This window comes from Trifolium pratense, linkage group LG1, assembly GCF_020283565.1.
Source record: "Trifolium pratense cultivar HEN17-A07 linkage group LG1, ARS_RC_1.1, whole genome shotgun sequence".
In the NCBI taxonomy this organism is placed as follows: domain Eukaryota; kingdom Viridiplantae; phylum Streptophyta; class Magnoliopsida; order Fabales; family Fabaceae; genus Trifolium; species Trifolium pratense.
In genome coordinates, this window is record NC_060059.1 from 34,377,570 (window position 1) to 34,644,579 (window position 267,010).

General features: G+C 32.7%; 29 protein-coding genes and 4 pseudogenes across 35 annotated transcripts; 19 read left to right on the top strand and 14 right to left on the bottom strand.

Moving 5' to 3' along the window:
- Positions 1 to 885: 885 nt before the first annotated feature.
- Positions 886 to 7,070, top strand: LOC123907468. 2 transcript variants are annotated; one of them, XM_045957771.1, is made up of 9 exons: positions 886 to 1,274; positions 2,373 to 2,723; positions 2,814 to 3,029; positions 3,749 to 4,395; positions 5,168 to 5,264; positions 5,373 to 5,426; positions 5,506 to 5,615; positions 5,791 to 5,987; positions 6,212 to 7,070. In XM_045957771.1, exons 1-9 carry the CDS (start codon positions 1,068 to 1,070, stop codon positions 6,847 to 6,849), a joined length of 2,517 nt encoding a protein of 838 aa, XP_045813727.1. In that variant the 5' UTR covers positions 886 to 1,067; the 3' UTR covers positions 6,850 to 7,070. The 2 variants fall into 2 exon arrangements, with proteins under 2 accessions (XP_045813727.1, XP_045813734.1); XM_045957778.1 differs by having other exon boundaries at positions 901 to 1,274; positions 6,215 to 7,070.
- Positions 7,071 to 7,186: 116 nt separating this feature from the next.
- LOC123907484 (probable NAD(P)H dehydrogenase subunit CRR3, chloroplastic) lies at positions 7,187 to 10,833 on the bottom strand. The gene is made up of 3 exons (XM_045957787.1): positions 10,488 to 10,833; positions 9,652 to 9,797; positions 7,187 to 7,441 (listed from the first exon to the last, which is right to left on the bottom strand). The coding sequence occupies exons 1-3, from the start codon at positions 10,745 to 10,747 to the stop codon at positions 7,317 to 7,319; spliced, it is 531 nt and encodes a 176-aa protein (XP_045813743.1). The 5' UTR covers positions 10,748 to 10,833; the 3' UTR covers positions 7,187 to 7,316.
- Positions 10,834 to 11,729: 896 nt separating this feature from the next.
- On the top strand, positions 11,730 to 17,593 carry LOC123902945 (glutamic acid-rich protein-like). The gene is made up of 9 exons (XM_045952786.1): positions 11,730 to 11,885; positions 11,999 to 12,086; positions 13,053 to 13,185; positions 13,878 to 13,994; positions 14,119 to 14,169; positions 14,513 to 14,559; positions 15,497 to 15,616; positions 16,980 to 17,034; positions 17,177 to 17,593. The coding sequence occupies exons 2-9, from the start codon at positions 12,006 to 12,008 to the stop codon at positions 17,191 to 17,193; spliced, it is 621 nt and encodes a 206-aa protein (XP_045808742.1). The 5' UTR covers positions 11,730 to 11,885; positions 11,999 to 12,005; the 3' UTR covers positions 17,194 to 17,593.
- A 1,287-nt stretch (positions 17,594 to 18,880) lies between these two features.
- Positions 18,881 to 21,230, top strand: LOC123885319 (pentatricopeptide repeat-containing protein At1g22960, mitochondrial-like). Its single transcript, XM_045934595.1, has one exon. It carries the CDS (start codon positions 19,085 to 19,087, stop codon positions 21,122 to 21,124), a length of 2,040 nt encoding a protein of 679 aa, XP_045790551.1. The 5' UTR covers positions 18,881 to 19,084; the 3' UTR covers positions 21,125 to 21,230.
- A 3,278-nt stretch (positions 21,231 to 24,508) lies between these two features.
- LOC123902106 (DNA gyrase subunit A, chloroplastic/mitochondrial) lies at positions 24,509 to 42,173 on the top strand. The gene is made up of 27 exons (XM_045951764.1): positions 24,509 to 25,062; positions 26,477 to 26,546; positions 26,691 to 26,756; positions 27,078 to 27,179; positions 28,394 to 28,438; positions 28,538 to 28,636; positions 28,735 to 28,821; positions 29,379 to 29,449; positions 29,960 to 30,068; positions 30,168 to 30,230; positions 32,032 to 32,097; positions 32,230 to 32,318; positions 32,864 to 32,912; positions 33,558 to 33,644; positions 34,119 to 34,212; positions 34,459 to 34,529; positions 34,649 to 34,738; positions 36,097 to 36,222; positions 36,315 to 36,472; positions 37,864 to 37,945; positions 38,314 to 38,478; positions 38,602 to 38,703; positions 39,714 to 39,850; positions 40,484 to 40,604; positions 40,696 to 40,750; positions 41,295 to 41,394; positions 41,541 to 42,173. The coding sequence occupies exons 1-27, from the start codon at positions 24,665 to 24,667 to the stop codon at positions 41,650 to 41,652; spliced, it is 2,814 nt and encodes a 937-aa protein (XP_045807720.1). The 5' UTR covers positions 24,509 to 24,664; the 3' UTR covers positions 41,653 to 42,173.
- Positions 42,174 to 44,772: 2,599 nt separating this feature from the next.
- Positions 44,773 to 46,482, bottom strand: LOC123902621 (uncharacterized protein At4g22758-like). The gene is made up of 2 exons (XM_045952392.1): positions 45,822 to 46,482; positions 44,773 to 45,217 (listed from the first exon to the last, which is right to left on the bottom strand). Exons 1-2 carry the CDS (start codon positions 46,057 to 46,059, stop codon positions 45,018 to 45,020), a joined length of 438 nt encoding a protein of 145 aa, XP_045808348.1. The 5' UTR covers positions 46,060 to 46,482; the 3' UTR covers positions 44,773 to 45,017.
- Positions 46,483 to 48,243: 1,761 nt separating this feature from the next.
- LOC123902708 (protein C2-DOMAIN ABA-RELATED 9-like) lies at positions 48,244 to 49,960 on the top strand. The gene is made up of 3 exons (XM_045952492.1): positions 48,244 to 48,475; positions 49,045 to 49,140; positions 49,290 to 49,960. Exons 1-3 carry the CDS (start codon positions 48,356 to 48,358, stop codon positions 49,593 to 49,595), a joined length of 522 nt encoding a protein of 173 aa, XP_045808448.1. The 5' UTR covers positions 48,244 to 48,355; the 3' UTR covers positions 49,596 to 49,960.
- A 1,383-nt stretch (positions 49,961 to 51,343) lies between these two features.
- On the bottom strand, positions 51,344 to 58,183 carry LOC123923529 (MLP-like protein 328). The gene is made up of 3 exons (XM_045976220.1): positions 58,171 to 58,183; positions 52,322 to 52,551; positions 51,344 to 51,811 (listed from the first exon to the last, which is right to left on the bottom strand). Exons 2-3 carry the CDS (start codon positions 52,509 to 52,511, stop codon positions 51,558 to 51,560), a joined length of 444 nt encoding a protein of 147 aa, XP_045832176.1. The 5' UTR covers positions 52,512 to 52,551; positions 58,171 to 58,183; the 3' UTR covers positions 51,344 to 51,557.
- LOC123923519 lies at positions 55,986 to 60,064 on the top strand. Its single transcript, XM_045976210.1, has 7 exons — positions 55,986 to 56,289; positions 57,018 to 57,284; positions 57,374 to 57,435; positions 57,547 to 57,625; positions 57,707 to 57,845; positions 58,304 to 58,417; positions 59,553 to 60,064. Exons 2-7 carry the CDS (start codon positions 57,115 to 57,117, stop codon positions 59,742 to 59,744), a joined length of 756 nt encoding a protein of 251 aa, XP_045832166.1. The 5' UTR covers positions 55,986 to 56,289; positions 57,018 to 57,114; the 3' UTR covers positions 59,745 to 60,064.
- A 2,018-nt stretch (positions 60,065 to 62,082) lies between these two features.
- LOC123887155 lies at positions 62,083 to 66,605 on the bottom strand (annotated as a pseudogene).
- A 5,223-nt stretch (positions 66,606 to 71,828) lies between these two features.
- Positions 71,829 to 74,489, top strand: LOC123887206 (rust resistance kinase Lr10-like). The gene is made up of 3 exons (XM_045936490.1): positions 71,829 to 72,596; positions 73,146 to 73,172; positions 73,261 to 74,489. Exons 1-3 carry the CDS (start codon positions 71,906 to 71,908, stop codon positions 74,379 to 74,381), a joined length of 1,839 nt encoding a protein of 612 aa, XP_045792446.1. The 5' UTR covers positions 71,829 to 71,905; the 3' UTR covers positions 74,382 to 74,489.
- A 342-nt stretch (positions 74,490 to 74,831) lies between these two features.
- Positions 74,832 to 83,289, bottom strand: LOC123887212 (protein ESMERALDA 1-like). 2 transcript variants are annotated; one of them, XM_045936497.1, is made up of 10 exons: positions 82,628 to 83,289; positions 80,940 to 81,009; positions 78,772 to 78,839; positions 78,595 to 78,683; positions 78,128 to 78,325; positions 77,336 to 77,540; positions 77,078 to 77,245; positions 76,202 to 76,369; positions 75,936 to 76,126; positions 74,832 to 75,671 (listed from the first exon to the last, which is right to left on the bottom strand). In XM_045936497.1, exons 1-10 carry the CDS (start codon positions 82,997 to 82,999, stop codon positions 75,509 to 75,511), a joined length of 1,692 nt encoding a protein of 563 aa, XP_045792453.1. In that variant the 5' UTR covers positions 83,000 to 83,289; the 3' UTR covers positions 74,832 to 75,508. The 2 variants fall into 2 exon arrangements, with proteins under 2 accessions (XP_045792453.1, XP_045792460.1); XM_045936504.1 differs by lacking the exon at positions 74,832 to 75,671 and having other exon boundaries at positions 75,942 to 76,112; positions 82,628 to 83,198.
- Positions 83,290 to 90,401: 7,112 nt separating this feature from the next.
- On the top strand, positions 90,402 to 93,743 carry LOC123887198 (annotated as a pseudogene).
- A 2,629-nt stretch (positions 93,744 to 96,372) lies between these two features.
- Positions 96,373 to 97,885, top strand: LOC123887241 (rust resistance kinase Lr10-like). The gene has a single exon (XM_045936524.1). The coding sequence runs from the start codon at positions 96,532 to 96,534 to the stop codon at positions 97,615 to 97,617; it is 1,086 nt and encodes a 361-aa protein (XP_045792480.1). The 5' UTR covers positions 96,373 to 96,531; the 3' UTR covers positions 97,618 to 97,885.
- A 2,059-nt stretch (positions 97,886 to 99,944) lies between these two features.
- On the top strand, positions 99,945 to 104,119 carry LOC123887169 (LEAF RUST 10 DISEASE-RESISTANCE LOCUS RECEPTOR-LIKE PROTEIN KINASE-like 2.1). The gene is made up of 3 exons (XM_045936456.1): positions 99,945 to 100,848; positions 101,555 to 101,605; positions 102,815 to 104,119. Exons 1-3 carry the CDS (start codon positions 100,077 to 100,079, stop codon positions 103,960 to 103,962), a joined length of 1,971 nt encoding a protein of 656 aa, XP_045792412.1. The 5' UTR covers positions 99,945 to 100,076; the 3' UTR covers positions 103,963 to 104,119.
- Positions 104,120 to 110,035: 5,916 nt separating this feature from the next.
- On the top strand, positions 110,036 to 112,567 carry LOC123887162 (rust resistance kinase Lr10-like). Its single transcript, XM_045936452.1, has 3 exons — positions 110,036 to 110,988; positions 111,189 to 111,233; positions 111,336 to 112,567. The coding sequence occupies exons 1-3, from the start codon at positions 110,094 to 110,096 to the stop codon at positions 112,460 to 112,462; spliced, it is 2,067 nt and encodes a 688-aa protein (XP_045792408.1). The 5' UTR covers positions 110,036 to 110,093; the 3' UTR covers positions 112,463 to 112,567.
- Positions 112,568 to 113,191: 624 nt separating this feature from the next.
- On the bottom strand, positions 113,192 to 114,370 carry LOC123887252 (rust resistance kinase Lr10-like). The gene has a single exon (XM_045936535.1). The coding sequence runs from the start codon at positions 114,083 to 114,085 to the stop codon at positions 113,252 to 113,254; it is 834 nt and encodes a 277-aa protein (XP_045792491.1). The 5' UTR covers positions 114,086 to 114,370; the 3' UTR covers positions 113,192 to 113,251.
- A 2,306-nt stretch (positions 114,371 to 116,676) lies between these two features.
- On the top strand, positions 116,677 to 122,393 carry LOC123887179 (annotated as a pseudogene).
- A 4,822-nt stretch (positions 122,394 to 127,215) lies between these two features.
- Positions 127,216 to 129,840, top strand: LOC123887190 (rust resistance kinase Lr10-like). The gene is made up of 3 exons (XM_045936474.1): positions 127,216 to 128,003; positions 128,139 to 128,204; positions 128,491 to 129,840. The coding sequence occupies exons 1-3, from the start codon at positions 127,220 to 127,222 to the stop codon at positions 129,591 to 129,593; spliced, it is 1,953 nt and encodes a 650-aa protein (XP_045792430.1). The 5' UTR covers positions 127,216 to 127,219; the 3' UTR covers positions 129,594 to 129,840.
- A 373-nt stretch (positions 129,841 to 130,213) lies between these two features.
- On the bottom strand, positions 130,214 to 132,213 carry LOC123887230 (rust resistance kinase Lr10-like). Its single transcript, XM_045936512.1, has one exon. It carries the CDS (start codon positions 131,979 to 131,981, stop codon positions 130,470 to 130,472), a length of 1,512 nt encoding a protein of 503 aa, XP_045792468.1. The 5' UTR covers positions 131,982 to 132,213; the 3' UTR covers positions 130,214 to 130,469.
- Positions 132,214 to 138,024: 5,811 nt separating this feature from the next.
- On the top strand, positions 138,025 to 146,956 carry LOC123887261 (annotated as a pseudogene).
- Positions 146,957 to 154,406: 7,450 nt separating this feature from the next.
- LOC123892981 (serine/threonine-protein kinase TOUSLED-like) lies at positions 154,407 to 159,333 on the bottom strand. The gene is made up of 12 exons (XM_045942897.1): positions 159,184 to 159,333; positions 158,690 to 158,932; positions 158,334 to 158,366; positions 158,105 to 158,217; positions 157,956 to 158,022; positions 157,334 to 157,404; positions 156,643 to 156,835; positions 156,247 to 156,457; positions 155,612 to 155,876; positions 155,377 to 155,431; positions 155,121 to 155,282; positions 154,407 to 154,699 (listed from the first exon to the last, which is right to left on the bottom strand). Exons 1-12 carry the CDS (start codon positions 159,184 to 159,186, stop codon positions 154,574 to 154,576), a joined length of 1,542 nt encoding a protein of 513 aa, XP_045798853.1. The 5' UTR covers positions 159,187 to 159,333; the 3' UTR covers positions 154,407 to 154,573.
- A 2,872-nt stretch (positions 159,334 to 162,205) lies between these two features.
- LOC123897153 (carbonyl reductase [NADPH] 1-like) lies at positions 162,206 to 167,025 on the top strand. The gene is made up of 5 exons (XM_045947674.1): positions 162,206 to 162,269; positions 162,305 to 162,410; positions 164,739 to 164,997; positions 165,277 to 165,471; positions 165,832 to 167,025. The coding sequence occupies exons 2-5, from the start codon at positions 162,310 to 162,312 to the stop codon at positions 166,225 to 166,227; spliced, it is 951 nt and encodes a 316-aa protein (XP_045803630.1). The 5' UTR covers positions 162,206 to 162,269; positions 162,305 to 162,309; the 3' UTR covers positions 166,228 to 167,025.
- A 2,127-nt stretch (positions 167,026 to 169,152) lies between these two features.
- On the top strand, positions 169,153 to 171,829 carry LOC123902629 (nudix hydrolase 25). The gene is made up of 6 exons (XM_045952400.1): positions 169,153 to 169,421; positions 170,029 to 170,079; positions 170,231 to 170,323; positions 170,667 to 170,761; positions 171,133 to 171,244; positions 171,334 to 171,829. Exons 1-6 carry the CDS (start codon positions 169,356 to 169,358, stop codon positions 171,436 to 171,438), a joined length of 522 nt encoding a protein of 173 aa, XP_045808356.1. The 5' UTR covers positions 169,153 to 169,355; the 3' UTR covers positions 171,439 to 171,829.
- Positions 171,830 to 174,239: 2,410 nt separating this feature from the next.
- Positions 174,240 to 190,018, top strand: LOC123912749 (ATP-dependent DNA helicase homolog RECG, chloroplastic). 3 transcript variants are annotated; one of them, XM_045963312.1, is made up of 17 exons: positions 174,240 to 174,413; positions 174,567 to 174,658; positions 175,265 to 175,391; positions 176,321 to 176,875; positions 176,981 to 177,093; positions 177,520 to 177,748; positions 178,575 to 178,738; positions 182,013 to 182,094; positions 182,679 to 182,768; positions 183,639 to 183,872; positions 184,443 to 184,514; positions 185,044 to 185,196; positions 185,293 to 185,436; positions 186,524 to 186,682; positions 187,416 to 187,499; positions 188,230 to 188,802; positions 189,613 to 190,018. In XM_045963312.1, exons 1-17 carry the CDS (start codon positions 174,411 to 174,413, stop codon positions 189,703 to 189,705), a joined length of 2,967 nt encoding a protein of 988 aa, XP_045819268.1. In that variant the 5' UTR covers positions 174,240 to 174,410; the 3' UTR covers positions 189,706 to 190,018. The 3 variants fall into 3 exon arrangements, with proteins under 3 accessions (XP_045819268.1, XP_045819285.1, XP_045819277.1); XM_045963329.1 differs by having other exon boundaries at positions 174,258 to 174,413; positions 174,556 to 174,658; XM_045963321.1 differs by having other exon boundaries at positions 174,258 to 174,413; positions 174,576 to 174,658.
- A 381-nt stretch (positions 190,019 to 190,399) lies between these two features.
- On the bottom strand, positions 190,400 to 193,710 carry LOC123903032 (pentatricopeptide repeat-containing protein At1g62350). Its single transcript, XM_045952891.1, has 2 exons — positions 193,270 to 193,710; positions 190,400 to 191,664 (listed from the first exon to the last, which is right to left on the bottom strand). The coding sequence occupies exons 1-2, from the start codon at positions 193,585 to 193,587 to the stop codon at positions 191,239 to 191,241; spliced, it is 744 nt and encodes a 247-aa protein (XP_045808847.1). The 5' UTR covers positions 193,588 to 193,710; the 3' UTR covers positions 190,400 to 191,238.
- Positions 193,711 to 201,967: 8,257 nt separating this feature from the next.
- Positions 201,968 to 207,070, top strand: LOC123902563 (auxin efflux carrier component 3-like). The gene is made up of 6 exons (XM_045952330.1): positions 201,968 to 203,473; positions 204,090 to 204,378; positions 204,538 to 204,623; positions 205,514 to 205,671; positions 206,235 to 206,311; positions 206,521 to 207,070. Exons 1-6 carry the CDS (start codon positions 202,282 to 202,284, stop codon positions 206,585 to 206,587), a joined length of 1,869 nt encoding a protein of 622 aa, XP_045808286.1. The 5' UTR covers positions 201,968 to 202,281; the 3' UTR covers positions 206,588 to 207,070.
- Positions 207,071 to 228,668: 21,598 nt separating this feature from the next.
- LOC123901369 lies at positions 228,669 to 231,284 on the top strand. Of its 3 annotated transcripts, none has more exons than XM_045951627.1 (4): positions 228,669 to 228,863; positions 229,030 to 229,231; positions 230,043 to 230,231; positions 230,610 to 231,284. In XM_045951627.1, exons 2-4 carry the CDS (start codon positions 229,040 to 229,042, stop codon positions 230,949 to 230,951), a joined length of 723 nt encoding a protein of 240 aa, XP_045807583.1. In that variant the 5' UTR covers positions 228,669 to 228,863; positions 229,030 to 229,039; the 3' UTR covers positions 230,952 to 231,284. The 3 variants fall into 3 exon arrangements, with proteins under 3 accessions (XP_045807583.1, XP_045807582.1, XP_045807581.1); XM_045951626.1 differs by having other exon boundaries at positions 228,671 to 228,863; positions 229,021 to 229,231; positions 229,998 to 230,231; XM_045951625.1 differs by having other exon boundaries at positions 228,672 to 228,863; positions 229,998 to 230,231.
- A 2,098-nt stretch (positions 231,285 to 233,382) lies between these two features.
- On the bottom strand, positions 233,383 to 234,328 carry LOC123913642 (extensin-2-like). Its single transcript, XM_045964449.1, has one exon. The coding sequence runs from the start codon at positions 234,190 to 234,192 to the stop codon at positions 233,740 to 233,742; it is 453 nt and encodes a 150-aa protein (XP_045820405.1). The 5' UTR covers positions 234,193 to 234,328; the 3' UTR covers positions 233,383 to 233,739.
- A 9,447-nt stretch (positions 234,329 to 243,775) lies between these two features.
- On the bottom strand, positions 243,776 to 246,422 carry LOC123893006 (MLP-like protein 34). The gene is made up of 4 exons (XM_045942926.1): positions 246,279 to 246,422; positions 246,169 to 246,231; positions 244,660 to 244,831; positions 243,776 to 244,198 (listed from the first exon to the last, which is right to left on the bottom strand). The coding sequence occupies exons 1-4, from the start codon at positions 246,420 to 246,422 to the stop codon at positions 243,906 to 243,908; spliced, it is 672 nt and encodes a 223-aa protein (XP_045798882.1). The 3' UTR covers positions 243,776 to 243,905.
- A 2,628-nt stretch (positions 246,423 to 249,050) lies between these two features.
- LOC123913633 (MLP-like protein 28) lies at positions 249,051 to 255,973 on the bottom strand. The gene is made up of 3 exons (XM_045964438.1): positions 255,783 to 255,973; positions 250,359 to 250,399; positions 249,051 to 249,619 (listed from the first exon to the last, which is right to left on the bottom strand). The coding sequence occupies exons 1-3, from the start codon at positions 255,923 to 255,925 to the stop codon at positions 249,345 to 249,347; spliced, it is 459 nt and encodes a 152-aa protein (XP_045820394.1). The 5' UTR covers positions 255,926 to 255,973; the 3' UTR covers positions 249,051 to 249,344.
- Positions 250,976 to 254,274, bottom strand: LOC123913621. Its single transcript, XM_045964430.1, has 6 exons — positions 254,212 to 254,274; positions 253,427 to 253,944; positions 253,204 to 253,330; positions 252,620 to 252,907; positions 251,778 to 251,882; positions 250,976 to 251,674 (listed from the first exon to the last, which is right to left on the bottom strand). Exons 1-6 carry the CDS (start codon positions 254,260 to 254,262, stop codon positions 251,261 to 251,263), a joined length of 1,503 nt encoding a protein of 500 aa, XP_045820386.1. The 5' UTR covers positions 254,263 to 254,274; the 3' UTR covers positions 250,976 to 251,260.
- An 888-nt stretch (positions 255,974 to 256,861) lies between the features above and the next one.
- LOC123896902 (MLP-like protein 43) lies at positions 256,862 to 260,286 on the bottom strand. The gene is made up of 2 exons (XM_045947325.1): positions 259,903 to 260,286; positions 256,862 to 257,332 (listed from the first exon to the last, which is right to left on the bottom strand). Exons 1-2 carry the CDS (start codon positions 260,084 to 260,086, stop codon positions 257,055 to 257,057), a joined length of 462 nt encoding a protein of 153 aa, XP_045803281.1. The 5' UTR covers positions 260,087 to 260,286; the 3' UTR covers positions 256,862 to 257,054.
- Between the last annotated feature and the right edge of the window lie 6,724 nt (positions 260,287 to 267,010).

Below are 267,010 nucleotides of genomic sequence, written 5' to 3' on the forward strand. Positions count from 1 at the left end.
TTCCAATATTCTTTTACGGCCCATTTAAATGCATTATATTGGAGCAATTGAGACGTACCCAACACATCCAAAAATGTTTATATATGGGAAATTATGTTTATAAACCAAAATTCAAATAAATTAGGGGAGAGCTTATGTATATAATAATTTGTTGACATGATGCTATTTAATATCTCAACATACATGTTTGAGTGTTCCCAACTATAACTTAGAAGTTACGATCTCATAAGTATCAGTCGTGTAATTAACTTCAGACGTCTAAAGAATGGATCTTCAAGTCCATTATTTTTGTTTGTATGAACATATTCTACAAAATGTTCAGTATAAATTTCAATTAACATATGATACTTATCAAATACTTTCTAGAATAACATATATAAAATGAGCTCTCAAAAATAATCTCACAAACTTCTGGTTGTGAGTTTATAACAAACATAGATGCGACCATTTAGTTGATGCATCAATTAAAATTTTAGAAATCTAATTGGTCCACTTGATCGGTGTATTGATTTAAAAATATCACCTTATATATATTCTAAAAAAAAAATAAGAGACACTCATTTACTTAATTTATCAATTTTCTTTGGGAGCTAGTAATACACAAAAAATATTAGATTGAATGAACTTCTGGCCATTCAATACATATCCATAGAAATTGTTCGCATCATAATAGATTAGAGATGACCCAACTGATCTTGCCAATTACAAACTTATTATGATTTGTAAATTTCTGGTTTACAAGAATATGTGCTTCAATTGCACAAATATATATATATATATATATATATATAGAGCTGTAAAAAGGGCCTTAAGGGGCAGACCCTTTAAGGGGTGGACCCACTTATTCCTGATTATTAATTTTATTTAAATTTTAAACACAGTTGTGAGACGAAAAAAGCCAGCTGTGAGAGAGGAAAAAAAAAATAAAAAATCAAGGGGACAAAAAAGCCTATCTTGTTTGGTGACGACGAGTCTCGAACTGGAACAGAGCGCAGTGAAACAAAACAACAACAACGTTTGAGTTCAGTTTGAGTTTCCACTTTCCAGTATTATCAGAAAAGAAGAACATGTTGGCGACCACAATCTCAATCCTAACACCTTCTTCCAACCTCAACCCATCTCATTTCCTGCCTCCAACAACAACCAGACTCACACTCCCATCCTCTTCTTCAAAATCACACTCCAAACTCCCTCTTTTCGCCAGACTCAGTCACAGTCATAGTATCAATAGCAACGGTGGTGGTCCTGATCGTGCCGTCGGTCCCGCCTCACCCGTGAGTTTTAATCTCAATCATAGTAGCAGCAATACTATGGTTCCCTTTTAATTTCTTGTTATATACTCTTTTTGTGTATGTGTGTGTTCATGAAATGTTTATCTGTCCACTATTTATAATATGTTTATTGGAAATGAACGTTGATAACTTTGATTTTAGTATTATCTAGTTTTATATTTTGCTTAACTGGATTGAGTTCTAATGTATGTTGTGGTCACTGCTTCAAATTGTTTCATATTGTAATTAATTTTAGGTTTAAATAGAATATTAATCCCTGCAATGCAACTAGTGTTTTTTTATTTTAGTCGTTGTAAATTTTTTTGTGTAGAATAACAAATTTTGAATTTGCGGGGACTGAATTCAAACAAAAAAACATTTAGAGGGATTAAGGGCCTGTTTGGATTTGACTTATTTTTGAGCTTATGAAAATAAATAAACTATTATTATGTTAACTCATAAGTTTTCACTAACAAAAATTGTATCTTTATAAGTTATTTACTCATAAACTACCTTGAAAAACTTATAATAATATATAAAAGTTTATTTATTTGCATAAGTTGTTTCGCATAAGCTCAAAAATAAGCCAATCCAAACGGGCCCTGAGACCAAAAAACACTGTAGTTGTAGGGACTAATATCATATTTAAACCTTAATTTTATGAGTTTAAGATACAAGTTTGAGTCGTGCTTATTTTTCGCATCCTTTCATGTGAGAGTAAAGTGAAGTGTACATTTTTAGATTACGGCTGAGTTTGATTTTGTGTTTATATGCTCTAGGGTTGAAGAGCATTTTTTTGTAGCTATTCCTAACTCACTTATGACATTGATTAATCCAAATAGTTGGTGAGAAAATGTTTTGGTTGTCGATGTTGTTGTTTTCGTTGTAATCTTTTCTTCACTCGCTTTGTAAGTGGATGTTTTTCTGAGTAACTATTAGTATGCAGTGGAGTGAACAAGCACCACGGGCTTGGAGTTTAGGCAGCTATGGTGTGATGTCAATATATATTTTTAGTAGTCTCTTTGTGGTTTGTCTGTGTTTATTATGTATCATAATTAGATTAGATTAGACAACTATTGAATGCTCGAGTTTTGATTTCAGGAAATTGAAGTAGAAAGTGAAACAACTTCTGACTCTGGAGATAGCTATGTTGCCTTGTTTGTTCGTATGTTAGGCCTAGATCACGGTCCACCTGATAGAGAACAAGCTATAGTTACTCTTTGGCAATATTCACATGGTGGAAAGAAGCGTATTGACAATATAATGCAATATCCTGGTTGTATTAATCTTGTTGTGAACCTCCTTAGATCGGAGTCTAGTTTGTCATGCGAGGCAGCTGCAGGCCTTCTGCGTTCGGTATCTTCAATAGACATATATAGAGATTCTGTAGCAGATAGTGGAGCTATAGAAGAGATAAATAGATTGCTGATACAATCTGACTTGCCTCTTGAGGTATAAGAATTAATTAGTATACAACAACTTTGGTGAGCATATATTTTGTGTGTTAGAAAATTGAGAATATCTGGAACTCTTTTTTCGCAGGTAATATTGCAGAGTCTGAATGTACTGTGGAATTTATCTTTCGATGAGAAGGCCCGTGTTAAACTTGCAAAGAGTGATATTCATTTGTTAGCTATTAAGTACCTTGATGATGAGGATAAGATAGTGAAAGAAGCTGCAGCGGGTGTTTTGGCGAATTTAGCATTGAGCCAAGTTAACCACGACATCATGGTTGAAGCAGGTGTTATTCCAAAACTGGTGAGACATTGATAGATGGTTACTCTGAAATATTTACCTGTCATACTAGTTTTACTTGCTCATATACGAGCTTCTGTCATTCTTGTTAAGATATATTATGCAAGATACACAATCATTTATGTGTTTCCGCCTAAAACGTTATAATCTTAGAATGGTATAATTATTGAAATGGTATTAAAGCCTGTTTGACCAAGTGGTGAGGAGTCCCAGCCCAAGTCTTCCTGGATCTTCTCATGTTCGGTAGGAACATGATAGCGTACTTTTTGGTATAGTGGCCTGCTTATATATAGTAGCTAACCAGATCTGCTCAAAAGTTGTGTTGGTTTTTCTCTCCAAATTGTTTTTGTCGCATTCCTATAGAAAAGAAGCGGATCCAAGAAGATTGACTCATGATTCTATGCAAGTCTAAACGAGTCTATTTGGTCTACCAAGAAATCAGATTGAAAACAAGTCAATTTGATTTCTCTGTCTAGAATCATAATATAATATTATATACTGTGCACTCTCTCTTTCATCTTCACTTTTCCATCCAATCTCAAAATTTCAACAGATATATTAGCTTTCATGCCTTCAGATAAAAGCTGAATGGAAAAGGAAACAGTTGGAATTCACAATATTCTGAAATTTACTGATATTTTAGTTTACATTGTTCTTACAAAGGTCCTTTCTCTTGATGCTTATGACATTCCAAAATGTGATGAGTTTTTATCTTAATTCAGGCAAAGTTCTTAACGTGTGACTCAGAAGGATCTCAAGTCACCAGAAAGGAAGCAAGGAATGCATTACTGGAACTTGCGAAGGACGATTATTACAGAATTCTTGTTATTGAGGAAGGTTTAGTTCCTGTGCCATTAATAGGTGCTGCAGCCTATAAGTCATACATCCCAGATAAACTTGAGCCGATGGCATTTCCAGATGGTACAGAAATTGAAAAGACTTGTAACAGACCTTCTGAATATGGCGCATCAGATTTTTTTGTTGGATTAAATGTTGATAATAATGCCGACATAGATGAAGCAAAAGTCAACGCAATTATCGGTAAGACACAACAGCAATTCCTTGTTCGCGCCGGTGCTATAGAAAGGGGAGAAACAGAACCTCGTGCTGAAGGTTCAGATGATCAACACCGTCTTACACTTTTACATTGGATCGATGGTGTTGCTCGTTTAGTACTGATACTAGAACTACAAGATATGCCAGCAATAATAAGAGCTGCAGAGTCAATTGCTAGTGCATGTATCAACGAACATATGCGTATTGCATTTAAGGAGGCTGGTGCAGTTAAGCATTTACTACGGCTTTTGTCTTGCGATGATAATGCAGTCCAGCTGGCAGCAACTCAAGCTTTGGAAAAGCTGTCTGTTAGGTAATGTTTGAAAATTTAGTTCGTTGTTGTATAATTGCATCAATAAATTTGTATTAAAACGATAGAGGATATTTTGGAAATTTCTTGCTAGAAAAGCTTTATAGAGTACTATCTGTCATTGTAAACCGAGAAATTAAGGATATGGCTGTCGGAGTGTAAAAGAAAATTTCTTATAATATTTTTAGGATAGAAATGTTAGTAAGTTAGTGTTATATTAGTTTTCCATATTTGAACTCTGGACCTCCTTCCAGAAACTCTTTCAGTGTCCCGTATAATTGATTGACTTCTTATAAGAAATTATCAGTTGAAAGGTTGAAATTTTTTTCTTAGGATTTGAGTTGGGCCTAACTTAACCCTACAAAACCGATTTGTAAGGTGGGGATTGTCTCTACTTATAAAACTCATGTTCAGGTCATCTCACATCCGATGTGGGACTCTTAACAAATTGAAATACCAAATATTATTATGATGATAAAAAAGTAGAGACATCAATTACAATGTTAATTTAAAGACTCGTGTACATAAATCCTATTAAGAACCATAACCATTCCTTGAGTATGTGTATAAATAGGAGAACACAAAGGTTCGAGAGTATCTTTTGAAATTTGTAATTGTGATTCTCTCCTATTTATTAATAAAATTGTTATTTCTTTAGAGTCCAATTATTTGATTCCTGACAGTCATTGTTTACGATATGAATTGCTTAAATAGTTTTAAATTGTGCAATCATTATTTGTAAATTGTAATCATACTTAATGGCTTCTATATGCAGCAATGTTATTTGTCGTGTAATTGAAGCTGAGGGTGGTTTAGGTCCTTTAGTTAGTATTTTAAAATCCTCAGATGTATCCGGAGCTATTGTGGGAAAGGTATTGGTATTTCACTATTTCTTATATGTTAGTTAGTTCTGGCAAGATCTCGAATATAAAATAGTAAATTTAACAAGGTTTTGATTATGATATGATGTGCTTCTACAGTCTTTGAACGTAATTGCTCAGATATTAGACCCTAATAAAGAGATGCAATTGAAGGTTCGTATCACATATTGTGCTCTTATTTAGAACTGTATTTTTTTTCTGATTGATTGTCAAGTACATTGATTCTTTTCAGTTTTATGATGGACCAGTTACTGGATCTGAAACGGCATTTGGTGGAGACAACAATGATGGTTCAACAGGATTAAGTAGCACTGACCAAGCCGTATCGAAAACAAAGCCAAGGTTAGCTAAAAGGGATAAACCTGAGTTTCTAAAAGGGTTTAGGATTTTTTTGTTGAAATTCAACTATATAGAGTTACAAGATTAATATGCATTATATTTGATTGAGCAATATGTGATAAGTGCTCTGCAAAATTTAGTTAACATTGGCTTATTTCCTATTCGATAAATCATTCAGGAACGATATACTGGACTCGGTTTTCACTGGACGCCTTGTTGAGCTTTTAAAGTGCTTTTCACCCAATTTACAAGAAAAGGCTGCATCTGTTCTGGAGTTTGTGGCATTGGCGGACCCAACACTGACTCCAATTATATCTGTGGATATTGAAAATGGTCTCAATTCTGCTTTTCAGCAAAATTTCTTGAAAATTTCAGGTACAACTTTTCTGCTCAATGTGTGGCTTATTTCCATTTTGCTGTAGGATGTATAATAAATAAATGATTAAAAGGACTATCATATTTGTTTCAATATGAGCGTGATTTTTGATAATGGAAAAGGCTTTTTTGGTTGTTATTCTTTACCGCTATTTATATGGCACTAACCTTCATCTTCTTCGGTAGATAACAAATGTAACTCATAATTTGTTATGCATATGCAGCAGACACAGAATATGATGTGGAGGATCAGTTTTCAGCGGCATATGCTATTAAACTTGAAGAAGCTGGTCTTGCAATATCTGCAGCATCCCGGTTATTGACAAGACTACTTGACTCTAAGCAGTTTTGCGACAAATTAAATTTCTCCCGTTTCATTGACACCCTCCGCGAAATCCTCAAGTCCAATATTCCCCTACACAGCAAAGATTGGGTAGCTGCTTGTCTAGTTAAACTAAGTTCTCTCTCTGGTTACGACACAAATTCTAATCCAATTAACGTGGAAGTTACACTCTATGAGAAAATTCCAAGACTTGTAGAACAGATTAAAACTTCATTCTCCTTAGAAGCACAGGAAAATGCTGTTGTAGAACTTAATAGAATAGTGTCTGAAGGGGTGGTAGATTCCACCGGAGCTATTATTTCTGAAGGGGCGGTGTATCCTTTGGTGAAACTGATTGAAGAAGGTAGTGAAAGAGGTGTTGAAGCAAGCTTGACAATACTGTATAATCTGAGTATGGACAGTGAGAATCATGCAGCACTTGTAGCTGCTGGAGCAGTTCCAGCCTTAAGAAGAATTGTTCTGTCAGAAAAACCACAGTGGCAAAAGGCACTTCATTTGCTCCGGAGTTTGCAAACATGATGAGTATAGGGACAGAAATCTTTAAACAATTCTTATGTTGTAGTACTTTATTATATGTTTAGAAGAAAATGTTTAGTCCTTATCATGTAAAACATATTTTGGTTCTAGTTATGTATTCTTGGCTTTGTATCTTAGATTTTGACCATTTGAGGGCAAAGTCTACTTGGGGTTATGATGACAGATATACAATATGAACTTGAATATATTACTCTTTTTTGACAGTGGTATTTGAATATAATACTTCCTAACCCTTATAAGGGAAATGTTGGAGCACTTGTTAGCATTACCCTATCATACGTGGTTATTAGCCGAAAATCAAAAGCAATTACGTGTGAGCTAAATCAATAAATATTTTACAATATTTGACATTAAATAAATATAAGCTGTGAAGTGACCATACAATCCTTTGAACTTTTGAGTAATTTACAACAATTATCCAATCTACAAAAAGCAAAAATGGCCAATGTTCACATGAGGAGGTCATCAAGAAAAGGGACACTAAATGGTAGCTTGATGGTTCCAGAAGCTATTAGAAATGATATAATCCAAATTGGCATCATCCATTGAAACGCAAACACCAGAATTCCTTTTCCTGCAACAGTTTAAATCACCGAATAAATAAGAAAGGTAAAGAATTACCAAGGACTATTTCATGTTCAACATTATTTAAGAAAATGATGAAATGAACTAGAAAACTACAATGTTAAGTAGTAATATGCTAGAGTTCAAAAATTGATGGTAAATGAAAGAATAGGATAATTAAAATAATATATTCAACACCCTCCAAATTATTTTGAGGATTTCCTACAGGTGGGGGATCTGATCTAATAGTAGATATATGAAAGGAACAGAATGACTTTCTTGGAATAAGCTATCCATGCCAATACAATTTGGAGGTTTGTCTTTTCTATATATTTGTGCCTTCAACGTAGCAATGCTTGGCAAACAAACCTAGAAGATCATCATGCACCCAGATGCTATGGTGTTGAGGATATTCGAGGCTACTTATTTTCCTCAGTATGGCTTTCTTGAAGCAATAATTGGTCACAATCCTTCCTATACATGGAGGAGACTGGTAGAATTTAAGGGCTTACTACAAAGGAGCGTCAGATGGTGTATTTGGGATGTCCCTTGGTTGTGCAATGGTCAAAATTTGCAGAGATAACCTCGGGATCCTAATGTCCGCAACCAAGATATGTAAAGGATTTGTGGACACTTTTCAACTCTGCAGATGCTGCTAAATCTGGATCACACTCTCTATCCATTCTGTGCAGAGAGATAGGACGATATAGCAGCTTAATCCTACTTGCACTTATAGGTCAAAACAACTTATCACTTTTTCATGAATCATGTTATTGACAGTACTACTTTAGAGAACTAGGATATCTACTGGACGTTGCTATGGAATCTTAGAATTCCTTAAAGAGTCGAGCTTTTTCTTTGGAAGGCGTGTCAAAACTCTCTCAACAAGATCATAACTCCAAAGAAAGGGGGTTGATTGCCAAATCATGTGTTTGCTGTGATATAGAAGCGGAGAATCTTTGGCATTTAATCCTTAGCAGTAAACATTGAAGGTGTTTTAAGCAAGATCAGGTCCCAGGTTTCCGAAACTAACATCTCCACTAATTTATAACATTTTGCCTACAGAAAAAAAGTAAAAACTGCAGGGAGAAATTCAACTTTGGGATAAGATCTCCATGCTACTGAACCGGGCAGAGTCCTTCCGGGAGGCTTGTGGTTGTGGCCATTCTCGCTTCTCTGGACCACGATAGGCAACATCAGAGCCATTATTGATTCTATAAAGCATTCGGTACTCAAGGAATGAAAAATATCGGAACAATGCAACTATCACTTTATTAGGTCACAAAGGGAGCCTAAAACACTGGGAGTCATCACATTAGGCTAACAGTAATCACACAAGTAGTATGAACATCACATCTTCACTCAAAACCTTAAGGCATTGGATATTTGAATATTTTAGTATATCAGTTCCCTCATGTATATTGCTCCACCCTCACATTTTCATCCAATGTAGGACTGTTTATTTCCTCATGTTTATTCACACTTACCAAACCTACTCAAGTTTACAACTGGACAACTCCTCCATTAGGATGCTTCAAGTGTAATGTAGACGCTCAAAATTGGGGTGAACAGTTGGTATGTGCATCAGAGAAGAACTGACTGGATGTCTCAATTACTCCCTATTACTGAGGGAGAGGCGGTAGGTTTGCTGAAAGCCCTGCATTGGGTGGTTGGCTCGGGTTTGCACCATGTAGTGTTTGAACTAGATAGCCAAAGAATTGTAGATCTTGTTCTTACTCCTAAGGATGCTACTTTTGAACTTGATGCCGTTGTTAGCGATTGCCTCAATCTCATTTCCTTTTTCCAAAACTGCAGTATGAGCTTTGTCTGGAGACATGCAAACATAATGGCCCATAATTTGGCAAAGGCCTCATCTTCATTAGCTAGTCTCCAAGATCATTAGTTACTCCCCAAAACTTTCTATTTCCTCTTTGATTGATAATGAATTGCATCAAAGATTCTTATTTAAAAATAAAAAAAAAAACTTATCTTGCAGATATATACAAAAAGCAATTTCTAACCCTGACAAAAATTTCATGATACATAATTTCTGTCTCTCAATTGCTCATTCATACTATTTTTCCATAACTTCTATTTTTCTCACTCATCTCCTATACCTGTGCAATTTGTCTCGTATTACAAAGCAGAACGTACACATGCTACAATCCTTGTTTAAGAGAATAAAGAAAAAGGGAAAACCAGCTACCAGTTGCTACTTACTCATTTTAGTGGAGCGAAACCTGGTCTCTCCATTCTCACCTAGCCACTCTCCTGTTTCCCTCATCTTTTTTTGCACCTTTCCTTCAAATAGTTGCCCCAAGAACAAATCGGATGTAGTCTTCTTTACGTCTGAATCTTCCTTCATTCTTTAAAAAACACATAAAAAAAATCCAAAATCAAATTGTGTCACACTTAATAAAATTGATTAAAAAGTCATCAAAATTCTGATAGACTCGTAGAACTAAGAAAGTGCGAGAAAATCAGAGACAAATATGTAATCACAATGTTAATCAAGTGTCTGAACCAATTGAATTACATTTGAGCCTAGCTAGCTAACAAAACCACAAAAAGTTACGACTAACTCGAAAATAACTCTAACAAACTTGACGAAATTGCCACCCTCGAGTTAGTTCAGCTAAGGTCAAATCGTTCAGATAGTACCCGAATTTGATCACTACTGGAAGTCTGGAAACAACTATTGGCCAAACTTCTTATGAAGTATTGACATAAACACCAAACACGAAACTCACACATGTAATAATTTAAGAAAATAAGAGCAATTGAATATAATCACATTTGCCAGTGTCGTGTTCGTGTCAGTGTCAGACACTAACACACACACATGTGAATCAAACACCATGTTTGTCTAGATTTTGAAGAGTCCGTACTACATAACTCCTGAAACTCCAAATTAAGACACCAAACTATTCGTCAAACTTTACATACCTCTACAAATTAACACCAAACTAACTAGCCGTAACTAACTCAAAAACTTACAAGCTATGTTCTGCAATTAAACTAAATGTTAAGTAAGAAAAGAAGGAAGAAAAGTGTACTTGAGGTCAAGCTCGCCGTCTCTGAAGCTTCCGGCGCCAAGGGCACGTTCAATCTCCATGTAAGAAGGCTGTGGCGGTCGACGACGAAGATTGCTTGGAGGTAAAGAATTAGCTGAGTTAGTGGGGCCTAGTGAAGGTTTTTGATTTCGTGGAAGATTGGTTTGTTTAGGTGAAGAAGAAGAAGAATCTGGATTTTGGGGAAGTGTTGCATTAGTAATAAAAATGGGTTTTGTTATAGAATGGTTGCATAAGCTAAACATTGCAGAGAGTTTTTTAGTTGCAGCTTCACATAACTAACTCTCGCGCTATATCAAAACGATAAGATAAGACCTGCCCCAAAAATATAAAAATATCTTACACACTTTTTGAGTTTTTTATTTTTCGAAGAATTTTTTTATAGTGTTTTAAACATGTCTACAAAATAATCATTTAAAATATGTCACTTTATAAAATGGAGCAAAAAAAAATATTATAAGACGGAAAAATTTATCTAACCAGATACTAAGCAAAATTCGATAGAATAAGGAATTTTTAAAATATTTAATATCAATAATTTAAAAATATCTTAAAAAGTATCAATAATTTTCATGGGGGATTACGGGTTGGCGGAAGTGCTCCGCCAATAATTTTCTTTTAAAAAAATCAATAAATTTTCAAAAATATCATACAAATTTGTAAAAATAAAATAAAATTAAAAATCATTCAAAGAAATCAAAATATAAACTAATAAGGTGGCCAAAAAATAAAATTATCATTCAAAACTTCAAATATCCATAATTTATAAAATTAAATAAAGTATTTCAGTTTATATCCAAGGATAATGCTTATTCTCGCGAGACTTCCATCACGAATAATTTTGCAAACGGTGTACACTACTTTATTTCTATATATTTGCATTATTTTAATTAAATTCTAAACTGTAGATTAAGTTAATTGAATTCTATTTTCTAATATGAGTCAAAAATAGAAGATTCATGTATAGTGGATCGTGATGTTTTTTCAAAAATAAAATTTAGTTAAATTCTACGGACCAATCCACCCCACCCCGTCGCCGCCGCATTTTTTTGCGGGTTAGACAGGGCGGGATTGAAAATATCAAACCATCTTGTAAAAAATGACGGGTTAAACGAACCGACCAGAGAGACTTGACCCGTTTTACCATCCATACGGTTTTCCTATTTTTCCCCTAAGTTTAGTGTAATTACTATTATACCCTTATTAAATACATTTAATTACAAAAAATCCTAAAACCCTTTCCCGTTTCATACTCCTAATCCTTCTCTGCCCCGTCGCCACAGCCCTCTACTCTCATTTCTCCGACGACCTCGCGCCGCCGCTTCCGGCCGTACAAAGTTCTCTCTTCCGCAAATTCTTCCAGTCTCTCCTCTCAGGTCTCAGGTAAGGTTCTCTCTTACCTTTCTGATTTTGTAATATTGTTAACCGCTAACCTCTCTTCAAAGAAAACGTTCCTTTCTGATTTTGAATCATGAATTTCTCATTTGGAATTTCAGCGTAAATATGGCTGGAAGAGGGGGATGGGGAAGAGGAGGGGGCTTTCAAAGATATGTACCACCAGTGCCATTTGTACTTTTTCCTGAGGTAACATATTTATTATCTGTTTGTGTAAACAACTTAATTAATTGCTTATAACATAAACGTTTTTGTCATATATAAGTGCTTATGCATAAGTTATATTTCATATAAGGTAGAATAAATCATCACTTTAGTCACCATTGTGTAAGGTATTATTAGTGACTAGACAGACTTTCATATATTTTAGGGACCTAAGAGACGGATTTCATATGCTTTAGAGACTATTTATACTTTACGGACTAAATTAATAGTATATTTTGTAAGGTATAATTGTTTTCATAAGCTATCTTATGGAGCTTATGGAAATATAAGCTAAAAAGATTTATAGACATGTCATATGTTGTATTCATAAGCTTTCACAAATAGTTTCGAAGTGTTTATACAAGTAGATAAGCTCGAAGTAGTCAATCCAAACAAACTTATGAACCTGTTTGGTTATACAACTTAGTTAAGTGCTTATTTGTAAGCTATTTTTATAATAAAAGATAGAATAAAGTCAAATTGTTTTCATATAACATATGAGTTGTTTTCTTAAGCTATCATGGAGAGCTTATGAAATAAGTTAAAACTTTTTTTTTTTGACCAAACAGCACCACCGGTGTTATGCAAGGAGATAAGCTTAAATAAATAAATCTAAACAGAACTTATATCAATCCATCGGTCCATCCATACTATAGTTCCTTACATTCTCTGTTCTCTGCAACCAATTCTCTGGTTAAGCCGTTAAGGCCATGTTGATGCAATTCTTCATCTGAAATCTGAAAACAACTGCTTATGCTGACAATTAAAAATATAAGGCCCTCTATTATAAATGGTAAAAAGTTAAGACCTCATAACTATTTCTTTGTCAGAAGCTTGCAAGCAAGATGGTTGACTGTATCTAAATTTCTTATCTGAGTATATATTTATGTTGATACTTTGTAATTAACCGTGTGCTACTTAATACTCATTTTCATTAATCTGATGCTACAGGATATTAATTTGCCTGATGCTAAACCCGCCGAAATTGATCGTTATACGATGAAGTTGCTTAAATGGGACAATCAATTTAATTCTTATTTTAAAGCGGCTGCTTATTATTTGGAGGAGAAGGAAGAAGTAAAGGGTATGATTTCAATTGCCTTTATATGATATATATTGTGAGATGGTCATTCCAAAATCTGGCTTCAATTCATAGTTATAGAAAATCCTGCAATTTGGTCCTTGATATTTCTACATTGCTCCACTAAAATTTCTATCATTCAAACTAGTCCCTCAAAGATTAAAATTTGGCTATGTTTGTTATCCAAAGAATTTGCCACCAAATTAGAATTAAAGTGGTGACAATGACACAGGACAAATCTAGTGACAGTTTTGTATCTTGAAGGGACTCATTTGGTGACAATGTCTTTGAAGGACTAATTATGGTGACACCCGAATCATTGGAAGGCCAAATTTAGGATTTATACCATAATAGATTCTTAGAATTGGGAGTTGGGCCTAACTCATCCTTACAAAACCGGCTTGTAACGTAAGGATTGCCTCTTACTTATAAACCCTTGTTTAGGCCAACTCACATCTGATGTGGGACTTCTTAACATATATTATTGTCCAACATGACTTGATGATACTTTACCATACTTCTTGCATTGTAATGAATGAAATGATTCCTGGAATATGAGCAGGTTCACACCATCAAAGGCTAGACATACTGCATCTAGAATATTTTCAATGCCTGCTTGGCAACATTTTTGTTGTTAAATATCTGGCTCCTCCCTGCCCTAACATTTATACTAGCTTTTCTTGCTTAATTGTCAGGGCGCAAAAGGATGCACGTGGAAACATATTCTGACAAGAAGAAGAAGAAAAATTTTACTCGTGATTCTCTGTCACAGGTTTTACATTTCGAAGGATTTGCTAAGGAGTTGATTCCAGGTGTGAATAATGGAATGAGCTTTTAGGGCAGTGGTTATTTTTTGTAGAAATTTTTTTTCTACTTTTCGTTATGCATTTGACGTTCCTGGTAACAAATGATTTAGCCCTAAATTGGTAATTTCAGGCAAGAAGATGTGGCGGAGTCGGAAAAAAATGCGATGGAACCCAGAAGCTGGTGATTTCATATGACCTTTTTTCTATTTTGTTAATTTGTTAAATCTATTAATTATCTGCAAATATGAGTAAGTTATTCAAGTTTTAATGATTAGAACAGGGTTTATCTTCTTAAAAAAATCCTATTCTATTTAAAGTGCTTTATGAAATTTTCATTACTCAAGAATCACAATATGCTATTCTACTGAGTATTGAGCATTTTATGTACATATTGTTTCACCATTCTAGTCTAGTCTATGTTATAATGGGATATTATCCATGTTATGAGGTGGATCTGTGTATACTTATAATAAAATGAAGCCTTCATATTTTTCTTTAGACTGATTAAGATGTCTGTGTGGCAGATATGACACAAAAGAAATTCTTTGAAGAACTGGAGAAAAAGCTCAAGGTAAGCCTGTTAGTGCCTTTTTTTTCTTTCTTTAATCTTAATAAAACAGGGTTAACACTCCTGTCATTTTTGGATTCCTTAAATATTTAAGCGAGTTACTAAGTAATACAGTGTTAGGAGATATAGATATGATGACGATGATTTTCTGAATTCTTTTGGGTTTTGGCTCCTGTATGGGATTTGGGATTGGACTTTGAATTGAAGTCTTTAATTCTATATTCTAGGTCTGGCATGCCTTTTTTTTTACAGAAGTCTTGACATACAGTGTAAAATTAGAATTCTAAAATAAATTTTCCATGAATTTGAGATATAATTAAATAAAGCCCTTCTCAATTTTTGTTATATAGTTCCTAACAATTCATTTTTCTTTTTTGTTTGGTTTTTAAATGACAAATATTAGTGTAGTTAGTATTTTGTTGGCTTACGGATTGAATCCTCCTCCTCCTCTTCCTTATCACTCAACTCCTTCACATCTCCACCTGAAACACCAAGCCAATAATTGATCAGATCCAGTCTCTAGCCAACACATGTATGTTGTAATATAAGTTATAGAGCAACCTTAGTTTAATACTTCGACAGCCACGTTGTCCACCTCGGCTGCCTTCACCATGGCCATTAGCTGTACTGTACATCAATACCAATTTTATTGTTATTACAGGCGGTGGCTTTTCGCTTTATTACTGCCTTCCCACTGTTATCAGTTATCATTAATGTTGTTAATTGTGAGAGCTGCCACCGCTGCTACCAGTACGGTGCTATGATTGCCACAACTATCCATTAGCATCATTGCCATCTCAGCTAGAATAATAAACTTCACGGAGAATCGAACCCTAGATCGTTAGTTTTGGTAGTAAATATTTTCTTGTTTGATTTACATTGTTGGGTTGCCTACATTTTATCATGTGAAATCCTGTGCTGACGATTCTTCCACCTTTAGAAGGAAGAGGGTAAACATAAAGGCGAAGAAGAAGGAGAAGAAGAAAGTGAAGACGAAGATGAAAATGAAGAGGAGGATCAGGAGTCCGAGGGAGATTTTAATGATGGTGACTATAATCAGGTTCCACTCTATCCTCTACTTTGATGTGTTATTTTTACCATTCTTGAACTTGGGGAAAGAATATGTTGCATGTATAAAGCTCACCCTGTAAAATTTTCAAATTGAAGTTCTTAGAATATATGAAAATATCTTATATCTTATAATATATCTTATGAAGAAGTTGTCCAAAATGGCAAAATTTAGTGACGCCAAATTCAAACTCAACTAAAAAATTTAGCAACAGAATTCGTAGACTATGAAGGAATATCCACCATGTTACAGAATATCCGCCAAATTATAGTATTCTAGCATAATGTTTGCCGGAATGACAAAGACATAACCAGTAGTAACATGACAATGATACATCCAGTAACCATCAACAAATGTCTCTTTTAAACTCAGAAGCAAGCATCTAGAATACAATACTAGCAAAGTTCAGTCAAATTGTAATGAAGAAACACAAGTTTGTGTGATTTTTCCTTTATAAACACAAATATTGGTAGACTATTATTCAACAAAAAACAACAACCAAGCCTTATCCCACAAAGTGTGGTTGGCTACATGGTTCAAACAACGTTATAATGTTATATCAAATACCATATTTCTATCCAACTCATTAATCTCTAGTTCTTTCTTAATAGTTTCTCCTATAGTTGATCTAGGATCTTCCTCTACCTCTCGTGTTTGACAACCTTCCATCTAAGCCCAGTTTCCACTTTCCACCATCTTTTCTAATATAGGTGCTACCCAATGTTGTCATTTCCAATCCTATAGACTATTATTCATCACTCAAAATTCAAATCTGATCACAGTGAAGCAGAAAATATAATTAAATCATTATAGTGACTAAAGCAAGAGCAAAAACACAAACGAATAAAATTGTATATCGTAGAAATTCCAAATTCACAATTAATTGGAAACTGAGAAATAGCCCACACGAGTTCCACAACTACATAAGGAAGACCAATATAAAAGAAATAAACATTTAAAACTTCAAAACATACAACTGAACATAAATTTGAATACAAAGACAACATGAGGCAAATCAGGTTTTTGATACAAGACTAACAGTGCAAACATAGATGATACAAAACTTGTTATAAAGACTAACAGTGCAAACATAATACAACATAAAGGACCAGTTCTAGAAATGAAAAACTTAAAGGACCAATATGGAAAAAAGGTCAAACTTAAAGGACTGCGGTGTAATTTTGGCAATTGGATTTTAGATACTTAATTTGGCGTGGTATATAAGGGAGTAATGTGCTTTAAGTTTTTTTTTTTTTAATAAGCGTTCTCTGATGTCAAGCATACAGTTACGGTTGAAAAGCTTTGTTTCCATTTTCATGTTAAAATGTGGGCTAACTAAATTAAAATATTGCAGAATGATTATGTTGATGATGATGAAGACGATTATAATGATGTTGAACCTGGTTATGGTATTATCACTTTACTGGTTCAATGCATTTTTTATTCATTTTGCCATCCTAATCCAAATTTCAACTGCGTCTTATTTTAGTGCAATCAACTTCGTAATTCTCCGACTTAACTATGTAATACGTATATTTTCATTTCTTGCAGATGAAGATATCATGTAAGCTATCTATATGGAGAATGATTGTTTACTCATCCTTGTTTCAAGGCCTTTAATTGACGCTATATTGGCTTGTTTAATTTAATTATTACATCGGTGTCTACTTTTTTTGTACATCCTTTGTTTAACTTGATGCTTGACCAGAAGAAATGTAGTTTATTGAGTAGTTGAATATGTAAATCTTGGGTTGGTTGATTGATGTAAAAATTCTTGGGTTAGTTTTTACTTTGGACCGCTTGCTGATAATATCTTATTTTCATCATGCATCCAAGGAATTGGGTTTGGTTTCTTGCCTTTCCACATTTCCTGCAATATGACACTACTTGGTTTTGAATCAACGGAATCTAATGTGTTGGTTTGTGCATGGTTAACTGGACCAAAGAAACCAACCCACTTTGTGGTTCCGGTTTGATCAACTAGAACATTATTTTAAACCGGTTCATGTATGTGTGATGGTTCAGAACCAGTTTTAACTAAAACTAAGTTTTCTTCTTAAACACAGCACAGCTTTATCTTTATCTTTATCTCTTTCGTTGCACAGTCCTTCCAATCTTTTGTTCTCTCTACAAATGCGTGCAGTGCCTTTATTTTTCCCTCCTTCAAGTTGCATCCAACAGCTTCTATTTTAATTTATTATTGTGTAAAAATAAATGAAGCATGCTGTATAATGGGATGTGAATCATGTGATTAGGTTTTACCATTTGGAATTTGTTTTCTAAAATGGGTACCTGTTTTTCTCTAAAAGGTGCACTGGATTTTTTATAAACCCGTGTTAATGAACTGAATTTTTGCCTTCCATGTTTGGTGGAGAAGAAGCGAACAATAGCACGCCCGTCATAAAAGGATTCACATATTTTAAATGTCCGTCATAAAGGATTCACATATTTTAAATTTATTGTTCAATTCACATTTACATGAATGTATTTAAACATATATCATTTTACCTTCAACTCAATTTTTATCGGAATTAAACAATCAATTTATGTGTAAAATTTAATTTTTGAATTATAAGTTATAATTTATAACTTCAAGTAAAATCAATTATAGATGTAAAATCAAGAGAAATTAAACACATCAAAATTAATTATAAACTTTTAGAATTAATATTTTAATCCCATCCAAAAGTTAATCCAAACATAATTAAATTAAATAAGTCAATATACCCTAAAAAAAACAGCAAGTTAATAAAGGATTTACTAAAACTTAAAATTAAAATAAAATCCAAACCCTAAAAATCATATTATGCTTGATATGCTAAAAAAAATAAGGAATGGACAAGGATTAGAAAAAAACCGGGCCAAAGGATTAGACAAAAACTGAAATTTTTGTCTCCACACAATCGTTTGACAATTTTTTTCCATGCACAAGTTATCTAAAATACTAAAATAACTTTTTACTCACCCAACATCATACAACATAAAATCTTTGTCTGTTCGATACTTACATAAAATATGAGTTTAATTGATATGTACCGACAGTGTAAAATAATTTTACACGATCTTCCAATAAATAACCACCATTTTGCCATGTCATATCAAGAAAGTGGAGTGAAGTGGGGTGATGTGACGGAAAACATGGTTGGTATTGATTGACGGTGTAAAATTATTTTACACCGTCGGTGTATTTAAATTAAATTCATAAAATATTTTACACCGTAATAATTAAATATAATTTTGTTGTTAACACGTAACACTCAGCAGTAGTGGTGATGTAAGCTCCACGAGTTGTCGAAGAGAGGCTTTGGGGTTTATGAACAAATTGAATCAATGCGGTGAATCAAAACACCCTAATACGCCGCCGCCACCGTAACCGTCTCCGACCACCACATTACAACAACAACAGTGGCGGTGGCATCTTTTCATGGCACCACCATCATCATCATTCACATCAAGTCAATGACCCTCTCTTCTAGAACCTTCTTCTCAAAAACCATAACCCTTCTCAAACCACGTTTCCTATTCTACCCTTTCTCCACTCATCGTCATCGTCGTCATCATCATCACAACAACGATAAAAACGACGACGTTTATCACCATTTCCATTCTGCCGAGTCACTCCTCCGAGATCTCAACTCAGATAAACACCGACCACGGTTCTTCCGTTGGGTGGAAAAACAACGTGGATTCCACTTAGGATACCGTTTTATGAGGAGTGCGTATAGGGTTATGGAGAAGGCGGTTGATGATAAAATTGATGGTGTTGTTTTGGATGTTTTAGTTACCGGTGCTGCCGACGGCGGCGGTGGTAATCTAGAGGTATCTGTTAAGCTTCTTGATTTATTGCTTTGGGTTTTCACGAAAAAATCGGTTTTGGATAAATGTTTGTTGATTTTTTTCAAAATGATTCATAATGGATTGTTGCCTGATGTTGAGAATTGTAATAGGATTCTTAGATTGTTTAGGGATAGGAGGAGGATGAATGAGATTAAGGACTTTTATAGTGTTATGGTTGCGTGTGGGGTTAGGCCTACGGTTGTTACTTATAATACTATGTTGGATTCGCTTTGTAAACAAGGCGAAGTTGAACGAGCCATGGAGCTTTTTAAAATGATGCCAAAGCTTGGGTGTGATCCGAATGATGTGAGTTACAATACTTTGGTGAATGGTTGGTCGAAGAAAGGGGATTTTGAGCGGGTGAACAAATTGATCGAGGAGATGTTGAAATTGGGAATTAGGGTTTCGGCAGCTTATACGTATAACCCTTGGGTTGATGGGTATTGTAAGAAAGGGATGGTTGGGAAAGCTAAGGATCTGGTGGGGATCTTTGATAAAGGAGCTTTGCCTACAGTTTCGACTTACAATGCTATTATGTATGGTCTTTGCAGGAAGGGGGAAGTGAGTGATGCGAGGGATTTTTTGGATGTTATGGTGAGTAAGAATTTGAAGCCTGACTTAGTTTCATATAACACTCTAATTGACGGTTACATCAGGTTGGGAAAATTAGGGGAGGCTCTTCTCTTGTTTGCTGACTTAAAATACAAAAAACTTGTTCCAAATGTTGTGACCTATAACACGCTTATAGACGGTCATTGCAGATTGGGGAAGTTGGATATTGCCATGCGGATGAAAGATGAAATGATCATACTCGGTCCACATCCTGATGTGTTTACTTTTACAATTCTTGTTAAGGGATTTTGCATGATGGGGAACCGGCCAATGGCTAAGGAACTGTATGATGAAATGCAGCATAGAGGATTGCAGCCTGATTGTGTTGCATACAGGACTATGATAATGGGTGAACTCGAGCTTGGTGACCCATCTGAGGCTATTGGCATGAAAGAAGAAATGCATGCCAAAGGCTTTCCGCCAGATTTAATCACGTATAATGTCTTGATCAATGGGCTCTATAAATTGGGCAAGTTTGATAGAGCAGATGAACTTTTGCCGGAAATGCTCGACAATGGAGTTGTTCCGGATCATGTGACATATACTAGCATCATCCATGGTCTCTTGATGGCTGGGCTTCTTGAGAAGGCTAGAGATGTGTTTTATGATATGAAGGAGGTAGGGATACATCCTTCGGTTGTGACTTACACAGTTTTGATTCATTCGCATGCTGTTGGGGGAAGGCTAAATCATGCTATGGTGTACTTAAGTGAGATGCAAAACGAGGGTGTTCTTCCAAATGTGATCACCTGCAATGCATTAATCAATGGACTTTGCAAAGAGAGAAAGATGTTTGATGCGTACAATTTTCTTGCGGAGATGAAAAAAAAGGGTATTTCTGCAAATAAGTATACATACACTATTTTGATAAATGAGAACTGCAAGTTAGGGCGTTGGCGGGAAGCGTTGAGGTTGTATAGGGAAATGCTAGATAGAGAAATAGAGCCTGATTCTTGCACACATAAAGCACTACTATTGAAGCATCTAAGGAAAGAATATAAATCGGATGCAGTTAAGCTTCTAGAGAATGTAATTAGCGGGAGTGAATAAACTTATGATGTAAAGATGAGAAATGATTATTTGTTGTTTCCATTTTGTCATTCCCATGTGGCAAATGAGTAAAAGAGATCCCTACATTTGGATGGGTTTTACCTCATCAAGGTGTAAATTTGCCATGATTTCAGACCGTGTATATTTTTCTCTGACACGGTAAGAATTCCTCTTTTCCTCAGATGCACGATAACTTGTTTTACTAACTATCATATTCATTTTTTCCTTTACACATTTCCTAATTTTTTTTCAGGATGAAGATGCCAATGGTTGTTTCTAATGATTAAGATAGGCAGACTCCAACTATTTAAGCCTTTTCACAGGTTAAATTCTGCGACTAGTTAATACTTGGAAGAGTGGCGGTTTTATCAATTAAGATTCAAAGATACGTGACACTGCATGTCAAAGGCAAGTGGTATACAGATGAAGCATAATCCCTATTCAAGATATTTCAAAGATTCTATCTCATAATCATACCCCATTTTTTATTCATTTTTCTCAGTCGTTTGGCTGGAAAGGAATTTTTTTGACACTGGTGCTTATTCTTTGCATCATAATTGTGATTATTATTTGTAAGTCTAGTGGTGCACATTTTTTACACCACAACTTGTCACAACTTGTATACGGAATGAAAAATAAAAAGTTTGACATCTTCTGTACAAACAGTACAAGGTGGTCATTTAATGCAGAACAACCCTCTCAGTATTGTATTGTATCCTGCTATTCACTTACATTTTTTGTTAGTTAATATATTTTCACCCAGTTACATGCTACTGATACATTATCTGTATCTTAGGCCATGTTTGATTAGTGTTTAAAAAATTAGAAAAGAAAAACTCGTTTGATTTTTTTAATCTCTTTCCTGATCACTTGTTTTTGAATTTGTTTCCTGTTCCATTGTTCCTGTTTGATTAATGTCTTAAATATTTAGTGTATCTGTTCATAAATGATAAATGGCAATCTTGTAAGTATACGATGACAAAAGATATTGGGTTTGAAGAAACAGTGGTGAGGAGCATTTTGTCCCTGGCAGCTGTTCATCTAAACCTAGGTTTATCCTTTCCATTTTCATTATCAAGCATCACTATTTCTTTTTTGGTCATTCATCTCTATATTTGATAAGGCACAGACACATAACACGAAAAACGAAGACATCATCGACTTATTTTGCTGTTGAGATTTTCACTCCGTCTCGTTTCTTTTTTTCATTTTCCTTTTTTGGTGAGAATCTTATTTTTCTTTGTCTCGCTCTATATTTCCCTTTTCTTCTTGTAAGTTTCATTTTGTTCTATTTGTTTGTTTCAATTATCTGGATCCCTCATCCGATGAAGACGCCTCTTTATCCACGTGCTTTGGACTTTTACTTATGTCTATGGTTGTCTGTCCCGGATAGTAGCTGACCCTGAAATGCTAGATTGGAATAGTACAAGGCGGGAAGACAACAAAGCAAGAGTCGGAAGGGAAAAAAGAAACAAAAGTGGCTGCCTGCAGCCGGAACCATTGAAAGAGAAGAGAAAATATGGAAGCAAAAGAAGAGGGGGTGGGTTCCAAACCAGCAAGGTGCTGACTGGGAAAGTGAGCAGAAAGAGAGAGGGTTCGCCAGAAATGCAAGGTACTGGCTTGAAATCGACAGGTGCAGGCTGGAAAGTCCCCGAGGAGGTTTGCAGAACCTGGGTCGCCAGAAATCAACATGTTGTGGTCTGTTATTGTTTGAAGCTGAGAATCAAGGGTTGTTTTTGTTCTCTCAAGTCCTGATTGGCTGTGAAATCCCCGAAAAACATCCACCCCCCAATGTGATGTAGTATAATTTAATATTTAATATGATCTGTAATGGTTTACAAGAAACTATAATTATATCATTGTGAATAATAATATTACATTTGAGGTGATATCATTGTCAACAAAAAAATAGTGATGAGTTTAACTCTATAACTTAAAGATATAAAGTTCAAATATTTTTAGGAACAGGTCATTTTAATTAATAAAATTATTCCATTTTCTAATGTATTTTTTAAATATCTTTGCGAAAATTTATTATTAGTTAAGTTATGGTTGAAAATGGTGGTCATAGATTTAACACAATAATTATTTTAAATGATTAAAATATAGATAATAATTTTGAGGATGAGAGGGGGAAAATAAAATTTAAAAATTTACTTGGATATTGGATCTGACACATGAAATTCTAACTAATTAAATTTATGGTTATTATTATTATTATTATTAAGTCAATGAAATGCATCTTCAGACTCAACTAAAGGTTGTTAAATTCTCTTGAGCAAGAGTTTTATAATCTTTTGTGGTCCTACCTGATTTAAGAAATTAATTTTTATATTTATGCATAAAAGATATCCGATTCATACTAAAAAATCAATGAAATATGAAATAATATATAACATACTATTAAAACTAGTCATTCATATTCAATACTAAACATTGTTATATTCCTTCATTTCATTTCACAAAAATAATATCATTATATTTTTACAACAAAATATAATTTTATTATTAAAATACTTTAAAAAATTTCAATAATCGATAACAATACATAAAAGGCAAAATGCATTTAGGAGTCCTTTAAGGGTTCGTTTGGTATAAAGGAAAAAAAGTGGGAGGAAAGAAATTTACACAAACCAATGAATGAATTTGGACTAATGTTAGTCTAGGTTTATTCATTGGTTTGCGTAATTTTTTTTTCTCTCACTTTCTCTCCCTCAAACCAAACGAAAGAATCACGGATGATGTTATATAAAAAAATGAAGGCTTAAATGCAGTTTTACCCACTGTTTTGAAAAATGCGAAATTTTATCCCCTCTACTTTAAAATGCGGAATTTTACCCCCCCTATTTTATAATTTGTTGGATTTTACCCTCCACCAAAATTTTACACAAAATCTGCTTTTGAGCCTCAAGTTCAAAGTTTCGCACAGAACTCAATTTGGATCAATAATTCACCAAACTGGTACCGAAACAACCACAATTGAGTTAGTTTTCCACAGAATCAAACTCCACTAAATCTGGAGTTACAAAGAGAGATTAATTATCGTTTTAGTGAAGGTATGTTCAAATTAATTATCGTATGAAACTACTGGTATTTTCGTCATGCCTCTCACTCTGTAGCTCATTTTTGAATACTATTTACATGTATAGAAAGCTAACGAAATTACCCTTGTTGGCATTTCAATTTCGTCGAATTTGGAGTTACGATGTGTTCGGTAGACGATGTTGAATTTGAAGGTCACGAGTATATTTCTGCAGAATTTGTAATTGGACATACCTTCACTAAAACGGTAATTAATCACTCTCTATAACTCCAAATTTAGTGGGGTTTGATTCTGTGGAAAGCTAGCTCGATTACGCTCGTTTCGGTATCTTTTTGTGAATTATTGATCCAAATTGAGTTTTGTGCGAAACTTACCATAGAATAGAAAACCACAACAACAAGGGTTTAAGAAAATCGCTTCGCCTCTCTCTCTCTCTCTCTCTGAAACCAAAATCCCTAAAAATTTCAAAGCCACTCTCCAATGTCATCAACAACCCTATGAACTTGTCATCCATGGCATTCTCATCAGCACTCAGACTTCTCACACTCTCTCCCTTCACTCCCACAACACGTCTCTCATTTCTCCGCCGCTCAACCTCACAACTCCGATTCCTCTCCGCTTCTTCCAAACGCCGTCCCTCTACTTCTATTAAGGCGGCCAGTGCTTCTTCTGGACGCCGTGACGAACCCGAACAAGATGGAAATGGAAGCTTGGCGGTTGTGGATGGTAATGGGAATGGGAGTGATATTGTTAAGAAAAATGAGGGAAGGATTGTGTTGACTGAACTTCATAAAGAAGCTACTGAAGCTTATATGGCTTATGCTATGTCGGTTTTGCTCGGTCGTGCTTTGCCTGATGTTCGTGATGGGTTGAAGCCTGTTCATCGGAGGATTCTGTTAGTATTTCTTATCATCAAGTTCATTTTTTTATTTTTTATTTTTTATTTATTTTGTGGTTTTCTGTTTGAGGAATTGTTGAAATTTGTTTATTATTATTATTATTATTATTATTATTATTATTATTATTATTATATAGGGCAATTTTTTTAGGAATTGTAGAAAAAATTTTATTTTATTTTTGGAATATTATTTAGGGCAAACCACCATTTTAGTCCTCGAATGTGTAGTTCGTTGTCACATTGGTCCTCAATGTATCAAAATTGCAAAAAAAATCCACAAATGTATCTTTTATTAGTGATTTTGGTCGTTGAATCTATTTTTATGTAGTCAGTTTAGTACTCAAATGTATTTTTTTGTTGGTGAATTTAGTCAACAAAATTGCTATCAAATTTTGAATCTTTTTTACCTCGTAGATCACAAATACAATATTTATTCCAATGAATTTAAAGAGTGAATTTTTTTTTCTTATAATGAGTATTTTGTTAGTGAAATATAAACAGGTGAAAAGTTAATAGCTTAGATTGTTTTCCCCTTTTTCTTTCTCTTGTTGATTGTGTTATACTATTTTTACAATAACAACTGATTTTTCTGCTTTGAGGAATTTTAGAAATTTGTGAAGTGGGTTGTTTTTTGGTTTCTCTTTTTTTACATTTTTTTCTCAAAAAGTTGTTTGAGGTCACTGGAATTTTTGTCTCATTGTAGTCATTTTTGTTTGGTGTAATGAAATTTTGTATTCTATGTTTATATATGTGATGTGATTGTGTTGCAGCTTGGGCACTCACATTTATGTATGGCATGTCCAGCTTGCCGTTTTAAATTTTAGAACTGACTCTGAGTCCTGTTATTATATTGGCTTTATCATGAGTTTATATTCATTTTGTGAATTACAATTTGTTGTCATTTTGCTTGTCATGATGCTTTTTATTGAAGCAGCCCTTGGTTACATTGATTTATGAATTGCTTAAATGAATTGTAATAATGTTTTCTTTGTTATATGTTTAGTTCAAACATGCCATTTCTTATTTCATGCATCAACATATATGAAGATTTTGAGATGGCTACTTTAGTTTCCAAAGTAGCAATAATGTAGGGGAATGTAATTTGAACACTTAATTTCTATTCAAAATCTCTACTAACTTCTTTTGATTGGAATTTTCCAACTTACTAATAATGGAGTGTGAATAGACAAATAAAATTTATCATTATCCATTATTTGAACACTATATGAAACTTTTAAATTGAGCGAAATTTAGGAAATTATAATAAAAATTACTAATTAATTAGGATGTTGATCCATCACATATAATTTGGAGTACAAGTAGCATCGTACTTTTGACATTTTGAGTTTGCTAAAATTTGACAATTCTTATTGAGATGTTATTGCAAGACAAACTAATATTTTCAATGCAGATTTGCAATGCACGAGCTTGGTCTCTCTTCCAAAAAACCATTCAAGAAATGTGCAAGAGTCGTTGGAGAGGTTAATATCATCATTTTAAATATTAGTTAATAATAATGAAGCACTCGATAGATTCATCTAGAAGTATGTTTGGAGTATAGTCAGTGTATTATCTACTGTCGTTTGTTACTGTTTGATATATGCTGCTATACCATATTATTGTAGGTATTGGGAAAATTTCACCCTCATGGAGACGGTGCTGTATATGATTCCATGGTGCGAATGGCCCAGGTAAAACATTGTTTTTTGGTTTACTTTGTCTTCATCTTAATGATATATACTGGATTGCTGGGTCAATGATTGCTTATCTGTAGTATCATCATATAACATATAGTATCATAGAAAGTTGGTAAAAGGAGCCATTATAATTTATATCCCTAAAATACGCTAATCCAAACACTCAATTCTTTCATGGTTTCCACTGAGTGTCTTTTGGCATGTAATATATGCCATTACTATTTTGTAGTGATGCTTTTTGTGGATTCTCTTAGACTTTTTTACTCTTATTTTCTTTTCTGCTGTTAACTTTATATTTTTCCCAATGTTTTTCAGGATTTTTCATTACGAAGTCCTTTGGTCAATGGTCATGGAAATTTTGGGTCAATTGATGCTGACCCTCCTGCTGCCATGCGTTACACAGAGTGCAGACTGGAAGTACGTGTTTCACCAGTTACTTTTTAAATATGTACTCTACTTTTCTAATAATTTCACCTTCAATTTTATAACAAAAAGTTTGATATAATGGACTCTCCAATCAATAATTGTTTGTGCTTTTTAGTTACTGGTAGGTAAAGAAGTTGTGCACTAATTTTTAATCATGCCAGAGTTCTGATGTCAGTAAACAAACAGTTATTTTTTATCCATGTTCGTTAATTGTTAGCTGTTTGAAAAATATCAAATTTTCAACATGCCAAACTTGAAATTTTATATTCACGAGACATGTTTCCTTTTCAGAAATATAAGAAGAAAACTGAAAGATCATGTAATTTACATTCATTAGTTGTTGAAATGATTATGCTTTTTAAATACGTTTTTTGTACTTGATTTAGCTAAAGATCTGAAGTCTGAGACTATTGCAAGATGTGCTAAAAAGAAATTGTTAAAATTAGGTCTTGCAGGATTAACAACCTAACAAGGAACTTTCAGGAAACACAACTTTTGTCTTCATAAACATGAATGACCAGTTCTTGACTTTTAGTTGATTACTGTTTGGTAAATTTGTGTTGCTTGGACATCATATGCATATTTCTTATCTCAATCTCTTGTTAATAAATGATTTTGGTTGAAATATTCTTCTTAAAAAAGTCTTGTTCTTTTTTTTTTCCTTCCTTATGCAAGGGAGTGTTAAAAAGACCACGAGTAAAGAACTATGTTCAAACAAATTGAACAAAAGCACCATCATTTTGATAAATTTTCCATAGTAATTTCGTGATTGATAAAATTTGTTGTTACATTAGTTGATAGTTCTTCGTTAGATGAAAATAGAGGGAAGGGAGTTTTATGAATCTTTCTTGTCCAAACACTGCTTTAGGGGATTGGCATGAAGTTTGTTAGACTTCCAGAAAATGTCCAGACTTTTGGATTTGCGGCTGTTGTCTTTCATGTTCATTGAAGTGATTTGGCATACTGGCATATATTTTGAAGAAATTTAATTGGTTCCTGGTTAGATGAAAATAGAGGAAAGGGATTTTTATGAATCTTTATTGTCTAAACACTGTTTTAGGGGATTGGTTTGAAGTTTTGTAAGCCTTAAAGAAAATGTCCATAATTTTAGATTTGCGGCTGTTTCTTTCATGTTCATTTAATTGATTTGACATATTGGCATACATTTTGAAGAAATTTAATTAGTTCTTGGTCTAAATATGCAGGAATTGGCTGAAGCAGTGCTGTTGGCAGATCTAGATCAAGATACAGTCAGTACTGCCGTTCTTTGCCCTTCAAATTTTTGGTTTTCTGATCTAATTTGACATCAACATTGAGTGCTTTTTATGCGTATTTGTTCCTCGTTGCAGGTTGATTTCGTTCCAAATTTTGATAATTCACAGAAAGAACCATCATTCCTACCTGCTCGTCTTCCAAACTTATTGTTGAATGGTTCTTCTGGGATTGCGGTGATTTCCGGCCCCCTTTTGCATATTGGAACTCCTGATATTTGTTCACTGATATATAAGGCATCTTATGTAGAGCTGTCTATTCTTGTATTCTTCAGGTTGGCATGGCGACTAATATCCCTCCTCATAATCTGGCGGAAGTAGTAGATGTGCTCTGTGTTATGATACATAATCCAGAAGCTACTGTGAGTACTAAATCTGACTCTCTTTTTTGATACAATGGAAATCCATTAAGAACATAGATATAACAAGATACATCACAAAACAGCTAACAAAGCACAGTTCAACCTTTTGAAATGCTCTCCGAAACACACTTTATGATTGGTTTTTTAAGAAGCTAGACAAACTTTTTAAAATGTGATTAGCTTGAGTCAAATTTGTTAGCTTTTTTGAAAATGAATCAATCATAAATGAAGTATTATTGAAGAATGTGTTGGTCTTGTCACAACTAAAAAGTCACTGTTACAACAAACCATATTTTCTCCACAAACAAAGAACAGCCATTTCCACAGCAAACTTGCCAGTTGACAAATTAAGAATTGTTTTGTAACTGATTCTGAAATGTTCGTTCGCATAACTGTGTAATGAAAATGGCAATTCATTGTTTGCAAGTAAAATAGTTCTTAAGAGATAAAGCATAGTCATTTTATTACTTTTCAGTTACGATTGTATGCTTTTAAATGTTATTAATTTCTCCAATCTTTTCTTATAAGTTTTCTAAATTTGTCCTGGTCTGTTGTAGCTGCAAGAATTACTTGAATACATGCCAGGACCTGACTTTCCAACAGGAGGGATAATTATGGGAAACCTTGGGTGAGTATCAAGTTTTTGGAAGGATCCCTTTTTTTATGAATATTTCATTAAGATTCTTAGTTTATGGGTGGCTGAAAAATTTGTATTATCTGTGCCAATATAAACTTAAAATATGTTGCCCATAACATTCCTTTTAGCTGGTAGTGGCAATCTAATTGTGATTATTTGTCAGTTGCAAATCAATAAACATGAAGAATATTTTGGTGATGGTATATGGATAATTGATGTGTTGCATCATACATTATTTGCATTTTCACCTCTTTTGTTCTTCAATGGAGAATGTTGATCACATAATAGAAATTGAGAGTTTTAAATAAAATAAAACTAGCCTTTAAGTAAAGCTGGAAACTTCTGTTACAGATTCCGCTGTACTTGAAAGCTATGTGACCTTGTTTTAATCCATAAATTTGATATCAAACCTTCAGGAGTATGTTGCATCAAATTTTGTGAACCATTTGCGCACTTCCTTTGACTTAGTGTCTGGAATGATACATACTTATTTTTCCTAAGGATCTTAGAAGCATACCGTACTGGACGTGGACGTGTTATTGTCAGAGGGAAAACTGATGTTGAATTGCTTGATTCCAAGTCAAAACGGTCTGCAATAATAATTAAAGAGGTAGTTCTCTTCTAGATTCTTTTAGATTCTGACATTTGAAATACTAGCTTTATTTTTTTTGGAAGGTTCCTTACAAATTCTTTTTTATGATTGGAATAGATACCTTACCAGACAAACAAATCAGCTTTGGTTGAGAAGATCGCCGACCTTGTGGAAAGCAAGGTATTAATGTGTTTCAAAAAGTTTTTTCTTCTTTTCATCCAAATGTTGTAAATGTCATAGTCAATTTACTATTGTCTTCTTGGAATTGCATGTAACTGACTTCTGTTTAAGTGAAATAAGGTACTGTCTGAGGGATAAAGACTACCGTGACTTCTAAAACTAGATATCTAACTGCTACGATTGTCACATTCTAAATAAGGTGTTTAGTACTTAAAACCTTGAAACCTGGGTGCCATGTAAATTTTTTGAGACAATATTACTATCAAAAGTCTTTCTACATTTTCTCCCTTTCTCTCTTCTTCAGCTATTTGTAGAGGTAGTTATTAGATAATATTTAATACTGGGGATATGATAGGAACTCGACCACATTTAGAAAAAAAACACATTATTATTGAATGAATAGAACATAACAGATCACACACTCCTTGGATATTCATCTGATCTTGGACTCTCCTTGATGCCAATCCTCACCCAAAGACCCGTCTTCCTCTCAACCCTCATTCCTATTTATAGGCAACTTCCCTTATTTATTTCTATTAACTAACTAAGCCTCTACAACCCTCTCAAGTCTCAATTTTCAATACTCCCCAAGTATTCACCTTGTCCTTGAGGTGAAAAAAAAAAAGAAAAAAGAAATCTGGTGTGACGGGCCCATTAGGCTAACAGATTGACCCAAATGCTGGAAGGGCCTTCGCACACTCCTAACTCCCTTCCCCGTGCTTTATCTTCCCCTGGTTGCAATACCAATACCCATATAACTTTTATGTCCTACTGTTTGTCTACATGGCTGGAATAACACCATCTGCCTCCCTTGACATACTCAACTTTGTTGTCATTGGTGTCTTCTCTCCAGACTAAGCTTGAGTCAGATGGTTTAGCGGGTGGTGGTGGGTCTTCCGGCACACACAAGATCCCCGTTTTCAAGGTTGTCATCCGCTCTTGTATTTTTTACACCCTCACAATTTCATCTGTGCCATCACCCACACAACAATTGATGCTTTTAATCTACCTCACAAGAGTACATACCTTTGTTGCCCCTGTCCACTACGACCTTTGGTTGTGCAGGTTCTTGCATTTCTAGACTAGTTTCCATGACCTACCCCCATAGATGGCTGATTATGACTCCGATTCTTTACTTTTTTATGCACTTGCTTTTGCTTCCACATTCTTAGCTTCATTGGGCACTTGCTTTTCCCTTTTCGGTTTCTTCCATTCCGTTCGTTCTTATCAGCTCTCTTCTTGAACTTGAGCTTATAGATAATAAACCCCATGTTCTGGTTGGAAACACATTCGTAGGGCCTTTTCAAAGGTAATTCAATTTTCTATTAGATATTTTAGAGATATTGTGTGGGCCTTGTATCTTGGTGAGTGAGTATTTGAGATAGTTATCTCAAGGTTATTGTTCATATGCAATATTCTAATAGGGCTACATGGCAATGGTTCGTTTTGTTAGAGTGCCATATCAGCACCAAAAGTCTTAACTGCCTCAGAGTTAGTTAGAAATGGCCATGGTTAGGGAAGGATAAGATCCATAATGAATATATGAAATATCAATTTTACTTTCTCTTGTTTTTCCTCCTCTAAAACTTGTCTTGAACATTTTGACGTTGCTTATGATTTTCGTCTCATATTTTAGATGTTTTATAGTTAAGAGGTTTCCACGTTGTATGTTTCAAATATTGTTGATGTTGTCTGCCCTCTTTGGTTTTTGGAAGGGTGCTAAGCATTTATTTAACAGGCTGCTATAACCTAAATTTTTTGCTTTTACATTTATTTATTTAGATTTTTGTTTTCTATGCAGAGTTTAGATGGGATAAGTGATATTCGGGATGAGAGTGATCGTTCTGGAATGCGTGTAGTCATTGAGGTGAAATATATAAATAGGACCCGGTCCTAATTCCTATATTCTCTTGTTTTATTACACATACAAGAAACCAAAAAAAGTTGGGAAAAGAAACTGTTGAGTATTAGATGGTGGCTGATTTCACCTATTTTGCAGCTGAAGCGGGGATCAGATCCATTGATTGTTTTGAATAATCTTTATCGCTTAACTTCTCTGCAGTCTACATTTAGTTGTAATATGGTGGGGTAAGTTGGTTGCCTGCACCTTTTTATTTGAAATAGCCAATTTAAATACTCTGAATCTCTAATGATTGATGCCATTTTGACGATTGATTGTTATTACTTTCCCTCATATCTAGGAATTGTATTTTAAAATGTAAATATCTTTTGGAAGGATTATAGTTCTGTACTCACTAAACCTCCTGGGGGCTCATAGGACTCTTACTGGCATATAACTTGTACTTGGGATATTTGAGGAAAAGTTTGTTAGACTAAACATATTATTGAGTATGAATTGTGGAATTGCATAGGCCAGAGCCAGACCTCTATTTCATTTGATAGATGGTTCTTTCTTTACTTGCAATGAAAGGGAGGGCTCCATGGGTTCTTTATATACTAAACCAAATACATATAGCTTCTTCTTGCTCTTGATCTGGGCTCTATGGTTCTATCTAATTTGTCAGCTTATTGTTTCTCACTTCTTGATTATGTTATCTGTTTTATTACTTATTATGCTGTATTAATACTTCACATCTTAATTTGATCATACTTTTTTGTTTGATATTTTGTAGCATTCTTAACGGAAAACCTAAGCAAATGGGATTGAAAGAAATTTTGCAGGTGAGTACTTGCCTCAGTAGTCTACAGTGTTTGTCCCATATCAACTACGGTTATTTAGAAAAAGAATTTTCTCGAAGTGACTCACCAACTACATGGATCTTTGAGAGAATAATCTTCTTGGTCCTAGTTTATTCAAGTGTTAGTTAGTCAATATAGTTAGTTTTCAGTAACAACTGAATAAAAACTCGATAGCTCTCACAGCTGTAACTGCAGTGTGTTCAACCTCTCTTTAAATATGAGTGCGCACAGTTGTTGTAAAGTAACTTTTTCCATGTCAAACTCCATAATCAAATTTCTCTTTTGACTTGCTTTTTCTTTAATATACCTCTAGCCAATACGCCTTCTTTTGAATTTTTGGTTTATCTTCCTGTACAAGCTGTAGAAACATCTAAATTTAACATGTAATAAAGCCAAAGTTATTAATTTGAAAACTACACTCGATATCCATTTTCCATAAGGACGTGTATTCTTAATGCCAGGAGCCACTAATATTTTTTAGCATCTTATATTTGTGTGTATCCTGTAATTACTTTTTTTCTATTCAGTGTTAGCCATTTTTGTTTAAGGCCATTTCTTTTTTTTTAAAGTCGGAGTGCTACTTTTTTTTCTTTCTTTTTCCTGGCTTGATTTTTAATGTAATTTCAGGCATTCTTAGACTTCAGATGCTATGTTGTTGAGAGACGTGCAAGATTTCAATTGTCAAAAGCACAACAGAGAAGGCATATTGTTGAGGTATGTCATGAAAAACATAGGATCTATTTGTGTTTCATTTATAATCATTGGTTTAAAGGCTGTTAAACTAGTCCTGCTGAAATTGGTGGATCACAAGATGTTCGGTTTGGTCCCTTCAACAAAAAAATTGAATGATCACAAAATCTTCAGGAATTGGCCACATTGGTGTTAAGTGATTAATTTAACAAAAACAGTTTTTTACCCAAATAAGTTCACATACAACGGCCGACATATGGATTGTTATTATTTTGCCTGTGGGCAATAATATATTTGAATTCCAGATCATTTTGTCAATGTGGCTTTGATATTATGTCAGGAATCAACGATCTCAAAAGCTTAAGTAATTAGGTTAAAATGAATGGCTTTACATTAAATAATTTACATTTCTAACAAGGATCCAATGAGTCTAATTAGTGAAGGTAAATTTTTTTAATTAGCATTTTGACTGTAAATATATCTTATGTACAAACTCAGGGTATTCTTGTTGGGTTCGATAATCTGGATGGGGTGATTCGCATAATACGTGAAGCTTCAAGTAACTCAATTGCTGCAGTCGGGCTACGGAATGGTGAACTCCTAATTTTAAGTTTGTTTATTAATCTTAATTGGTTCCACATTTTCTCCTTAGAATTTGTAATTTCAAGACATGATACATTGAGGCTGTTTTCTTAGATGTTGTTGCTCTGTTGAAAACTCTATTTTGCTTCCATGTCCTTTGAAAAATTCATTTTTATTGAAATTAAATCCATGTAATCATGACTTGTAATTCTCTATCTTTTAGCTGTTTAATATGAGTGAGAATATTTATTTGCAGAGTTCAATCTCTCTGAGAAACAAGCTGAAGCTCTTTTGGATATGAGCCTAAGAAGACTGACCCTTCGTGAGGTGCACTAAAATCATACCTTTCACTAGACTAGAATGATTGCTGTTTTATTTTATTAAGATTTCTATAAGTTTACCTGTGCTAGGAGCATATTTAAAACTATAAGCTTTGTGCTGTGCAGAGTGACAACTTTGTAGCTGAAAATAAATCTTTGACCGAACACATTTCCAAGCTAGAGGAACTGTTGTCCAGCAGGAAAAATATACTGGAGGTATAGTATCACTTTGAATCTGTATTCCTCTCATTCAAAACTCACCAAATTAGCTTTGTAAAATTTTTGCTGGTTAGGCTAATTCCTGAGTTAGCTAAGTCTATTTGTTCAGTGTGATATTGGTATTACATAATTGCTGGTATGAAAAATTATGAAATTTTATTAGTTTTAATAGATCATAATTAGAGCAAACGTATAGACTTAATAAGCTAAGTTAGCTTACTGAGTTGGCTTATTATGCATAATTTGAGGATAATAGATCATAATACTGGATCAGAAATTAGAAAAAGAATTAGTTGAGAAATTCCTAACTCCCAAGTACCGTTCTGCTCCAGTGGTGCATTGTTAGGATTGCTTAGAAATACAGAATAACAACATGAAGAATTCAAAGAATCTACCAGGCTATTCGATTCAATAATTCGCAAACATCCTCATACTGTCCCTCCGAATAGATGAATTTTCAAACATCTTCATACTATTATCCCTCCTTGCTCAGTTCTTTTGATTTCCAACCTAATCTGTCCAACAAACTGTACATAGTTTTCCTTTTACTTCCATCCTGCTTTCATACACCCTTTTATTCAGGGGTCTCCTATCAATACCCCACTCCCAAAATAAAATAAAAACAAGCAACCTTGTCCTCAAGGTGGAATGGCTTGGAATGCCTCTTGAATGCTGTGCTTCCACTAGGCTTGATATTTGTTTGGAATATCCTTGGTTTGTTAAGTGAAGAGGTCTTAACGACATTGGCCTTGAAACAACAACTGGTGGACAGAAGCATCCCTGGTACTTTAGTTGGCTGTCCCGGTCAATTTCTGACACAGAATCAGCGGGACATTGGTGAAGGTTACTGCAGCACTGGAATGAATACAAACAAACGGAATCTTCATCCCCCAATTTGGTTGGGCTGGAATACTGTGACCTTAATTTCACTCTGGTTCCTATTTTTAATATTTTGAATCGAGAAAAGTGATTATAAAAGTAATTTTTGTTAGTTTTTCTATTTAGACCTGTCAGTCTGTCACCTTTTAGTTACACAATAACAACTTCTACTATTTCTCAAAATCTATCATTTCCCTCCTTATACAACTCTAACAAAACGGGAGAATAAGGTGAGATTTTTGTAATTGAAAGTGTAAACACAAAAGGAAAATAGAAAGATGTCACAACAACCCACAAGTGAAAGTTTGGGTTTGACTGCAATTCTTCATAGTTGAGTATATTAGATGTCTAATGAACTATACTCCCCAAATTTTTTAAAGGGTGACTCATGACTCAATAGAGAGGCTATTACCTTGCTGAAAAAAAAAATTATTTATCTAGGATTGACCATTTTGTTAATTTTCTCATGTTTTTAGCTTATTGAACAAGAAGCAATTGATCTGAAAAATAAGTTTGCTAGTCCAAGGCGTTCAATTTTGGAGGACACGGATGATGGTCAACTTGAAGACATTGATGTTATTCCAAATGAAGAAATGCTATTGGTATTTGGCAACTATAGTATAAATCTTACTTTTACACTATCTATTGGTCACTAAATGAGTGTTGTGGTCATGACAATGTCTTTTACTTTCAGACACTTAGTGAAAAAGGTTATTTGAAGCGTATGAAGCCAAATACTTTTACCCAACAAAATCGTGGAACAATTGGCAAATCAGTAGGCAAACTAAAAATGAACGATTCTATGTCTGATTTCATAGTTTGTCATGCACATGATCATGTTCTTTATTTCAGGTATGTTTTTGTTTTGGTTCCCAAAGTGTACTGATTTCTGCCTATTTAAATCCAAATATTTTTTATCCCACTAATAACCATGACCAATATCCATCAATGAGACCGACATGGGATTTCATTCAATAATAAATATTGTTGAAACGAGTCTCAGTATTTTTCTAGTATTTATCTTAATGAGTTAGGATCCGTTGACACCAGGTGTTAAACTAAACTTTAACACCAAATCTAAAACGTTCATTTTATTTGATCTAAAGACCAATAATTATTCATTAAAAGGATCACTGAATATACCGTGTTCTTTTCTAAATTTGAGATTCTTTCTATGCGAGACCCATCTTCTTCTCACAAACTATGTCCAACATCGAATTTTATTGCTCTCGTAAATTGCAATTAAGAATTAGAAAGATGCAAAGTAAAAAATTACTATTGTGAAATTCACGAAACAAAGATGCAATTCATCATTTTATGATCTATGTGCTTGATAGTCTAATTAGGATCATGACGTGGTTTGTGTGTGATATGCAATTTAAGTCTAATTTTTTACTTTTTGGTTACAGATTAGCTACTTTTCTTGGTAACAATCTCCCCCTTCTGAATTTTGAAGCAAGGGTTGAGTTCTGCAATTTTTTTCAATGTGATTTGTGGGTTTTAATTTTTACAAGGAGTGAACAAAAATAAAAGCTTCTTTAACGGAGTGATCAATGACTGAAACTGGGTTCTTGGATGAAACCAAATATAAAAATAGAAACGGTACGATATTTGTGGACCTTTGGATTAATTACAATTAACGGCCAAGATTTGGTGTCAAAATAAATTTTGACACCTGGTGTCAATGGATCCTATCTCTATCTTAATATAAGTAACTAATATTTTTAACTTTGTTTTTTATCGAAGTGGTGTGGTGGGGGCAGTACCTAGATTTTTTAATATAAATATGCTCCTTCCTATGATGCACAAGTACAATACGAGTATAAAATATGCATCTTACCGATATGGCGATACGTCGTTCCTTGAAAAGTATAGGATACTTATGATTAGGATACACACACACACAATGACGTTATGGTTAATGATTTAGCTTCTTTCTGGTGCCACCTACTTTCTGGATATGCTCTTTTTTTTGGTCCTGACTTGTTTCTGGACATGGTCTCTAGCAGGTACTAAACTTGTAAGCGGGCTTGTTTTCTGGTTTAGCTGTACTTATTAACAGTCATCCTTTATCTGAGAAATCGTATTATGTGGTCATTATTTAGAATCCTTAGGTTTTGTTTCTTTCCGTAGAATCCTTAGTTTTTGTTTCTTTCCTTGGTTGTGGTTAATTATGTTACTGTTAGTATGAAATCATTGCCTTACATTTGAATATTTTGTGGCTTGTGAAATTCTATTTTCAGTGATAAGGGAACAGTATACTCAGCTCGTGCCTACAAAATTCCGGAATGTAGCCGGACTGCTTCTGGCACACCACTTGTTCAGGTATTTCTTTCTTCTTATTCTCTCAGTACACACCAACAAACCCACACACATGCCATAAAAATGGGTATACTTGTATACAATGCCTACATGCAGCAACATAGCTGAAAGTGGGATAATGGAGAAAAAATTAGCAACAAATATACATGTCTGTGTGAAGTGTATACTTATGGACACATAAAATGGTTTAGAGAGAGTATGGCGATCAAGATAGTGCAATTTAATGGAGTTATTGACTATCTTCAAAACATATTTTTTATATGTAGACTTTTAATTGTGCCTCTTCTTAAAAACATTTGAACAATTAAGGACTTGAAACGCACATTGCCTTACATAACTTTTTTTTCTTTCTCTTGCTACTTTTGAACCAGATCTTATCTTTATCTGACGGTGAAAGAATAACATCCATAATCCCTGTGAGTGAGTTCACCGAAGATCAGTTTTTACTGATGCTTACAGTGCAAGGATATATCAAGAGAGTACCCTTGAATTCATTTTCATCAATCAGATCGTCTGGAATCATTGCAATTCAGTTGGTTTGTTCTCTTATTTGAGTTCTCTGTCTACAATGCTAAATCTTCATTTTATTTGTTCTATGACTAGATTAGTGGTTAAAATCCTTGTCTATGAATATTCATACATATCATTTAACTTCAAAGGTTCCCGGTGATGAGCTGAAATGGGTCCGTTGTTGCACAAATGATGACTTTGTGGCTATGGCTTCACACAATGGAATGGTCATATTGAGTCTATGCAGTAAGGCAAGTTGCTATCTTTTATTATACAACAACTACTAAAACATTAATCTCAAGATGGGGCTGATTATATAGTTCAAATTTTACCGTGAAGTTGGTCATGAATCATATCTGGTCCATTGATATGTTATTATTTTACTTGAATTTTAAATTCCAAATTTAATAAACTTGGAAATACAAGTGGCTTAAATAACTATATTCATTGAAAAAAATAAATAATAATTTACTGGTACTGAGAAGTCTCTTTAAAATGACTCAGGACTGAAAACAGGGTTAACTCTTTAGAATAATTTTGGTGTTTCAAATTTAGAATAAGGGGAAAGGAAGGGAGAGGATTAAGAGAGAATACAAAAATTGTGTAGTTCATATTTAGTTTTGAATGTCTGATGCGAAGGACTGACCTTTTAAATTACAAAGATCAGTGCTTATTTAATTAATATTAGGCATTTGGTATTAGTATTTAGTATAAACAAAGATCAGTGCTTTGTTTTTTGTGATAAATTCTTAATATTTAATTCATATCATATCAATTTTATTTTATTATTCTGAGTATTCTTTTTTTTTTTTTTTCCTTTCCAAAGGACTGAATCTATAATTTCAAAAACAGAAACCACATTGTAATCATATTTTTATAAACCTCTCAAACAATCTAATCCTCCTATGTATTTTTATCAAGACTATCAAAGTATCTGCTAAAAATCTTTGGTCCTTTTAGAGTTTTGCACATAGATTAAGAACCAATAAATATTGATAAGTTAAGTCATTTTTACCCCTACTTTTATTAAGAAAGAGAAAAATTCATGTAATAGATGCTTTTACTTTTGTAAGGGTACAAATGGTAAAACATCAATAATTGTACCTTGGTTTCTTAAAAGAACCAAAGTTTTGGGACAAAAGTAAAATGTTAAAAGGACTAAAGTTTTGGGACGGAGGGTGTAGTATTTATTTGCCGGTTCTGGTTTTCAGTTTATTGCCATGTTTTGTAAAATCTTGTTCTTACATGATCTGTCTTTCAGATTCGCACGCAAGGAAGAAATACAAGGGGTGCACTGGCAATGAGACTCAAAGAAGGGGATAGGATGGCAAGTGTGGACATTATACCCGCGGCTATGTGGAATGACTTGGAAACCATATCAAAACTTCCTGGGACCAAGTAATAATGATGAGATGTTGCATGCTTTCCTTGTTTCAGAGTTTAGGATGATCTAATTGAGAAAATTGTTTTTGATCTTATTTGTTTAGGAACAATGTTCAGATGGGCGTATAATTGCCTAATGGGATCATTTTTCGGTTCAACAAAATTATCATATAGTTTTTTGTTTTGATTATATGTTTTGTACATTTTCTCACATAAAATTCATTTTCAATAATATCACTATATGATTTTGGATGATCCGTTAACAAGAATTGCATTTGAACTGAGCAGTGGTGTAGTTTTAATATTACTAATTAACTAATTAAAGCTCTAATTTGGAATTCCTTGGAAGGTTTAAATATATTTAAATTACAAAGTAAAATCTTAGTTATGGAATGGCATTGTGATTCGAAGATTCTAGTTGGCATGCACAGTATTATCATTAATTTGTTATTTTTTCTGCTTTTTGGAGCATGATATTTTTGTTCACGAAATATGTTAGATTATAATAGTTTATTTCCCTGTCTCTGGCTCTTGATATGACTCCAACTGCACAGATAGGTTTAATTATGACTAATTGTCATATTAATGCTAGTTGGGAATATCTTGTCACATTTGTCCTTAATATATTTATTTACTATATGCTCACAGTGTAAAGAGCCATGATGGCCCATGGCTTTTGTTTATTTCCGAGAGTGGTCATGGAAAGCGGGTTCCTTTAAGCCGTTTCCGAATGTCATCTTTGAATCGAGTTGGTCTGATTGGATACAAGGTATTTTTTTTTTCCTTTCACTGCAATGCCCCTTTTGACAATAATAAACTGTTGATCCAAAATTGTGCCATTTTTCTTGCCTGTGTTTCAGTTTTCTGCTGAGGATCGCCTGGCTGCCGTATTTGTTGTAGGATTCTCATTAGCAGGTATTCTCTCAATCTAACTTGGTTCAACATTTATATATTTGGTTGTAGTTCTGATCATTGTTTAAAAAATTGGCCTGGACTAGATGGCACAGTCAGTTAAACTGGAAATTAATCACGTCCATTCTTTTAAGCCAAATTTTTTCTTCCCTCAACCATTGAGAACCAGCCAAAAACTGGTTAAATTCGGAGTTGTTTTCTTTCAAAAAAAAGAAAGAAACAGTAATGATTGTTTTATTAATAAATTCTTTCTGCCAAATAAATGCTTAACAAGTTATTTTGACATATCCTGCCAAAGAAAAGGCTTTTTTGACTTGTGTGTATGTATACAACTTATTATTTTTTCATCTTACAAACATATATGATTATTTTATAGTTAATTTAAAATTTAATGTCTGAATTTCGTAATATTTATGTTAATTAATTTCTTAATATTATATGCAAAATTAGCAATATGTACCAAAGTTGAACCTGAACCTTTAGAAGTACTGACTTTACTGCTTGCTATAAAATTATTTTATTTGAAAAAAAATCATTGTTTCCACAGAGGATGGTGAAAGTGATGAAGAAGTGGTTCTTGTTAGCCAAAGTGGTACAGTCAACAGGATTAAAGTTCGGGATATTTCAATTCAATCTCGATTTGCAAGGTAAAATTGGATAATGTCGTTTTTGCCTATTTTCTGCTTATTTGATTTCTGAATCATTATGGCTAAAAGCTTATGATAAGTGTCTCGGATTCCCACTATTTGCTGTTGCTTCTTTGTTGACTATTTTATTTGGTTATTTTGGTCAGGGGAGTTATTCTGATGCGACTTGATCATGCTGGAAAGATTCAGTCCGCTTCTTTAATCTCTGCAACAGAATCCGAGCCTGAAGAAGTTCTTGATATTGCCGCCCAAGGCTAGGTGTAGATGCAACTCCATGTTAGAAGTGTATACATGCCCAGATGCCTATCTGACTTGGAGTTTAGCTCTTCACAAAATGTTGCTGTTTGATGTTGAATCTGTGTGTAGAGATATGGTTTCAATGGTGATTGTTCTTGTCTTCTTGTACCCTATTATGTGCAGTATATTTGTTTTGTCCGGAGTGGCAGGATTTTGTCTTCGAAAGGAGGTTGATAGAAGGGCTGCAGATTGTTTGTTACATCTGTATATTTTGACTGAAAACTAATGAAAAACATACGAGGTAGCGCTAATATAAAGGAAAATGCTTGTTAGTATTAACAGATGATTGTAAAGCGAAAATCTATGAATGAATTTCAGCTGTGCATGAGTATTATGTTTTTCTATTTAGAATTTTATTTATTGCAAAGAGAAGCAAAAGCTCTGCATTTTTGTAGTGCAAAACTCCAACCAACTACGTTTTGTATCAGTACATTGTTAGAAAAAACCAACTATCATCCATGAGTGATCTGTTCTTTATTTTATTATGTCTCATAGCTTATTACGTAATGCAATGAAAGACTGAATAATATTCAGTTGTCTTGAGGAAACTATAGTAGGAAGATCTTTGGTTTTTATGCATGGATAATGTTGAGATTAATATTGTTTATTCTACATATTTGGCCATTTTGTCTTTGGCTTAGATGATTGACTATTGTGTCTATTTTATTTTAAACAATATGTCGGTTTTAGATTGCTACCGACATGTTTAGTAATATATTAAATCTATGCAGAAGTCATGTTAACAAAATTGCTCCAAGAACCTAGCTTAAAAAGCTATCATCCAGGATAATGAAGAAGACACGTTAACAAATATCTGAGTCATGATTCTTTATATTTTTTTTTATAAAAACTATTGTTTATATTTATTCAGTCATATATTTATAGGTCAATTGTGGACTTTTTTGCAATTTCACCACAAAAACATATAGACTAAATTTTATACAACGACTCTAAGCAAGAGAGTATGTTGAGATAATCATTCCAGCATCTTTCAGATTAAGGCCTGTTTGGATTAACTTATGCAAACAACTTATGCAATATAAATTAGGTTTTATGTTATTTTATAAGTTTACACTAGTGAAAGTTGTATCATTAACTACCTTGACAAATTTATAATAATACATAAAAATTATATAAGCCGTTTGCATAAGCTCAAAAATAAGCTAATCCAAACGAGGCCTAATATCTGGTACTAAATCAAGCATATATGAAAAACCAAAGAAACTATATTTTTGTTTCTAGGTACATAAAATTTAAGGCGAAAGAATGATGCTTGATTTCAAGGCACACAAAATTTTAAGACTAAAAAAAAATACTTCTAAAGATATGTACACCTCACTAAAAAAAATACTAACAAAAGTCAAATTCAAACCTCTTAGATGAACTAATTTTTTATCATTAGACCAATTTTTTTTTTTAATTTTTTCTTTTTACGAAAAAGTGCTCATAGCATTTCATTAATTAAGATGTAGTCAATACAATTTGGTATATCAACCAAAATTTGAAAACTAGCTGACAATGTGGCCGCCTTAGGAAGTTTATTGGCAACATCATTTGCTTGTCTCCACACAAACTCTATACTTGAGTTTCTATAATAGTTGGAAAAAATAGATTTACAATCCTCAACAATCACCCCAAACTATGTGAAGTCACGCTTGGAGGAATGAAAACTATCAATCACTCTTTTCGAATCCAACTCGAATTTCACAGGGCCTAAGGTAAGTTCATGAACCCAAAGCGCCGCAAGAAGTCCAAGTGCTTCACCAATATGTACTTCACTCTTAGGAGAAAACCACTCGGTCTTAGCTAGAATAAAAACACCTTGATCATCTTTAATACATATGTCAATGCCAACTTTATTATGAGGCAGAAAAGAAGCATCGACATTACATTTGACATGTCCAGCTGACAGTTTTCGCCAAATACAAGTTGCACCAGGTTGTTGGTTTGAAGCCGGTGTAGCAGCAACATTTCGGATTGCATTCCATTCCTGCAACATGTTACTAGCACGAGAGAAAACAAAACTCTTAGCATCGATAATATTATTTCAACTTTGATTGTTTCGTTGCTTCCAAATACTCCAAAGAATACAAGCAAACACAACTGCATCTTTCTTCGACAGTTGACGTAGCATTTGAAAAACTACCGCTGAAGCATCATTTTTCATTATTAATGACAAAAAACAACCTGAAAAAAAGAAGTCATACTCCAAACTTTTTGACTACTAGGACACTTGAAGAACACATGTAAGTTGTCCTCTTCCTCAATATTACAAAGAGCACACAAATTTGGACAATTTACACTTGCTCTAGTCAGAACACATTGACGGCAAATCCGCCAAATAAGAATTTTAACTTTCGGAAGTGCTTTAATTTTCCAAAGTAAATACCAATCACCATTGACACATAAGTGAAGGTATCAATAAGCTCTTGAAGGTACAACCTATAAACATTTCTAACTGAATAATCACCATTACTTTCACCACTCCATAGTCTTCTATCCTCCGTGACAAATGAACAAAGAAGAGTGACAAGAATTCTAGCAGCCATGGTCGGGTAAAAAATTGGCTTTTTAGAGTTAAAAAACCATATTTATCAAACACAAAATTAAACCTATCCTATGGTGAACATCATTTGAGCTAAGTTCCTTTCTCTCAACTACCAAAAAGTGAGTCCATAGTTTCGCATGTGGCCACATCTTCCAATCAGGATTCAAACATTGGTACGCAACATTGCAGGTGACCTTTAGTATTAACTCAATAAAACAAAAACCAGCTGCTCTTGTCTCATTTTGGTACACCAACCACTAAATATACAACGCATACTATACTTGAATTATTAATTTGCTGGTCCTAGCAAATAATAACTTGTTGTACAAGTACAACAACACTAAATACATTTCTTATGAATTTTTTTTTTGAATGGCATATTGGCATACATTTCTTACTAATTGATAACATAAGATAAGATTATCAGAGTAAAACTTGAATTCCTTTCTCACATTCAACAAATCCAACTCATAGTCATAGCATCAAGAGATAATAATATAATATCAAGGTTTCATGCAAAAAAAAAAAACAGGTAAAATGCAAAACATCAATTCAATTGTATTCCATCAAAAGTTAAAATTAAAAGGTTCATCACCAAATACATCAGAAATACTTTATTTTTGCAAGAATTCAAAGTGGTTGCCTCTGCATAGTGCAACTGAGACGACCTAGAAACAAACACATCCAAAGATGAATCACAAAAGTAAATTTCCCCAAAAAACAAAATAATAAAACATTGAAGCAAATGTTCGATCCACCACAATCTCAATTTGTTTGATCAATGGGAAGAAATTTTAAGGTTGAGGTTGAACCAAGATTTCCAACTACCACTACTTCCCCTGCGGGAAATTGTTGTAGTCCCATTTGAAGAATTCCCACTTCCATCATCAGCTGCCTCATTTGTGGTGTGTGGCTTCTTGCATAGCACAAAATTCCGAGCTCCATGTGATCCGATTTTATCCCATGGACTCAGAGCGGCTGCAACATCAAACCAAAATTCATTATCGGATGATCCCCAAGAAATCCATATGCAAACAAAAATACAAAAAAAATTAACTACAAAGTTACACAAATTCATTATTTCAAGTCTCAAACATTCTAGCAACCTACCAGACCAATTTTTAAAACAATACAATGTCGATGCAAATTAAGCTAAGAACTAACTACAAGACAAGTTAAGACTCAATCAGTTTCAAAATCAAATATCTAAACAAGCTCCTAAACAGTATATCACGGGCTTCGGAACCTATTGAGCACACAAGACGTACACCATCTTTAGAGTCAAGGGTTCGAAGTTCGAACAATTGACTACTTGTTTATGGTAGTCACTTACTACTCACACTAACATTTCTAATAAATCACAAAACATAATTTCTACCATTCAACAACATCAATCAAATATTTTCCCACTAACCATAAATCCAAAGATAAATCACGATACTTTCTTAACAACATAACCTATAATTTTCATTCATTACTCTGAATAATTTCTAGCTAACAAAAACAAATTTTGATAAATAACAATAAATTGAACATTAGTAGAACAATACTACATTGTGCAATTGAAGAAAAAAATCACTACCATCAGATCCAAGATGAGGACAGTAGAGAAAGAAAGCACTGTTATCACTCCCCAGAAGAGGTAATCGACCTTCACGAGCATAAGACTTAAGAGTAGTATCAATAACAGCTTCAACAAGCTCTTCTTCATTCACAACAAATCGAATCGGTCCAGCACTTCCCAACACATTGATGCTAATCAACAACCTCCTCTGGTTGTGATTCGCATTCTGATTCTTCTTCTGCTTGCTCAACATCATTGTATTCAAATTTTCACGCTACAAATCACAAACTCAAAATACAAACAAACAAATAATACCCAAGAATCTTATTATGAAATTGAGGCAATGAAATGATGAAATCGGTAAACAATTTTGAATTTTTATGAAAAAATGTTGAAAATTGATGGATTAGGGTTTAGTTGATTTAGGGATCAAGACCAAGGCAGCGATAGTGCCAACCTTGCATGCAAGAAGCGAAGGAGAAAAGAAGAGCGCTCGCCGTTGTTGAAGGTGAAAGGGAGCGCATGAAATCGAAGAGGAAAAGGGTTTCTACCATTCACGAAGAAGATGAAGATCTGAGGGAAATTGGGAAGAAAGAGTTTGGGAAGAAAGGAAAGGGAGTAAAGGGAATATATATTATTTCAATTTTTCAATTGAAGGATTCAAATTTGGTCTAGGGTTGTTGTTTCTTCTAACTATTTTATTTTATTGTCAAAATTTTGAGATTTTTTTACCTAACTACTCCCTCCATCTAAGGGTTTATTTGCCGTTTGATTTGACATAAAATAATCAACTTTGGTTAATTTATCAAATTTAATTTGTATGAGTTTGGATATACAAATTATAAAATGTATTTTTTTTGTCAAATAATAGTTTTTTATGAGAATGTGAGGACTCACCTACGGAAACTAAGACATCCCCAACTATCAAAAGCAGAAAATTCACGTGTGGGTCAGAAGCGGATCCAGTGCTATGCGAGGGTGTGCACCTGTACACCCTGAATTTTTGAAAATTCCACATAGTATCTTATTTATTTCATTTTTGCACCCCTTGAATATTTAATGTTGCACCATGCACCCCAATTTCATTTGATCAACTGCATCGTGCGGAAGCCTAGAGTTTGAATCATACAGACGCAGAGCATTTAACTTTGTCATTATCACTGCAACACACTTTTGGAAAGACTGCCATCAATTCTATTTATGTGTTTTCATTTCATTTTATTTAATTATAGTATTATTTTATATTTTCTCATTATCTCATCAACATTTTCCATAGCAACGGATGTAATAATGACTAGCCTTATTAATTAAGATAATAGTAAATACTACTTCGGTTCAAGAAAAAAAGTAAATACTACTAATACACATTTCTAACCAAAAACAAGTGTTTTCTTTTTTTACATACCTAATCATAGTATATAGTTACAATTTCACATCGATCATAGAGTATGTTTTTTTGCTAATATATACTTTCTTCGATTTTTATAAGAAACAATTAATTTTTAAATTTCGTCAAAAGAATTATTTATTAACTAATTATTGTTTCTTGTTATATTTTTTTTAATTGTTTCAAAAAAAGTTATATTTTTTTTATATTTTTTTATTGTATCTTAAAAGACAAATATTTTTTATAAAAAGGACCGAATATAGAGTTATTGGTGAGACTAATTTTTTTTAAGAGATGCTATGTTAGATGGATCGAGTATTTATTAAATACTATAATTAAAAAAATTATAAATAAATAATGTGCACAAGTGAGATTTAGTTAAATACCCTAAAAACATCAATAATTATATTGATTTTGTCAAAAAAAAATCAATAATTATATTGATGTGTGTAAAGCTATGACAATTATTTTTGAATAGAGTGAGTATTAATTTAATATATATTATATTAAAAATTATTAATTGAAGCAAAAATTTTGCACCAACTGAACCAGGGTCCTGGATCCGCCACTGGTGTGGGTTGATTTGGTCAAAATCAATGAGGTCAACCTTTTGTAAAATGAGCTTAAGTTAGAGTGTCATAAATACTATTATGAAAGTTAACAAAACAAAATATCTAATTTATATAAATCAGGACAAAAATGCAATTTAGCCGAAAATAAATTACGATGAATCTGGTGCATGTATCATATGTACCTAAGATAAGACATCTCACACTCACACATGGTACTATAGATAGAGACGTTTCTTTTGGAAACCAAAAAAACGTGGATAGATATTTTTGATCTGCGATCCAGCAAGTATGTAGGGATAGAAGAGGCTAAGAAAGGACACATATATCAGCTTGGATGCACAAGGATCACTAATATTGCTACCTGCCATAACAAAAATGAGGTCGGTATCAACATCATTACTTTTTTTTTCGTCTATTGGACAAAACATAACAGCATAACATAAATAGCATAATTATTATATGTACAAAGATTCTTTTAGTAGGGTCAACAACTTTTCAGTTTTCACACGTTTGTGTTTTCTATTAAAACCCTGAACTTAGATTCATAAACATCAATCATAATTGAATTTGTTTGGCAAGATAATTTGTAAGTGATGGATAATCATAATAATATTCTTGGTCTTCTTAAACTTAGGATTAAAAGAGGTATTAATCTTGCAATTCGTGATGCTAAATCCAGCGATCCTTATGTTGTTGTCAACATGGGTGAACAGGTTCGATTCTTAATTGCTTTCTTTGTTTTTATTTAAGGTGTTTTTGATTAATTGATTATGATGAGATTTTGTTGTTCATTTTCAAGAATTTAGAAAGATAAATTTTATAGTTCATGTTTAGATTGACGGTAAAATTGACATAATCATGACATGCTACCGTAATTTTGTTAATTTTTGCCAAAATTTGCGTCTGTATTTTGAAGCTTTAACAAAATCACGATGTTGTTGTATGATTATGTCAAATTTACTGTCATTTTTTGTTTTATGAGACATGTCTAAGGGTAAATTTCAATACAATTGTTTTAAGATATGTTGTCCTCACATATTGGTTTTGTTGTCATTCATTGAAACAAAATGAATGATTGGTGTGTAGGGATAAAACTCACTAGTGAAATCTAGGATTTTGCTAATCATTGGAAATACATACATGTTTTTTGTTTTATACATAGGAAGTGTGTGTGCTTTATAATTGAAGTTTGCTAGCAACATACATAATGGTTCATATGTGTGGGGCTTAACCCCTTTTGTTAACAAAAAATAATTTTTTTTTCTTTTTCCTATTGATGCAGAAATTGAAGACTCGTGTAGTGAAAAACAATTGCAACCCTGAGTGGAATGAAGAATTAACCCTTTCAGTAAGGGATGTTAAAACTCCTATACATTTGGTAAGTATTTTTTCTTGTAAAATGAATCGCTTCGTTAGAGGAGTCGAATCCTTTGTTTATATTTTCCAATTTAGGGGCATTTGTTTAAGCGTTCGTAAAAGCTCAATGCTTACTTGTTGATGAAATTGCATCTTTGTTTCTCTTTGCAGACAGTTTTCGACAAAGATACTTTCTCCGTAGACGATAAAATGGGTGATGCAGATGTAGACTTGAAACCATATGTACAATCTGTACAAATGAGGTTGGACAAACTTCCAAATGGTTGTGCAGTTAAGAGGATTCAAGCAAATAGGACTAACTGCCTTGCTGAAGAGAGCAGTTGTATTTATAAAAATGGAAAAATCATCCAAGAAATGATTCTACGATTAAGAAATGTCGAGAGTGGGGAATTGGTTGTTGAAATCGAGTGGGTGGACGTCGCAGGTTGCAAAGGCCTATTAGGGGTACAAATTTAAGTTGTCTCCCTTTCAACAACAATAAAACAAATCTTATTGCACGTGAATGAGGACGAATGCATGAATCAAACTACGCTATAATATTCTATCATAAATTATATCAAGTCTTAGACTTCATATAAGCTAGCTTGAGCTTTATGCAATGATAAAATGCAATGTAATATATAGCGACTGCTCTGTAATTTATATAGAAGTTAGTAAATTGTGGTTGCGGAAATATTTATTCCCTGGTGTATTCTAGGTTTTTGTATATTGTTGTGCAATGTTGTGATTAATTCACACTGCGATAACTGAAATCTGTAACACAACATCTGTAACAGACGAAATTGCGAAATTCTTAATACAACCGCGACTGCTATTTAAAACCTTGATTGTTATCTTGTTTAGGTTAGCTTCAATCATCATTGCTTCATCTTTAGATGAGATCTTAAGGCTCTAAAACCATAATATACTTTGACACCTTATAATATACCATAGAAATTATATTGAAAAAGTGTATGAATCTTGATAAGTTTCTTCTGGGGCCATATTGTAACGCATTATTGCTTCTTTTGTTCAATTATTTCTTAAACTTTATAAAAAGATTCTATGACAGTTAGAGAAAATTGGTCCACTATTAAGATTTGTTTTTGATATTGATATATTATTAGATTCTTCCAAGTCTAAAATTCTATGATCAATATATGACATGTCATGTAGATACAATGATCCCTTAAAAGTAAAAGATGAGGAAATTCATCTTTCAATGGTTCTTGGCCCAGCCATATATCTTTCCAGAAACTAATGTTATCTCTCTTACCTGATATCGAGTTACTCGCTGCTGTCCTATCTCTGATGCTAGATCAGACGTGGATTTAGCGCAGGATGTTTGAGAAGCAATCGCGAGACTTTGGCAAAAACAGTGTTCCATCTAAATTTTTTGTTTTTGGTTTGAGGATTTTACATGAAAGAATCCCAACAAGAGAGGCTTTTATGGCATGGAGGACCGATGACAGTTCCGCATCAGCAGTGTTGAGTAGAAACTATTGAGCACTTGCTGTTATGGTGTCCCAAAGTGCAAATCATATGCAAAATGTTCCTAAGTGGCTGAATCATAGTATTTCTGAGATAGGCAGCAGCGTATCAGAACATTTTCAGCATTTTAACAGTTTGGTGGGAGGTAAGCGATCGAAGAAGGTATCCAATTTCGTTTGGATCGTGACAGCTTGATGTATATGGTTCCTTAGTAATGAAGGTAGAAATATGAATTTAGTCCCTGCAAATTGGTGGAATAATCTTCATTGATGTAATGGTATGGGTTAAAGTATCTCTTATACTTTCGTTAATAGGTTTTTTTGGTCTGAAAGTGTACGTGAAAAAGGGTCGTTGATGGCGGATCGTTGAACAACAACTCTCAAAGGTGGGAGAGGTGTAATACTCTGATGATCAAGTAAGTAAGCGCCGTGGCGTGGTTTGATGTTTTAGAGTAATAATAGTGCATACTTCAATTCAACCTAGACCATGAGTTGAGCTTTGTAGTGGGAGAATTAGGATTTTTGTTCTTGAAACCTTCTACTAGACAGTTGTCCTCATAGACAGGAGTAGAAAGATAGCCTAAGTTATTTGATCGAATGTTCAGATTGAGTCCATCGACCCTGCTTTAGTACGCCTCTAGGACTTGTTTATTATATGGTCCGCCCTAGCGCTAATGTTTGGATGGTCGAGTGCGAAAATGGACCTTGGCCCAATCCAGAACAATAACAAATCAATTTTCAAATATCTTACCACTGATGCACATATTATATAAGTCCATACGTACAAGATGATGGTTCAACACCATAACACAAAACAAATTAGACTAATAAACCCAAGTGAATCAAACAAACACAAAATACATACACACGTACACACAACACAGTGTATACAAAGAGAGTTCAAGTTATTATCAGTGTAATTTGATCTCTCCTTGTAGATTATAGGTTGTTAACCTTTAACTAAGTTTCCATCAAGGTCTCTAACAATATTAATGATAAACTGTTGGTATTTCTTTGGAGGTGGGGTGTCATCATCAAGCTTCTCGTATTCTATTCTCAACTTTAAATTTCGATTCTCAACTTTCACAATGGCCTTGTAGTTTTTGTACAACTCCAACACATTCCCTCCCACAGCAACATATGTTATTGTCTTGTTCACTTCATCCACTTCAATCTTTTCATTGAATATCTCCTCCTTTCCTTCTGCATTAATTAATATGATTGATCAAATATAACTGATAAGAAAATATAAATGAAGTTAATTTAGAGACATAGACCATAGTAATTCGGAGTTCCAAAATGCGATAAGTAATGTCAAGATTGAATATCACATGTAATGTCTCTGCTAACTGAGTCATGCTCATGAAGACAGAACGAAATTTTTTTATTAATAGGAATCCAACTCACTTTTTTTAGTAAGAAACTCGAGTTTACAACACAAGCACGTATATTATTTTATTTAGTAATAAATAATTATGACTCAACTTTAATCTCTAAATCTTGTGAGTGTAAAAATATTTAACACGGTTACGACAGGATTAGACTCCTACAACATGTCAATCAAAATTCGAATTTCAACTAAGATATATATATATATCCCCAAAACATTTACAAAATTAAAAATAGATGTAATATTTCATTAAAATTTACTAAAAGTAATTTCACCATTGAACCAGCTGGTAATAATAATGATAGTACATCACAATCACAAACCTATGGTAAATTTCCAAATCTTGACAGAGCCAGGAGTGTTCCAATCGCCTTTATGAATCTCAACGCCATGCACGTTTTCACTCTGTGCTTTATTTGGAATGTGTTCACTTTGGTTCTTAAGGAAGTTGAAGAACTTTTGAGGACAAGATTTTAGTTGCACACTTGCCTCAAGGACACAAATTTGAGCCATTACTTAATATATTATACACAACTTTACTAAACAATACAAACTTTCAAGTTGTGGAATGCTTTCTAATTTGCTTGCTACATATATATTTATAGCCGTAGATAATGTTCTTTTTTTTTGGAAGTTTGGCAACAAGATATATACTGTATTAGTGAGAGTACTAACAGAATCCTTAGAAAGACAACACAATTGCTGCATTTTTTTTTTATTGATAGACGAAATGACAAAGTCATTGAAAACTCACATACACAAAGTGGAGTGACCAGGGTTCGAACCCTGATCCTGACGTCCGACACTAACAATTTCGGCATTTCTGTCGGTTGAACTAGGATTTGTGGACACAATTGCTGCATTTTAATTTGATTTATTTATAAGAATAAGAATTTGTACATTTTGTCAAAAAGAAGTAAGAAGGAATATTAATTGGGAACTTTATTAGTTCCACTTGTAGAGGAATTTTCCTTTTATAACAAAAAATGGTAATCATATTCATGATCTTTATATTCTCAAAAGAAAAATGGCAGACAAGCTTGGGTGAAGTAGCACAATAGAGGTATATATCCAGTAACAGGGGGACTAGTATCCACTGCAATAGTAAAATGGAGCATCCGATTTTGGTTGGTCGACCGAACCCGAATGGTTTGAACGGTTTAATCAGGGGATGTTGATTGTCTGCTCTGTTGCAAAACAACACAGCTTTCCGCAGTAAGCATTCATGACCATTGATTTTGTTTTTTTGGTAAATCAAAGGTTATATTCGCGCGCAACTGCAAAAACTAATTTCCTCGAGGTAATTGAGATTCATTTTCGTGTTGACCTCTCCCAACAAATGCTGCTACATACGCACTGGCTGGGGATCGAACCAAGAACCAAATGGTTAACGGACCAAATTGTTCTTAGTTGGAATATGGTTGAATAAGAAACTCTAAGCATAAATTGTTCTTATTTGGAAAGATTATACAAAGATGCGTGATAGTAAAAGACGGGGTGTGCATAGTAAGTCCGAGGTCAAGGAGTTGAGGGCAGCAGAAGCTTAAACGAATGAAGAATTGGGTCTGGCCCAATGTTTGAAAGGGGTCTAGAAGCAAATAGAAATAAAAATAAACAAGAGGAGCACATAGCAAAGGCTTAAAACTTTTGAATTTTTCTCATCTCATCCGCGTGTTTCTTTTTTGCCCTCTGGGTTTTCATTTTTTTCCTTGGATAAATATTTTGGAATGTATTTTCCGAATTTTTTTGCCTTAAAAAAATTTTTCGGAAAACGTGTTCCGAAGTTTTTATACAAGGGCAAAAATGGAAAAACGGTGATAGAAAAGAAACATGGGGGTGGGAAGAGAAAAATTCAAAACTATTGCTATTATAAAATCTATTTCGATACTCACAAAAAAAATTAATTCAATCATTCTTTGGCTTAATTGCAGTTTTGTCCCCCTATTAAATATTTTCTTTAAAATATGTTGATATGACTTATTTGAAATTCGGTTTATAAATGAATTTTCTTACAATTTCATTGATATTGGTAGTTTTCCATCATATGTCACATTGTTTAAACATATTAAATCTTTAATTTATAGTTAAAAAATATAATAGGGGGACTAAATCTGTCAAATTTTAAAATAGGGGACAAATTCTACCAAATGATAAAAATATGAGACCAAAACTGCAATTAAACCTACTTTTTTAATTATCAAAATTAATGAAATATCAACATTGTTTGAATCTCAATAACATACGGTTATAGCATAAACACTTATAATAGAAATGTTTATGTACTTGACAAAAAAAAAGTTTATGTGTACGTTATTTATAGGACAAAATATAAAATAAAGTCAAGCCATTTTTATATAATTTATATTAGAGTATTTTTAATGGTGATATCACTTTGAATTGATAATTAAAATGATTTAATTAAAGGAGATGATGAAAATATTTTTTAATAGAGATTGTAAACTTTTCTTGTAGAGTGCCACATCATCAAAATACTTGATTGTGAGCAACTCAACATTCCTTTTACTTGTAAAAGATAATGAAATATCAACATTGTTTGAATCTCAATAACATACGGTTATAGCATAAACACTTATAATAGAAATGTTTATGTACTTGACAAAAAAAAAGTTTATGTGTACGTTATTTATAGGACAAAATATAAAATAAAGTCAAGCCATTTTTATATAATTTATATTAGAGTATTTTTAATGGTGATATCACTTTGAATTGATAATTAAAATGATTTAATTAAAGGAGATGATGAAAATATTTTTTAATAGAGATTGTAAACTTTTCTTGTAGAGTGCCACATCATCAAAATACTTGATTGTGAGCAACTCAACATTCCTTTTACTTGTAAAAAAGATATGTACATTACTAACAAGTAATCATATCATGTAATATTTATTGAACTCATACATATTTTGCTTCAATGATACAAAATTATGTAACTCTTAAGCAACTCATACTTCTATATATATTTTAATAAGTCCTTGTGAAACTAGATCATAACTACTACTGGTAAACAAAATAAATTTTAGGCTTAAATGCAGTTTTGGCCCCTCAAGTTTTACAATTACTTGATTTTAACCCTCTAAGATTCACAATTGCTTGATTTTAGCCCTCCAAGTTTCAATTGCTCGATTTTGGCCCCCCAAATTTACCCCATTTTGCATTCGTTAGCCCCCCGTTGACTTTTTTGACTATAAATTGCTTATGTGACATCTTAAAAAAATTAAAAATATGTTTTAATTAAAAAATAATAATATTTGCTTTTATAAAAATGTATTAAAAATTATTTTTTTAATAAAAAGTTTAATAATTATTTTTTATTTAAAAAAAAGTTTACAAAGTTTTTAAAAAATAATTCATAAAATGTTTTTTTTTACTTTTTTATATAACAAAATTATTTTACAAACTATATATAATAATAAAAAAAATTATAATTTAGTTTTTAAAAAACAATTTGTAATTTATTTATTTATTTTTAAATACTTATTTAATTTTAAAATGCCACATAACCAATTTTTAATCAAAATATTCAACGGGGGGCTAGCAAATGCAAAATGGGGTAAACTTGAGGGGCCAAAATCGAGCAATTGAAACTTGGAGGGCTAAAACCAAGCAATTGTGAAACTTAAGGGGTTAAAATCAAGCAATTAAAATGTGGGGGACCAAAATCAAGCAATTGTGAAACTTGGGAGGCCAAAACTGCATTTAAGCCTAAATTTTATAAATTCAATTTTATTCTCAATTAAGACATTGAGTTCACTGTGGTTAATGACTTCCCTCTCTAACACGAATAATTTGAGAGAATCCAAATTCAATTTGCGATGAAAATAATTTTTGACCGAACTTTATATTATATTTGCGGCTGAAAATCAATTATTGTCGTAGGAGAATTAAACAGACAAGTTTACGATCTTGACAGCACAGAGTCGGTAGTTCGAAATAACCATAACTCTGTTAAGATTGGTGCGTCAAATTTGAGTCATCCATCCAAAATAATAAGCTACGAATATGCGTGTACTGAATAGGAAGATTCTCGACTTAACAAAGCATCTTCCTCTCTCTTATTCTCTATCCCCTTTTCCCTTTTTTGTTTCTTACCATCATAAAACCATTTCCTGTCAAAACTGATTATCCAAACGCGCTTCTTCCTCAACTGAAAATTAACCACCGCCACCTCATCTACTTACCCATTCTTCCTCTATATATACAAACAAACATAAAATCATTTTTGTTATTGCATTTTACTACTTCTTCTCAACATTAATTTATTCTCCCTCAGGTTCTTTCTCTCTCCCTAAACACTCCAACTCATTAGCTTCATATTTTATTCATTATTTATGCTAGTACTTGTTTATAATATTAATACCTGCTTAATTATTTAAATTACTAGGGTTTTTGTTGTTGTTGGAGTTCGATTAAAGGGATATTTTGGGGTTTAAATTGTTAATTAAGTAGTAATCTTCTAGAACATAGTTGATTTTCATGAAATTTCAATTGTTGTTGGTCTAGTTTAATTAATTAATGGAATTTTTAGGATGTAGCAGATAATCTGTTTTTTTTTAATTAAACTTAGCATTTTCGGATTTGTTATGCTGATGATTGAGGTGTACATTGATTAGACAGCTTATATGTGTTGTTATGTTGCATTATGGTTTTCATAATTGTGCTAAAAAGCTTAAATATTGTGCTTATGTATTTGAATGCATTGGATTACAAAGATTTCGTCATAGGGGCGGATTTTCAGTTATTGGATATTCTGTTGTTTGCATAATCTGTTTTTGCTTGGTTGTTAGTTAGGGTAACATGCAATGAAAATTAATTACAGCTAATACTAGAAGGTTATTCAGTTAAATTTTATTTTGTGCTGGTAATATAATAGTAATTTGTTAAATAATAGCTGTCTGTAGCTGTTATTTGTGATTGTATGCTAATTTTTGTATGGTTAAAAGTACATAAATGTTTAAGATTTTGTTATGAAGTAATGAAAATATTTTATTTTTATCACAGAATTATTGGGTAGCACACAGAACTCTCGAATCAATTGGTGCCAGCAAGAAATTGCTGGCACACAAATTGAATTGCATCAGTTGGTAGAGTCAAGCACATGAGTCAAAATAGGACATTGAATCACAGTAGAGCCCTTGAGGGTGTCCATGGGGTTCATGTGGTGCCTCATTCGCCGTTTTCTGTAACAGAAACTAATCAAAGTGGAGGTCTTCGTCCATCAACGGGTGGTACTTCAACTGCCGAAGCAAATCAGTTTGTGTTAATGCAGTGAGTGAAATTTACATTCGTCAGAAATGGCACATACTTTTTAATTGAAATTTACATGCATACTAACCTGCTACAAATATGTTCTGTAGACGAGTATGGCAACAAAGACCAGCGTGCTTGAGACCTATCCATTGTAGTGCTAGTTGTCATGGTACTGTTAAGAAACTTTCTTTCCAGTTGTTGTTTTCCTTGGAATAATCTAATCTTATGTATCGTAAATAATTTATATTGATATACTGCTACCGTTACGTCCCTTTATCAGGTGATCAACATCTTGCTGAAACAATTGCTAATGTGCTTACTTCAATTCCTTTTATAGCTCTTGGAATAAATGCCCCCAGGTAATATTTCCTCCCAATCATCTTATATTCATTTGGCTAGAAAGACATATTAGTTGTCTTATGAATAACTTTGCAATGTAGGAAGAATTTCAGTACTAAGTTGTATGCCAATTCATTAATTGGAGTTGGAGTTGCGTCAAGCATGTATCATTGTTCAAGAGGGAAATTGAGGAAATATTTGAGATGGCTTGACTACACAATGATAGCTACAACAACTGTTGTAAGTAACATATTCATATAAGACATAAATAACTAAAGGCTCTTCAATAATATACAAATTCCTGACTATAAATGTTATATGCGGGACTTGGGATATACTAAAGTTTTTGAAAAATGTGTCGCTGCAACCCATCTATCCGGCTCGGGTAGGAGAACTATGAGAGCTTAAGTTTTTTCTTTCTTGCATTCTTTAAGCATTATTACAAGGAAATATTGAAATTACATTACTTATGTAAGGCAAAAGCTAAATTAACAATCGATTTAGATGTGCTAAAACAAAACCTAGAACTTTTTATGTTTCACCACAATGTGTTCTTGCTTACCACTGAAAAATCAAGCACTTCTATTATTACAGCTGGAATAGACATGGACCAATATACCAGTTTTCATTTGTCATAATCTGTTTTCATATATACCATCCCATCAAGTGTTGGCTAAATCAATTTATTCACACTGCAGTGTCTGTCAAGGGCCCTAAGCAATGAGAACCCAAAGTTGCTGATGGCGGCATCTGCAGCATTTCTTCCGGTTAACCCATTAATGGTTACACTTATTCACACCGGGATGATGGAGGTAAATTGCTTTCAAATATTTACAGAGGGAAATTTAGTGTTCATTGCTTTAATAGATAATCTTGCTGCTCTAATAAAGCGTACAGACCAGGTATACTGCGCAACAACTGTGGAAAAGTTTCTCTTTAAAAGTAAAACAAATATGGACAAATTATAAAATGCAAAATTTAATAACCGATAAATAAATAATGAAGTATATCAATTGGAATATATAAGTATATCGATTTGCGTACATTGACGTTGTAAAACTATTTTACACATGCATTCAATCAAATCACTCCATGAACTCGCCTTTTTAGGTTAGTTTCTAAAATATCCTTACAAATATCTATTTGGCATGATTAGATTGGATATATGTGTAAAAAAGTTTTACACTGTCAGTACATATGTCTAGCATGTTATAAACATGTTAAGGTATAAGAAGTAAATGTTTTTTAGTTTTTAGTCTTGAGAGTATATTCTTTTGAATCTTCAAGAGGATTTGTCCCCACAACCATTAATACTGATCAATAATTTTATTATCTCACATCGATTGAGTTATGAGTACAAAGACAATGATGATGATGTGACGACCATAATGCTAAATGATACTTATAATAATGTGTTTTGGCCAATAACGATCTCCCATAATGAAATGTTTCTATGCTGTAGGTTATACAAATGTTCAATTATTTTTGTAATTAACCAGTGACCACATACTGAGTAAAATATCTGCAAGATAACCAATTTTTATTTTTATTTTTAAAAATATTGATGAAGGGAGAAATTCTTATTAATTAAAGTGATACTAGTAATGACCATTTTACAACAGTTTCTAAGATTATTTGAACTCCGTTTCTTGAGGTTATAAAGTCAAAACTATTACCATTGAGCTAACAACTCATGGACTTAGACTCGGATCCCTTAAGTAAAGTCTCAATTCGAGTGTGAAAAATGTGGTTTGGAGGGAGACCACACTAAAGGTTTCTGAAACATGTTTTAGCCCTATAATATAACAGGATTACCAAAAAAATGAATGAAGATATAATTGTTTTAAAACAAAAGAGCACAAAAAATATCCATACGCATACTTTTATATTAATATTAAACATTTTATAATTATGCTTTCCTTGTTCTAAGAAATATTGTTTATTCAGGTAGCATTTGCTAAAAGGGCATTGAAAGATCCAGACTTGAGAACGGCTCACACAGTGCACAAAATGTCATCATTAATGGGTGGTATGCTTTTTATAGCCGATGATTTATTCCCTAAAACTCCATACCTTCATGCTGGATGGCATCTTGCTGCTGCTGTTGGTGTAGGTACCTGCAACAAGCTTCTTGAGTAGATGTGCATACTCTAATCAAAATGTGAAAAGCATTCATTATGTGCAGAGTATGAATAGCATCGACATAATTTGCCGAATTTACGTTGTAATCTGCAATGGTTAAGATTACAAAGTAGTACATTATCCTTTTGGATTATGTTTATAATTCTATTGTAGATGGGTTCAATTAAGATTAGTTTCCCCAATTTTTTACTTTCTTCAGTTGTAGTTGGATTGTATCTTCATGAATCATTAGTAAAATTTATTGGAGAAAGGGATTTGTGCAATGCAGACAAAACTGGCCATTACTATTGTTGCTTAATGAAATTCCAATTATAAAACATCTTTCAATATGATTTCTCTCTTAAAATGTAGTATATTGTTGATCTATGGATAATGGATGCTTTTTTTTTAAAGTGATTTTATATTGGAAGTGTGCAAATTTATGATGGGATGCATTTTATTTTCTTCAAGTCATCTAACCTGCAAAAAGGTATGGTTTAATAGGCATTTGTAAATCCCCGTCTTCTTCTTCAAGCATCTCTATCACTATATCCATTGGAGGGCAGTCACTAGGTTTTGTCTGCATACACCACAAAGCCACAATCATCATTTTCTTTGCCAATATCATTTCCTGATTTGTGTCATTCTCAATTGTTATTTCTCTTCCATCATGTAATTGATCATAACCCCAGAAAGGGAAATAAAGTTGGCTGGATTGCTCAGCCAATGCATTCAAATTGGTACGGAATATATCCGTCACTAATGCTATAATTTTGTCACTAAATTATAAGCTGAAAACAAACTCATCATTTATATTTCCATCACTAATTAGTGACGGAATATTAATTCCATCTCTAATTCTGAGGTGTTCATTCCCTCACAAATATGTGACGGGATATATTTCCGTAACTAAATCACAAAATATTGGATTAGTGAGGGCTAATTAATTCCCTCTCTAACTGTGAGAGGTTTATGTTTCATTCATGGCCTAATTTCATAAACTTCACCCTAATTTCACTTGTGATATTAGTAGTGCAAATGCAGTTACTATATTAAATAAAATTAAATAATCAATACACAATATTTAAAAATTAGTAATATTTTTTAGGCTTAACTACACATTTGGTCTCTTACGTTTATTTTAGATTTCAATTTGACCCCTTACGTTTAAAAAGTTTCAATTTGGCCCTTACGTTTATTTTAGGTTTCAAGTTAATCATTTCTGTCAATTTTGTCACATGTGCCACTGTGCCAGCCAATTTGCATATGTGGACAGACACGTAGCACTTGGACACACTTGGAGGTAGATGACTTGAAGATTTTTTTTTTCATAAATTGAAATAATTGCTCCCTAAGCAAACAAGAATCTTCCTGCGATTAACGAATCAACTCCTCATGAGTCTTCATTTTTTCTTTTAAGAGTTGTGTTTTCAGCTGACAAATCAGAAATTATAATCTTCATGCGTTGATATTCAGATGGTGAGATACCGTCACATGCAGAAGATCTAGATGGCTTGTACTTCTCTGCTTTTGGGCCCAAACCATATATGCGTCTCTTCTTGTTCACTCCTCCAACAATATCTAAGAAGACGATGTCATCAGTTTGATGAATGGAAACATCATCCCCTGGTAGCTCATGTGAGTCCCTCTAACAATCCTTTTTTCATACTCATTCTGAAAAATAACACTAAAGAAGACAATTTGGTGTTCTAGTAGTTTATAGTACTCTGAAAACAACTTTCACCAAAGACAATTATCTAATATCTAGTAAAGAGCTATCAAAAGACAATTATCATTCAAATATTACTTGTAAACAAACTTTTACCAAAGACAATTATCATTCAAATATTACTCATAATCTTCCTTTTACTCCATTATTTGATAAATTACACTGCTAGGACATTACAGCTCCATATTTGGGTTAAAAAAATATGGCTGGTGCATGTTTGGGTTTGAAACATTTGAATAATGAAATTGTTACCCGAAATTAAGAAGAAAAGTTCCATTAGAGGCCAAATTATATACTCCAACACAGTACCAGTTCTACTAATTTATTTTACTAGAATTTAACCAGCTGCTAAATTTAATAGAACAATATATGAATGATAGTTTTAAATAGTGCTCATAGCTCAGCAAGGCACAATTGCACACGTTCTTTGGAATCAATTATGGATTGAAGACCCTGAACCACCAATACTAGCATCCTTAGCTGGTGTCTTGTGCAAAAAGGTAAGGTTTATTAGGCATTTGCAAATCCTCATCTTCTCCTTCAAGCATCTCTATAACTTTATCCATTGGAGGACGATCGCTAGGTTTTGTCTGCATACACCACAAAGCTACAATCATCATTTTCTTTGCCAATTTTGTTTCCTGAATTGTGTCATTCTCAATTATTATTTCACTTCCATCATGCAACCGATCATAAACCCAAAAAGGGAAATAAAATTGGCTAAATTGCTCAGTCAATGCATTCAAGTTCCTCCTTCTACCTGCCATCTCCATTAACAACATCCCAAAGCTATAGACATCAGCTTTGTAAGATACTGTGCCGACATTTCTGTAGAATAATTCAGGGGCCATGTACCCAATGGTTCCTCTTGCTGCAGTTAATGACACAATACTTTTATCTGTAGGACAAAGTCAAGTAACTAACCTGTTATTGTTAGTTAGTTAGCTTGTATGACAAGTTAACAATTTAGTGCTAAATAATGTATACTTAGAGCATGTGTCTGTGTAAGACAACCTTTATCATTTTGAATAAAATTTCAAATATTCTTCTCTCACTTTAAATATATGCTTTTTTTCTTTCTTAAGGTGCAAGTATATAAGCTCTTTGCACCAACAACTTGGTATCTAGAGCCTTAGATTCAGGTTCGATTGTGTTTGCGAAACAATTCAATTCTTAATATTATTTCACTCTTCTTCGTGTGAAGATGCTCAGGGATCATGGATTTCTTGAGAATTTTCCAATTCTTGATGGCAAGATTTGGGAAAAGTGGTGCAAATTCAAATGAAATTATTGTTTTCAAGATGTTCTTGAACTAGTCTCAAATGAAGTTCAAGAACTAGGTGCCAATCCTACAAAAGCTTAGAGATCTACATATAAAGATTCAAAGAAGAAAGATTGCAAAATCTTATTTTTCCTGCATTAAAGTGTCGATGCTGGGAACTTTGAGAAGATTTCCCATGTAACAAGTTCTAAAGAAGTATGGGATCTGCTTGAAAAGTACTATGCAGGAGGAGAAAAGGTAAAAAAAGGCTTGTTTTTAATCACTAAGGCGGCAATATAAATTGTGCAAATGGGAAAAAAAATGTGAAGATTTCAGCATACATGCATCTCAAGGTTTCAGACATTGAGCTGCTACTGATGATCAAGTTGGTTCCCTGGGATCACTTACTGACGTGCAATAGGAAGACCATGAGCTGCTAATATCATCGCCTCCAACATCCACTACAGGTTGATCTTGTGGATAGAAGTAAGGCTTATTAGGAATTTCCAAGTCTCCATCTTCTTCTTCAAGCATCTCCAACACTTTATCCATCGAAGGACGATCATTTGGTTTTGTCTGTATACACCACAAAGCCACTATCATCATTTTCTTTGCCAATTTCATTTCCGGAATTGTGTCATTCTCAATTGTTACTTCCCTTCCATCATGTAACTGATTAAATCCAAAAAGGGAAATAAATTTTGCTAGATTGCTCAGCCAACGCGTTCAAGTTCTTCCTTCTACTTGCCATCTCCATCAACAACATCCCAAAGCTATAAACATCAGCTTTGTAAGATATTGCGCCGATATTTCTGTAGAATAGTTCAGGGGCCATGTATCCAATGGTTCCTCTTGCTGCGGTTAATGACACAATGCTCTTATCGATAGGATAAAATTTAGCCAATCCAAAATCAGAAACTTTTGGATTGAAATTCTCATCAAGAAGGATGTTATGAGGCTTTATGTCAAAGTGTAGAATTTTCATAGCGCATCCATTATGTAAGTACTCAATGCCTCGAGCCACTCCAAGAGAAATGGTATACAAATTTTCGCAACTCAAGGAATTACTCTCTTCAGTATGAGAAAATATGTATTTTTCAAGTGATCCGTTCGACATGAATTCATATATAAGAGCACGTTTTGATCCCTCCACACAAAAACCAATAAGTTGTACAATGTTAATATGATGAATCCTACCAATGGTAGCAACTTCATTGACAAAATCTTGACCGCTTGATTTGCCTTTGTCCAATAATTTTACTGCTACAAGTCGACCATTTTGTAGTTGTCCTTTAAAAACCGATCCATAACCTCCATTGCCTAGTTTTGTCTTGAATTGTTTTGTTATCTTTTTTATTTCTTTGTAAGAGTACCTTATAGCCATGATGCTATTGTCACTTCTTAAGAAACCTTCAATGTTTTTATACATAGATAAATGTTTCCTTCGCGATTTGTAGATTAAAAATACAATCATACCAAGTATTCCAGAAACAGATTTTAAAATGATAATAAAAAACAGCATACCTGTAAAGAGATGGAAAATGAGATAAATAAAATGATACTAGTATGCTAATTAATAAAACATTTTTCAAAATTGTTTGTTTGGAACATAACAAAGTGAAGATTTAAAAATATGATGCTATACATTTAACTCAATATAATATATATTCCACAATCTCTTCAAATCTTATCTTATTTTGGTAAAGAAAGATGGAAGTTAGGGAAGACATTTAAGTCCAGTGGCTAGGATCAGCAGGGATGAAATGAAACCCAAAGAGTTGATGCACAAGTCGCAACCATTTCACTCTTATAATGGGAAACCGCTTTAAAATCATTCTTTTTCGTTCCCAATAAATTTTCTGTTTTGGTTTTAGTCCCTGATGTTAGGTCAACTGTTAGTTGACTTATAGAAGTACACGTGGTGCTAACATGTTGAATTTTTCTTTACACATGGCATCCTACATGGACTTCATATTTTATTATTTTTTAATAAAAAAATCAGAAAATTCAAAAACCCCTTTTCTTCTCTCTTCTCTATCGCAGATCCGCTGCACCTTCTTCTTCTATCTTCTTAATTCATCACCATATCTCACCTCCTTTCTTTCTCACTCTGTTCCATTACTATGAGGTTACAATGATTCAATTTTTGTTTGATTAAGAGAGAAAAAGGGGTTTTTCAATTTTTGTGTGATTCAATTTTTCTTTCTTTCTCACTATATAAAAATAGGGATTGAAAAGATATTTTACATTTTAATTTATTACTACTATCGAAAAACATAATTACAGTTGAAACATATGTAAAACTAAATCACATTTGAGACAAATTTACTACTTCATGCAACTTTGTTTAATATCTTATTTTTGCTAAAAGATCCTAAAATACTACAGATGATTACCTAACACCCTCATTTTTAACAAAATCCCTAGATTTCTTATAAGTATTCTTTTATTGAATTGGGAGATTTTATGAAGAAAATTTTTGACAATAGGAAAAACCCTCCAATTTTTAGGAGTAGAATTTTAGTAATTTCTCGTGCAAGGATTCGGCGCCTCCACTTGAGGCTTTACGCCCACGCTTCGTTCAGGCAGCGCTACTCGGATCTTGCCAATCGCCAAATCAATGCTACTTTCAGGCAGGATTTTTTACGGCAGAAATTTAATCAAGAGATAAATAAAGTAAATTTATCCTTTATGGAGAGTTCGGTAACCTTTTAGTTGATTTAAGGACATTTAATTTCCACTAGAACAATAATATGTTTAGGGTCATGTAATCGTAAAATATCTAAAATTAGAAATTTATATTTGATAATACATAAAAATTTATCGTCTTGCATTGGCTTAAGGGATTGTGTGGGCTTACCAACGTAATTCTCGATATATCCAGAAAACCAACTCAAAAATTTCCTAAAATCATCTGCAAGAACACACATAAAACATGGTTAACCAACAAACTATATGGATATAGTGAACTAGATTTTATAGATTTAACCTAATTAAAAAAAATAAATTAAACTTCAAACTTTGAGAAAGGTGGAGTAGTTTTAAGCAAATTACTTGGAGATTCACAATCACCATCACTATTTATACCATACTTTCCAAACCATTCGTATTTGCAATGGCTATTGATCCACGAAAGTTCAAATCCATAATACATCATATGCCGGACGTCCATGCAAATATTGTTGTTGCCATCTTCAAGAGGCCAAGATGTGAGGTACATAAACTCTATACGGCACCCGTCTTTCAGCCTCTCGTCCGATAAATTTGAAAGAGATATGGCGTGACCACCAACATTGAAATAAGTCCGGTATTGTGAATACGAAGTACTATTCATACAATTACCGACAACATCGGAATCGGAATATTTCAACGGACAACTACCATATACATAAGATTTTGTCAAAATATTCTTGGAATGGTTTATGTATTGATAGAATAGGTAGGGTGAGTTGAAGAAATGACTCAAATTATAGTGTCCAAATGAATAATAAGGAGGGATGGAATTATTAGAGTAACCAAGATTGAAATCCAATAATCTTATAGTGAAGTTGTTGTAATTAATTGATTGTACATAATATTTCACAACTTCTTTTTTCTTTACTTTATCAAAATACCCAAAAATCTTTTTGTTTGAAATTTTTCTATAGTACAAAATCAATTTGTTGTTTTCACATGATAGGATGTACCTCTTGTCACCACATCTTTTGGGACTGTCTTTCAGTCGGAAAGGGGGGCTCACGGTATGGACACCACAACTTCTATAACATGAATCTCTTTGTAGTTCATCACCATAGACATTGTTGTATGAAAATATTAGTGTTAGTAATATCACTGCAAGGGTTAGTGTCGTAGAGGCTAAGGATGGCATTTTTGTTTTTCTATAGCAAGTGGCACAACTCACAATTTAAATGCATATTATGTCCATATATACATGTGTGGTGTGGGATAAATGACCTTTTTTTTTTTTTTGCAAATTTAAATTTTTTAGTTAAATGCATATTATGTCCATATTTAATTTTTTTTGCAAATTTAATTTTGTTTCTTGTAAATATCTCAAATTTTGTTTTTATTTCATGTAAAAAAAATTTAACAAGTTTTGATCTTTCATTTTTTTTTTTAGGATTTTTGGTTCATGCTTTTTATGTTTAGTACATTATAAAAATTTCTTTTGTAAAATTTAAATTTTTTTTAACAAGAGATGAATTAAATATGAATTTTTAAGTTTTTTGCGCTTTATAAAGAATTTATCTTAACAAAATTTAAAATTTTGGTGGTAGAAATTCTTATAATATAATAAACATGAATAATGTTGGTTGGGAGGGGATCAGAATCCAACTTGTGTGCCCCACAGGTTCCCCGATGAAAATTAGTCATCACTAACGACGGTGAATATTTCATATCAATATCATGATAACCCAAAAAGAAAAAATTCAAAAAATTTAAAAGTGCACAAGAATTATTCAATCTTGAATGTCATATCATAAAAATAAAATAAAATGATAAAAAAACATGATTATTATTAATCAACCGTGTAAATTATTTTAGAGTGTGAATTCATATTCTTTTTTCTCATTATTAAGAGAAGGAGAAAATACATACAAGTCTCCAAAGTGGACCACCATAAACTTTGTCATATTTAGAGTTTTGTCCTTGTACAAAGAAGTTAACTGCACTGCAGTGTCGTGTGCGAGTCATTCACTTCTTCTCAATTACGAGTCATTCAATTTATTACTTCCTCAGTTCTTTTTTAATTGTACAGTTTGATAAGATTTAGCGTCAGTGGCGGAGATGCCACCCGGCATGCCCTGACACGTGCCCGGGCTGCCGCCCCACCCCAAATATTTTTTTTTTTTTTTAAAAAAATTAATAAAAGAAACAAGAGAAAAAGAAGTAACGAGTTTGCGTTTGAGTATGCGTTTCTCCTTCTCTCTGTTTCATTCATTCCTTTCGCCATCGACCACCGCAGCACCGCTCTCAAATCCGCTCTCAAATCTCTCTATTTCTCATTCTCTCAGTCTCAGGCCGCTCTCCGCCGCCGCTCTCAGCCTCTCTCTCTCGCAGTCGCAGCGCAGACAAGTAAAGTAAGCAACCCTAAAATTGAGAAATTGCATAAAATACTTAGAAATTGGTATTCCAATTATTATTCTATGTCTAACCTGATGATATTAATCATTATCCTTTGATGTTGGGATGAAGTATGAGAAAAAAATATGATTCCTGTTTTAGGTTATTTAGAAAAAATTGGGATTTCAAGGTCTAAACTTGGTGAATTTGTTAAAAATTATCCACAAGTTTTGATATCATCCGAACCTTCACCGCAAAAAGATCTCGGAAAGGACATTTGCCTCCTAATTTTATGTAGTAACTATTGGTATGTTATATTTCATCTCTCTTTATGAATTTTATCAAGTGCTCTCATTTTCTATTTTTTGCTGCTGTATATGCCTTGTTTCCCTGTTATGCTGGTTTGCTTATTGGGGTGGCAGTGGGGTTTCTTTGATTTGTATAGAAAATAGGAGTGGGCTTAAGTGTGCGCTTGTCTTGAGCCTTTTGTATAGTTATCATTTCCTTTTTGTTGTAATCCATTGTACTCTGTGATGGACCAGCATTTCTTGTGCTGGTTCATTCTTCAATTCAATATATTTAGCCATTTTAAAAAAAAAATATTTCATCTCTCTTATTTGATTATGTTTTGCTGGTTTTTTCTTATTTGACTCATGCTAGCCAAAAAAATATTGCGGTTAAAATTGTGCCCAGACTCCAATATAATCCTAGCTCCGCCACTGTTTAGCGTTATCAACCCACGGCTGGTTGCTTGGACAAGACCAATGGAAGGACAATTTGTCTTAATGTAGATGAAAACCTTTTAGGTCCGATGAACACTGCTGGTTACGGTGGACTGCTACGGAATAATGCTGGAAATTTCATTTGGGGTTTTTATGGTGTGGCTGTTTGCCGAGATTATGGCTATTTTTTATGGTTTACTGATTTGCTGTGAGAGTGGATACTGGAGAGTGATTTGTTTTTCGGACTCGCTGCAGTCAGTGAATTTAATTCGTGATGGAGTCTCAGTCTACCACCGCTTTGCTAATGAGATTCAAAGTATCTGAAATTTGCTTGCTAATGAATGGGGTGTGGTGATTAATCATACCCTTCGTGAAGGGAATGTGTGTGTTGATGTTATGGCGAAGTTGGTGCTATGTCTACCTCTTTGTTGGTGAAAATTGATGTTCCTCATCGTGAGTTGTTATGTCCACTCTCCGCTAATGTCCGGGGAGTAGTGTTTACAAGAGAATAATCTCTCTTTCTTTTGCTTTTTTCCTTTTTTCTCTCATGTAACAAAAAAAAAGATTTAGCGTTTCTAATTAACCGTTTATTTGGTGTTTTATTAAGGGTACGATTTGTCAATTGTATCCTTTGATAATTACTCATATCTTTTGCAGTAAAACTAATTAATGTTATATATTTGGAAAACTAAAGTTTTTTTTTTGTACATAACATATTAAATTTTGTTTTTTTGTACATAATATATTAAATAAGGAAAATATTAAATAGTGCACTCGGTGCACTGGTTAAGCACATAAGGAAATTTTGTCTTGAAACTCGTGCATTCAATGTATTGAAAGTGTAAAAAGTTATTTTTATCAACATTAACTTTATGTTTTATTTCATGTACCAAAAAAAAAAAAAAAAAACTTTATGTTTTATTTCTATTTTTGGTATGCTTAACAAATGCACCAGGTGCACTGTTTAACATGACCCATTAAATAATTTATTGAAAAGAGAAAATGGGTGTAAAAAAGTAGAAATTTATTGGTGAATTAAAATTAGGATATAATAGGAAAATTAGATGCAAAAATACACTTTCTTAATTTGGTGGACACTTAAAACAACGGAAGGAGTAAATGAGAAAAATATAAGTTTTAATGTAAGAAGAAAGGGAATAAAATTCAAACTTCTATAAAAGGGAACCACGTAAGTCATTTTTGAAGTTTTAGACAATTTTTTCCTGGGTGGGACACAGTAAACCTTGTCCTACATTATAGTTTTGTCCTTGTTTGTACAAAGACGTTAACCGCAGTGTCGCGGAAACTGGCTAGCAATCTTTGTATAGTTGACTTGACTTAAAGTATACACTCCATCTTTCTCACTTATTTTAATTAAATATATTATTTATATATCTTGTTTTGACCGTATTTATATATTGATCCGGAGATGTTGGAATTAGATTAAACCAATGATAAAAGTAAAAAATAAAAAATTTAAGTTTCTATCAAAGGAAGAGAGTGTAATTTTTTTCAAAATGTTTTGCATAATAAAAATAGAGAGAAGTATATATTTTAAGGTAGTGTAATTTAAGAATTACTCTAAAAAATAATAAATATTAAAATGGAAATAAAAACAAGAAAAACAATCTAATTTTTTTTTTTTTGCAGAAAATATATTTTATTTTTTTTTTGGGATATATTTTGTCTTGTTTTTGCTAAACTGATAATTAGACCGAGAACTTAACTTCTTCTTAACCAACCACGTAAATCAATTTTGGAATTTTAGACAATTTTTCCTTGAAGACCACAGTAAACCTTGTCATACATTATAATTTTGTTTGTACAAAGACGTTAACCGCAGTGTCGCGGAAAGCAATCTTTGTATAGTTGACTTGACTTGAAGTATACTCTTTTATCTTAATTATAAGTAGAAATTAACTTTTTAGATTTATTGAATAATTAATATATTTGACTTATTACTATATTATAGATCAGATACACCAGTTTTTGAATGAATTTAAAAAGTATATTTTTGCTTATAGTTAAGATGTGTAGTATAATCAAGTTTGTTAATTTTGTGGAAAAATATTATATTATTACTCTCTCTATTCCTATTCTAAGTATGTTTGTTTCAAATTACATGTTCCTTTTACGATGTCAATGGAACATTAATATTTTTTTAATAGTAACTAGAAAGTTAATGGTTAAGGGTTTAAATCCCGGCAAAAAAACCAAATCATAAGGTAGGTTATTCTGTCCTAACACAAAAAAAAAAGGTTATTCTCTATTAACCACTTGCATAGGGGACAAATTTTTTTAATACTTGGATCAATTTATTAGTCGATCTTTATTTTTTCGGTAAATTATACTTTATTTTCTTGAAAGAACCTTGAAGGCTTGAACTACATTCTCCACCCCTCTTATGTTAAACATACATTCAATGAGTGAACTAAATGGCATGAATCTTGTCTGTTATATTTTAAACGTCTTAAATTGGTCCCTTATGTTTTAGATATTTAAAGTTGGTCCCTCTAGTTTCTAAAATTTGAATTAGTTAGTACAACAAAAAATGATTAAATAAGGACTAATTAATTCAATTATTAGAAATTTGAGGGATCAAATTGAAACTTTTAAAATATAAAAGACAAATTTGAAACGTTTAAAACGTAAGAGACCAGCTTAATATAAACGTACGTAAGAGATCAAACGTGCAATTAAACCTGTTAATTATGATGTATCTAAATATAAAAACTCTGTATTCTTGACAAAATAAAAAAAGAACTTTGTATTTAATAATATAAATATTGAATGCTTAAAAAATTAAATGCACAATTTCCATGAAAGCAAAAATCTACATTATCTCCTTAAATAAAGAACATTTTTTCATCTCGTGAGTTTAGCTCAGTTGGTAGAAACATTGCATTACATATGCAGGGGGTTGAAGTTTGAATCCTAGTCATCTCATTTATCCATCTTAAGGGTGAAATTTCTAGCCATTAAATTACTTAAAAAAAATAAAAATTCAAATATGTTTTTATAAGTAAAAATCTACATTTTCCTTATAAGTAAAGTATCAAATGAATCTAGTAATTTATAAAGAACGTTTTTTCCAATGTGTTTTTATAACTAAGTGTAAAGGGAATTATATGAATTCGGATTGCATGCAGCTATGATAGATCCGGCCGTCCAATTATAATCTGACGTTTCAAATTAAAAGAAGATTCAATCAAACTATGTGACTGTTTTAAGTCTCGGATGGTCATATCTGTTATGACTGCATGCAGTTTTTACCGCATGCTATCCGAATCCATGGGAATACTATTAAATACAGAGTCTTCGGATTTTGAGGTAATTAAGCTCGCATACTATTAGGAAGCTGTATTCAAAGTGAGTACTCTAATCTTATTCAAGAATCAATATCATGAACACTTATTATCATATCATGGGATTGGTGTTGTTGTTCATGGTTTACTTTGTTGTTGGAACAACAAAAGCCAAGATAATTAACTGTTCAGAAGATATATCATGTGGAAATCAAGTTATAAAATTCCCTTTCCAAATCAAAAACCAAAATCCAATTTCACCTATGTGTGGTGGCTATCCAGGATTTGAGTTAATTTGTTCATCAAACCAAACTATGATTGAACTTCCTCACAAAGTGAAACTCAATGTCAAAAACATTGACTACAAACACCAAACTATTCAACTTTCTGATCCACAAGATTGCCTTGACAAACATATTCACAACCTCAATCTTTCAGAATCTCATTTCAACTACTTGAAAAGTGATTATGATGATTTTGTTGACTATCACTTTTTCAATTGTTCACTTTTGATTAGAAATGAGATAGATTTATATTTGGTTCCTTGTCTAAGTACCTCAACCTCTCAAACATATGTTATACCCTCAAGTCGATATTTCGAACAGCTTCCTCTTTCGTTTTGCACCAAAATGTTTAATGTTTCATTCAAACGTTATTCTGATTCTATTCGTTTGAGTTGGTCTACGCCTAATTGTAAAGTTTGTGAATCAAAAGGAAACATATGTAGATGGAAGAATACTACTAGTAGTACCAACAAGGACATAGAATGTTTCATCAAAAACAAGAAAGGTAAATTACTTAGCTAGTTATTTGTACTAATTTGATGTGGTAATTCTATTCTTTGCTCATTTCATTTATATATATTAATTCAATCTTCAAACTTAGAAAACTAATTTGAAGGTAAGGTTATGGAATTTTATCTAGCTTGCTATTTTATATTGATTTTGAGGTAATTTTATTCTTTGATCAACTCAATTATATACAATCTTTCAACATATAAAAGCTTATTGAACTGAAGTAGTAGATCTTCTCAATGAATCAAGCTTATGGAATTTTATAGAGAAGCTGAACAAAAGAATTTCTCAAAAGTCAAATCAAAATGAATTGGATGTTCTACAACTTCTTCAAGTTCTTAGTCAAATCTCAATCGTTAGATTAATCTAACGGTCAATAGTATTATATCTTGGTTGTTAGATTAATTATGTGACAAGGTTTAGCCGAAGAAAATGCAAAGCATTTGCTGTGATTTCTTAAAAAAAAAATCATGATAGTGAGTTTGTAAAAATCATGATAACATTATAATTTTTTTAACTGAATTTTGCTAGTATGATTTTGTAGGTTCGTCAACGGCTCTAGTCAACACAGGTCAGCTTTTAAGTTAAAATTTTCTTTATTTGAATTCTAACCTCTAAGAAAATCATCATTTTTCTTAAATTAGTTTTCATAAATGCAGGGTCAGTTCTAGGATCGTTGTTTTTTATCTTGCTGACCGGCGCAGTCTACCATATTTATGACTCCTACATTCTGAAGAAAGCAAAACAAGCGATTATAGAAAAGTTTTTAGAAGATTATAGAGCTCTTAAGCCTACCAGATACTCTTATGTAGAAATTAAGAGAATCACAAATAATTTTAAAGACAAGTTAGGACAAGGAGCCTATGGAACTGTATATAAAGGGAACATTTCAAAAGAATTTATTGTTGCGGTGAAGATACTAAATTTTTCTCAAGGAAATGGGCAAGATTTCCTCAATGAAGTTGGTACAATGGGTAGGATCCACCATGTTAATATTGTTCGATTGATCGGTTTTTGTGCAGACGGCTTTAAAAGAGCTCTTATTTATGAGTTTTTACCAAATGGTTCTTTACAAAAGTTCATAAATTCACCAGACAACAAGAAAAACTTCCTTGGATGGAAAAAGTTACACGAAATTGCTTTAGGAATAGCTAAAGGAATTGAATATCTTCATCAAGGTTGTGATCAACGCATCCTGCATTTCGATATCAAACCACAAAATGTGTTACTTGACCATAATTTTATTCCTAAAATATCTGACTTTGGTCTAGCTAAATTATGTTCGAGGGATCAAAGCATGGTGTCAATGACCACAGCTAGAGGAACTTTGGGATATATTGCTCCCGAAGTTTTTTCAAGGAACTTTGGAAACGTGTCTTACAAATCAGATGTTTATAGCTATGGAATGATGTTGCTTGAAACAATAGGAGGGAGGAAGATTACGGAGGACATAGAGGAAAACTCTAGTCATGTTTACTATCCGGAATGGATTTATAATCTTATAGATGATCAAGAGGAAATGAGAATTCATGTTGATAATGAAGGGGATGAAGAAATTGCAAGAAAAATGGGCATTGTGGGACTTTGGTGCATTCAGTGGCATGCTATGGATAGACCATCAATGCAAATGGTGGTTCAGATGTTGGAAGGAGATGTAGACAAAACTCCAATACCTCCCAATCCTTTTGCTTCTCAATCTAGACAACCTAGGAGAAATGGTGGACTTGCAACTACTAGACAACTAACTCATGAGTTAGATGTAATTGAAGAGTTAGAATGACCAAAATGTGTACCTCTTTCTAATCCTCAGTATATCTTATACTATAGATGTTGGAATTCAGTGAACACAAATAAGCTAAAAGATAAATTGTTATTGTTGTGACCACAAGTACTAGATCACATATCAAAACACTTGATATATATTCTTTCTGTCCTAAAATAAGTTACAATGATTGACTACATGCACTATTCACATAATAAACTTTGAATTTATATTTGTTACTAATACATAATTAAAAATGTTGTGTATTGTCAAACGTAAAGTGGTCAACTGCGTCATTTATTTTGGAACAGGAGACATTACTTTAGTTTGACAGAAACCTTAATGAGACAATAATCACCAAAAGATTTATAAATAGCTTTTGAACCAAAATCAGCCTACTTTCACTCACAAACACAGAAATTCCAACATATTGTATGTAACCAAATCTTATATAAAATTTGAACAATGTAGATGTTAACATACTGTCTGTATGTATTTCCAACAATCACAATTCAACTTGAAAATCCTAAGAAAATATCTGTCCAGATCCTTTGCAATTGTTATGTCATCCATGGTAAACTAATTACATTCATTGGTATCATCACTAAAACAATGGAGTACCAATGTAAAAGAATAACAATAGGCCCCTCAATACGAGGGAAAATAAAAAATAAAATACATAGCCTCAATGCAGAAGTTGAATTTGTTAATGCACACAAACAATTTGTTGCTACAGCCTTAAACCTTAACCCACAGAGAACAATCTTCAGGTAATGTACAGGCAGGGTATGATGGAATGTTAGTTCGTCTTTTCAAAGCTTGTTAGACACATCAGCTGCTAATTCAATATTCAATATATTAAGCAAAGCTCGATCAATGTTCTGGGAAAAAATCATGCAATTGCACAATTTTTACTCTGTTCTCAACTTCCATCATGTTTAAAAGAGATGTGACTTCCTTGAAATCCAGTCACAAGAAATAATTAGACCTCCAACAAAATCTTGTTAACCTCCAAATTTTGGGTTTGGAGCCCTCTCATCATATGGGAAAAGGGAAAAAATGAAATAGTCATGTCAGAAAAATGCGGCAAGGCACACTCTTAAAGTCAAAGTAAATAGGAACACCCATAAAACTCTGTTAGTAGATCAAGTAGCTGATGAAGATTTAGAATCATTGGTTCTATTTGTATGGCACATGCAATCTGGGCATGGAAAGCTATATATGGAGTCATTAGGCCTTTTGAGCTCAACTGCCTTGGAATCACTGTGTGACCTCATGCTCTGCAATTGACGCTTGAGACTTTTCCATCTACGAAGAAATCAAATTAGAGTAGGATTATTTCAACAAATACTAAGATAAAATCCTACAAGTGATTTTCAAATAAATTTCATCCCGCACAATCAATGGTCACAATAATAATAACAACAACAACAATAATAATCACAATCATATCTTCTAGCCGAAAGAAATAATCGCCTGGGTATTTGCCTTCTATTTGTATTCATGTCTCAATGATTATCACAGCAAAATTGAACTGAAAGAAATATATACTACAGTACAGACAATACATACCCAATAGTGGTACTATCGAAGAGTAATGCCAACTTGCGTTTATCAGGCTTTATTGTCTTAGAGTGTCCACCATACAAGTATCTCCGGTGGCCCAGTAGAAAATGAGGGAAGTTACCACCCTGAGTTGTGACAAACACCTCACTATGAAGACAAGCAGTGTAATCTATGGCAGCCATCCTGGAAGAATAATTCTAGAAGTAACTCAAGTCAAAATTACAGTACCTAATCTTTGGAGTGCATGAGTGGGATAGAATACTACTCTATACCTTAAATGGGGAAAGTTCCTCCTCAGATGCTAAAGTCTCCTTAGTATGCAAATTTGGAAACATTTCCCTTAGAGGGGCCATTGTTTTCTCGGCATCATATATTTTTCCAGATGCCAAATAGATGGAGGTGTTCTTTGTAAAACCCATTCCCCTAAGCATAAGGCCAACCTGAAGACATAATAAAATATCGACCATGATATAAACAAAGAAACTAGTACAGAGTTATAATATTTGCGGTTTAAAACAGAGTAGCTCACAAAGGCCCACTTGTAAGATGAGGAATGTCCCCCACTTATGAACACTTTTTCAAGCCATGTCACACCCAAGTCTGACATTCTACAGATCTATGATAGACCTAACTCAACACCACAAAATCGACTTGTAAGGCAAGAGATACAGATACCTCCCAGTCATAAACATTTTTTCAGATCATATAACACCCAATGTGGGACCCTCAACAAATGCAAAATAGCACTTTCCAGGAAACTTTTAAAGTTCCTAGCTATATTAACAACGTACAAAATTATTCCCTTAAATTGTCTTCCTCTTTGTTAAAATATCTCACCACATCAATATTCTTTCATAAAATATGTTAGAGTACCTAGATTATCTCTTAGAGTTAGTTTCCGTATTTCTTTACTCTCGTGGTTTATTTTCTTATTTTATTGGGATTAAGAGACTAGTATTAGTCTAGACAATTAAGGATTGGTGCTTTTTTGTTGTATATAATATCCATCAATCATTCGCATCATATACAATTTTATTAGTCTGTGTATTCCAGTTCCTCCTTCCACACCCAATAAAATAAAAACTAACCCAATAACTTCAACACACTTCATACAGACCAGAATAACTGGAAATTTGGGAAGATAATACCTCTAATGGAGTGAGGGGACACTTCCCATTGATCCTGATTGCTCCAGGACGTATAACTCGTCCAGGTTTTGTAAATTTCCCTTTCCAACCTCTTTCTCTTGCTGCAACCATGTCATCTCTCTCCTGTTTCCCACCATCGAAAACACAACAAGAGAAAGCAACCATATCCTGCAAATGGGAAGCAAGTAGAAAGAGATGCAGCAAAGATCAATACAGCCTTCATACTTCAGAACAACACTCATATCTGATCAAACCAACCTCTTCAAAACGAAGATGTATGGAGACATATTTACCGCCATTCATTATGCTTTTCTTCCTCATTCTTGCAACCAAAGACTCACTCAGGTTCAATATGGGACTTGAAAATCGTAAAGCCTCGTAATTTGCTAAGCATCTGAGACGCTGGACAGCAGGAGGAGCATCAAATGACAATCTATTTGCAAAAGGTGAAATCCTTATAACCCTGCACGATTAAATAGGGAAATCTGTAAACAGCAAACTAAATAGTTTTCCTCTTGCCAAATTACACCGATATGAGATCACCAACCATTATAGCATAAAATTCATCTGAAAACCAATTACTAGTCTGAATTCCACATGCATTGGCAACACATGAATAGTACAATAACTAACTGATAAATGGTGCTATCAATTGATATTACATTATTAGCAAAGATACTTGTGTAATTCAAAATGTATTTGTGTACCATAAAATATATGAAGCCAACTAAGTTAGGAGAAATTTTAAATTAGCATAAAATAATTGTGTTATATATCCTGCAAGACAAAAGAGCAACAATAAGTGGTGAATTGATAAATATAAAGGACCAAAGTGCCTAATATTTGTCAATTAAGGGACCAAAGTGAAATATAAAAACTTAAGGGACCAAAAGTGTAGGGAAAAGGCTACAACATAACACAACACCACAATGTTTGGGACCCCCTTTATTCCAAATACCATGGATAAATACCAATCAGTCTAAACTGTATAACTAATCAAAGATCAATGAAATCAAGTAATAGTTTCATACAACATAGATCATAACTCACTGTTCTTCAAGTAACTTTGGGAGTACCACATCTCCGTAATACTGAATGGATGACCATGCCTTGATCCTGAAATTGAAAACATTTGTCATGTTGCTGCCAAATCTTTCCATCAGGTACTCAGGAATCTTTTCAACCACCCGTACATCATTTTTCAAGGTATTGACAAAATATTCTTCATCAAAAATGTCGCTGAACTTGCTGGAATATTGAAACATGATGAAACAATTTAGTCTTTATAACACCTTGATCATCATTGGGATATCTACCAATAAACTCATTAGTCAATACAGCAGTGTAATTTTATAAGAACCATAAAACTTATTGGTGCAGAGCACCCAATCACAGAAATGCAATAGTGGATCATAGAGTGACTAGTAAACTGAAGATATTGGATGCAATGCCAAGATAAATTAATAGGCTTCTCTTTTAATAAAAGATCAAATTCAAAGATAGAAAATCGAACATACCTAGGATCTTTCCATATGCTATGATAATGGAAATTTGGGATCACAAGAGTAGCATTAAGATAACCGGCCACAGCAACAGCATTGCATATCTATAAAGCACAACAATCATTAAGTGAATATGTTGAAAGTAGTACAGAATTTAGCAAGCTTGGAACAAATGTATTAGAAAACTCTAACCGATATCCTTTGCTGATTTAAGCCTCCATTAGCCTCTACAAAAATGTATCCATTTGATTCAGGAAGGCCTGTGGGATTCATAAGAAATTTACATTATTTCAGAGTACAGGAAACTGTCAGAAGTTCAACCACAATTTCCCACATCAAAAAGTAAGCAATAAAGTGCAATAAGATTAATGCAAAGGTATTGCAATAAGAACAACCCACTTCAAAAGTTAGCCAGTAATTCAATTCATTCATTTCATCAGTATGAATTTGGCTTTCCACAGTCACTATTGTCTGTCTTCACTGCAAACTACCCCATCTACAATTTTCATAGTATTCAAAATTCAATTATTTATTGGGATTTCCACTTTTTCCATAACATAAATGACAGCGAATACTCCATATTTAAGGTTCTTTTGGATGTCGTTGACTTTGTTCATTATTCCTTAAGTAGTCAAGTCAATAAGAAAAAAATTTGCTCTCTATGAAATTTCCCAGGGTGATTTCGTGCAACTTTTGCTTTCCAAATTCTTATTCCTTCACTGAATAGAGAAACATTCCACATTGATATATCCCTTTGAAATTCAAAGCCCCCTGTAAGGTTGGCTTAGATTGTTTAATTTGACAGTTGTACTTGATAGAATCAATACCAATGCTATGCTAAGTGTTTATAGGCTACGCAAGGCAATTTCACCTGCCATGTGTTATTATGGCACAAGATAGTTTTCATCTTTTCTTGCATTGATCTGTCACTGTCACAAGTACTTGCGAGACTGTTTGTGAGAGCTTATAAAAACAGCTTATGACATGTCCATAAGTTGTTTTCAGATTATTTTCATAAGTTGTTCAGGATAGCTTATGGAAATAGGTTATAGCTTATACAAAACAGCTTATAGCTTATACAAAAAAAGATTAAATTTGGTCTATGTTTTGTAATAGAAATAACTTACACATAAGCACTTATGCTATAAGCGCTTAATTGAGTTGTTTATCTAAATAGGGCCTTGGTGAAATAAGGAAATTCTTCTCTTACAAGAAAACCTAATCAACTGCAGCAGCCTCTTGCATGCTTAGCCTATCCCTTATGGTGCATTTTTTTCTTTTTCAACAGTCTGGTTATAACTGTAGCATTTTGTGAGCGGAGTAGATTGGGCAGAAGAGAATTTTGTATAAAGGAATTGGAAATTGTCCTGATGAAAAGAAAGAAAGGGAACAAAGAAAACAATCCATTTTAAACATTGCAACCTAAAGCAATCCACTTCATTTGCCACAATCACTTGTATAAAATTTTAGAAGTGGAAATTTTAGAAGTGATAATATCCTTGAAATTCAATAATGTTAGATATGGGGCTTAATGGATTGTAATGTTAACCATCTGTAAACATGTTAGATATGGACCTGTTAAGTCATCTAAAGATCGCATAATCATTCAATCATTAACTATTCCATTAAACTCTGTATAAAGCTTTGCAATAAAGGGCTCACATATCATACAAATAAGCCTTTATATTTATAGAATAGTTCCATCTGTCAGGAATTATGGCTTGATGCCTTTCTCATTGTTATTTCTTGTATATATAGAGGTTACAGTGTTATAAGGTGATTACAATAAATAATTACATTTAATGAGAAAAAATCAATTTCTGATTTGTTTTCCTTATTCTGGGAACAAACTAATAAATATAATTAAGAGGACAAGTCAACTCTTTATTCACACCATCAAAATGCTTGACAATATGCTGTTAAGCTTTTCACAGGTGAGTAATAAGAACTTCCGCAATTGAATTGAAAATAAACCATACAGTTACATCACATACAAACACAAATCTAAGAGCATTAAGTTTCTATTTGCCCATAAATCTACTTGGTACGGTTATTAGGTAGACTTCCTTAGTTAGATTTATGCAAGAAGATTTTGCAAAGATGACAAAAAAAAAATTACTCAACAAATATATTAGGTCATTTAGGTGATGTTTTGAACTATATATGAATAATCAACAGTAAGCTGAATGAACGGATTAAGTTTTAGTAACAGTGACGCCAAGATGTACCTATGCATTAGATATTTACTCTAACATGACAAGTCAGTGAAATCAAACAACTCAAATAAGCATAACAGAAAAAAAAGAGAGAGAGAAAGAAAATTTTGACCATACTGTGCATCAACTGTAATCAAATCATACCTTCTGTAGATCTGTGTACACATGGTTTCCATTCACCACCTGTATGTGAACTCCTCCATATTGTTGATATCTGAAAGGAATTTAAATGCTTTGGTCACTAGAAATATGCAAGTTGCCAGAAAAAACAAATTGGAAGTAAAAGGTATGAAGGTCAGTGAAGTACTTTGGAAAAAAAAATTAAAAAATGTATAATTCAAATAGATTGAAGTACAAAAAGATGCATGGTCATAGCAAAAAATCATACATAGCAAATGATGATAAACAAGAAGCATTATGAAATGAAATATGAACGATTCAAATGATGATCCTTAAATGAGCAGAAAAAAGTACAGCCCATAATTTTAGGTTCCAGAAGTCCAGAACTTCGGAATTATGCATAGGAAAACACTACATTAATATATGTATTGGGTCTATTAATTGACAGAGTTAGAGTTAGTTAGTCAGAATTTGCTGGGACTCAGATAGTTGAAGAGGTAGGCTATGTAGTGTATCAAAAGTAGGAAAGGGTGAGAGAAAGACAAGCCATTCGGTTGAGACAATTGAAACCCTAGGAAAAAAAAGTGCAACCTCACGAAGATCTTCTGAAGTGCTTTATGATCTATGATATGGGAAGCTTTTTCCTATTATTTTATTTCCATAAAGAGGGTTACAAAACAGGTTTTTCTACTGGCTATGGCAAGCAAGTGCATTATCGATTATACCTTTCTATAAAGAGGGTTACAAGAAAGGTTTTTCTACTGGCTATGGCAACATTATAATTATATCTTACATATAAGAAATGACAAGAGAAATTGTAATCATTTTTCTTCTACTTGACCTCACATTTTACTATATAGTACAGCACTAATCGATCCCAACCCATCAAACAATTTGACCGGAAAAATTTCATTACAAAGCTTAAAAGCTTCACTTCCATTAGCAAGCCATCCGAACTCAACCAAAACTCATAGAAACACAGAAAGTAAATAAATAACATGGCATAAACAACTACTAGTTGACATGTAAAACAAAAAGTCTAGTATATTAAACCCATATATAAACATATAAATTGCACATTAGATCATGGTAGTGTTGTTAAATATCGGGTCACAATATAGCGGAATGTGAAGAAAACATTATTGTTCTGCAATACGCTATTTAGTACAAAATGTTGTCAAATAATGGCTAGAGTGTCGTTTAGCGGAATTCAAACAAACCGCTATTTACAACACACTCATCAGACAAAGATTTGATCCAGTAGAGCTCTAACATAAAATCCAAAACTAGAAGAAATACATTAAGCATATATTAAGATCCCAATCACAATGGGACCTTTTGGATTAGCTTATTTTTGAGCTTATGCAAAACAACTATGCAAATAAATGAGGTTTTATGTTAATTTATAAGTTGCTACTAATAAAAATTGTATTTTTATAAGCTATTTTATCATAAACTACCGGACAAACTTATAATAATACATAAAAAATTAGTTATTTGCATAAGCTGTTTTGCATAAGCTAATCCAAACAGGCCCAAAATCCTTAACATTCAAATTTAACAGAAATCAGATAAAATAACAAAATTTCATCAATCTTAATTAAAGTCTTCTCCTAATACATCACAAAATTTGACACTTGTAATTTGAGATCTTAGGTAAATAAATAACCAAAAAAATCCAGAAAAAATAAAACAAAATAAAAATAACGAACCGCATCAACAGAAGAATTATCAGCATCCATTTCCGGTAGAAGTCTAGCGTAAAGTTGAGGACTACGATAAACAGAGCCAGGAGCAGGACGATGCGTAATGATAGGAACAATATCGAACGAGAAAGTACCGAAGTAAAGGATCATACCAGAGATATAAATAAGAGGTGCAAAAAGGAAAACACCTTGACGACGAAGGAGAACGGAGAGAAAAATCCAAGCGAGTCGTTGAGCGAAGGTTCGAGGAGCCGGTTGAGCCGGAGAGAACCGGCCGGTTTTGGTGCGAATGTGACGGAGACGAGGTGAACGGCGGGGTGAGGCGGGAGGTGAAGGTGTTGTATGGCCACTTGACGGGAGACGGTTGTAAGGGTGCATTTGGTGATTGAATGGAGCGAGGTTACATGATAGTTATGGTGGGTGTGCGGGTTTTTTTTTTGTTTGTTTTGTCTCTGGCCCGGTTTTTTGGAGATGTGGACGGAACTGGAGTTTTTTTTTTTTTTCTATTTCTGAGAGTGGGGATGGGTGAATGAATTGGAAACGATGAAGAAAAAATATTGAAAAGAAAAGTATCTGTGAGAGAGAGAGAGAGAGAGAGAGTGCTGTGCTGGAGAGTAGAGAGAGAAACAAAAGAGAAAACGCACGTGATGAGGAAGTGGGGCGTGAATGACTCATGATGAATAATGCTAATGGTTTAATTTTCCTAATTATTGGATTTATTTATGTTAAGTGCATATTTTAGGCAAATTTGCATATGGAAATTATTTATTTTAATTTTTTTCATCATCGGTATTCGATATACTAGATTGTCTAATTTGGTTCAGGATCAGTTGTGACATCAAGTGATTTCAGTCTTATCCCGATTATGATTACGAGATAGAAGAATCATATAATACTTTTTTTTATCGTATCTCTTTTTTTTTTTTTAAAATAACAAAATGATATTTATTCATTCAAATTGATAGAATACATCAAATACAATCACGTAATTAACATGGCTGAAAACGTAAAGGACGAATCTGCGAACAATTTTGTTTATCATATGCTATGTTTAATAGTACTAAATTTTGAAATTATGAAATAGTTTATAGTTTAGGTGAGCACTCCGGTACACATATTATGTGGATGTGTACCGGTACATCGTTAATGTGTATAATTTTAATTGGTCCACATATAATGATAATTTAACAAGTCATTTTAAAGACTTCTTTAAATAGAAGTTTTCTAAATTACTCTTTTAATTTACAAAAATTTCAAATTGGGGATTATTGTAATTTAGAATCCTTAAAACATGTTTCAATAATTTCAAAAGAAAGTGAAAATTCTTTAAACATGTCTCTTTCTCTCTCTCTCTCTCGTGTCTTTGTTCTCCTTTCTTTAATTTTGGATACTTATTTTTAGGGTTTTAATATGCGTATATTTTTTTTTTACATCAATTTCTTTTCTTTTTTTTTGAAAGTATAGCACCCTAATGCCTTTCTTTAAGAACAAAAAATTCTAATGTCTTTCTTTCAATTTCTCATAAAGTTCATATTTTTTTCATATCTCAATTTTGTGGTTTTTCAATTTTTGGGTGTTGGATTTTTTTGTTTTAGGTTATTAGGGTTCATAGAAAATTGTCGTTATTTTTGTTTTTGCTAATGGGGTTACGGTGAAACACAAAACTGAAGAATTTTGGAACCGAAAATTAGAGAGAATAGAAATGTCATGATAAATTTGAAGTGGGCAAGTGGCTTGGTTTTTAAGACAAAAATTTGAGAATAGAAACCGTATAATTTGTCATGATAATGCATTTTCTTCACTACACTCTATTTTGCTGTGTGAATTTGTATGACTGATACCATGATTATATATTGAACGGTTGCATTTATGAAGAAAATAAAAGTTAAAAGATGTTGTTAATTTTTATTTAGAAGGGTAGTATTTCTAAAGAAAAAAATTGAAGATGTTATTGATTTTTGCTTAGAATGGTAGTATTTTAAAGAGAGAAAAAATCAAAGTTAAAAGATTTTATTGATTTTTGTTTATTATGCGCGACGGCGGAATGACATTAGGGATCTTGTTTTAGTATTAGGTTTATGCTTTATTTATTTTTCTTGACGCAAGGTTTATGCTTTTTAAAAAAAAATATATAAAACAAAACATTAATGTAATATAATATAATAACAAACAAATTTAATTTACAAAATTTCATTTGTCTTCTTGGTAAGTTATATATTTTGTTAATTTACGGTCATGGTTCTAATCCCTCGTGGGACAATTTTTATTTTACTTTTTTAAAAATAAATTTTTAATAAATTATTTTTGAGCTTATAAAAAATAACTTTTTGCAAATAAATAATGATTAAGGGTCCGTTTGAATTGGCTTATTTTTGAGTTTATGCAAGCAGCTTATGCAATTTTTATGTATTATTATAAGTTGTCAAGGTAGTTTATGATAAAATAGCTTATAAAAATACAATTTTCACTAGTGTGAACTTATAAAATAACATAAAACATAATTTATATTGCATAAGCTGTTTGCATATGCTCAAAAATAAGCTAATTCAAACGGGACCTAAATCTCAACTAACTGAACCGACTAAAATAACAAAAAAAAAAAAAAACTAATTGGACTAACAGTTACTTAAGAATCCCTCATGGAAACCCACTTGGGTGGTCTAGTGGTGTTGGTTTGGGTCCTTGGAGTATGCTCCTCTCAAGGTGTTAGGTTCGATTCCCTCGTGAGCCAATTTTGGTGCGATAGTCCATACAGAGCAAAAAAAAACTATGGCTTTATATGGGGGCCCGCAAGTGGGCGGTGAGATTGGTCGTCTCGGATTAGTCGGTCCTTGGATCGGATACCGAGTTTCTTTTTTTAAAAAAAGAATCCCTCGTGGATCAAATTTTTTTCTCAAACAATCCAATATACCACTTAATTGAATGACACACATAGGATTCAAACTTTCGGCAAGATAATGGTTCAATATCAACTGGTTGGATTTCCTGTGACTCAAAAAACTTAGTTCATATATGACCTAACTATTAAGTCTCAACTAATAATGCCGACTGTGATTAAAGAAATCAAAATTTATAGATCAAACTCTTCAACTTGAAACATAGTTCATATGCAAAACCTAACTAATTATACTTGTTTTTAATTAAGGAATTCAATTTTTCTCAATCAAGTCGTTCAATATAACCTAATTGAACTAACAAATACATATGAATTTAAACTGCGACAATCAAACATTTCTTTATTGATATAAAAATTTCATTTACAAAAACTTTAGTATTTTTTAAAATGAGATGAATTAAATATGAATTTAATAAATAAAAAAAAAAATAAGATTAAAGTAACGAATACTTTGACCTAAAAATTAAATTTCGAGCTCCTAATTTTTGGAGAAACTTTTTATAATGCTCTATACATATTTTGCAAAATCATCATAAATACACATCGACTTAACAACATGATTAAAATTACATGCATACTAGGTTTGCTCTAGTATGTTAGAGGTCGTGGGATCGATCCTAAGCTCTATTGTAAATAAAAAAAATTACATGCATAAATATTTTGTGGAGATGAAAATATGACATTTTTTATGAAGATAAAAAATTAAATTCAGTAACTTTGCAGCGATAAAAAAACTTATTTAACCATATAAAATATTACGAATCATTAAAAATTAAAAATTAATATTATGCAAAATTAACATAAATTATTTTTTTTGTACAAATAAATAAATGTATTTTAATATATATATATATATATATATATATATATATATTAATGGTTAAACGTATTAATCTTTATAAACTAATAATATTAAAATATTATTTTAAAAGGTAATAATATAGAAATATTAAAATCATCCACTCATAATAATAATTAAAAAATTTGTTAAAGTCATACGTTTCTTTCTTTAGAAAATACACAATACTAAAATCATATTATTTTATAAGATAGTATTATAATAATTAAAAAAAATTGGAGTAAATATTAAAATATTTGAATCTTGTTAAAAAAAAAACTGAAAATTTGGGTTGGAAGATTTGATACATGCTTTGATTTATTGTGGAATATGATTGATGATTATATTTATGTGATGGATATATTTGCAAATTTTAAAAAGTAGTATTTAATATAAAAATTTTAATAAAGAAACAAAATCTGCATTAAATGTTTTCGATTTGGTAAACACATCAGCAATGTACCGGTACATTGCCACATAATATGTGTACCGAAGAATTCACCTATAGTTTATAGTTTACAATTTCATTTTAAAGAAAAAGAAAGACTATTTTGGTAACATTTTTTCTCATGTTAGCTTAAAATTTATTTTAATCAGCTAATTCAATTAGTTTATAGTTTAAAGCTTATGTCTTATGTCTCATCATTTTTTCTTCCAATAATACATATCTTTTTTATTTATTCCATATTTATTATTTATTTTGACAAATGTCATTTCATATTTAGGCTCTATTTTGGAAGGTCAATAAGCTAGCTTATTTTTAAAAAAACCTTATAACGTACTCCCTCCGTCCCGATTTATAAGGGAAAAAAGGCACTTTTTTTTGTCCCAAATTATAAGGGAAAAAACTCAAATTTGACCAATTTAATTTTAAAGTTCCAGAAATACCCCTAGTTATATTTTCCAAAACAATTAGTAATTAATAGGATTGTAGTGCTACGTACAGTACCAATGTTGGAGTATAATTAGGGTGGGTCACTTTTTTGCAATTGTCAATAATGGTAATGGTATTGAACAAAGTAACTTCCCTTCTTGGTACTGCTGAAGTTCTTGGTATTGAAATCTTAAAGAAGAATAGTGATATGACAATCCTATATAAAGATTGTTTTTTGTCCATCACTTTCACCCTCAATACTCTTGTTCATTTTTACTCTGTTACAAATAATAATGGCAGCAACTCAATCTTATTTTGATGGACCCTCATTTGATTTGGGAATTGAAGAAGCAGCAAAGGAATTGTCACTTCTCATTGTTAAAAAAAAATTACAAGGTGAAATTGAAGGTGAAACAAATGCAAACAAAGAGAAACATGGTGGTTGTTTGCAAATTGTTGAACCCTATAATAGAGGGTTTTTGGATCTCAACCGAAAGGTTGTCGATTTGAACAAGTTTCCAGATGATGGGTTGAACTTTGGATGGAGTAAGTTATTAAATTGTTTTGCTTTTTGATGGAGTAAGTTAATAAGGGTACTTTTGGAAACAAAATTATGTTTTTGATAGATTTTAGAATATTAAATGGATTTCTTAATAAGTGTGTTTTTTTTTTTTTTTCCCTTATAAATTGGGACGGAGGGAGTATAGCTTATTTTTCAAACTCCATTTCAAGTAGGTTATGAGTTTATAACTTATTATTTTTTCTTTCAATTTTACCTCTATCATCTTACTTGAAAAAAATGAAATATTAATTAAACATATCTTTTTTATATCATTTCATACTTATAAGCTAGTTCAACTGCGAATTTTACCAAACACTACAAATTCAATCAGCTAGTTTATTCGCTATAAGCTAAAAGTTAGCTTATAAATTATCCGCTATAAGTTAGCTTATTAGTTATCCGCTATTTTCTACCAAACAGAACCTTATAAGTTAATTTAACCGCTAATTTTATCAAACATTAGAAATTGAATCAGCTAATTTATCCGCCGTAAACAACTTTATCCACCATAAGTTCATCGGTTATAAAAGATAACTTATCTATTTTTTTTTGTCACACATAACCAAACTTTTAATCTCTTATTTCATCTTCATTTTTTAGATTTATACGATATAGTGATATACACCATTTTCATCTTCTTTTTGTCAACCAAGGCAAACTAATCTCTCTTTACATCATTTTCTAACAAAAGTTTTAAAGCAAAGGGAACAACATTAAAGAAATACAACTAAAATCTAAAAAAAAATGTTCGAGACTTGCTAACAATTCAGTACACTACTGAAATTAGCACATATAATTATGAGGGCTCAAATTTAAATTTGAGTGAAAGTAATATAAACATTATTTATTGAGTTATGACTTATGAATATCAGAAACTTTAAAAAAAAAATTATTATACGACATTTTAACAAAATATTTTTGTGTAACAAAAAAAAAATACAAAATTTTTGGCTTAATTAGTAAAATGGTCCCTTAAAGATATTTTTGGTTTTAGATTGGTCCCTTAAAGAAAAAAATGTCCAAATAGGTCCTTAAAGAAAAAAAGTCCGAATAGGTCCCTTAAAGACATCTCCGTTAATCAGTTTGGTCCTATTTAGACCTCTTTTTAGGGACCAAATTGATTAACGGAGATGTCTTTAAGGACCTATTCGGACTTTTTTTTCTTTAAGGGACCTATTTGGACCTTTTTTTCTTTAAGGGACCAATCTGAAACCAAAAATGTCTTTAAGGGACCATTTTACTAATTAAGCCAAAATTTTTCTATGACAAAAGATTGATTATACACTATGAAGCACAAACACCTATATGATTAGCTGTGTCGCGGTGTCCGACACTTTAAGACACGTGTCAGATAGCTTTGACCGGTGTCTAGTCAATTTTTCATTTACTTTGACACTCATTCGATCGGTGTCCGACACCTATAAGACACTCATATGACACATGTCAAACAAGTGTCCCAAAAAAATTATCTTTTCTTTACTTATACTCTCTTTGGACACATATCAGACATATCTACAACAGTTAAAGATGTGTCGAAACAACAATATTGATCAATAAGGGATCGAAGATATTACATTTTGATTATAATATTTTTAGTTTTTTTAGATAGTAGATGGATAGATAAATGGTAAAATATTATTATATCTTGTTTTAAATTTTTTTTTAAGAAATAACTTGTTCAACTTAGATTTACATATATATATATATATATATATATATATATATATATATATATATATATATATAGAGTCAGGATCCGTTGACACCAACTAGTTTGACACCAAATGTTACACCTCTCAATAACGTTTTAACCGATATAAATTTTATAAAATCCACCGTTGGATTGAAAGTTTACATCATATAGATCATTTGTGTAAAATTTCAAATAAATCCAAAATCATTTGATATGTTATTGAGATACATCAAAATTAACGGTTTTTGTATTTTTTTAAATGCCGTTAATCTTTATGTGTCTCAATAGCATATCAAATGATTTTGGATTTGTCTGAAATTTTACACAAATGATCTATATGATGTAAACTTTCAATCCAACGGTGGATTTTATAAAATTTATATCGGTTAAAACGTTATTGAGAGGTGTAACATTTGGTGTCAAACTAGTTAGTGTCAACGGATCCTGACTCATATATATATATATATATATATATATATATATATATATATATATATATATATATATATATATATATATATATATTTTGATTCTCAATTTATATCTTTTATAAATATGTAGCGGTGTTGGTGTCCTATATTTTGTACATTAGCGGTGTCGTCGTGTCTGTGTTGATGTAATGTCGTCGTGTCCGTGTCGGAGTCCGTGCTTCATAGATTATATTGTACCACATTTTAACAACAACAAAAAAAAAAACAAAACAAAATAAGCCACTAAGTTTGGTCTAGTGGTGAGAGGTTTGAGTAATACGTTATAGGTACTGAATTCGATCCTCAACTCATCGTAAAAAAAAAAAAATTTCTATGACATAAGAGCTGACATCAAAACGAAAATGGACAGATATTTATTTGATTGATGATGTTCCAATTAGAAATATGTGGTTCCAGTAAATACTCCAGCAATAATTAATCTATACTCCTATCAACATCTATAGAAGTTCATCCGAAGACTTTGAAATTAAAGTAAGTCGTCGACCTTGCCAAATGCTATCTTCCACGATACTGCGACAACCGGGATGTAAATTTGGATACTCCTATCTTTCTTCACAAATACGGATCTCATGCCATTTAAATTGCGAGTATTATTTCTACTTCTTATAAGAAAAACAAAAAATGCCATCCTTAACCATTTTTAAGGTGGTACTGTCACTAATACTAATATTCCCTTACAACAATGTGTATGGTGATGAACAACAACAAGATTCATGTTCAAGAAGGTGCGGTGTACATAACATCAGCCACCCTTTTCGGCTGAAAGACAGTCCGAAAAAATGTGGTGATAAAAGGTTCATATTATCATGCGAGGACAACAACCAATTGATTTTGTACTATGAATCTGGAAAATACTATGTACAATCAATTAATTACAACAACTTCACCATAAGATTATTGGATTTCAATCATCTTGGTTCCGCTAATTATTCTCTCCTCCCTCCTTATCCACTAGGCTTGTATAATTTCACATATGGAAGCTTGCGGTACATTGTGTACATGTATGGATACAAATTATTGGTGAAGCCTGTCTTATATGTGCGATGTCCGAATTATGTTCAACCTTCTGGTATTTACTTTGATGCTACCTGTATCAACATCAGTTCTTATGCACAGCAAGGGAATAATTATATTGGATATGGATCCGACAAATCTCTTTCGGAGATGGGGATAGGAGACGGGTGTAGTGTAGAGTTTATGTATCTTACATCTTGGCCTACGGAACATGATGGTCGTCATGGCAACAACAATATTTCTTGTTCGGACATCCATCGTATGATGTATTATGGATTTGAACTTTCTTGGATCAATAGTCGTTGTAAAGACGGATGGTATGTCAAGTTCGATCAATATAACCAGACTCACTGTGTATATGCAGGTTTGCTCCAAACACTCTAACTTTGTCAAAGTTTCTGTCATTTGGACTCACAATTTGACTAATCCCTAATTAATGAAATGATTAAAAAATTTATCTTTTAGTTCTTAGTTTTCGGATGTAGATAACTGTACTAAGATAGAAACACTAGTTTCTTGTCCTTCGTATGGGGGAAAATTACTTCCATTTCACCAACACTACATGATAAATTGTTTCTTCTAATTGGATTAAATGTAATTTGACCAACACTATATATGTTACGTGTGTGTGTGAGTGTGCGTGCGCATGTGTGTGTTTGTGCATTGATCGAACCTAGGTGTGGTAACTCTTGTTGTCCAAAGGTGGCGAAACAGAGATTTCATTTGGATGTATATAAGGATTTGCACAGTTTGATGGATAATCTAGCTTTATGTAGCCATGATTCAAGAAATCAAGTTGAAAGGTCGCAAAAAGAATGATGAATCGAAGAGAGAAGATGAAGATGGTTGAAGAAGGTTTGAGAAGCAAGGAAATGGCTGCCAGAGCTCTAGCTCCTATACCAAGTTGATGTAAAGAGCTTTTGATAAAGGAAATCTTACTCTAATTAATGTTTAAGAATTGATTATTACATCAATGAATGAAATGAGTCACTCGCTAGTCTACTTGATCAAATAGTACATTTATTTATTCAATGAATTTAAAAAGATGAACTATCTCGTATAAAAAGGACCGGAGGGTGTATATATAAATACTAAGTACAGGTGTAAATTATGCCAACTAATCTAACCTCCATTGTGGAGTGTTTTCTAGTACACATCCTTATTTCTATATCTAACCTCCATTGTAACTAAATAGATGGGATGTCATAACTGACTCAGACTATGTATAACTGAACTATCTATTTATAAAGTATACATGTATATACATTAGCAATAAATGTTAAATTCATTTTGTGTATGTTCTTGCAGATTACAGGGTTCCTTTGGGTCTGATAGTTGGACCTTTATCAACTTACATAATAGGTAAGCCGTCACATTCCCTTAAGTCAGTACAAGTCATGCTAAACAAAGTGCAAGACTTAACCTCATTGGTCATTGCCATGTATATAATAGTTAGGCTATTATAATTTCATTTTCTTGATCTCATTTCCATTTCTTTATAGTTTTTTTCAGCATTGGTAAATTTGTTCTTGGAGCTCCATTTATCATGGCATTTTTAATATTCAAATGGCGACAGAAACATTTATCTATGTATGATGGCATTGAAAATTTTCTACGTAGCGACAATAGCATCATGCCAATAAGGTACTCTTACAAAGACATAAAAAAGATAACGGAGCAATTCAAGACAAAACTAGGCAGTGGAGGTTATGGATCTGTTTTCAAAGGACAACTTCGAAGTGGTCGTCTTGTAGCAGTCAAATTATTGGACAATGGCAAGTCTAATGGTCAAGATTTTGTTAATGAAGTTGCAACCATTGGTAGGATTCACCATGTTAACGTGGTACAACTCATTGGTTTTTGTGTGGAGGGTTCAAAACGTGCTCTTATATATGAATTCATGCCGAAAGGATCACTTGAAAAATACATATTTTCTCATACTGAAGAGAGTAATTCCTTGAGTTGTGAAAAATTGTATGACATTTCTCTTGGAGTGGCTCGAGGCATTGAGTACTTGCATAATGGATGCAATATGAAAATTTTACACTTTGACATAAAGCCTCATAACATCCTTCTTGATGAAAACTTCAATCCAAAAGTATCTGATTTTGGACTAGCGAGACTTTGTCCTACAGATAAAAGTATTGTGTCATTAACTGCAGCAAGAGGAACCATTGGGTACATGGCCCCTGAATTATTCTACAGAAATGTTGGCACAATATCTTACAAAGCTGATGTCTATAGCTTTGGGATGTTGTTAATGGAGATGGCAAATAGAAGGAAGAACTTGAATGCATTGGCTGAGCAATCCAGCCAGATTTATATCCCTTTTTGGGTTTATGATCAATTAAAAGAGGGAAGGGAGATAACAATTGAGAATGATACAAATCAAGAAATGAAATTGGCAAAGAAAATGATGATTGTGGCTTTATGGTGTATACAAACAAAACCTAGTGATCGTCCTTCAATGGATAATGTAATTGAGATGCTTGAAGAAGAAGATAGCGATTTACAAATGCCTAATAAGCCTTACTTGTATGCACAAGATCTACCAGCTGAGGATGTTAGAAATGATTAGTAGTGGCAGTACATGGTCGTCATCTAGTACATCGATAACTTATTCCAATGAAGCAACCTGATCTCATTTGGTTCTCAATGATTCACACATCAATTGCATCTAACATTTTGGTTTCAAGCCATGGGTATGTATAATGTCACAATATGTGTGTTTTTTATTGAAAAATGGTCTAGTTACATATTTGCATACAAGTATATATATCACATATATACTATCTTTATTGCGCCTTTACAATAGTCTTAACTCTTAACCATTCTAACAAAACACTAGTTAGTTGCTTAAACATCTAGTAATCTAACTAACAGCTAACTAATCACATGACTAGTTGTACGTGTAACGACCCGATTTTTATTATTCGTTTTTTTGTGTTTAATTAATTGTTGCGATAACTTTTAATTAATTTAGTAGCGAATAATTATTTATCGAGAGCTTTAGTTAACACGCGAGTTAGTGAGAGTTAACGCGAGTTGGGCCAAGCTAGTGGGCTTGAGACCCAATAGGCCTTGTCACATAAGTGGGGGGCGCCCATATAAGTCTTGGAGAAGAAGGAAGTTTGGGGCGGGCGGATAGAGAACAGAGGTTATGTTACGAAGAGAGAACTTTTGATACATTCGGTACACATATTATGTGAATATGTACCGGTACATTTTGCTGATGTGGATGATTCTGATTGGTTTACAAATAGGTATTTATTGATTTTTCTATATTAAATACTATTTGTGGATCAATCACAATCATCCACTTAAGTCGTGTATCGGTACATATTCACATACTTTTTTTAAGAAACCAAATAAATATATTAAAATAATATATTAAGCACAAGTTGTGCCTAAAAGAAAAATTACAAAGTAAATATGTTCAAGATTGTAGTAAATCAAAGAAGCTCATTAACCATAATGAATCCCTAAACAAGCTAGAGGATGAATCCACCAACTATTCAAACAATAATTAAAATTATTTTGTCGAGTCTTCAACGCCACCAAGCAAGAGTTTTTATCTTATCAAGCAACACATCGGTCGAGACCCCTTGATTGGAGAAAACCCTGCTATTTCTTTCCTTCCAAATAGTCCAACAACAAGCCAACCAAACTGTTTGAATATCTTGACGAACTGCTTTTCTAAACAAATAAGTATTAAAAAATTACATAGCATGCTCATTTGTTGAATTTGAAACAGAGCAAGACATACCCAACCAATGCATAATTTTACACCAAAGAGAAGTAGAAAATTTACGATTGAAAAGCAAGTGATCGGAGGTTTCAGCGACTCCACAATCACCTACGCACAACATAGAATCCAACCGATTCATTCCACGGCGCAGGTTATCCTTAGATGGCAACTTATTCTTTAGCAATCTCCAAGCAAACAACGATACCTTAAAATGAGCTCTTTTATTTCAAATAGCTTCCCGGATAGCCACCGGTGTATCTAGGATGACAGTATGAGTAAACAAGTGATAAACTTCATTGACTAAATAAAGGTATCTAAAATATCACAACACTCCAAACTCAATACAACTAAGAATAGAATAAAAAAAGTACGACTAACAAAAAATATTGACCGTCTTGGCTAAATATATAGGTTGTCATCGTGATTTATTTTCAATGTTTTTCTCAATACCATTCAACTATGACAAAATATTCAATTATATAGTGCCTGCCAATAAGTCTTGCTCATAATTAATTTAGTACTTATGTCAAAATCTATCAGATTAATCGGAAGACTTTTTAAAAAGAGTTTATGTATCTTACATCTTGGCCTATGGAACACGATGGTCGTCATGGCAACAACATTTCTTGTTTGGACATCCATCGTATGATGTATTATGGATTTGAACTTTCTTGGATCAATAGTCTTTGTAAAGACGGATGGTTTGTCGACCTCAATCACTATAACCGGACTCACTGTGAACATGCAGGTTTGCTCCAAACACTCTAACTTTGTCAAAGTTTCTGTCATTTGGACTCACAATTAGAATGAAATGATTAAAAAAAATTATCTTTGAGTTCTTACTTTTCGGATGTGGCTAACTTTACTAAGATAGAAACACTAGTTTCTCTTCCTTCCTATGGAGGAAAATTACTTTCCATTTCACCAACACTACATGATAAATTGTTTCTTCTAATTGGGTTAAATATAATTTGACCAACACTATATATACGTGTGTGTGAGTGTGTGCATGCGCACGTGTGTATGCGTGCATCGACCGAACCTAGGTGTGGTAACTCTTGTTGTCCAAAGGCGGAGAAACAAGATTTCATTTGGATGTATATAAGGATTTGCACAATTTGATGGATAATCTGCATATATAGCTTTATGTAGCCATGATTCAAGAAATCAAGTTGAAAGGTCCCAAAAAGAATGACGAATCGAAGAGAGAAGATGAAGATGGTTGAAGAAGGTTTGAGAAGCAAGGAAATGGCTACCAGAGCTAGATGAGCTCTGATACCAAGTTGATGTAAATAGCTTTGGACAAAGGAAAGCTTATTCTCATTAATGTTTAAGAATCAATTATTACAGTAGCTCATACTCCCTCCGGTCTTTTTTATAGGAGACAATTTACCTTTCAAAATAGGACCAGAGGGAATATATATAAATACTAATTACAGGTGTAAATTAAGCTAACTAATCTAACCTCCATTGTAACTAAATAGATACGATGTCATAACTGACATGTATAACTGAACTATCTATTTATAAAGTATACATGTATATACTATACATTAACAATAAATGTTAAATACATTTTGTGTATGTTCTTGCAGAATACAGGATTCCTTTGGGTAGATTAGTTGGATATTTAAGTCAGTGCAAGTCATGCTAAACAAAGTGCGAGACTCAATCTCATTATTTCCATGTTACATGATAGGTAGCCTATTATAATTTTATTTCTCCTGATATCATTTCCATTTCTTTATAGTTTTTTTCAGCATTGGTAAAATTGTCCTTGGAGCTCCATGTATCATGGCATTTTTAATATTCAAATGGCGACAAAAACATTTATCTATGTATGATGGCATCGAAAATTTTCTACGTAGCGACAATAGCATCATGCCTATAAGATACTCTTACAAAGACATAAAAAAGATAACAGAACAATTCAAGACAAAACTAGGCAATGGAGGTTACGGATCTGTTTTCAAAGGACAACTTCGAAGTGGTCGTCTTGTAGCAGTCAAGTTATTGGACAATGGCAAGTCTAATGGTCAAGATTTTGTTAATGAAGTTGCAACCATTGGTAGGATTCACCATGTTAACGTGGTACAACTCATTGGTTTTTGTGTGGAGGGTTCAAAACGTGCTCTTATATATGAATTCATGCCGAATGGGTCACTTGAAAAATACATATTTTCTCATACTGAAGAGAGTAATTCCTTGAGTTGTGAAAAATTGTATGACATTTCTCTTGGAGTGGCTCGAGGCATTGAGTACTTGCATAATGGATGCAATATGAAAATTCTACACTTTGACATAAAGCCTCATAACATCCTTCTCGATGAAAATTTCAATCCAAAAGTTTCTGATTTTGGACTAGCTAGACTTTGTCCAACCGATAATAGTATTGTGTCATTAACTGCAGTAAGAGGAACCATTGGATACATGGCCCCTGAACTATTCTACAGAAATGTCGGCACAATATCTTACAAAGCCGATGTCTATAGTTTTGGGATGTTGTTAATGGAGATGGCAAGTAGAAGGAAGAATTTGAATGCATTAGCTGAGCAATCCAGCCAAATTTATTTTCCTTTTTGGGTTTATGATCAGTTACATGATGGAATAGATGTAACAATTGAGAATGACACAGATAACGAAATGAAATTGGCAAAGAAAATGATGATTGTAGCTTTGTGGTGTATACAGACAAAACCTAATGACCGTCCTCCAATGGATAAAGTGTTGGAGATGCTTGAAGAAGAAGATGAGAATTTGCAAATTCCTAACAAGTGTTACATTTATGCACAAGATGTAAGAGCTGAGGATGTTACTGATAATACTGCTAGCAGTTCATGGTCTTCCTCTTGTACATCAATAACTTATTCCAAGGAATAAAAAGTGTTGGATATATATATGTATTTTCTTAATGGATATTCTCATATTCATAAAAATAAAAATGAATATTTTCTTTATTTGCTTGTTAATAGATTTCTTCAACCTGAAGTAAGGATATGTGAAGGAATAATGATGATGAAGACGGATGAGGATTGCAATGGTGATGATGGTTGTTGTAGTTAGAAAAAAAAGCTGAAAATATAGATTTATTTTTTGTGATCAACCAGTAATGTGGCTTAATTACATTTGAAAAAGATTTCCACAGTTTGTGTGTGTCAAAGATTTTTTAAGATGTTTGAGATATGTAATTAGTTGATTTGAAAGTTTGAACTTGAAGATAATGTTATGTTGATGTGCTACTAAGCTTGTGTGACGGAGAATCATCAATATAGCCTTAAGAGAGCAAATTAGCAATGTCTGAGTCCCTTTCAGAGGAATTGATTGATAGGACTCTTTGCATTTTCATAACAAGTAGAAGATGGACAACAGGCGGTTGGCCTCGAGTATATACTAATTACCGCGAGTCAAAATTCGCTTTTAATGCTTATGCAAGATTACACACCCCTTCATGCCCAGCTCTATTGGGCTTGGTGCGTGGATATAAATAGTGGGTGACCCAATAACGAAAACCTGATAGCAGGTGACCCAACAAATGTTGGAGAGACTTTAATATCATCTTAGAATTGAGAGTTAGATCTAATTCAAGTCTAAAAAATTGGTTTGTAAAGTAAATATTGTCTATACTTTATAAATCCATATACAGGTCATCTCGCTTTCAACATGAGACTACTTAACAACCTCAATGTTATCTCAATGTTATGTCTCCTTGAAGGATGCTGAGAATCCACATTAAGATTTAAAGAGGATGTAATGAAATTTGTTTGGTGTGTAACTAGGGGAAGAAGATGATTACCAATCACAAACTTCCTATTAAATACCATATTATTTCTATCTTTCAAAGCTCATAAACAATAACTTTAAGAAAGTATGCAAGTTGTCATGTGTTGTAACAATATTAGAAGTTGTAACACCCAATCAAGTCATTGATACAACCTAAGACTAAAAAACATTACTCCAAACATCTTGAGAGAGATAAGAGCATTACATAATTTTTTTTTTCTCTTCAGAGTTTCTTAATACATGCATAATAGTTTAACAATATTCACCACATAACATAACCCACTTGAGATTGTTCCAGTGGTGTTGACTTGCATTCTTGGAGTATATTCCTCTCAAGGTCTTAGGTTTAATTCCCCCTAATACCAATTTTGGTGGGCTAAGTCCATACATAGCAAAAAAACTATGGTTTTAAATGGGACTCCGTAAGTGAATAGTGAGATTGGTACTCTTGGATTAGTCGGTCCTTTGGTCAGATACCAAGTTTTTTTAAAAAAATAATAATAATATATTCACCACATCTAGGACATAAATTATCTCTAAACATACCTTTATGATACCTTTCATCATTATTAGTCAAATTTTTATCATGAATTATTTTCAATAAAAAAACTTTCTACCTGTTTGGGCCTCGCCAAGGCCAGACTTGTTGAAAAATATCCTGATTTCTTGGAACAAAATGATGTTGACTATGCATGATACTATAAGCTGATTTTAGAGAGAAATTTTCATCTATAGTACTAGAGTTTCAGCAAGGAAAATCAGGACTTGTGGTAAATCAGATTTCCCTTTTTTTGTCTTTAGATAAAATGGAAAGTACCAAAAAATTCACATACACATATAAAGTGTAACACAACTACCAGATCTCAAATTTGAACTTAAATGTCTAATTTAACAATATCAGCCTTATTGGTCGAGTTAGGGCTTATAAATATCTTATTTTCATCATTTATGCCACTCTTTAACAAAACATTTTTATAACTTTTTTTAACCGATTCTTTTATTTTTGACTTACAAACACTCATTAACATATTTCACATATTTTTCAACAAACAAAAATAGGAATTCCAAAAATTCCCTCCTCCTAGCGACAGAAGTTGACGTCAAAACGAAAGTGGGGACATATATTGAATTGATGATATTGAAATTAGGTATATGTGGTTCTATTAAATACGCCACTTTAGTGGATTTTTTTCATGTGCAAATTTAAATATGTTAAATAGTTTAAAGTAGTAAATTTGTATTAAAATTTATGTATTTTATATTAAATATATAATTTTTTTAATAAATAATTATTATATTTCAATAAAAAATTACTATTTTAGTTACTTTAACATGTGCAATATTAAACGTGTTAAACAAACTCATAATTAATCTAGTCCTATCAACATCTATATGAAAATTCATCCGATGACTTCAAAAATTAAGTCTTCCACACCTTATCAAATGCCAGCTTCCACGAAACTGCGACAAACCAGGATGTAAATTGGGATATCTTTTGCTATATGAATCTCATCTCATGCATTTAAAGAGTATTTCTATTTGCTATCACAAAAATAAAAATGTCATCCTTAACCCTTGCTATGGTGGTTGTAGTGTTACTAATACTAATATTCCCTTACAGCAAAGTGTATGGTGAAGAACAACAAGATTCATGTTTACGAAGGTGCGGTGTCCATAACATCAGCCACCCTTTTCGGTTGAAAGATGGTCCGGAAAAATGTGGCGATAAGAGGTACAACCTATCATGTGAGGACAACAACCAATTGATTTTGTACTATGAATCTGGAAAATACTTTGGAAAATACTATGTACAATCAATTAATTACAACAACTTCACCATAAGATTATTGGATTTCAATCATCTTGGTTCCTCTAATTATTCTCTCCTCCCTCCTTATTATTCATTAGGACTCTACAATTTCAGTTCATCCTTAACCTCACCCTATGAATACACAAACCAATATCATCTATTGTCGAAATCTATATTATATGTAAGCTGTCCAAATAAGGTACAATATTCCTCCGGTTATATGTATGGTGCTAACTGTATGAATAGTACTTCGTATTCACAATACGAGAATTATTTCTATTTTAATGGCTACAATGAATCTCCGTCGGAATTGGATTTGGGAGACGAGTGTCGTATAGAGTTTATGTATCTCACATCTTGGCCTCTGGAACATGATGGTGGTCGTCGTGGCAACAACAACATTTCTTGTATGAACATCCGTCATATGATGTTTTATGGATTTGAACTTTCTTGGCTCAATAGTATTTGTAAAGATGGTTGGGCTCCGCAGCTCGTTGACAATAACCAGCTTATCTGTATAGGTTTGCTCCAAACAACTCCACCTTTCTCAAAGTTAAATTTTTTTTTTTATTATTTATAATTTGATTCTTATAAGTATAATTTTATTAATTTAGTCTTTTTTTTAATCCCGGTAAACATCGATAATATATCAAATAATTTTAGATTGTGTAAAATTTTACATTGATGATTGATGTGATATAAAATTTTAATGCAACCGTAATTTTTGTAAAATAGTTATTCGTTAAAACGTTATTATGAAGTTTAACATTATTTAAATTACACCGGTGTAATTTGATCTATGAAACTTTTTGTATAGACTAAAATGTTTGTATAGACTAAAAAATGGTAAAGCCTAAGTTGCCTTTTGAAGAATTATATTGAGGGTACTCGACACCAATAAAATCTAGTCACATGCAGTTCACTTTCACTAACATACAGTAACACATTTTACCCACATAGTAATTTTTTTGTTTTAAACCGGGTATCATCTACTTAACTGTAAAAACTAATCTCTCGAGTCTTGTAAGATTCAAATGAATGATAAACTCTCCCTAAAAATTTTAACACTGTTGCATACCGAAGTCAAAAATCGAATGTCATGATTTTGGTTAAGCTATAGCTCACATACTAGAATAGTTGGTAGTTATCCAAAAAAAATATATATATAGTTGGTAGTTTGTTTGTTAACCATGTTTTGTGTAATCCGTTTTGTGTATGTTCATGCAGATTACAGGTCACATAGTTTTTTAAGTGTGGGTTTCTTGGTCGCCTTCATAGGTAAATTCTTACACTCCATTAAGTGAATTAAACAAAGTATGAGACTTAAAACAAAGTTTAGAAAATATTTTTGTTAGTAAAATAAATTTAAACCGAGTCCTTTTTAATTTAATTTTTTTTAAAAAATTTAGGCCCTTGCTTCGAAGGCAAATCTCAAATCAAAATACAAGAAAATTGCTCTTGTGCCCCCCTATATTGCTTGTAGGCCCCCCAAACTGAGCCTCTAGATTCTGAACGGCCATAATTTCGGATTTTAGGTTCCGAAATTTATTTATTTTCGCAACAACAACAACAACTAATTGCAGCAGGGTGAGAGCCAGGAAGCAAAATGAAACCACCAAGCTTTCAGGAAGTATAATTGGAAGCTTTATAGTGGAGGAATTTCAAGAAGCAAAATGAAACCAATATCAGGAAGCAATAGTGATGTTGGTTTTGCAAGAGAAAACAGAGCATACTTGCTGCTAATATCTTGTAAATTACCCATGTCTTCTCAGAACTAGGTAGTGACATGCAACATACCTGATTCATGCTATAAGAATCGGGAGGGTATGTGATTCCACCAAACCCCATATCAGGATTGTTTGTATGATATCCACGACCTGCATAGAAACAACTCCACAGATTCAGAACACAAACGACCTGTATTATTAAGTAATGTGAACGAACAAGAAAGTCAAATTACTTGGGTGCAGCAATAGCAACCATAGCAGCCCTGTTTTCCTTTGAGCAAACACCAACTTCGGAAGTTACCTTCCGAAATGGAGCGTTTTTGGATTGTAACTTAACTTCGGAAACCTAAAAAAATTTGAAAAAAGAAGCCACTTCGGAAGTTACGTTCCGAAATGGTGTTTCCGCGTTCCAAACTTTGCGTTTTTGTTCCAGCAATCCGAATAATTGAGGGCATTTTGGGGTTTTTGCGGGGCCTGACAGCAACTCGGGGGCCAGAAGAGCAATATCTCAAAATACATATTTATATATATAGACCTAGTCTAAAGATAGACCGACCCTTCTTACTTATTGTTGAAATCTATCAAATATAAGTTAAGTTCCACATGTGAGATTAAAATTGAAGATCGATATATTATATAAAATTAGAACACACTCATTTGTTGAAGCAACAATTATAATTATCAGAATTCCGATATAAGAATTACCAATATATTAGATTTAACATCAAATAAAATTTCATTCTTTTTCATTTCTTTACAGGTCAGCTGATTGCTTTGTGCATCGGTGTTAAATTTGTTCTTGGAGCGCCCTGCATCCTTATATTAATAATCTACAAATGGCGACGAAAACATCAATCTATGTATGACAGCATCGAAGATTTTCTACGTAGTGACAATAGCATCATTCCTATAAGGTACTCTTACAAAGATATAAAAAAGATAACCGACAAATTTAAGACAAAATTAGGCAGTGGTGGTTATGGATCTGTTTTTAAAGGACAACTTCGAAGTGGTCGTCTAGTAGCAGTCAAATTATTGGATAAAGTAAAGTCTAACGGTAAAGATTTTGTCAATGAAGTTGCTACCATTGGTAGGATTCATCATGTTAATGTTGTACAACTTATTGGCTTTTGTGTGGATGGTTCTAAACGTGCTCTTATATATGAATTTATGCCAAATGGGTCACTCGAAAAATACATATTTTCTCATACTGGAGAGAGTAATTTCTTGAGTTGTGAAAATTTGTATGCCATTTCTCTTGGAGTGGCTCGAGGCATTGAATATTTGCATAATGGATGCAATATGAAAATTCTACACTTTGACATAAAGCCTCATAACATCCTTCTTGATGAAAACTTCAATCCAAAAGTATCTGATTTTGGATTAGCGAGACTTTGTCCTACAGATAAAAGTATTGTGTCATTAACCGCCGCAAGGGGAACCATTGGATACATGGCCCCTGAATTATTCTACAGAAATGTTGGTACAATATCTTACAAAGCCGATGTCTATAGCTTTGGAATGTTGTTAATGGAGATGGCAAATAGAAGGAAGAACTTGAATGCATTGGCTGAGCAATCCAGCCAGATTTATATCCCTTTTTGGGTTTATGATCAATTAAAAGATGGAAGGGAGATAACAATTGAGAATGATACAAATCAAGAAATGAAATTGGCAAAGAAAATGATGATTGTGGCTTTATGGTGTATACAAACAAAACCTAGTGATCGTCCTTCAATGAATAAAGTAATTGAGATGCTTGAAGAAGAAGATAGCGATTTACAAATGCCTAATAAGCCTTACTTGTATGCACAAGATCTACCAGCTGAGGATGTTAGAGATGATAGTAGTGGCAGTACATGGTCTTCATCTAGTATATCGATAACTTATTCCAATGAAGCAACCTGATCTCATTTGGTTCTCAATGATTCACACATCAATTGCATCTAACATTTTGGTTTCAAGCCATGGGTATGTATAATGTCACAATATGTGTGTGTTTTTTATTGAAAAATGATCAAGTTACATATTTGCATACAAGTATATATATCACATATATACTATCTTTATTGGGCCTTTACAACCATTCTAACAAAACACTAGTTAGTTGCTTAAACCTCAAGTAATCTAACTAACAGCTTACTAACTAATCACATGACTAGTTGGTACTTTAACTGACTTATTCCACAAGCAATAACAACTAATATCCTAGTCTCGTTTGAATTATACACTAACAGTAACAGTCCCTCTTATGATTTACATGAGGTTGTAACACAGCTAGACTGTGAGCTACTCATGGACAAGCTCAAACAATGTACCTCTATTTAGTATTTACACAGGGTCTGTTTGGCAAGCCAAAAAAGCTAGCTTTTAGCTTTTGTCTTATGGGTTATAAGCTAAAAGACCTGTTTAGTAACAGTCTTTTCAGAAAGAGCTTTTAGCTTATTTTACGGACTTTTAGCTTCTCTTTCAGAAGCTATTTCAAGTAGCTTCTGAGCTTATAACTTCTAGCTTTTCATTTTTTCTTCCTCTTTTACCCTTGTTATTTCAACTAAAATCCACATTTACCCTTTATAATTTGTTATCATTAGAATTTAAAATAAAATAAATAAATACATGTTTTAACGTTGCTTCTTTTAAAATCACATGTATATAGTATGTTTTAATGTTGCCTTATTATCTATTATCAAATATGAAGGCTAAAACATATTTTTTTTTTATCAATTCATAGGTACGTACATTACTATAATTTTTTTGAAACAACGTATCTTACTATAATTAACCATTATACTATATTGTGAATATATTTTGTTGTTATTTTTTCATAAAGCATATCAACTGAAATGAAAATAATATTTTTTTAAAAAAATTCAGGATATAAAAATTAGTTTAATAATAATATTTGAAAGATATATTTATTGAATTAATAAACTTAAAATATTGTACCAAAAAAATAAAATAAACTTAAAATATTAAATTCTAAATATCCTAAATAGTACTAATTTGATAAAAAAAATTATTGAATTAAAGATATCATTTTATGTCATTTTACATTTATCAGTCAGTTGAATCGCTAATTTTACCAAACACTTTAATCAGCTTATCAGCTAGAAGCTAGAAGCTATCAGCCATCAGCCATTAGTCATCAGCCATCAGCCATAAGCTATCAGCTAGCTTATCGGCCAAAAGCTATTTTTGCCAAACAGAGCCATAGTGAAAAACCAATGTTAAGAAGTCTCACATCGGTTGAGAGATAATATGAATATGTGTTTATAAGTGAGGGCAATCCTTACCTTACAAACCGATTTTGTAAGGATGAGTTAGGCCTGATACCCAATTCTAAGAACCAGATTGTCATAAAACATGAGTTTTAATTAAGGTAAAATTTTATCAAACCAGATAGTATCAGTCTTATCTTTTCAATGCCACAAAGCATGCATCAATTATAGTATAAGAGCTTTAGTTGTGGCATAATATTAATAAAACAAGGATAAAAAATGCATAAAAATCCAACAATTAACCAACATGTATATACTGGTGCAAAACTATAATAAACTATGAATGAGAAGGTGATCCACCTTAATATTTGCCTAATTTCGTATGAACACAGATTTAGCAATGGCAAGTCATCTAACTCTTGAATTACATCTAAATCTTGGGTTAGTTGCCTAGTAGTTGCTGAAACAAAATTAGTAGATTAATCTAATTAATGGGATTTAAGTTGAAACAGATTAAAAGAACAGAACACGTTACCAAATACAAGGACTATGCCAAAAACATAGAATGGTATGGAGTTCTTGAGGAAATTAGCAACAAACGGCCACAACAGCAGCGGTAACAAGTAATTGAAAGATGATGATAGACCAAACTTTCCGAATGAATGATAATCTCTCCATTTTCACGTCTCCTCCAACAACCATCATCTTCACTATGCCGCAGAAGACTAGGTTTTCTCTCAGATATGAGTTGCTTATATAACCTTCGGACAGGCATCGCCCAGATACATAGTGGTGGGCATCTTAGTGAAATTATCGAATATACAAAAAAAAAGATATTCTTTGTTAAAGATATTCTTTGTTTAATACCTCCATGTTGGTGTTTTTTTTTATCAATAACCCCTACGTAGTAATATTTTGTTTGGTACAAATTACTATGTATATTTGAATTTGAGTTATTTTCTTTTTAATTTATTTTTAATAGGTGTATTAAATACGATTTATAATCAATAATTGAGAAATAATTAAATTTCCAAATTAGCCAAAGGTCAAGTAAAATGTAGGAAATAAATGTTGATTTGAGAAATAATAATTATAATAGATTAAGAGGATAAGATCAAAATCAACCAAAATTATGAACATAAACCTTAAGAACGACACGTAAGCAAATGATGTTTGAGAAGATGTCACGTAGATTAAATAAATTTTGACTAATTAAGAGAATGACATGTAGAAAACTTTCCACGAGAAAAAACTCTCAAACATATAATATATAGATATCTCCAAATTTTTTTAAACATCCCTGCATTTTAATTTAATCTAAGGACACAAGGTATTTATTCGGTGGTTGTTTTTGAGTCTATTTCTTTTTTTTTTGTTACAGTTTTTGAGTCTATTTCTTCTAATTAAGTTCTCAAGTTTCTCTTGCATAATTTCTATTAAGATTCTACAATGGTGAACACCTACGTCTTTTTGGAATAGTTTTTTTTAAGAATGAGTTGTTAATTTTATGGATAGGTGTCCCTGTGAAACTCAGTCCGATATAATTCATGGTTTGGATTTAAGGAATAAAATAATTGAAATACATACTCTAATACTCTGTGTGATTGAATTTTAAGGAACAAATCCATGCTTTTCCCTAATTGACGACAAAATCCTATTTTTTTTCTCGTTGAAATAAATTAGAGAGCTTTTTTTTTATAGAATTAATGAATAAGAGAATTACTCTTGCCTCTACGTGTCCTCAATATATTATTAAAAAGTACTCAAAATAGTGAATATTATCTTTAGGTTCAGTTCATATTAGGATTTTCCTCAATATATTATCTTTCGCTTAAAAATAGCGAATACTTATGTAGAACTAATGATCTAGCGAACTTCTTAATAGATAACATAATAAGGAATATTATGAACCTTTTACATGATTCTGAAACCAACAAATTAAATGACAAACTCACAACAATAACAATTAAAAATAATATGAAGCAAATTACAAATTATAACGAAACTGTTCTTAATATTGATAACTTTGCAACAACTTCAGAAACGCACTATCAACAAAATGGCAACGAGCCAAAGAGAAAAAAAAATAGAATTTAAAGAAAACTTTTGAAAAACTCAACCGTGATTCAAAATTGGTGTGAGACGTGTGAGAATCAAGAGCACTATTTATAGCTAAAAATATAAGAGATCAAAATAATTACCCCCAAAATAATTACCCTCTTATTTTATGCATGCTGTAAACCTAAAAAAGTAATTGGGGATTAATACTCATCAATTTATACAATTGAATTTGAAATTGAAATTAGAAACAAAATCACACAAATTGAAAGCCACAAATGAACAATAATATACCATTCAATCACATATTAATTATTTTCGTTTTTTCTTATCTCCATAGGGTTATGCCTTATTAATATTATAATTAATATTATACTATTATAATATTATGATATTATAATATTATAATATTATATTAATTATATTAATTTATTTTATTTTATTTGTTTGAAATGGATAAGTTTAATGTTATTTACAACATCATTTAAATATTATTGAAAAATAAATATTTTTTTTAATTTAAAAGTAAATTTCGAATTTTAATTTTTATGAAAAAAATCAAATGTGAATAAAAAGATTATAAAAATGGATTGGTAAAAAAAATATATAATAAGAATAATTAATAATGATTGTAAAGAGAAATTAAAGAGAATTGGTAATGTTATTAAAAAAAAAAATGTATTCAATTGTTTCCTTTTGAATAATTATTTTTGAATTAGCATTAAATTTTGATTGAGAATGACACCAAAGAAAAGAACATTCCTTATATGAGTACCACACATAAATTTTTATTGAAGATCTTCTCAAAGGTTGCCACATAGAAAAAGATGTTCTCACAAGTTGCCACATGAATTATGATAAATGCGAGGATGTCACATGTGAAAAGTGATCAAGAGAGAGAATATTATATTTTGATTATATTTTGAGAATATTATTATATTTTTTTGTTCTTCTTTATGGAAATTATTTTACTTATTTTAAGTATATTTTAGGCAAATTTATTTATGGAAATTATTTATTTTACTTTTTTAAATAAACTTTGTATCTCTTATTTTCTCCAATCATATGTTATGTCTTATAGGCCCATTTTCCTTGCCATTTTTTCACCCCCTTCATCATCAACATGAATTCTCATTACCTCTTTATCATATAAGATTATAAATCCATTTCGGATAGTAAACATGACTAGCACTAACTGAAGTCAACGAATGCGATTAATTCAATGAAATTCTTTTTTACTAATTGAATCAATCAAATTTTTATTTTACCAATTCAAACAAATATGTAGTTGCTACTTCTTTATATAGCTGAAGATATATCATACTATTTTTAAAAAAAGTATATATTATACTGGTTGCTTTTTCACCGAAGTGGGACTCGTTCCGAGTAAACCAAAAATTTGCTTCAATAATTTAACGTTTGACATTTCAATTTCTTTTTTTAAAATATTGCTTTTTAACGTAAATGGAATTCTGATATCACTTTGTTGAAAAATTCAAAGACATTGTATACTTTTATACAAATTAAATCTTAAAACATTAACTATTAAATATATAAATTGCCAACAAAAAAAAAAACCATTAAATATATATAACTATTCACACTTAAATAAAACCCAACAATCTTTCCCAGACCTCAAGTGAGTTCCTGCATCCTAGAGTTTGATCCAATATTATGATTCACTTTTTGCTTCCCACCAAGTTGAACACTCTGATAATTGCACTGTTGAACTAGCAATTTTGACATTTCTGCTAGTTTATCTAAGATTTATAGACAAATATTTACTTTCTTTATTAGACAAAATTAATTTCTCAATAATTTCCTCCTCCTAAATGACATAAGAGCTTATGGATGGCAATGGGTAGGGTATGGGTAGGGTACTATAGTACCTATCCTCATACCCGCAGTTTAAAAAAATATCTGTACTCATCCCCATACCCGCGTGGGTAACAACCTTTGTATACGTGCTCATACCCTATGGGTACTTAGGTACTCATACCCGTTCTCGTTACCCGCATTTTTACGAAAAATAAATCGATCAATTATAAAACATCATATCATTTCAATAGAATTAAAAAAAATCAAAGATTTTAATATCGACAAATGAAAATTATAAACAAAATCATTACTAACTTATGCTAAAATTCATATCTATATTGACATATTCACATTGTGTTTGCATTATCTTATAAATAAACAATGTTTATTAAAAATGTATAAGAATTTAATAGAGTTTTATTTTTTAAAATTGATATACATATATTATTATATAATAATATAAATAAAATAAATAAATAAATATTATGTGGGTATGAGTCGGGGTGAGTACTAAGGTACCTGTACCCGCACCCATACCCGTTCATTTTTATGGGTAATTACTCATACTCGTGCCCGTACCCAAAATGCGAGTTTTTATCCTACCCATCATAGGTATTTTTTGTGGGTACCCATTGGGGATGAGTCAAATTGTCATCCCTATAAGAGGTTACGTTATATTTGCAATATGTATATGGTGCCATAAGTCCCAATAATTAATCTACCCCTTTTCTATCAAAATCATCATATCATATAGTATTAAAATTGATCCCAATACTTTGACTAAATGTTAGCTTCCATCATGATATACTGCCATAACCTTGATAACATGATGTAAAATAAAACAAAATAAAATAAAATGTGATGACTTTGTTTTATAAGAATGCTTCCCAAATATGTATTTAATTGGTGAGTTTTGCCACATGCTATAGATCGGAAAACCAAAAAATGGCATCCTGCGCCTCTGCTACACTAACCCTTGCGGTGGTATTAATAATACTAATATTCCTATACAACAATGTCTATGGTGATGGTGATGAACAACAACTACAACTACAACGACAACAACAACAACAATCATGTTCTACAAAGTGCGGTGTCCATAACATCAGCTACCCTTTCCGGTTAGAAGACAGTCCCAAAATGTGTGGCGACGAAAGGTACATCCTATCATGTGAGGATAATGACCAATTGATTTTGTATTATGAATCAAAATTACCAAAAAAAGTAAGGAGTATTTGGGGTTCCAAGAAAACAAACAAGAATGTAAGGAGAAAAAAAGCTCTCAAATATTATGTACAATCAATCAATTACAACAACTTCACTATACGGCTATTGGATTTCAATCTTGTTTCTAGTTCTAGAAATAATTCTATCCCTCCTTATAAGTATTCTTTAGGACTCTATAAATTCAGTTCTTTCTCCGCCTTACCCTACCTTTTCTATCAATACAAAAACGACTCGTTCAAGAATATATTGATGAGGTCTATGTTATATGTGAGTTGTCCGAATCGGGTGGATTCTTATCAATATAGGTATGGTGCTAATTGTATAAATAGTACGTTATATTCACTGTTCGGGAATTCTTTCTATGTTGATAGCGACAACAAATCTCTATCGGAATTGAGGCTGGGAGACGGGTGTCATATAGAGTTTATGTATCTCACATCTTGGCCTCTGGAAGTTGGTCATGGTGGTCGCGGCAGCAACAATAACATGTCTTGTAAGGACATCCGCAATATGATGTTTTACGGATTTGAACTTTCTTGGATCAATGGCCTTTGTAAATATGGTTGGTATGTAAAGTTCCACGACAATAACCAGAGTAAATGTGTACCTTCAGGTAATTTTCTCTGATCAGCTTCACCTTTAAAGTTCCATGACAATAATTAGAGAAATTTCTCAAAGTTTAAGTGTTATTTATTTATTAATTAATTTGGTAAAAAAAAAGTCTTTTTTATTAAAAAATTTGAAATCCGCTTGTTTGACTATGAGACTATACTAAACTTGTTTGTTAACCATATTTTGTGTATGTTCTTGCAGGGAATTATGTGCCTTTCAGTTTCAAAAGTACCTCGATTGGCTTAGGTAAGGCCTTGCATTCTCTTTAGTCAAATGCAAGACATGATGCTAAACCATATTTTGTGTGTGTTATTTTATTTTCTTTATCTCATTTACGTTTCTCTATAGGTGCGATGGGGTTTTTGTTCAGCATTATTAAATTTATTCTTGGAGTGCCATGTATCATTATAATATTAATCTACAAATGCCGACGCAAACATTTATCTATGTATTATGGCATTGAAGATTTTCTACGTAGTAGTGACAATCGCATCATGCCTCTAAGGTACTCTTATAAAGAAATTAAAAAGATAACACAACAATTCAAGACAAAATTAGGCAATGGAGGTTATGGATCTGTTTTTAAAGGACAACTTCGAAGTGGTCGACTTGTAGCAGTCAAATTATTGGACAAAGGCAAGTCCAACGGTCAGGACTTTATCAATGAAGTTGCTACTATTGGTAGGATTCACCATGTTAACGTGGTACAACTTATTGGTTTTTGTGTTGAGGGGTCAGAACGTGCTCTTATATATGAATTCATGTCAAACGGGTCACTCGAAAAATACATATATTCTAATATTGAAGTGAGATATTCATTGAGTTGCGAAAAATTGCATACCATTTCTCTTGGAGTGGCTCGAGGCATTGAGTACTTGCATAATGGATGTAGTATGAAAATTCTACACTTTGATATAAAGCCTCATAACATTCTTCTTGATGAGAATTTCAATCCAAAAGTTTCCGATTTCGGGTTAGCTAGACTTTGTCCTACGGATAACAGTATTGTGTCATTAACTGCAGTAAGAGGAACCATTGGATATATGGCCCCGGAACTATTCTACAGAAATGTCGGAACAATATCTTACAAAGCTGATATCTATAGTTTTGGGATGTTGTTAATGGAGATGGCAAGTAGAAGGAAGAATTTGAAGGCATTAGCTGAGCAATCCAGCCAAATTTATTTTCCTTTTTGGGTTTATGATCAGTTACAAGATGGAAGGGAAATAACAATTGAGAATGATACAAATCAAGAAACAAAATTGGCAAAGAAAATGATGATTGTAGCTTTGTGGTGTATACAGACAAAACCCGACGATCGTCCACCAATGGATAAAGTGTTGGAGATGCTTGAAGAAAAAAATGGAGATTTGGAAATGCCTAATAAGCCTTACCTTTATGCACAAGATCAAACAGCTGAGGATGCTATTGATGATGATAGTACTAGCAGTTCATGGTCTTCCAATGTACATTAACTAATTTCAAGGTATCATCGAGTTGTATCTACCTTTGTGGTTCCAAGCAAGCCAATGTGTATGTAGTTATAGATATAAAATCAACATAGTGTTAACTTGTAAATCTTATTAATGTTGATTAAAGTATTAGAATGTTGGTTGAGCTTTGTTTAATAATATATTGAATTAGTAGCTTATGAGTCTAACAAGCTATGAAAAGAAGAACTAACATTTCATCATACCCCTGCCTGTACATTTTCTGAAGATTGTTCTCCTTGGGTTGAAGGCTGTAGCATTGACATTGAGGCTTTGTATTTTCTTTTTTGTCACCTCTCAGTCCATTGTTAGTTGAATGTCTTAACCATTCTAACAAACACACTAGTTAGTTTCTTAAACCTCAGGTAATCTAAATAACAGCTAACTAATCACATGACTAGTTGTAAGTACTTTAACTGACTTGTTCCACAAGCAATAGAAACTAATAAACATGAGGTTGTAACACAGCTAGACTGTGAGTTACTCATGGACAAGCTCAAACAATGCATCTATTTAGTATTTACACGTAAAAAACCAGATTGTCATAAAACATAAGTTTTAATTAAGGTGAAATTTTATCAAACCAGATAGTATCAGTCTTATCTTTTCAATGCCACAAAACATGCATCAATTATATTATAAGAGCCTTAGTTGTGGCATAATTAATGAACAAGGATCAAAATGCATAAAAATCCAAGAATTAACCAACATCTATATAATAAACTATGGATGAGATGAGAAGGTCATCCACCTTACTATTTGCCGAATGTCGTATTAACACAGATTTAGCAATGGCAAGTCATCTAACTCTTGAATTACATCTAAATCTTGGGTTAGTTGTCTAGTAGTTGCAGTTGCACCATTTCTCCTAGGCTGTCTAGATTGAGAAGCAAAAGGATTGGGAGGTATTGGAGTTTTGTCTACATCTCCTTCCAACATCTGAACCACCATTTGCATTGATGGTCTATCCATAGCATGCCACTGAATGCACCAAAGTCCCACAATGCCCATTTTTCTTGCAATTTCTTCATCCCCTTCATTATCAACATGAATTCTCATTTCCTCTTGATCATCTATAAGATTATAAATCCATTCTGGATAGTAAACATGACTAGAGTTTTCCTCTAAGTCCTCTGTGATTTTCCTCCCTCCTATTGTTTCAAGCAACATCATTCCATAACTATAAACATCTGATTTGTAAGACACGTTTCCAAAGTTCCTTGAAAACACTTCGGGAGCAATGTATCCCAAAGTTCCTTTAGCTGTGGTCATTGACACCATGCTCCGATCCCTTGCACATAATTTAGCTAGACCAAAGTCAGATATTTTTGGAATAAAATTATGGTCAAGTAACACATTTTGTGGTTTGATATCGAAATGGAGGATGCGTTGATCACAACCTTGATGAAGATACTCAATTCCTTTAGCTATATCTAAAGCAATTTCGTGCAATTTTTTCCAACCAAGGAAGTTTTTCTTGTTTTCTGGTGAATTTATGAACTTCTGCAGCGAACCATTTGGTAAAAATTCATAAATTAGAGCTCTTTTAAAGCCATCTGCACAAAAACCGATCAATCGAACAATATTAACATGGTGGATTCTACCCATTGTACCAACTTCATTGAGAAAGTCTTGCCCATTTCCTTCAGAAACATTGAGTATCTTCACGGCAACACTGAATTCTTTTGAAATGCATCCTTTATATACATTTCCATATGCTCCTTCTCCTAACTTGTCTCCAAAGTTATTTTTGATTCGCTTAATTTCTACATAAGAGTATCACGTAGGCTTAAGAGCTTTATAGTCTTCTAAAAAATTTTCTATGATTGCTTGTTTTGCTTTCTTCAGTACGTAAGAGTCATAAATATGATAAACTGCACTAACCAATAAGACAAAAAAGTTTTTAGAAGACTATAAAGCATAAACTTGGTTCGTTGTTTTTTGTCTTATTGGTTAGTGCAGTTTATCATATTTAGACAAAATCTTGCGAGGTTGAGGTACTTAGACATCGAACAAAATACGAGTCCATCTCATGTCTAACTGAAAGTGAACAATTGAAAAAGTAATACTCAACAAGTTCATCAAAGTACTTGAAATGAGATTTTGAAAGATTGAGGTTATGGATATGTTTGTAAAGACAACTTTGTGGATCGGATAGTTGAATAGTTTGTTGTGTATAGTCAATGTTTTCGACATTAAGTTTCACTTTGTGAGGAAGTTCAATCATAGTTTGGTTTGATGAACAAATTAACTCAAATCCTGGATAGCCACCACACATAGGTGAAATTGGATTTTGGTTTTTGATTTGGAAAGGGAATTTTATAACTTGATTTCCACATGATATATCTTCTGGACAGTTAATTATCTTGGCTGCTGTTGTTCCAGCAACATAGCTAGTAAACCATGAAAAACAACAACAATCCCATAACATAAGTGTTCATCATCTTGATTCTTAAGCAACAGTTTCTCTCTTGTAGCATAAGAGCTTAATTAGCTTTTTTACCTCATATCTGAAGACTTGTCATTAATCCATCCATCCCCACTTAATTATAAAAACACAATCAATCGTTAGTTAGTCCACTACGGTGATTGATGCTGGACTTAATAGGGAGGACCACGGTTCGATCCCTCGCGAGAGTTGGAAGTGGAACCATTTAATGCCGGAATTGACCCCCGAATCAGATTAGGCATTTTAGTGGGTCGGATACTGGTGGTGAAAACAAAATAATATTATATATACACATTGAATTTTTGTCTTTAAGGGCTGATTAGATTGACTTATTTTTGAGCTTATGCAAATAAATAAGTTTTTATATATTATTATTATAAGTCTTTGAAGGTAGTACTGGTTTATGAAAAAATAGCTTATAAAGATATAATTTTTGTTAGTAAGAAACTTATGAATTAACATAAAAGTTTATTTATTTACATAAATTATTTTTTTTTACTCAAATTTGCATAAATTATTTTGATAAGCTCAAAAATAATAAGTCAAATCCAAACGGACAAGTCATACAAGTCTTCTTGCTAGATTCAAGACAATCATACAAGTCTTCTTGCTAGATTCCACGATGCTGCCTTCAAGTGGTTGTACATGGACAGTGGAGAAGTCTTCTTACTATGGCCTGGTTTATGGATTGGTGTTGTCCGCATGTGAAGAAGTAAACGGAAAAAAAGAAAAGAAGTAAGCGGAAAAAATCTTCCTCTATCGGAATTAATCCCAAGACTTTAAAAAATCTTTGAGCTTTACTTGCTTCCAAGATACTGCAATAATTAAAACCGTGATGTAAAATAACTACTGCTCCATCTGATAGCTTCTTCTGCTTAGAAAACAGGCCAAATTGTGAGTTTTTGCCACAACCGGAAAACAAAAAAGGTTAATGCAATATGTATGCGGTTTGGTTCGGTTTGGATCGGTTTTAAGAAATCAATCCGAAATCCGATCCAGCGGTTTTCACAAAAGAACATCCAAACACATCCAAAAAACTTCGGTTTTTTGCGGTTTTCGGTTTTTTTGGATCGATTTTCAGTTTTTATTTGGATTGGTTTGGATTTGAGCATCTCTATGTACCGGTATATTTTGTTGATGTGGATGATTCTAATTGGTTTATAAATAGTATTTATTTATTTTTCTATATTAAATACTATTTCTGGATCAATCACAATCATCCACCTAAGTCGTGTACCGGTACATATTCGCATACTTTTTTTAAGAAACCAGATGAATATATTAAAATAATATATTAAGCACAAGGTGTGCCTAAACGAAAAATTACAAAGTAAATATGTTCAAAATTGTAGTAAATCAAAGCAACTCATTAACCATAATGAATCCCTAAACAAGCTAGAGGATGAATCCACCAACTATTTAAACAATAATTAAAATTATTTTGTCGAGTCTTCAACGCCACCAAGCAAGAGTTTTTATCTTATCAAGCAACACATCGGTCGAGACCCCTTGATTGAAGAAAACCCTGCTATTTCTTTCCTTCCAAATAGTCCAATAACAAGCCAACCAAACTGTTTGAATATCTTGACGAACTGCTTTTCTAAACAAATAAGTATTAAAAAATTGCATAGCATGCTCATTTGTTGAATTTGAAACAGAGCAAGATATACCCAACCAATGCATAATTTTACACCAAAGAGAAGTAGAAAATTTACGATTGAAAAGCAAGTGATAGGAGGTTTCAACGACTCTACAATCACCTACGCACAACATAGAATCCAACCGATTCATTCCACGGCGCAGGTTATCCTTAGATGGCAACTTATTCTTTAGCAATCTCCGAACAAACAACGATACCTTAAAATGAGCTCTTTTATTTCAAATAGCTTCCCGGATAGCCACCGGTGTATCTAGGATGGCAGTATGAGTAAACAAGTGATAAACTTCATTGACTAAATAAAGGTATCTAAAATATCACAACACTCCAAACTCAATACAACTAAGAATAGAATAAAAAAAGTACGACTAACAAAAAATATTGACCGTCTTGGCTAAATATATAGGTTGTCATCGTGATTTATTTTCAATGTTTTTCTCAATACCATTCAACTATGACAAAATATTCAATTATATAGTGCCTGCCAATAAGTCTTGCTCATAATTAATTTAGTACTTATGTCAAAATCTATCAGATTAATCGGAAGACTTTTTAAATTAAAAAAGTCTTGGAGCTTGCTAATGCTAACTAATTTGATATAAAAATGAGTTTTGTTATAGGATATAGTACCAAAAATGTCATCGTTAATTACCTCTGGTGCATTAACCCTTGTGGCGGTGGTGGTAATATTGATTCTACTTCCTTACAACAAAGTGGATGGTCATGAACATGAAGAGTCATGTTCAAGAAAGTGCGGTGTCCATAACATCAGCTACCCTTTCCGACTGAAAGACAGTCCCAAAAAATGTGGTGACAAAAGGTATACTCTATCTTGTGAGGACAACAACCAATTGATTTTGTACTATTATAGAAAATACTATGTACAATCAATTAATTACAACAACTTCACTATAAGACTATTTGATTTCAATTATCTTGGTTCAAATAATAATTCCCAGTTCCCTCCTTATCATTCACTAGGCCTCTATGATTTAAATTACATACCCTACCGAGTGTATGGGTACGATAGATCATTATTGATGAAGTATGTGTTATATGTGAAATGTCCGAATCGGGTCCAATATTCTTCTGATGAACGTGCTTCCTGTATGAAGAATATTACACAAGACAATTATTTCTATGTAAATATTGGACACGGTTACAAAACACTTTCGGAAATGGGGCTGGGAGATGGGTGTGGTATAGAATTGATGTTTCTCACATCTTGGCCTGTTGTTGAAGATGATGGTGGCAACAACAGCAGCAAAATGTCTTGTACGGATATTCATCGTATGGTGTTTTATGGATTTGAACTTTCTTGGATCAATAGTCAGTGCAAAGATGGTCAGAATGCAGACCTCGATCAATATAACCACACAGTCTGTGCTACAGGTATTACTCACATTTCTCAAAGTTTAAAGAGTTTTTTTTTTTAGTGTGGTTAAATATCTACATTTTTTTTTATCAACTGTGTTATGTGAAAATCTAAGATTCAACACGTTCTCCTCCACCACCACCAATGCCCACCACCATCATCCTGTCCTCAACCACGTCGTCCACTGCCCTCTCACCACCACCGAGCTTCACCTTTTTTTTTAAAGGCTAATATATTATTATTATTATTATTATTATTATTATTATTATTATTATTATTATTATTAATAATCGGTTTCTGCACAAGACGGACAAATGTCGGAAAATGCGGAATTACAAAACAAAAACGCCGTATATAAGTGAAACACCAATGAAAAAAGCCAAAAACATACACCACCTAATAGAAATTCACTTCTAATCCCATTCTTAGAAGGAAACTTCTCAGTCTCCAGACCACCAAAGAGAATCATCAACCTGACCCATAAAGATGCCACTGAGCTTCACCTTTTGTAATGTAATGATATAATAAGCAGAGAAAGGGAAATTATATTATTATAAGCAGAGAATAATCACTTCCAATGGAAGGATCCAGAATAAGGAGGAAAGTACAAGAATAACAGAAAATATCAGAGAGAACAGAGAATTTCACCAATTGCCTAATTCTACTCTCTCTCACTTATTTGTTATATAACCATCTAGTCTAGTGCTGGCTACGCGAATCCTGCTTCCTTTCCTCACTCCCTCCACGTTAGTTGTAATCACATTTGCTGAGTCACCTTTCTTTTGCTTATTGCCCATTTTGCCCTTCATAACACCTTTCCGATGAGAAATCAAACGAGAGAGAAAACAATGAGAGAGAGATCCGGCAGAGATAGAATCAAGGTTGTCAGAACCGGACCGGTCATCGAACCGGCAAGCTCACCGGTTCAAGGTTCAATTGGTCGGACCGGGTTCAACCGGGGTCGAACCGTTTTTAATTAAATATATATTTTAATTAATATATAAATAAAAAATATGAATAATTGTTCAATATTTCATAATTTCACACATTAAAAAGATAAAATATCAAATGTCAAAATAAAATAAAATTTATAATTCAAACCAAATTAGAAATTATATAATAAACTAAGTTCAATAACACAAAATAGCACCATAACATCAATTGACAACATACTGCTTTCAAAAAAAATCAATTGACAACATACTACCAAAACCAAGTGCCAAGTGAAAAAGCAAAAACTAAATGTTCATCAAGTTCATAAAGACTAGTGTCCAAATGCATAGCTAAATGCAACGTAATAATCATTATAATGTTCATCTAGACATAAAACGTTAAAAACTAATAATCATTATAGTCTTCAAGGTAATAGTAGTACTGCCGGCGCCGGAGCAAGAGGAGGAAGGGGAAGGGTTTGTGGCAAGGTTGAAGAGGGTGGAGGAGAGAAGAGAAAAAAAATTAAGCGTTTTTACGTGATGACTAATGAGAGAAGAGAAAAAAGATGAAAAACAACTTTTCCTATTCCTACGTTGTTTCAGATTTTTTTTTAAAAAAAAAAAAAAAAAAAAGATTTTGCCTTGTTTTTAAAAAAAAAAAAAAAAAAATGCAAAACCGTTTGGACCGGCCGGCCGGTTCGCCGGTTCAACCCGGTTCAACCCGGTTCGCCACGGTTTTTTCCCGGTTGGTTTCCTGTCCGGTTTTCGATCATAACCGAGCCGATTTCATGGCCGGTTCACGGTCCGACCGGTCCGACCGGCCGGTCCGGTCCGGTTCTGACAACCTTGGATAGAATAGTGAGACAGAGAGAGATCCAGATCCGGTAGAGAGAACACACAAATGTGAAATTTGATATATTTAAAGTGACTAAATTTTTTACTTATAATTTTCAGTTTTTTTTAGATAAGTTAAGAGAATAGCACCATAAAGACTTTCATTTTTTACCATATTCCCATAATAATATATTTTATATAAAAAAAATTACAAAAAAAATAAAGATTGGGGGACAAAAAACCTAACCTCATTAAGACCATATAATGTGTAAGTCAACTCAAGCGGGTAATGAAAACAGTTAAAATAACCTATAGTTATAAGTTAACATGTTAGAGGTATTACAATTGGTAAGTGGATTGACCGTCAATACAGAACATTTTAAGAACCAACAACTTCGTGTAACAGCAACAAGCAAATGACTCTTTCAAATCAATCAGTCTAGTGTCAAATCAGAGTATCACGAGGAAAATAATAAAAAGTCTGAAACTTCTATGTAGTTGAGGTTTGTTTTTTGTTAACCATTTTGTGTACGTTCTTGCAGATAATTTCTATGTATATGAGGTTTGGCGTTCCCTGGAGAACATAGGTAAGCTCTTGCATTCCCTGAAGTCAACGAAGAACATGCTAAACAAAGTGTGAGACTTAAAACGAATATTTGTCTTAGTCGAAAGAAATATTTTAGAAATATTGGGTAGTATATGAGCAATGAAGGCTGAATACGTACATGTGCGATACAAAAGAGGTTTTTTCTAAACTATATATCCCTTCATAAATTGAGGGTATATACTCATCAACTAATGAAAACAAGTTATATGTCTATGAAAAAATGTTGGTTACAATTAGTTGTAGGTACCATATGCAAATCAACTTATGTGGTTTGTTCTCATTAACCAAGTAAATACCCTTAAATTATGAAGGGATAAAGTAGGTATCACCTATTTTTTTTTTTTAAAAAAACAACTTTTTTTAAATAAAATTTTGAAAGAAATATGCATTGATCTTTATTCATTAATTATTATAAAATTATAAAGATCACTATTTAATTTTATTTTGGGTATACAAAGGGGGCAGAACCCCCCCCCCCCCCCCCCCCCCCCCCAAATAAAGATCGCTATTTACAAAAGTAGTATAATATTTGTGATCAGACACAAAGTGTATATAAATCATAATCTATTTTCATTCCTATGCAACTATGTTAGCATCAGAGCCGGCTCTGCATAAGTGAGTGTTTGTGTTTTAAGGAGCCGGACCACACCATTTTTTGGACCTAAAAAAATAATACTAGTATTGTAGTAGGTTTCTATAAAAAATGTAGAAGTTGATTAAAAAAAATATAACTAGTAGTAGATTTCAATTTAAAAGTTTTACTTGCTATTTACTATGTTACAAAAAAATGTTAATGACTTAGTATTGATAGCTATTGAGAATGATAACTTTTTTAATGATCACTTGAAAAATATACGATATGAATATTTGATAACTTTTCATCTCATTTCCCTTTTTCATATATAGGGATGCTTATTCTTTTGTTCAGCGTTTTTAAATTTTTTGTTGGAGCGCCATGTATCATTGTACTAATAATATACAAATGGCGACGAAAACATCTATCTATGTATGACGGCATTGAAGATTTTCTACGTAGTGACAATAGCATCATTCCAATAAGGTACTCTTACAGAGACATAAAAAAGATAACCGGAAAATTTAAGACAAAATTAGGTAGTGGAGGTTATGGATCTGTTTTCAAAGGACAACTACGGAGTGGTCGTCTTGTAGCAGTTAAACTATTGGACAAAGTCAAATCTAATGGTCAAGATTTTGTCAATGAAGTTGCCACCATTGGTCTGATTCACCACGTTAACGTTGTACAACTTATTGGTTTTTGTGTTGAGGGTTCTAAACGTGCTCTTATATATGAATTCATGCTAAATGGGTCACTCGAAAAATACATATTTTCTCATACTGAAGAGAGTAATTTCTTGAGTTGTGAAAATTTGTATGCTATTTCTCTAGGAGTGGCTAGAGGCATTGAATATTTGCATAATGGATGCAATATGAAAATTCTACACTTTGACATAAAGCCTCATAACATTCTTCTTGATGAAAACTTTAATCCAAAAGTTTCTGATTTTGGACTAGCTAGACTTTCTCCTACAGACAAAAGCATTGTGTCATTAACAGCAGCAAGAGGAACCATTGGATACATGGCCCCTGAACTATTCTACAGAAATGTCGGCACAATATCTCACAAAGCTGATGTCTATAGTTTTGGGATGTTGTTGATGGAGATAGCAAGTAGAAGGAAGAACTTGAATGCACTGGCCGAACAATCGAGCAAAATTTATTTCCCTTTTTGGATTTATGATCAGTTACTTGATGGAAGAGAAGTAACAATTGAGAATGACACAAATTTGGAAATGAAATTAGCAAAAAAAATGATGATTGTGGCTTTATGGTGTATACAGACAAAACCTCAAGACCGTCCCTCAATGGATAAAGTGTTGGAGATGCTTGAAGAAGAAGATGGGGACTTACAAATACCTAATAAACCTTACTTTTGTCTACAAGATGAACCAGTATCGGAAGTTGGACACGGTAATATTAACAGCTCGTCGACTTCCTAAGTTCCTATGATATATCAGTAAGTGATGTCAATGAACCAACCTGATCTCTGTTTGGTTCTTAATTGAATTACATTTCATCTGCATTTAGCTTGTTGGTTCAAGGTATACATATGGATGTAATTGTTATGCATATATAATATAAACTTACCAAGATACATTGTTGTGAGTTGTGACATTTTATGACTTTTCTAGTATGATTTTGAACTGCATTGAAAACTCATTTGTTAAATAACATTATCACAAGATATAGAAAATCAATTAATAGAATTTTTATCACAAAGCATGCATCAATTATATTTTAAGAGCTATAGTTGAGGCCTAAATAATGAACAAGGATCAAAATGCATAAAAATCTTGAACTGCGATAGGATAAATAGAACAAAACAAAGTAAAGATAGAGTAACACAGATTTCACAATTGCAAGTCAATCTAACTCTTGAATTACATCTAAATCTTGGGTTAGTTTCCTAGTAGTTGCAGTTGCACCATTTCTCCTAGGTGGTCTAGATTGAAGAAGCAAAAGGATTGGGAGGTATTGAGGTTTTGTCTACATCTCCCTCCAAGTCCAACATCCGAACCACCATTTACATTGATGGTCGATCCATAGCATGCCACTGAATGCACCTGTACCAGACAGAATACCGAGGTACCATTCGCCTAAGCCCAACACGCCCGATTGGGCCACTCACCCAAGTCAGAGGAAGCCCAAAAAGACTCGGTCATAGAACTAGCCCACCATTCCCTATGTTTACTCCACCATCACCCCACTACTCCATATGATCTCTCAACTACTCCCTCCATTATCTCCTATGACACTCATATATAAGGCATCATCAAAACATCCGAAAATGATCAGTTCTTCTTCCACTAAATAACCGAAAAAACCAATATCAATGTCTATACCCTACTATATACCCTCTACCGAGGCTAAGTGCATATCCCCTTAGTTCTTTGCAGGAACAGCACCAAAGTCCCACAATGGCCATTTTTCTTGCAGTTTAAATTGAAGAAAATTTGCAACAAATTTTTCCCATCGTACCACGATGACTTGTCATCGTGGCAGTCTTGCGAGGGAAGTATGGCCGAGGAGTTACTGATATGATGAAGGTTTCGGCTAAAACAGCAGATTCGAGTTTGTGGAAAAATTTAGTGCAGCTTATGCCATGGATCGAAGCTCATTATTGTCGATCGATTGGCAATGGTAGGACCACTCACGCATGGACAGTGCCTTGGATTGACCCTGGGCTGCGAGTTATGGACCTTGATGTCAATATTCCGGATCACGTATTACATGCTAAGGTCGCGGATTTGATTGACGCGAGGGGATGCTGGAACTGGGATAGCTTACAGTGGCTTCCAACAAGTGTGTTGCAGAAACTGGTTGCTATTCCTCCTCCCGAAGATGCACAGGATGATGATATCAATTACTGGCCGGCGGGAAAACATGGTAATTTTACTGTTGCCTCGGCTTATAATATTTTAGCTGATATTAATTGTCAACACAACAACACCACTTGGAATATTGTTTGGAAAATTCAAGCTTGTGAGAGAGTGAGAGCATTTGTCTGGTTATTAAAGCATGGCAGAATGTTAACTCATTATAGGATGAGTAAAATGAATCTTGGTTTGCCTTTCTGCACATTTTGTGAAGATGAAATAGAGACGGAACTTCATGTGTTGCGTGACTGCTCAAAGAGTATGCAGGTATGGCTGAATATTGTTCATGACAGTTCGCGTGAGGTGTTTTTTAATGCTGATTTTCAACAATGGATTAACATGAATTTGCATGGTGATATTCAAGGGGTTGATGTGAATAATTGGCAAAGTTATTGGGCTATTGCTTGTCATGCTTTATGGACCTGGCGTAATAAAGAAAAACATGATGATAGCTTCAACCGACCTTACCGTCCTCATTTGGTGATCAAGCAATACATGACAGAATATGAAAAATCTAGTCAAGTGGATCATAATGTTGTTGTGCTTCCTAGAGTTATGCGACAAATTGGATGGTGCCCTCCTAGTGAGGGATGGATTATTATTAATACCGATGGTGCTAAGAAAGAGAATCTTTATAGTGGTTGCGGAGGTATTGTGAGAGGTAACAGTGCCGAGTGGTGTGGAGGTTTTGCTAAGGGGTTGGGTGCTTGTAGCGTTGAGATGGCGGAGTTATGGGGTGCCTGGGAAGGATTACAATACACTTGGAATTTGGGTTTCCGACGTGTTGAGCTTCATTTAGATTCTATGGTGGTAGTGAATATGTTGGTTAAGAAGAAAGGAGGACATCCAGAAGGTTGGAGTTTATGCAAGAAAATTTTGAGAATTCTACAATTCGATTGGGAAGTAAAGATTCGACATACATATCGGGAGGCAAATTTGTGCGCAGATGCTCTTGCCAATATTGGGTGTGGTCTAGGTGATACTGTGATTTTTTATGAGTCGTGCCCGACTCAAATTCGACATTTATTTGCATTAGATGCAGCTGGAACTACTGTGTCCAGACTAGTTTCTCTGTAAATTTTTTTTTCGGGGCTTAGCCCCTCCATTCTATCAAAAAAAAAAAAAAAAAAAATTGAAGAAAATTTGCAACAAATTTTTCCCATCGTACCACGATGACTTGTCATCGTGGCACGATGATGACTGCAAAAGAACGCAAAAAATCTTGAGAAAATCTTCCATCGTACCACGATAGGTGCGATGGACGCGCAGAAAAAGCCCAAACCGAGCTGAAAAACTATAAATAGAGTCTTCCTCCTTCACTAGAGGAGTGCTAGCAACACACTCTTTAATAAACACACTCTAACACACTCTTTTCTATTGGTTAAAATTTATATGGGTCCCATAAAAGTTATATGGGTCCACATTTTTTTATGGGACCCATGTGAATTTCAACCAATAAAAGAGAGTGTGTTGAAGTGTGTTTGTTAAAGAGTGTGTTGCTAGCATTATTCCCTTCACTATTATTTATTCCAAAATATTTCAGTTCACTCTAGAGTTAGGAGAACTCTAAGGAGAAGGCAAGGAGGCCAAGGAACTCCAAGGCCAATAAGGTTTTTTTCTTTTTGTCTTTGTAATTTATTTTTCCTAGGTTAGGTGGAGTCGAGGAACTCCCTTACGAATGCTTGGTTTTGTATAATTTGGGTATAAATTCAATTGTTTCTTATTGCAAAATCTTTTATTGTTCGGTTTTATATTTATTTTAATACTGATCACATTAGAATAAAATCTAAGGAGCTAGTGGATATCGGATAGGAAAAGAAGCTAGTTATCACGAACGAAGGACGGTATGTTAAGGTCAATATGAGACCATTAAATTCAGTATCTGAGATCTTAGTATAAGATTAAAAGCTTAGTCTAGAACGGTAATTTCTACCTGAGGCAAAGTTAGGACTATTTTAGGCACTTGTGACAGCTTGTGACACATTGAGCCACTAAGGTAATGATACAAACGTTTGTAACGAAAAAGTGGAACATGGGGCAAGGATATTTAAACAGAGTAAGGGTAACCTAAACTAGGCTCTGAACAGTTTGTAATAGAAATAGGGAACGAGTGCTTCCGAACCTATTTTAAAAGACTAATCCCGATAGAACGGAGAGGTAGACTCCAGGGACCGAGGAGGGTGTGGTGTAAGGCACGGTGGTTGGTGGGAAGTTGGCACCACCATCAATTTAAAGGCAAGGTGGAGATTGTTGGAGTTTGCCTTGGAAAATTGATGTTGAATTGGACCTGGAACAGGGCATCACGCCGGGAGCGTGATGCACCTCACGCGGCGCGCAATTGCTGAACAGTTTGGGGTTGGCTTTGTTGCTGGTCACGCGCGGCGTAGCCTCCTTCACGTGCGGCGTGACCACGGGTCAGATATATACCCTGTTTTTGTGTTACAGCGGCAAGGAAGAAAGAGAGGAGCGGATGATTGTGAAAAGTGAGGTTTTTCAAAGGGGTTTCTCACCAACATGGATCTAGAGTTCAAGGGGGTTTCTCTTGGGTATTCTTTAGGGTTGGGTGATCTTTGTAACATCGGGAAACATTTATTGATTGAATCTCTTGGTCACCGGAAGAGATTCGGGAAAATGGTAGATTTAAGAAAACTCTAAATCTTGCAACTCTTTTGTATGAAATCTCATTGTAATCAAGTTATTGGTTGATAGTGGATCGGAGAGTCTCTCTCCCCCAGAGTAGGTTGTTATAACTGAACTGGGTAAACAATTATTCGTGTCTCTTTATCGCTTTAATTTGGTTGCTTCAATTCATTTGTCTCACACACTATAGATAATTAGTTCTACTATTGGTTATTGGGGTGGTTTTCGGTTCGAATTCCCAACAAATTACATCAAACAGAAATTCAACTTGATTGATATATTATATTAATTTGGATTATTTTCCCCCAAAAATCAAACCGATCTGTTGCACTTCTTGTGTCATCATGATAATAACATGTCACGAGAATTTTCATAGTGGAACGGTTCTTAGGTAAAGAGGTGAAATAGAATACTCTATAAAATAAGTTAAATTACATGGGATATCTTTGAACCAAACCAAAATAATGTTACGGAATCAATTGTTATTTGTTAAGAAGTCTCACATCAGATGTGAGTTGGCCTAGACAAGGAGTAAGAGGCAATCCTCACATTTCAAGCTAGTTTTGAGTGTTGAATTAAGCCGGTATATATATATATATTTCCATGAATTGTGATATAATTATTTTTTATGAGTGTAGTCGTAGGTTTTCAATATTTTGAAGTACAGCTGGTTAGCTATGATGTGGATATCTCAGATTAATTTTTAGTTTAATGTAAAAAGTCTTGGAGCTTGCTAACTAATTTGATATAAAAAAGAGAGTTTAATTTGTTATAGGATGGATCAATACCAAAAATGTCATCGTTAATTACCTCTGGTGCATTAACCCTTGTGGTGGTAATATTGATTCTCCTTCCTTACAACAAAGTTGATGGTGATGAACATGAAGAGTCATGTTCAAGAAAGTGCGGTGTCCATAACATCAGCTACCCTTTCCGACTGAAAGACAGTCCCAAAAAATGTGGTGACAAAAGGTATACTCTATCTTGTGAGGACAACAACCAATTGATTTTGTACTACAAGTTAAGAAGATACTACAAGACTATCGGAAAATATTATGTACAATCGATCAATTACAACAACTTCACCGTACGACTATTGGATTCCCAGCTCCCTCCTTATTATTATTCACTAGGCCTGTATAATATAACTTCCAATATAGGTTTCGTAGGAGTGCCGGACACAGAGTATGGGTACAATAGATCATTATTGGTGAACGTATTATATCTGAGATGTCCGAATCGAGTCCATTATTCTTCTGGTATTTCCTTTGATGAACATGCTGCCTGTATGAATACGAAGAGTATTACACAAGGCAATTCTTTCTATGTCAATATTGGACACGATTACAAAAATCTTTCGGAATTGGAGCTGGGAGATGGGTGTGGTATAGAATTGATGTTTCTTACATCTTGGCCTGTTGTTGAAGATGATGGTGGCAACAACAGCAACAAAATGTCTTGTACAGATATTCGTCGTATGATGTTTTATGGATTTGAACTTTCTTGGCTCAATACTCACTGCGAAGATGGTATGTATCCGGAGCTTGGTTATTATGATCTCTGTACATCAGGTTTAGGTAATGACTCACATTCTCAAAATTTAAAGGTTTTTTTTTTTTGGCTAAATCTTTTTTTTTTTAATCGGTAAAATTTATTAGATGTTGTTTTATTGGTAGTTTGTTTTGCTAACTATTTGGTGTATGTTCTTGCAGGGGCAGGACACAGCAATTTAAATGTGGCTTGGCTATTTGTAAAAGATATTTTGATTTATTACATAGGTAAGCTCTTGCATTCCCTCAAGTCAGTGAAGAAATTGCACTAGTTATATAATAACGATATATACTTGGGCTTGCATCCACGGGCGGAGCTAAGGCCCATTAAGTTTCGGTAGTTATTTGGGCTCTAACAAAAAAATTTGATATTTTTAGGGGTTAGTTTAAGGTAAAATTGAGATTTTTCAGGGTTAGTTTAAGGCAAAAGTGCGATTTTTTGTTGGACTATTTATATATTATTTTACATCTGAAATTTCATTATTTTTCATCTCATTTCCCTTTCTTTGTATAGGTCCCCTTATTTTTATGTTCAGCGTTTTAAAATTTGTTGTTGGAGCGCCATGTATCATTGCATTAATAATCTACAAATGGCGAAGAAAGCATCTATCTATGTATGATGGTATTGAAGTTTTTCTAAGCAGTGACAATAGTATCATTCCTATAAGGTACTCTTACAAAGACATAAGAAAGATAACAAAACAATTCAAGACAAAATTAGGCAGTGGAGGTTATGGATCTGTTTTTAAAGGACAATTAAGGAGTGGTCGTCTTGTAGCAGTCAAATTATTGGATAATGTCAAGTCTAACGGTCAAGATTTTGTCAATGAAGTTGCTACCATTGGTCAGATTCACCACGTTAACATTGTACAACTTATTGGTTTTTGTGTGGAGGGTTCTAAACGTGCTCTTATATATGAATTCATGTTAAATGGGTCACTTGAAAAATACATATTTTCTCATAATGAAGAGAGTAATTCCTTGAATTGTGAAAAATTGCATGCCATTTCTCTTGGGGTGGCTAGAGGCATTGAATATTTGCATAATGGATGCAATATGAAAATTCTACACTTTGACATAAAGCCTCATAACATCCTTCTTGATGAAAACTTTAATCCAAAAGTATCTGATTTTGGACTAGCGAGACTTTGTCCTACAGATAAAAGTATTGTGTCATTAACTGCAGCAAGAGGAACCATTGGGTACATGGCCCCTGAATTATTCTACAGAAATGTTGGCACAATAACTTACAAAGCTGATGTCTATAGCTTTGGGATGTTGTTAATGGAGATGGCAAATAGAAGGAAGAACTTGAATGCATTGGCTGAGCAATCCAGTCAGATATATATCCCTTTTTGGGTTTATGATCAATTAAAAGATGGAAGGGAAATAACAATTGAGAATGATACATATCAAGAAATGAAATTGGCAAAGAAAATGATGATTGTGGCTTTATGGTGTATACAAACAAAACCTAGTGATCGTCCTTCAATGAATAAAGTAATTGAGATGCTTGAAGAAGAAGATAGCAATTTACAAATGCCTAATAAGCCTTACTTGTATGCACAAGATCTACCAGCTGAGGATGTTAGAGATGATAGTATTGACAGTTCATGATGTTCCCCTGGGATTACGGTAACTTATTCAAATGAGGATGTTGGAGATGTTATGTGTTAGGACTATTACGGTAACTTATTCCCCTGGGAGGAAATATTGAGAAGAATGTGTGTGTGTGTGTGTGTGTGTGTGTGTGTGTGTGTGTGTGTGTGTGTGTTTTATTGAAAAATGATCAAGTTACATATTTGCATACCTGTATATCACATATATACTATTTCTATTGGACATTTACAATAGTTTTAACCATTCTAACAAACACACTAGTTAGTTGCTTAAACCTCAAGTAATCTAACTAACAACTAACTAATCACATGACTAGTTGTAACTACTTTAACCGACTTGTTCCACAAGCAATAACAACTAATATATACTAGTCTCATTTGAATTATACACTAACAGTAGGTGACATATATGATGTCCATCAGGTTGTAACACAGCTAGACTGGGAGCTACTCATGGACAAGCTCAAACAATGAGTTTTAATTAAGGTGAAATTTTATCAAACCAGATAGTATCAGTCTTATCTTTTCAATGCCACAAAGCATGCATCAATTATAAGCTAGTTGTGGCATAATTAATGAACGGGATCAAAATGCATAAAAATCCAATAATTAACCAACAATATACTGATGCAAAACTATCATAAACTATGAATGAGAAGGTCATCCACCTTAACATTTGCCTAATGTTGTATTAACACGGATTTAGCAATGGCAAGTCCTCTAACTCTTGAATTACATCTAAATCTTGGGTTAGTTGCCTAGTAGTTGCAGTCCCACCATTTCTCCTAGGTTGTCTAGATTGAGAAGCAAAAGGATTGGGAGGTATTGGAGTTTTGTCTACATCTCCCTCCAACATCTGAACCACCATTTGCATTTATGGTCTATGCATAGCATGCCACTGAGTGCACCAAAGTCCCACAATGCCCATTTTTCTTGCAATTTCTTCATCCCCTTCATTATCAACATGAATTCTCATTTCCTCTTGATCATCTATAAGATTATAAATCCATTCCGGATAGTAAACATGACTAGAGTTTTCCTCCGAGTCCTCTGTGATTTTCCTCCCTCCTATTGTTTCAAGCAACATCATTCCGTAACTATAAACATCTGATTTATAAGACACGTTTCCAAAGTTCCTTGAAAAAACTTCGGGAGCAATGTATCCCAAAGTTCCTCTAGCTGTAGTCATTGACACCATGCTCCGATCCCTTGAACATAATTTAGCTAAACCAAAGTCAGATATTTTTGGAATAAAATTATGGTCAAGTAACACATTTTGCAGTTTGATATCGAAATGGAGGATGCGTTGATCACAACCTTGATGAAGATATTCAATTCCTTTAGCCATTCCTAAAGCAATTTCGTGTAACTTTTTCCATCCAAGGAAGATTTTCTTGTTTTCTGGTGAATTTATGAACTTCTGCAGCGAACCATTTGGTAAAAATTCATAAATCAAAGCTCTTTTAAAGCCATCAGCACAAAAACCGATCAATCGAACAATATTAACATGGTGGATTCTACCTATTGTACCAACTTCGTTGAGAAAATCTTGCCCATTTCCTTCAGAAACACTGAGTATCTTCACGGCAATACTGAATTCTTTTGAAATGCATCCTTTATATACATTTCCATACGCTCCTTCTCCTAACTTGTCTCCAAAGTTATTTGTGATTCTCTTAATTTCTACATAAGAGTATCTCGTAGGCTTAAGAGCTTTATAGTCTTCTAAAAACTTTTCTATAATTGCTTGTTTTGCTTTTTTTAGTACATATGAGTCATAAATATGATAAACTGCACTAACTAATAAGATAAAAAACAACGAACCTAGAATTGACCCAGCGTTTATGAATTTGACAGTATAAGGTAAATTATTACCTTGTTTGTTTTTGGCGAAACAATGTACTTTGTTGGCGAAATATAAATATGATTCACAGTCTTTGCAATTAGGCTCAAGCCACTTCAAACGAAGAGAGTTTATGTTTGGAACATAATCATAATAAGTATAAGAAGGGTTTAATGAAACATTAAACATTTTGGTGCAAGAGTAAAGGGGAAGATATCTGATTCGTTCATAAGAAGGGATAGCATAAACTTGCGAGGTTGAGGTACTTAGACATCGAACAAAATACGAGTCCATCTCATGTCTAACTGAGAGTGAACAATTCAAAAAGTAATACTCAACAAGTTCATCAAAGTACTTGAAATGAGATTTTGAAAGATTGAGGTTGTGGATATGTTTATAAAGACAACTTTGTGGATCGGATAGTTGAATAGTTTGTTGTGTGTAGTCAATGTTTTCGACATTAAGTTTCACTTTGTGAGGAAGTTCAATCATAGTTTGGTTTGATGAACAAATTAACTTAAATCCTGGATAGCCACCACACATAGGTGAAATTGGATTTTGGTTTTTGTTTTGGAAAGGGAATTTTATAACTTGATTTCCACATGATATATCTTCTGGACAGTTAATTATCTAGGCTGCTGTTGTTCCAGCAACATAGTAAACCATGAAAAACAACAACAATCCCATAACATAAGTGTTCATCATCGTGATTCTTAAGCAACAGTTTCTCTCTGGTACCATAAGAGCTTAATTAGCTTTTTTACCTCATATCTGAAGACTTAGCCGAGCTAGGCTTTGCCAAGCCTGAGCCTGGCCTGTCAAAAAATCGAAGGTCTGAGCCTGGCCTGTGGCCTATCATAGGCTTAAATTCTAGGTCTGAGCCTGGCCTTTGAAAGTCTGATGTGGTCTGTTAGCCTGTTTAAAAGCCTATTTCATATAAACATATTTAAATAAATAATTATATTTATTTTGAAATATACTTATGAACTAATAAAATAATGTTTCATTTGATATTTTAGAGAATTTGACTATATATGTCATCATATTTCAATTCTAGTTTATAATAATACATTTATATATATTAAAAACTAATGTAGATTAATAAACTTAAATTACTTAAAAAGTTAATAGATTTATAATTTAATCAAAGTATAAATTTTAATATATAAATAATAATCGTAATAAAAATATTATTCATGTTAACTTAAATAGGCCGGCCTAGTAGGCCTCAAAGGCTTTTTTAATGGCCTGCGGCCTGGCCTTTTTAGCTAAATAGACTTATAAAAAAGCTTTGGCCTGCTCTATTTAAAGAAATAGGCTGGCCTGGCCTGAGCCTATGTATGCTAGGCCTTAAGGCCATGTAGGCCGGCCTGGCCTGTTCCCACCTCTATTCTTAAGCAACAGTTTCTCTCTGGTACCATAAGAGCTTAATTAGCTTTTTTACCTCATATCTGAAGACTTGTAATTAATCCATCCATCCACACTTAATTATAAAAACACAATCAATAGTTAGTTAGTCCACTACGATGATTGATGTTGGACTTGATAGGGAGACCACGGTTCGATCGCTCGCGAGGGTTGGAAGTGGAATCATTTGATGCTGGAATTGACCCCCAATCAGATTAGGCAGTTCAGTGGGTCGGATACTGGTGGTGAAAGCAAAATAATATTATATATACACTGTTAGAATAGAAAATATTATAATATTATTTGTTGAGAAAATATCTCGATTTGGTTTGTTTATTCTTAGCCCTATAATAAAGGGATTTAGTTTAGATTTAAATTTATTCACTTGGTTATAAATACCAAGGTAGTATCATACTATTTGATTAATGTAAATAATGTAAATATTGTAATTAGGGTTATTGACATCATTATCAATAATATTTTATTGTTCCTTGTTATTTTCTCATATTCTTTCACCTAAATTCCCCAAATTTCAACATGGTATCAGAGCCATGGTATCCACCTTAAAACATAATTCCGCTGCAATTTTCCCCGAGATTTAACTCTCGATTATTCTTCGTTTTACTTACCTTTTTGTTCATATATGCTTTACTTAACCTTTTTTTCATATAAACTCTAGTCGTCATTGAAATTTCTTTTTATTTTGTTACCCGTTTGTGATTCTTTAATCCGCGGGTCCCCGTTATCTTTAATTCTATTACCCGTTTGTGATTCTTTAATCCGCGGGTCCCCGTTACCTTTAATCCTGTTACCCGTTTGTGATTCTTTAATCTGCGGGTCCCAGTTACCTTTAATCCCGTTACCCGTTTGTGATTCTTTAATCTGCGGGTCTCCGTTACCTTTAATCTCGTTACCCGTTTGTGATTCTTTAATCTGCGGGTCCCGTTACCTTTAACCACAGTTACTCGTTTGTGATTCTTTAATCTGCGGGCCCCCGTTTCAATCTGCGGGTATTTTTACTTAATTTGATATGGATTCATCTCTTCGGCCTCTCCTCTACTGCTTTTTTGGTTGCTGCTCTTTGTTGGCTTGCTATCAATGGATTTAATTTATTTTCAGGGTTAATTTTGTAACAAGCTTAAAGCTTAGTAAGCTTTAGCTTGAGGGGGAGTGTTAGAATAGAAAATATTATAATATTATTTGTTGAAAAAATATCTCGATTTGGTTTGTTTATTCTTAGCCCTATAATAAAGGGATTTAGTTTAGATTTAAATTTATTCACTTGGTTATAAATACCAAGGTAGTATCATACTATTTGATTAATGTAAATAATGTAAATATTGTAATTAGGGTTATTGACATCATTATCAATAATATTTTATTGTTCCTTGTTATTTTCTCATATTCTTTCACCTAAATTCCCCAAATTTCAACATGGTATCAGAGCCATGGTATCCACCTTAAAACATAATTCCGCTGCAATTTTCCCCGAGATTTAACTCTCGATTATTCTTCGTTTTACTTACCTTTTTGTTCATATATGCTTTACTTAACCTTTTTTTCATATAAACTCTAGTCGTCATTGAAATTTCTTTTTATTTTGTTACCCGTTTGTGATTCTTTAATCCGCGGGTCCCTGTTACCTTTAATCCTGTTACCCTTTGTGATTCTTTAATCCGCGGGTCCCAGTTACCTTTAATCCCGTTACCCGTTTGTGATTCTTTAATCCGCGGGTCCCAGTTACCTTTAATCTCGTTACCCGTTTGTGATTCTTTAATCCGCGGGTCCCGTTACCTTTAACCACAGTTACTCGTTTGTGATTCTTTAATCTGCGGGACCCCGTTTCAATCCGCGGGTATTTTTACTTAATTTGATATGGATTCATCTCTTCGACCTCTCCTCTACTGCTTCTTTGGTTGCTGCTCTTTGTTGGCTTGCTATCAATGGATTTAATTTATTTTCAGGGTTAATTTTGTAACAAGCTTAAAGCTTAGTAAGCTTAAAGCTTAGTAAGCTTTAGCTTGAGGGGGAGTGTTAGAATAGAAAATATTATAATATTATTTGTTGAAAAAATATCTCGATTTGGTTTGTTTATTCTTAGCCCTATAATAAAGGGATTTAGTTTAGATTTAAATTTATTCACTTGGTTATAAATACCAATGTAGTATCATACTATTTGATTAATGTAAATATTGTAATTAGGGTTATTGACATCATTATCAATAATATTTTATTGTTTCTTATTATTTTCTCATATTCTTTCACCTAAATTCCCCAAATTTCAACATACACATTGAATTTTTGTCTTTAAGAGCCGATTAGATTGACTTATTTTTGAGTTTATGCAAATAAATAAGTTTTTATATATTATTATAAGCCTTTGAAGGTAGTACTGGTTTATGAAAAAATAGCTTATAAAGATACAGCCTTTATTAGTGAGAACTTATGAATTAACATAAAAGTTTATTTATTTACATAAATTATTTTTTTTTTTACACAAATTTGCATAAATTATTTTGGTAAGCTCAAAAATAATAAGTCATATTCAAATGGCACCTATAGCGTATTAATTGGTTAATTCAAGTCAATCATACAAGTCTTCTTGCTAGATTCCACGATGCTGCCTTCAAGTGGTTGTACATGGACAGTGGAGAAGTCTTCTTACTATGGCCTGGTTTATGGATTGGTGTTGTCCGCATGTGAAGAAGTAAACGGAAAAAAAGAAAAGAAGTAAGCGGAAAAAAATCTTCCTCTATCGGAATTAATCCCAAGACTTTAAAAAATCTTTGAGCTTTACTTGCTTCCAAGAAATCTTTGGCGGTTATCATACCTCATCGGAAAGGAAACACACCCCCCGATGGGGTTTGCAGGTGATGCGGAGGGACAAGACACCTCTTCGCACAACCAACGTTGGTGGCTACATCTTGAGTGACAGTTTTGGATTTTGGAGAAGAAGAAAGTTTGGGGCGGCGGATAGAGAACAGAGGTTATGTTACGAAGAGAGAACTTTTGATACATTCGGTACACATATTACGAGAATATGTACCGGTACATTTGGATGATTCTGATTGGTTTACAAATAGTATTTATTGATTTTTCTATATTAAATATTATTTGTGGATCAATCATAATCAGGTACATATTCGCATACATTTTTTAAGAAACCAAATGAATATATTAAAATAATATATTAAGCACAAGGTGTGCCTAAAAGAAAAATTACAAAGTAAATATGTTCAAAATTGTAGTAAATCAAAGCAACTCATTAACCATATTGAATCCCTAAACAAGCTAGAGGATGAATCCACCAACTATTTAAACAATAATTAAAATTATTTTGTTGAGTCTTCGACGCCACCAAGCAAGAGTTTTTATCTTATCAAGCAACACATCGGTTGAGACCCCTTGATCGGAGAAAACCCTGCTATTTATTTCCTTTCAAATAGTCCAACAACAAGCCAACCAAACTGTTTGAATACCTTGACGAACTGCTTTTCTAAACAAATAAGTATTAAAAAATTGCATAGCATGCTCATTTGTTGAATTTGAAATAGAGCAAGATATACCTAACCAATGCATAATTTTACACCAAAGAGAAGTAGGAAATTTACGATTGAAAAGCAGGTGATCGGAGGTTTCAGCGACTCCACAATCCTACGCACAACATAGAATCCAATCGATTCATTCCATGGCGCAGGTTATCCTTAGATAGCAACTTATTCTTTAGCAATCTTCGAGCAAACAACGATACCTCCAAATGAGCTATTTTATTTCAAATAGCTTCCTGGTTAGCCACCAGTGTATCTGGGACGGCAGTATGAGTAAACAAGTGATAAACTTCATTGACTAAATAACGTTATCTAAAATATCACAACACTCCAAACTCAATACAACTAAGACCATATACAATGGCGAAATAAATTCAACACCACTTTTTCACTTCCCAACACTCCACATCATTTTCTCTTTCTTCCACATAATAATTCAACACTTATTCAACTTTTACCCTCTCCAATAGTTTTTTTCATTCAACACTCTACCCCACCACTTTCTCTACCCCACCACTTTTTATTTCATATTCTTATTTAAATTTATATTTTTGTTTTTATAATTACATAAAATTACAATTATCGATTAAAATTAAATTAAAATAATTAACACTTAACGATTTATTTTTTAGTTTTTTGTAATAAAAACAAAATATATTAATGAAATTATACCATACAAATCATCTTAACTTAATTTAAAATACAACACACAAGTAACGTAATTAGTACGATACAAAAGATTAGAAGAATTGTTGGGATCTATTTCACTAAAAAAATATTAAAACTTCAAAAGAAAGACTAATTAGAAAGATAATAATAGATTAAGATAGTGAAAAACTTGGTTTTTTTCTGTGTCTAAATGAAATGAACTAAGTCTCTATTTGTAGAGAAAAAAAAATCACGAATTTTGGTAAAAAAATAAAAAATTAATTTGCAATGAGATAATTGAGTTCAAAGGATAAAAATCATAAAAATTCAGCGAACCAATCAGCAGCTGACAAGTGGCACCCTTTATTTTAAAAAAACAAATTCTCTCTCTTCCTCTGCGCACACACGCGCCCTGTCCGCGCGTGTGACGCACGCGCCTGGCTTGGCAAATTAAGAAGCGGCACGCGTCCCCCTTTATGCAGATTCAACATGTTGAATTCATTCATCATCTCCCTCCTCCAAATCACATTAAACACCCCCACTCCAATGGTTTCAACATGTTGACCTTCATTCAACACCCCAAATTCAACACCACTACACTTGATCTAAGAATAGAATAAAAAAAATACGACTAACAAAAAATATTGACCGTCCTGGCTAATATATAGGTTGTCATCGTGATTTATTTTCAATGTTTTTCTCAATACCATTCAACTATGACAAAATATTCAATTATATAGTGCCTGCCAATAAGTCTAGCTCATAATTAATCTAGTACTTATGTCAAAATCTATCAGATTAATCGGATGACTTTTTAAATTAAAAAAGTCTTGGAGCTTGCTAACTTACGACTCATAATTAGTTAGTACTCTAGTCAACACCCATCAGAATAATCCGATGACTTTTATAATTTAATGGAAAAGTCTACGAGCTTGATAAATGCAGCTTCCACGATACTGCCACTAACTAATTTGATATAGAAATATGAATTTTGCAATCATAAAATTAAACAAAAAAATGTCATCATTAACCTCAGCATCATTAACCTTTGTTGTAGTGTTACTAATACTAATTCTATTCCCTTACAACAAAGTGTATGGTGATGAACATGAAGATTCATGTTCACGAAGATGCGGTGTCCATAACATCAGCCACCCTTTCCGGCTGAAAGACAGTCCGAAAAAATGTGGCGACAAAAGGTACATGTTATCATGTGAGAACAATAACCAATTGATTTTGTACTATGAATCTGGAAAATACTATGTACAATCAATTAATTACAATAACTTCACTATAAGATTATTGAATTTCAATAATCTTGGTTCTTCTTCTAATTATTCCCTCCCTCCTCATCCACTAGGCCTCTATAATTTCACTCCAAAATCCGATGAACCAATAGGCATGCCTTACCAAGTGTATGGAGATCACGATAACTCATTGGTGAAGTCTATATTATATGTGAGATGTCCGAATAATGTCCAAAATTCTTCTGGTATTTACTTTGATGAAGGTGGTGCTTGTATGAACATTACACGTGAGAAGTCCTTCTATGTCAATTATATTGAATTTGGATACGACAAACCTCTTTCGGAATTGGATTTGGGAGACGAGTGTCGTATAGAGTTTATGTATCTCACATCTTGGCCTCTGGAACATGGTGGTCGTCGTGGCAACAACATTTCTTGTTCAGACATCCGTCGTATGATGTTTTATGGATTTGAAGTTTCTTGGTTCAACAGTCTCTGTAAAGATGGGTGGTATTGGTATCGATACGTGGATAAAAATAGTCAACGTTTATGTGCATCTAGGTAATTTGCTCCAAACGACTTTCTCCGAGTTTATTGTTTTTCTCTTTTTGTTTCTTGTAGATTATTCTAAGTGTGGGAGTATCAAATGCATATGAGTTGTTCAATTTTCTATAAAGGGATAGTTTAGAAAAACCCGTTAATTTTACACTGACGACCAATAAAAATTGTTTAATTTTCTATGTCATATTAAGAAACTAGAGTTAAATGGAATAATGTGACAAAAAATATGGTTATGATTGGTAGACGATGTAAAATTATTTTACATTGTCGATGCATATTCTTTTTTCTTTTTTTTTCTCGAATTCATTTGCTTTCATGTGTACATAGTACTATTGAGCTCAGGCCCTCCCTGTTATCAAAAAATAATAACATCAATTATGTCCCCAAATTCTAATTCAATTGACCATATTAGACAAACCGATAGTTTTTTTTTTTTTGAAGGAAAACCGATAGTTTGTTTGTTAACCATATTTCATGTATGTTATTGCAGAAGAATGGAGTTTCCTGGAGATCGTAGTCACGTCTATCTTGATTAACATAGGTAACTCTTGCATTTCAAGTCAATTATATTTATACTCAACAATAAATTCAACAAAAAACAAAACTAAATTGTCCCCTCAAGAATGTATGGAACTTAAAACAAAAAAATTGAGAGATCTTTTGTTAGTATAGCAGGTCGTGGATTGGTAAAAATAAGCTATAAGCTAGCTGATAGCTGATAAGTTAGCTGATAGCTGAAAAGCTAGCTTATAGCTGATAGCTGAAAAGCTAGCTTATTGAAATTAAAGTGTTTGGTAAAATTAGCTTTTAAAATGGTTATTAAATATAAAATTACATAATTGATAGTGGGTAGTTTATTTTTTAGAGTGGGTAGTTATTAAATTAAAGGGTAAAAATGGAATAAAGTGTAAAAAGCTATAAGCTATAAGCTCAAATGCTACTTGAAGGCTCTGTTTGGTAACACAAATAAGCTAGCTTATAGCTTATTATATGAGCTTATAAGCTTGTTTCAAAAAATTAGAGGTGTTTGGTAACAAGCTTTTTGCACTAGCTTATAGCTTTTTTTCAGATGCTATTTCAAGTAGCATTTGAGCTTATAGCTTATAGCTTTTTACACTTTATTCCATTTTTACCCTTTAATTTAATAACTACCCACTCTAAAAAATAAACTACCCACTATCAATTATGTAATTTTATATTTAATAACCACTTTAAAAGCTAATTTTACCAAACACTTGGCTCTGTTTGGTAAAATAAAGCTATAAGCTAGTTTATAGCTGAAAAGCTAGCTGATAGCTGAAAAGCTAGCTTATAGCTGATAGCTGAAAAGCTAGCTGATTGAAATTAAAGTGTTTGGTAAAATTAGCTTTTTAAATAATTGATAAATATAAAAAGACATAAAAGGACATTTATATGTAGTGGGTAGTTTTTGTTTTAGTGGGTAGTTTTTTATTTTATAAAAAATAATAAAATTAAATTAAAGGTTAAAAATGGAAAAAACTGTAAAAAGCTATAAGCTATAAGCTCAAACGCTACTTGAAATAGCATCTCAAAAAAAGCTATAAGCTCGTGAGAAAAGCTCGTTACCAAACACTTCACATTTTTATCAAACAAGCTTATAAGCTCGTCCAATAAGCTATAAGCTAGCTTATTGGACTTACCAAACAGAGCAAAAGAGTGAAGTCCTTGATAAAAAAAATAGTGAAGTCATGTTTTTAGCAACATATATGAGCTTCAAATTTTTTAACTTTTATTAGGAATAAATATTTTGTATGATATTTTGTTTCTTGTTAACTTTCTGTTAATAAGATTCTATGGTATAAATATGTGTTTAGCAACATATGATCATTTTCTGTTAGTGAGGTCTTATCACTTATTTAAAAAAATTATAGGGGAGTGGATTTGCATTAGCTTTGGAGTCCACAAAAAAATTGGTCATTGAAATGGACATAGGACAAAATCTCGTGAAGAAACTAAAAATAAATAAAAAATTAATAATTTATATAATATCAAATTTTTTTAAAATGTTTGTCTTTAGTTGTGCGTTTGATTTGCTAAAAAATAAGGACTGAACAGGACAACTATAGTTGTACTGTATTTGATTGTAAAAGTGTTCAGGGACTGGACAAACCGAAAGGCAAGGAACAAGACAAAAACAGAAATTTTGTCTCTCACCAAACCACAACATAACTTTTTGTCTCAAGTACAAGTTGCCTAAAATACCAAAATATCATTTTGTTCATCAAACATCGTATAAGACTGAGGCATATATTGTTCAATATCATACAAGTTTGTTATGTGCTGTTCTGTCATATGTTGTGTTGTTATGTCAAGTATTTATCCTTTATCAGATCAAACACAAAGTTCTATACACGACTTTAGATTTAAATTTAAAAGAGTAAATTAAATTTCCATCTTTTGTGAGATATTTAAATTACACTACCATCCTCCTTTATGTTAAAATATACACTTTCAAATTATAATCTCACTCATCACCTACCTTGAAAGAGGTTTAAATTACACTATTCTTCATTCTTATGTTAAAATATACACTCTTCTTCCCTCTTTGTACAAATTATAATCACGCTCCCCTCCCTTAAAAGAAGCTTGAATTTCATTCCCCTCCCCTCTTATATTATAACCTGCATTTCTATCATTTAATAAAACTTCGTTCTAATGTAATCAAATTTGTAATGCATATATTTTAATTATTATTTTTTGCTCACATCATTCACATATAATGTTAAATGTTGTTATAAATTATGAAGTTGTAAAAAATAAAATACAAAAATCTCAGATAGATTGCTAGACCCTTACCCGTGCGATGCACGGATGTGATGCGTTGTTTTATATTATAACATGGAAAATACAATAGTAACAATTTTATAAATAATTTTACCTTTCTTTACATGGCATGTGCACCGACTTATCCACCAAATCATTAAAATTCCTTCATAAAGAAATGATAAACTAAAGTGTTAAAAACCAATTTCCAAATAAAAGAAAACTACTAAAGTAAAATAGATATAAAATTGCGGCTCACAATCAAAATGAAAATACTTCACATTATCTTTATATGAATCTCTCAAAATAATCTATTCAAAAGTTTGTATAAAATAATCTTAAAATCACTTAAAAAGATGACAAAATATACTTACATGAGCTATCATTTTTCATAAGTAAGGACGTAACAAAAGTGAAAATAGAAGTGTTTATCCTCTTCTCCTAAGTCATATATATATATATATATATATATATATATAGGGGTTTTCTAACTTAGACCCTAGTTAGGTCTAAGTTAGCAAGGTGCACCTTTTCAATTGGACCAAAATACCCATTCTTTTAATTTTTGAAAGAATAGAGCAACAGGGGCATTTCTGTAATTTTACATAAAAAAAAAAAATACTGACACGCGCCCCCACCTTCTTAAAAATTAATAGACGTGGATCCAGTGTCGCGCGTGTATGGAAGGACCATGGTTACAGAACGTTGATTTCCATCAGACAGTCAAGATGTGATCTCATTAAGGCTGTCTGATTGATCAGACAGCCCAGATCATCCTACCATCTTGTCTGCGCCACACTAGATTATAAGCTGGAGAGAGAAAATTTTACTTTTGAAAAAGGCAGCCACGTGTCAGCATATGAATGGGTCTGCGTGATTTTTTCCATTTTATGCTTTAAACTCGATTATTTCGTCGTAAATTAATTTTTTATTTTTTAATTTTTATACCAAAATTCATAATTTTTTTTTCTCTACAAATAGAGACTTGGTTTGTTTGATTTGGACACCGAAAAAAAAACGCAATTTTTCACTACTTTAAACTCGATTATTTCGTCGTAAATTAATTTTTTATTTTTTATTTTTTATACCAAAATTCATAATTTTTTTTCCTACAAATAGAGATTTGGTTCGTTCGATTTGGACACCGAAAAAAAAAAACGCAATTTTTCACTACCTTAAATGAGATAAAACGATAATTAAAAACTAATGTTTGCTTCTGAAACCATTTATCTGGTACAATGGTTTCAGAGAGTTGTAATCTGAAACCATTTTGCTGGTAGAATGGTTTCAGTAAGTTGATTATTAGTTATTTGCTTCTGAAACCATTTAGCTTGTAGAATGGTTGCACATAGTTGTATTCTGAAACCATTTTACTGGTAGAATGGTTTCAGTGAGTAATTTATTAATTGTGTTTGCTTCTGAAACCATTTATCTGGTACAATGGTTTCAGAGAGTTGTAATCTGAAACCATTTTGCTGGTATAATGGTTTCAGTAAGTTGATTATTAGTTATTTGCTTCTGAAACCATTTAGCTTGTAGAATGGTTGCACATAGTTGTATTCTGAAACCATTTTACTGGTAGAATGGTTTCAGTGAGTAATTTATTAATTGTGTTTGCTTCTGAAACCATTTATCTGGTACAATGGTTTCAGAGAGTTGTAATCTGAAACCATTTTGCTGGTAGAATGGTTTCAGTAAGTTGATTATTAGTTATTTGCTTCTGAAACCATTTAGCATGTAGAATGGTTGCACATAGTTGTATTCTGAAACCATTTTACTGGTAGAATGGTTTCAGTGAGTAATTTATTAATTGTGTTTGCTTCTGAAACCATTTATCTGGTAGAATGGTTTCAGAAAGTTGTAATCTGAAACCATTTTGCTGGTAAAATGGTTTCAGTAAGTTGATTATTAGTTATTTGCTTCTGAAACCATTTAGCTTGTAGAATGGTTTCAGAGATTTGTACTCCGAAACCATTTTTCTGGTAGAATGGTTTCAGTGAGTTGATGTAAGGTAGTGAAAAATGAGATTAAGGTAGTGAAAAATTGGATTTTTTTTTCTGTGTCCAAATCAAACGAACCAAGTCTCTATTTGTAGAGAAAAAAAAATTATGAATTTTGGTATAAAAAATAAATAAAAAAAAATTAATTTACGACGAAATAATCGAGTTTAAAGTAGTGAAAAATTGCGTTTTTTTTTCGGTGTCCAAATCAAACGAACCAAGTCTCTATTTGTAGAGAAAAAAAAATTATGAATTTTGGTATAAAAATTAAAAAATAAAAAATTAATTTACGACGAAATAATCGAGTTTAAAGTATAAAATGGAAAAAATCACGCAGACCCATTCATATGCTGACACGTGTCCTGACCTTTCAAAAAGGTTTCTCTCTCCGCGTCAGCCTTCAGACCACTCGCGCCTGTCGGCGCGTGTGCTGCACGCGCTTTGGTTTTGGCAAATAACAGCGTGACACGTGTCCTGGGGGGGGAAAAAGAAGTGGGGGGCGCGCGTAAAATTGCAGAAAATTACAGAAATGCCTCTGTTGCTCTATTCTTCCAAAAAAATAAAAAATGGGTATTTTTGTCCAACTCAAAAGGTGCACCTTGCTAATTTAGACCCAACTGGGTCTAAATTAGCAGCCCCCATATATATATATATATATATAAAAGACAATACGTTAAGAATTCACATGAATTTTTATTTTTATATTAGCCTTTAGAGGAACATTGTCGTAGCTACCCGAACCAAAAAGACGGCAATACTTATACGACAAAAATTAAAATAAAGTATTTGTTAGATCAACCAATCTAAATTGGTATATCTACAAAACAAAAGATTTTATAGATATTCAAAGCATATGAATTAAAACTACTGTTGTAAATATCTTGAATGCAAGTAATTATGGGAGGAAACGAAAATAGTTAAAATGACGAACTATTACCTAATACCATGAGCAAGCTCATTAAAAAGGAACAACATGAAAAAATAATAAGGATGAAGAGGTGAATGTGAAAGGAAGATAAAAAAAAAACATAGGTAAAGAAGAAAATCAATTAATTCCAAATGACTAAGGTGGTGGAAAGAATTGAAAAACAAACAAAGAAATAAAAACGTATTTATAATGTCCACCGAAAAGATAAGTGTTTATATGAAATTAAATTTTTATAACTTTTCATTGCTTAAAAAAACTTTTCATTGGAAACCATTAGATTTCTTGGTAATTAAAATGGGCATATGAAAAGGATAATGGTGTATGAATAGAAATGAAATGAAAAGACATATGATGATATGAATGCTTCAAATTAAATGTGGCATATGACAAATCATTAGAAATAATGTGGCATGTTGCTAAATAAACAATTAATTATAATTGTTAATTTTTTTATTATTTATTTTTTAAAGAAAATGATTTAAAAGCTATGATTGGTTAATATAATTAGGGTTAGGATTAGTGGTAGAAGAACTATTTAGGATTTATATATATAGATTATGAAGTTGTAAAAAATAAAATACAAAAATCTCAGATAGATTGCTAAACTCGATTAAAAATCAATTTTATATGAAAATATACATATATTGATTGAAATATACAACACCATTCCAGAAATTTGACATTATAAAATATAGTATAATTTCATTTTCTCTATCTTTCTTCGTAATGAATCCAAACATAGCCCGAAGCCATCAAAATATTGAAGCTAGCCTGTAAAAAATAAATATATTGAAGCTATCTCAATTTAATATTTAAAATTGAGTAAACAAAATTAGGGCAATTCTTTTAGTTTTAAGGCCCTATTTGGATTAGCTTATTTTTGAGCTTATGCAAATAGCTTATGCAATATAAATTAGGTTTTATGTTATTTTATAAGTTCACACTAGTGAAAATTGTATTTTTATAAACTATTTTATCATAAATTACTTTGACAAACTTATAATATTACATAAACTTTGCATGAGCTGTTTGCATAAGCTCAAAAATAAACTAATTCAAACATGGCGTAAATCAAGAATATTTTGTTTAGCAAAAAGACTAAAATTTCAACATTCAATTTTTTGTCTGATATCAAATTGACTTTAGATAACAATTTTATGATTTATCTTCTACTGCACTAAATTCCTTTTCTTTGCAGCTATGTTACTTGGTTTGTTTAGTGGTGTTAAATTTGTTCTTGGAGCGCCATGTATCATTGTATTATTAATCTACAAATGGCGACGAAAACATTTATCTGTGTATGATGGTATCGAAGATTTTCTACGTAGTGACAATAGTATTATGCCTATAAGATACTCTTACAAAGACATTAAAAAGATAACACAACAATTCAAGACAAAACTAGGAAGTGGAGGTTATGGATCTGTTTTTAAAGGAAAACTTCGAAGTGGTCGACTGTAGCAGTCAAATTATTGGACAAAGGCAAGTCAAACGGTCAAGATTTTGTTAATGAAGTTGCAACCATTGGTAGGATTCACCATGTTAATGTAGTACACCTCATTGGTTTTTGTGTCGAGGGCTCAAAACGTGCTCTTATATATGAATTCATGCCAAATGGATCACTCGAAAAATACATATATTCGCATACTGATGAGAAATATTCCTTGAGTTGTGAAAAATTGTATGTCATTTCTCTTGGAGTGGCTCGAGGCATTGAGTACTTGCATAATGGATGTAATATGAAAATTCTACACTTTGACATAAAGCCTCATAATATTCTTCTTGATGAGAATTTCAATCCAAAAGTTTCTGATTTCGGGTTAGCTAGACTTTGTCCTACAGATAAAAGTATTGTGTCATTAACTGCAGCAAGAGGAACCATTGGATACATGGCTCCTGAACTATTCTACAGAAATGTCGGCACAATATCTTACAAAGCTGATGTTTATAGCTTTGGGATGTTGTTAATGGAGATGGCAAGTAGAAGGAAGAACTTGAATGCATTTGCTGAGCAATCTAGCCAAATTTATTTTCCTTTTTGGGTTTATGATCAATTACAAGATGGAAGGGAATTACTAATTGAGAATGATACAAATCATGAAACGAAATTGGCAAAGAAAATGATGATTGTAGCTTTGTGGTGTATACAAACAAAACCTGGTGATCGTCCTCCAATGTATAAAGTGTTGGAGATGCTTGAAGAAGAAGATGGGGACTTACAAATTCCTGATAAGCCTTACTTTTATCCACAAGATCTATCATCTAAGGATGTTGGAGATGATAGTACTGGCAGGTCATGGTCTTCCTCTAGTACCTCAATAATTGATTCCAAGGAAACAACCTGATCTCATTTCAGTTTTCGGATGTGTCACATGTCATTTGCTTTTGACTTTTGTTTCACGTGTGTGTGTGTATATATATATATATATATATATATATATATATATATATATATATATATATAAGTTTATTTCTTCTTAGTTGATGGGTAAATACGCCCAAATTATCAATGAGTTGTGTCATTAATCAAATTATAAAACAAGACGCGTGCATGAGTTAAACCCACCCAATTAGGGATATGAACCACCATTTGATAGGAACATTCAAAACTAATTCTTCTTTTGGAGACGGCAAAAACATTCAACTTAATACTTTAGTAATACTACTTCAAAGTCAAATGTTTAATTGATTATTATCTGGTTAGGTGTGTAAAAATCTCTCAGAACGTAGAGAAATAGCTAAGAAGGAGAAGGCAAAAGAACGAATAGAAAATAGATTGCAACAAATACAACTTCTAAGAAATGAGATTGCAAGAAATGAGTTGTGCAAAATTTTCATCTATTTATTAATTTATTTATTGAATTACCACTCATTGTAAAACAAATTGGAATAAACAACTTAATTAAGCGCTTATTGTTAAGAGTTAAGAGTTTCACATTGGATTATATATACAGTCCGGAAATGTGTCTATAAATAGTGGATGGTTCTCTTTTCTCCTTATAAGTCAGTCAGTTTTGTAGAGCTGAATTAGAACCAATTTAAATTTCAAGAATCATTGTACCATCTTCTATCAAACCCTGGAGATGTGGTATAAATAGTGAACAATTTGCACATCACAAGTCAATTTTATATAGTTGAGTTAGACTCAACCCAAAATTGAAGACTTGTAGTAATATAAGCACTTATCATAATGCTTTAATTATCTCGCGGCCAAACTTCGGGTTTAATAAGGGAGCAAAAATAGTAATTTGACATTAGAGTTTGTGCAATCAACGTCTCAAAAGTTTAAATAGTGTTATTTTCTATTCAAAACTTTCTTTTTTTTATTTTTTTAACCAGTGTCCCGGGGACACCAGCTAGCATGACCCTAAAATAAATTAAGTCAAATTATTCTCATAAGCTAACAAAATTTTCTTAAGAGACAAAACTAAAAGAATTTAATGAAAGATCAAAACTAGAAGAGGTCGACAATTCTAATAGATTCATAAAGAATGTTTGTTAATTTTTTTTATATTATCAATTAGAATGATCCAACTAAGCAGTGTGCATGTATATATCCAAATAAGATGTGATAGAAGTATTCAACAATTTTTAAAAACGTAAAAAAAAACCCTCCAAAAACCTCTCAAACCCCCAAAACGCGAAAAATTCGACTAAATTAAAGGTTTTTTTGTTTATTTGTTGTTGAAATCAAGAAATAAGTGAATGAAGAACAAAGTTGTTAAACAAGAGGTGAGTCCGGATTTCATAGTTTATTTAAGTTTCTTTTTTTTGTTTTTTCTGACTTGTTACGATTCCCATCCTAGGATGTGAACTACTCTAATGTACAGCTGAGGAACTTGCCAAAGGTGAAAGGCCACCTAAGTCGAAGCAAACCCGTAAGCGTCAAGCTTAGCCTGAGCCTTAGCATCTTGAGATTGAGCATCGGGCTGTGTGTGTGTGTGTGTGTGAATTAAATACACAACACGATTTATCAATATGCGTGAAGCAATATGAATTAAGTGAATAAAATGCATGAAATGAAATGAATAAAATGCATGAAGCAATACATTTCCAATATGCGCAGAACTTAAGAACTAGAGATCATATATAAAGATCGATTTCCCAATCAGGCTTATCAGGCAATGGTGGCGGAACGACCTTGAATTCAAAATGAGCAATATAAGAAAAACTTATGGCATCCAATATTACATTCCCCTCATCTCACAGTGCCTCAAAAATTACAATCTATCATATTTCTCCAAATTACATTGTAACATATGTTAAGTACAACACTAGAGATCTTCAAATAAAATAAAAACATGACAATAACATCTAAGTAAGATCAGAATTTTTTATAATTAAACTAACTTAATAGACAAAATGTCTTAGACATGGTACTTGAAAAATGCAAGCAAAGAAAGAAATAAAAAGTACTTGATGTGTTAGACCTCAAGTTCCTTGTTTCAACACACCAAGTAGTAACACTTGTAAACACTTTAAGTTTATATTTGTGTCGTTTTTCTTTTCTCTTATGCTCTTGTTTAAAAGTATTTGAGATGTAGTTCAAATATTTACTTTGGAGAGTGTGGGTGTACTGCGGCATGGGATGGTTGAGAGTGAAGTCTATGTGTTGTAACAATTTTCACATAGTGTTTATTCTTTGGTTGTCGGTTTTGACAACGACCGTGATTTTTTCTTCGGTTTGGAGTTTCCACATTATATTCTTGTGTTGTTAATAGCGTTCTTTTATTTTCTCTATGCCGGTTTTTCCCAACAATTCCTAACCATTCTTCGAACTCTAGTTTTCTCACCAATCTTCATGAATAGAGATTTCATGAAAATTGCTCAAAACTGGAGAATGGAAATCTGATTTCTCTCCTTTATAAGTGTGAAGGCCAATTACCAAAAATATCCTTATTAACTTAACAATTGCCCACTATCCCCTTTGTATAATAACTAATTATAATTCTATTTAATTAATATGTAAATCACTGGACACAAGTGATAGATACTTGGATCTCTTAAGCATTTGGTCATGGGTTCGATCCCCAGACGGTACGTATGGAGAAACATTTGTTAGGAGAAGTCAACCCCTTAAATGGATCTCAGTGACCTCGAGGAAATTAATCTTCGCAGTTGCGCGCAGAGGATACCTTTGGTTAAAAAAAAAATCACTCAGAGTCATGACCTTTAATATATTTGAGGATACAGCTAGTTAGGTACAAATAGGTACCTCTAGGTTGGGTTACCTCCATTAAAAAAAAAAACGTCCCCGAAATTCCATTGTTTATCTAATACTTCCGAACTCTTGCTGCACTACTCTGATAAAACTCGAAACCTTACTACCCCACAATTCTTACACAACCACATGGTATGCATTTATGCCTAATAATAATTTTCTTAACGAGATACTATAGAATTTGTGTTGTGAATTCGTCTATAAAATCACACCAATAAAAGAACTTGATGTGTGGAGCAATAGAACGACAACCAAATAATTAAGCAGAATAAGCAATAATAATAACAACACCGATAAAGAAGATAAAGGAGAAGAAAGAACACGATATTTGTTTACCCAGTTCGGTCCAATAATGACCTAGTCTGGGGGAGAGAGCAGCCCCTCCGTTCCACTATATCAAAGAGTAACGCTACAAAGAAATTCCCAATTGGGTTACAAGAATTAATCCTAATTCTACCCAAAACCCGAATCTCTTCCCGTGGCCAAGAGACTCAATTTGATAAGTGTTTCCCAAGGTGTACCACAAAGATAGTTCGCCCACCCTAGAGTTGTACCAAGAGAAAAAACCCTTTTTCCTCTCTAAGACCCTAGCCCTTGTGTGGTGGCAAACCCTAATCCTTGCCTCTACATCTCTACTCTCTTTCTCTCTCTCTCTCTCAATTTTTCTATGAATAAAGCACTCCCTATTTATAGAAAAATAATATGCCAAAAAATTAGTAACAAATCTGTTTTAAAATAAAACAAATCCAAGTCAAAGTATCTTCCAAGAAAATATATTTTTTTCCCAAAAAATCTTCAAAACATCAAAGATGCAAAAAGATTCAACAAAGATTTTTCTGACTTCTTGTAACTGAGATTTCAAGGCATATCCAACAATTCTCCACCTTGCCTTTAAATCGATGGTGATCCGATCAACCACCGTGCTGCTCTCTCCATCTTGAATCTTCTATTCAAGATCACCGGATTGTACCTCGCTCTTCATCCTCGGAATGCCTTCCGCTCTCATGAAGATCTTGCATCCCACTACCATAGGATTTTAGGTAGCCCCACAAGATTCACCGCACCCTCTTCAGACTCCGAAGTGGTCAACTTCGTACCTCCCTGAAGAAACGCTTGTTCCCCACTATCATCGGCATTTTAGATAGCTCAACAAGCTCCACCATCCCTCTTCAGCCCCCGGATTGTGCCTTTTCCGTCCTCCTGAAGAATCGCTTGCCTCCGACTATCCATGGATTTTTGCGATAGCCCTACAAGCCTTCACCACTCTTCGACCCCGGAATGCCTTCCGTACTCTCGAAGTTTTGCCTGGCTCCAAACCAACCTTGGAATTTTAGGCGGTTCCACAAGCTGCAACATCAAACTCTCCTTGTATCCAACTACCTCCAGCAGTCTTACAAGTTACCAAGTCTGATCACATGTTGCTTTCAATTGCCTCCCTGAAGATCCTCTCAAGGTCTTGCACTTCTTCAGCCACAATTGAAACATAACCCACAAGGTCTCCATGGTCATCCCCTTCGGTTCAACAATACCACTCTTCTCCCTATCTCCGATTAGATAGCCAAGAGCTAATGTTGACTGTCTACCACTAATGGAAGACTCCAACTCAAACCGAGTTTCCACCAAAGTATATCCACCATGATCTCCACCTTGTAACACGCAAGACCTCTTCAACTCCTCTGAAACATACTTCAAGCTATTGTTAGTATCCAACAATTCCAGTTCAGTTCAACACCTAGTAAACCTTGTTCACTAGTCCAACTAAACTCATGTCACTAACAGGTCCACCCGAAGTCCCACAACTCAACCACATTATGAGAATCACCACTAGTTATTGATGCATACCATATATCTTTGCATCTAAGTTCAGAAACATACCTCACATCGTGTAAAGAAACTCACGATCGTCAAACTTCGTAAGACAACCTGAACCCATACCTTGAACCTTTAAGCTTTACGTTTTCAAGATGAACGACTCCACCTTCAACTAGCTCTAGAGTCTCAAAGTATTCCTTCTTTGACCACATGTGATAGGAGTATCCAACGTCCATGACTCAACACTCCATCGGTTCCCAACTTCCACTAGCACCTCCGCATCCTCATAATAAAGTTGTTGTTTCAGAAGTAACCCGAGTATTATTACCACCGCCTCTCCAGGCCGACCGTCTTCTCCATCTCCATTAACTCGTTATCTTCGAGGCACCGGATAACAACACTCCATGTTTTACCCATCATCCCGAACATTAAAATTGCTTTCATCTTCACTTTCCACAATTCCAAATTGCTTTCGAAAAGTCCCTCGATATCCGACTTAGAACCCATGGTGCTCACTTCAAATTGTTCCAATTGCCCCACGGTGGGCGCCAATTGTTGTGAATTCGTCTATAAAATCACACCAATAAAAGAACTTGATGTGTGGAGCAATAGAACGACAACCAAATAATTAAGCAGAATAAGCAATAATAATAACAACACCGATAAAGAAGATAAAGGAGAAGAAAGAACACGATATTTGTTTACCCAGTTCGGTCCAATAATGACCTAGTCTGGGGGAGAGAGCAGCCCCTCCGTTCCACTATATCAAAGAGTAACGCTACAAAGAAATTCCCAATTGGGTTACAAGAATTAATCCTAATTCTACCCAAAACCCGAATCTCTTCCCGTGGCCAAGAGACTCAATTTGATAAGTGTTTCCCAAGGTGTACCACAAAGATAGTTCGCCCACCCTAGAGTTGTACCAAGAGAAAAAACCCTTTTTCCTCTCTAAGACCCTAGCCCTTGTGTGGTGGCAAACCCTAATCCTTGCCTCTACATCTCTACTCTCTTTCTCTCTCTCTCTCTCAATTTTTCTATGAATAAAGCACTCCCTATTTATAGAAAAATAATATGCCAAAAAATTAGTAACAAATCTGTTTTAAAATAAAACAAATCCAAGTCAAAGTATCTTCCAAGAAAATATATTTTTTTCCCAAAAAATCTTCAAAACATCAAAGATGCAAAAAGATTCAACAAAGATTTTTCTGACTTCTTGTAACTGAGATTTCAAGGCATATCCAACAATTTGTAACTCCACCTACCAAAATTTCAACGATCTAACTTTTTTTTTTAAGAAAACGATCTAACTTAAAATACTAGGTCTCCAACGTCCCTCTCAAATACGATTCTTAATTGTCATTCTTTCTAACAGACAAATTTTAATATCCAAGGCAATGACGACAAGCAGTTAACAATATACTAGCAACACATCAAGTTGAAACACACACTCTGTCATAACAGAAGGGAACTTTAATTTGCAGCATAGTTCAATGTTCTATCTGAACAATTAACTTGTCCGGTGAGTTACAAAAATCAAACCAAACTTTACTTTAAATAATCAAAGTAATAAAATTAATCCTAATCTGAGGGACATGAAACAAAACACTTGATTAACAAGCTTAGTAAAACTGATAGGATTTAGAATAACATTCAGTTGGGGCAGAGTCAAATTCAGGAAGTAGTAACAGACTCGACAAAAGAATGCTCGATCCCTGACTAAGGAAAATTGTGCTTCACTGTGAAATTGACAATTTTAAGGTATCTCAGGTCGACGAAAGACATAAAGCTACCCTTTTTAAAGCACCTAAAACTTCCAAAATTTTACTATCAGACGGGAAATTCAACTATGAGGCATGGCAAGTTCAAAAAGGGTCACCTGATAAATAAGATTGTACATACATAGATGGCAAGTACATAAAACTCATAGCAACACTTGTAGGTGTGGCAAATATGACAAGCTACATTTATTTACAACTTAAAAGGTTATACTCGTACATGCATAAAATAGCAATTCAGCACATCGCCTAAATAGTGTCGTATAATCATAAAAGCAAGCATGGGCAGCAAATAATACAAACAGTACTATATATATTGCATGTTTACAACTGTAAAAATCTTATTGCCGTCAAACTACACACAAGGAAAAAAATAAGGCAACAAACAAGAATTGCTTAACCAACTATCTAATAACAGACCAAAAAAAAAATAACAAAACTACTATATACATATATTTCACACTGTATGATTGAGGCAATTCATGAAATGCAAACATTTCAAACACAAAAAACTTACAAGCATACCAATAACTTATGAGATCTATAATTTCTATGTCACTAATTACCATTGTGTCAAGTATGGAATCTTAATAACACTATTCTATAAAGCTTTTCTTATTGTGAAAGCGGAGCGAGCAGAAATAGTGCATGCATTTCAATAGAGAAAGAAAAGAACCCCTGAGACCTGAGACCAGTCGTCTATCAAACGTGTCTAAGGTAGCTCTCAACTTCTACCAGAAATGCGCATCGAGTCTTAGGCAGAAAAGGGTAACTAAGTGATTTATGCTAGCAATATAAATATCATTGTTCAAAAGGACCCACACTTTAATCTCCGGAATGTTGTTATTCCCCATTCTCAGTATGATTCCATGGGCGTACGTCCCACTAAATTCTGAGGAGAATGTGAAAACAACAACAAACTACAGAACTACAAATTGACTAATATGATAACTAATATGATATATTGAGGAATGCTTATATAATTTGGCTGCAAAAAGAATATTATAAAGTCGAGAAAACTTTCTTACCTACCTATACATCATGACCCTTTTAGGGTCAAGTCACCCAACTTGCATTTTGCTACTCCGGTATTTTGAACCAAATATTAAACGCATGAACAAAACAAGAATTCCTTTCAAAATGGGAAAAATTATTTCCCCAACTCATTCAAGATAAGAAAATCTTTAGGGCCTATACAATTTTGTCAGATGTTTAGCATGCTTTCTTGGTCAGGTGAGAGAGTAACAAAGGTGAGATATGGATCTTGAGCAATAATCAATACATCTGGTCTCTCAGCCTGATTATAGGTTAGACAACGCCGAATAAATGCCTGTCAAATTTGTACATGCAGCGGAGATAATTGTCAGGATTCACAGTGATATTTGTAGGCAGCAAATACTAGTTTGTTTCTTACTTCAACAGTTGCTATTTTAACTATAGAGTTTGTTACTTAGAGAATACAATGACTAAATATTATTATGGTTCTGGTGATGATAATTAGAAAGATAAATTTTTAAATGAAAAAATATATTGCACTGCTGATACTTTTTCATTGTGCAAATTACTTTCAACTATCAAACCACTAACATTTTAATGGCATTGTGATACAGAGTAGAGAAATTGCACATTCAGATAAGTTCTCTAGGCTAATTGCGCTTACACATTGAATAATAGACTAACATAAATAAATCAAAGATGAGCAAAGAACAATTGGCCACAGGCGGTAATTGTCATGAAAGGTCTCAACTCACCTTTGCCTCGTCAGAAACAGTAGGCATTGGGGGAAATTCAACCATGCGTGCCTCAATAATTGTGTTTTCACGAAGTATACTCTCTTGTGTTTGGCCATGTCCAAAAGGACGTTTGCCAAAGAGCATTTGATAAAACAATATACCAGCAGACCAGACATCAACCTGTTTTTCATAAGTCAGAAATGTAAAATGATTACTGAGTTGTTTGCACAATACCAACATCCTAACACAGAAAAAGCTATCCCGAAGTATTGACCTTGGATGATATAAGAGGTGTTTTTCTAAAGTCAAAGCATTCAGGCGGCAAATACCTATAAATCAAAAACAAAAAGAAGTCAAAAAGAGATTTTATTCAAGCAAATGTGGAAAGCTCGTGCAAATATGAAAGGAGCGTCAAATTTAATGTATATCAAAGAGACTGAAACTTAAAATCAACAAATTTGGAACACTTCAAAATTTTATATCCTACAACAATAATCTTCCTCACTAACCAATAAGTTCCAGCCCCGTGGGACGTAAGCTCCATACCCTGGGATCCCACATCATTCTCTACTATCTTGCTAAGACCAAAATCAGTTAATTTTGCAACTCCAAACTCATCAAACAAAACATTTCCGGGCTTTAAATCATAATGGATGATCTTCTGTGTTCTTGTGTTCAAGTAAACAAGAGCGTGGAAAATCTGAACCAAAATGACTCTTGCCTCCCTCTCAGGCAATATAGGAGATGCTTTAAGAAGAGCATCAAGATCTTTCCCTGGTAGAACAAAGGAGGATCAAAGGAAGAAGTGGTGAACAACTTAATTCAGCACTTATAGCATACGTGTTTATTGTATAAGTGCTTATTTAAAAGCTATTTCGATAATAAAGATAAAATCAAATCAAATTGTTTACATGTAAGTTATAAATTAATTATTTTCATGAGCTATCCTAGAGTGTATGGAAATAAACTGAAAACAGCTTATGAACATGTCATAAGTTGTTTTCATAAGCTCTCTCACACAGTCTCACAAGTTCTTATGCTAGTATATAATAAGCTCAAATAACTCAACCCAAGCAGACCCGTAGTTTATGACAAATGTCAACAAAATAATTATTTTATGAGAAAACAGAAGAGGTGTATATACCCATACAATACTCTTGAACACTGCAGCCTGTATTTTTATCAATCAGAAAGATCTCCCATATACGAACAATGTGATCATGGACCAAGCTCTTGTGAATACGACACTCCCGATTTGTGTGCTTGATGTAATTTTGCTTGATCGCTTCACTCCATTGAACATTTACACCATGAATCTTGCAGGCAACGTATCTATGTTCCGCCAAGTCAAAAGCCTGCTGGATATTTCTTACGTTAAATCACTAAAAAGGTATTTATTTACAATTGCCAATAAAGGCAAAGGAACTCTCTAGGATTCTGGTTTTACTTTTTTTTGGTTACAAGATTCTGGTTTTACTGAGTTAACCTTGTATGATATTTTCCAAGTAATATAAATAAGATAAAACTGTAAAGTTTAGACCTTGTACACCTCGCCGTATCCTCCCTTTCCGAGAAGATTTAGAAGGACATAACGGTCTTTTAGAATCTGAAAGCCATTGAACCGTGAACCATCTTCATCCCGTATGCGTTTCATTTCACGGATTAGTCTTTCCTTCTCTAGTTCATAGCGGTCCCTCTGTTCCAAAACAGCTTCTTGTTCCTGAAAATTGTTCCTACATTAGAAACATAAAAAGAAAATTGAATAATCAAAGAAGTATCAACTTACTTGTCCATTTCTGTCAAGTTGACATTGATAGACTTCTGCCTCTATGCCATCACCCTCATCTTAAATCGTAGAAAAGGACCAGCAAAACAATATTAGAAAGTGAGCAGAATAATGTGAACAAAAAAAGATAGTCGTCTAGCAGTATCTGATAGCCTGAAACAGATATCTATTGTGTTAATTGTTCTTCTTAAGGAGCATATTCATGGTTTATAATAATATCAGGGTAACATATATAAATAAATAAATAAATAAATAAATAAATAGTGAAGGCTATTAAATGTTGATGCAAACAAATTAGATAGTGCACAGGTACATTATGATCCATGGTATATGTTATAATGACAATTGGTACAATTATTGTGCACTATCCAATTTGTTCCTACTATCTAATTTGTGCCTCTCTTTCCAAAATTTAGGAAGACAAGTGTTGAAGAAAAAAGGAAACCGAGTCGCACCAGATGGTGTTATCTTGAGTAACTGTTGTTCAATTGCCTCTCTTTCTTCTTGTAGTTTTTCCTGTAAAACATAAATCAATCAAGAGATAAGGGAATTCATGATATTACTAATGCAAACTACAGTATAGGAAATGGTTGCAATTGGAAAAACAAACTAACACAGAAGTTATAGAAACATTCACAAAATATACAATAAGCTATTCCCAAATAGTACTGAAAAGGAAAACGCTAGGAAGTTCGATGACACCACCATCCTAATAATTGTATTTAACCATCAATTGAACAAAATCAAAAATGAAAAGTTAGATAATATTTAGAATCTGAGATCTTTAATGAGAGGCCCATAAAACCATTGTTGCACAAATGAAACACATAAATAATATCTTTACAGACAGTTTAATTTAACAATGATGTGCTACATCAGGATCAATCATTTTGTTTTTATAATGTACATACAATATTCATGCAATACAAATCTCATCTTGAATCCCAATATATTAAGAAATTTTCCCAAAGAGGGCGTGACATCTTTATGATCATACTACCAAATACCATTATTGCATAATAAATTCAATAAATAAATACAAAGGGGAAGAAAGAGGTTAGGCATACCTGTTTCGCATTCAGATCGCTGAACACATGACCATCCTTCCAGACCTCGGATAAAACAGTTCCAGCACTAAAATTCATAAAAGAAAAACTACATAAAAATTTTATAAAATAAGAAATAAAGAAGTATTTGTCACAATGCTCCCCTATACCTGATAAAGTCGACACTTCCAAGTCTTAATGAGTCTTGACGTACTTTTAACCTTGTTTCTTTTCTCTCAGCCTTTGAAGTAGATATCAACAACTCAGATATTGTTTTTCTTCTCTGCAAAATACAAGGACCAAATGTGAATATGCTGGCTTAACTTGTTTTTTATACATTAACTTATTTTGAAATATTTAGAAGTTAATTGTGCAATTAAAAGATGAAAATAATCTAACCTTCACATCAAGTTTTTTCAGTTCCGTCAGTTCCTACATGTGCAAATTCAAACATTAAAAGAACACAGAGATTTCTAACTTTGTATCTCTTTTTAAATTTTGACAAACCTTTTCCTTCTCAAAGATTTCTTGCTTAGCTTTAGACAATTCAGCAGGTAACTCCTTCAAATTAACACAAAATGAAAGACAATAATAAAGTTTTACAGAAAGTTTTGAAATACCAAAACAAAGGGTTTATTATTAATGATAGTAAAGTTTTGAAGTACAAGGTCTCAATCCCACAGCAAAGACAATAAAAATAACAGATGCATCTACTTAACCCTATCCCTATTTAACTAATTATGATCATCACTCACTAGGCCATTCAAGTTGGCCTCAATGCCGACATGGGAAGGCGGCTTCTCCTCTGTGACTGTGCCGAGCGGCTTCTCCTCCGTGACTGTGCCGAGTCCGATAACAGCACTATCAGCAGGAGGCTTCTCGATCGAGTTGACCTTCTGAATTAAACTCTCCAAGATTCCGAAAATTTTCTTGGCGGTTTCTGCATTTTGAGCTTCCATTCTAGCAAACCTTTGCTCAAATTTGCGTTCCATGTCCTCCTGTAATTTCAGCAAAAACAAAACACCACAGATTTTACTGAAATCAAATTTTGTGTTCCAAATCCAATAAATACAAAACTAACCAAGAATTATTCAGAATTATTCCCACAATAAATACACAACTTACGTTCCAAATTCAATAATAAACACAAAAGTGAGAATAATTGAAATCAGCAAAAGCATGAAATCAAATCACTTATAAAAAATCACTCATGTAACCCTAAATTCAAAAAAAGTAGAGTGAAACCAACCATTGTAATTCCAAATCGAAGATGATAGAGAAAGTTGTGTGTTCGAATCGAAGACGATGCGATGGGGAAAGATGCGCGTTGGAATCGAAGAGGAAGATGCGTTAGAAGAACCCGAAGGCGCGGGAGGGAGAGATAGTTCCAACTTCGAATTCGAATAGAAAAAGAGAGAGCAAGAGAATTATTAATATAAGAAGATTCTTATTTAGCTCTAAGTTTCCTTAACTACCCCCTCATCGCCCTTATTTATTTAATTTTTTTTTTAAATATAAGATTTGTTTTTTTTAATATAAGATTCTTAGTTACCGAGTTTCCTTAAGTGCCCTCGTAAACCTTGATCAAAATTCTAATTTTATGGACTAGGCTGTCTTTTTCTTCATTATTATATTATTATATTAAAATAAATAAATAATAATCGATAAAAATTAATCTAATTCTATAATCTATAATAATATAATAAAATTGTTTACTACCAAATTTACAAATTTGTCCTTATTATTTTTAGGGTCATGCTAACTAGTGCCCCCGGGCAGTGGCGGAGCCAGGATTTTTTTTTTGGGTGGGCCGCTAAAAAATTATAACATATAAAGTTGATCACTCGAGAGAAAATGCCATAAGTTTGGCTCCCTTAAAAAAAGTTGGTCATTCAAAAATTAAAGTGCATATCTTAAAATAATTTAGTATACTATGTGACTCAAAATAATTAAGTTTGAACTAATACTTGCATGAAAACACAATGAAAATGATTTTGCATATTAAAAAAAAACAATGAAAATGATTTTTTTAAAAAACAAAATAGATAAATTAAAAAATGGAGTCAGTAGGACTTGAACCCGAGCTTCACTCCTAAAATCACCAGCTTTAACCACTCGGCCAACTACACTTTCATGATACTTTGTCGCGTTTATTAATATATATAGCGTATCCTTATAATTTTACATATGTATATGGGTATTTAAGTAATTTCCAATTTTTGGGGGTGGGCCATGGCCCTGCTTGGCCACCCCCTAGCTCCGCTACTGCCCCCGGGGCACTAGTTAAGGATACAAAAAAAGGAATTTTTGCATTGGAAATGATACTTTTTATATTTTATAAACATTGACTACACAAGTTTCAATGTAATTTTACTATAATTAGTATCCTTAACTAGTGCCCCGGGGGCACTAGTTAGCATTTTCCTTATTTTTAATAATATTCTAAAGTTTGTATCTTTCATCGTAATTTTACTATAAAATAATATTGAAAAAATATAGAAATAATAAGATAAATACAATAAAAATAATTATATATTAGTTTATCTCGAATATTTCACGAAGCTCGTGGCCGTCTCTCTTCTTTTAGCCTTTGTTTGGTACGAGTGAAATAGAGAAGAGAGAGAAGACAAAGAGAAGAGAAGTTAGAAATTTTTCTTGTTTTGCAATGAGAGAAAATGAGAAGAGAGAATAATAATTGGTGGATCCCATGTCTTTTTGCTTTCTCTCCACTTTTGGTGAGAAATGGAGGAGAAAATAGGAAAAGGCCATTAATATGTACATGGTTGGTCGCATATGATTCTTTAATTAACTCGTATTAGTATTATTGATTGTTTTTCTAACGTAAAAAGTTTCACCATGAAACCATATAAAGCACCTCCCGATGAGAGGTAAATCAATGAGATCAGATCTTTCAATAAAATCAATAAAACACTATGAATCATTCACCCTATTTCTGAAGCTCTTACCCCTCATATAGGGATGTCAAAGGGGCAGGGAATGTGCGGGAGAAGCTTCCATGTTCCCCGCCCCAAAGTGCACGCGGGGAAAATTTTGCCTCCATCGCCGTCCGCATGGGAGAATATTTGTCCCCATCCTGACAGATCCCCACGGTTCCACGAAGATCCACGATATCAAATATTAACAAAATTCCTATATTTTTCTGTCAAATTATGACAGTAGTATGACATTATTGTTTATCTCTTATTAAAAAAAAAAATTATTTTGCGTCTTTCATTTTTTAAAAAAAAAAATAAAATAACACATAATGCATTCATAATCAAAAACATTGCAAAAACATTTTTAGCTACTAATAATCATACAAAACTTAACAGCCAAAATATTGCATAGCAAAGTATGCAAATACGCATTGAACACTTGAAATTAGCGAACAATCAGTGGAGAAAATAATGGATGACTCCTCAGTTACTTTTCATTAAAAAAATAACATTTAATATATATTAATATTATTAATAATAATATATATAGTGTGTATATGGACGGATTCGGGGAATCCGCGGGGACGGATGTTTCGTCCCCGATCCCCACCCTGAAGTGCATGCGGGGGAATTTTTGCCTACATCCTCATCCCCACAGAATAAAATCTTTGTTTTCGGAGCTCCGAACGGGACAATCCTTGCGGGGATCTGCTCCACCAGATGCAAATTGACAACCCTACCCTCATCTCCTCCTCAAAACAAATCGAGTTGAAATCACCACACACCAACGTATACTTCTAAATGAATCTGACCTAATAATTTCATCATTTTTATTTAAGATTTATACACCAAAAAAACTTTTTATTAACATGATCGACCTCATTGGAGAAAAACACACTTGTAATACTTTTTAATTTTTATGGTACAAAGTACAAACACACATCTAATACTTTAATAACATTACTTCTAAAGCCAATCAAATATTTACGTTCCATTTGAATTTAGTTATTTTTGAGTTTATGTGAAACAACTTATTTAAATAAATAACTTTTATTCATTATTATACGTTTTTCAAAGTAGTTTATAAAAAATAAATTATAAAAATACAATTTTTATCTGTGAATTAACATAATTTTTTTTATTTGCATAAATTATTTTCACAAACCCTTAATTTGATTATAATGTGTGTATAAAAATTAATTTTGTGTAAAAATTAAATAATAACTTTGGGGTAAAAAAAATAAAAAATTGCAGAATATAAATATTTCAGTTCAATTTCATCATATTTATAAACTTTATTATATTTGTAGATAATTTGATCTCCTATTCATTCTTTTCAAGAGTCATGAATACAATTTGTGAACGGTGGTTGCACTTACAGTGACAATAGTGATTCTTGGTTGCTGTACAATCACAGTGCTGAATGAAAAAGAGGAGAAATGGGTAAGAAGGAGAAGAAGGAGAAAGCAAAAGAACGCAGAGAAAAGAGACTTCAAGATATACAGCTTTTAAGGTCCATTCCTTATTCCGATCAACAAAGGTATATCAATCAATTTTCCTCCTATTCTTATTTATATTTCAGTTTCTAATTTCACTTTCAGATATATCATAAGATATATTGAAGAGCGTATGGAAATAAGCTCAAAATAGCTTACAGATATATCATAAATTGTTTCCATAAACTCTCCCAAAGTGCTTGTGCAAGTAGATAGGAATCATAGGATGATAGTTTAGTGAACCCTTAGAGTCAGTTTGGTTCAACGGAGGGGAGGGGGAGGAGGTTTTGGAAAAATGGAGGGACCGGGTGGAAGGAATAGAGGACTTCGGAGGGGAGAGCTTTGAGGGGGGTTCATTTATGAATGAACTCTATATTTCTCCCTGTCCTCCCTCCCCATCCCTCCAAACTCGCAAACAAAGTCTCATTAATGAAATTACAGCTGTCTCAACTAGTAGGGGCTCGTTGAATACAAGCCTTTTCATGCCCCACTCTAGATCAAACCCTTGGAATTTAAGTGTTGGTTATAAATTTTTCAACTTTAAGTGTTGGTTATAAATTTTTCAACTTTTGTTTTTTCTTTCTTCTATGTTTGATGTGTGCTAATGTGACAAGATTTTACCTCAAACCTTCAAATTTATGCACCTTCAATTTAACCCAATGAGAACAAAAAAAAAAAAAAACAAAACTGGCATTTAGCTTTAAGTGAATGTCCAAATGTTCCATGTGAGGGAATAGTTGCACTCAGCCTCGGAGTATTTCGAGCTGTATATTTGGCCAGCCTGTAATTCTAAGTTTAAGTGCGAATATTTTACAAACCATCATTGTTTGCATACAATTGATATCATGTTTCAATCCACATAAATTGATTTTAATCAAATGCCCTTGGGTGAGTTTTTGAGTTTTCAATATCAATTTTGTAGTGGACTGTCTAGTCTGTAAAATTTATTTTGAGAGAAGAGAAATTGTAAATTTTTCTGTTTAGTAGAATTGATTCTAGTTGTGGACTCACAAAACATATGTGTGTGTATTTACACTTAAAATATGATTCTACTTTAAAGTAGAATTGGTTCAGCAGTGATGAAAATTGATCCTGAATAAGTTGATTTTAGTTAAAAGTGAGTTGAACAGAAATGTTTGGATAAATTCACATAAAAGTGAATTGAACAATAAGTTTGAGGGTAAATATTATGGTTTAAAGGCAAAATCTTCAAATCTTGTATTCAAATTAGAATGTATTATGGAGGCAAAATTCAATCTACTCTAGAACACTGAAATATGTTAAAATCTATTTTATGTGTCTTAGTAAACCCTAGTTAGTTTGGTAGTGTAAATATGTTCTGGGTGAAATTTGTTCCGCCAGGACATATTTGTTATGTTGGTTGTCTGAGTGCAGATACTCTTGGACTTTCAAAGCCGTAGGCCTATTTTGTTGGCTTGTAGGAATATACTTCCATACTGCTTGCGTGTGATCTTGATGTGTTTCAGCTTTCAGGTGGGGGTATGACTCAGTGTTCACCGCGGTAGTTAGAATAATTTGCATTATAGTAATGTGTAAGGTGACCACGCCTTACTAGGGGCGTGTAGCTAACAATAGCTAGCACTCATCGTATAGGTTGATAAGTGAAGTGTTCGCTGACGGTTAGAATTTTGTGTTTGGTAGAAAATGGTTAGTGTTATTTGATTGCAATATGACTATGTGTGAATAACATGAATATGAGACTGGAATTTTGATGTGATATTATGTGATTTATGTAAAATGTATGATAGTAACATGCTAGGGTTAATGTAAGTGACTTGGTCATAAACATGAAATACATGATGTTAGGAAAAATTAAAGTTGATGGTCTTTGTACATGAGTGAGGGACCTTAGGAAGGTATTGTGATAGTTGGAAAAGTGAATTATGGTTATGACAATGCTGGGGTTCTGTATTGGTTAACAGGAATGAGATAGTAAACGACAAGGTCGTACCGGCAGTCATTAGTGTCATAACTCGTAAGTGGTTATAGTGTGAATGACTCGTGTAGTTGCATTAATGAGGTGAAGTCCACTGCCGTGTGTATGGCCATTCGAGGTTGATTGTTGACTCAATCCTGACGGAGGTATTGTTATGCTCGTGGCAGATCGATGGGATCGTTCCGGCCTGTTTGAGTAACAATCGACTTATAATATCTTGACTCCACGAGTAGTCAGACGACCACTCGCCTTGCATTTACTTTGGAGTGTTTGTGGCAATAATAAATGAAATGGCCAGCGGATACATTCACAAGAATCACATTCATACATGTGATAGTTAGGAATTGAAAAGATCACTATTCTCTGAACCTAATTCTAGTTTTTTCCGTCAATTCTGACTTCTGAGTATATGTAGGTGGTGGTCAAAGGAAACAATTGCTGTGGTTACCGGTGGAAACAGAGGTATTGGGTTTGAGATTTGTAGACAATTTGCTACTCATGGATTGACTGTTATACTGACATCAAGAGATGCTACTGCTGGTTCTGAATCAATTAGAGTTTTGCAAGAAGGTGGTTTGGATGTGGTTTATCATCCACTTGACATAGTCGACGGTTCATCCATCAACAACTTTGTTGAGTGGTTGCAGGAAAATTATGGTGGTTTAGATATTCTGGTCAGTTTCTAAACTGTGCTTTCTTCCATGTAGTCTGATTTTAATTGAAAAAGTAATAGAGTTTATCCATTTTGATTACTTGTGCTCTTTGATTGTCTACTTTATCATCTATATCACTAAATCAAGTTGCTTTAGATTCTTTTTTCACATTTGATCTAAATATTGTGAACATGTAATTAAATGCGGAAGATTATGGATTACATGTTATTGGGAGGTTTGTAGATAGTGGTGTAACACATCTCTTTATTTTATGCTTCTAACCGTTATCATTAATGGCAGGTAAACAATGCTGGCGTTAATTTCAATCTTGGATCTGACAACTCTGTTGAAAATGCTCGCAAGGTTATTGAAACAAATTATTATGGCACCAAGAATATCACTGAAGCACTTATTCCGTTGATGAAACCATCCATTGTTGGTGCTAGGATTGTAAATGTAAGCTCACGTCTAGGTCGACTAAATGGAAGACGAAATGTAAGTAAAAATCGTTTACACAAAAATTGTATTCTATTCATATAATGAATAAACAGTTTTATAAAACATTTGATCTTTGGTTACTCTCAACATTCTTTCATTTTCATGCTCAGGCTTCGTCTGTCTTCTTCAAAGTTAAAAATGCATCTCACTGTCTTCTTTTCGGTGTTAAACTAAACAATTTTTTCACAAATAAATGTTCATGTTCTGAAATACTCCTTTTCGTATTATCCCCCAAAATTGCTTTTTGACATAAATTACTTGATATGGTGAAGTAGATGGTTACACAAGCTGTAGTCTGAATTGCATATATTGTAGCAAAATGTAAAACTGATAATGTGCTACCTACTTGTGAGACAGAGAATCTCCAATGTAGCCTTAAGGGAGCAACTGAGTGATGTGGAGTGCCTTTCGGAGGAGCTAATTGACAGGACTCTATCTTCTTTTTTACAACAAGTAGAAGACGGAAGTTGGACATCAGGTGGCTGGCCTCAAATATACACGGATTACTCAGTGTCAAAACTTGCTGTTAATGCTTATACAAGGCTTACGGCAAGGAAGCTTTCTGAGCGACCAGAAGACCAGAAGATTTATATTAACTGTTGTTGCCCGGGTTGGGTGAAGACGGCTTTAACAGGTTTTGCAGGGAACAATACTGTTGAGGAAGGAGCTGATACTGGAGTATGGCTTGCCCTTTTGCATGACCAAACATTTATGGGAAGTTTTTTTGCTGAGAGACGGGAAATTAACTTTTAGCAGTGTTGTCGAAATGTTGTCATGAACGATGCCGTGTTATGAACTTATGGCATAGCAGAATTTGTGTGTTATGGCATATTGGAGTTTTTGCTAGTTCCCATAGGCTGCAACACTTACTGTAATTGTCATGTTTCTGCCATAGGCCACAACACGATATTTATAGGGCGGATTTTGTCGTGCCATAAGCTGTCGTTCACCATTGAATATGAAGCGAGGAAAGAAATGTGTAAATCTGGCTTCTGGCATTAGTTTGCTAGCAGGTTCAAAATTTCTTTGTAGCATATACTCCCTCCGGTTCCAAATATAAGCAAAAAATCACTTTTAATCTGAAAAATGATTTCTTTTTTCCTTATATTTAGAACCGGAGGAAGTAATTATTAGTGGTAAGCTTCTTCCATCCTTCTCTCTCCTTCGAGCAAATTTTTGTAGTTTTTTTATGGCTACCCGGATTCGAAGTTTGAAACACAAGTGGGAGAAAGTTTTTGGTAGTGTGGTATGTCTTTTCTTGATGGTGTACTATTTAAGTTGCTTTCAGTTCATGTGTAAAAGTAAATTTGTCTTATCTTTGGGAGCTTTTAAAATCCTTTACCCAAAGAGAACTTTTACCGTGCATTGGAGACACTATTTGTGGATATGAATTGGTGCATGTAGATAGAAGTCACACTTTGTTTGTACTTTTTTTTTTAGACTTTTGAATGAACTATAAAGTATGATTAAGTTAAACTAAGAAAACATGGTAAAATAGTACAGATTTGCTACTGAAAGTAATTTGCAAATGAAAAGTAGAGTTATATTGAATTATGTGTGTTTGATAATTTTGTACATTTGATATTTATTTATTCCAATCTCCAAATTATGTATACCAGAAATAATTTTTAGAGAGTTAGAGAATTTAAAATAAATGGAATTTCGAAAACCAAGTACATGCTTCATTGTCAACCCAAAACCATTACTTCCTCAGTCCCAAAATAAATGACCTATTTTTTTTTTTACTTTGTCTACTATTTATATGATCTCCTTTAACTGTATTTTTCCATTAATATGTATATGCAAATATTAGCATATGAGATTTTTTATTTGTCACGATGAGTATTTTTAAAATATATAATTTTTATAATTTTTAATAATAGATAATTTAAGATATTAATGATTAAAGTTGTGCATTGACATTTATTTTGGGACGGAGGGAGTACTTATCATTTACGGCATTCTAGAATATATACTATATTCGTCCTTAAATATAAGACTTCGTTGAGTAAATTAAGGGAATTATAAAAAGTTGGATAAATTTATTGACAGTGAATGCTATTTTTACAATTTTATTTTCTAAAAATTTATTTATAATTTTGAAAAATTTATTGAAATAAATTTAACATCTTATATGTGAGTAGTACATAATATTGTCAAATGGTATAACTCAGTATGAGATAAAAAGAGTATTAAGGAGGGATTTTCTTAATTGTCATACACTTCTTTATCTTTATATTAGTTTCAAGGTTATCAAATTCGTGAGTACGAATCTGCGTATTTAGGTGTAAAAATGAATCAATTCATTTGTAGATTCGAAATTTGGTAAATTCGCTTGTTTGGCCGAATGAATGTGTCTAATAATTTTTTAAAAAGATATTTTATTTTTTATTTAATTTATTTAATATAATTTAAAATACTAAACTTAAATAGTACAAACTATTAAATTCTTAATGGAATGACTACTGATAATCTGAATGTGTGGAAGACACTGGAAACCTCGTCTAGTAGCTAAGTGGTGTAAGAAATGAATGAAGTGTAAGTGTACTATGGTGGTGTCCCTATAATAATAATAATGTTACCTCAATTGAATTGGACTTAATTGGTTGTTGTCCTTATAATAATGTTACCTCAATTAACCAAACTGACTTTATTTATTAATTGTACTATGGTGCTGGTTACCCTACCCACTTTGAAGAAAAATGATTAAAAATGAAACCAAATGATTCTTCTTTTTCTTTCTTTCTTCTTGGATCTGACTCCATATAATCTGATCATATGTATAGAAAGTCAACTCCTAATGTGGTGGACCCCACTGGGTTGTTTTTGTTGGTTAGTGGTGTGTGTGTTGTGTTGTTTGTGGCGTAAAGGTCGCTTAACTCCACCCTCCCGTGTCTTTCTGACTCAACTCAATGTAGTCTTAATCATATTGCGTCATTCTTCTTTTTATTTTTTTTGTGTTAAGATAAGTCTTTGTTTGAAGCATTGCCGTGGATCTATCAGAATTACGATGAACTACGATAATTTTGCGGAAATTATATTCTATGATTTTTCGCAAAATCTGCAACTTTTGGCAAAATTACAATGAATTACCATGAGTCTAACATCTGATACCAAATATACATTATATCTATTTGATTAGTAAAAGATAATGTTTGATGGATAAATTGTTTGTTCGCCTTATGAATTACTCACACAAATACATAGGATGGATGCTATGAGATTGAGAATACTAGGAATAGTATATCTTTTGCTAACGTTTTATCCGAAGATATTTTCCGATGAATTAGAGAATTATAAGCAATTCAAAACGAGAAGAGCAATTACCAAATTTATTTTGTTATTTTAGACAACTCGTACAAAAAGTTGAATTTTTGTCCGGCCAAAGTACAAAATTTTCACTATTGTCAATCTGGTTCCACCAACTGACTTCTAAAGGCGAGCTTTCACCTCACCAGCCAATATTTTCTTTTTGCATAAATCAGGTTTCTTCTGTTCACATCTACAAAGAATAATTCCTCGAATCTCTTACCATGAATTTTTTTTGTCAAGTAGTTTGATGACTATAATTTCATATTTTAAAGTGAATAAGTGAGAGTACATTGTTCAAACGTGGATCTTGCATATTACACCAACTAAAAAATCTTTTATTAGTGGTTTTCTTATTATAATATTATTATTCCCAAAGAAACACCAAATCCTCAACGCACACACAGCACATTTTCACAATACATCATAGCACAGCATAGCATCCACTTGTGTTGTTGCTGCCAATAATCATTCACACCTCATCATCATCATCTCCAACACACTTTGTTTTCCTCTCAAAATTCTTCTTCATCTTCTACTTCTCTCTAACCAACAATAACAACTAACAACTCATGGAAGATCTTCCACAAGGTTACCGTCCCAACGTTGGTGTCTGTCTCATCAACTCTGATGATCAGGTTTCTCTTCTACTTTTTCTTTTTTCTTTCTTTTTTATATATCTCTTTTGTTATTTTTATTAAATAAATATTTAGTTAAGATGGTTTCTTAAATTAATTAAGGTAATAATGTTTTTCATGAGAATCTCTGTTTTGGTTTTTTGCTCTGTTTTGATTTTTTTTTTTTTAACGGTCAAATATTAATGTAATGTGTTTGTACATATTATTTGTAGATTTTATAGGTTCTGTTCTACTAAAGCTGGGAAATTAAATTATTTTTTGTTAATTTTCTTATAATTCTTTTTTTGGTTTGATTTCTATTCTAGGATGCTAATTTGTCTTTTTTAATTTACTGCTTAAGAGTGCTTATAGATCTAAATTTAGCAGCTTTTAAGTAGGAATTGACTCTAATATTAAATAAGTGAACTATTAAAATAAACTCTGTAATTTTTGAAAAAGCAAAGTGTTTTCTTTGTCTAGATTTGAAATTTTAGATTGTGTGTATGTTATAAATTTAACTTAAATAATCCATATTTTTTTTTTTCAATTCTTATATATTCTATAACTTTTTTTTCATTATTATGACTATGAGGAAGGGGGAATCATTATTTTAATTATTTTTTTCCAGATATTTGTGGCTTCTAGATTGAATGTTCCAGGAGCATGGCAAATGCCTCAGGTGACCTCACATTATATACTATATAGTACTATATAATTAACATATATTCAAATTACTTGGCAAAACTTAAATCTAAAAGGTTTAAGCTGAAATAACCTTAATGAGAAAACATTGCAGAGCAATTTTTTGACTGTACTTTTGGGGTTCTCAGGGAGGTATTGAAGAAGGTGAAGAACCGAAATCTGCTGCTATTAGAGAACTTCGAGAAGAAACTGGAATTGTATCAGCCGAGATAATTGCTGAGGTTCGTACGAAACCTTTTCTTTTCTGCTGCAATACATACGTCTAGTCTAATGGCATCTTACTTCATTGTAGTTTTTATCATTGTGTAATAAAATTAACAATAGTATTATCTTCGGTCTTTATTATAAGAAAAAATTTACTTTTTAGGTTCATAAAATGTTTGAGGTATCCAGTCCATATTATTGATCAGATACACCAAACATTCTATAAACATAAAAAACAAAGTTTTTCTTATAATAAGGACCGGAGAGAGTATTTGAGAAGCAAGAAACTCTTTGATCTTTCTGTGATAGCTCGGTAGATGTAAATCTTTACGTATATTTGACAGAATTTGTGCATTACAGGTTGATAAATGGTTGACATATGACTTCCCTCCTGCTGTGAAGGCTAAAGTCAATCGTCTCTGGGGAGGTGAATGGCACGGACAAGCGCAGAAATGGTGTGAATTTTATTCATTTGCTCTACATAACCCACATACTTGACTTACTAGATAGAATTCAGACAATATTCAAAAGTACTGAAAAATTTACAGCCATATCTCTAAATTTTTGTCAATCATATGATCGTTTTCATTCACAATCATCACTTTATTTCCCGTTTAGTTCGGTCTATTTTCATCGTCTAGTAATATCGTAGCAATATAACTCAAGTCATCAACAAATATATAAGGAATGCTTAAAAAATAATGTCAAGTTCCTATGATCGTACCACTAACAAAGTTTGTGTTTCTTGTTAGTGCTTTAACTCCATATTTTTAATCCTATTTCTACCAAACCCGTGTTTCGGATACTTATGATGAACATTTAATAGGTTTCTCATGAGATTAACAAAAGATGAGGGTGAAATCAACTTAGCTACCGGTGAAGCAGACCCCGAATTTGCAGAGTGGAAATGGGCAAACCCTGAAGAAGTTATTGAGCAGGTTAGTTACAAAAAACGTGACTCGTAACGAGTATTTATTTTTCTCCATGTGAAAAACTAATCGCAGAATTGGCTAATAACCGATTACAGGCGGTGGACTACAAGAGACCAACCTATGCAGAAGTTGTAACAACCTTCATGCCTTACTTTCAAGGAAATGCAATATCTGCAAAATGTAAATCAACAAAGTGGTGAATTTTATGAGTGTGCATTGTAGTTTAATCCATCTTCTTATCTAATTTCACTTGGATTTGGATTTGCTGCGGTCACAAATTCCACGCATTCATGCAGTCAGCACATCGATGACCTTTGTTTCAGGATTGGACGATCTAGATTTCGACCACACGTTTTAGAGTTTTAGAAAATTCAAAATATGCATGTTTTCTGCACTGTCCAATCTCGACCCAACAGTCATCGATGTGCTGAATTCGTAAACTTGTGATGAAGCAAATCCAAATCCATTTTACTTACTGAGTTTGGATATAACACTCAGTTATTTGTAAATGGATGGTAGTTAGAACTTCTCATTAGTTACTTGCTTCTTGTAATAATAAGATGTGTGCAAATGCCAAGTTGGTTTTCTAAACATGGCTTTGAGGATGATTGTGATTGTGAATGTGCATAGATCTGTTTGGTATAGTTGGAAGAATCATGCTGCAGAATAGTGATAATGACTTATTATCTAAGTTCAACATCGCTAAAACTGAAAAGTAGATCAATCTTCCAGCAAACTCACAACACCAAAGTTAACAGCATATTACGGCAAAATAACTACAAATGTGAAAAATTAAAGTATGACGTCAAAGTCATTAATTGAATATGTAATGGATTGAAGTTGTCATTCATAACCAAATGAACACCATAACAAGAAGGAAAACAAACAATGTTGCACCAAGATGGCAAACAAAACAATGCTAGAACAACAAAATTTCAGAAAAATACAAGAAAAAAAAATCAGTTCTATGAAGACACTACTAAAAAAGTGATGCAAATGTATTTAGAGCCATAAAATGACCCTAAGCTACCCCTTTATGATGGATGAAAAAGGAGAGGAATATTGAAAAGGTTGAGAAAGAGACTTCACACTTGTAACATTAGCAATGATCACTAACATCACTATAAAAACATAGCCTAGTGGTCCATTCAAGCAAAACCTCATCACAATAAATGGTCTAATCTCTCTTATCTAAATTTATTTGATTTCTTTTGACAAATTTTGTCTAGTTTAATGATGAGCAATTATGGTATATATTAATTGTCAAACAGCATATTACAAAAAAATATTTTATTAATTTAACAAAGTAAGACTAGTTTCTTACTAACATGGTGAATCAAAGTTTGAATCTAAACGAAAAATAAATATATATTTATATTTAATGTTTAACATGTTTCGAATAATTTTTTTTAAGACTAAGTATTCAACTCAAAAGATTAACTAATTTAAAAGATACTAATCCGTTTTAAATAATTACAAGCAGTAGAAACTTATGACAAACAAATAATAATATTTCACTCCATTTTATTGTTTACACTTGAAAATCATTGTTATGCAAATCTGTGTTAAAATATACACTTGAAAAATGGGTTAATAACATTGTTAATTGTGTTAGTGCTCTATTTTTCCCTAATTATAAGTCTTATTGAAGATTTTTTTTCCCTAAAAATAAGTTCTTATGCAAATTATTAGGTTTTCACAAAAAATATATATATCCAATTTAATTTCTAAACACATCCGTTATTAATATGAGTTTAATTGATATGTACTGACGGTGTAAAATAGTTTTACACGATCGTCCAATAAATAACTATCATTTTGTCATGTCATGTCAAGAAAGTGGGGTGAAGTGGCGGAAAACATGATTGGTATTGGTTGACAGTGTAAAATTATTTTACACCGTCGGTGCATATCAATTAAATCCTATTAATATTACTAATTTTTGAAGATCAACGTACAAAATAGAGATGGCTATTATAATAAACCAAAACATTTTGTTATATTGGATAACCAAAGATCATCCATAAAATTGGGTTAACCATATTGTATAAATAAAAAATGGGTTAACAAAATATTTGCATTAACATAAACATTAAATGAGTTATTAGGGCCAAAAAATACAAAGCAAAATTTTGGGAGGACGAAAACACTCGCTTAAATTTATAGGAATTAAAATCAATATTTATTATTTTTTTAGAGAAAAAAAAACCTATTTTAACCCTTACATTTTTATATAAAAGCTTAAACATGTTTTTTAGTCCTACAAAATCGCAAATTTTCAATTACTATTTTCATTTTATATTTATTTTAAAGATTAAAAGTATTTATTTTTATCAATTTATATTTTTTAAAATAAGCACTATTTCTCCAGTAGATAAATAAGCACTATTTTTATAAATCATAATATTATAAAATACTAAAATTATTTTTGGTTACAATAAAATACTAAAATTATTGGTAACATAAAATACTAAAATTAATTAAGCACTATTTGAACATAGGAAGTAAAAATATATGTAAGCCATATAAAAATATTATGGGCTTATAGATTTTTTTAAAATAGATTCTTGTAGTGTTACATAATTTTGTGTAAAAAAAATTTACAAAGAAACTTTTTATAAAAGCTTCAAATAAAAATTTGGTTTGAATAGTTATTCTTAAAATGTGATTTTAGGTATTTGTTCATTTTATTGAAACTTTTTTTGGATATCAAAATTTCGAAAAATCACTTAATTTTAACTCAAATAGATTTTCATAAAAATCATTTGTCAAATACAACATTTTGAAATAATTGTGATTTTGACTATGTTTTGATCTTTAATAATGTATGTTTATGTTATATGATATCAAAACTAGTATTTTAAATTAGGAAAAACAAATATAAAAAAATTTATAATATTTTAAAAATCGATTTTAGAAAATTTCTTTTTAAAAATACAAATAAAAAATCTATTTTTGTAAATCTGAAACAAACATAACCCTATATTTCACTAGAAAATGAGTTAGATTTTCCCCGCACAAAAAACCCCACACAAAAATGATGAAACTATCCTCTGACCAATAAACACTCTCTTCGTCTCTGATTCACTCACTGTCTCACCACCTTCCACCACCGCGTCCGACACCACCTCACCGCCGCAGCAGCACTTTCGACGGAAACAACAGCATTGCAATGGTAATTAATCTCTCAACCAACCTCTGTTCTTCTTTATTACTATTATTTGACCTAGATTGTTAAATCATGCTGCTGAATTTGGACAAGATGGTGTTTTACATACTTGCCCTCTTCATTTCGTTGTTTTTCCTATTTTCTGAAGTGGCTCTTCAGTCTTTTCAGTGTATAAGTTGCAAGCAATTGAGAAGTGTTGTAGCATTTCAAAGGAAGAGTGGATATTCAAAACTTTTCAACAGAAAAATGAGGTATATTGCATATTCTTCTTAGGGTCCGTTTAAATTGGCTTATTTTTGAGCTTATGCGAAACAATTATGCAAATAAGTAAGCTTTTATGTATTATTATAAGCTTTTCAAGGTAGTTTGAAAACAACTTATAAAGATACAATTTTTGTTAGTGAAAACTTATGAATTAATTTAAAACTTTATTTATTTGCATAAGCTATTTTCATAAGTTCAAAAATAAGTCAAATCCAAACATGCCCTGAGGTCCTGTTTGGATAAACAACTTATTTGCAGATTATAGCACAAACACTTATCATAATAAGCGCTTATGGATAAGCTTACTATTGCATTTTATAGCATCAGATAAAATTAAATTATTTCTGTATATGGTATAAGCTGCTTTCATAAGTTATCTCGTAGAACTTATACATATAAGCTAAAAAAAGCTTATGGAAAATGTCATAAGCTGTTTTTATAAGTTCTGCCAAACAGTCTCACAAAACTTATGTCAATAGATAAGCTCAAATAAGCCATTATTTCATCATGATTAGGCTTATCATGATGTATGTGAGGATGGTGAAAATTAAGGACAAATACGTGGGTTTGATGTTTTGGTTGTTTCGTTTCAGGTGTTGTAATTTTCTCCCTTTTAGATTTTCGAAAATGTGTTACCGGACAACACATAAATGTACAGATAAGAAGTTTGTGGAAATAGACCAACATGGTGTAAATAGTGGGTTAAAGTCACGTAAGAAGGTAAATAAATGTTTTGTATAGTGGAGTCTGTTAGTTTGGATGGAGTTTTTTTGTTGTGTATGATGAATGGATGAAAGTTTGAAGTGATTTCAGCTTCCTATTTTTATTTTTTAATTACTTTGTAGCGATTTATAGAAAATATTTCTGATATTATTTCAAAATTCAACATAGTTCGGATGTCTTGATTATCATGTGATGATTTTGCACTCTAATTCCTTGCCAAAAAAAAGATATATTTCAAAGTCGTAAATAGGATACAAGCATTATACTAGGATTGAATGACAATACTTGCTTAGCTTATCCTTAGACAATACTTCTATTTTCAATACTTAAATGGAAGATTTGTCATTGTTCGTAATTTACAATAGGATATTATGATGTTGTTGTTGTTGAGCCATATAGTTGACCCCATTAAGTGGGAAAAGGCTTTTGTTTTGTTGTTCCGTACTCAAGTTCTTGTATGAATACATGAAGAAAAACAACACGACCTCTATATTAGCATAGGATTTAAGTTGTCTGTGGTTTTTTCTATTCTACCTGGTTAGTAAGTATTCTAGTTTAGACCAGGATTGCCTCCTAATCTGCATAGAGACTGATATTGTACTTGACTTCAGATTCAATAATAGTGTAGGAGTTGTGATTCAAGGATGAAAATTGAGTATTTATAGTAAGCTTGGCCCCATTGCAGCTTATAGCAGATTGATTGTGCTTCTCAAATGTGTTATGGCATGACCTGTCATTGGAAGTTGACATGCCTATTCTGTTCACCTCCTCATTCTTTTATCAATCTTGTATATAATATTACATTATTTTTTATAGCAGACTGCTTTGAATGTTTAAGCAGATTCAAAATATTTTGGTATTTCTTTATTAAATGCTTATAACTGCCCATATAAGGTAACATTGATTGAAATTCATTTTACTTGCAGGTATTTGCTCTTATGGATCATAACATCCCTGGCCTAATTGGAAATAGAAGCGGTGAAATGGAATCTAAAATGAATCTGAAAGATGGAGTAGATGATTTTGACATCTCCTTGATATGTAAGATGTTTCCATCAATTACTTTTGGTAGTGCCCCTAAAGTGGATTTGTATGATGGGACCACAACATGTTCTGAAACAAATAGCATTTCGGCAACCAAAGATTTTGAACAGCATTTATATGATTTTTCAGAGGTAAGGGAGGTGCAAAATACTGTCTCTGAAGCATTGCCTTCTTTGCATGTTAATCACACTAGTGTAACATCTTTGGCTTTAAGAAAAGATGATTCTTTTCCTTGTCCTGTAAGCCCTCAATCAGTATCTTCAATATATGAAGAAAAATTGGATCAAGTTACTAGGGAGGATTCTCCAAAGAAAGCTGGGCTGCCGTCACAATCAAACCTTACACTTAATGAGTTATTTCTCGACAAATCTGTTAAATGCTTACCTGGATTAACCAAGAAGCAATACGAGCAACTAGATAACTGTGGGCTTCACACGGTGGGTACCAAAAACTGTGGTCTTTTGGAAAATGTGTAGTTCTTTGGATTTTCAGATTTAAAAAGATGGCTTGGATTCCACATTAATCTGATTCTTTACATGTAGTTACGGAAATTGCTGCACCATTTTCCACGATCATATGCCAATCTACAGAATGCACATGCTAAAATTGATGATGGGCAGTATTTGATCTTTGTTGGACAAGTCTTATCTTCAAGGTATCCTACGTATCATTTGTTAACCAGGTTTATACATGCTTGTATCCTTTACTTTTGGCATGTGCACTCTTCTACTGTTCATACATGCTTGTAAACTTTTCTTTTGGAGCCTCCTTGAACAAGTGGTTAAGCAATTGATCCTTGCCACTTTATTCTTTATAATGATTTAATTTAAGCACAAGGTAAAAATGAGGTAGCAAATTTTCTATGCTTCAAGCTCCAAGGGTTTGTGTGAGGGTGTATTAGTGATATAATAAAGCTGTTCATGTGACTTTCTTTAATAGCTTTGTTGGGATAGTTGGTTCATGACATTATTGGGCTTTGATGTGGATGTCACCATGTGTAAAATTACTTTTTGGTAATATCTTTTAAAACAGGGTGATTTATCATACCTTATGTTGATAAATTTTAGTATTTTTGCTGCAGGGGTGTTAAAGCTAGTTGTTCATTTTCATTTCTTGAGGTGATTGTTAGTTGTCAGATTTTAGATGAGGAATCAGCTATTGAGCGTGTCACCGGAAAAGTTGGGCAAAAGAAGACAATTTATTTGCATTTGAAGAGATTTTTCCGTGGCACACGTTTTACTTTTAAACCTTTCCTTAATAGTATTGCAAACAAGTATCAAGTGGGAGGTATAGCATGTGTGAGTGGCAAGGTGAGTTTATTTTACTTCCCTTCCCCAACCCATTTTTATGTTGTACTGCAAATTTTCAAGTGGATAAATTGATTTTATCTTTTGTTGTACTGCTAGCCTAAATATGAGTGTTGAAGGCAATGACAGCCCTTCGACACAAATGAACTATGTGAAGTAGGCAACTGCATTCCATTCTTGATGTGAGACTGAGTTTGAGCCATGTTTAGTTTTTTTTTTTTTGAGCTATGTTTAGTTGCATCCCAACATTGCTGTCTTTTCACGTCTCTTTCTACACATATGAAGTCTCATTTAGTTTATTTTTATTTTCCCAAGCAGTTAATTTTGGGAATGTTGATAAAATTAAATACGATTTTTTCACCTAAAATATGCCGATGCTTCCCAAAGTTAAGAGATTTCATCCCAACATTAGTGGGGCTCTTACCAGTTAATCATTCCAAGGGAATACATCCCAAAATACCAAAGTTAATAACCAGCATCCTTTAACCATAAAAGATAAAATCCCTTAGAATAAGGTCCCTAAAATTAAGGAAGCACAATTATCCCTAGTAACGTAAATTATGTTAATCTGCCGACCCCACTTCACTAGATAAGGCTTGGTTGTTATTGTTGAACATAAATTATGTTAATCTATTAGGCAGTCTCTCCTTGTAAAATATTTTGAAGGTATTCTAACTTGTTCGATGTTTAAAATTCTTATAATTCTTATTGTATTTATGTGATTGAGTTAGCTTTGTGTCCCCCCTCCCCTTCTCAAGTTATATGTAAATATTCTGTTTCAATCTAAGAATTTTGTAAGACTGTACATAAGTTTTGTTTTTTGAAGTAGGTTAGGACTATGTATGCTAAAGACCACTACGAGATGAGAGAATATAATATTGATGTGCTTGAAGATGGAAAAGATTCATCCCTTTGTGCTAAAGAGAGACCATATTGTATCTACCCTTCAAAAGGGGGTATAAAGCCAGCATTTCTTCGGGACATTATTGCAAGGTTTGTGCTTCCAAATTCTTGCGAGTCACAATCATATTTGTAAAATTATTCTTTAGTGAAATAGTTTCTAGTTTAGGAACTGTCCATGAGTAGCTACTCAATTAACTACTTGATTGGTTAATTGGTTTCAAACTATATAATATACTTCGGAGGCATATCTAGTGAGAAAGGGGTCTCTTATGTGAGAGTGAGAGGAACTCTTGTCCACCTTTGGATCAAATAGACGGTGGCAGTGACGGGTTAAAGGGAGAGCAGGCATGGCCCTGGCCCCTCTCTCTTCATCAACTTCCATAAAATACACATTAGGATTATTATGGATTTCATATAATATAAGCTAATAAGTTATGCTTGCTGCTTGTTTTCAGTTTCATACAGTTGCTTACCAATTACACAGTGGGCCAATGTGGCAATGTCTTCTTTTTCTTATGTTAAAATAAGTACTATTTTTTGATTCTTTAGAGAAAAAATAATAACATGAAAAGTCAGACAATATTTATTTTACTTTAATTTATAATAAAAGTAAATGGTAAGACTTTTTTTACACAAAAATAAATGGCCATTGGACATCAATATAAAAGATTTTATATGAACAGCGCATGTCCTATTTTCTCTAAAATAAATTATAAAATAATTGTCCCCACGAGCCTAGCTTATTTGGCTGAGACATTGCATGCAATATGTAGGAACTGTGGTTCGAACCTTGGTACACCCACTATTTTATGTTAAAAGGTGAAAATCTAGCCAATATACTACTTGACAAAAAAAATTATAAAATAATTCGGCCCCCCGTCTACTTGATTTCTGGATCCGTCCCTGGACGGTGGAGATTAAAAGCTTTATTTAAGTCACTCACATGCGTCTCCCTTGTTTTGGTTTTGGCAAAAAGTTCCAATCTAAAGGCTTGTTTTGACGTTTTCTATTCTCCCACTAAAACCACCATCGACGATCCTTCAGCCAGCACCTCTCACAGATCTAGCACACTATCATCTCATCCGCCACTGACTTGTTGTCGCTCCTGTTTTTGTGCCTCGACCGACAACAGTCCATTCTCTCGTGCTGACTACAACCATCTTTGTTTGGGTCTTCTCTCTTTGCTTGTGACGCAACTCGATTTTGAATCATTGATTTCATCCCTTGTAGTCTTATTTAAAAACAGCTTGGATATGTGTTTGATTTGCGAAGCATGTTTACTTTTGTGTTGTACAACCCTTTCTAATATCAACCCTTACTGGTCTGGCGGTGGATTGATCTCATAAATTGGGTTTTTTGGGGTTTTCATATTTGATTTGTTTAGGGATGAGTACCTTTTCTTTGTTAGTGATACAATTTTTTGGTGTCTCATCTTTTGCTGGTTTGCTGCAAAGTGCATGGAGGTTCCCAAAAATTGAAATTTAATATGAATTCTTAGAATTGAGAGTTGAGCCTAACTCATCCTTACAAAACCGGCTTGTAAGGTGAGGATTGCCCTCACTTATAAACACACATTCAGGCCATCTCACAATCGATGTGGGACTAATTAACACATCCCCTCGCGCCCAGCACTATTAGGCTTGGTGCGCGGATATAAATGGTGGGTGGCCCGATAGCGGAAACCTGATAGCAGGTGGCCCAGTGGATCGTGGAGAGGCTTTTATACCATCTTAGAATTGAGAGTTGGGCCTAACTCATCCTGACAAAACCGGCTTGTAAGGTGAGGATTGCCTCACTTATAAACACACATTCAGGCCATCTCGCAACCGACGTAGGACTTCTTATCAGGAATCAATTTGACCTAAATTAATTTATGAAGAAGAATATTACCAATTATGAAGAACTACAACATATCAAGAAGGTTACAGGGTGAGGGTTATTATTAATTTTCAGTAGTTTATTAGCTTTGAGTGCAGGAGAAGTTACAGTATGGAAATAGAACGACTCTTGTGGAATTATCATTAGCAATGACAACCTTTGCAAAGCATAAATGGTGTCTCCCGGTTTATTTTTTAATATTTATGGAGAACAAGAACAACGTTGGCAGAGAAGGAAACGAAAAGGTAGGGACGAACTGATCTGTTAGTAGCAAACCAAGAGTCACGTGACTCACTTAAAAAACAATTAAATCCCAACAGTATATCATAATCTAATGGCTAAAATTAAACCCTCTCACTATCACGCCCTTTCTCACTATATATATGTGTGTGTGTAATATTTAAAAGATATGAAGATATTCTATAGAAAAAAGAAGGAAAATATCTTATGATATCTTGGTGTTATGCACATTTGCTATATATAATGTAAATAATGTATGTGGTATTACCATCAACAAATAATATCTAGTACATTCCTTTCAAAGTTGGTATATAGCTTCCAATATGGGAGACTCTGTATACGCAAATCCTTGGCAGCGGCATATTGAGATAGACTGACATTTTATCAAGGAAAATTAAGCTAATGACCTTATATCATCTGCTCATGTCCTGATGTGGACGGAGTAGCTTCCACATACAATGAATGATCTCATCAAGTGATTCTTGAAGCAAAGTAGCAAATGAAAGGGGAAAAGAAACAAACAAAGATGAATTTGAGGAAGGAGATGGTGAAGAAGGCGCCACAATCACGAAGATTCATAAGCCAAGAGGAATCGCCACAATGGTAAGGAAGCCATTGATAAGATTCAAACAAGTTCTAATCCAAGAACTTAAAAGAGGAGACCTAGCTCACTCACATTTCTCATGGGAGAAATTCTATTTCATTCCAAACTTCTTTTTCAAATAAGATTACAAATGTCTATTTAAAGCAAAACCCTAAATCTACATGGGCCATAACTGCACCATTCTAGGCCCATATTGGACTTACACCATTTAATTAAAATAAAGCTAAAACTATTACAATTTAAAATTAAAAGAAACTAACAATCATTAATTAAAATATTGATACTCATGAGGTCCTCATCATGTCCTTTCATGGTAGATGTATTAACCGAGGGACTTGTAGTCTTATTGAGGTTTTATTGGCAAGTAGGAAATGATAGATATTCATTTAATGGCTTGAGGGTGAGTGTTGTGTGATTAGCTCATAATATTTTTTACCATTATTTCCTTTTTTATTTGTAAAATTGTATTTCTGTATTAGGAGACCAAGAGAGATTAATTCTTGTAAATTTAGGTTTGCAATTATTATGTACATTATTCTAATGTATATAATGGCTATACTATTGTCATCAAGTAATAATGTTCAATAAATTCCTTTCAAATCTTATAACAATGTATTAAATATATTGTTTTATTTCTTCTAGAGCTTTACATGTCTTGCCTGTCAATGTTGATCCAATTCCTAAAGATATCACAGAGGAGTTTGGACTCTTAACTCTTCATGATGTAAGTATCTCTTTTAGAACTATATATTCTATTGATGAAACCTGCCATATGAAACCTGACCTTGTCACATACTATACTGTATAAACTTTAATTATTGTGTGTGATATACGTTTGTGCCACCTGCTTTTCCAGCATCCTGATGTTTCTATCCAGCCATTGTTTTTGTTTGAGCTAGTTTTTTTTTGTTTTCTATTGACTTTTTAATTGTGGGTATATATATATCTTGAACTATTTTAGAGTATCCCAAATGTTATTTTAGGATTTATTTTATATTTTTTTCACTTTAATTAGGATCTTTAAAATTATTAGGCATATTATATAGGAATAGTCAACTGTTACAAAAAAAAAATAGGAATAGTCAACTATATTTATTTGTATTTATTGCATAAAATGGATTCAATTGTGTAATTGAGTCACATGGTTGCATCATCTTCTTGTCTCTATTTTCCACTTTTTCAATATATGATATGGTCTCTATGCCCAAGAAAAGCTTACTGACTCATTCATGTTGCCTGAATCTTTATTGTCATCTGCTTCTGCATACTTTAACTGAAATTTTAAATTCTTTAATGCTAAAAATACAGGCATATTTTGGAATTCACAAACCAAAGGATATTAGTGACGCTGATCTGGCCCGCAAGCGACTTATATTTGATGAATTTTTTTACCTGCAGGTGAGGCTACCGTTTCATATCACATTTAGTTTACTCTATCATCTGTGGACATTTCGAAACCCTTTTCTTCTTATTTTGCTACCATTGGGTACATGATGTCATATATAAAGTAATTTCTTTTAGCTATCTGTTGGTACATAATGTGATATATAAAGTAATTTCTTTTAGCTATGTGAAAGTGACTAATGACCATTGTTCTTGGTATGGATTGTATCTTTTTACTTCACTGTTAACAACTGCTGTTTAAGAGGTGTTTGGAAGAGCTTATTTAGAACTTATTTGTGATTATCTCATAAAATACAAGTACTTAAGAGATTAAGAAGGAAACACAAATCTGGCCAGAAGTCGCAGGTTTCGTGGTCCCTCTTTGTGGCCGTAAAAAAAAAACTAAGCTATTTGGGATTGACAACTATGCTTATGAATGAGCAGCTGTTCATTCAATCAAACTATTTATCCAAACACATCTTTTGTATGCTTCGGTTATTGTTACTAGTCAATGTTTAACTCATCATGTAGTTGCTAAGTTTGGAATTGCTTTTGTTGAAAAAGCTTTTATAAGTGGGAAACATTCCTCACTTTACAGGCTGATTTTTGTTGATTTATCCAAACACATCTTTTGTATGCTTTGGTTATTTGTTTTTGTTTAACATAATCTTAGATGCAATTGATCATAAATTTTTCTTCGATGTTGGGGAGTTCCCAATGCTTTGAAATTACACTTCTGGTGAATTGTATATTTGGCATGTGCAGTAATTGTTTGAAATTTTGACCAATTTTATATTGCACTCTATCATGTTTCTTTGTTATAATTAAAGACTTAAATCTTCTTTTTTAATTTAACCTAACTCTGTCTCTATTGCCTTTTGTCAGTTAGGACGATTATTCCAAATGCTCGAAGGTCTTGGTACACAAATAGAAAAAGATGGATTGCTAGATAAGTGTAAAAGACCAGAAAATAACACCGTGTGTACAGAGGAATGGTCCTGTCTCACCAAGAAGGTTTTGGATCTCCTTCCCTATACTCTTACTCCTGGTCAACAGCAAGCTATTTCAGAAATTATTTGGGATTTAAAAAGGCCAGTTCCAATGAATCGGCTACTGCAGGTTTTGATTTTCTTATGTTGATACTGTTTTACTATTGCCATATCTATACATTATCCCTCCCATCCGCTTCTTGCTTCCTGTATGTACTAACAATAGAAAAAGTAATGCTAGAAATCAGGTGATATGGAACAAGCCCCTTAAGCATATGCAAATACCGATTCAATTAAAGTGTTTCCAACAACTTCCATGTGTGGATTCTAAGAATAGCTCCTAAGTCTAAACTTCAAACCTTTCAAGATAATCTTCTGGATTAGAATAACCAACCTTTTTTGTTTCTTTGGCGATTAAGAATAATATGATTAAGATAAAAGTGAAAGTTCCTAAGGGATTGGATTCTAAAAGATCCTCCTCCCAAAAGGAATCATCAATAAAACATACCTACACCTCAATGATGTTGCTGAAGTAAAAATCACCATAATATTAAAACTACTCACACACTTCTAATTCACAGCAATGTGCTTTTTTCGATTTTTTGGGGATACTTTCTTATTAAAGTTTTTCATTGATCTCTTGTAGTTAATAGATGAACATGACATATTCTCATCTGATACAATCTGGTGACATTTTCAGGGTGATGTTGGATGTGGGAAAACTATTGTTGCTTTTCTTGCATGCATGGAGGTTATTGGCTCTGGCTATCAGGTATTTCATACTCACCCTTTTAATTTTGCATGCTGTTAGTCTGGCAATTTATTCCCTTCATTTGTGTCATTAAAGTGGTGAATATTTATAGGAACCAAACAGATATAGATAATTTAATACAGAACTATAGAACAGATAATTGACAATGGAATGGAACCTGGCTACTTACAAAATTGTAATATTAACAATTGATAAACCAAGCTGAAAAAAACACAATCCCTTCTTATCTGTCCAACCCACCTGATACTACTCAATTCTTCATGCCCTCCCATTCGGTTACACTCCTCAAACATACCCATCCCACTCGTCATGGCACCTCAATCCTCGCCCCTCCTCTCCTATACTGCCATTTGTTATTCCCCCTTCCTCCCTGTTTCCTCTTCCAATGATCCTTCTATAGACTTTGTCCATTGGGCCTATCAGATGTATAGGATATCATAACCACGCTTTTCATTTGGATTTTTATGCTTCTTAGAAAGTTTTGACATTTAATACATATTAATAATTGTTACTCTTATCTAATTATTAGGCTGCTTTCATGGTTCCAACTGAGTTGCTTGCAATCCAGCATTATGAACACTTGCTGACCTTGCTTGAAACCTTGGACGAGGTCAAGTTCAAGCCGACTGTTGCTTTACTCACTGGTTCAACCCCACTAAAACAATCGCGGATTATTCGCAATGTATGATTATTTATATTTTAGTGTTAGAACTATCTGGTTAATCTTTTCTTGCACCTATATGAAATTCTTATATGTATTCAAGATATGATGTTGCAGGGTATCCAGACCGGAGAAATTTCAATGGTCATTGGAACCCACAGTTTGATAGCAGCAAGTGTGGAGTTCTCAGCCTTACGTATTGCTGTGGTGGATGAGCAGCATCGCTTTGGTGTGATTCAAAGAGGAAGATTTAACAGTAAGGTGGTTCACATCTCTTTGGTCAGGATTTTAATATGGTTACATTATGGACACATCCACAGCCAAATAACACGACAACCAAATATTGTGCCACTAAATGTGGTCAGCTATATGCATCAATTTATGCCATTGAGTTTTTGGTTCAAGACAGTTTCCTTGTGTTTTTATAGGAAGCTTAGTATTATATAGGAATTTGGTGTGAATCTGATCATCCAGCTTTCTATTGACATTCTTCAAATGGGAAATTGTGTTTATGATGTAGTTTATGCATGGGATGATATCGTTATGTATTGTGGTTTATGGGATGATATCGTTATTGTTGGATATTCCGCCTTCATTGCGGTCCGCCCCCATCTGCCTAATTGCGGCATTTGAGTTGCCTTCATTGCAGCCTCCAACACCTTCATTGTGTTGGGTGTGAAGGGGTGGATTTAGTCCCACATTGCTAAGAGATATGGCCTGTGTAGTGTTTATAAGCAAGTCCTCACCTTACAAGCCGGTTTTGTAAGGATGAGTTAGGCCCAATATAAAATCTGACAGTTATTACACATAACGGTCATCAGGGAATATGTCAGTTAATCAATCATTTTCAGACCGAATACTACAGAAGACTTAAATAATTCCTTGGTCTCGAGGTAGCTCTTAGTCCGAGAATGTTAGATGTTTTTGTAGAGAAAAGTATGCATTGGGTAATGGCTATATTGGAACTAACTGAAGTGATCAATTGTACAGCTGTCAATACTCCTATAGTCCTATTAGGGGGTGCCTTATTCAGACCTTGGTAGATACGGGTTAGTTGAGGGATTTAACTATATAGTAGAGATTGCTGGTCATTCTATTTTGAGAAGATTGTTTCTTGAGAAACCAACCTAACTAATCCCAAGTTCCCAACTACTTTAGCTCCAGTTTATGATGCTTATAGAGGCAAACATTCACATTATTGATTTTAAATTATATCTACTGAATAGAGTCTTGCATAAGGCTCGTGTTTCTTATTGCCAAACTGATGTCTACTCTTGATTGCTCTTTTTTCCTTTTTATCTGATTTTATTTGATAATATTATGATCGTCGTCTCCATATTTTTCTCAGTTGTTTTATAAATCTTCAATTCCGAGTATGGAAGATGCTATTACAGACGGGTCCTCAAAGAGTGATGACTATATGGCTCCTCATGTTCTTGCCATGTCTGCTACTCCCATCCCAAGGTCACTTGCGCTTGCTTTATATGGTGATATGTCACTGACACAGGTACGTGATTTTTCCTGTTCATTATTCTAATGCAAGTCTTCCCTCTGTTTCTGTGCCCCTTTCGCTTGAATAAGTTTGAATTATTCAATGTGTATGTTGAGAATCCACTTCGACTAGAGATATCGCCTAGGTAGTGCTTATAAGGCTTGGACAGTCCTCACTTTATAAGCTGATTTTGCGGGATTGAGTTAGGCTCCAAGTCCAAATTCTAACATGGTATTAGAATCTATCCTAGATCTTTATTATTCAGCATGCATTTCTCCATGCTCTGGATGTTTTATCTTAGGCATGAGGGAGTGTTTTGAGATCCCTGTTATTCCACCTGCATACGTTAGTCCACACTTCTCATTCCCAGGTTTGAACAAGAGGGGGTGTGTTGAGCGTCCTCACCTTATAAGCCATTTTTGTGGGGTTAAGTTAGGTCATGTCCAAATTTTAAGATGGTTGGATTTGATGGTTTTTATATATGTAGTTTCTAAGACTAATATTAACATAAGTTATTATGTTGGATGGTTTCATCTGTTTTTCTGTCTTTCCTGACATTTCATTTGTGATTTTATCATCAGTACAATATATATATATATATATATATATATATATATATATATAAAAGAGAAAACAGACTTTAACAAATTTTTGTAATCATTTCACGAGGTTTATTGTTACTAATTTTCACAATTTAGTACTTATAAATTATTTGCTGCTGTAAATGCTTACTCTTTTCCCATCACAGATAACCGACTTACCACCAGGAAGAATTCCTGTTCAAACATATACCATTGAAGGAAGTGACGAAGGATTCGAGGATGTCTACAAGGTGACAATCCTATTAAAATGTTCTTCGATTATATATCGATAATATTTTTATCTGCACAGTCATTGGTGTGTAATTTTCTTCTTTTTTTGGTAATTGAACATAATTTGATAATTTAAACATTGAAATCTAGATGATGAGACTTAATAATATGCCTTGACATGCCAATGATATATACTTGAGATGAAGATGAAGCATTTCTAGCACCCACACATAATCTGATTTTTTATGCAGGATTCCATTAAATGTATATATACATACCACCGGGGTCAAGCACTAGTGATTGATGTGCAGTGTGTGTGAGTGTTATAAACTCCGGTGTACCGAGTTCAATTCCTACTTAAAAAAAATAGTATGTGATGTTGTATAGTATAGTGAATACAGTAGTTGTAACTTATTTCATTTATAGCTCTGTTGAGTTTTATAGACACATTTCATATCAACAGCTCTAGTATAAAGGTGTCATTTTGCATCACAAATATTTGGACCCAATCAGGGAATTATATATTTTATATTTCTCTTTTACCATTTTGACCAAATCTTTAATATATCAGCCTTATATAACAGACATGTAAATATGTAATACATAGTGATATGTATCCATTATTTTATAATCATATTCTGTCAATCACTTGGCTCTCAATCAACCTCAGATGTGTTCTAAGTTGATAAGATTAGAAGGATTGTTATTTTTTTTCCCATGTGTTGATGTAAAAATGTGTGTTTTTGACAGATGATGATGGATGAGTTGGAAGATGGGGGAAAAGTTTATCTTGTCTACCCAATTATTGAACTTTCGGAGCAGTTACCTCAGCTCCGTGCTGCTTCTGCAGATCTCGAAGTTATCTCAAACCGGTTTCCAGGATACAATTGTGGCTTATTACATGGGAGAATGAAAAGTGATGAAAAAGAAGAAACATTAGGGAAGTTCAGAACTGGAGAATTGAATATACTACTTGCCACTCAAGTAATTGAAATTGGTGTTGATGTTCCAGATGCATCAATGATGGTTGTAATGAATTCTGAGAGGTTTGGAATGGCCCAATTACACCAACTCAGGGGCCGAGTTGGACGAGGAACAAGGCTATCAAAATGTATATTGATAGCATCAACTGTCACTGCCCTTAATCGTCTGAAAATATTGGAGCAATCATCAGATGGCTTTCATCTCGCTAATATGGACCTATTATTACGTGGACCTGGTGACTTGCTTGGCAAGAAACAATCTGGACATCTTCCCGAGTTTCCCATTACCAGATTGGAAGTGGATGGGAATATTTTACAAGACGCACACGTTGCTGCACTGGTAAATTTGAGTTATTTATAGTTGTTTGGTAATTGTTTATATGGTGATTTGTTACTTTTAATGCCATAGTTTGTCCAGTTAATAATCATCTTAAATATCTCATTTTTATTGCTTTGATATACATGCTATCACACAATTCCCCCCCGAAACAAAAGTGAACAAAAGATTCATATCCCTTTGTCCATAACACTGGTTTCTTATCTTGGCGACTCACATTTTCTAAAATGGCTTATTCTTACCACAACAATTTTCTGCAATTAAGATTCGCTATAATCTTCTATGCAGCAAAATTCAACCCCTGGTCACTATTTATTATTGGGATTGTGATCATGCATTAAAGTTTGTCCTCCGGTTAACCCCTAAAAAGGGTTTGTTAGCGTTGCACTTTGATCTGCTTTTAAGTTCTTACATTTTGGTTTAATTTTTTTTTTGTGTTCCCAACTTAGAATTTATAAGTACATATATTGTAAGGTAAGGGAATTTTTAATCTCAATCATGGGTTGGAATTTGGACTACAACAGTACACGTTGAGGACAGAAATTCATTGTTATTTGTAGTTTGTTTTGTGCCAACATTTGCTGCTTCTGTTCAAATTATTGTTCCGGAAGTAGTATCTTACTTTTGATAGTGCATGTATGTATTGTAGCTTCTACATTAATGTGGCCTTTAATTTCAAGTCTCAATGCTCACAAAGAAATTTTGCCAGCTGAACTTGTTTATACTATACTTCAATTGATCTTTTATAATGCTATTTCTTTTAAATTATGACATTAATTTAACTTCCAATTTTTTTAACCTGATTGTGAGCAGAAAATATTAAGTGCTTCCCATGATCTGGAGCAATTTCCTGCACTTAAACTGGAGCTTGGCATGAGACAGCCGCTTTGCCTACTAGGTGATTGATGAAGTCTTGATGAGAGTTAGTGTTCATTGTAATAATTTCATAATGTAAATAATCTGATAGGCTCTTCTTTAGTTATGTAGACGCGATTTAGCCTTTAGGCTGATGTTTATATTCCTCGTATACATTGGTAGTAGTGGCAATCCTGAGCATGTTCTCAAGGTTTGATCGAACATAGCCTCATTTTTATGGGCACCAAATTTTTTGCTTGCCTCTTGATAGAAAATTTAAGTTATAGCATATATGATGAAGTTTATCAATTGTTTAACATTGGAAACTTCATTATTTGATAATGACTTGAAATTATGTTGCAAACATTGAAAAGTTATGAAAGATATTTCCAGTGTTGAATCAAAACAAGGTTTTACAATTTTGAGTTTTTAAAGACATTCAATTATTTTTCAAATGCATGCATATCTTTTCAAATAATATTATCCGCACAACACTTGCATCTACTAGGAGAAGCATTTTTAAACCGAAATTAAAAACATATTTATAATCAGCTACTATGTAACATTAGATTAAATTGTTAAGATTTATATCAAAAGTATTATTTTTTGGAATGAAAAAGGACCGGAGCCCAGAGAAAAAATTTACAAACTAATCAAACGAGAAGTAGAAATTTCGATATTATCTAATAAAAATCACTATATCCCAAATTTGCCAACGCATCTGCATAGTGATTTACTTCACGATAAGAATGACACTCTAATCTCCCAATCTAATTTCAGCATCTTCACACTGTTTTGGATCAATATACTACTGGCAACAATCCAAATGTTTTTGGAGTTCAAATTATGAACCTTCACTTTTGAATCCCCATGAAACTCGTTTGTATCCACGAGACTAAGCTAACTTCAAAAACTCTCCCCATAATTCTGCCAAATATGTTCCGTAACCTGCATACTTTGAAAAACCACAAATAACTAACATTCTTCTTTAGATTCAAGTTAATCCAATCATAAAGATTACTGTCAAAGAAAATTTGTCTACTTTAAACACTTAGAATATTTAGCTACATTCCCATAGTTACATGACAGTCACGTAATACATGCAATGTGTTCTCACGGACATCTCTATAATGATAACAATAGGGATCACCTAAGTGTAAATAAGCCTTCCTGCCATGATAAATTAACCACAAGAAAATCTTTATTCTCCCATGATAAATTATCAATATTCATTCATACTGTAATGGTTCAAGTACAATGATGAGAGAGGCAGGATTGGAACATCGAATGGAAAACAGAACACTGAGGTTACTCGAAACAGCAGCTACCAGGTTTCAACATCGCATGACATCAGTCTGCATCAGTATATAAAAATATGCTGCAAACTTAATTATCTCTGTCAATAATTTTTTACAGCATAGTGCATATAATGGTGTCGGAGGCATCAAAGCTAGCTTTGCTCAAATTCAAATATGGTATCAGAGTCTAATTTAAATTTGTTATTGAGCCAAAATAACTCATATTTGTTCATGCTCCAAACGTCCAGTTCTTAAGTAAGGAGGGGTATTAAGATCCAACGTGGACTCAATAAATTTCACTATCAGCTCCATCCTTGTGCTTCTCGTGATCGTCAAACAAGTCCTCAGGAGGGTCATAGATGATCATATCCGGGAAAGTCTCTAAAAAGTCATCTTTTATTTTCTCTCTTAATTCGGGATATGGAATGAGTCCTTTTAATATTACGCGGAAAGGCAATGAGAGAGGTGGTTCAGGAGATTGTCTCATTTCTTCATATATGTCCATGGCTTCTGAGGGCATTCCACTATCCAGATAGGCTCGAATAATGTCTCCAAATGTATGCTGATCAAATAAAACTCCCTCTCTTTTCAAATCATCCCAAACCCTTTTTGTTTCATCCACCCTTCTGTTTCTTGCAAGCATCATAAGCATGTCCCTATAAAAGAACATGTCCGGCCGGTACCATATTTCCTTGCGCACTATATCATACAACTGAAAAAGGAAAAATTTGCCAATAAACAATCAATGCATTTCAAAATTTTAGATCAATTAGCTAAATCAAAGCTAACACCAAAAATTGAATAAAGTTTTAGCTTTTGCAGTCCTTTCTTTATTGTGTTTTGATTTATTACTTTGTTTGAAAACCTTAAATAACGCCCTTAGGACACTTGTTAGCTGTTAGCAATACCAAAAAATAATTCTAAAAACATAAGCTATTTGAACCATGTACCAAATAACATCAACCAACACTGTAAACTTTGAGGCAAAAACCATGTATACATATAGGGTAATAAACTTACTATAGAATTGACTTAATTGAAAGTTTCTCAATCTAGTCAAGTTCATGTAAAAGAGAGTTTACATGTTATTTAACTCACTTATGTATGGAAAGAGGTAGTGATCTCGCAAGAGTTTACTCTTTAAAGTCATATTCTCTTGCTGCTATTTATGTTCCACCCTCTATTGATTCCCTAAACACTCCTACAACTTCTTGAACCGAATCATATGTAGGATCTTGTTTACAGGCTGGTACAGTGGTACTATTCGCCTAAAATAGTGATTGTGTTGGAACCTGTAACATATTAGTCTAAGGTTTTCGTCAAAATGGTGATGTTCTAGAGGATTGGAATGAAAAATAATTGACAGATTGTGGCGTTTGAGAGCCTACCCCCTCCCCAATAACTACTAAACTGGAATTGAATATCCAAAACTTCCCTACCCCTACTCTATTCGATCAGATACAAACATACACAGTTACAACAATATAGAAACAATATTGTATTTGTGCCTCATAGAGCAGCACCTTCAACTATTGCACTAAGGCTCCCTTTCGAAAAAACGAGTTGTGTGAAAATTAAATTCTCATTGTGATGCGACCAGATATTACCATCTCAATGAGTGTAGTTAGTAAGTTCATGTCATCACCCAGAACTACACATTGCAATATAATATTTCACATCAAAAGTATCTCAAAGGGGATTTGTATGAAAACTAAATTATCCGAGTGATGCAACCTGATATGCATAATTCATTTATCGACCGAACTTGGTTCACACACACACATAGCTAACATATTTTTATTCCACAAAAAAAGTAATGCGTATAGTTGCAGATAGCTATGTTGTCCTGGACTTCAAAAAGAGTTAATTCTGTGAAAAAATATTTAAGTGTAAGCTAATTAGGTGTCATATTTTCACTAAATCCTTGGTAAACTTACGCAGATAGCTATTTTTAAGTTTTAACCTACGCTGAAAGTTTCTAAGGGTCCGTTTGGATTGACTTATTTTTTTGAGCTTATGCAAATAAAAATCTTTTATGTATTATTCATAAGCTTGTCAGTGTAGTTTATGAAAAAACAGCTTATGAAGATACAATTTTTGGTAGTGAGAACTTATGAGTTAACATAAAAGCTTATTTATTTGCATAAGTTATTTTTAATAAGCTAATCCAAACAGACCATAAATCTTCTAAGGTAAACACAAAAGTTTCATGAAACCCATCACTTAACCTTCTCATAAACCACCACACAACGTAACATTCATATACATATTACCATAAACAATAACACCTACACAATCAAAAGAGAAAGAACTTAACCTTGATGGAGAGAAAGACATTGTCCTGTCTTTGGAATTCAAAAAGGACAGAGACAAGATCAGACTTGAGCAAGCGAGAAACATTGGACCGGACAAACCGGTCGAGACGAACCGGGTCGGATTGGAGTCTCTTGAGTTCTTTGGTAATGATGAGACCTTCTTTACCCAATTCTTTCTTTCGCCTCCATATTGATAGGCTTGGTTTAGAAGCCGAACCGGTAATGAACCGAGAAGAAGAATTAACGACGGTGGCTGTAGAAGAAGAAGAAGATGATGATGATGATGATGATGAAACTCTTCGCAGTGCAAGTCGCAGCATTAATTAGAGAGAGTGCTATCGGCACTTATCAGAGTAGAGGCCACAGCTGTGTGGCGGCGAGACGGAGTCGAAACGTCGGCAGAAGCAGGGCGCGGCGGCGACGGAAACGGAGGAGAGTTACTACAGGTTCGTTCGTTCCATTGAAGATATTCAAGCTTTTTTTTCACTACTAAAGAGTATGCCACGTGGCGATTTATGGGGTGTTGGATTTATCCGATGGCAAATAGGAAGCTAAAGTTATCCGGAGTTTCCCGCTTCAACGTTAGAGGATCCGGTGTACATCGTTAACAATAATGCATAAACTATCTCGTGGTCTCACCAAGGTTGTCAGAATCGAGTTTTTACTTAACTCGTTTAGTTTAGGTGGAATTGGAATGTAAACTCGGCTCGTTAAATCATATAGTTTACTTCATATTAAAATTATATATATAACTTATTTAATTTTTAACTTAATCTGAAATTAATAATATTATTTTTAATCTAAAAATGTAAGTGTTATGAATATTAATTAAAGAAAATATAAAAAAAAATATTATTAATTTTAAATCCAAAAATTTATTTTAAATATTAGATAATTCACATTCAATTGATTTTCTCTCATTCTCATGAATTAAATATGACTATATCATGAATTTCAATAACACATATTGTTGGTATTGATTGAAAATATACATGTTGAAAAGTTTTGAACAAATATTGTTGGTATTGATTGAAAATATACATGTTGAAAAGTTTTGATTTTCCCAACAAATGGCACCAACAATTATATAACCGTAAAAAAAAAATATAACCACAATATATCTTGTAAAGAATAATATCACTTTTTTTTTTCATGTATTAAGTATGACTCTTTAAATCATGCATGTCGTGATTTAAAATGATTGAAATATAAACTTATTGTATCGTAAATTTTAACCCTATTATTTTATTTTTACGAAACCCCTATTACATTTATGTATCTACTATTTATTAAATAATAACTTATTATATTTGAATAATTGCATAAAATTTTGTAATATTCTATTATTTTATCAAAATATAATTACTTATATGTTTCGTCTCTCACAAATTTTCGTATATTTTTGTATATTTTTCTTTTTTTTCCTTTGTTTCCTGTTGGCTGCTATAAGCAAAAATTTACTTTTAAGATAATTGAATAATTGATATACTTGATATATATATATATATATATATATATATATATATATATATATAGATTGAATAATGAATCTTATTAAAATATTCATGCGTGTAAAAAAGTATTACCCTTCTAATTATTTATTACTCGTATGATATTATATGTATTTTTAAACAGATTTATGCTCTTTGTAAATATTACTTTAGCTTAAAAACGTTCAAGTAGGTAAAAACATGTGAGTTTAAATGATTTATACGAGTTTAAATGATTTTATCAATTTTACAGAGTTAAATTGTGTAAACTCGTTTTGACTTGCAATTTTACTCAAAACTATTTTAGATTTAATTTAACACGAAAATCATACCTAAAAACGTAAAATCCATAAAGTTTACGATTTAAAACGAGATTTTAACAACTTTGAGTCTCACATTCGTATATTTTATAGGGGTACACAATACCTAATACCTATGCATTTGAATATGTAACATAGACTTATTGATTGAATCTGCACACTAAATTGAAGTTAATCTATTAATTTGAACATAAACACTACACTTAGACAAAAAAAACAAACAACGCTACACGGAGACGACGAACAATACACCATCACACTGTTTTGAAGGGGTGTACAACTTTCCAAAAAAATTATCGGAAAAGTAAAAAAATGACAAAGTAAAAAATGATAACATATATTGTAGTAAAATAAGGGTAGAATGAGGATATTTTAAAATATGTTGGGGTAAATGGTTAAATGTAGGGATATAAGGAAAATTTTTCTATCCAGCAATTGCTTTATATTTCAAAAGTGTGCTTGTTGTAACTTATAATTAGGTTGGTATTTATAGCATGTAATGATTTTGGTGTTCAATTTTTTATTTCTTTTTAATGCATGCATCCAAATGAATTGTTTGAAAGTTTACGATCGAGCATAAATATCACCACATCTTGAGTAAATAGCGCTCCGAAGTGAAAGTATAAAAAATGGGCATTTCAAAAATTAAAAACAAGGTTGTAGCAAAAGGTGGAGGTTCAAATAGTTGTGCTCATCCCAGGCTTTTTAAATAGGCCCAATAAAGTGTACAAGGTTTTCTATAGGAGGTGGGTTAGAGTCGAGGAATTAATTTGGAACCATAGAAGAATTCTTCCTTATCCAATTTGCAAGCGTTTTCATTATGCCATTTAGATTGCATCTTTTCTCACATAAGATAGGTCATACTTTTCAATCAATTGATTCATATATATACCCCAAACCTTTTGATTAAATGCAATGTACTAAGACTACATTTTTATTTTTGAAAATCATGATGTAGACTAGAAACCTTAATTACCACATTGTTAGATGAAATATGGAATTGGATTAAGCCCATTCATAACAATATATAGTCACGTGTAATTAACATCTCAAAATCGTCTAATCAATATAATTCAATTGAGATCTTCAGACAAATTCAATATATAGTCAAATATAATTAACATCTTAAAATTCGAGGTTGAAATCTGAATTCTCAAACTTACCAACTGCATAACTGCATTGAAATCCAATCCAATCTCATATATATGAGGGTGGTGCTTTTAGGGAGGGTTCAATGGGGAAGGCAAGGTCACTTATTTTGACTATGATGATCACTATATAACTCAACTTTATAGTAGTACTTGCTTACTTCAAAAATAGAAAGGGAAAAAGGAGCCACGATTGAACAACTCAACTTTATAAGCATTTGGACCATTAATTTGGTGTATTTGAAGAAGACCTTTAACCCATTGCTTTTATCCAGCACATGCATGTCTCTGATTCCTTTCTTTGACTCTATAATTTGGCCTAACCAAACATGTGGGTCTAAAATGCCACTAACCGATGGTTACCCTTAATCTATACAACTTTGGTTAGCCTCTTTTATACACTTTTAATTATTCTTGTGACAAGTTAATACTCAAATATTTCATCACTAATTAAACTCATGACTTCATTAATTGAATCATCAATTCATCTTCGAACTCAAATATGTGATCTTCAATATGAACTCAAGTTTAGTCCCTCCACTTTTTGTAATAGTCACTTATTTATAAGTAATAGTCACACTTAATTCAACAAAGTGATTGAAGTCAAGTGGTTACTGAAATTAATAAAATGATGGATCATTATGAAAAAACTCAAGTTTAATTTTTATATGAAATAATTTTTTGTCAGACTTTAGTTACATCCGACTAGTGGCGATTTCACCACCAGGCATGCCAGGCACGTGCCTAGGCTGCCAATTTTTAATTTTTTTTATATTTTATAATAAAACAAAAGAACTACCAAAGTTTGGCTATGAAGATGGTTCAAACTGATAAACATTTTGTATTTTCATTGGTCTACAGACTTATTGAGTTGGCTTTGATATTACCGGTGTCGACAGTATCTGTTGAAAGGGCTTTTTCCGCAATGAAGATTATTAAGACTAAATTGCGCAACAAGATCAACGATGAGTGGTTCAATGACTTGATGATATGTTACACCGAGCGGGAGATATTCAAGTCACTTGATGATGTTGATATTATCAGAACCTTCACCGCAAAGAAGTCTCGGAAAAAGAATTTGCCTCCTAGTTTTATGTAGTACACTATTGGTATGTTATATTTCATCCCCTTATTTGACTCATATTTAGTTGATAAAATTCCCTCCAAAATTTTGCCTAGGCTCTCTAACATTCCTGAAATCGCCACTGCATCCGACCAAACTTCGGATTATCAGATTTTTTCTAACAACTTGATGATTAAAGTAAATAAATCATCAATATCACGTGCCACTAAGCATAAAGATTTTTTTTTTTGACAATGTAATAAAGTTGTTTAATAATTACTACTGTAGTAGAAAGAATATCTATATCTATTATTGGAAAATCACCGGGGTTTCTATAAATGACATTCGTTCATGTTTTTGCAGTTTCTAATTTGCTTTACGTCCCTTTCAAAAACAATTGCTTTACGTAAAGGCCAATTATTTTACATAAAGTATTGTCAAATTTTTCTTTTTTACATAAAGTAAGTATAGCTTAATCAATGTGAGCTCTCTTTGACAAAAGACTATAAAGCCCACATGATAAATATTGAATGTTTCCCATCCTTCTTATAAATAAATGAACATGCTTCCTCAAATTTAGTATTGCGTCCCACTAATTAAATAATAAAATATCTATAGAAAAAATAAGACATGTCTTTAAATCCGTTTGTTTTAGAGACATCAAAATTTTAAAATAAGACATTTTCCTAAAACATTAGGTTTTTTTTTGGGACTAAACTAATTAGATTTTGTTTTATGTACAATTCTCGTCAATTATCATTATTTAAATAGCGTCAACAGTTTCATGTGCTTATTAATTAATAGATCCTAGCAAGAATCAAAGTTTTAAGCTACAAACCAAACATATGATAAAATATATAGGAGTGAAAGTATAAATGTAATATTGTTGATGCTTCGTTTTAGCACTCTCTTAACAAGGTGGGCAGTATATTTGTACAAGGAACATCAAGAAAGATTTGTGCTTGCATGAATTGAGTGGATAACAGCTATTATGGAGGTGGAGGTAGGTGAAGCCATCAGTTTGTTACATGCTTTAAAGTGGGTTGACGAGCTACGGATACGTGACATGGATTTTGAGGTCGATTGCAAGCGGGTGTGGTGTATAGTCTTTATAGTAATAAAAACTATGTTTCTGATCTATCTTGGTGCTATTATTAGAGATTAATGTAGAAGATTACTAGCCACTGCTCTTGTGAATACAAATATTAAGTTCATTCGGAGACAAACAAATGAAACTACTCATAGACTTACCAAGGCGGTTCCATATTTAGCCAGTTTCCATATTTATATCATGAAATGAGATAAGTCTTTTGTTCTAAAAAAAATATAGGAGTGAAAGTAGGCTAAACTCAATCACAAAGTTTTCGTAAAATAAGTTTGATTTGTTTTATCCTTAAAAAAAAAAAGTTTGATTTGTTTTAAAAAATATGAGGGTTCTTGTCTCACATGTTACTATATGAACTATGAAGACTCATTTTAAGAATCTTTTGCATCTTTAAAAGTATGATATAATTTGTAAATCTATCTAAAGTTTGTCCTATGACTTAAAGAAAATTAAAAAAAGACTACCGCATATATGATAAATTCTAAGCATAAACTTTTAGGTTCTCTTTGATGGTCATCAAAGATCAAGACATGATAGAGATAACAATGTATTTGATGTGCAATAGAGATAATATAATTTTATCTCTCATGTTTTTGGTACACTTTTACAATTACATGAGATATTATATATATTATATTTAATGTCAGATTTAATGATATTTCTCTCATTTTTTTGTGATATAATTCATGTGAAGAGTCTTATTCATCAAGCAACTCATTATTTCAAAGGTTACATATTTTCATTCATAAAAGAATTTTTTATTGTCAAGTATTTCGATGTTGATTGTCATCCTCCCATGACAAAAATATTGGCAATAGCTGCAATTATAAAATCATGTAATCGAGGAATCAAACATTTGTTACACATGTAAAGTAGAGAATCAAAATTTGAGAGATCAAAAAGCATGCTTGACAAAGAAGATAATCAGTTCCACTGCTGCATTATGAATGAGCAACGCAAGAACAAATGAGTAGCAGTTTCATAACTACTACCACAAACACAAAGGATACAACAAGAGACAACATTGAAACATCTTTTATAGAGTTATCATCAATGGCGATAACATTGTGCATGAGGAATAAAAAGTTTCCAAATGATTTTGGTCCAACCTTTACAATTTACATTGAGAGGACTGCATATCACACGAATACGCATCTTTAAAAGTCAATTCTCCAGAATTAGAATCAGTGCAAACTAAGGAGTCTGGTTATGGTGTGGAAGGTCGAGAAATAGCATAACTATCATAAGCAAGGAATCATAAATAATCCGGGCCACTATTTTTGTTAATAATTTCTACGAGATCTATATGTTTCGAAATGAAAGTATAGTTAAGCTTAGTAATAATTTGTTACTAATAAATATTAGAATTATATCTATTATACACCAGACAATAATCTTACAATGACGAATAATTTTATAGCATAACTAAATAGTGTTTTATACTAGTTTAACCATTTAAGTGTTTGGACTGAAAAATGTGCTAAAATCCCAATTCCCAAAATAACCCCACACTAGCAACCTTTTCAATGTATCCTTAACCTATGTAGGTTAACAAAACCATAGCATGCGGTCACTTCCTAACCCAATTCACACGGGTACCCTACCCTGGGCCCAACCTCATGGGCTCACTCTTCCCTGGTCCCCTCTTGTTCCTCTTCACCAAACTAAGCTATAAATTACACTTAATTATTATACTACTATAATTTTAAGTTAGAGGAGTACTAACAACACACTCTTTAACAAACACACTCTAACACACTTTTTTTTATTGATTAAAATTTATATGGATCCCATAAAAGTTATATGGGTCCACATTTTTTATGGGACCCATGTGAATTTTAACCAATAAAAAAGAGTGTGTTGGAGTGTGTTTGTTAAATAGTGTGTTGCTAGTATTATTTTTTAAGTTAAACGTTAAACACTTCTATTTTACTTATTTTAAGCTGAAAACGTATAACAACCAATTTTATCTAGAATATTTTTTTCCGTATAAGTTTGTCTTTACCAATACAATTTTTTTTGAAAAACCATGCAACATAAAATCGAGACTGAAATTTATATAATTTAAATAATATAGATATTGTAAAATTAAAATAAACAAACTAATTAAAAAAAAAAACTTAATTACAATTTTGGTTCATCTGGTTTGTGCTATTTGTAAAACTTAATTACCACTAAGGGTATGTTTGGTAACACAAATAAGCTAGCTTATTATATAAGCTTATAAGCTTGTTTTAAAAAATTAGAGGTATTTGGTAACAAACTTTTTTTACTAGCTTATAGCTTTTTTTCAGATGCTATTTCAAGTAGCATTTGAACTTATAGCTTATAGTTTTTTACACTTTATTCCATTTTACCCTTTAATTTAATAACTACTCACTCTTAAAAAGAAACTACTCACTATCAATTATGTCATTTTATATTTATTAACCACTTTAAAAGCTAATTTTACCAAACACTTTAATTTCAATTAACCAGTTTTTCAGCTATCAGCTAGCTTATAGCTTATTTTTACCAAACATACCCTAAGTTAACGCCTCATGGACTTCAAATTAACCAATTAAAATATCACATTTTTAACCCAAAAAAACTAATTTTTCTTCTCTTGAAACCATAATCTCATTTTAATTTATATCTCTAATATATCATTGACTCCCAAATATTTTAATAAAAAAAACAAGAAATTAAATTATCTATGTGAACCATAATTTTTTTTATAAGTCTACGTGACATAATTGGTGATATGACCATATTTCATAAACTTTTAAAATAAAAGAGATTAAAAGTGTAATTTTTTTTAAAGAAAAATTAAGAGCATAAATGCATAATGACATCAAAGAAAATAGAAGGAATGTCAATTAGGTTGACACACCTTATAAATCCTTAGGGTAAATCATTGTTAATTCCTTAAAAAAAAAAAGAATCAATTGCATTATGAAATTTTGTCAAAAACTTACTTTGTAAAATTAGTCTAGTAGTTACCCCCGGTCCCGGAGATATCTAACTAATTTTGTGTGCAAATTGTATACATCTGTCTGCAAATGTAAATAGTAATCGGTTAGTTAGAATCATAACGGACGATAAAACTCTCACTTAAAATTTTTAATGTTGTGTAATTAAGTAAGTTAAAAGATATTTAATTTGAATCATTTTATCCATATACTACTATTTAGTGGAGGAACTAGTCTTGCATGGTCACAAAACCAAAAACTTAGTGCTTAAACACATAAACATAAAGTTTTACCTACGCCTCAAATAAGTGATTCAGTTGATTGTTTCACATATTTTAATACATAATTTTGATAATTAACAATATCTTTAGTATATTAGTAAATTATAAAAAAATTGATATTTTTAAAATATTCATTGAAATAAATTCAACCGCATCTTATATATCAACATTTATTTTTATATATGAAAAAAAATATAATAAAAAAAAAATATATGAATAATTCATATGGAATCAAGTGAATAACAAAAATGGACAAAGAAAAAATCAAAATTGTGAATGTGCCTAAACATTCCTTTAATCTAACAGAAAAAGTACTAATAAAATACATGAAATATTCATTTGTGCTTATATATATACCCTAAATATACTATGCAAGTCACACCTTAATTTGTACTCTACAATCACAAATTCACTCACACACTCACTCTCACTATCCCCTACTTTCTCTGACACACCTTCTCTTTCTATACCCTCATCTTAATCTTAATCTCTCAAACAAACCAGTACAAGTACTACTACTACTACAGTCTATAGTCATCAAATTTTTGCAGAGAATGAGTCACACAAATCACTTCCTACTTCAACTTAACTAACTAACCAACCGTTTTCTTTCAACCTTCACTAAAAAAAACCACAAAAAAAAAAAAAAACCAAAAATGATAACACTAAAAGATCTATACACTGTCTTAACAGCAGTTGTTCCATTATATGTTGCTATGATCTTAGCCTACGGTTCTGTCCGTTGGTGGAAGATTTTTTCGCCCGATCAATGTTCCGGTATAAACCGATTTGTCGCGGTTTTCGCCGTCCCTCTTCTTTCTTTTCACTTTATCTCAACCAACAATCCATACCAAATGAACTTCAGATTCATAGCAGCAGACACACTTCAGAAAATCATCATGCTAATCGCGCTTTCGCTATGGACAATGTTCACTAAAAATGGTAATTTAGAATGGATGATAACAATTTTCTCATTATCAACACTTCCAAATACTTTGGTTATGGGAATTCCTTTGTTAATTGCTATGTATGGTGATTACTCTGGAAGTTTAATGGTTCAAGTTGTGGTTCTTCAGTGTATCATTTGGTACACACTTTTACTCTTTCTTTTTGAGTATCGTGGTGCTAAGCTTTTAATCATGGAACAGTTTCCGGAAACTGCAGCTTCGATTGTTTCGTTTAAAGTTGATTCGGATGTTATGTCGTTAGACGGAAGGGATTTTCTTGAGACTGATGCATCTGTTGGTGATGATGGGAAGTTACATGTTACCGTTAGGAAATCTAACGCGTCGCGGAGGTCATTCATGATGAATACTCCACGACCGTCAAATTTGACTGGAGCTGAGATTTACAGTCTCAGCTCCACGCCAAGAGGGTCAAATTTTAACCATCAGGAGTTTTACTCCATGATGGGCTATCAACCAAGGCATTCCAATTTTGGTACTAATGATTTGTATTCAGTTCAGTCTTCGTCTCGAGGACCGACTCCTAGACCGTCAAATTTCGAAGAACAAGGTGGAAGTTCTCCTAGATTTGGGTTTTATCCGGCACAAACTGCGCCTGCTTCGTATCCGGTGCCTAATCCGGAATTCTCCTCTACTACTAAAACTGTGAAAAGTCAGAGCCAAAATTTGGTGCAGCCACAGCAACAAGTTTCATTGCAGACAAAGGGCTCTCAGGATGCTAAGGAATTGCATATGTTTGTGTGGAGCTCAAGTGCTTCGCCGGTTTCGGAAAGTGCTGGTCTCAATGCATTCCGAAATTCGGAACAATCGGAGGAGGGTGCTAAAGAGATCAGGATGGTGGTTCCTGATGAACATAATCAAAATGGTGAAACCAATAACAAAGGTACTAACAATTAGATTCATCTGTCCCCTTTTCTCAAAATCAACATTCTAAATTGCACTTAGACAGTTGAAACCTTAATTATGACTAATTATAATTACAAGTTACAACCGTTTAATTAGTGCAATCTCTTTGATTACATCTCCCTTGTTGAATTAATCTAACAACTAAGATATAATATTCTTAGTTATTAGATTAAATAAGTTAATTCTAATATAGATTAGTTAATTTAATAATAAATTCTTTTGATTTACGTCTCACTGAGCTTAACTTAGTTAGTAGAAACATTGCATATATTATGCAGGAGCCGGGGTTCGAACCCCGGACACTCCATTATTCACTTTTAAGGTGGAATTTTTAGTCACTAGGCTACTAGACAAAAAAAAATTCTTTTGATCTACTATTCTACGACTAATCCTAGTACGCTCCGAGGGACATGACCTATGACATTGATTAGTCTTTGATTAAACGTTAAATATTAATAAATAATAAAAAAAGGCATGTGCAATTAAATAATTCTTGTTAAATATATTAATATGGTTATTTAAGTTTTAATTTTTTTTTTTTGAATAAATGTTATTTATATAATGATGAGTTTGTAATTTGGGTAAAATTGAAGGTGGTCAAGAAGGTGAACTTGGTGGGGAAGAGAATTTCAAGTTCAATGGAGTTAAGGGAGGAGAACAAGTCGGAGAAGGGCCCAATGGGCCTAATAAGTTGGACTCGAATTCAACGGCAGAGATTCACCCTAAAGCTACCGGAGTTGCTGATTCCGGTGTCGGAAAACTTATGCCTCCGGCGAGCGTCATGACCCGACTCATACTTATTATGGTTTGGAGGAAGCTTATCCGTAATCCCAACACTTATTCAAGTCTCATTGGTCTCATATGGTCCCTTGTTTCCTTTAGGTAGGTATTATAAAAAAGTCAACAATTAATAAAAATAATAATAATTTGGATTGTATAATTTAATTGCTAAATTGGCAATAGCTGTTTTTTTCTTCATTATTTTGTATTATTATAATAAATTAGTTATATAACTGTTATTAATTGGTCATTTACATGCAGGTGGGATGTTCATATGCCAAAAATAATAGAGAAATCAATTTCCATACTGTCTGATGCTGGTCTTGGAATGGCTATGTTCAGCTTAGGTGAGTTGTTGCAAATCCTAAATTCTCCTAAAATAATTCCTTAATAAGTTTAGATTAAAAATAAGTACTTATGTCACATCTTTTTGTAAAACTATTATAGTTCAGTTTGATAAAAAATAACGAATAACTAATAAGATAATTTATAACAGATAGCTTATAACAAATAAATTATAACTATAAGCTCAAAATCTGATCTTACTGAACAAAAACTGCGATGATAATTATGAAAAAAGGGCTAGTGCCTAGTAGTACTAAAGTGAATTGAGTTGTGCAATCCCACATACTACATGACATGATTGAATATGGGTGGGTAGGTATGAATATGTGAAAAACTAAAAAGTATGGATTTGGGGCAAAGCATGTAAACAACTCATAGCCATCCATTAGTATTATGGTGATGTTTGTTTGTTACTACTATAAAGTAAATAAAGTACTAAATATATAAATGATATTGTTCACTTGTTGAGCATAATGTCCCCGACATATGGGACCCTATTTTAAACAACGTTACCTTCTTCTCCAGACACAATGGACAACGACATTGGTTGTACTGGTCACTCACTGCCACCCTAATTAACCATAGTCAGTCAGTGGTTCAAATAATGGAATCACCAAAGTCCTATATATGGGCACAAATTCAAATTAACAAAGATATTAATTTGAGCACTCACACATATACATACTCCGGTAAAAAATAGTGAATAACTGATAAGTGTAAAGTAGAAAATCATGCGAGTTCGAACTAGCGCTCCAACATACGGCCACCAACTGAACTTTAGTTACAACAGATGAAACAATTCCACTATTATTTTATTTATTTTTCTTATTTTTTATATGGTTTAGTTATATATGGTATTTGGAATTGATGATATTTGTTTATTTTTTTTTAGGTTTGTTCATGGCCCTTCAACCCAAGATAATTGCATGTGGGAATTCTATTGCTTCATTTGCAATGGCCATTAGATTTCTTACTGGTCCAGCTGTTATGGCAGCTGCTTCTATCGCCGTTGGCCTCCGTGGCACTCTCCTACATGTTGCCATTGTTCAGGTTAATTTGCTACTTTTACTATTCTCATCATGCATATTTATTTGTCTTAACAAAAATAATAGAGAAAAAAAATGTTATGACCAAATGAAGTTTGAATTTGTAGAAAGGAATCAGACTCTCATAATATGGCGATATTTAGTGTTCGCATAAAATTAATATATTTGAATCTTTATAAGAAGAAATGTCTAAATTTAGTGTATGATGGTGGTGCTTCAAATATTATAATATACCTTTATCAACACAAACTTATGAAAAACTCATAAAATGGAGAAATGTTATCGATATATTCTTCGGCTGTTCTTTTCAATGCACTTGATTTTATTAGTTTGAATTCAAATATGTCGTACTAAATTATGTGAATCCCACATAAATTTGACGTAACATGTGAATTTTAACTAATAATTTTTTTTTTGATAAACATGTGTCCTAAGCATTTCTCACTTTCTCTGCTTCTTTGGTATTTCAGTTTTTTTTTGCTTATCATATTAAGAATGATTCCTATCACAAAAATTAATTAATAATGAAGCAAAATTATGAGATTGCTAACTTTTGGTTAAAAATAGGCTGCACTTCCACAAGGGATTGTTCCATTTGTGTTTGCAAAAGAGTACAATGTCCATCCAGCCATTCTTAGTACAGCGTAAGCAAACCAACCTCCTTATTTATACTTTCTCCGTTCCAAATTATAAAACAAAAATTGGTCAACAAAAATTCATGTATTTGGTATAAAATTTAAACCAGATACATTAATTTTTGCTGACCTATTTTTGTTTATATTTTTTGACGCAAAGAATACTAGTATAATATACAAATAATATAGACTCATTTTTTATAATAAATTAATTGCAGGGTTATTTTTGGAATGTTGATAGCCCTTCCAATTACTCTTCTCTACTACATTCTCCTTGGTTTGTAAAATACATATTCTACTTTGGAAGATATTAAACATGCATGGAAATCACAAGGAGGAGATTTTTTAGATTGGAGAAGGATCAAGTATCACTACTAACTAGTTATTTCACCAACAAATATTGTCATTCCAAGTTTCCACATATTTGGGAATTTGAGAAAAATTTGATACATTGAAATGTCCCCCTACTAGAAATTCAAAGATGATGTAACTTTCAATTCAAGGAACTCAAAAGAGAGAATGTAACATTGTATGGGAGACATAACAGAGGAAAACAGGGGAAAGCTAGAATAAGCTAAGTCAAATTATATCTAGAAATGGTTCCCTTTCTATCAACCATTTGTATACTTTTTAAGAAAAATCAGTTTGGGTAGTAATGTTCAAAAGTTTGTGTAGTAGTATTAGTAATTGTGTAGAGGAAAAAAAATTGGAAATGACAATGAAGCCTTTTTTTTTTTACATAATTAAAAGAGGAAAAAAGTTTGTGTAGTAGTGTTTGTTATTATTACTATTATTTATGTTTTGGCATTGGCTGTTCATTTTTTTTACTAAAATAAAAATATTTATTCATTTAAATTATTATAATATATTAAATATTCAAGTTAATACCATAAAATAAAATGGTATACTCATATTTATAAATAATGTGACAAAATTAAAGTAACAGAAATATTTATGTTTTTGAATCTGCATCATTGACGACTTAGTTATTGGTTGAATCAGTAGTTGATTGAATTTTATTAATCAATTTGAACCAACTGAACATCACAACAAGACGAGGAATCAAACGAGCACCACGCCAAGACGACAATTCAAATAATGCCACATTGAGATGACAAAATGACGAAGAAAACATGAAAACAAAATGACAAAAAAACTAGAACATCGACCCGTGCACCGCACGAGTCTGATTAGTTGTAAGATATATAATGATTAAATAAGATATGATAATTTCGATAATGTAAGGTATATGAAAAAAGTTGAGTAACATTAAACGATAGTTCAACAATAATTTTGGATAAATATTCATACAAAGAAAATTATGTTATATTACGGAAGACTTCCTTATAGACCACATTCGAATTCTTAGTCGTATCTTCATCGTTGTCATCGATGATCAATATTTTTAATCCTTTTCAAGAAGTAATTCTTGAAATTGCAACATACAACTGACCATGTGAAAACACTGGCGACGGAAGATATATCCCAACATGCTTTAAAGATTGTCCCTGACTCTTATTAATAGTCATCGCAAAAGAAATCATTATAGGAAATTGTCTCTGTTGAAATTTAAAAGGAATTCTCACGTCAGATGGTGTCAGAGAAAATCTAGGTATGAAAACCTGATCACCAATATTACTTCATGAAATAATTTTTCCTTCAAGAGCACGTTTTCCCAATCTCGTAATAATAAGTCTTGTTCCATTGCATATCCTAATTTTTGATTCAAATTCCTTAATAGCGTAACTGGAACTCCAACTTTAAGTCTCAACTTGAGATTTGGAAGTCTCGACGTAGAAATCGTGTTCAAAAATTCGGGAGTATGAACATCATCCACTGTTTGGCCGTCTACATTTTGTGTGAGTGGAGTATCATAACTCAAATATGTTTTTTCTTCACCAGGAATTAAATCCAACATATAATCATTTATTGTGTCGACTATTGAATTTTTAGGAGCTAGTATAGCTCTATTTTGGAAATACGTTATATCGTTCATGTTTTGTAAAAGTTGAGGATATGTGCTTTCAAATATAGAAGCAAGAGGATCACCTGAATTTGGAATCAATAAATCTGATGGAATGTCAAGTTCTAAATCATCGTCGTTGTCATCTCCAATTTCTCCATCACCAACACCCAAAACCCATTCAGAAAACAATTTTCTTTGTTCAACGTATGCACTCGAAGCACCACCGAGAAGCCTCGTGTTTTTACTAAATGTTAAAACTTCACAAAAATTCCAAAGAACCGAAAAATTAATAGTAGCATGAACAACTTCTGGCCTTGTACCTTTGGGTATTATTGGTAGAATTTGTCTAAAATCTCCACAAAAAACAAAAATTTTTCTATCGAAGGGAATGTGTTTATTTTTTTCATCAACTGACTTGAGAATATCTTTTAAAGTTCGATCAACAGCTTCGAAACAATGTTTGTGCATCATTGGTGCTTCATCCCATATAATGAGTTTTGCTTTTTGTATTAATAGCGTCAAAGGGCTTTTAGGAACTATGGTACATGTTGAAAACTCGTCAACATTTAGAGGAATACAAAACCTTGAATGTGATGTTCTACCGCCAGGTATAAGCAATGCAGCGATCCCACTTGAGGCAACTGTTAAAACTATCTCACATTTTGAGCGTAATGCGGATGACATGACCCTCCAGATAAATGTTTTCCCTGTACCGCCATAACCATAAATAAAAAACACATCAGGTTTGTTTTCGTTAACTCTTGTCATGATTGTGTCATATACTTTACGTTGCTCTGAAGTCATAGTTGACATCAATCTAACATGTTCCTCAGCTAATGATTGTCTGTTATAATTCAATTCGTCGTGTACTAAACTATTTTGTATATCATGAACTAATGATTTGTGTGCTCTAGGCATTAGAGGATAATCTTTTAAACTCTTCCCACAACTACGTAACATCATCTCAATATCTGTTAGTGCATATTGTATCAATTGATCATCGATTAATATTAAATCTGCAATGTTAAAATCAAAATAATGAATGTGATTAGTGACATGACTATGGTTGTATTTGGTTGTATTGCAAAAAAAATTGATTTAGTAGAATTGAGTTTGATAATAACTTTCCAAATCACACGTGATAATAACTTTGCAAATCTCACATGATAATTATTCTCTAAATTTATGATCCGGTAGAAAAAAATCATTGATCAGGAAATTATTGCACATCAATTATTGCACATAATTTTAATCACAATTGATATACTTGCCATAGTGGTTGGAAATATTGCACCGAAGGGTTGTGAGTTCGAATCCTAGTCAAGGCAAAATTGTATTAATTTTTAATAAAAATTGCAAGATAAATTGGAGGGAAAACATGGAAAACAAATTAGGGTTTAGAAAGCTTATAATATAAAAGATATAGTCAACAATAATTTTGATATGATATACTTTTAAAATTGATGGTGCTTATCAATTATTGCACATAATTTTAATTACGATTGGTATATTTGCCATAGTGGTTGGAAATATTGTCTTGCATTCAAGAGTAGCGGGTTCGAATCCTAGTCAAGAAAAAATTGTATTATTTTTTAATAAAAATTGCATGATAAAATGGAGGGAAAACATGGAAAACAAATTAGGGTTTATGGTTTGCTTGTGTATACAAGCTTATAATATAAAAGATTCATGATCTTTGTGGAAAAACTTCTTTAGATTATAAAAAGATCCACATGAATCATTCCGAATAAAGAATATTCAAAAGACCAAAACACCCTTTTCTGATAAAAACAAATGAAAAACATAGGAAAAATAAAAAGAAAAGAACTAATCTTTCTAAAAATATTAAGGGTCATGCTAAAACCGGTTGTGTCATATCTCCAACTTAATTGATCCTTGCTGGTAGTTTTTTTGTTGTCTATTTTTTTTGCCAGTCTTTTATTGATCATGGATCCATCAATTATTTGCATTTGTCATCTATCTATCTATCTTTTGTTAAAAGTTATTTATTTAGGTTTTTCTTTTTGACAAATTTTAGAGGTAATAATTGAATGTGACATCTACAATTTGGTCCAACCAGAGGCGTCTTTGCCACATGTGCGACGGCATAAGGCCTCATAAAAATAGGGGCCTCTAAAAAAAAATTATAGGGTAGTAGTATTGTTAAATGAGAGGTATAAAACTAGGGATTACAAGCTTCCAAATGAGAGATTGTGGAGTTCAAATACCCGAGATATTATTTATTCTAAAATGATGAATTTATTTGTTACAAAATGTTCCTAAAAGAATTTTTTACGGTGAATACATTTTTTTATACATTTTATAGCTAATTGTTATACTATAGTTTTATCAAATGGAGAGACGTTTAATAGAAATTGTCTTGTTTATCAAACTTTTTTTATATTAGTAAAAAAATGATTATTTTTTAGGATTATTGATGTTATTTTTAATTTAAATCGTTGACAATTTTTTTGAATTTTTTCTTTTATTAGGGTCTATTTTTAATAATCGCACAGGGTCTCCAAAAAGTTGAAGACGCCCCTGGGTCCACCATAATTTGCAATGTTGTTGGATATAATGATACGAAAATGCTAAACAACGTCTTAGAACAATGATTAAGGAAACAAAATGGTAATACTGTATAATTTTAAAAGTAATGTATTTATTAAACCAATAGAATAACAACATACTAGTATAAAAAAAATTAGAAAAAGTTTGGAGGACCGTGGCCTCTGTTGATCTCCTTCTAGCTCATCTTAAGATCTTAATTAGGTTCAATTTTTTGTTATGCTAATTTCGGTGGAGTAGTCCATATAGAATAAAGAAAAATTCTGGTTTGAAATGGAGCCTCACAAGTGGACGGTAAGATTGGTCATCTTGAATTAGACGATTCTTAGACTGAATACTAGATTATTTTTTTTTAAAAAAAATTAATCCAATTATACGGTTTATTAATTCAATAATAAAAATTAACTTACATATTACATAAGACTTACTATCTCACTTGTAAATAATAAAATTGGCTAGAAGATAATACATAAAAGTTTTGAAACAAACTGTCAAAAGATATTTTGTTTTGTTTTTTTAGGGAAAAACAGTCAAAAGGTAAACACAAAGTTTTGAAATAGAGAATAGTAGTAGTTGATTGGAGTACTATGGAGAACAGTGAGTTTCGGGTGAGTTTCTCTGTACATACATAGGACTTATGACAAAGACATTGTTTTTTAGTGTCATTTTAACTTTCTCACCAAATCAGGTAAATCGAACTTTTAACTTTGAAACATGACACTTTATATTTGATTTGATATCATCTTTGTTGTACTTTTAAATTAGATGATGTGGCAAATAGAAAGCCACGTGTAACATCTCTATTTTACATACTTCCTGTATGTTTTTAATATAAGAAGTAAATGTTCTTATATTAAAGACAAAAAGTAGTACGTATATACAAGTTAGTTACAACGGGTGAACTACTCTTAAAAATATCGGGTTTAAGTTTGTTTCATTTATTATCCCTCAATTTGAAGCCACCTGAGTTTGTCCGATGATAATAGCTTGAGACTTGAGAGTGTGCTCATCCTTAAAGTCTCAGGTTCGATTATCTCTGATGTCAATTTGAGTGGACTAGTTTAGCTTATTTAAAAAATATTATCTCTCAATTTGTTGTCTATTTAGAAGAGTGATAGACACACATGAAGATTAGAGAGATCCACAAATGAAGGAATAATAAATGGTGCAAACCTAAATTCCAAAACGTCGTTGAGCCCCATAGAAATGACTAAGATAGAATACATTGTTTACCTAAAACAAATTGATTCCCCTTTTTCCTAAGTTTATCCTTTTATAGTTCATATCCCTTCTTGACTTAATGGATCTTTCCTCAGATGTTTAGGCCCAATAAATTATGTTTATGAGATCCATGTGTAGCTCATCCGTACATGACACATGGAGTTGGAGCACGCACAACTCATGTTACTCGCCTGTGTGGGGCACATGAAGCTGGAGCATGAAGCTCTGTGTGACCTCGATGATCAGGTTGAGCTAGACATGTTGAACCAAACGTCGAACTTCTTAAGATATAGACGTTCGTTCTTTATCAGATCGGCCTATATCAGCCCAACCTCAAAATCCATCTGAGAAACATTAGAATTTTAAGTGAAGGATGTTTAGACTCTAAGTGTGTAAAATAATCTTTAAAAGTCTTAGAATTGGTGATTAGTGGATTAATTAGTCTTATTGTGCCTTAATCTTGAAGAAAATTTATTAGTCTTGGCGTGCGTGAAATTTATGTGTTTTTATCCAGCGTGCGCAAAGCGCGGAGTAGATGACTTGCGTGGGCGAATAAACGAAAATTAATTTTTCTTCATTGTTTGGAGAAAAATTAAAACTTTCTTTCCATTCTAATATTCTTCATGAACTTCTCCATCAAAACCCTAAATTCTACTCTCTCGTTTTCACACCATTGAAATCACCATTATTCTTGATCAAATTTTGATCATGAAAAACTCTCTAATATACTAGCAATTACTATTAACCATCTCTCCTAGTAAGTACCAAGGTATATTATTTGCATGAAACACACAAACAACAAGCAAGCTTTAATTTGAAGTTATCTCTTTATCATCTCTATAAAAATCAGGAAGCTAGAATACACCATTCCCCACCAAAAAAATGAATCACACATATTTTGGCCTTTGGAATGAGTTAACAATATTTATTTGTATCCAACCAAGGACTAAATACACATAGAACAAGTATGCTCCATTAAGGAGTTTTGGGTACTTGTAGTTTGTCTTTAACACACATAGAAAGTAGTGTATGTATGGGTTAACACACATAGCGACTAAATCACGCAAAGACCAACATGCTTAACCGTGAAAGTGATTCGTGATCGTGCTTTACGACATATACCCCAAGACGTACGTTGTGGCTTGCAATGTGTTGATGCATACACCATCACATGGCTTTGTGTTTTTAAGGAAACAAACAACAACTATATGGCCATTCTAGTTTCACCCCCACGTGTGTGCTAGCTTATACATTATACTAATTATAAGCAAAAATTTACTTTTTAAGTTTATGTTATAATTGATGTATCTGACATATGTTATAGATTAAATATACCAGTTGTAGAATGAAACTAAAAAAACAAAAAACTTTTGATTATAATTTTGGTTGGAAGGAGTATAACTTTTTATCACCCATATTATTTTGGCTTAACTATACATATAGTCCCTTGCGTTTATTTTGGGTTTTAATTTGGTCTCTTACGTTTAAAAAGTATCAATTTGGTCCCTTATGTTTATTTTATGTTTCAAGTTAGTTCTTTTCGTCAATTTTGTCACATGTGGCAGCCAATTTGCATGTGTGGACAGACACGTGACACTTGGACACACTAACACATGTATTGTTAATTCAAAGGGTGTTAGTGACAAAACTAACGGAAAGGACTAACTTGAAACCTAAAATAAACGTAAGGGATCAAATTGATACTTTTTAAATGTAATGGACCAAATTGAAACCTAAAATAAACGTAAGGGACCAAATGTGTAGTTAAACCTATTATTTTCAACGTTTAAATGCATAGTATTACAATCTTAAATATAAACAAATGGTAAAATATATTTAATTTAAATTCAAAATAAATATGTTTTTGACTCTTACTTGATTATATTTAAAACTGAAGAATACTTTTAATTCGTTTATTTTGACTGAATTAAGATTTTAGTACCCCATTTTTTTAATTTGGGATTCTAGTCCATCACTCACAAGTTTCATGACTTTTTATGTAAATTTTGCTTGGTGTTTATTTTTTATGATGTATCGTTAATTTTTATTAATGATGTACTCATGGAGAATATTTGATATGTGATATCAGAAACAATGGAGAAGAAACTCTACCGATAGAATTCCATCTTTTAAAATGAATAAGTGAATGTCTGATTCAAAATTCAACCTATACATATATGATGCTCCTAATAATTGAGGTAAACTCACGAGAACTGACCAAATGTAAATTTATTCTTCTAATATATATATATATTTTTTTTTTTGAACGGCAAATATATTATTAACCAAGTCTCTGCACAAGACGAACAGAGACTGGTATAAAAGTAACTACATAACAAGGCGCCGTATATAAGCAGAACGCCAAAATATAACACCAAAGCAAACACCACCTAAAAGAGGTCCACCTCCTAATCCCAAAATCAGCAAGACACCCCTTAGATTTCAGACCACCAAAAGACACCAATCCAGCCACAAAAGTTGCCACTAGATCGACTCTAACTCCCGATCTCGAATAAAAGATGACCGGCCCATCAGAATCCAAAAAACAGCTTCTTCAGGCTACACGTTGATGAGACAACAGTAGAATGATAACCTAGGCAGACAAGTCCCAGCTCGAAGACACCCTACATTCCAGACGACGCAGAGCCAACACACATGGCAGCAATCGGCATATAAGTCTCAGCTCGCAGACCACCTCAAAACAGTGAACACCGGCGCGGAAGAGGTCAACCAGAAACACAAGAAACCTGCAAATCTCAACAGATTTGGACACCAACAGAGACTCAAAAAGAATCCTGCAAATCTCAACAGATTTGGAAAGCGGTCAGAGAATCAAGTATCTAGAAAACTTCTGCACACGACATCAACCAAATATCAGCAGCGCCAGCACCAAACACCACCCATCACCACCGTACATGTCAACTCCACCAAAGCCACCACAATCAAGACCATCAAACAAGACCCCACCCAACAAGTACCAAAGTCAGCGACTCCCCCACCCCTTGAACTATGAAAAGTGAAAACACCAAATCACCACCACAACAATTGAATGCTTAACAACTAATTAAAGTCCAAGCAACAATTGAAAGCTAAAACACCAAACCACCATCCGCAAGAAACCTTAAGCCGTGAGAAAAAATAACACCACCACTCCAAAAAAAAACCTCCAAGTCCACCACCACAACACCCAAACCTCCAGCTACCACCACCACTCCATCGAAACCCACCACCACAACACCAAGATCACACAGAAACCTTCTAATATATATTGTTTATCGTCCAATCAACAAATTCACATCATTAGATGTAATTTCATATATATATATATATATATATATATATATATATATATATATATATCATTAATAATTATTACAAGTCATAAAATAGTAGGAGTACTATTTTGATATTAATTAAAATAAAAAATCAAAATGTATTTGGTTCAAATTCGAATTAAATACGTTTTGACTTTTGCTAATATTTAAAATTGGAGGAAGTGAATCTCAAACTCGATTGCGGTGAAAAATTCTAAAATTTATAAAAAATATGGGCTCAAATTCGGACCTGGATTACCGTAGAGCCACTAAGTTAAGTAAATATGTCCAATTATTATTTAAATAATATAAATAAATTATAAACTAAAAAAAGGAATATAGATGATAGTCGCTTAAAAGCCTTACAGCAGGACGTGCAATTAAATTTAACTGCAAGCAATCCTAGTCCACTAAAAGTTTATTGAAACTTATTTTTAAAAAGTGATTATAATTTTTTTTTGTTTATTGTCAAAAATTATTAGGTACAATCGATGAATTTATTAATATTTTAAAAATATTATAAAATTAATTAAAAATCTTTAATTTATATATGTATACACACACATACACACAGTGTGTGTGTGTTAATTTAGTACTCTCTTAAAGAAAAATAAATATATAAATTAAAAGAAACAAATTAATTTGAAGAGAGAAACAAAACTCGAATGAATAATTGAGATGACGGCATAATAGAGATCAAGCTAGATCGAGAGACTGAGTACAAGAAGATTCGGATCTTTGTGAAATTGTGATCAATGTGATTGAGAACTTTAAAAAAGAAAATGATTTTAAAATTTTATTAATTTTAAAAACTAAATTAACAAATACTACTATGATTTTTCGAATAAATTATTAATTCACGCGATTATTATTCAATAGAGAAAGAGAAAACTTAATTTGTACCAAAAAAATAAAATAAAGAGAAAACTTAATTAATGAAACTTAAAGCCATGGTTTCCCTTAAATTTTGGCCTTGGTTGGACCAACAACACATGGATCTTAACTTGTCCTATAGAAATTTCTTTAATTTATGTCTATGCTTTATAGTATTCATGGTGAAAGTGACCTTGGCTTTGAAATATTCTTAACGGTTTTGACCATATTGTTGATTAGTAATTGATTAAGGATTTTATTTTAATTAGGTAGGCATTTTATTAATCTGTTGAAGAATGATGTGGATTCCCCCGGATTCCTTAAGACTTGATGGGTCATAAACTTGCTCCGACTCTATTATTTAGGGTCGGTTTGGTAAAATTAAGTTATAAATTAGCTGATAGTTGAAAAATTATCTTATATGATAGTTGAAAAATTAATTTATTGCAATTAAAGTGTTTGATAAAATTAATTTTTAAAGTGGTTGATAAATATAAAACGACATAAAAAGACATGTTTTATATATAGTAGTTGTCTTCAACTACCAGTAAAAATAAAACTTGACCTTGTCCAGCAACTGAGGTAAGGACTGTTCTGAGTTTCCGAATAATCGTTGATTTCTTTCGTTCCAAATAACCCAGACACATAAGAGCCAAATAAGCTGTAGGAAACAGCGACGCGCTCTAAGACCACCATGAAAAAGTGAATTATAGTGGATAGTTTTTTATTTTATAAAAAATAATATATAAAATTCAATTAAAGGTTAAAAATGAAAAAAAAAATGTAAAAAGTAATAAGCTATTAACTCAAACGCTACTTGAAATAACATCTTTAAAAAAACTACTATAAGCTAATGAGAAAAGCATTTTATCAAATACATTTTATTTTATCAAACAAGCTTATAAGCTAATAAGCTATAAGCTAGTTTATTTTGTTTACCTAATAAACACTTAGAACATGATGAAAAAAAATACAGATTTTATTTGAATATGTACCAATACATTATTGATATGAATAATTTTGATAGATTCACAAATAGTGTTGAATATAAAAAATTAATATACACAATTTGTGAATCTATCATAGATTATTCACCTAAGTAGTTATACCAACATATATTTAAATAAAACGTGTATCAAAAAATTCAACTTAGAATATATTGTACACCATATATATAAGAGCTTGAAAGAACAAAGGTAGTATTCTCACAATACTATAACAATAGTTTGAGAGGAGGGTGGATGCTAAATTGGTTTGAGCTAAAAGCGAAAGAAATTAAGGAATAAAAGTTTAAGGTTTAAGGTTCAAGTTCTAGCGAGGTGAAAAAATTAACAACAACAATTAATTATTAATTTCGGTTGTTATAAAAAAAAATAGCTTGAGGTAATTAATAGTTTTTTTTATGGTTTACAATAAAACTAATGAAGTATACTACTTAAATTTTCTCATCATTAAATCAAACCTAATTGTTTCAACGTAATTAATAGTGGTTCTTATTTTCCAAACAATATTGATCTTCATTGTTATTATTTTTATCTAAAACTTAGGATCGTGTTTATATCATACTTTATTTTCTCCAACTTTTTTTCTTCCTTATAATCTTAACCATCAAATAAGCATATAAAAAATCTAACCATCAAATCAACCTTTAGTAAATAATTGATCATTTTTTGGCCGGAAAACCTTTTGTTAATTTAATTTTTTTAAAGATAATATTAATACATATCTTAAGAGAAAATGTTAAAGAATTAAGACATAATCTCGTGAAACTTGTACATCTAATCAGCTATTTTAAAATTAAATTTTTTAGAATTAATAATGGTTCCTATATTTTCCAAACTACTTTATTGATCTTCATTGTTGTTACTTTTTATCTAAAACTTAGGATCGTGTCTATATCATACTTTATGTTATTCAACTTTTTTTTTATTACAATCTTATAACCATCAAATATGCATATAAAAAATCTAACCATCAAATCAACCTTTATAGTAAATAATTGATAATATTTTAATTAGGAGGAAAACCTTTGAAAATTTAAACTTTTTAAAGAAAATGTACTAAAGATATATCTTAAGAGCACATGTTAAGAAGTTAAATATAGATATAATTTCGTGAAATTTGTACCTTTAATCAATTATTTAAAATTAAATTTTTAGAATTTTTTAATACAATTTATTTTATTAATTTGAATACCTTAAGATGTGTTTTACATACTAGCATAACATTTTCTTGGTAAATTCTTTAGCATTAGAGTACAATACATGAGTGTTCACCCTTTTATTTTATATAAAAATATGTGCCATGTTTCAAGAAACTACTACTAATCTCAACAATTATTGTAGTCATGATCGTTTATATGGTTGTACATATATGTCACAACATAACGAGCATATATATCATTGGTAAATACATACAATCACATAAAGTCCAGGACCAAATCTAGGTTGGCAATAATTAATAGCTTTGACACAAATAGTAGTAATAAAGTGTTAATAATTAATCACAATGTTGCTACAGTGTACACGTGGCAAAAGTGATAACATGGGTCCATGCTCATGTGGAAGCCCATACTATGTCCATGTGAATGTTGATGTGGCATTGTAACTTGTAAGTGTAAGTGATGGAGTGGTTTATATTATTGCATGAAAAGGGAAAGAAAGGGCAAAAATTTAAAGAAAGAAGGTTAGAGAAGATTAGATTTCCAACTAAGAGGTAGGGACTATGGAAAATGAAGTTGAGCAAAATTATGTTGTAGATTTTGAAGTTACTCATTTAGACATTTTCTCCCTTATGAGGAGAAAACGAATTGAATGGACCCCAATTTTGACATCATCCATCATATACCATTACTATAGGACATGCATTAAGGTCCTATATTATGAAAAATATACCATCTAAAACTTACATACAATTCATAATTATGAGATTATATTATGAGTTCGAATTCAAGCGAAGATATTCAATATAATACTATCGACATCGACAACAAATTATGATGATTATTATCTGCAAGTTGACTGCACCTATCCTAACTGCATCTAATCCAAATTCAACATAATTGATGGAATTGTGAAAATGGATTATGTATTTGTACGCAACATGCATTCACACATTCAAAGTGATATGGGTCGTTCAAACTTAATCAAACAATTTAGAAAAAAGATATATATATTTTTTAATTTTATAATTTAAATACTAAGTTTAAATCTAAACCGTCCGATCAAAATCAGGCAGTTTCTGATATTCGACAGCGTGATTGTAGGTTTTTGCTGCAGGATAACCTAATCTTGAAATTGTATTGTGTCTTGTATTGATTGTTGTACTACATGTTGCTATGTGATTGATGCATCGAAAGTGCAAGTATTTGATAAGAACACAAATTTTAGCATGGTGATATATATCTAATTTTATTTCTAGCAATTTCTTTGATAATATCAATTGAAGCTTCAATTCATCATGTGTCTACAACCCCTTGGAGTTTTGCAACTATGTTTCTTTTCCTAATTAATCATAGACATCATTCACAGCACCTTTAGTTACATCTGAATAGAAAACTCCAATTGCAAGCATATAATTCTTCATGTCAATTGAAGTAGACTTATGATCACACATTGTCCATTTTTTAAAATCCTTTTTAGTATATTTAATAGAAAATATTCTAATTGTCGATTGTCCATTTCTAAATGTTAGCTTTCATGTGAGTAGTTGGTTAAATATAACAATCATATATAACTCTTTCATGTATGCATTAAGAATGAACATATTTGTCAAATTAATGGCTAAGACCATACTATCATATAGAAATGATTTTGATGTTTTAATATTATACATTGCATCTATGCGATAACTTTTATTTATGGTCACGAAAATGCATATATGGTGCTACCCACGTGTGCGTGGCATTACATTGGAGCATATATTTGGGACCATCTTCTAAAGTAATTAAGTTCCAAACAAAATCCGATGCTGTGGACAATTAAAAGTGGAAGATTTACCTGTAAATACTCCAACGATTAAGTAAGAAAACACTAAAAATGAAGTAAGAAAACACTGTGAATTTGAGATTTTAGGATTTGAATTATGTATATCTTAGCTTAGATTAATTATGAGTTAGGCTTAGATACGTGTTTCGGATCTAACGGTTCCGCTTCAGTGCCTCTAGGGCGTGTCTACGTCGTGGTCCATTCTAGCACACAGTGACAGAGTGTTGTGGCAAGTGTGAGATGCGTTAAGTCTTATATTGCTTATAAAAGTGTAATGTCCAATTCACTTGTATAGTTTCTCTAAACCCATTGTGGATGATCCCATGACTGTCCCCTTACAACCCAACACTGAGGTGACTTGATCTGGTATAAAAATGAACCTTGGCCTAGTTCGAAACGAATTCTTTATAAATTTTAAAAATTTTCCATCACTAATATATACTCCCCCCGTAACACTATATAAGCAAAAAATATCTTTCTAGGTTCATTGTTTTATTAATGTATTTAGTCTATATTATTATAGACCAAATATCGAGTACATATTTACACAACATGAACGATTATTAGATCGAGATTGCCCGTCTAGTTTTTAATGTAGGTTTTGATATTATTTTAAAAAAAATCTGAAACTTAACCTTTAAACTTGAATTGTCTTATCTCAATACAACAGTCATTGATGTGGTGACCGAGTGAATGCATGGATCAAATTTTGAGCAATCTGAATTCTAAGATATCCATGTACATGTCCATCTCTAAGAAAGTTGAGCTATTGGAATTTATTCAGGTGAAAAGAAAATGTGCTTATTTTACAACATCATATTTATAGATAAGATATAATCGGGAGGAAATTAAATTTTGATCACAAGTGGGAATTTGGACCAAAAAATATTGAAGGCCGTGGTTTAGATGAGAGTAAATGCATGAAAACAAAATCCAAATTAAAGCATAGAGAAAAGGAGAGGGAGAAAGAAAGGTCATGATCTTTGTAGGGTGAACCACGAACATTAGCCAAGAGGGGTGGACCCTTAGTGGCTGGGACCATTAAGGGTGGTGGGTTGAGTTTGACAATGACAAGGACAATGAAAAATAATTAAAAGGAAAGAAAGTTCCTTTTATACAAAGTTATAGTACTACCTCTTTCCCTTGATTATAAGACCACTTTCTACATATGTTGTACCTTAATATGAGACTCTAAATTTTCATATGTATCAATGATTCTTTATAAAAGCAGCCCTATTAAATTTACCTTATCAAATGCAAATTTGGCTTTTCTCTCTTATTGTATCAACAATAATTGTAAAGATAATTAGGTAAAGTGATATTGTAATACTATTTATAAATTTATTGCTAAGTTATTTATTTTAATATTCATAAAATTTGAAAGATGTCATAGAATAAATAGGGATGAAGATAATATAAACCATGATTTCTCTATCCATTATTTATGATTTTATAATTATTTTGGGAGGTTTTATATATAAGAATTTACTTAATCAGTCTCTTATTACGTACAAAGAACTTTTGTAAATAAAAATTGTTTCTAAATATAAGCTTTGTTCTTTGTGTGAACTCACATGATATACCTCGTTCTCCAAACGGGAAGGGTGTGTACCTACAAAAGGAACTCTGGGAAGGGTGTGTACCTACAATAGTCTATTGGTGCTTCCATAATCTTGAATTTATAGATGTGTTAGTTTTTGGGAATGACATCGATGGTAGCTTTGTGCGCTATATAATCCGTTGTTGCTCCGCGCTGAGCGCCTCATATCTACAGTCTACTTGTTGTTCGACATCATTATTGAGTCATTCTGGTATTCTTGATGTGAGCTTCTTTATTGAATAAATAATGAGATAACTGAGTTGGGTCTTTTAGGCTCATATATACCATATTTTTTCCATTCAAACATAGCTATAAAACAAATACTCCTACACACAAAGGATAATTTAGTTCCTCGGTTCAAAAATACCCTTTCGGTCTTATATATAAATAAATATTCATTTTTTCAAATTTATTAAATAACTGATATATCTGGTCCATAATATGTTATTAAATGACGTGCTTTTATTTATTTAAAATGTTATAATATTTTCTTTTGTTAATATTAAAATGTTATAATATGTTGATATAAAAAAAAGAAGTTATAATATGAGGTTTTTATTGTTGGACACAATATGATTTCTCTCCTTTTAACCTAATGTTTTCTTACAAATATAAAGTAAAATTTGAATCTCTAATCATTTATTTAAAAATGAGTATGTCTTTTATATAAAACACATATTAGTGCTTCCTTATGTTCATAAGTTATCTATATTATTAGGGTGTTAACGATAACTATTTAACTATAAGTGTTGTTATTCCGGCCCAACATATTTAAGACTATATGAAAAATGAATAAAAAATTTCAATAATATTGTTGGCATCAAGGGTTGAATCAATGTTTAGGAGGATATGGAGCCCTTCACCTTTACAAACTCAATTAGAGAAATACTTAAAACTTAATTGTATATGATATATTTATAATCAAATGGACTTTCTTTAAGCTTTTTTTACCCCAAAATTTTGAGGCCTAAAACTCTTACTTGAGTCGCTTGGCTCTTGAGACAACCCTGTTATAGTTAGCTAACTTGTGAATGTAATTGTCGAAAAGTTGAACAATACCGAGACTATCAATATATTTTTCAAAACCACCTTGATATCAAACACCACATTTCCACCAAAATTTCAAATCATCTCTTAAATATTTAGTTCACTTACAACCGACTTAATTAGTGATACGATTTATTGGAAAGTTCAAAAAGTACCTGGAGCAACAATATGGTCCTGTGATCCTTGACCATCAAGAAATTAGACACTATATCTCCACCCAAAATATAAAATATATGAGTCATCATTTTTAAACTCATTTACGGTCGATTAAAGATTAACCATTCACACTTGAATCCAATCCAATACAATGCTGGGTCTATATGGTACAGAAACGAGCTTATCATGAAAATTATGTAAGCACCCAAATACCTGTTAACATGTCTCAATAAAATGCTAGCAAGTAACTGTCAACGTGCACGTTCCTTTTTGGTCCCCAATTTCAGAATTAATTTAGACACTTCATCATCCTTTGTTTGTACGTGCGCATGTTTTCTCTATTCATAGATCATTTATACAATTATTTATTTAGAATGTATCCGACCATAACATGTTACGTTTTGGTTGTTAGTTGTGATGAAATCGTAGACTATATGTACATGTTTGGATTTCTGTTTTCTATGTAGACCCTCACTTATGTTTTGCTCTTGTTTTATTTTCAACAAGAGATCACATTTTTAAATAATTTTAGCATTTAATTATCTCAATTTGAAATGAAAGGAAATGGAAGAGTATATTAGTTGATTTTGCAAACTTCAATCCCAATTAAACTTTACTCTAATACGATTTGTCATTTCAATTCTTAAGTTATACTAATAATAGTAGAGTTTTATCTAATTAATATAGAATCAGACTAAATATATAACTAAACGCAAAATAGGAGTGACATAGGCCCACTTGGGAATGAGTCCACTCCTGTGTAGTTTTCACTAGAGGAGGTCCAGTCCCAAATCCAACCATTCAGTTTTAAATAAAAAAAAATTAAAATTGCAGTAATAATCTATTGTGGGGCTGAGATTTCACTAGACAAAATAATGTACTGGAGAGGATCCTCTCCCATACTCCGGCGCACTCGGATACCGTACTATATTTTTATATCCATTTGATCTTACCGGATTAGAGAGACGACTTCGCCGACGTTGTTCCGTTGATGCCCTCGGTGAAACGGAGGGGGGTTGTGTACTTGCAGACACTCCGACGCTCAAGTCAGCTTTGCTGTGGAGTATAGGTTTTCTTTGAGTAAAAATGCATACCTGACTCCAGACTAGAGTGGAGTATATATAGAGTTCCCAACGCTAGGCCAAGGTCCTTGATGGCATTAATGGCCATCAAGCGGTTGCCGGAAAACGGCTAGAAAAACCATGATGAATAGTTAATGCTCATCATTCCGGTGATCGGCCGTTACAACGCGTCGAGCGTTGTGACCGTTTGAATCGTGGAATCTGCTTATGGGCTGCTCTTCGTTGGGCCTCGCTCGTTAAGTCCATTTAATAGTTCCTCGGTGATTGGGCTTTTAGGCCCGATCCAGAAATGTTAATCTTTATTTTTCAATTTAGGTCTTATTTTTATCCTAGGTGGGACTTGAGTTTTTCTAATAATGGTAACATTATAGCCTATTTTTTTGTTGCTAAATTTGCACTCACTAATTCTGTAGGGAGTGTGGATATTAAAATTTCACCATTTCTGACTCACTTGTAATTGTCTAACATGGGCTTTAGACCTTACTTTGTCCTTTTTTCAACATAGTTTTATTGTTATTTAAAAATAAATAAATTAAAGTAAATAGACTAATGCCCTTGGAAAAATAGTAGTATATCATCATTTATCATGTACCCAAAGAAAAGTATATCATCATGTACCAATACCTTATAAGTTATAAATTTACATCAAATCAAATTAAAATTTAATTTGAACCAATTTTTTGTTGTTGAAGTTCTTCATTCATTACCTCAAAAAAGTTCTTCATTCATTTTCGTTTGTTCTTCCATTTAATATCTTAAGCGTTACTTTTCATCTTAGGTGTTAAATTATTTTAAAAGAGTGGTGTGAATATTTTTTTTTGACGCAGAGTAGTGTGAATGTTGAAAAAGGAGGTGGGAGTAACATTTCCTGGTTTTAAATGCTTTAAATGGTTGTGCAATCCACTATAAGTTGGGCTTTACAGGCAAGTCTCACTCAAGCAAAATTTGGAGGCCTTAGGCTTGTGAAACTTGCGCGCCCCAAAAAAGTTCATAAAAAATCGTCAAAGAGATACTCATTTAATAGTAGAAACTCTTAATAAAAACACCAATATTTTTTTGAGGTAATATAAGAACCATCGATGTTTAGCTTGTAAATTTTTTAGGATGAGGTAATATGAAACTCTTGTTTTGGATTATACATATATCAATATAAATAGAAGAAATCTTAGATAAAGTCATGTTCCGGACTGAGCTAAGGCCCATCCGTGAGCTGAATCGGTCCATCCTAATCATTTTTAAATAGGCAGACTATACAATAGATACACGTTAATATACACGTGATTTTGACTTGCTGGGACATGTGAGTTGCTAGATTATGTCGCCTAGCCATCAACTAACACTTGTCACAGGACATTTGTCTTGGAGAAGGTTTTAGGTCCCCCTAAAACCCTAATTCTCTTCCTGTTTAAATCTCCCTTTTAGGTTACTTCAAATATGTCTTATCTAACGTTAAATGTCTTTCACTTTTGGCGTCTACCGACTTGATCGTCAAAGTGTTTGTAGTTATCATCACATTTTTCACAAACAACCACCAACGATTCATAACCAACAACCCACTACAACCCATCATCCAAATCTCATATTCGTAGAGCATCAAGTCTTTTTACATATTGTGTAAAAAAGATGTCTTTTTACATATATTTGTAAAAAGAAAAGTCTTTTTACATATAAATTAGACTATTGACACATAAAATAAGATTAAATTAGATCTTTATTAACAATAATAAAAATAAATTTATATACACTTATGGTTTTAAAACTCTTTTACACAATACATACAATCAAATCATGATATGATATATAAATGAATTCATCCGGAAACCCTAAATTGCGTGCCTCCACAATTCCCACACATCATAATATATAAATATTTTTAGGGATATTTTAAAAATTAACTTATAAAAATAAGAAATTCGACCGATCAAAAATTGGCTAACCATAAATGAAAGAGAGAGTGATTATAATTTGTAAGGTTACATATTAACACATTTTGGTTTTTGTTTTTTTCACCACCAGTTTAATCTGGTTCGGGGGTCAGTTCTGGCATCAAGTGGTTCCTATTGAATGTGAAATTGTGTTCTTGGAGTTTGTTTGCAGTCTCACATTGCTTAGGTTCTCGGGATGTGAAGTGTATAAATATGTGAGGGCAACCTCACCATTTGAACTAATTTTTGCGAATGAAATTCAAGCATATTTAACATGATATCAAAAAGCTTGGTTGATTGATAATAAAAGAAATAAAATAAAGAGCAAGGTTGATGTAGTGCTTCCGCCGAAAAGGTTGATTGGTAACATGATTAGTTGTTGGAAGTCAATTTGGATAAAATTGTTTGCAATTTGTTGGTGACAGCCGATTCCATTCTGTTACATTGTATTTGGATAATTTCATATTTTCTTAATGAGAATAGTTAAAAGACGCACTTGAAGTATAACTTGTGATATTTGATTCATTGGATTCTTAAATTTAGCATCGTGGATTTAGCAACGTGGATATTTGGTTGGATTTTTTTGGGATTGATTTATTGTTGGTTGATTCATTTGAGTGTTTGATATGACTATGACTCATTCTTTGGTTGCTCCTATCCCTATTAGTTTTGGTATTGTTTGTGTATATCCATATGAGACTACTTCACGGGTATTTGATCTTGCTAAGCAGTTCCAAAAATTTCTTGCCGCCCAGCCACATGCTACATCTGTCTCGTCTATTCAAGGTTTAACCCCGTCTAATTTGTCAGATATCTCTTCTTCCATTTGGATCCTTGATTCTGGAGCATCACATCATATGTCATATGATCATAAGTATTTTTTGTCTTTAAATTCTAAATCATCCATGTCAGTTATGACTGCTGATGACACTCCTATGCCAGTAGCATAAATTGGGTCAGTGTCCACATCTAATTTGTTTCTTTCTGATGTTTATTATATTCCTAATCTCACATTGAGTCTTGTTTCTGTTAGTCAATTGTATGATTCTGGTTACTCGGTTATGTTTTCTTCCACTCATTGTTATGTGCAGGATCCATAATCCGGGAGGTTGATTGGGACCGGTCGTAGACATGGGGACTTTATGTTTTGGATGAGCTGAAAGTTCCTGATACCGCAGCCTCGACTTCTACTTCCACTATTGATTTATCATCTTTTCGTTTGAATTTATCATCTTCTAAATTTTATTTGTGGCATTCTCGTCTTTGTCATGTTTCAGCATCTAGATTAAAATATTTAGCCTCTACTGGAGCTTTAGGAAAATTGCAAATTAATGATATGTCATACTGTTGTGGTTGCAAACTTGCCAAATTAAGAAATTTGACCAATAAAAAATGAGAAATTCTTAGGTGAGTCATCACCTAAGCATTAATGATTAGGCACAACCAATCATATAATTATAAATAATTAATAATTAATTTATGAAACAATTACAAGTAATTAATAGAGTAGTAATTAAAACCAAATCTCTACCAATAAGGAAAGAAAAAACACATGTGCACAACTTTATAACTATAAAAATTCTAATTGCTCAAATTTTTTTGGTTCAAACTAATCTGTCTTTTTTAATTTATTTATTTATTTATTTATTTATTTGTTTCAATTATTTTTACATATTATTTTTTCTCTATTTTTTGGGTAATTTACAGATTGCAAACTATTATGGCTTTGTTTTGTAAAAAAGAAATAGTGGATTGTTCATAAACAAGCTTATTGATGAGTTCACAACGAATAGATTATTTGCAAATGAGTCTTTTTTCTTTTTTTATCATATGAGTTTATAAGATATAAGCCATAAGTTATAAGTTCAAAATTAGACATTACAAAACAAAGATATATGAATATGTATTATAAAAAAAATGTCGAAATTGTTAGGCCGAATTTTATGACCGGAGTTCGAACTTCAACTTTATCACTAATGTGTGTCAATTTATAACAACTTTGTCATTACTCTAAAAAAATTGTTCATTTCGTCTATATAATAAAAAAAAATTAAAACATTATTCACCTAGATAAACTTAAGATATAAAGAAATAGTGCAAAATAACATTATTGGAACAATTTCTCAAAAAAATAAATAATTGGAACAAGAAATAAACAAAAATATTTAAAACAAACCAAAAGAAATAAACAAAAATATCGAAGAAAAAAAAAGAAATAAACAAAAATAAAAAATAGAGCTGGAACAAGAAAAATATGAGGGATTGGAAAAATAATTAATGCACACATTTTTTTTTCCTTATTTTTAGAGAAGAGATTTGATTTTAATGACTACTTCATTAATTATTACTAGTAATTATTTAATAAATTAATTATTTATAATTATATGATTGGTTGTGCCTAATCATTAATGCTTAGGTGAGAACTCACCTAAGAATTTCTCATAAAAAATTGGTTAACCATAAATAAAAAATAGAGTGATTATAATTTATAATTGTCAAATATTGACACACATAATTCTTCCCCTTCTTTTGAGAAAACAAAAAATGTTACTAAAAAACATTTTCCATCTCATAATAATAATACATCTCTTAATATTAATATATAAAATAAACTCATACAAAATTATGTTTATCCATTTGAAGAAGCCTCAATCTCATCATATCATTAATCAACTCAACACTTTGATAAAAAACAAAAAAAATGCAGTCGCTGCCGGTTTGGCTCCGTATCACAAACAACTTACAGTCCCACTGAACTCAACTCACCGGTAAACGCTGCCGGAGTCGCTCATCGGCGCCAGAAACAGTAACAAAGTCCACCAGGTTTTCTTTTACATTTCATTTATTTAATTTTTCGAATTTTTCTTTACCTTATCCAGTACCGCGCTCGAGGATGCGATTCCAGCGCCATTTGCTGCCGGCGATAACGCGGCGCAATTGACAACATAGCTATCATCTGTGTTGAAGCTTGATTATATGAATTTTGTAGATTCACAGAAATGAATTCTGCTCAAGTTTTAGCATTTCAACCTGGAATTATTTGTGTGCAAAAGTATAAATCACATGTTTTGCCAAAGGGAATTATCAATTCTTTACCTCGGATTCAGTGCATTGGTATAAGAGATAAACCTTACATTAGGTTCAAATCTCTGAAACCTATTTGTGCTGGTGGAAAAGGAAATAACGATGAGGTATTGTTTTGCTACTTGTTTTTAGTTAGTTATAATTTTAGTTTGTTATTGTTGTTGTGATTGTGATGGAAAATAATGGTTGATGCTTTTGATTTTAATCATGAGTTTGCAAAATGAATTTTTTTGGTGTTTTATCTGAAAAAGCTTTTTTTTTTGTGTAAACTGAGTATTCTCTGCACGCAACTGCAAAGACTAATCCTTCGAATCTTTTGAGGCTCAAATGGGTGGCAAACTCTCGCTAAGAGTTTTAACATTTGTTGCATGCCTAAGTCAGTGATCGAACTCAGAACATTGGTTAAGTTAGAAGCGACCCTTAATAGGAAATTATGTAGGGCAAATATTGAAGGGGACAAATTTTTATTGCTATAATAAACAACCTAGGGTAAGCAACAATGCTTTGAAAATCGAACTAGAAGTGAACCACCAAGACCTCTGAGTTATGGTTCAATTGCTTTTAGTTTCGTCGATGGCGCCATTGTAGTCTATATGGCGGGTATCTCTTTCATAAATTGCCTATGGAGGTTGTCCAAAAATATGCTATCTTTTCCACCACGGCAGCACTATGGCTGCCATTTGACAAGATTGCTTTGAATTTCTTGAATTGAGGCAAAATTGTGATTGAACCGCCAAAATAATAGAACTGTTGTTAAGAGGGTTCAAGATTATAAATGTTGCTAAATGAATCTCTGCAAAGTAAAGGAGAACTATTCTTTTTTGGTTTGAAAATATTCCTAAATGTTGATAACATTATAAATGTAATTATCAGAATTCCCCATGGAAATCTCTTACAAATGCGATGGAAAAATTTAAGGGTCAATCAATAGAGGAAGTGTTACAGAAGCAAATTCAGAAAGGTGAATATTTTGACAGTGGTGGAAGTGGAGTAAAGCCACCAGGAGGAGGAGGAGACGGTGGTAGTGGTGGCAGTCCTGATGGATCTGATGATGATGGCTACGACACTCGCCAAGTGATTTTTGCAACCATTGGCTTAATATCTCTGGTACACTCTCTTTCTCTTTGTTAGATGTGTAGTACATGTAGAAAAATATGTGACTCGTTGCATTATTTATTTTGTTGCAAAACTCCGAATTTTGAAAAATGAAAGGAGAAAATTTTAAGCGGAAGTTGCCAAGCGAAAAAGGGTTATACGGGATGTTTCTGGTTAATGGAATATGATTTTTAAATTAAACTGAATTAATAGAATGTAAATCACTGATAATTGTAGTGTGCTTAGGATATATGAGGCTTTGGAGCATGGAATTTGTTCATATGCAAACTTATGATAGGATAGGAATTACCCTTGTCATGATAAACAAAGTTCCTAGAACATAGGTCATTCCTCAATTCTTAATGCTCAACCTCTACATTATTTTGCCAGTATATCTATCTCATCATGCGCCAGGAAGTTGAAAGGTTAATTCCAGACTTTATAAGGTTTATATTTACTGGAACTAAGAGTTTTCGACTCAAGCGTATCATGGTAAGTTTGGGAAGCATGTACAGGGGTATGAAAAAAAAGAAGAGAAGGACCCGTCCTAACTATTTGGAGAAGGCCATTTTAAATACCCCAACATGGTGGTATGATCCTAGGGATTTTCGTCGAGCCGTTAGGAATTACTATGGATTAAATTCAAGATATGATTCAAGATACGATGATTCAAGATATGATGATTATTCAAGATATGATGATTATTCAAGATATGATGATTATTATGATTAATTTTGTAGCATCCTCTACTGTCCCCCCTTTCATTTGTTTTCTTACCTTGAGCTTAATGTTGCTTTCTAGACACTGTATTGTATCATCCTTTTTTTAGTGTATTGCCTTTCCTTGCATTTGTTTTGCCCTCATAGCAAGGAAAGCTGTAAGGCTACTCTGTATGAACTTGATCTGCTTCTCTATGAACAATTGTACCATCATTCTAATCCCAAGGGGACTAACAGGACTTGTATCCGATATGTCGTGGGTTGTAATCCCTGCTAGTTTCGTTCGAGTGAGTTAAATGCAGTTTCTTCTGCATGTATCAATGTTATTTGTTTATATTATGGTACACTTGAAAAGTCTCACTACTTGAAAATTGAGATCAATGATGGATTATAAACAATCCTTTTTTTTTTTTTTTTTTATTATCAATTCATTGGGATGTTTTTCAAAGACAAACTTGTGAATGTCAACATGCACAATGCTTTTGAAAATGCTGGAACTTCAGATCGAAACATTGACTAAAAGATGAATTTGAGTGGAAAATGGAAGACAAATCCCTTTTTATTGTATATATTTGTATTGATATTGCTCATTAGCATATTAATGACAACTTTATTTTTAAATGGCCAGATGCTAACCCTAGATTCAATACAGAAGTTATGGTCATGGAAAGCAAGTGACATCATCAATTTTTTTTGGGGTAAAAGTGACATCATCAATTTTAAATATTAGGATTATGTGAATTATAGTACAAAATACAACTCACCTTGAAAAAGTTCATAAATTAGGATCACTATTCTTTTCAAAAGAATATAATTTTTATTTTTTATTTTTTTTTACTTAAGAAGTGAACAATATAATTGTTTATTTAAGTATAAGTTCACTTTAAGAGTCAAAATAATTAAGTCCACTTTAAAATAGTTTTGATTTTAATAGTTCCGAATTCTGTAAATCCACAGATTTTGATTCTTGTTACCACCAAACTAATGTACTACTAGTATGCTTCTGGTGGTGTTGCTACATCCAAGTTAGTAATTTCCAAAAAATTTTGTCCAGATTATTTATTACGACCCCTCATAGGGGTCAAGTAACATTCCATTGATTATGACATTCAGGCACCTAAGAGCCGTGCACAACTTGTATTTTTCTTAGCTGAAAAATGTGATAAGGTTGTCGGAAGATACATGAATTTGAAAACGAGAGTTTCAGAAATAAAAATACTAGTACTTGTTACCATGAGAGGTGTAAAAAGTAACTTTTGTGTTATGTGACAGCATGATGAATCAAGATCTTTGAATCAAGCTGAGTTCATCTATAGTAGTATATTTAATTTTTAATTCATGTAGCCGACTTCATTTAGTAGAATAAGATTTGACTGTTGACGTATTTTTGAATTTAACTATCTGATTTTTCATTTGTAGCTAAAAAACAACATATTGTTATTGTATACTATGAGTACGTGGTCATGAGTTTGATCTCGACTCTTACATATTAAAATTCATAATTTGAGATAGATAATCTTTAAATCTACTTTGGATCCTTTAAAAGATTGGTTTAACTTATAATTATGAAAAATTATATTTCTTACGTTCCAAAATATAAAGGAAAATTGGTCAATCAAAGTTAATGTATTTAGTCCAAATTTTTAACCAAATACATTAATTTTTCTTGACCAATTTTCTCTTATATTTTGAGACGGATGAGTATATACCATATAGTCATTCCATGTGTTAATCACCATTATCCTTTTATTATCTTTATATTAATTATAATTAACTATATAAAACTCAAAAATCATAGGAATACTCCTATCTAGATTCTAGATACAACTCCAATGTGATTTGTGAGCAAACTGCGGATATCCCATTAAAAAAAGTCACACCGACTTTAGTTGGTTGGTGATCCACATGCATTCATGTTAATTCATTCACACTCAACAATTTTGTGACTTTAAGTAACACTCAGTACTCTTAACAAATTTAGTGCGAACCCTCCCATTTTAAAGGTAAATGATTCTACGGTAAAAAAAAAGAAGTAAATGATTCTGATAATTTAAAGTTTGATCTTAGAATTGAATTCGAATATTCCAATTTTAACTAATTAAGAATTGGAATATGATTAATATATTACCAATATTGTAAATTTTTTATACATCAGATGTTGGACATAAGATTAATATTTTTTCTTATCGATGGTTGAAAGCGACGAACAACACTTTGGTTTTGTACTTTGACTCTTTTGTAATCTTTCTTAGTTTTCTTTGGCACGTCTTATACTGAGGAGACTTTTATTTATATATACATATTATCATTAGCTTGTTAAAAAAAATATTTTTTAGACATCTGATAGTTGTAGCGTTTAAAAATTTGACATTGACATATTATAAAATCACAATTTCTTTGCACATGCATCAAGTTAAGTCCAACCAAATGCAATAAAAAATCTTGATCCAATTAATTGAATCAGATGCACATAAGCCACCAATCCAACAGTTGAGATTTAGTTTAACTGAATTTTGGCTACAGGATAATCTTAATTAAAAAGACTTCAATACAAATTTATTGCTGCACTTTCTCTATGATACAGAAAATTTATTGTATTAAACAAACTACAAAAAAACAAAAGTAGAAAGGAAATTAAGTATACATGATCAACAAATTGGGATCACATATTAACCAAAGCATATGGAACATGTTAAACACTAAAATTTGAGCACTAAGTTCTCTTGCCTCTTACCTTAGTACATATATGTTATATGTATTCTCTTACTCATTTGTTGAGAAACTTAATCTCAAACTAATCATCAATAGGCTAGAAGGCTCATCAAACAAACCAAAAGTGGCAAGAATCCGGCAAAACTTCCGTGACCGCTAGGGGTTGCTCCTGATCCACTGAAATTCACATCAACTGGATACAAGTTCCCTGGCGGTCCGTTCATGTATATGTATGGTGACGATTGCGAATATGGTGGTGGAGGACAATTTGCCGAGGGTGTTTTCTTTGGTGAAGGTGGTGGTGGTGAATAGTATACTATTGGTGGCGGTGACGGCGATGGAGGGGGTGGTGATGGATATACATATGGTGGTGGTGGTGAATTGTATATTATTGGAGGTGGTGATGAAATTGGATTGTCACCACATGGTGTACACTTCTCAACTAGCTTCCTTGATTCCATAGCTTCAATTGGAAGAGTGACACAAACAAGTAATATGATCCAATTAAGGATCCTTAATTGTATTTTACTTTGAGGATCCATATATGGATTTGATGAGAATTAAATGATGATTGCAATTGTTTGGTTATGGTTTGATGTGAGAATTGTAGGGATTAGGAGAAAGTGAGGATAGTAAAGGGTTTGTTATATGGTTAGGTACATATGAAAAATGTAAAGTATGACCTTTTGGTTTAGGAATAGTTAATTATGGTTTAGTAAATTGGAGTGTGTGACACTTGTTCTAATTGTCCTTTTATTGGTGAGGTCTATCTTTTTTGGAATATAAACTCCAATAGCATGTGGGTGGTGTCAACTGTGGGGTCCACCGTGTGAATAAATACATTTTTCCATCACACCTCAACATCAATAATTAACATTAATCTTGGCCTCTTTTGGTGGTTGAATTTTGGCATATTTTGGTTTTAATCTTGGATCAAATAAGAAATAACCCCATATTCTTTCTTTTTTTCTGACAAATAATTACCCCCATATTCTATTTGCATGATTTATAGTGTCCCATAAGAAACTTCTATGCTCTTCTGCACATGAAAATTTCATACTATCATTCTCCTTCGATTACTTTTTTGTCCTATTCAATATGTATTGTGTAGGGAAATAGATTGAATAAAGTCGGTTAAAATATAGTTAATACATCAGAGTTATTTGATTAAAATAGATGGCTTAGATTTAAATGTAGTTTTGAGTTTTTGAATATAAAAATTCGAATTCTTAAGTATAAATTGTTCGATTTTTATTGAGCGGTCTTGATTTTACTAACCTATACATCAGATGACTGCACTCAATCTAGGTCATTACTAATAGTAAATGTTGGTACATTTAGGGTCAAAATTTAAATTTTAGTTTGTGATATCATAATACCTTTTTTTGTGATAAATCCTTTGCTTGTTTTAACGTAGCTTAGAGATGCAAAATAATTTGGATTTTGGAGCAAAGCATAGTTGATATAATTGAATTACATAAATATTGTTGAGAAAATCAAATATTTAAGTATTCTTAAAGGACTAATATAATGATATTAAATATTAATGTAGTTATAATACTATAAATATATATTATACTAATGAAGAGAATGGAGAGAATGGAGAAGTTTTATGAGATTACTTGTTACTCTCAATGGTGTCTTTTACATGATCCAAATGGTGGTATTTATACTACTAAAATTATGAATACATTAACTTAGATTTACTATTGCAAGTTGACATTTACATTGATAATTTTACATTACTATTTTAAGTTGACATTATAGATAGATATTTCAACATTAATAGTAACCAATGTCTTTCAAGATAATTTTGTTGATTTTCCAATTTATTATTACACTCCCCCTTTGAAATATCTATCATGGTGCTTTATTGAAGCTTAGTCGAATTTGTGATGGGAACATACATTGCCTCGTTAAAAACCTTATTAGGAAAAACCCATTGGGATAAAAACCTCAATAAGGGAAAAAGAGTACAACATTATGCTCCCCCTTAACCAAGCCTAGGTAATTCTTCTTCAAAGGTCTCGAAGGTGTCACATTCCAATACTTCGTACGTGTTTCTTGAAGACTGATGTAGAAAGTGCCTTTGTAAAGAGATCGGCCACATTTTCACTCGAACGAATGTATTGAATATCAACCTCTTTGTTTCTTTCTAGCTCTTGCGTGAATGAGAAGAATTTTGGAGGGATGTGTTTGGTTTTATCACTTTTGACGTAACCTTCTTTCATCTGAGTAACACATGCAACATTGTCTTCATACAAAATTGTTGGATTCTTATCAGTTGGTAAACCAGACGTTCCTTGGATATGTTGAGTTACTGATCTCAACCATCTACATTCTTTGCTAGCTTCATGGAGGGCAATTACTTCAGCATGATTTGAAGAAGTTGCTACAAGTGTTTGCTTTTGAGATCTCCATGATATTGCGGTGTCACCATATGTAAACACATATCCAGTCTGTGATTTAGCATTATGTGGATCTGACAAATATCCTGCATCTGCATAACCAAGTAAAACTGGTTTTGTATTGTTAGAATAAAACAAACCAAAATCAGAAGTACCTCGGAGATATCGAAAAATATGTTTTATTCCTTTCCAATGTCTCTTTGTAGGACATGAACTGAATCCTGCTAGTAAATTCACTGCAAAGGCTATATCAGGCCTTGTACAGTTGGCAAGGTACATGAGTGCCCCAATGGCACTGAGGTATGGTACTTCAGAGCCAAGATCTGTTTCATTTTCTTCCTTAGGTCTAAACGGATCCTTTTCAATATTTAATGTTCTGCCCATCATTGGGGTACTCAAAGGGTTGGCTTTGTCCATGTTGAATCTTTTCAATACCCTTTCTGTATAGTTTGATTGATGTACCAATATACCATTTTTAGTATATTCAATTTGCAAACCAAGGCAGAATTTGGTTTTCCCCAAATCTTTCATTTCAAATTCTTTCTTTAAGTAATCTCTTGCTTCTTTAATTTCTTTATTGGTACCAATGATATTTAAATCATCAACACAGACAGCGATTATTACAAAACCAGATATTGTTTTTCTTATAAAAACACAAGGGCAAATAGGATTATTTACATAGCCTTCTTTAAATAAATATTCACTCAGTCTATTATACCACATGCGTCCTGACTGCTTTAACCCGTATAATGACCTCTGCAACTTTATTGCATACGTCTCTCTAGGTTTTCAGTTTTCAGGCATCTTAAATCCTTCCGGGATTTTCATATATATGTCACTATCAAGTGATCCATACAAGTAAGCAGTAACAACATCCATGAGATACATGTCCAATTTGTTAAACACTGATAAACCAATTAAATAACGAAAAGTAATGGCATCCATAACAGGGGAATATGTTACCTCATAATCAATTCCTGGTCTTTGGGAAAAACCTTGTGCAACAAGACGAGCCTTGTATCTTACAATCTCATTTTTCTCATTTCGTTTTCTTACAAAGACCCACTTATACCCAACAGGTTTCACACCTTCAAGTATATCCACAATGGGTCCAAATACTTTTCGATTTTTAAGAGAGTTTAACTCAGTATTTATCGCATCTTTCCAATTTTTCCAATCATGTCTATTTTGACATTCATTCACAGTTTTGGGTTCAGGATCATCATTTTCATTTATGATTTCACATGCAATGGAGAACGAAAATATTTCATCAATGTTCATACCTTTTCGGCTCCACAGATTTCCTGTATTAACATAATTTATTGAAATCTCGAGATCATTCTTGTTATCAGCTTCATTATTAATGATCTCATTGTCATCATTTTGTGCTTCTTCGAGAGCACAGTTTTCAATCATGGATTTGTTGTTATCTAGTGTCTTTTCAGGACCACTTTCAATCATATTCACCTTTTCTGTTTCTTTTCTTTTTCGGGGATTTTTGTCTTTGGATCCCATAGGTCGGCCACGCTTCAAGCGTGCCTTGGATGTACTTGCTACATCATTTGTTTTTGAAATATCAATTCTAGCTGGGACATTTATAGCTGGTACATGTGACTTTGTCACTCTTTTCAAATCAGTAAATGAATCTGGCAGTTGGTTTGCTAAATCTTGTAAGTGTACTATTTTCTTTACATTTTCTTCCCATGATTTATTATATGGGTCCAAATGTAATAAAGATGGTACATACCATGTTATTTCATTTTATATGTGTTTATTTTCTCCCCCTAGTGTTGGAAATTTTGTTTCATCAAAATGACAATCAGCAAATCTTGCCTGAAAAACATCACCTGTTAAAGGTTCAAGGTATCTAATAATAGACGGTGATTCATACCCTACATATATTCCTAATCTCCTTTGAGGTCCCATTTTTGTTCTTTGTGGTGGAGCTATTGGGACATATACTGCACAACCAAAAATTTTTAAATGGGAAATATTTGGTTCCTTACCAATTGCAAGCTGATAAGGGGTGTGTTTATGATCAGCACTCGGCCTTAGACGGATGAGTGCTGCAGCATGTAAAATTGCATGACCCCAAACAGTAACTGGTAGCTTAGTTCTCATTATTAATTGTCTAGCTATATATTGAAGACGTTTTATTAACGACTCAGCTAAGCCATTTTGTGTATGCACATGAGGAACAGGGTGTTCAACAGTGATTCCAACTGACATGCAATAATTATTGAATGATTCTGATGTAAATTCACCAGCATTGTCAAGTCTAATTTTCTTTATAGTATAATCAGGAAATTGTGCTCTTAATTTAATTATTTGTGCAAGAAATTTTGCAAATGCCATATCACGACTTGACAATAAACAAACATACGACCATCTACTAGATGCATCAATTAATACCATAAAATATCTGAATGGTCCAGACGGTGGATGGATAGGTCCACATATATCACCTTGAATCCTTTCAAGAAATGCAGGTGATTCTGTATGAATTTTGCCTGGTGAATGTTTTGTTATTAGTTTTCCAAGAGAACAGGCTTCACATGGTTTATCCTCTTTTGTAAACTTTAAACCTTTCAAAGGATGACCATGAGTACTTTCAATTATTTTTCGCATCATTGTTGAGCCAGGGTGACCTAAACGGTCATGCCATAAAATCATAGTTTTGGGGTCTTCTTTTACTACCAAATTACATTCAATTTTATGTATATATGTATAATGTAATCCCGAAGGCAATTTTGGTAGCTTTTCTAAGGTTTTCTTCTTTCCAGAAATATTATTAGTAATATTAATATATTTCATATTGCCTTCAGTTACAGTTTCAGTGTCAAACCCTTGACGATATATGTTATTAAAACTCAACAAATTTCTCTTTGATTTAGGAGAATATAAAGCATCATTAATGACAAATTTTGTTCCATTTGGTAACATGAACATAGCATTACCTGTCCCTTCTATTAAATCAGCAGGTCCTGAGATAGTATTTATCACACCTTTAGTAGAATTTAAATCATTGAAATATTTCTTACTTTTGAGGATCGTGTGGGTAGTTCCACTGTCCGGGATGCAAATGTCTTTGACATGTTCCATGTCTGACCTTCTAGTGGTGGTAAATCACTTCCGATAGAAACGATCGTGCTGATAACGTGTTGAGAAAATCAAATATTTAAGTATTCTTAAAGGACTAATATAATGATATTAAATATTAATGTAGTTATAATACTATAAATATATATTATACTAATGAAGAGAATGGAGAGAATGAAGAAGTTTTATGAGATTACTTGTTGCTCTCAATGGTGTCTTTTACATGATCCAAATGGTGGTATTTATACTACTAAAATTATGAATACATTAACTTAGATTTACTATTGCAAGTTGACATTTACATTGATAATTTTACATTACTATTTTAAGTTGACATTATAGATAGATATTTCAACATTAATAGTAACCAATGTCTTTCAAGATAATTTTGTTGATTTTCCAATTTATTATAACAAACACAAGATTATAAGTATTTCTTTTCTTTAAAGTGAAAAAGGAATTTTTTAGGAATTCTTTATTTCATAGTGCTGTATTCTATTTGGTGAAGGTTCTATCACTTCACATGGTACATCGCTTTCAGATTGGCATTCTACAAAGTTATACCACATGGTTTTCAGTGCAAAACATATTAGCCAAATCATTGATTGATCATAGTATTCTAAAATTCAAGAACTTTCATAATCGTTCCTTTTCAAACTACGTTTTACGTAATTAAATATCTAACTGCTAAAAAAATCAAATATAAAATTAGTTATAGCTTACTTTATGCCTCCTGTCAAAAATAAATAAATAAAATTTTAGCTTGTGTCTTTTGATTAATCGCTTAAATTATTACTATTTAGTCTATACGAAAACAAATGAGAAAACTTAAAAGAATTTGGTCTAATGATAAAAAGATAGATATTGAATCCAGGAGGTCCTGAATTTAAGTTTGCTTGTGTTCTTGAAAGGAAGTAACTGTAATTATTTTTGTAAGTTCTTTAATGGTCCGTTTGATTTGCGAAATATAAATATTGGACAGAACAGTAAAGGACAGTACAAAACAGAACAACACAAGACAAACATTTAAGGTATTGAACAAACTTTGTGTTGTACGATGTTTGGTGGACAAAAGGTTATTTTGGTATTTTAGACAACTTGTGCTAAGGACAAAAAGTTGTCCCGTAATTCCGTGGGGAACAAGAATTTCAAGTTTTGTTCTGTCCCTTGACCCCCAGTTTGTTCAGTACCAGGAACAATTTTAAAATCAAACACAGTACAGTAGGAGTTGTCCTATCCAGTACCTTATTTTTTAGCAGATCAAACGCACTCTGAGAGTATTAAAATTTTCTCTACCTTAGAATGAAACATCATTCCATCAACATAAATTTTTCATTATCAAAACAATTGAGAAACAAAGTGTGTCAAAAAAACACAAAATATAATTATACTAAGTCGCAATGCACTCAACCAAAGTCAAAGTCACAATAAAAATAGGATCTCAAACACAAAATAAGATATCTTCACCATTGATGAAATTCAAAGTAGGAGTTCGTGAGTCAATTTTGAAATAAAATCCGTCCAATTTAAACCGAAAAAATAGAGAGATAATAACCAGGAATAAGTTGTAAGACATTCAGAAATGTATCAAACGTTGTCCTCACATGTTTGGTTGTGCCCAAAGAATTGACCCATAAAATTGATGCTAATTAATTAATTATCATGTTTGAACCTTATTGTAGGGCTTATCCCTTGCCACGGCTTATTTTCCACCCTAATAAAAGGGGCAGGTGCGCTCATTACCGACATTACCCACAATTGAAGCTTTTGAGTCATCAAAGTCATACATCACTTTCTTATAAATTAGTTTTGCATTTACCTCCTTATTTCCACAACTTTTCTTCTTATTTATTTATTTAAATTATCTTATCAAAATATAAAATGGTAAAAATAAACTATAAACTCATGTGAAATTTTTTTATCAAACACATTTTTTTTAATATGAATTTATAAGTTATAAGTTTAAAATTTAACATTGTCCTACAAAGTCATAATAGATTGATAGATAAATCGGATCTCACGAACATAGTGATTAGTGTGACAAAAGTAGTATTGGTTTGCTTAATTATTTGGTCTATTGTTTCATCCTAGACTTACACAGACAATGCATATATTTTCTCTCTATTTACACCGATCTATTTTACTTTTTACGCTTGTCTCTTCCTTTTTTTTTTTGTTCTTGCTTATTTCAATCTTTTGAGTAGATTTTTCTATTTGTTATTTAAAAAATAGGATAAATTTGATCTATAGATGTGTAATCAGATTTGGATTCTCTCTAATTTTCTCTTATTTTTCTTAATCCAAGGGTTGATAAATTACAAAGAATAAAAAGAAGAGAAAATCAACCCTTGAATTAAGAAAAATGAGAGAAAATATGATGGAAAATTGGCGATGATCCAAATCCCGTGTAATCAGTATCATATTGACTCTTGAATGCATCAAACTTGCAAAAGCTTCTCCACAAGTATATTTACATTTACAAAATACTTTCAAACCCCCCTTTTCAATCATGCGATACAACTATATATTTAGTTAAAGTAAAATGTTATCGCGTGCCCTATGGACACATATTAAGAAATTTATTATAAATATATTTTTTTATTACTTATGTGATCAACCTTTTTAACGTTAAATATCTTTATTTAGATAATTTATCATATGTCCTTAAGGTACATATTATCATAAGAATTTAATTTATATGCACCGTCAGTCTAAAATTATTTTGCACATGCGTCTAATAATATACTGACACATCATGTATGGTAATTAAAAACACATGATGTGTTACATTCATTAAATGATTTGGCAACGCGTCATTGGATGTATGTGTAAAAAATATTTACATCGACGGTGCACAACAATTAAACTCTTATCATAATCCTTAATTAAAAAAATTAGGAGGGTGTGTGTTAATTAAAAATATCAATTGAACTTTTTTTTATTTTTAATTTATTTAACATAAAAGCATTCATTCATTTAATAGGAATTCAAGACTCAAGAGCATGAGACACAACAATGTTTGGGACAATTTCCATCAACGTATAATAGAGAAATTAAGCCTAAAGCCTAGCAAGGTAAGAGTAAGAGTATTAAACAAGCGCAGCAAGGAGCTGAGCTAAGTTGTTGCGATTGATCCAACATCTAAAACCTAATTAACTGCTAGCTTAACAAAGTCTTTGTCCTACGATTAATGACAACGAAGAGAAGAGAATCCATATTCTTTCTATATATTTTGTTATATAGCAACTTTTTGGCTATTGCAAGCTTGTTTTGAGTATAAGGGGCATTAGTGATATCAAAATTGATATTGATAATTAACCTGATTGAGACAAATGAAACATTGGAGGATTGCAAAAATTGTTCGGACGGTTTCAATTACAAATAGATAGAATTCTAGAAATTCACACCCGCCTGTATGCAACCGTTCATGCTCGATTTTAACACCTGTAGTATGACCCCATAAGTCGGGAAGAGATCCTTCACAGGGGAGAACTATAAAGAAAGGAAACCTACTAGGCAGGCCCGACCAAGATGCAGTTGCAACATGATCTGCAGGCGGGCCTCTAAAATATCAAGGCCTAAAAAAAGTTATGGGATAGTATTATTAGTAGATGTTTTCTCTCCCCACCCCCATGAATCTTTTATCCCCCTGATTTTCCAATTTTGCCCTTGAAAAAATTTCGGTTCGTAGAAACCGAAGTTTTTTTTTGCCTTGAAAACAAATTTTGGTTTCTAAAAACCGAAATTTACTCTGAATTTGCACTAGTAAAAATTCGGTTTCTGCGAACCGAATTTTTCTGCAAGGGCAAAATTGAAATATTGAGGGTATAAAAAATTCACGGGAGGTGGGAAGAGAAAACATCTTTTTAGGGGTATAAAACATAACATTTACCGTAAATATAGAGGCCCAATTTGTAGGTCCAGTTTTTCTAAAATAAAATAATGGAAAGGAAAGAAAAATTATTAAAAAATCATGTCACGCGAATTAATGACTCATGTCACGTGAAAAATTATTAAAAAATCATCGCCACGACATCTACAACCTTCTCCACATCTTAATCGTTCCGCGGCAAAGGTTATTATGCATAAGGGGGATGTTTATGCATGGTGCATAAGTTCAGAATTACTTGCGCCCCGCCAGAAGTTTCTCGCGCGCGCCCCCCAGCCCCCCCAAAGGCTCGCTATCCCCACCCCCTTTCTGCTGATGCACACGTTTTGTTTTTATTTTTAGCCTACTAGGCCTGAAAGCCCAGTTCCTTTTTTGTTTTTTTGTTGGTTTTGTTGTTTACCCAGTTTTACACCCCCAGATTTTATTCTTTTTCTCCCCTAATTTTATTACAAAATCATTGGTTATTTATGCAATGTTATTTTGAAAATCATTATGAATAAAATATGAATAAAATATGGTTTTAGTTATAATATTTATTTTAAATTAAATACATACATAACTTTAATTTAAATGAAACAATCTACAAGCATTTAGTAACGCCATTTAATTTAAACACACGAAACATTTTATTTAATATAATACTTCTTCTGTCCTAAAATATAAGAAAAAATTGGTCAAAGAAAGTTGATATATCTGATTAAAGATTTGGACTAAATACATCAACTTTCTTTAACGAATTTTTCCTTATATTTTGAGACATTATATTTTAAGACGGAGGGAGTAAACAATAACACTATTGTGTTATTGCCAAACACACTTAATATATATGTTTAAGAATTTCTCTTGTTGCTAATTGCTATTAATTCTTGACAAGATGCGCATCAATTTCTTTTGTGACCTTTATACCAAATTCCAATATTGATTGAGGGGATAAACCAGTAATATCCTCCTTTTGCTTCTCATATTCATAAGTCAATTTTACAATCCCACCACCACCATGTTCTTTATCAATCACTTGTATTATTGCCTTCAAACTCTTGTAATTCTTACTCACTTCCCCATCAAATACGCTATATGTGATTGCCTTATTCTCATCATCTATACTCTCAATTTTTGCTTTAGCACTTTTTTTTTTTCTCCATCTGATGCAGGGATTCACAAGTATTTAAAGTCAGATAATTCGATTGTTGGATTAGAAAAATAAATAAATAGAAATTTTTTCTCCCCTATTTACATAGTTGTCACTTGTGTGTGTGAGTAGAGTAAAAATTTTAGACTCATAGCTAGTAAAATGTAATATAATCTCACACACACAAGTTTTGAGATTATTTTACTAGCATCATGTATGTGCCTCCATCCTCGGCTATAAGGCCCATTATTGGTCAACTATTACTACTATATATACGAGTATAATAATAGAATCAACAACAAAACATTCAATTTTCTACATGGAAACGATACTCAGAAATCAAACTCAGGTTTAATTATAAGGTAAACTTTTAATTGACAATTTTTGCTTATAATTATAACAGAAACATTAACATCAACAAAATATGTACCCAAAAAAAATGGTGAAATGTACCAAAAAAAAAATTAACAACTTTAATTAGTACCTATTGTAAATTCCCATTGTTTGACAAAACCAACATTTTGCCAGTCACCTTTAGCTCCATTTATGTGTGTGGATATATTAGGAAGATGTTCAAGTTGCTTTCTATTAAAATTATAGAACTTAGCAGCAGGTGCTTGAATCTCTACTTCACTCTGCAATTTCCCACCGAATGCCTACATGTCTATGCTCTCTAATATTATTTCTACTCATAAGTTGGAAATGCATTCCCTTAAATAGAAGTTTTGGCTGTAAGAAATTTCTACGAAATCATAAACGAAATTCAACCTTAAACTGCGGAAACGAAATTGAATTTAAATAGCCGAAATACCTCCCGCCATTGCTATTGCTTAATGCTTGTTTCTGTTGAGTATTGATCTTGCTTTGCTTAAGGATGTTTAAGCTCTTCTAAACCTTCTACAATCTCCCTTAGATGGTGTAAGTTACTGAATAGAGATATGAGGCTTAGGGAACCAAAACAAGGATTGCACTCTATTTATAATTTTTGTCCATCACAAAAATATCTTAAGTGCAATCATAACTGCCACACTATCTTTATGGGCGGTTACTATATTTTAGGGAAAGAATAAAGACCACAATTTAGGCTTAATGGAGATAAATTAATAAATAAATAAAAGGAGATAAATCCAACATTCTCCCACTTGGTCGACATATTCTTTCACTCACAATAATAAGAAACAAGACACATGGATCATAGCGATAGGTCCTCTATAATATCGAGTATTATCTTCTATGTATCACAATGTAATGAGTCTCTAACCAAATATAACTTAATCAATAAACTCACAACATTTATGTTTATTCAGGTTCCAAACTTAAGCGATATTTCTCAAAATCAAATGTGTACGTACACTTTAGAACTTAAAACATGAGAATATATCATATATAGAGTTTCATAAAACAAAAATCGTTATTATAACGAAAATCAGATATAGGAACCAAGTCCCGTTCTTTCTACATGATCCTTAAATTTTTACGATGGCATGCCTTTAGTCAAAGGATCGACAATCATCAATTCAGTACTAATATGATTGATCAATAACAATTATTTGATCCTTAATGCGCTCTCTTACGGTTAAATACTTAATGTCGATATATTTAATTCGACTTCTACGGCTAAGTACTTAATGTCGATATACTTAATTCGACTTTCACTTTTGGTATTCTTAGCCATAAAACCGCAACTGAATTGTCACAATACATCTTTGGCGGTCAAAAGATTGAATCTACAATTTTCAACCCACAATTGAAACTCTTTATTCATACACCATGTGATGTAGTCTCAAACAAAATACGAACTCAGCTTCCATTGTGGAAGTGACGGTCAAGGTCTGCTTTGCGTCTTTTCAAGAAACAACTCCACCGACTAACATGAAAATGTAATCGGATGTTGATTTTCTTAAGTCAACGCAGCCCGTAATCTCTTAATTAGAGTAACATTTGACCTCTAAAATTTCAGTTCGTATATACATAAGCATGTATTCTTTGGTACCTTAAAGTACCTAGTTACTTTATTTGCAGCTTTCCAGTGTTCCATATCTGGATTCTCTAATATCTGTTTAATATTCCAATTGCAAATGCAATGTCAGACCGTGTGCGAACCTGAGCGTACATTAGGCTTCCACCGATGGAAGCATATAGAATATTAAGCATTTGTTTCCTCTCAAAATCGTTATTTGGGCATAGGTCCAAATAGAACCTATCACCCTTCACAATGGGTGCTATACGTGGTGAACAACATTTCATCTAAAACCTCTCTAAGCCTTTATTGATATGAGCCTCTTATGACAAATCTAGAATTCTACGAACTCTATCTCTTTGAATCTTAATGCCCAGTGACATAAGAAGTGTCACTCATATCTGTATATCACAACTCTTCGAGAGAATTTGTTTCACCTTATATAGCAAACTTTTATCATTAGTAGCAAGTAAAATATCATCCATGAACAAAATAAGGAAACAAATTCTACTCCCACTAACCTTCTGGTATATACATGATCCATAATGTTCTCTACAAATCCAAATGAAGAGATGACATCATGAAAATTTCAAATACCACTGAAGGGAAGCTTGTTTGAGTCCATATATGGATTTCTTAAGCTTGCATACCAAAAGCTCATCACCACTAGAAGAAAATCCTTCAGGCTATTTCATTTAAACCTCTTCTTCTAGATATCCATTCAAAATGCAGTTTTCACATTCATGTGAGAACGTTTCAGCACCAATATTATAGTCCTACTTTTGTAAATATACCACATAATCACTAGCTATAGGTGACTTTCTTTCTCTAGTAATCTTTCATAATGTTGGATGAACATTTTGTTCAATAATTTCAGAAAATTCTTGAACATCTTCATTTACTAGATTATTATAAGCCGTTTGTGAGACTTTAATAACTGATTGTCTAATACCCATTTGAGCTTGAGGGGCAATACAAATGACAATCAATTGATCACTTGAAGTAGAGGGTTCAACATCAATATTACTTTTATCAGAACAAATGTCCTGGAATTGATTGCTCCCACTAATCAAGTCATCTTCAAGAAACTTTGCATTTCTTGATTACACAATTCTAGTGCTATGAGATGGACAATATAACTTAATATCCTTTTAGATTTTTCGGCATATCTAATGAAATACCCACTTATAATCATAGGGTCTAGTTTCTTTTCTTGTGAGTTGTAAACTCTTACTTCAGACGGGCATTCCCAAATGCGTATATGACACAAACTCGGTATCCAACCTTTAAATAACTCAAAAGGTGTCTTTGGGACAACCTTAGTTGGAAGACGGTTCAATATATACACTACCATTTTAAGAGTTTCGCTCCACAATGACGTTGAAAGTCTGAAGTTGCTATGCATACTCCTAACTATGTCCATTATCAGCATATCTATAATAATATTTTTCACCTCAATAATTTCTCACGATCTTAATTTGCTTTTCGCATTATTTTCTACTTCAGCCTTAAAACTTTATAGGCTTCCAACGCTTCATAATTATTATGAAGCAAGTAGACATACATATATCGTGATTAATCATCAATGAAGGAGATGAAGTATTCCAGACCTTATATGTCCATGTCTGAACTTAAAACATATATCTGAATGTATGATTTCTAATATTTTAGATTTCCTCTTAGCACCTTTCTTATGTGTGTTAGTTTGCTTTCCCTGAATGCAATTTACACAAGTCTCAAAATTAGTGAAATCCGAAGTATCAAGTACTTCATCATTTTCTAGTCTTTTGATTTTCTGAATGGAGAAATGTCTTAATCTTCGGTGCCACAGAATAGAGGATTTCTTATTTATAACACATCATTTAGTTTTAGCTTGAACATGCATAACATTATTAGTGGCATCAATTTGAAAAATTAATTGAGAAAAGAGACCATTGGATAATACATCATTTCCAACAAATTTAGATTTATAAAACAAACTGAAACATGTTTCATAAAAATAAAGGATTATCCAATGGTTCAAGCATTATATAAAAATTAATTTTCTAGAAAAACTTGGAATATAAATAAAAGTATTTTTCAAATTTAAAACAAAGCCACTACTGAAAAAATTAAATTGCATGTTTCAACAGCCTCTATATGTGAACGCATCTTGACTTCCTGAATGGATGCCTTGCTCACTTGAAAGCGTTTTTCTTAAGCTGATTATACAATGTAAGGTATTCGATAATCTTTTCATCAAATCAAACATTTTACAAACATTCACTAGTCATTCATTATCCATTACAATAAAAGTTTATTTGATAAACAATAACACTCTTGCAAAAGCAAAACACACTTTATCTTCCTTCACCTTTGGTCATCTTTGATTGCTATTCCTTAACAAGATGAGCATCAATATCTTTTATGATCTTTATAGCTTCTCATATTCATAAGTTCAAGATTAATTAAGGAGATAAACCTGTAATATCTCCTTTAGCTTCTCATATTCATAAGCCCATTTTTCAATCCCACCTTGTAATGTTCCTTATCAATGATCACTTGTATTATTGCCTTCAAACTCTTGTAATTCTCACTCATCAAATTCACTGGAGTATCCAAATTTTACTATTGAAAATTTATAAATTAACATAAAAATTTATTTATATGTATAAATTATTTTTTATAATCGAAAAAATAAGTTAATTCGAACGAACCCTTATTTATTGTTCAAAATTTGTCAACTTTATTTTTTTGATTTTTTTTTGGTCAGGTAGCCTAGCAACTTGAAATTCCACCTTTAAAGATGGATAAGTGGAGTGTTCGGGGTTCGAATCCCGACTCCTACATATAAAATGTTGATGTCCCTGCCAACTGAGCTAAGCACAAGAACACAAATTTGTCAACTTTCTTTAATGTAAACCGAAACTCACCAATGATCATAAACAACGTTTAATCTTTTTATTTAAATCAAACATTTTACAAGCAATCAAGCATTCATTAGCCGCTTAATTATACAAGTAAAACATTTATTCGTTTGCATTTTTTTTGTCTAGTAACCTAGTGAATAAAAATTCCACATTAAAGGTGAATAAACGGGATAACCGGGGTTCGAACTCCGGCTCCTACATAATATATGCGACATTTTTACTAACCGAGCTAAACTCATGGTATAAAAAAACGCTTATTTAATAAACAATACTCGTGCCAAACACACTTCATCTTTGTTGCTATTCCTTGACAAGATGAGCATCAATTTCTTTTGCAACCTTTATACCAACGTCCAAGTATGAATCATGAGATACCCCTTTAATATGCTCCTTTAGCTTCTCATATTCAAAAGTCCATTTTACAATCCCACCACCATGTTCCTTATCAATAGCTTGTATTGTTGCCTTAAAACTCTTGTAATCCTCACTCACTTCCCTGTCAAATACATATGTGATTGCCATATTGTCATCATCTATACTCACAATTTTTACTGTATCACTTATTTTTTTTCCATCTGCAGAGATTAACAAGTATTCAAAATTAGCTGATGTGATTGATTACGAAAAATAAAAATACAAATTAAAGGACAAAAAAACATATTTAATTTTGAATATAAGTGTTAGGAACATCAAAATCAGTGACTAATCAGTTTTGAGATGACAAATTATTGATTTTTTCTTCTGTTTGGATTGGTAGAAGGGAAACATGATTGTGTAGATTCGACCGGAGTTTTCCCACTTTATAGGACCCAGTTGGAGATTTTACTATAGAACATGCATCCTCAAATTAGCGGTTTCAAGTAAAATTGTCAAACGTGAGAAAGCATGCTCCGAAAATCAACACATTTTTATACAATTTGCATTCGACACTTTTGACTTTCTAGCACAAGGAATTGTAGAACTTTTAAAAAGAGTTCAAAGAGCATACATAGCAAAGTTGTGTCGTCTACGTCTATAGATTAGTTTTCCAAAGATTAAGTTTACAAATAATAAATGTTTTACATGTGGATTAAGAAATAATAAAGATTTGTAAGTTAAGTCATTTTTACCCTTACTTTATTAAGAAAGAGAAAATTCATTTAATAAATGTTTTAGTTTTTTTTGGTAAACCGAAGATATCATCTGTGTGCAACTGCGGAGACTATGATAAAGTATCATTAATTGTATCTTGATTTCTTAAAAAGATCAAAGTTTTGAGACGAAACTAAAAAACTAAAAGGACTAAAGATTTATGACGGAGAGAGTATTAATTACCTATTGTATATTCCCATTGTTTGACAGAACCAACAGTTTCCACTACTAGAAAACTCGGCTTTAGCGACCGATTTAGAGACCGATTTTGATGAAAATCGGTCTCTAAATCCAGAAGCGACCGAAATAGCGACCAAAAAAAATCGGCATCAATGACCCTGGTCGCTGATCAGTGGTGACCACCCCAGCGACCGATTTTGTAGCGACTGAATAGCGACCGAAATTAGCGACCGAAACAGTGACCGAAATCAGAGACTGGCTTAGAGACTGATTTTGCGACGATGGATTCAACGAATTGTCCGACGCTATAGCGACTGATTTGTGACTGATTTTTTAATAATTTCTTTGTTCGTTGCGACCGAAGTAGCGACTGAATTTAGAGACCGAAATAGCAACCAACCTCAGAGACTGTGTTAGAGACTGATTTAGTGACCGATTTGAAATTATTTGCTCTGCCCATTGCGACCAATGTTGCGACCGATTGTAAGACGCTATGTAGGAAATTCAGTCTCTATTTCGGTCTCTAAATTTTATTTTATTTTTAATTATTATTATTATTATTATTATTATTATTATTATTATTAATTTAAAATCCCAAACAATTAAACATGAACACAACATGAACACAATATATTTATATTTAAGTATTACCAACTACTTATCCAAAAATAAGTAATAAATCCAAAGCATAACCTAACCAAGACCAAGTTATCACTACTACCTACACTTGCAAGTATATAAGTGAATTGATCTTCACATACAAAAAGGGGAATAAATCCCGTTCAATTCTTGCATAAAAAAAAGTCAATATCCTAACTAAGAAAACAATATATAATAAATCACACTTGTCATACTTTGTTCTTGATCATAATTCTTCACCATCATCAAACACATCATAATTATCATCATTCTTCACCATCATCAGACATGTCATCATCATTATCATCAGTCACATCATCGTTACTATTAGCCGCAATATCTTCATGAACTTCATCTCTAGTATATGGCTTCGGCCGAAAGTTTAAGCTTTCCATCAATTGTTTTACCATATCACGAAGTTCATCATTTTCCCTTCTCATTTCTTCCCTTTCAATTTTCAGTTCTTCAATTTCATGTCTTTGCACCCATTCAGTTGACGCGGAACCTGAACCACGGTAATTTCGCCTGCCTGCAAATAAAGAAGATTCACTCCCAAGACCATATATGTGTCCTTTCCTTGTTCCTGCAACCTCAATCCACACATCTATTTCCTTTGGTGGCGGAGTTCCTTGCAAAGATGCTTGTTGGGTTAATTCTTCCAATCTACATTTATACTTTTCCTATTGACACAAATATGAAGCTACTTAATATTTTAAAATTAAGTAAAATACAATGAAATCAACATGAAAAAAAAAATACTATTTAAAGTTGAGAACTCGTTACATAGACATGTTCCGATCTTCGATCAACCCAAGCCTTATTCTTGCGATGTTGGTGTGTGTAAACAAACAAATCTACAGGAGCGGGGGGAGTGCCATTCAGTTCCGTCTATAACAAAACAAAGAATATGAATTAGAACTATCAGCCAAACTTTTCAACTCCTAAAAATTAGTTATGATCAGTATCTTCTACCCAAATTCTCATGGTTGTCATTGCACATTTCTCAGAATAATATATATATACAATTAGTTATAGTTATTTTTACTTTATAAGATTATACCAGTGGGAGTATATTAAAATTTAAAACAGAACTCCTCGTTGTCAGACACATTTAATTAATTTACTAATGAAATTTGATCTAAATAATACTTTATCATATCATAAATCTGACTGATTCTTGGACAAAATAATATGGGACCTCCTCCTTATACACCTAGACTTCATTCTTTTCAAAGAAGATAAAGTCTGCTATAACAAAAAAAAATAGTAGTAATAAAAGAAAAATCAAATTCAGAAATTTATGTGGCTATTAAGAAAATTCCTACTAGTTTCTTTCTTTCTTAGCAAAAAATAAAAAATCTCAGTTAGTTCTGTAACTTCTAAACAGTACTGAAAAATAAACTAATTGTGCAGTCCTATTGGCTTCTTTCATCATTAAGTGTTTCTGACTACTTCTTTGGAATCATTGCTTTCATGCTTCACGCTTAAAACAACATCATGATCTTAGAATATCCATTCTCATTAACAACATAATAAACTAATTTAAAATAGAATTTCCAGCAGAAACACATAATCACAAAAATTTAACACACCATATTTATATAAACAAAATAAATTAACTTTACCAAATTAGCTCTATGTTGCGATGTGGTGATAGAGCCACAAGTGTGAACGGGCTTTGAAAAACCTCCACAGTCAGATGCTCGATTTGTTTTCGCCTGTATACTCTTCTTTTTAAATCCTGAAGTTCTCCAATGCTCACATAATGGATCCCACGCATTCTGGTCAATCCAATCTGGTCTTTTCTTTGCGACACGAGCTTTGTTTAAGTTATTTTTCATTATTACCGCACCTCGCCTTTCAAAGTTCTTTCTAGCCAATGCATCATCCGGTGGACAAAAATTGAACCTTGCCTGTGTGTGTATATATATAATCAGAGGGTTAGACAAAAAGCAAGCCTAAACAAACAGAATGACTGACACAAGAACCGACCACTTATTTTTTTGGATCACAGGACACACACACACATACCTCTAGACACAACAGAGTGAATGAAAGTAAGGTGACATACAAGTTTTATGAATTAAGACAAGTCAGAGGCTCATATAAATGATACAATAGAATGTAAATCCATTGGTACAAGTGATTGATTCTCAAACACTTATTTTATATATCATTTTTATTCATCATTTCAAAATTAGAAAAATACCTTAAAGTCTTGAAACCACAATTTCCTTGTTTTACGTGGTATCTTTTTCCATGAGTTCCATGGCTTACTATAATTACTCCTCATGATATCTCCAATTGCACTAGCTGCAGCATATGAAGGCAAAAATCTACAAACAATACATAATAATTAATGGTAATTAGTTAAGAAATTTATATAGTATATGAAAAGAACTGAAAAAAAATATATATAAATATATATATACCCTTGTAACTCGAGGGTTAAAGTTTGTTTTCCATCACTATTTTGTGTCTCAGATGGGTCGACATTTTCACTTAATATTGGGGTTTCTGCTCCATCAGAATCATAAGGTTGTGAATTAGATGGTGATGCTACATGAGGAAGAGGGACATTAGATGTCCTAGCAGATGCAGCACGAGGAACATCATGAGCTACATGAGGAGGAGGGACATTAGATGTCCTAGCAGATGCACCATGAGAAACATCATGAGGACCTGGGACATTAGATGTCCCAGCAGATGCGACTTGAGCAGGATGGACATTAGATGACCTACGAAGAGGTGCACCACTAGACGTGTTTGAAGAGGGTGCACTATGAGCAGGATTTCTAACATTCAATGTCCTATGAGGTGTCATACGAGCAGGTGCATCTTGAGATGTCATATGAGGAGATGTCATTTGTGGAGTTGAATGTTTGGGATGTGTGGATTTATGAGTCTTGGAATCTTTTACTTTTTCTTTAACTTTATCTTTACCTGCCATCTGCAATTAGTAAGAAAAAATATTAGAATTGTTTATAGAATAAATTAATAAACTATAAGCCAAAAAATATAACAGATGAATGTAAAGGGACAAACAAACAAATAGAAGGATGGAAAGTGCAAATAAAGAAGTTTGTAATAATAATAATAATAATAATAATAATAATAATAATAATAATAATAATGAGTATGCAGGACTGATTGCTGCTGAAACAGCGAATTTGCCTCTATTAATAATAATAATAATATTACAATATTTACTAATCACTATTTCTATCATCATCATCATCATCATCAATATGATTGTCAGTGTCATCATTATGATACTCGGAGTTTTCTAAATCAAATTCGTCGTCCTCGCTCTCCTCGTCACTCTCATCCGATGGATGACACATCACTCCTGGTTCTCGTTTATTTTCGTAGTGCCACCTCATATGTGGAGCCGAGCTCATTGAAGCCTATAATCTCTTAAGTCTGGGAATTAAGGGTAAATAATGCATTTTCTTCATAGGTACCTCTTTGCATCTCTTCTTGCCCGTCATTTTTTTCTTATAACGAGGTGCACTACAAAACTTGCATTCTTTTAATTGTTTACATTCATCGGTGTAGAATAGCATGCATCCATTAACACAACAATCTATTTTTTCTGCAGTGAGATAGAGAGATAGAGAGAATCGTTGTGCAGCGGAGAAGAAGAGAAGGTCACGCGAGAGAGGTGAAGTGGTGGAAAAGAAGGGCTGGAACGCTTGAAGGTTCTCGCAGAGAAGTGAAGAGTTTAGCAAGTTTGAAGGTCTCGCAGAGAAGAGAAAGAAAGGCTGCTGAAACGTGAAACGTGTTCTTAAACAAAGTGAAACCTGTTAACTAATAATATATATGATTAATTTTTATCTATTTTTTAAAAGATAATTTAATTTGGCTTAAATATCTCAATTAAGTTTTGTTAGTTTTATTTCTTGTTACCATATGTTTATCTTTCTTTTTTTTTTTTTTTTTTTTTTCGATTTTGCATTTGTCAACAAACTATAAATAATTCAATTAAGTGTTTTCTGTCAATTATACTCTTAGTCAATTTTTTTTTTTTCTTTAAAAAAACAACTTTATCCTTTTTAATAAAACTAATTAATGTTATATATTTAAAAAAACTAAAGTTTGTTTTTTTTTTCAAATTCTTTTAAAATAAAACTTTTATCTTTTGTCTCCGTGAGCTTAACTCAGTTGGTAGAGACATTGCACTATGTGTGCAGGAGCCCGGGTTCGAATCCGGACACTCCACTTATTCACATATAAGGTGAATTTTCTAGCTAATAGGCTACTTGACAAAAAAAAATCTTTTATCTTTTTTCATAAAATAATTAATGTTGTATATTTAAAAAACAAAAGTTTGTTATTTTTTATATATAATAATAATTCCATGAAGAGTTACAAGTCTATTAATAAAAGGAAAAGAATATTCTTATGTTCTTATATATTTGATTAATTTTATTTTTTGTGATTTGTAAAGAAAATAACACATTTGCGTCGGATCTGCTGTCGCACCTAATAATCAGTCTCCAAATCGGTCTCTATAGTCTCTTAGCGACCGAATTAGCGACCGATTAAATTTTTGACTTTGAGCTCAAAATTTTGGTCTCTAATTCGGTCTCTAATAGTGACCGAAATAATAGTCGCTAATTATCGGTATCTAATTCGGTCTCTATAATTACGTAGCGACCGATTTAGCGACCGGTTTATTTTTAGCTTTGAATTTCGAAATTTCGGTCTTTGATTCGGTCTCTATAGAGACCAAATTTTTTCGGTCGCTAAATCGGTCTCTAAAAGCGAGTTTTCTAGTAGTGTTCCCAGTCACCTTCATGCACTCTAGCTCCATGTATGTGTGTGGATATATTAGGTAGATGTTCAAGTTGCTTTTTATAAAAATTATAGAACTTAGCAGCAGGTGCTTGAATCTCTACTTCACCCACCACTTTTCCACTTAAAGCCATGTCTTTGCTCTCTAATATTGTTTCTTTCTACTCATAAGGTGGAAATACATTCCCTTATATATAGATGTTTTCAGATATATTAATTGAAATTTTATAAAATTTATCTATTAATTATAATGTGACACCACAATAGCTGTAAATAGAATATGAATATAATGCTATGCCATGATAATGCTGGACAATATTATTCACTGAGGGACCAAAATATACCCTATTTTCTCCTTAACTAGGATTCGAGAGCACTAAGTAGCATGAAAACAACAACAACAACAACAATAATAATAATAATAATAATAATAATAATAATCTACGTGAGTTTAACTCAGTTAGTAGAAATATCATATTTTATAGGGGTCAGAGTTCGAACCTCAAACATTATTTATCTACTTTAAGGATGAAAGTTTTAATCGCCGGAAACTTGACAAAAAAAATATATTGTACTCTCTTCGGCATCTTTTATAAGCAAATATACCAATTTGCAAACTTATTAAGAAGTTGTTTTTTTGTCTTGATTTCATGTAAAATTTCTATTATAATTACTAAATTGACCTTATAATATATTAAATTTACATTGGACTCTACAATCATATTAAAAAGTAGAATAATTAATTAGGGTAATTTTAGAAAAGTGAGATAAAATAAAAATGATTTTGATAACTTTTGCTTATATTTAAGGCCAATTTTTTTTTTTAACTTTTGCTTATAAATAAGGCCGAAGGGAGTATATCGAATTGATTATTATTATTATTATTATTATTATTATTATTATACTAATAAATTGATTATTAATAAAAAAAAAACCCACTTTTGAGTGGTCCATAGATTATAGGAGCGTTTTGGTTGTTGAATGCTCTCAAACTTCAAAGACTTCAATAATATTGTCCATTAGATATATTTATATGGGTAGAGTGAGGGAGATAGTCGTTTAAACAAAAGTTACCTTAAACAACACGTTAATCTTTTATTTAAATCAAACATTTTACACACATTCATTAACCATTTATACACATCAAACATATTTCATTACAATATAAATTTATTTGATAAGCAATAACACTCTTGCAATCCTTCAAAAAAAAAACACTCTAGCAAAACACACTTTCATCTTCACCTTTGTTCATCTTTGTTACTATTCCTTGACAAGATGAGCATCAATATCTTTTGTGATCTTTATAGCAAAGTCCAAGATTAATTCAGGAGATAAACCAGTAATATCCTCCTTTAGCTTCTCATATTCATAAGTCCATTTTACAATTCCACCACCATGTTCCTTATCAATCACTTGTATTATTGACTTCAAACTCTTGTATTTCTCACTAAATTCCCCATCAAATATGCTATATGTGATTACCTTATTCTCATCATCTATACTCTCAATTTTTGCTTTAGCACTTACTTTTTTTCCATCTGATGCAGGGATTTACAAGTATTTAAAGTCAGATTAGATTGATGGATTAGGAAAATATATAAATAGAAATTAGAGAAAACAAAAACATATTTAATTTTCTTGTGTATAATGCACAATTTTGAATATAAAATTTATATCTTTAATACACTAACCAATGTCCTAAGGAAACATGTTAGAATTTCTCATAAAAAAAATATTGAAGAGTGGAGATGTGCATTGGACCTCCGATGAAAATTTCATCGAAGAGGAATCTCTTATATAATAAATATACTTGAAATATAAGTCACGGATATTTTCATGTTTAACTTGGGTGTGTTCGAATGCAACAAATATTAAATTTCTCGAGGAAGAGCTTTATCACCCTCGGTGGTCCTATCCAACTCAAGAGATTAATATGTACTGTCATGTGCAGATGATATTCAATTTATACCAAAAGGAAAGAAAAAAAAAATATAAGCAAATTTTAATTAAACGGTGTTATCCTATTTGATGTTAACAAGTACCCCTAAGAATTAGTACTAAATGTTAACAAATACTTTTTTATATGCATCATATCAGATCGAGATTGAACTCTAAATAAAATGTTAAAAAACTCAAATATATATCACTTCTGTTCCACTATATTAGTTATATAAAAGACAATTCGGATATACAATACACTTACCTTCTTTATTACATCAAGAACGTTAATCATATGTATTTCTCTAATTCTTTTAGAATTATGTTAAACAGTGCACCAAAACATTTGTTAAGCATACCAAATATGGAAATTAAAGAAAAAATTAGGCTTAAATGCAGTTTTACCCCCCCTATTTTGAAAAATGCGGAATTTTACCCCCCCTATTTTAAAATGCGGAATTTTACCCCCCCTATTTTATAATTTGTTGGATTTTGCCCCCCCACCAAAATTTTGCACAAAATCTGCTTCTGAGCCTCAAGTTCAAAGCTTCGCACAGAACTCAATTTGGATCAATAATTCACCAAACTGGTACCGAAACGATCGCAATCGAGTTAGTTTTCCACAGAATCAAACTCCACTAAATTTGGAGTTACAGAGAGAGATTAATTACCGTTTTAGTGAAGGTCTGTTCAAATTAATTATCGTATGAAACTACTACTGGTATTTTTGTCATTCCTCTCACCCTGCAGCTCATTTTTTAATACTATTTACATGTATGGAAATCTAACGAAATTACCCTTGTTGGCATTTCAATTTCGTCGAATTTGGAGTTACGATGTGTTCAGTAGACGATGTTGAATTTGAAGATCACAAGTAGATTTCTGCAGAATTAGTAATTGGACATACCTTCACTAAAACGGTAATTAATCTCTCTCTGTAACTCCAAATTTAGTGGGGTTTGATTCTGTGGAAAGCTAACTCGATTACGGTCATTTCGGTAGCCGTTTAGTGAATTATGGATCCAAATTGAGTTGTATGCGAAGCTTTGAAGTTGTGACTCGAAAGCAGATTTTTTGCAGAATTTTGGGGGACATGCCTTCACTAAAACGGTAATTAATCTCTCTTTTTAACTCCAAATTTAGTGGGGTTTGATTATGTGGAAAGATAACTCGATTACGGTCATTTCGGTATCCTTTTGGTGAATTATTGATCAAAATTGAGTTGTGTGCGAAGCTTTAAAGTTGTGACTCGAAAGCCGAATTTTAGGGGGGGCAAAATCCAAAAAATTATAAAACAGGGGGGGTAAAAGTCTGCGTTTTAAAACAGGGGGGGTAAAACTCCGATTTAATCAAAACAGGGGGGCAAAACTGCATTTAAGCCAAAAAATTAATGTTAAAAATGTAACTTTTTACATGTTTAAGGTATTAAATGCACAAAATTTTAGATAAAGTTTCTATATTATAAATATGTTTAACTAGTTGGAGACTCTGTTTAGTATTTTCCATTATTTTAACTAATACTTCATCCGGTTCTTAATATAAGAGAAATTTTACATTGTAAATTCATTGAGCATCTAACATATCTAGGTGGTAATATGGGCTAAATACAGTAGATTCTCGATGAATTTAAAAAGTAAAATTTCTCTTATATATTAAAGATCAGAGAGAGTAGTAATTATATATGTGGTCTTTGAGCGTGCTCTATTAGAATATAGAGAATATAGAAGAGTTAGGTAGTAATTAAAAAATAGTTGGAATTAGTTATTAGGTTTTTTTTTTTTGAAAAGTAGTTATTAGGTTGTTAGTTTGTCAAGTCCTTACAAGCTCTATATATAGAACAATTCATGTAATTATTTACTATTTTTTTTAATCAATAATTCAATATGAATACTCAAAAGGTTTATCCTTGAAATCAAGCTTTCAAGCTTATTTCTCTTATGAGATTCATCTTCAGCTCTTTGATCATGTGATTTCTAATATATTTCAAGGAATCCCAGGCCATATAAGGCCCTTTTTTGGTTAACTTATGTAATATAATTATAAGCCGTCCAATTAAAAATAACGATTAGGATTTAAAATAGCGTGTGGAACAGTGTATCCAAAAAATATGTATCCAAAAAATGGTGAAAAGTACCAAAAAACATAAGAAATTAACAACTTTAATTAGTACCTATTGTAAATTCCCAGTGTTTGACAGAACCAACATTTTCCCAGTCACCTTCATGCACTTTAGCATCATGTATGTGTGTTGTTATATTAGGAAGATGTTCAAGTTGCTTTCTGAAAACATTATAGAATTTAGCAGCAGGTGCTTCAATCTCTACTTCACTCTCCACTTTTCCACTTAAAGCCATGCTAATTTGCTCTCTAATATTATTTGTTCCTACTTATAAGTTGGAAATACACATTCCCTTTATATAGAAGATTTATTGAGACCAAAGTTTTGATCACAATAAAAAAGTTGGCATTCTGTATATTTTTTATGTAGCTTTTTTATTTCTTGGTCTTTACCCCTCTATTGTACAAAAAAAAATATGAAAATTAAATAATGCTCGATCAAATATTTGCTTGCATAATATTGATTGGACATCTTACCCAAAACAAAAAAAAAAAATTTTTTTTTGTCATCCTACTGGTTACTTGCGCGCCCTATGTATTTCTCATCATTCTGCTATTTAAGTAACTGACATTATAAGAATTTTGGTAGGGTGTTTTTTTTCTCAAAAATATCATTTTTATAACATCCGCTACTTAAGTAACTAAAGTTATAAAAATGAGATTTTTGAGAGAAAAAAATACTCTCATACGTATAATCTGCAACTTAAGTTACAGATAGGGATGACAAAAAAACCCAAACCCGAGAGACCCACCCGAACCCAAACCCAAGTCAATGGGCGAAACTCGATTTGACTGGGTTTGGGTTCGGGTGACACCCGATAATATGGGTGTGGGTTTGGTATCAGTCAAACCCACACCCGAAACCCATACACCCACCCGAAATATTTTATAATTACCTAATTACCTCCATAGTCTCCCTCAATTTCCTTGGAAGACCTTAAATTTTAGTTGTAATTTAATTTCTTGAAAGTCTATGTTGTAATTTCTTGAAAGTCTATGTTTGAATTTCCTTGGAATACCTTAATTTTAGTTGTAATTTAATTCAAAGTCTATGTTGGAATTTAATTTCTTAAATTTACAAATTATTTTCAAATGTGCTACGGGTTTGGGTTTGGGTGAAAAAAACCCGAACCCAATGGGTGTGGGCGTGGGTGTTGTTTTGCCACCCGAACAACCTTTGGGTTTGGATTTGGGTTTGGGTGATGATTTCAGGTGTGGATTTGATAAGTGTCAAACCCGCACCCATGTGCGTCCGTTGCCATCCCTAGTTACAGATGAGAATATATTGATAATTTCATGGACCGCCTTAGAATCACTGAATGGCAAAAGTAAATCTAAAAAAAAGAACATGTGAAAATAATGCTCGACCAAATATTTGCTTGCATAATATTGATGGGACATCTTACCTAAAGAAAAATATAGATTGGACAATGTCTTCTCGTGATTCACGAGATACATATAGTTGCTATTAGCACGTATCTTTGTCTAATATACCCCCACACCAGCTATTTATCCTTAATTTAATCTCAACTATTTATTGTTAATCAGACGGTCGTTAGAAACAATTACCATGTTGATGCAGTAACTGCGTTAAATTTGGGCTTATTAAATTATTCATATCGGCAGTGTATCAATACATATCTCAATAAGATGTGTACTGAAATGTCTACCTGGTCAATTTAAAACTTAATTCATCTCACACTTGTCACAACAACAAATTTTTTTTTTTTTAAAAACGACACTGAACCAAAATTGATGGAGCTGGAATGGACAACCAATTAACTTTGTTTTTGGCAATGTTTTAAAAACTGTATTAGGCGGGTCTAACAAGAAACCCAACCTTGATAACGGTTCAGTCATAGCTTTAAACTTGTTAGATAAACCAGTGCATAATATTATCCGGTTGAATGAAAATAATCCACACCAATTCTTTTATTTAGAAGATGAAAAAAGAAATACTCTTAAAACAAATTTATTTATTTTGAAAGATACTCTTAAAACAAATAGGAATTTGACCATGTACGTTGGTATCGAATCCAATCCAGTATACATTGTCCTTACTTTAACACTAGGCTAGTAGTTGTAGTTGCTCTTTGGTTAATTTTGCTTGTAAAAAAAATCTCATGTTTTTATGCCGTTGGCCAAGTCATGCATAGTTTGAAAGAATTTGGCCAAAATGTATTCGCCAAATGCTCACTTCGTGTCATTGTATAGAAGAGTGGCCATGACAATAAATGTTTTGGTCACATATATATTCATTGAATAAATTTAATTCATATTATAGATCGAATACATAACTAAAATAAAATAAATTTTGAAAAATAAAAGGACAAGAAGTAATAACTTGTTTGAATCACGCGCAGCTCACATATTAAACATTCAAAATTTGTCAACTTTCTTTAATTTAAACCAAAAATCACCATAAACAACCCATTATTCATTAAGTACATGAAACATTATTTCATTGGGATGCATATTCTTTTGATATCTTAACAGCAACGTCTAAGTGTGATTCAGGAGATACACCTGGAATGTCATCCTTTAGCTTCTCATATTCCAAAGTCCATTTTACAATCCCACCACCATTTTCTTTATCAATCACTTGTATTATTCCCTTTAAACTCTTGTAATCCTCACTCACTACCTCATCAAATATGCTATATGTGATTATCTTATTGTCATCATCTATACTCTCAATTTTTATTGTAGAACTTCTTTTTTTTTCATCTGCAGAGATTAACAAGTATTTAAAATCATTAGGAAAAATAAATAAATAAATAAATAGTTTGCTAAAACCCTTTTTAGTTTGCTATGATACTATAATAATCATTGATTTAATAGCGGAGACATGCATCCAATATTTTAGATGGGGACGATACCAGAAATCAAACTCAAGTTTTATTTATGTACAAAGTCATGTTATCAACTCGCCTGATACAATATCGATAATAATTAGCTAAATTTTGAATTGACTATGATGCTTATAATCAAAAAAAGGGGGAGAAGAATAATAAAGCTATGAAACATATTATTAATTACCTATGGTATATTCAGGCCCGGTCCCGAGTATTTGGAGGCCCTGTTTGAAAATTAAAAATAGATCTTTAATAAAAAATACAATTTTTTTTTAAAAGTCATTCTCTATTTGAATCGTAAATAACATAAAAAATAGTCATTATAGTAAATAACATCTAAAAGCGGCATATTTTAATCAATAACATTAAAATACATCTTCAATTTAATATCATTATCAACTTACGGTTCCTTCGGGATAAAAAACTTTCTTGAAATGTTAGTTTCGTTTTTCACTGTTAATTGCAAAGTGGAATCTCTGATTTATTCATCATAGGCAATGCCTTATATAGGCTTAGTTACAATACAATGAGTTTAGACTAGTTACAAGGCCAAGCCAAGCCAAGCCCAACAGCAGGCCAGGCCAGCCAACGCGCGCGCCTGCATATGCTGCTTGCTGCACAAGCCAAGCCACACACTACTAAGCCTAAGCAAACATAAGCCTATTCCTAACATACCCTCCCTTAAATTGAATCCCCAACAGATACAATTTACTTTACAAACTCATTCAGATCACAAATTCCAAGTCCCTCCCTTAATTTGCAAAAACTGTCAAACTTCAAAGGCTTGGTGAGAATATCTGCCAATTGTTCTTCTGACCTGCAATGCACCAGCTCAATGACATTGTCCTTAGTGAGATCTCTAAGGAAATGGTACCTGACATCAATATGTTTACTTCTACCATGCATAATAGGGTTCTTGGAGAGCTTAATGGAAGAACTATTATCACAGTAGATCACAGTGCACTCAGGTTGCTTCATTCTCAAGTAACTCAGAATATTCCTCAGCCATATCCCTTGACAAGCACATGCTGCTGCTGATACAAACTCTGCTTCTGCGGTGGAAAGAGTCACTATAGGTTGTTTCTTAGAGGACCAGGAGATGGCACCTGAACCAAGCATGAACACAAACCCACTAGTGCTTTTCCTGTCATCTAGATCACCAGCATAGTCAGAATCACTCCAACCAATGAGCCTCAAATCCTCACTAGTACCAGCTCTATACAAAATCCCTAATCCCTGTGTTCCTTTCAGATATCTTATGATTCTTTTTACAGCAATCACATGCATCTCAGTAGGCCTGTCCATAAATCTAGCTACCAAACATACAGAATAAGCAATGTCAGGTCTTGAGGCCAACAAATACATCAAACACCCTACCATTTGCTTATATGTAGTACCATCAGCTACTCTTTCACTTTCATCTTTGACAAGCTTACACCCAGGCACTATTGGATTACTAACTTTGTTACAACTTTCCATTCCAAACCTAACCAAGATCTCAGCAATGTATCTATGCTGATGCATAAAGATTCCCTCACTGTTTTGAATTACTTCAACTCCAAGAAAATATCTCATCTTGCCCAAATCTGTCATAGCAAATCTACCTTTCATGGAGTTTTTGAAGTCTTCTATTAGATTGACATCATTTCCAGTGAAAATTAGGTCATCTACATAGAGACTAACAATGAGTATCTCATCCTTCTTTCCATACTTAACAAACAAAGTGTGCTCATAGGGACATTTCACAAACTTCTCAGAGGTGAAATAAGCTTCAATCTTACTATACCAAGCTCTAGGGGCTTGCTTTAGTCCATACAAAGCCTTCTTCAATTTATACACCATATTCTTGTTGCCATCACTATACCCCTCAGGTTGAACCACATATATGTCTTCAGTCAAGTCTCCATGCAAAAAAGCACTCTTCACATCTAACTGAAACACACTCCATCTGTTGTTAGCTGCAAGAGCCAGTATAGCTCTGATTGTATCCCATCTAGCTACAGGTGCAAACACCTCATTGTAGTCAATACCTTGTTTCTGAGTGTAGCCTTTAGCCACCAACCTTGCTTTGTACTTTTCAATCTCACCCTTTTCATTAAACTTTGTTTTGAAGATCCATTTAACTCCAATGGCATTGCATCCATCTGGTAACAAAGTGAGCTCCCAGGTGTTGTTTCTTTTGATTGAATCCATCTCAGCATCCATAGCAGCCTTCCAAACATCAAGTTTCATTGCTTCATCATATGTGCTGGGATCTTTACTAGTGCTATAAATGGCTAGATTATGAAGTTCTCTTTCTTCTTCTGCTGCTCTACCAGTTACATATATGTCAAGTCTCCTTGGAGGTTTTCTAACTCTAGGAGCAAGCTGTGTTGTTCCATCACTATTGCCTTCACTATCACTGGTATTATTACTTATAATCATGTCCTCATCTTCACTATTGCCTGCTGCATTTTCATCAACTTCATTGACTGGTTCAACTGGATGAATATCCTCATGAATTGAATCATCTTCTGCTTCATCATTGGACCAGTCATCATTATCAGTACTATGTGTCTGTGGTAGCTTGTTCCATTCCCATCCTTTTGACTCTTCAAACACAACATCTCTGCTAGTGATTATTTTCTTGTCAATTGGATCATAGAGTTTATAGGCCTTGGATACATCACTTACTCCAAGCAAAACACATGTCTTGCTTTTGCTGTCAAGCTTCTTTCTCTGGCTGTCAGGTATATGAACATGAGCTAGGCAACCAAACACTCTAAAGTGATTTACTGATGGTTTTCTACCACTCCATGCTTCTTCAGGTGTCATGTCTCTAACACTCAAAGTAGGGCTCCTGTTCATAAGATATGTTGCCCAGATGACTGCTTCAGGCCAAAATGACTTAGGTACCTTTCTAGCACTGATCATACTTCTTACAATATTCAAAATGGTCCTATTTTTCCTTTCAGACACACCATTTTGCTGTGGTGTGTATGCAGCAGTCAATTGTCTCTTTATGCCTTCATTACTGCAGAAATCATTGAATTCATTAGAGGTGTATTCTCCTCCTCTATCAGATCTAAGGCATAAGATAGAGCAACCAGCTTCCTTTTCTACCAATGCTTTAAAACTTTTAAAAACTTCAAATGCAGCAGATTTCTCTTTTAACATGTAACACCAAGTCTTTCTACTAAAGTCATCTGTGAATGTCATAAAATACCTGCATCCACCATTGGATTGAGGTGATATAGGTCCACAGATGTCAGAGTGAATGAGCTCAAGCTTCACACTAGCTCTCCAATTAGCTTGTTTAGGAATGATGTCTCTGTGTTGCTTACCAGTCAAGCAATCAATACAATTATCATCAGAGTCTTCTAACTCAGGTAGACCTCTCACCATTTGCTTCTTAGACAAGGTATTGAGCCCTTTAAAACTCAAGTGACCATATCTATCATGCCACAGTTGGGTACTTTCTTGCTTGGCAGTCTTCAGACACATAGGCATTATAACAGGTGCAGAGATCACATACATTCTGTTCTTGGACATGTGTGAAGTGAACAATAGGCCTCTATCATCATGATACACCTTACATTCATCATTCTTAAACACCACTGAAACTTGTTTTTGCTGTATTTGACCAATACTCAGAAGATTGGTCTTCAAACCAGGCACATAATATACATTGCTTATTACATGAACAATGTTATTAATGCTAAGTTTGATGTTTCCTTTCCCTTTCACAGGCATTTTTGAATCATCTCCCAACTTCACAGAGTCACTATAACTATCATCAAAATTAAACAGCCATTCTTTGTGTCCTATCATATGATTACTACAGCCAGAATCTAGAAACCAGTTTTCAGATTTTCCAATTGTATCAGAGAATTGCTGTTCAGTTTTAGCCATTAACAATAATTCTTCATTACCATCATAAAATTCAGCATAGTTGGCATTACCTTCCCAATCTGGACATTCAGATTGATAGTGACCTAGTTTGTGACAGTTGTAGCATTCAACCATCTCTTTGCTTTGCCTGCCCTCTTCCTCGACCTCTATTGGAATTTCTTCCTCTCCCTCTACCAGAACCAGATCCTCTACCTTGTGAAACTTTCAAAGCTTGTTCTTCAGTGTTCACTTGTGACTTTGTTGAAGGTTTCTTCATTCTTCCTTCATGAACAATGAGACTACTCTGCAATTCATCAATTGACATTGTAGTTACATCATTGGATTCCACAATTGAACACACCACATAATCAAACTTTGTCACCATGGATCGCAGGATCTTTTCAACAATTGCAACTTCTTGCAATCTTTCACCTT

Coding starts and splice junctions, on each gene's coding strand:
- LOC123907468 (XM_045957771.1), top strand. CDS start 1,068: ATGTTGGCGACCACAATCTCAATCCTAACACCTTCTTCCAACCTCAAC. Junction 5,616..5,790: donor GTATCGAAAACAAAGCCAAG/GTTAGCTAAAAG, acceptor TAAATCATTCAG/GAACGATATACTGGACTCGG. Junction 5,988..6,211: donor AAATTTCTTGAAAATTTCAG/GTACAACTTTTC, acceptor ATGCATATGCAG/CAGACACAGAATATGATGTG.
- LOC123907484 (XM_045957787.1), bottom strand. CDS start 10,747: ATGTTTAGCTTATGCAACCATTCTATAACAAAACCCATTTTTATTACT. Junction 9,798..10,487: donor GACGGCGAGCTTGACCTCAA/GTACACTTTTCT, acceptor TGTTTTTTAAAG/AATGAAGGAAGATTCAGACG. Junction 7,442..9,651: donor GTTTCGCTCCACTAAAATGA/GTAAGTAGCAAC, acceptor AAACTGTTGCAG/GAAAAGGAATTCTGGTGTTT.
- LOC123902945 (XM_045952786.1), top strand. CDS start 12,006: ATGGCTGGAAGAGGGGGATGGGGAAGAGGAGGGGGCTTTCAAAGATAT. Junction 12,087..13,052: donor CATTTGTACTTTTTCCTGAG/GTAACATATTTA, acceptor CTGATGCTACAG/GATATTAATTTGCCTGATGC. Junction 14,170..14,512: donor GCGATGGAACCCAGAAGCTG/GTGATTTCATAT, acceptor TCTGTGTGGCAG/ATATGACACAAAAGAAATTC.
- LOC123885319 (XM_045934595.1), top strand. CDS start 19,085: ATGACCCTCTCTTCTAGAACCTTCTTCTCAAAAACCATAACCCTTCTC.
- LOC123902106 (XM_045951764.1), top strand. CDS start 24,665: ATGAACTTGTCATCCATGGCATTCTCATCAGCACTCAGACTTCTCACA. Junction 34,213..34,458: donor TGCAGTCGGGCTACGGAATG/GTGAACTCCTAA, acceptor ATTTATTTGCAG/AGTTCAATCTCTCTGAGAAA. Junction 36,473..37,863: donor GATCATGTTCTTTATTTCAG/GTATGTTTTTGT, acceptor TTCTATTTTCAG/TGATAAGGGAACAGTATACT.
- LOC123902621 (XM_045952392.1), bottom strand. CDS start 46,059: ATGATGTTGAGCAAGCAGAAGAAGAATCAGAATGCGAATCACAACCAG. Junction 45,218..45,821: donor TCCTCATCTTGGATCTGATG/GTAGTGATTTTT, acceptor TTGATGTTGCAG/CCGCTCTGAGTCCATGGGAT.
- LOC123902708 (XM_045952492.1), top strand. CDS start 48,356: ATGGATAATCATAATAATATTCTTGGTCTTCTTAAACTTAGGATTAAA. Junction 48,476..49,044: donor TTGTCAACATGGGTGAACAG/GTTCGATTCTTA, acceptor CTATTGATGCAG/AAATTGAAGACTCGTGTAGT. Junction 49,141..49,289: donor TTAAAACTCCTATACATTTG/GTAAGTATTTTT, acceptor TTCTCTTTGCAG/ACAGTTTTCGACAAAGATAC.
- LOC123923529 (XM_045976220.1), bottom strand. CDS start 52,511: ATGGCTCAAATTTGTGTCCTTGAGGCAAGTGTGCAACTAAAATCTTGT. Junction 51,812..52,321: donor GATTTGGAAATTTACCATAG/GTTTGTGATTGT, acceptor TAATTAATGCAG/AAGGAAAGGAGGAGATATTC.
- LOC123923519 (XM_045976210.1), top strand. CDS start 57,115: ATGAGTCAAAATAGGACATTGAATCACAGTAGAGCCCTTGAGGGTGTC. Junction 57,436..57,546: donor TTGTAGTGCTAGTTGTCATG/GTACTGTTAAGA, acceptor TCCCTTTATCAG/GTGATCAACATCTTGCTGAA. Junction 57,846..58,303: donor TGATAGCTACAACAACTGTT/GTAAGTAACATA, acceptor TTCACACTGCAG/TGTCTGTCAAGGGCCCTAAG.
- LOC123887206 (XM_045936490.1), top strand. CDS start 71,906: ATGAACACTTATTATCATATCATGGGATTGGTGTTGTTGTTCATGGTT. Junction 72,597..73,145: donor TTTCATCAAAAACAAGAAAG/GTAAATTACTTA, acceptor ATGATTTTGTAG/GTTCGTCAACGGCTCTAGTC. Junction 73,173..73,260: donor AACGGCTCTAGTCAACACAG/GTCAGCTTTTAA, acceptor TCATAAATGCAG/GGTCAGTTCTAGGATCGTTG.
- LOC123887212 (XM_045936497.1), bottom strand. CDS start 82,999: ATGCACCCTTACAACCGTCTCCCGTCAAGTGGCCATACAACACCTTCA. Junction 78,684..78,771: donor TAAATCAGCAAAGGATATCG/GTTAGAGTTTTC, acceptor TGTGCTTTATAG/ATATGCAATGCTGTTGCTGT. Junction 76,370..77,077: donor GTCCCCTCACTCCATTAGAG/GTATTATCTTCC, acceptor TTATGTCTTCAG/GTTGGCCTTATGCTTAGGGG.
- LOC123887241 (XM_045936524.1), top strand. CDS start 96,532: ATGGCATTTTTAATATTCAAATGGCGACAAAAACATTTATCTATGTAT.
- LOC123887169 (XM_045936456.1), top strand. CDS start 100,077: ATGTCATCCTTAACCCTTGCTATGGTGGTTGTAGTGTTACTAATACTA. Junction 100,849..101,554: donor TAACCAGCTTATCTGTATAG/GTTTGCTCCAAA, acceptor ATGTTCATGCAG/ATTACAGGTCACATAGTTTT. Junction 101,606..102,814: donor TTTCTTGGTCGCCTTCATAG/GTAAATTCTTAC, acceptor ATTTCTTTACAG/GTCAGCTGATTGCTTTGTGC.
- LOC123887162 (XM_045936452.1), top strand. CDS start 110,094: ATGGCATCCTGCGCCTCTGCTACACTAACCCTTGCGGTGGTATTAATA. Junction 110,989..111,188: donor GAGTAAATGTGTACCTTCAG/GTAATTTTCTCT, acceptor ATGTTCTTGCAG/GGAATTATGTGCCTTTCAGT. Junction 111,234..111,335: donor AAGTACCTCGATTGGCTTAG/GTAAGGCCTTGC, acceptor GTTTCTCTATAG/GTGCGATGGGGTTTTTGTTC.
- LOC123887252 (XM_045936535.1), bottom strand. CDS start 114,085: ATGGGTAGAATCCACCATGTTAATATTGTTCGATTGATCGGTTTTTGT.
- LOC123887190 (XM_045936474.1), top strand. CDS start 127,220: ATGTCATCGTTAATTACCTCTGGTGCATTAACCCTTGTGGTGGTAATA. Junction 128,004..128,138: donor TCTCTGTACATCAGGTTTAG/GTAATGACTCAC, acceptor ATGTTCTTGCAG/GGGCAGGACACAGCAATTTA. Junction 128,205..128,490: donor TATTTTGATTTATTACATAG/GTAAGCTCTTGC, acceptor TTCTTTGTATAG/GTCCCCTTATTTTTATGTTC.
- LOC123887230 (XM_045936512.1), bottom strand. CDS start 131,981: ATGTGTGGTGGCTATCCAGGATTTAAGTTAATTTGTTCATCAAACCAA.
- LOC123892981 (XM_045942897.1), bottom strand. Junction 156,836..157,333: donor ACACCATCTGGTGCGACTCG/GTTTCCTTTTTT, acceptor TTTCTAATGTAG/GAACAATTTTCAGGAACAAG. Junction 155,877..156,246: donor TGTTCAAGAGTATTGTATGG/GTATATACACCT, acceptor TTGTTCTACCAG/GGAAAGATCTTGATGCTCTT.
- LOC123897153 (XM_045947674.1), top strand. CDS start 162,310: ATGGGTAAGAAGGAGAAGAAGGAGAAAGCAAAAGAACGCAGAGAAAAG. Junction 164,998..165,276: donor ATGGTGGTTTAGATATTCTG/GTCAGTTTCTAA, acceptor CATTAATGGCAG/GTAAACAATGCTGGCGTTAA. Junction 165,472..165,831: donor GACTAAATGGAAGACGAAAT/GTAAGTAAAAAT, acceptor CTTGTGAGACAG/AGAATCTCCAATGTAGCCTT.
- LOC123902629 (XM_045952400.1), top strand. CDS start 169,356: ATGGAAGATCTTCCACAAGGTTACCGTCCCAACGTTGGTGTCTGTCTC. Junction 169,422..170,028: donor TCATCAACTCTGATGATCAG/GTTTCTCTTCTA, acceptor ATTTTTTTCCAG/ATATTTGTGGCTTCTAGATT. Junction 171,245..171,333: donor CTGAAGAAGTTATTGAGCAG/GTTAGTTACAAA, acceptor AACCGATTACAG/GCGGTGGACTACAAGAGACC.
- LOC123912749 (XM_045963312.1), top strand. Junction 182,769..183,638: donor ATGAATTTTTTTACCTGCAG/GTGAGGCTACCG, acceptor GCCTTTTGTCAG/TTAGGACGATTATTCCAAAT. Junction 187,500..188,229: donor GATTCGAGGATGTCTACAAG/GTGACAATCCTA, acceptor TGTTTTTGACAG/ATGATGATGGATGAGTTGGA.
- LOC123903032 (XM_045952891.1), bottom strand. CDS start 193,587: ATGCTGCGACTTGCACTGCGAAGAGTTTCATCATCATCATCATCATCA. Junction 191,665..193,269: donor ATGTCTTTCTCTCCATCAAG/GTTAAGTTCTTT, acceptor TTCCTTTTTCAG/TTGTATGATATAGTGCGCAA.
- LOC123902563 (XM_045952330.1), top strand. CDS start 202,282: ATGATAACACTAAAAGATCTATACACTGTCTTAACAGCAGTTGTTCCA. Junction 203,474..204,089: donor TGGTGAAACCAATAACAAAG/GTACTAACAATT, acceptor GTAAAATTGAAG/GTGGTCAAGAAGGTGAACTT. Junction 204,379..204,537: donor TGGTCCCTTGTTTCCTTTAG/GTAGGTATTATA, acceptor ATTTACATGCAG/GTGGGATGTTCATATGCCAA.
- LOC123901369 (XM_045951626.1), top strand. CDS start 229,040: ATGAATTCTGCTCAAGTTTTAGCATTTCAACCTGGAATTATTTGTGTG. Junction 229,232..229,997: donor GAAAAGGAAATAACGATGAG/GTATTGTTTTGC, acceptor TGTAATTATCAG/AATTCCCCATGGAAATCTCT. Junction 230,232..230,609: donor CCATTGGCTTAATATCTCTG/GTACACTCTCTT, acceptor TTATTTTGCCAG/TATATCTATCTCATCATGCG.
- LOC123913642 (XM_045964449.1), bottom strand. CDS start 234,192: ATGGATCCTCAAAGTAAAATACAATTAAGGATCCTTAATTGGATCATA.
- LOC123893006 (XM_045942926.1), bottom strand. CDS start 246,422: ATGAAATGTTGTTCACCACGTATAGCACCCATTGTGAAGGGTGATAGG. Junction 244,832..246,168: donor AAGTAACTAGGTACTTTAAG/GTACCAAAGAAT, acceptor ATAGACATGTAG/GCATTCGGTGGGAAATTGCA. Junction 244,199..244,659: donor ACAATGGGAATTTACAATAG/GTACTAATTAAA, acceptor TACTTGTGAATC/CCTGCATCAGATGGAGAAAA.
- LOC123913621 (XM_045964430.1), bottom strand. CDS start 254,262: ATGATGACACTGACAATCATATTGATGATGATGATGATGATGATAGAA. Junction 252,908..253,203: donor TGTGGTTTCAAGACTTTAAG/GTATTTTTCTAA, acceptor ATACACACACAG/GCAAGGTTCAATTTTTGTCC. Junction 251,883..252,619: donor CGCAACATAGAGCTAATTTG/GTAAAGTTAATT, acceptor GTTTTGTTATAG/ACGGAACTGAATGGCACTCC.
- LOC123913633 (XM_045964438.1), bottom strand. CDS start 255,925: ATGGCTTTAAGTGGAAAAGTGGTGGGTGAAGTAGAGATTCAAGCACCT. Junction 250,400..255,782: donor AGAGTGCATGAAGGTGACTG/GGAACACTACTA, acceptor TTTTCTAGTAGT/GGAAACTGTTGGTTCTGTCA. Junction 249,620..250,358: donor ACAATGGGAATATACAATAG/GTAATTAATACT, acceptor TAATCTCTGCAG/ATGGAAAAAAAATAAGTGAT.
- LOC123896902 (XM_045947325.1), bottom strand. CDS start 260,086: ATGGCTTTAAGTGGAAAAGTGGAGAGTGAAGTAGAGATTGAAGCACCT. Junction 257,333..259,902: donor ACACTGGGAATTTACAATAG/GTACTAATTAAA, acceptor TCCCTGCATCAG/ATGGAAAAAAAGTAAGTGCT.